We start from the raw sequence: 287,757 nt of genomic DNA, 5'->3' as shown, positions 1-287,757 counted from the left end.
CCCCATACACCCCCCCCCCCCCCACCCCCCCACCCCCACACACACACACCCCCACACACACACACCCAACAGTCACGGAGGCAGAAGTTAAGAATAGACGAAGTCTTGTCACATTGCATGCAAACGCCAAAGTGAGGGCGAGGTGGTGTGGGGGTGTGGGGGGGTTGTGGAGGTGGGGGGGGGGGGGGGGGGGGTAGATGCCAGAAACAAACAAAGGCCGCTCGGGAGGAAGCATGTGCATCAGCCCCCCCCCCACATGTTTGTTCTTTTCCTCTAGTTATTAGTCCCTTTCGGTCAGATTCTGTCTCGGATCCTCACTGGTGAGTCTCGGCCTCGACTTGACAGAATCCAGTATTTTCCCCTCAGTGGACTTTTTTTTTTCTTCTTCTTCCTCCCATCCAGCCTCCAGATTCCCGCGGCCGCACGGATAATAGCCGAATACTCGACTCCGGCGAGCCAAGTAAAAAAAGTACGACTCTATTTTTTCCTACATACGTAACAATATATAACATAAATAAATATTCTTGACTTCTTAATACAATTTCCTTTTCCTGATTTGACAGAAAAATTTTAATTAACTAGGGCTATTTTTGCAGATTAAAATTTTCCTGCGCGATGAGTTGCCTCAAGGAGTTTGGCTCCAGACGAAGGTATAGAACCATTAAAACGTCAACATCTAAAGAGGATCACGGTGACGTTTATGTTTCTGTTGCATCCAAATAAAACTAACTTTTAACAAATAAAATAAGATTTAAATAACCGCTTTAAATCTTACCGCCATGTTTCTTTCCCGTCTCGTGTTTTCACCATCACAGTGCAGGTGTGGTGACGCTAATGCTAATTTGCTAACAGTGAAATACAACCAAACAAGCGACCAAACATTTCCTTGCAAATTAACGTCTTTTTCAGAACGTTTCTATGGAAACAAAAAACTTTCCTGAGAAGAAAATTGCATTTTTTCACTTGAAACAATCCAAAGAACAAGTTACTTTCATGAGAAGGTCAAATCTTCTTTGTATAGACTTTACATAGTTTGGATGTTTTGACCCCTCCAAAGTAAAATACATTGAATTTACCTGTTCATGTGATTCAGTTTCAACAGTCTTGCGTTCGATTTACTTGTTAGAAATAGTCAAGAGGCCGAATACGAGTGGATTGAGGATGTGAGGTGTGAGTTTGGCACGAATCTCAGGTTATAAATTATAATTCTGTACGTTAAGAAACGTGCTGCAAATGTCCTTCTTTGCCGGTCAGTGCTGCTGTTAAAAACAACAACAACAACATCAACAACACAAATCGCATCAATCGCATCCTTTTTAGGATGAATCACTGTCGCCGCTTCGCCGTCGTAGCAAATCTTTTGTGACGCGCGGAACAAAAGACGTTTCAGGGACTTTTCCTCCTCCAGATGTTGAAATTGATTCGAAAAGAAAAGGTGATTTTGGGGGAATGAGGAGGAGGAGGGGGAGGAGGGAGAGGAGGAGGAGGAAGACAAGGAGGAGAGGGAGGAGGAGGAGGAGGACGAAGAAGAAGAGGGAGAGGAGGAGGAGGGATAGGAGGAGGAAGGAGGAGGAGGAAGAGGAGGAGGGAGAGGAGGAGGGAGAGGAGGAGAGATGTTTTGGGGAAAGAGAGAAGGAGTGGGAGGGCAGGAATCGCAGCTGCTGCAAGAAAGAAAGACACACACACACACACACACACACACACACACACACACACTGGACAAGGTGTGCACTTTGTCACATGGATTCTTTCTCTTCCTTCATGTTTTGTTTCTCTTCAAGTCACATTTAACTTTCAGTCGTTCATTTCCACCTTAAGAAACGTTCACTCAACTTGTAAATGAACTCCTGAGTCGTTATTGACGCTTAAAGGGGAAATAATAAAACACTTGTTTATAGCAAGTAAGTGATTAAAAAAAATAAATTCATCATTGAAAATGTCCAAACAGGCAATAAAACTGTGACGAAGACTTCACTTAAAATCAGGAAACGTGACTTTGCTTGTTTCAGCAATGAATCCCGTCAATCGTCTTGTCGTAGTGAGAGAAATTAAAATAAGTGACAAAAATTAAACAAGCCGACCACACCGAACCACCCAAAAGATTTATAGAGAATATATGTCGGAAAACATTGTTGAAAAATGTACTAAAGTATATTATTCAAGGTGTAACTCCAGAAAGGAAATATTAAAAATGATCCATTAAAATCAGCAATAAGGAAAAAAAGTCCCTTTTGACAAATGATAAATGTTCATCTTTACCCGAATACCGGAAAAATATGAGCAAACTTGGAAGATGGTATCATAATTTCAATGATTTAAACGACACTGTTGACGTCTGAATATATTCTAATCCGACTCAACGTCCCCATTTTAGCACCGTTGACAGTAATGACAAGATGATGTGAATATTATTTTGTCAGTTGGCCAAAAGGCACAGACACTTAAGAGAAAGAGTCAAGAGTGTTAAAAAAAAGAAAAGAAAAGAAAAAAAAGAGAACAATTTAGGAAACTGGCGTGTCCTATATACCTCTGATACAGTTTAATTAAATGACATCCAGTGATTGAAAAAGATATAGTTTCAATTAAAGAGCTTTAATTGAAAAAGGTCATTTCAAAAACTAAATGTTCTATTAGAAATTCAATTACCTCGCAGAGAAAAGGAATATAATATAATTCTTCATAATGGACTCTGGAATGTAATAAGTCGGCCAATTAACTATTTTCTTATTTGATTTAAGCAGATTTTATGATCTTTGCTCACAATATCAATTAAACGCGGAGCTTTGTGGAAGGCTGCGTTCCTAATGGCAGAGGAGGGGAGAACGCCCGCACTAATTAATGTATCCCTAACCCGGCGTTCAACACAAATCATGCACTAACACACATGTGGGTCAGGACCGGCAGCCTTTTGTTTGAGCTTCGTGACACCAAGGTTTCATCCACACGACGACGAAAATGTTCTTTTTTTTCTCCCCGGCCTTCTCCCAAAACAAAGAAAATCCGTCCACCACGTCACTATGAACTCTGCTCAACACGAGGCTTCAGAGCATGTAGTACACATGCCAGGCCTGTAGGGGCGCTGTGACTCATCAAACACATAAATAAAAAAAAAACCGCTGTGACTCACCAAACACACCAAAAAAACAAAAAAACAAACGCAGAAGAAGACAAAGCACATAGAACTTTAGAAGTAGATCCTGTTTCATAAACCCGTAGATCTAAACACTTAGATACATGGCTTTTCAGCGCATGTTGACGTGACGTGCCTACAGCGCCGCCATCTTGGAAAGGTCACCCTCTGTGTCGCCCTCTCACATATTCTATAGTCCTATAATTCTAGCTCTAAGATCTATGGCCGCGCTCCTCCTGCTGCTAGCGCGAGTAGCTTCCTCTGCAAGCTCCACCGGAGCTTGTAGTTCCTGATTGTTGTGGTTATTTGATGACATCACGGGATTACGTCATCTTTTTTCCCCCCACAGATGATCATGTTGACGCAATGTGCCGTCAGCGCCGCCATCTTGGGAAGGTCACCATCCACGTATTGTAGTAGTTATTCTAGTTCTATAGGTCTATGGCTGCGCTCCAGTAGCTTCTGCAGCTCCACCGGAGCTTGTAGTCCCTGATTGTTGTCGTTATTTAATGACATCACGGGGATTACGTCACCCCCCCCCCCCCCCCCCCCCAGATGATCGTTTTTGCCGACTTTTCCATCCACACGGCGGCACGTGCCGGGTTTTAAAAACGTCCCCACCTGTTTTTTAACGCTAAAAACACCGGGCCCAAAAAATAAAATAAAAAAAACCTCGTTTAGGTGAATTGTTTTCCTAAAGTTCACGTTTTTTTTTTGCCCACGGGAAACTGGAGGAGCGAGAAACGGCATGTTTTAAAGAAAAAAACGCTGTGCAATGCTTGGCGCCCTGTCGGTCCGTAGCTGTTTGAACAGCGTCAGGTGAATCTCTGCTCCGTCTGACTGCGTCTCCTCTTTTGACAGATATCAATCAATTGAACAGACGAGCTCAGCTGTTTTAATTTGCTCACGCTGCGTCCGGGGAAATGAATATTCAGCACTTGGAGCTTTGCTGTTTATGCACATTCAAAGACATTAATTTGCTGCCGCCATTGCTTTTTTTTTTTTTTTTTTTTCCGCTGCAGTGCATTCACTACAAACATATGATGGGAAAAGTTGTTTTATATATATATATATATATATATATATATATATATTTATTTGCATTGCTTAAGGTGTGACCAGCCGTCTGGGGACGTGGCGATACTGCAGGAGTTCTTACGGTAAAACACACAGATACAGATTCTTTAAAAGGAATGACAACGACAACAAATAAGACAGACTAAATTGTGTTACAAAAGCTAGAAATGGGAGTTTATTCCCAACCTCAGCTTGGTTAATCTCACCTTTTCCATTACGTTAGAATAACATATGGAGTACTGATGCTGCACCGAGATACTCCTAACGCAACGTGGCCCAAGAGTACGCAGGAGAATACACAAGCAGATTATTTTTATTTATTTATTTTTTAATATTAATGAATATCGGTTTGGCTTTTGGCAGCAACAAGCCGTTTCCTCGGAAACACCAAATATTTGAAGTGAAGAGGAGCGGCGAGTTACTTGTTTTGACGTCTGAGGGTCAACCGGGCGGCTCAACTTCACATTCGCTTCACATTTTCCAAAACGCAGGCGCTGCTGCTTTGAGGAACATTATGTACTTTGGCAAAGCCCTCAAGCGAGTCAGTTTGTTTTGTTACAATCTGGAAATTGTCTTTTTTTTTTAATAACTGTTTTTTTAATAACTGCGTCATAAATCTCTCGGTTTGAACCGCTTCCTTTTTGCTGTTCCTCTGTCTTCTACCCATGTGTGGAAAACATCACATTTGGACAAACCAAGAATAATCTTTCACGTCACTTGAAGCTCCGGAGGATTCAGTTGGACTTTTGCCAAAAGAGTTTATTCGGAACATATTTTGTTTTTTAAAACTTCTTGGCCTGGTTCAGAGGTTGTTTTTTTTTAAAAACCCAACGCGGCAGTGCACGCTGCTCACCAGCAGGGGGCAATGTTACCCAGGGAGGGAGGGAGGAGGAGAGGGACCCTCATCCTTCAGTGACACTGAGAGGAGAGGATCTGTTCACCTTCACAGTGGGGGGGGGGGGGGGGGGGGGGGGGACACGACCCCCCGCGTGGAGCTTTTTTTTTCAATTCCTCTCCTGCAAGTGAAATGATCGCGACACGCAGAAATATACAAAAACAGCGTTGACGTGATAAATTGTTGGAGGAAACCATCAGCGTGTGCGTCGAAACAAACAAAGTAAACTGACTTGAGATCTGCAAATAAGAGGCACTTTGATAGCAGAGGAGGCGACGGGCAGCTGGAGGAAAGACGATTTTAGTCCAAATTTAGTCTTTGGAACTCAACACACACACACACACATACACACTGTAACGCGACAAGCTAAATAATTTCATTCTGCCTCCACGTGTTATTATCGCTGCATAATGTGTTTTCACCTCGGTAGGGGAAGTGTTGGGTGCTTATTTAACAAAAGAAAGAAAGAAAGAAAAAGAAAATAGTTCCCAAAAGTAGAGCGGATGCGCAAATTAAAAAACCACAAAACAAATGATATGTGGTTACACACAGATGAAAGAGGATGATACATTAGTAAAAACAAAATGTTACTAGTTTACGTTTTAATTTCAAAGCAACATGGAGTCAAATACACGTGGGTGTGATTTTCGCGACTTTGATTCTAATCAAACATTTAAATTTCCCCCCCGAAACATTTTTAAAATCTCTTTTCACTTATTTAACAAAGCCACTTTTGCATTAATAACTCCCACACGACCCCCACTGTGTCATTTAAATATTTTACTCATTGTATTTATCCTGGTGTCTTTTGTCACTTCTTACATGTCGAAAGACAAAGCTGACATCACATTTTACATCCCAATTAAATGTTGCATTTTTTTTATTTTTTTTTTATTAATGCTGAAGCTTTAGAAAAGGATATTCATGGTTTGTTTAAAACCTTGATAACATTTGTGGATACATGTCCTCTAATATATAGCGTCGGTTTGCTTTTCTAATAGTTTATTTTCAAACAAAAATAAATATCAAACAAAATCGCACGGGCCGTTCTTGGAGCGTTTATAATATATTAGGTGGGATTTAATTGCTTTTTCAACATTTGAAGCTTCTAATTGAACTTTTTAAATTCTATTGTGGTGCAAAACTCTTTTTTTTCTCATTATTTTAACATTTTGTGAGTCTAAAGGCAAAAATAGACTCTAAAATCCCAACATGATAAAGAAACTAACTGCAAAAATGCAGGTGTGTGTGTGTGTGTGTGTGTGTGTGTGTGTGTGTGTGTGTGTGTGTGTCCACTCCAGCTGTGATTGATGCTCCTGTTGCTGACGGTACAGAGGGGCTGCCCGGGCTGATGTTTATTTGTGGTCCGAAAGCGCCTCAGTCAAGGGGTCCTGGTCGTCAAACATCTTAATCCTAACAAACACAGCTCTGGGTCAGACCCCCCTCCTCAACCCCCCCCACCCCCCCCCCCTCCTCCACCTCCCTCTCTTTCCTCAGGGCCAGGACACATCAGCTCCTCTTTGTGCCGTTGAGCTAAATCCCTGCTGATTGTTGTTGTTTTGTTTTTCGTTTTTTTTTTTCTTCTTCTTCTTCTATTTCCCCTCCCTCTTTAAACGCAGCCGCTCCTCTTCACATCTCTCCGTCTCTCCTCGGCCTGGAATAAATCAGCAAGATCTGTAGATTTCGCTTCGATGCAGCCGCGTAACGACTGCGGACGCTGGATCTAAAAACACTCTGGACTCCAGTGTGTTGTTTGGGGGGGGGGGGGGGGGGGGGTATTGGGGGGGGGGTATTGGAGGGGGTTGTTTGGGGTTCTCGGTGCTGAATGATGAATGCTTTTTGTATGTGACATTCTGGAGCACTTCAAGGAAATGATCGGTCAAAGTGCAATCAACAGGCGAAGCAGAGGCTTCATGCTGAACTCCCTGCGGGTTCGTGAACGAAGAGAAGAATGGAAAAAAAAAAAAAAACCCACGGCAGCCTGGACTCACGAAGAGGAGGAGGAGGAGGAGGAGGAGGAGGAGGAGGAGGAGGAGCAGCAGCTCTGACCCTCATCCCGAGAAAAACAAAGAGAAGAAATTTCGTTCGAAATGTTCAAATTATTCGCTCCTTGCATCTCAATTCACAAATACTTCAGAGTGAAGAGCCTCCATGTTGGTTCTGGTCTAAAAGGAGAAAATCAAGCAGTCGGATTATTCCTCTCAGAGCGCGGACGATAAGCCGTCTCTCTCTCTCTGCTTCTCGTTACACTGCCCCCTACAGGCTTGGCATGTTCATAGTATATCTGAACCAGGTGTGAATGTGGGTCCGTTTAAATCAGGGGTGTCAAACATGCGGCCCGGGGGCCAGAAGCGGCCCGCCAGAGGACCTAATCCGGCCCGCCATGTGATTAAAATTTTTTTTTTTATTTAAAGTATGAATATGAAAACTGACAGAGGGTGATCTAAAAACACTAGATTGGCAAAAATGACATTCAAAACCGCCCTCGGTCAGAATTAATGAACGCATCTGTGGAGGTCACATAACGCAACGCCTTTCACAATAAACGAGTCCAATTTATGTGAAGTGATACTTTATACACGTAAACTCAAAAGAAATTTCCAGATGATGACAAATTGTTTTAATCCTGAATAAAAATATGATATCCAGATACAGATATAGTTTTATTTTTTATTTTTTTTTGCAAATATAATATCTGATTAACTTTAATATGTATATTTCAGAATAGACTGGCAAATTCTTGCAGTTACAAAAGGATCAAAAGAAGGAAAAACTTTGCATTTGTCCAGTTTAATATGTTACGTTTGACTTGTTCGTTCCTCCAGAGGTCAGATTAGGTTGATGTGGCCCCTCAACTAAAATGACTTTGACACCCCTGGTTTAAATGAAGATGTTTTTGTCGAGGGGGAAATATACATTTAAAAAAAAAAAAAACAACCCAGGTACGTGTAAACGTGGCCTTTGTTTCACTCCAGCAGCTCCAAACTAAAACCCTGTTCACACGCCAACGATTTACGTTTTGAGGCTCCGTGTCTTTAGAGGAAACGCTGATACTCATAAACTGTTCTGCACATGCTCAGCAGAGGAACAATAACAACAATGGCAGCCTCCAGAGTGTCGTGACTCCCAGTCAAAATTCTGTCGCTTTGGCTGGGATTTCTTTATTTCTTTATTGTTTTATTTTGACAGTCACTATAATCACAAAACAAATGGCCGTGTTCTTACCTATTGTTAATGTTTATGGTGGATTGTTCCGCATGTTTCTGTTGTTTTATTACAAAATCAAACTAAACCTGCATCTTAAATTAGTTCAATCAAGTTTCAGTTTTTTTATTAAAATTTTTAATCCATTTTAAGCTTCAACACACTGCATTATGAGTCACTTTGGCTCCATTCAGTCCTTCCAAGGGCAGAAATAATGTGATCGGTTGAAAAAAAGGGCCGGTCAGTGTGGAAAGTGTAGTTTTTCTTTTTTTTTTTAGGGGGGGGGGGTGCTTCAGTCCTGTCGCCACATCTGCACCTTGTGTTTGTTTTCACAGAGGCCCGGCTCTCCGCCCTCCTCCTCCCACGTTACAACCACAGGTTAACGGTTGACTTTTAAAATTAACGACCCTTAAAGATACACGAGCGCTTGGAGGTTAAAGGCGTGATGTCTGCTGTCATGTCGTCACGGGGGACACTTTAATTTTTTTTATTTTTATTTTTTTAGGCCTTGTTATTTCACGTGCTCGATGAGAAATGATACCGTCTGTGCTTTAAAGTGAGAACACATAGGTTGAGGTCTGTTTTTTTTTATGATCGGAGTCGTCAAAGGCCGAGCCGACTGGTGTTTTTTATTTATTCATTTATTTTTAAACGGATGCAAAGTGAATCCGGGGGAAGTTTTAATCGATCGGGACGCTGCTGCTGCTGCTGCTGCTGCTGCTGCTGCTGCTGCTGCTGCTGCTGCTGCTGCTGCTGCTGCTGCTGCAGACGCTACGCATCCATCCGGGTTGAAAACGCCGCTCGTGTGACAACGACGCTCCCGCCAAAACATCCAGTGGATTACCAGGAGTGATAAAACCAACACCCTGCACTTTAAACCGGATGTGCCTATCTGATGCAAGAAGAGGAGGAGGAGGAGGAGGAGGTGGAGGTGGAGGAGGAGGCAGATTGATCTCCCATAATGCTTTGTCTTGATGAGACAATGAAAAATGGCCCCGGCGAGGCGACATGTCAATACCAGGGGCCCGGAGACGCGCCGACGGTCCCGGGATTCTTATTTAATCCGGTTTCCTTTAAGATGATAGCTCTTGTTACATTTTCACTGCCTGTCTGTCAGCTTGACACGGCAATATTCCCCCTCTCCTCACTTTCCTGCTCGGTTTCATTTATTTTAAAATGCCATTTCACACACGGCTGACTTTAACAAGGCATTATACAGCGCTGAGGGAAGGTCTGCGAGATAGAATTGTGACAGATACAACATTTTTTACCGCAAAATACTGGAAATTGTAAACAGCGGAGTGTATCGCCGTGGCAGGGTTCAGAGAGGGAAGCTGCCTCGTGTATGTATAGACGTCATTCAGCCTCCTCTTCTTCCCCCTGGAAATGATATTCTCTGATACGTGTCAGGGCTCATTCATTTAAGTCTCGGGGGGGAGAAGGAGGGGTGGGGGGGTGGGGGGGTGGGGGGGGGGACAGCGGCTACAGCAGCTTCAGATTATTCAAACAAAAAAACTCTGATATTTCCCAGCATTGATTCGGCGTCACAAAGTGTCACCTAGAAAGGTGGTAGGCGTATGTGTGTGTGTGCGTGTGTGTGTGTGTGTGTGTGTGTGTGTGTGTGTGTGTGTGTGTGTGTGTGTGTGTGTGTGTGTGTGTGTGTGTGTGTGTGTGTGTGTGTGTGTCTGTTATGAACGTCGTCCGAGGCTCCTTGTGCCATATTTTGTATTTTCAAGACTACAAGTCGGATCTGTATTTTGCTTTTGTTTGTTTGACAGTTTGAATTTATTGTGATTATTGTGACTTTGTCATGATTATTATTTATCTCTCTATTACTTTCTGCTCCTTGTGTCACTATATTTTTACAGAATTGGGCGACTAACAGAGTTGGTCGGGAAGGTTATGCTTTCATATGCGTGTATTTATTTATTTTTTTCATTCTTTTTATGTATTTGTTTATTGGTGTGTGTGTGTGTGTGTGTGTGTGTGTGTGTGTGTGTGTGTGTGTGTGTGTGTGTGTGTGTGTTCACCCGGATTGCATGCAACATTCGGGGATGATTCGTCGTCGTTCAAGAACCGATCGCTTAGATATTGTTTTTGCAGAGTTTTTCCTTTCCACAGTCGTAAATAATCCTGCTTGCTCATGTGGATATGTTGGGCTTTTATATTTTCTCTGTAAAAGCACATAGGAATGACTGTATTGTATTAAAAAAATAATTTTTTTTAAATTAAAATAGTTTTTTTAAAATAAATTAAAATAAAACGTTTCAAGTGGAAATGCAAACATTTTTGGTTTTTTTTAAGATATTGTTTTTGGCGACGTGAACGGTGAACTGTTTCCGTATAAATGACAAAAAAGTGTGGGGAAAATTTTTCCCCCAATACAAAGCGGATGAGAGTGGCGCCTTGTGGAAGAGATCAAAGGAGATCAGCGTCTGTTGCCATAGAGACGCTCCCTGTTCAGCGTTTCACACGGTGATGTCGCTACCTGACGGACTATCTATCTATCTATCTATCTATCTATCTATCTATCTATCTATCTATCTATCTATCTATCTATCTATCTATCTATCTATCTATCTATCTTTTCCGTCTTTCCCAGAGGCAGTTGGCCTTGCCGTTCAGCAAATACAGTATATTTTCTTGACGTCTCAGGTCACAGTAGAAACTCCATGAAATTCCGGGGGAAGAAAAGGCGAAACCTCTACAGTATGTATTACCAGCTCCCCTCCTCCTCTTCCTCCTCCTCCTCCTCCTCCCCCCCTCCTCCGCTCCGCTGTTCCCAGCGTGACAGTCGGGGTTGTAGTTGCTGGCTGCACCCTCCACGCCGCCGCTGCGGGTGAAACACGCCGTGGCTGACACATCGGTGATGTTTATTAAGAGACGAGTCTATCAGGCCTCATAAGCCGGCTCCTCGCGGGCAGCCGATCTTTTGTTCCTTCCGGGAGGGTGTCATCAATCTTGCGTGGCTGCGCTCTCAACCGAGCGCCTTGATGGGAGATCACGGATCCCTCCCTCCCGATCGCAATAGGTTGCTAGCAGGTAGACTGCACACGGGCAAACACAGACGAAGAAGAAGAAGAAGAAGAAGACTACACGCTCTGTGGAGCAGCTCCACCCAGCAGGAGACATGACTCCGTCCTCACAGGACGCTTAAACCGCCATCGAAGAGCTGGAATATGATATACTGCTTAATTTCTTGCAATATTTTCATTAATATTAACTGTCACTGACTTGTACTTTGGATTTTATTGTGCTGATTTGGCTTCGGCTACCTGAAGAGGATCCTGGATTTTCTTATTTGAATTTTCTTCTTTGATTATTTTATGTAACAACCGTCTGCGACTGATCTTGACACCTCGAGGCCAGTAGGAGGCAGAAGTCAAGGCCGAGATATTTTTTTAATTAGATGCCGCAGTGTTTCTCTCCTTAAGGGTGCAAAATGAAATACTTTTAGTCTGACAAATTCTAAGTTAAAAAAAAAATGTGTTGCTGTATCTGTATAACCAGCCATAGCTTTTCCAGTTACATTACCATTACCACTTTGCACCTCTAGGTGGTACAGTGAGTTTATCTGCATATTTTGTCAGATTTTAATCTAATAAAAAAAAAAAAAAAAGCAGGTTTGTGGATCCTCATGGAAGCAGCACTCTTACATTCAGATTCGTGCCGGATGATAAGGGGACAAATGAGAACTTAACATATTCAGCAAATTTCTATTGTTTTTAATTTTCTTTCAGAAATGTACGAGCGCTTTGATATGAAAAATCAAAAATATTGCTGCATTTTCAGTGTCTGTTTCCATGACAATGTGGGTTGGAGAAAAAAAAACAGCTCCAAATGTTGAACTATTTGCTCCAATTGCATCTCCGTGGAAACGGGCGAAAACACAATTTTACTGATCCTGATTCTTCTGCACATGCTCAGTAGATAGAGAATAAGAACAGTGTTTCCTCCAGAGTGTCGCGACTCCCTGTCCATATCCTCCCGGGACTTGGTCATTTTATTTTGAAGGTCAACGTCAAAAACAATCCAACCTGGTCGTCCGTCCACTAGAATGTGTGCGTTCTCCCACTGTTGTTTATATGTTTCTCTGCATGTATGCGTCTGTGGCGCCATTACAAAAACAAATAACAGCGCCCACTACATAGTTTTCAGTGTTTCTACTGTTTTCATGTCGTTTTTCGAAACATTGCTGTGTAGATGTGAAACCTTAATGAAACAAAAACGCAAAAAAAGTTGCATTTTCACTCAAAAAAAAATACTAAACAATAATATATTTGAAAAAAGATATCAAAAAATAGTAATGAAAGAAAAAATGAATTAATATTTTTGTAGTTTTGATACTTTAGAAATAAGTTTAGTGTCTGTTGACTCAGCGCTGCCCCCAGTGGACGTATAAACGCCAACATAAAGGAGGTGAAGAAGTCCATATTAGCGCTTCAGTCGAAACAACTGCAACAGACATAAATTAACCCTGAGAGTTGAATATTGAAGAATTTCTTTTTAATCACGTTTTTTTTTTTCAATCGAGATCATTAATTAGGAAATCCCCCGATTGAGTCCCTCCGGATTGAAAACCCCCCCGACGCCGGTAGACGATATACACCCTTTAACAAAAGTCGCCTGCTCTTCAGTGAGAACGCCACTGATGACGGGAGGTAACGGCGTAAACGGCTGCACATAACAGGTGAAAGTACATTAGAACGGCCTTCATTGGCGGTAAATACCCATCGAATGGTTTTTACGGCGCAGTCCCCTCGGCGAGAGTAATATAAAAATTGACATACTTGCCGTGCATTGCAGTCGGCTCGAGAACCCTCAACCCCACCCACCCCCACCCGTGCGCTTAAAACCGAAATGAAAGTAGATAGCCGGCATCGACTCGGAGCCTTCTGCAGTGTCATAACTTGTATGTAAATCCCGGCGGCCCGGGATCGTAGACCTTCATTAAGTGCTCTTTTAAGCTGATTTATGAAGTGATCTGTCCGGGAGTCGTTTGAAGACGCTGTTCGGTTTTCAGACCCCGGACATGATGAATATACTCCACTTGGCTGGACTTGCTGGATCTGAAATTGGGCGCCGAGTGTTTCCAAAAAAAAAAGGGGGGGGGGGGGGATGAAGGGCTCTGTGTTTACTCCATGACTCCAACCCCAACATGTTGACCTTTCGTAAAAAAAAAAAAGAAAAAAAAAAAGCAAAGGGCATTCAATGCCTTTGGTTCCTCTTATTTTTTTTTTTATTTTCGAGGCCATTATGATTCCTTTACATCCTCCGCCGCTGCGCCACATTTGTCAATATTATTAACTGTGTAGCATTAAGCAGTCCTCAGTGCTGCAAATAGCGTTTGAGGCGCCGCCTAAAGGTTAGACCCTCGTCCCTCAACCACCCACCCCCCACCCCCCCCCCTGGTGGTAATGAGCTGAAGGGGATCATTTCATACTAATTGCTTCTACGGCAGGATAATCCAGGCGATAAACCGGGGCCGTCTGCGGGGAAATACGCCCCGAATGAGGTAAACACCCGCGTCCCTCGCAACACGTTTGCTGCCGTGGCGCCTCAACCCGGAGAAGTTGGAATCAATAGTTCCTATTAGAGACGCCGACGCCAAAGCCAACAATGACCCCGCGCTGAATGAGGGTCCGGAGCATTGTGTGTTCAGGTGTGTGAGGGGTAATTGAATTCTCCTTTGAAAAGGCTCCTCTGATTAAAGCAAGAAGAATAAAAGGAAGAAGGGGGGGGGGGGGGGGGGAAGAAGAAAAACACAATCAAGGAGACGCTTGCCTGGGACAAAGAGTTACCTTCAAAGTTTGTGATCCAAGTTATTTTTGATTAATGTGGCTGGAATGACGCCAACCAGAATAACGCGGCGGATCAAATTACCCCGCCGTCGACTTACATAATGTACATTCAGCCATTGTTTGATCTCCGGCGTCCCTTCCCAAGACGTATTGCGCGCTGCGCGTTCCGAACTCCCGCCGTGTTTATAGTTGCCAGGTGGTGTATTGTGTTAATGGACAGATAGAAATCAGCGAGGAAGCGGCCCTCCCGGCGGTGACCCCTCCACCACCCCGGCTCCATCCGTCAGGCTGTCCTCCCTCTGACTTTTCACCCCGTGATCCCCCCCCCCCAGCCCACCCCCACATCTCCTGCTCTGGAATAAGAGAAAACAGACCAAGTCCTCCCCGGAGCACGTTTCAAGGCACTTTATTAAAAAAAAAAAAAAGAAAAGAAAAAATCGGCAAAGTCAAGTCGACACAGAAAAATAAAGACGCTTAAAATGTGAAGTACAATAAAACCGTTTCCCTGCTTCTTCAAAACGTGGGACACTCATAGTGTCCGTCACTGAAAGAAACGTTCCTCTGTGTTTGGTTCCTCTGTATAAGTGATTAACAACCGGGGGGGGGGGGGGTCATCGCCTGGTATTCTCACTTATCCAGTCTCCCTTAAATTGTCTTTAAATCAATCAATTCTTAGAGTTTTATTAGGAAAAAAAAGCTCATTCCGAACCTGTTTTCTTGAGCATGGGGGGGTGATGTTACGCTGCAGAGCAATGCACCCCGGAGATTTATAATTATAATTATAATAAGAATAATAATAACTTTATTTATATAACACTTCTTTTTTTTTTAAAGAATGAAATATAGGGTCATTCCATAAATCAAAGGGATCAAAGTTTTTACTCGTCCCGTTAGCCGCTAACCGCTAAATCTAACAGGTGGCGGCTGGTGGTACCAGTTCTTTGGTTGGGTTTTTTTCATTATTCCTCAATTTCAGCCCATGTTAATTTAATCTAAATACAGTGAGCTTATAAACCATCATCTTGTTTTTGTTTTTTGTGTAGTTTTAAACTGTGAGTGAATATAGAGCACTTTTTAAGACTCTTTTATTAATATACTTTTAAACAAATACAAGTAAAAGCTTTAAAAAAAAAAATCAATGGGTTTTGGGGCTGGTTTACTTGAAATGACAGTTAGTCGGAGTTCAGTGAAAACTAAACCAGCCAGATTTTAAACAAACACATCAATCCATCTTTCAAAGCATCGTGGAATTCTACCTAATAAAATAAACTGTGCTTTTTTTTTTTTTTTTCAAGCTCTTTGATTGTTCAGTCATTAATAAATATGAACACATCTCAAGATTTCTAAATCTTGGCAAAACAGGACACATTTGCAAAATGTTATTTCATCAAAGCAAATAACAAAAATGGAGAAAGTTGAACTTGACCTGCAGCTTTTCAGCCAAATTTCTCTTTTCAAACAGTTTAACACAGCTAATAATCAAAGACTCACTGCTTGTTTTCATCTCAGCATCTCACAGAAACCAGAACTGACTTTTAAGCCAATCCCAGAGCAGGTCTGGTGCTGGGCCATTTAAAAAGCGCCCCAAGCCCAACATCTAATAATGCTGATTTTATTTTTAAATTTCTATCATTCACTTATTATTGTTGACCAATTATTGGTGAAACTGCTTCTAAACATGGCCAGGCTGCTCCACACACACTACTAGAGAGAGAGAAATAAAGAAATTTGCTCTTTTATTGAAGATTATTTATAGAAAATGAAGCAAATACAGTTCAGGGCCTATTGTTATTAACCATGTCTATCTATCTATCTATCTATCTATCTATCTATCTATCTATCTATCTATCTATCTATCTATCTATCTATCTATCTATCTATCTATCTATCTATCTATCTATCTATCTATCTATCTAATATCTCCATGTACTGGTTGCAGTGGGACTTGTTTATCTGCCTGTACCCAGGTTGTATATTTGTAAGAATCTCTCTCCGCGTCCTGAGAACCTCCAGTATCAGTCGCTGATAAAAAAAAAATTTGTGGTGATAAAATGCTGGCGCTGGAGAAAAAGTAGGAATCGGTAGCTGTGCTGATTGCTTTTCCCCCCTGTCTGGGTGTCAGATAGTGATCAGCAGAAGAAGAAGAAGAAGAAGAAGAAGAAGGAGGAAAACAACAACAACAGTGGATTGTGCTTCATCCCGGCTGCAGCAGCTCGCCGCCGTGTCTCCGTCCTTCCAGCTTCTCTTTCCGTTGGGCCGGCGGAGTCGAGGACTGAATGGATGTCAGAGCTAAAGGAGACCTCTCTCTCTCTCTCTCTTTCTCTCTCTCGCTCTCTCTCTTTTTCTTCTTCTCTTTAAACCCACATCTGATAGGAAGGGCACAAAGGAGCCAATCACAGTTCTGCTGAAGTCAGTATATTGGAGACACATACATTAGAGGGGTTACCGGGCGAAAGAAAGTGAAGATGAGACACGGAGAAACGAGACAGGCCTCTGGGTTTCCACCTCCTCCACCACCTCCACCCCCCTCCTCCTCCTCCTCCTCCCCTTCGGTCTGATTTCACCTGGGTAATAGCAGCAAACTGAAAGTGATGGGCGGTTACAATTTGATTATTTTCCTCTCCTCGCCACAAGGTCTTGATGAGGCAGCGCTGCTTCACACAGTGTTTTAACCGCGAGGGAAACTCACACCTTTATTCTCGGTCTCACTGTGAATTTGACAGCATTATATTGGTTTTTTTTGTAGTTTCATATTAGTGACCGCTAACTCTTGTGGCTCTTGAGGACGCATCTCTTACACAAGGTCATATTGAATTGAAATGCAGTTAATTTGATAAAACAAGCTGCTGAAAGCCGGTTGAGGAAATGGCTTTTTAATCATCGGACAATAAAGACCAATTCGTAGCTCCTGCATGCAAAGACCGCCGACCGCGCGTGCGCCCGAGCAGTGGACAACAAGAATGGATGCCATTCTGAGCGCTGGCGTGACGTCGAGCCTCGTCTGTACAATCCCGTGAAATATAAATAATCAAATAAAAACTATTTGGTTGTAGATTTATTGACAAAACCATTTTTCGTAAGCGGTCTTTGAACGCACCACAGCACTCTCCTGCAAGTTATTTCCACGGCTGGACTGTGAATTATATATATATATATATATATATATATATACCATAATCTAATAGCTTGGTTTTTACAGCCATAGAATGTTATTGAGAGGTGGACTGATTCAGACCGACCACTAGTCCGCCACTGCATTTCTTCACTTGTCTCATAAATCACAATTTTTTTTGCCGTAAATAACTTTTAATTATCTTGTGCAGTCAATTATGATGTTGTCATATGGGCGGCGCAAGTTGCAGGTACATTAGCGAATTAATTTTTACCCAAAGTTGGCCGAGAAGGTTATGCTTTCATCCGCGTGCATTTATTTATTTATTGGGTTGTATGTGTGTATTTTACCAACTTTTCCCAAAAACAAATTGCATGAAATCTTCAGGGATGCTTTGTCATCCTCCAAGGACCGATCCATTAGATTTTGTGACGTTAACGGTGAACCATTTTCGAGTAAATCCTCAAAAAACCGAAAAGAATCTCCCGTCCAGAGGGGATGGGAGAGGCACCCCGTGTAGGAGATCAAAGGTTGCCATGGAGACACTTCCTGCTCAGTGTTTCACACAGTGATGTAGCTAACCCAACCTACCTACTTCGGACCATTGCGAGCTAACGGCTATCACGCCAGTGATGCTAACTCGGTTACGTGGTGGCCACAGAGAGCGCGTTAAGTACTTAAGCAAAAACGTGTTGACATCGTCATACAAACATATAAAAATGACTTTCACTGCGACGATTGGACTCTTCGACGCGTTCGATCAGCTGTTAACTGACCCCAGGCGCCTCTGAGCGGACATTTTTAGGCTGAAATTGCGGCGACCAAATAGCAGTAAGTTAAAGTCTCTCTGACAATCGAGCGGCATTCGGCCGAACCAAGGAGACACATCAAAGAGGCGGAAAACGGCTTGATGTTAGCTTGCGAGACGTGTTACATACTCTCAGCCGTAACTCCAGACGCAATAATTGGGGGGGGGGGGGGGGGGGGGGAACAAAACACAATTCTTATCAAGCTCCACTGTCAGGCCGCCGAGGTTAAGAGCGAGATATGTGTGGCGGTGCGACGCGTGTGGTTGTGAATCTGGACGCCGGATCAAGAGGGGAGGGGTGGGGGGGGGGGGGTTTAGTTGTTACTTGCCGGAGAGTTCGGTATCGCGTCTGCTGTGGAGACGGCGCGGCGCGGCGCTCTTTCATTCTCTGCAGTCCGCCGGGGGAAGATCCTCCCGGAGTGCTTCTTGATTGACGCCGGGAGATCCACCCACTCCGGCTCTGCTAATGAGAAATGCCCCGAGGACACAAAGAAAATTCTGAAGACGTTACTCCCTGACCTTTGTGTGGCGCTTTTCGCCCGGGATGCGGTTTGATCTCCTCCACTACCTACCCCCCCATCCCCCCCACCCCACCCTCACCCCCCTCGGGACACCGAGCGACACTCGGGAGCCTCGTTATGTGCGCGACATCAAAACGAATCAGGATCCGTCCGCCACCCCTCGTCATCGGCCGCTACAGGCCGAGGGGAGAGCATGTGGAGGTAATGAGACCATGGTGCTCCACGGCTAACCAGACCAACACCCCCCCCCCCCCTCCTCCAGCCCCCTCCCTGTCCCATCACCGCCGCCACCTCCACTGCACGACACTAACAGCTACTGGTGCCCCGGGGATGTCCGTGAGATAAGCAGTGAGAAAAAGAAAGGGTGAAATCATGGGAGCTGGGGGAATAAGAGAGAGAGAGAGAGAGAGAAAGCGAGAGAGAGCGAGAGAGAGAGAGAGAGAGCAGGCAGTCCACCTCACCAGTTGAAGTGGAAGTTATCCTCATGAAGTGAGTGTGTGTTTGACTCATGCGCCGCCATGGGTTTTTATTTATTTTTTTTTTTTCAGAGGTCTCGAAGGAGCTGTGCCAAGTTCTCTGGAAGTTTCTCTCATTGCTGGCCGAGCCCCTCCTCCTCCCCCAGATCTTCGTTAGCGTTTCCATCCCTTCACATTTAAAGAGCATTTTTCTGTTTGGAAAGTCGCAGGTTGAAGAATTACACAGACCGTGACGTGTCACCTTAAAATCTATCGCTGAGCGGTCCTGCTTCCAAACAGGCCGCAAAAAAAAACAACAAAAAAAAAACTTTACTTATTGTTACAAAAGGCAAAAGAAACAAAAGCAACAGACACCTTTTGTTCGCTTCTTCCAAACATCCATGTAAACGACCCGCAGGTCAGCCTCACATTTCCAGCCAAATTATAAATAAACACAAGCATGATTGCTCCGGTTCTGGCACATCAGTACGTCTACATGCCTTTCAGGTGGAGTTTGTCTAAGTATCGAGCAGATTGTAAAGTTTTTTTTTTGTTTTTTGGGTTTTTTTTTTACAAAAATGCTCAATTTGGCTCCGGCACAGTTATGTAGCACAAGAAGTGAAATCGTTTTTCATGCTGCTGTGGTTACTTTTGCAACAGTACGAGTTATATTTGGTGGTAAGATCTCACTGATGGTCGAGGGACAATGTAGAAACATTTCCTTCATGTCATGACCTCCTTTCAAGGTGATTAATTCAACTATTTAACTTGCAGGAAAGCAAAAAAAAAAAAAAAAAAAACTAGGAGAAGGTCTAGGTATCGTTCTGTGTATTTAATTAGCACAAGTGATTTCGCTTTTCATTATTCAACAAAATGATCTCTGGTTTGGACCTTGGGGACGAGAGGGGAGCCAGAAAAGGGTCGTCTCTCAGCGGGATGAGCTACAGCCTTGTAAAGTGGCGGAGTCCACCTCCTGCCCTCATTTGTGCCTCACCTGCAGCCTCCATTCTGAGCGCACTTCATAAATCTACACATGGGAGGATAAACCAGGGCGGATTGGGGAGTTTCCCAGAGTTGGGAATCGGCTCTAGGGAGGGAGGAGGGGGGAGAGCTGCACTCCTGCACTCCTGCACTCCTGCACTCCTGCTTTAGCATATTAAAATCATTCATGTTCCGTCCCCTGGTGTGGGAAAGATCCAAACTGCGAAGGGTATTTAAAGTTACTCTAGAATCCACATGGAAAAAAAAAGAAGCCCCAGTTTTAGTTAGTTAATATTCGTCTCCAATACAAAACCTTTCCGAAAGAAAATTCCTCATTACACTCGTACAAAAGCGTATTTCCAGCATTTAATTTCCCTAGAACGTCCTCTGCACAGTTGCATGTACACTCGATCCCTGAAAGTCACTGGAAAATCGATTAACCGTCAGTGTGATACTTTTACGGGAATTATATTATAGTTTTTTTTTCTGGTAACTTTAAGTATTTGCTGCTTTTAACGAGGCCCCACATTGGCTACGTGCCGATATCTTTAAAACGAAACATCTCTGATTCCAATATAATCCAGCCATGTTTCTGGTGCAGTACTTGATACTGACATTAAATCACAATTCAATTATATTCACAACATATTGACAATGCCTTGTAATGAACAATTTACAGAATATAATCTGTCAATATTTAACAGATGAAGCAATATGTTGATAAAGGACAGAAAAAAGTGCTATCTGTTTGCTTTTTTTTTATTAACATTTGACACATTGCTTTATGTTTTTGCATGAATATGTTTGTGATTCATAGGCTCTTGTGTTGAAAGCAGTTTTATTGAAGAACAGGAAGCGATATGTGTTTATTCAATGTTAAAAAAAACTCAAAACTAAGCTCAGACTAACATCTGGTTTGACCTAATGAGGGAAAAAAAATTACAATCCCATGTCTGATTTACAACAATCTGCAACAGGAAGGACCAGACAGGTGATTTACCAAAATAAAATGAAGGACGAAGAGACGCTTTAACGGCCTGACAGTTTATTTATAGGAGCCGTGTGTTTATGTGATAATAAGCGTGATATTTATCCTCTCTAATGGTAAGTTAAAGTTTGTATGCTGATCTTAATGTTATTTTTCTGTTCAGAAAAATATAAACCTACATTTTGGGGGGGGGATTATCGTTCATTGTATAAAAACAAAACAATAAACAGTGAAATAACAGAATGAATATCTCGATTTGATGGAAAAAAAACAACAAAAAATGAAATTTCCACACACATATTCTACCGCACAGTATTTTTTAATTATTTTAAGAAAGTAAGAGCGAAACAAACCAGGAAACATGCAGTAGAAGTGTATTGTATGATGAATAACACAACTAACAGATTCTTCTTGCTAATATACATTTAAACTCTTCTGTATTTCTGAAAAGAAAAAAAACAAAAAACGTCTCGTTTCCGCCTCAACGCGACGGGCCACAGTGGAGTTTCGTCAATTTTTCTCGTTTCATCGGCGCTAAAGTTTCCCAGCTGCAGTTTCTCTCCCAGAATCGGTGTCCCAGTTCCTCTTCAAAAGACCTCGGTGTCGCCTGAGCTCTCCTCCACCTGCACAAATCTAATTGTTCTCTTGAAAACTGTCAGCAAACCTGCTTATCACCAGTTAATTTCGGTTTGTGACAGCCATGAAGTTTAGTTCGCTCTCATGTCTTCTTCTTTTTTTTTTTTTTCATACATATTGTCAGTTTGTTTTTTTTAAAGAGCAAAAGCCAACCTCACTCTCGATAATGAAGACTTGGCAGGGTGTGTAACTTTTTGGTCTTTTGTTGTAATTGTTGGCCAAAAGTCTAGAAGGCAGAAAAAAACTGTTTATATATATATATATATATATATATATAGAGAGAGAGAGATTTTTTAATTCTTTCATTTACAGTACATCGTGTGTTTTCTGAGGTTATGATCCTGCTCAATTCAGCGGCTCCGATCGACGCTGCAGATTATCAGGGTGGATCAGGCATCGTCTTATTTTACTGCATTACAAACGACTTCTCTTCTTACCCGGCGTCAAACCAGCGACACGTTGCATAGATGCGTTACGCATACGTTATTGTTTTAGACAGAGATTTGGCGTTTTGCGTGTCCGGGCCACAAAATCTGCGCGTATAAGAAGAATACCGTATATTACAGAGCCTCATAGAGTTCATTACTTGTCTCAAAGTCGACTAAAAGTATCACACTGAACAAGTTTACTGAAGCTTCTGTGCATTTAATTTTTTTTACTCAAGTTTTTTAAGATAAAAATAAAACATAATATGTGGCTTTTGATGGTGTGGATGGATGGATGGATGGATGGATGGATGGATGGATGGCTTGTCAGACGATCACCTCCCTTCTTAGCTGGTCCATCGCATGACGTGTTCTCCCCGTATTCAATATTCAAATAGGTCAAAGGTCACGAGCAGAGGCCGTAATGTCGGTTTAATTTAGCAAAATAATGCTAAAAGTAGAAAACGCAGTACAAACTACCATAGAAGAAAGTAATATACTGTATGTTGAAGACATGATAAAGAAAATTATAATAATGAAATGGAAGTATCTGTTTTCATGGACACGTGAAAAAAAAACAGATACGTAAACTAGAGCTACACTCGGTAGAACGCAGACCCTCGCCAATGGCTTATTTGTTTGTGGAACTGAGTTAGCATCATTAGCATGTTAGCCGTTGCCTCATATCGATGATAACAAGGTAGGTTTAGGTAGCGACATCAATGTGTGAAACACTGAGCAGGGAGCGTCTCCATGGCAACGGACGCTGATCTCCTTTGATTTCTCTCTTCCGCTTTGTATGGGACATTTTTTCACACTTTTTGGGGGGATGTATTTGTGAACGGTTTGCAGGTACCGTCCCAAAATCTAACCGATCGTTCCTTGGGTAATAACAAATTACCTCTGAAGATCTCATGCAATTAGCTTTAACAGTTTTTGCGAAGAGTTGGAAAAACACATGCATACAAACCAACAAATAAATTGGCGACGTTAATTGTACTTGTATGTCATCCGCATAAAAGTAAACATTGAAATACAACTTCAGAGGTTGAGTATTATATTGTACACCGTCAAAAACTTTTTTCAAAAGTGATGTTGTTTACGTCTCCAAAGCGCTTCCCTGTTTACCGGCGGCTGCCTGCTTCTTCAGCCATTGTCATATTTTACCACTCCATCTCCAAGCACCAGCCCCTGCTGATTCTTCTTCTCATGTCTCCCTCTTGTTTTCTGACGGACTGTCGTCAGACCACATCCAGGAGTGATTCACTGCTTCACTGCTGCTTCCTGAGCAAATCTCTGGACTCCTTTCATCTCCAGTCTGAAACAATGTCTGGCAAAACACCTTCATCACTGCTTGGACTCCGAGTTTCCTTCTTCCATCTGCGAAACCAAATGCTCACGGACACTTGTGTGGGACTGGTTGACATTTTATTTACATGTCTTGAATGCTTTTCCTTCGAGGAGCAAGTGTGGTACAATATGGAGAACAAAAAAGTGAGGCGGCTTGAAGCACAAAGGGATAAAAGTTGGATACAACAAGGAAAGATACTGAGCCCAGTGAAATGAATCAAAAACACCAGCAATCAAAAAGAAACACTTACAAGCACAGCAATTAAAGATATGGCGCAACATAAAATAAATGGCAGCAGCAAACAAAAAGGCCCTCAGCCTGGTTTTCCTTTTTTTTTGTGTTTTTTTTTTGTATATTTGTTATATAAGAAACTAAAAGCAGCTTCTGCTGGTTTGATGGTGAATGTAGGAACAGAAAGCAAGTTTGACCCCAATGACCTGAGAGTTCTGGATGAAATGTAATATACGTCAAGACAAATGCATGGATTGGCTTCTCGGAGACTTGCTGAGTCTCCAGTGCATTGACTTTATAATAATAATAATAATAATAATAATAATAATAATAATAATAATAATAATAATGATAATGATAATAATAATAATAATAATAATAATAATAATAATAATAATAATAATAATAATAATTGTACCACCAAGTTGCTTCGTATTTTTTTTATTGAAATTCTGATTAGAATTGTTTTGCCAGTGTTTTTTGTTCATAATGTTCATCTGTGATCCAACAAAATAAGTTTGACTACAAATAGTTTACATTTATTAATTTCTACTACAACAGTTTTAAGGTTAAAAAAAACATCTGGGTCCTTCTTGTTTTACAAAAAACTTTCAGAAAGTAGCTTCTCGTTAAACCAAAGTTGCTGTGACGCTAAACGACGATTCATTCTTTTGGAACGCCTGTAACGATAACTTTTACAATTTGGCAGTTTTTACTTATTTACACACAAACTTTTCAAATGAAAATGCTTTGGTGTTGCACTTTAATTCCAGTTACGTTCTGCTTTCACACTGCAACTGTTTTGAAAAACCATGTTGTTCGCATGCCAGGCCAAGAGGTGGCGCTGTTGTTCACTATTGTAATAAAACCACACGCACAAGCAGGCATAGAACAAGACGCTATAAACATTAACGCTGGGGGAACGCGGACGTTCTAGTGGACAGACGACCAAGACGTATTGTTATTACGGTGACTGTCAAAATAAAACAAAGTCCCAGGAGAAATATGGACAAGATGGAGGAAACCTTCTTATTGTCCATCTACTGAGCATGTGCAGAAGAACTATTTGCGGTGTGACGTGGTGCGCATGCACTGTGGAGCCAGAAAGTGTCGTTCTCACCCGTTTACATGACGACAGAGTCACGGTGTTTTTCATAAAGTTCCTTCATTTTGAAAACGGACCCCTGAAACGCAATGAAAACGATGCATTTTCGAAATATGTTCATCATCTTATGTCCCCATATGACACATCGCCAGTCCATCTCGCAGTATTTGAATAAATTCTGTGCAGTGGACTTCCTTCCTCTGCACTTTGTTGCACACGTCATCACCATAGCTAGCGCATTTGTCTGAATTCGCGGGGCCGGGCTAACCCGGATTAGGTCCGCTCGTTTTTTTGTTTGTTTGTTTGTTTGTTTGGGTTTTTTGGTGTTGTTATTTTTTGCTGCACTCTTAATTTCAGCACAAATTAAAGCGGCGAACAGGAGGACGCGTCTCCAGCAAGCATGTGGCGCGGCAGCTCAAGCTGTTGGCGGCTGAACGGGCGCAGCTGAGGAGCAGTCTCCCCGGCGGTCTCCAGGGGCCCCCCGGTGCAAGCAGCCTGTCCGCTACCTTACCTACCTCACTTCTTCTCCCCTGCTCTCTTCGGGGACGCCGCCTGTTTAAGCGTGGCGTTCGCTGTAAAGAGACGCGTCTGCCTCTCCCATCTGTGCCCGGGCTTTCAGCGAGCGAGCTTAAACTGCAGTCAATGTCACACAAGAAGTTGCTGAATTATTAAGAGTTCCAGATCTGCTGTGCACCGCACATCTTGGATCCATCTGTCGGCGGAGCAGCCGTATACGGCGAAAGTGTACCTCGCCGCCGTTGCCGGCAATCTGTCGCCGATCAAAACTTGACGGTTCATACATTTGTTGTCAACGAGCTCCGGATTCCCGGCGTCCCCCCCCACCCCCCGCAAGTGGCTGGACTCGTCTCCGACTCGGGATGTTTTTAGAGCCTCGGCCAGCGTTTCTTCATCATTTGTTTTCCCCGGGAAGAAGGAGAAAGAGGTAGTAAGACAAAGAGAGGGAGAGTGAAGTGTAAAAATAGCAGCCCTCTAACACCTTCCTCGTCACGTGGAACCGTTTCCTCAAGGTGACGCGGTGGAAAGGTTAGTGCGGCGAGTCCTCGCCGACGCCGAGGGAACATTGTATCACCTCTTTCCTCGTTCCCGCTTTAATCAACAGGTTTTTATTAACAGGCCAGTTGGTGTGGCGTGTGAAGAGCGGCTCATCAGGCTTCATGTCACTTTCCGGCCTTGCTTGCGGGTCGCACCTGCAGATATTTCGAGGGAGAAAAAAAAAAGTTGCGGCGGGGGGAGGTGGGGGGGGGTAATTCTGGAACACAGTCTGTCGATAAGAGAATGAATGAATGACTGGTTCTATTTAGTTTGTTGGTTTTTGCTTTGTTCAGCCGCCTGGGTGGATTAACGCAACTGCAAAAACCACGACGCGACAGAAAAAGACATGACACAGAAATAAAACACACAACGCAACAAAAGAGACAATGCAACAACAAAAGATACAACACAACAACAAAAGAGATAATGCAACAACAAAAAACACAACACAACAAAAGAGACAATGCAACAACAAAAGAGATAATGCAACAACAAAAGAGATAATGCAACAACAAAAGATACAACGCAACAACAAAAGACACAACGCAACAACAAAAGACAACCATAAAAGATAACACAACCATAAAAGACACAACAGTAAAAAACAACACAACAATATAAGACACAACAACAAAAGACAACAATAAAAGACAACAATAAAAGACAACACAACAATAAAAGACATCACAGTAAAAGACACAACACAACAACAAAAGACACAACGCAACAATAAAAGACAACAACAAAAGACACAACAATAAAAGGCACAACAATAAAAGAGAACACAACAACAATAGACACAACGGAAATGAACACATAAATGAACCCACAACAGAAGTTTGGACGAACAAGCTTCGTTTCTAGGGGACAATATTTTCTGACGGATTTTTTTACAATTACGGGAGATTTTAATCAAACGTTAGTGAAACACTGCTGGCCGATTGTGATGATTGTGACACGACAACGTTTCAAGTAAAATGTGGGCTTATTGTGTTTTCGCTCCAGAAAAGTTTCATGGCAGGTTTTTTAAGACGACGTCTGTTTTCATGCAAACGGTAGAAATGTTCATCATTTTGAGTTGCTTATCAGTATTTTAACTTCTTCAGCATTTTTGTTTCGTCTAAAAATGTTAATGATCATTTATTTTATTTTCTCAATAATTCCAATTTTGACTAAATCGTGTCTTGATCTCGATTGCGTTCGTACATTTTCTCCATTTCGACTTCAGTCTTCCGATCTTGACTTCATTCTTGACATTTTGACATTGTTCCTGACATTTTCTCTTTATTGTTGACATTTCGGCTGTAGTCTTGACATTTTGAACTTATTCCTGACATTTCAATTTCACTCTCAACAGTCTGCTGAATGGCGTGACTTTCCCGTCTCCGCATGGGACCCGAACCCACGAACATCTGGAAGAGACACCCAGCCAGTGGTTCTCGCCGTTCTCTTTAAATTCCCATTCATGTTCAGGGGCGAGGGGGGTGATAAAAAACTAAAACTAAAACTGCTGCGGAGGACTGGGATAAAGGTTGAACACACGTCTCCTCAAAATGAGAATCTCACGAGAAAGAAATGTGATTTTGAGCTGCTGCTTCGCTCAATAACTCTGAGCCGAGCTAAATGCTACATGCTAAAGAGTTTCATGATGCCGCATTCGTCACACGTTCTTCGCCGCACCGAGTCGCAACCTATCATTTGTGTAAATTAACATTTAAGTACCGTGATTTCCGGACGATTGAGCGCAGCGGAATATAAGCCGCACCCACCAAATTGAAAAAAAGAAAAACAATTGTCTGAGTTACGTGATGCACCTGAACGCATCAGCGGCATGGATCTATTTAACCCTGAAAAAGCCAAGTCGTCCCCTGCTGGGTTAAAAGCAAAAAAAAAAAAAAAGTAGCGGCTTATCGTCCAGAAAGTACGGTTCTCGTACTTGTATTTAAAAAAAAGAGGGTATCTGTGCATCAACGAGTCATTAAAATGTCAAAACCCCGGTAAACAATGAGTTTTGATTTTCTGACTTCATCTGATTTTTCGCCAACATCTGCAGACTTCTGCAGTTTGGTCTGGCCGAGTCGTTTCGTCTTCACTTCCTGGCTCGTGTTCAACTTGGAGAAATCTTTAGGTTTGTGCATTTCCCTCGATTGAACAATCACTTGTTGTTGAATAGATCCCACAGGCTCCTTCTTCTCCGCTCGTATTTGCTGACAACAGCAGGAGGGTGGACTTAAACACAGGCCGACTTATTTTTATTTTTTTCCCCCCCTTAATTTAACGGATCACATGTCCCACCAAGATATCCACATAATAAATTCAGATAATTGTTGTCATTCGTCTGCTCATGTGGCCGCGGTTCACGGTTTCCTGCCGTCTTGCGCCGAGGCTCTCCTCTGTGCTCCGTGGCAGACTTTGCTCTTGACATTTCCATGATTCATGGTCTGGTGTGATGTCTGGCCCGAAGGCTCGCGGAACCTTTACTGAGACAGAACCAGGCTGCGTTAAATCTGCATGGCCAGAGAGCGCCGTCACACCACAGGACACCGCATACATGCATGCATGCGTGGCCACACAACGGCATTCATGGTTAACAACCCTGACCCCCTTTTTTTTTTTTTTTTTTTTTTCTCCACGCCTGTTCCAAGTTTGGAGGCGTCGTATTTTTTCGCGAGTATCAATCCTTTGTGGAAACCGCATTATTTATTTTCAATCGCAGGCTTTGTTAGAACTCGCTGCTGGAGTTCTTGCACACACACAGACACACACTTCATAGTGAACTTTCTTTTTTTTTTTTCTTTCCCCTTTGCAGAACTTGTGTTCAGTGTGTGTGTGTGTGTGTGTGTGTGTGTGTGTGTGTGTAACCCACACAGTGCGAGTTCCTTTCATGTGCTAGAGAAACCATGAAGTCAGCTCCACATGCATATGTTTCGGTGCTTTGGGGAAATGACGGTGGCTATGAATAACAAATAGATGTGAGTCAGTGCAGTTTGAAAAGCCTCGGCTTTGTTGCCGTTATTAAAGCGGCGGCACAAAACGGATCCAAAGTGCGCCGTTGATCTGGCTGTGAGCCGATATCAAAGCGTGGACAGCGAGCGAGTGGTAAGTACTGAGGGACAGGGGGGGATCCCTTGAGCAAACCAAGGGTAAAGATGAAGGGATCTGGAGGAGATGAAAGAGTGAAAGGAGAAAACAGAGGGAGAGAGAGAGAGAGAGCAGTGTGCTCTTTGTGTGTGTGTGTGTGTGTGTGTGTGTGTGTGTGTGTGTGTGTGTGTGTGTGTGTGTGTGTGTGTGTGTGTGTGTGTGTGTGTGTGTGTGTGTGTGTGTGTGTGTGTGTGTGTGTGTGTGTGTGTGTACCAATGTCTGCTGGAAGAAGGACTTCAAAGAGGCAGCAGAGCAAAGGCTGCATCGCTTTTTCACTTTTTTTTTTTTTTACAAGCTCCTCTTGCGCTGGATTCCCCCCCCCAACCCACCCCACCCCCCCGCCACCCCCAACCCCCCTCCCCGTTCTGATTATTCATCTGTCTCTCCTCAAAGGCAGCCAGGCCTATTGGATTCTGTAGGGCACCACTGACATGAATATTTCTGCTGCATCAGAGACGCTTGCTGTCGGTGCCTCGCAGTGCTTCGGCTGTAATTGAGCGCGCGAAGCCCCCCGAAGCTCCACACAAAGTTTATCTGCTGCAGCGTTCGCCTGCGTTCTGGACCGCACAGCCGCCGTCTGCGGCTCGGGGTCCAAATAAAACTATTGGGATCCATTGGGGAAGCTGGACCCCTTTTAATAAACATATCGTTTACTGAAACAATACAAGAAAAATGTTTGTTTTTCTCATCACAACCATTATTCAGCATGTTGTCCCCCCCATCCAATAAAGAACACTGGGCCTTTCAACCCTGTATGAGGTCTTTATAATGTGTACCAGGTCAAATACTGCACAGAGTACTGGTGATGTCATTGGTATGTATTTTTTTTTTTAATTTAATTTTATTTAATAATTTTATTATTAATTAATGAGAATAACCAACGTAAGACAGACTGTAAATTAGTACACCAGCAACTTAATCACCAGAGAGAAACTGCTCAGTGGATCCAATGGCACTTGGTGCTTGGACTTTGTTGTATTAAAGTACTACGTTAAAAAAAAAAAAATAGGATAACCGTTTAGCAGAGATTGGAAATCCCAGTTCATGCTATTTCAAATAAGCTTTCCAGCGTTGTGAAGGACTTGTGCATCATCGCTTTGTGCAGTGGTGTTTCAGTCAGGGCCAGCAGTCGCAAAATACATGTGCAGAACCGCTATTTAAAGGCCTAGTGAAATGTAAAACACTACTTTGCAAAAAAACGATAGTTGTGGTTCTACTTCTAAGGTTCCTCCGACTCTGCCCCACCACTGTTGTCGCATAACAAAGTTATTTGAATTTTGAATCTCCAGCCGAGGAAGTCGGGGGAATCCTTCTTCGTGAGCGTGACATCAAGAGTTGTGCAGATCTCGATCTGTTGTGTTTATATCGGCTTGTTTCCCTCTTAAATATCCAAGTTTTAACAGTGTTTTGAAGTTATAGTCGGCGTTTTATGAGCCTTGACGAAAGATTGAGCCTGGAAGAGACCGAGAGAGGAGAAAAGGAGCACAGGCGGCGGGAGCAGCTAGCTCGGGCGGCTAGTAGACGATCAAGTAATACCTGGACTCATCTCCAGTGATTCCGCGCAGTCGGAAAAGCGCTTCGACATGATCCACGAAGCCGGGTTGTTCTACCAAAAGTCAGGACGCCTCAAAGGTGAAAACTGGCGGCTGCTGAGGCGAGGAGACGAGGACGAATGGAGGACGAAGCGTCTTCTGCTTCCTCAAACATGTTCCAGACGGGGTCACCGATGGCAGAACCACCTTCTGTGTCTTCTTCATCAATCACTGGGTTTGAAATTATGATGATGATGAAATATGGTTAAATTCAGCCTCTTCGTCATCAAAACTCTGATCCTCCATAATGTAAACACAACTTGGGCGTGTGCACAACTCGTGACGTCACTCTATTATTGTCAGAAGCTCCGCCCAGCAGAGGAAATAGCAACGTTTATCGGCTATTTTCTCACAGATTGCCGTGTTTTAACATTTTACCCTTCAGCCAGTTAGCATAAAAAAGGATCCTAGAAGCGACAGCCAGAGTGTTTTGGAGGTCGAATTTTCATTTCACTAGGACTTTAATGTCGCCACGGCGCTAACCTCATGTGCAGTCGCAACATTTCTCTCTATCTACATTGATGCCTGTGTTCATGCTTTCCTTATGCTTCTCCGACCAGCCGGCGACGTCCCGTTCAAGAGTATGCGATTGTTCAGAATGCAGTATTCTTGTCGTTTCCTGAGCAAAGGTGAGGATCTGGCCGGCCGCCAGCAGTGTGCTGCAGGAAAGGTGCCAAGACCAGCGCACCTCGGGAGCAAAATGAAGCTGCACAGAAGAAAACACAGGGAGAAATACCGTCTCTATACATAGCGGCTCCGTGGCACTGGAACGTAGAACACATTATCGTCATTCGGGAAAACAACATTTCACGGTTTATCGTCAAAACTGGTGCGCGGCGACAGCCATAGTTTCCAATGAACGCTTGCATTTTGAGTTTTGCAGCTCATGCGGGGGTCTGTCTAATTGCCGCAAATGTCGAGCCGGTTTGTATTCACAGTTAGTTGTAGCAGGGGTGTTATCTTTCACCAGACGGCTCCATATGTTATTGAAATTTGTCAAGGATAAAATGCAAGAATTGGTACAGCTATTGCTGTCAACCCTTTCATTTTCTTTTCTTTCTTTTTAAACAAAATGTTTCCAAATAGCTTACTAGACTGACGAAGACAAAGTCTTAATCCTAAATTAATGTTGCTATTAAAAAATACTGACTGGACATTAAATTGTGCAGATTTACATATTTATGACCCACGACAGAGAAAAGTATCTATGTTTATGTTTCAGATCTCATATCAGCCTTCTTTACACATGCCACGCATTAAAACACAACTTAGACTCAACTGAATTATCAAAACTGTTTTAGTTAAACATGAAATTTATAGTTCTGCACTGGAATCCTGGTCGGACAGAAAAAAGATTAAAAAAACCAAAAACAAAACACTTTGGAACCTGTGACTCACTACTGCCACCTACTGCAAAAGTGACAATACTTACCCAGAATTTCCGGACTATAAGCTGTACCCAACAAATTTAGAAAGAAAAAAACAAAAGGTCGGAGTTACGTGATGCACCTGAATGCATCGCCCATGTATCGGCGGCATGAAGCCCATCAACCCGTTAAAAACCCATAATGGGTTCAAAGCGTGTGAAAGAAGTAGAGGCTTATAGTCCAGAAATTACTGTAAATTTTACAGACTCCACCTTTAAACATCCCATATTATAAAGTTGTTGTTTTTTTTTTTTTTTTTTAACATTTTCTCATGGGTGTCCGAGGTGCAACAACATCGTATTCAAAGTTTGTTTCTCAAAATCCAGCCTCGGTCCTTAATTTCTTCCAGTCGAAGACTCCCTTGTGATTTTAAGAGTGAAGAGCTCATCTGCCTGTGGGAGGGTGAAAGTGAAAGAGGGAGTCGTTATTTCCTCACATGACATCACAAAGGGAAAATCTTTAAATCAGGCATATGAACACACAAGTGTTAAACAGACCTTCGCTATGGGGACAAATTGCTGCTAGGAAACCACGAGAAAGTGAATTTTACATTGTGTGGGACCTTTTAAGACAATTCTCTCTCTGCAATAGTCTTACTTATTTAATTCTCTGTAATGATCGGGGAGTGGGGGAGTGGGGGGGGGGGGCTAAAGAGACAAACATGAAGGCTGAAGCAGGTGACAGTAACAGGACGGAACATGTGTTAAGTTCTTATAGGCCTCGCAGCCCTGCTGAGGGTGTCGACGCGCCTCTTTCTGAGTGTGTCAGTCCTCCACTCCGTGACTGATTTACTCTCTCCGGTCATGGAGCGAGTCTTTCAGATGCCATAATGCTGATCATGTGGCTCTTTGAAGAGGAGGAAGATTCCCCGGAGGTACAGATGGCTACGTGCCTCCTCTGCTTGTGTGAGGCGAGGCGGCAGGGTGGGGTGTGTTGTCGTTGTCATCATTTCACACAGGGTGGAGGGTAAGGGAGGAGGGGATGGGCTGATTTTTTTTGGGGGGGAGGGAATTTTGAAGAAATCAAAGCTTTGTTTTTTTTGCTTAGAGGCATAGGTGAGTGGGTACAACTGGTGGCAGCTGCTGTCATGAACAGAGAGGCTGTCAGGTCTCTGACGGAGCTCATGGTTGTCTAATTTGACTGGTTCTTCTCGACACACCATTTATTATTCACTTCTGCTTTGACTTAAAGCTTCTATAATTTCATGTGTCGCCTTACTTTCGATTTTTTTTTTTCTTCTTAAAGGGTTCAGAAACCAGAAAAGTCCAAGTATGAGTGAAATCCTGAAAGGGTGTCACAACCAATTAGCTTTCTAAAATACTGAACTCAGACATATAAGCATGCCGTGTCTTCATTTCGGAGCAATATGAACAAAAAAAACAACACAATATAATTTAGTTGAGTTGTTGGTTAATTTTACCAAATTTCATGGATATGGTTGTGACTTACAGGTATATTATGAGAAACAACAAAAACAACATGTAGAAACATGTTTTTAAATTGTCAATTCAATACAATTTAGTTTTTGTTGCACTGAGATATCGGCGATGCCGTCAAAAAGGCAAACTGCCATTAGCTTCAAAGCTAATGAAGAAGCAGCAGGTTCCAGATCTAATAAGTGGAACAAGACACACAGTAATGATGACCAGACTGAGGGCAAAGCGACTCACTGTACCCCCTGGTGGACGAAATTGGAATTACACAACTCAACAGCCAACAGCCGGGTTGTCTACCTGCTGCAGGGGACGATATTACTCACACGTTAAACTGTATTCCGCATTTCACATCTATACGCTTCTAAAGTTCTATAAACCTGACGTGTTTTATACTAGTCAGAACGGCAGTAGCGCTGCCGTCTGCCGTATGTAGCTTCCGTGTGTATTTGTGTGGTAGACACCGTGTTTATAACATTTTATTATTACACTGTATAGTTCCAAAGTCTTCTACAAGAAATGACGATGCTCCTGCTGGAAAATCAACAAACGTCCGTGGCTCAACTCTGCTGATGTAACGGCACCGTATTATGATGTCAAAACTGTGAGACGGAGCGAGAGGGGCGGGGGTGAGCAGAGGGAGAGGGGGGTCCCAATTCTAAGGGCTGAAACTGCCTTTGCCCTCGTTTTGGAGGCGGAGGGCTAAGGGGTAGACGTAGGGCTAATCGGTAGACGTAGGGCTACGGGGTAGGCATTGGGATAAGGGGTAGTTGGAGGGCTAAGGGGTAGGTATAGGGGTAAGAATAGAATTGGGATTGCCCCTTAACGTCCTGGAACTATTTGCAACAGGCAACAGTCTTCTTAGTGAGTTCTTCAATGGATTCGTAGTTTTACCGTTTCACCACCATGCAAAGTTACCAGAGCAGAAGCAGAGGGATGCGTCACAGTGTCTCGTGGGCGTCTCAGTGTCGCGCTCGCTGAAGGAGTTTGATGGCCGCAGCCTCTCCTGTAGGTCTTTTAAGGCACTCGGGGGAGCTGATTGACTTGTGAATTTACTTGAAGACGCTAGTTGTCTCGGTGGAACGCCGCTCGCTCGTTACGCGTCTCCGATTGGTGTTATATTGCAAATCCATGAAGATGGGCCTCATCAACAAAGGGGACGGACCGTATAGTGTGAGTGCACAGTTGTTAACATTTAAAGGGGGGGGTGGGGGGGGTGGGTAGTTACGAGCTTATAAAATTTGATTGCACCCTTTAGAGAACTTAGCAGCAAGCGTAAAGTTTGCACTCGGTGGGATTGTGGCTCCCTCTTTTTTTTTCTTTTTTTTTTTTTGCTATTGTACACTATATCTTAATATCCGTCTGCTACCGCTCCCTGGCGGGTTGTAGATCTGGGTTCACGTTCAAAGTAATAGCTCCCGCTCTCAGAAATGCCATCTTCTGACGCCGTGCGCTTCAGATCCAGAGTGCATTCATCACGGCGGCGGCGGCGGCGGTGGCGGCGGCGCTGTAAAACACACACCCGGGTGAGCCTCCCGCCAGTTTTCACTATCAGCCTTACTCAAAACTCTAATATCGGCTCCGACGATGATTTCCCACTCATTGTCTACAACGTGATCGCTATCAGTTTTTTATTGGCGAAGTGCATCAGTGATTGACAAACGAGGCCCTCGGGGGGGTCCTGTAAAGTTTTTTTTGTTTGCAAAGGTAGTGCCGCAAATAGGAGGGGGAGGGGAGTGGGGGGGGGGGAGGAGTGGGTTAATGGGCTGATGGGTGATGGGCTAATAGCCGCCGGGCTCATTCCAGGGGTTAACTAAACTAGCCGTGACACACGGCTGGGCTTTATGGGGTCCGGGCGGGCAAGACGAGGCCGTGACGCTAAAGAGGCCATAATAATGACGGCAATTATCACAATCGGCTTAAACAAATGGGCGCGCGCGGAAAGCTCATCATACTCTGATCAGATTGGCCCTAATGAGATAAAGATGCCAATTAATCCTGCCGGTAATTGCCGCGGCGCATTCTGGAGGAAAACACTGAAATATGCGCATGCAAATACAAAAGACGGGGCCTGCTGTGCAGGTCCGGGATCCAAACTGCGAAATATCGAGAGCGTATTTACATAATGATTATGGTGATGATGATGGTCTTGTGGCTAATGATGATGATGATGGTGATGATGATGATGATGCAGATGAGCGTTCATATCGGGGGTACTGTAGATTTTGAGTGATGCTCGCCCCCCCTCCCCCCACCGCCGACTCATCACCGGGCTGCTCCGTCGCTCGTCCCAATGACTTCGGCGAGAGAGAAAGTCACACTGACGTTTGCATTAAGGTAATGTTTTGGTGACTGATGCCGCCGCCTAACGATTCCCCCACGCCGGTCATGTGACCTCTTCTCCGCACGGCGTCCGAACCCCCCCCCCCCCCCCCCAAAGTGCTGAGGTGACACCGTGCAGTCGGTGACCTCATTATGGCCATTACCGCAGCCGGGGAAATTTACAACACGCGTGTCCACGGACGACAAAATTCTATAAATCAACGGCGGGAGTCCTCTCCGCCGTTAACATCCTCCTCAGATTTCATCCCACCACCCCCCCCCCCCCTCCCCCTCCACCCCCCCACGCGCTCTCTTAATTGCCTCCCTCATAGTTTTGCTCTTACTCTCGCCGCCGCTGACGGCCCGTAATAGTCCGCCCTTCCTCCGCCGCCGCCGCCATTATACGGGCCATTTTCATTTCATCCGCAGAGGTCCCGGCTCCTCGCCACCGTGACAGCGGCTGCCCTAAATCATCCCCCATGTGTAATTGCTCCCTACTTACCCAAATGGCTCCGGCCGTGTCTATTTGCCTAAGAGCGTTTTGCTCGGGGCTTCTTGAGGAATCCGCGCTCCGGGTTCCAACCTCTTCCAACGGCTTCTTTCATGTCAGCGTAAAGACGCTGTCATTACTCCCGTTCAAGCCAAGGGCAACGCCGCTGCTCACACTTCAGGCTTTAAAGCCTCTCAGAAGTCACCCGAATGGGGGGGGGGGGGGGGGGGGGGGATAACACAGATGTCATTGGGAGATGTGCAAGTTGCAATTATTTCTTTCTTTATTTTTATTCCGGGAGTATCAGCCTTTGAACCTTTGAGAGCAGGACGCCGTCCGTACTTCACACGGAGAGGCTGGATTTGTACTTTGAATGAATGAATGAATGAATGAATGAATGAATGAATGAATGAATGAATGGTTTATTTCGGTTACAGTTTCAGTATAAGTGCAGTTGATGAATTTTTGTGCAGTTCACGGTACAAGTTCACGCACCTGTGACTTTTCACTGTTTTCCACAATATACTTGTATATTTGTAAATATACTTGTAACCGAAATGGGTAGAGGCTGAAGCCAAGGCTTATTTTTAGCCTCTCCCTTAAAAACATGTGCGGTTACCCCAGACACCAGTGATGCAAAAAATATAATCACATTTTTAAAAAGCAACTGGAGAAAGAAAAGAAAAAAAAAATAATAATAATAATAATAATAATAAACACAGCAGTCGTAATACGGGAGAAAAAGTTAATATGGAACATAACAGAAGTAATACATGAGAAAAACCCAACCAAACAAAAAGAAGTAACAGAAATTATTGTTCATTTTAACCATTAATTATTTTTTCTTTTTACTGTTTTTTTGAAGCAGAACAGTGATTTGCACAGTTTTAAGTCGTCACTGAGAACATTCCATAAACCTGCTCCCAGAATAGAAACAATGCGATGCAGCACGTCGTCGAAGCCAAAGCGCCGTCGGGAAACGACTCCTTGAAACCTTCACAATAATATTCAAGACTGGAAAGGATCTCAGCCTTTCTCAGGTTGATTTAACTCACCGCCCGCTGACCAACCCCCAAAATCTTATTTTTAAAGTTATTGTTTGTTGGCAGCGTCGGTCACTTTACTTAGAAGTAGCTATGAGTTACCGACTACTTATTTACAAAAGCGATGAGTTACTTCACTGTAGTTACCTTTCAAAAGTATTCTATTCATTCTGCAGATTCCATCATATAAAACAATCAAATGAAAGATCGTCTTTTTTTATCATCTGTTTTCTTTGACTCTTTCAACTTTATGCACGTTAAGTTAAGTTAAATTAAATTAAATTAAATGCAACAGTCTGGAAGGGAATTGCTGGACATTTAAACATCTTTAATGAACTAAAGCAAGTATTTTATTCTGCTAACTTTTTCTGTTGACTTCTTTTGTTTATTCAAGATTCAGTTAAACAATGTTACATTGGAAATCACTTGTAATTTTTCCCTCTTTTCTTCCCTCCCCGAACCCCACTAACTTTTTTTTTTCAATATTCTAGTATACAAAATTAAAAATAACAAGCTTTGTGTGTGTACTATATATGTATACAAATAAATGCCAATAAAAATACAGCAGTATTGATTGAAGTGAGAGTCTCACTTTCCCGTTCTGCTTGGATTTAAGGTGGAATTTTTCCACCGTTGATAAAAGTCCCACTTACTTTACTCAGTCGGTTTACAGTAACACATTACTGGCCATCAGTGGTTGTTGGTTTCAGTTACGCTTTATTATGCAGCGTTTGACTGGTGGCAACAGCAAAATTATTACTAATTTAATAAGAGTCTTGAGTGAAAAATACCACCACTTGGGGTTACGTCGGATTATATAGTTTTATAGCAATGACTGCTTCTCAAACACCAAATAAGAGGCGTGTGGCGCTTTAAAAACCAACTAATGTGGTAGTTTGTGTAACGGGACAGGCTGACATGAGAAGTCAACACTAAAACAATGTGTGAAGCTGTGGACGAGGGGAAAAGGAACATTTTTGGACATAAACTAATGAAAAACCTGGCAGATTATAACTGTAATTCCGGTGACACCTTTGAGTCAAGTTGACATTTCGGAGACGACGGCGGTGATATTTGTCTTGTGTTTATATTTATTCATTAGATGCGAGGTTGACGTGAGGGAAGTGGCAAGTACAAGGTACGTTCATAGGGGACGGGGGGGGGGGGGGGGTCCAATTTTTTAGTTTTGATTCAGGGAGGTGGGGGACACCGACACGTTGCAGGTGTTTGCTTGGTTCGGAAGCCTTGTAGAGCCGCTGGAGGAACACATAGGAACCTCAACTCAAATACACATCGGGGTGAGTCAACCCCCCCATCCCCCCACCCCCCCCCCCCCCCCTCGGGGATTTGCCCCTGCCATTAAGGCCCACAAGTTCTAGAGGACTGTTGAGCGAATTGGGTGTCCCAGACCCACTCAGCCTCTCAAACGCATCACTTAACCCCGACGCTCTCGCCGGCCTTTCGCTCGGAAAGCCACAGGCCTTTTTTTTTTTTTTTTCCAGTTTGCTCCTGCCCGTCTTTGCCTCCATCGATTTTGTGACAATGGCAAAGTCCGGTGTCAAATCAAGTGGCAAATCATTGAGAGAAAGTTTCAATTAGTTTTTTTTTTTCTTTTTGCTTGCCTCAACCCGATTCTGCCTCGTCCTTCCTCTACTCGGTGCTGTCAGGGGTAATGGGCAACACAGGAAGAGGGAGCCCCCCGCCCCACCACCACCGTTCTCAAAAATCGGCCTGAATGGAGTTCTGGTGTTGATCTTAAACACCAACTGGGAAGTGATCGTCATCCTGATGGTGCAACGACCAAATTAATTCCCTTTGGCAAAGAAAGTTGGCCGAGATGTGGAGTGAAAATCATCAGTTATTCAGATATTTTAATCATGTGCTCTTAATGTGATACAACCGAGTGTGATTTAAGAAATACATGTGGAGGCGTCCTAATGTATTCCTCAAAAGACAATTTTTTTTTTATTATTTACATTTTACAGTAACTTTTAAAAGGTATTACCTTCAGTTTATTTATTTGATTCAAATTTTCTAATGTGTTAAAAACATATATTAAATATCCATATGTTGAAATGTGTTTTTTATGAAAAACACATTGTGCATCCCAGTTTTTTTATAATGTAGAAGTGGCATTAGCAAGCACTCTATAAACATCTGCTATTTATCTCAACATAATATATTCTTGTTATGTTTATGTTACAGTTTTGTCGTACTGTTTTTTTTTATCCTATTTTTGTGTGAGAATTTTTAATTAAAATCTTCAAAAGATTCTTAATTGCTTGTTTTAATTCATTTTTGTTGTTTCTTTGGAAAGCTTTGATGTATTTCTGTTATTTCTTCGGAAAACTCTAATGTATGTTTATATATATATATATATATATATATATATATATATATATATTTAAACACCTCCACCCGTTCTTTCCCACCCTGACCCCTCCTCATCACCTCGTCGACATATTTTCAGCAGCCTTACTCTGGAACTCGCTCCCAAAGTCACTTTGTGACGGCAGTAATCTCGCCATCTTCAAAGTCCCACTGAAAACCCTCTTTTTTTTTTTTTTTTACATGTGCTTGTACTTTTGAAATATCTGAACGGATTCATGTATTCTATGCTCGTTGTTTTGTTTTGCTTTGTTTCTGTTAATCGCATTCTCTTGGCTTTAATCTATAAAGCGTCTTTGAGCACAACTGAAAATACTCCATTAATAAAATGTATCACCATTAGAATTGTGACAATGAGGAAATCAAATGTTAAAAATTGTGACGAGCGTGTTAAGAAAGTGCTTTAAGGTCAAACTGGCCTGCAGCTTGATGGAGCCGCTGGAAGAAACGAGTCGCAGTCGAGCTTAAAAATCTAAGCTTAGCTTAAAAATCTAAAAATAAGTCATTTTTGCTGCATGTACAGAGTCTTAATGTTTCTATTTACTGACCAGACAACAGTGAAGGTCATATATAATGTTGTTTTTGGTTTTGACAAACAGCAGACTTGATTTTAAAGCTGCACAAAAAAAATTATAATTTAAATGTTAACTCACCTAAATGAGCCAGACAACGTACCAAATGCAGACAACGGACAGATTTTCAAATTTTCCAGCCGAGCGGACACACAACTTCCATTGTCCCTGGTGTCCGCCATCTTGGATTTCACCACGGGAGATTCCAACAACATTCACCAGTTAATTTCACTTAATACCAGGACACTGAACACATTATAGAGTCGCTACTGTGCGATCGGCATGTCAAGTACTTGTTCAGACGCATTAAGATACGTTCTGTGTTGGAGTGTAAATGAAAAAAAACAGCTTACATCTTCCCCGGTGTCCGCCATCTTGGATTTCTCTGCCTGCCTTGGCTCGCAACATTCACCATTTAATTTCGCTTAATAACAGGATACTGAACACATTATAGAGTCGCTACTGTACGATCTGTACGAGTGTAAATGAAAAGAAAAGCACGATAATGTTTTTTTTCTTTTCTTTTAAGATGTTCTATTTCTTCGAATGGATTCATCGAAAAACGTATCATCTCTTGTTTAAACTCATCGTGCGAACAGCCAAAGGCCTTATTGCAGGAATAGATGGTAAAGCGATTCCAAGTCCTGGTTTTACTTCAAGACGGGGCAAAAAAAAAAAATGCACGTTTCCATCCAGGTTTGTTGTTTTTAACGGCGTTTCCGCCATTCGGGAAACCGTCCCGGGCGGCGATCGCCCGGTGCCAACAGGCGTAAGCCAAAACTGCAACTTGCAGGTAATTAGAAAGCGGCGGTGTGTAATCTGTCTCAAACAAAAAGAAGAAGAAGAAAAAAAAGGCCTAAAAATAAAAAAGCAATGAGAATTGGTGGCTCTACTGATGAAAGAACGAGCCACGTGAAATCCGAGCCGTGCGGCCGCGATTCCACAGCCCATTTTGTGCACACGGTTGCGTTTGATTATTTGTCACCCTCACATGCGGCGCCACATAATGAGGAGTGTGGGTTCAGCGGTGATTGGATTAGTTGAGGTTCCACGTCTTTTGAGTTCTACACACTTCTAATGGATATGGAACTGGCTCTAAAGTGATTACTGTCTCATTTAATCACTTTAGGAGGGAAAAAAAAAAATTGGTTCTAATCAATTCCGCAAGTGTGCAGCCAGATGTTTTGGAGTTTCTATAATTGAGTTATTTCAGTCAGACAAACAGAGATGCGTTTGGTCTAATTAGACGCCGTTGTCAGGGAAAATCAAAAATTCTTCAAGCGGGGAGCTTGAGCGCTTTTAATACACCCATTGAGTGATGTATCATTTTTAGAATTAATTTCTGATGCAATAAAAACTTGTCTGATCTCTGGATGTTCCTGTTCATCAAGAGCTGTCAGTTATTTCTGTCATTATTCTCTCAGAACAAACTGTTTAGAAAGTACATTGTTTGTCTCCGTCTGATCTCCGCGGAGCAATCAGGCGGTCGCGGGTATTTATAGCGCAGCCTCCTCAATACTTGGGTGGAATTAATATCTGTGCAAATGAATGGGCTCCGGGCTTCTGTCAATGTATGTGGGGATGATGTGTGTCGTGTGTGATGTTTCTTAAAGCGAATCTGAACATCTTATATTTTTTTCTTATGTATATATATATACATGCTTAATATTTACAATAGGAATTTCGTCTTTGTTTGGATTTGGCTCATTTTTTTTTTTTTCCTTCCCTGGCAGCGACTCGCATGACTTCATCGGCCCCGTCAGGGCCGCCGAGCGCATCGGCTAATTACTCACCGAGTCCAGGCATTGGCAGGTAGTCGCACCCGTATCGATCAGGAGTGCTTAAGGCTGGATCTTCAAGCAGAAAATTAATCAGGCATTATTTTTACAGAGGAGAAAAAAAACCCAACAAAAAAACAAAAAACGTGTCGTCTCAGATATCTATGCGATATAGACGATGTTTTCAAAGCAGTGATTTCTTTCATTCCTTAAGTGGAATAGTGTGCAACCAGAGGAGGACATCAGGGGAATCAATAGACGAGAGTCGTGACGCGGCCGACTTCCTGACAAATCCCGCTTTTTCCACGTTTCAGCAAATATGTGCTTCTAAATTGATGGTTCACATTGACACATTTTAATTTTACGTTTGCACGGCAAAGTGTTGAAAACAATGTCTGTTTACCCAGAAATGAAAAAAAAAAAAAAAAAAAAACTGTGTGGTTTTCATGTTTGGCCACTAGTGGGTGCTGCCATTACAGTGACTGTCAAAATAAAACTCGCAAGTCTCAGGAGAATAAAGACTGTTGTAACCCCGAAAGAAAGTTGCATTTTTCCCCTACATTTCCACGACGACGGAGTCAAAGCATTTTTAAAAAGTTCCACCTTGGGGGCCATTTTCAAAAAGTCGCATTTTTGACATTTAGCTAAAAAAAAAAGGAACGAAAGCTTTGCCGTTTCACTTGAAACTGCTGTTGCGTCAATGGGAACTAGATTTCATCCATTAATTGACACTTTTGTGATCCATGTCTTCACCTCTGATTGGCCACAAACTGTTACCGCCATTATAAGCACAATACTGGGTTTGCGTAAGAAAATCGAGACTCAAAAAATCACAAGCAAAATTTATGTAAAAAGGATTATAAAATGAAAACTGACGACATTTTTGTTTCGCATGTTATGACCTCCTCCCCTTTGACCCGACTTCCTCCTCTTCCCATAGATGGGCATGTGTGGGCGGAGCCAGTCCAGCTCACACAGACACAGCAGATTCTGAATGCAGCGCCAATGATCCAACATTCAAACGGAGGGAAAATCAAGGAAAAGATGGATTTGTGGAAATAAACTTCAAATACCATGTTGTTTGACCAGCGAGACCATGTGAGAGAGTCGTAGAACTGGAGAACATGACCCCTTTAAACGTTTATGAATGGGATGGACCACGATAACCAGACCACCACAGTTGCGTTTGATGATGCTTTGCCTGAAATCTACAGAAATATCCCCTCCGACACAGTCTTGCTAATAGGTATTGCTATGCAAACACCTTCTCGGGAGGTTAAACTACCAAGCGGTCTGAGAAATCAAAGCCCTGACACGTCTCCAGTCCCGCCTCTCCTGCACCAGCGCTGATAAGGTTTGTTGTATAACTTTGGCGAGTATCAGGAGTTGAGAGTATTTTGCTGTTGTAGCCCCCGTGGATTTATCTGAGGCCATTTCTACAGCCTGGCCGGCTGCCAAGAAGCCGGGATTGAAACGTACGTCAGCGGCGTGATTAACGGATAATGACAGACCCGGGTGTCGATATGTTCTGTGCTCAGATTTGTAGTGTGGGCATTATCACAGGCTCAGGCCCAGTATATCATCTGGAGGGAGTCGGCAGGGAGGTGTGGCGGGAGGGCAGCACAGCGGCAACAGCTATTCTCCGGGAAAAAGAAGTGACCCCCCCCCCCCGAGGGGCTGATTTCTCATTTTTGTGTCCAGACAGTAAATACCTACTCTTTCTTTTGTTTTTTTGCCATTGCTCCTGACCTGAACCTGTGACCTCAGTTTGGTCTCTGATGGTTCTCTGACCGCCCCCCCCAACCCCCCCACGCCCCCCCTCCTTCAAGCTCAAAGCTGTTCCACGGCTGGGCCCAGGCCTTGTAATTCACAGGCTTCTAGATCGCCTGCCACACCGTATTGATTTTTGTTTCCCCCAATCTGCAGTGGAGAGCCGAAGAAAAGATTAAAAACACTGTCAGTCTGAAGTTGAATAAGAATCCTGCACAGGCGAGATACCTGGAAGAGTGTGGGGGGGGAGGGGGCGGGGGGGTCACAGTTAAGGTACATATTTCTCTTTATGGGTTTAAACCCCCTGCATCCGTCGTCTGTAGAGCCTCGGCCGTGTTCAGGTGCGCTGGAGTCGATCCCGGTTACCTGTGGTTGATAACCTGGTTAACTCGGTGATCTGTCCGTCACCGGGCAGACAAACAACCACACAGGTTGGCGGTGAACCGTCAACCTCACATGCGTGTTTTGGGTCCGTGGGAGGAAACCGGACGATCCGTTGGGAGCGGTTTGGGATTCAGTGCCTTGCTCAATGGCAGTCCAACGTGTCGACAGGGGGAGATGGGCAATCGAACCTGCAACTGTACGGTATATTTATATACGGTGATGACAGAGCAGCATAGTGCCAAGGCAGAAAGTTTCACTTTAAAAGTTACCTGACGGCTGATTGATGAAGCAAAAGTCATTAGCTTTACTTTGAAAAGCCGAATTTAACGACCACATTGGTGAAGAGCAGGTTGCCATGTTGGCTGACCAGTAGTCACCAAACTACTAAAACTGGAGGAAATACTTGCAGGTATACATTTCCTTATTTCAGTATATTTCAGTACATTATTGATTTTGGTTTTCCCTCAATAAATATCAAGCTTCAGTCTTCAGTAGAAAAACAATGCGATTAATCACAATTAATTACAGGAAGTTGTGCAATTAATTGGTCATTTTTTAATCGATTAACAGCACTAATATATGTATACATATAGAGAGACATAATTTTGTGGGGTTGGCAATAATTAATTGATTCATAAACATTCACATGTATCACATGTAACTGTATTCAGGTCTTTGTGTTCAGAGTGTCAGTCGGGACTTTAGGAGCAGTTTTGGCTGAGATCAATGTTTTGTGTTTTGTTTATTTTCAAAGCTATTTAAAAAGTGTGAAATCCAAAGAATACCCGACCTAAAAAGCTGAGCCCTCGCAACTTAACGACCTGACCTACATCTATTTCTTTCTTTCGCCTAAAACCAACAGTCGTCTAAAATAGGAGGTCACAATTAATCAAACGATCCCCCATAAAGCATAAATGAGCGTCATTACGTTTATCTGACGCCGACTGCCAGCTGAGAGGCGGCCAAGTCGAAAACGGAAGCAGCGTTTTCAGAGTCGCCCCCCCCCCCCCCCCCCCCCAACCCCCACCACCACCCCCCCATCCCTATACAACCCACACTTATGGCATCCTCTCAGTCTGGTTAGGATCGTGTGTAGTATATCACACGATGAGGACTGTGTGTGTGTGTGTGTGTGTGTGTGTGTGTGTGTGTGTGTGTGTGTGTGTGTGTGTGTGTGTGTGTGTGTGTGTGTGTGTGTGTGTGTGTGTGTGTGTGTGTGTGTGTGTGTGGTTTTGATCATGCTCGTCAGCCACTGTTCATCTCCGCGGTGTTGAAAAGGCTCCTTATTGGCCCCGACCCCACATGAAATATTGTGTTATCAGCTGAGCATGAGTTGCCATAAGACATTACAGGCGTCACATGTCTCCACCCCCCCCCCCCCCCCACCCATCCCCACCACCCACCGCCCCGACGATCCCCATCCACTGGAAGGAGATCACAAATACAGCGCTGTCACTCCCTGTCCGCTCTGTTTACTCTATATCTATCCATCTGTGGTCAAAGCAGCGGTGTCAAATCAAGTCGAGCCGCGTTGACATCTTTATTGAAATTTTCTAAGATTGGGGGGGGGTGTGTGGGGGGGGGGGCGGGGCTTCCTTCAAAGGTCCTTCCTGTTTTAATTTAAACGTCGCGAGGAAAGCGGAGGGGGAAGCTGCACTTACTGTACTTTACAAATACAGGTGAGAACTCTTAATAAAAGATGACAGAAGACATGAGAAAGCAAATTACAGGGTGACAATTTCCTCAGAGGCTGTCACCCAAGGTTCAAATGGCAGCGTTCTGTGTTCTATTATTTATTGCACTAGTTGATGAAATGTCATCTTTGATGATGCGACGTTCACAGGGAAGGGCTGACGTCTAAGAAGTTTAACTGACACGCGTCGACGCGAGCTGCTTGCCAAAAAAAAAAAAAAAAAACGTGTGCTCTTCTTTAAATATTGAAGGCCTACATAAGGAGGAACATGGAGTCCTTTGTGCTGCCTGTCATTATTACACACATGTCAGCTGGTGCAGATTAATTGGCTGGATGGCGCTCTTTTTCCACGTGCTGATTAAAGGGAAGAGGATACCTTTTTTTTTTTTTCTTTCCAACAATGGCTCTCTTGTCTGGTGATTTTTTTTTTTTTAACTACCTCCTAGATATCAACTGTACATCAACGATATTGTATCACGCTGCTGTCATGTGCTGCGTGTTACTTTTTACTTCATTAAAATGACAGTAGAGTCACTCCAGACCTCAAACCACATTTCTAGAGAGAAAAGGCGCGATACTGTCACCACATGCCCGTCAAGAAAGCAAAGGTGAGTACAGACTAGAAATAAAGGATGATTTGGTTTGATATATATATATTTTTTAAATATATTTATATATATATATATATATATATATATTACATTTTAATTTTATACATATATTTATTTATTATTTATTTATTTATTATATATGTATTTATATTATATATATATAATAAAAATAATAAAAATGTATTCATTTATTTATTTATATTTATATATATATATATATATATATATATATATATATATATATATATATATATATATATATATATATATATATTTAGCCAAACTGTCCAAATGGATTAATAAAAACAGATAGAAATGCAGAAATCAGCGGACAGCAGATTAAATTAAATAATTTAGCCCTAAAGGCAGCCGTGAGAAGCATTTTAATTCCAGACTTTGGACCCATGACCCATTCGATAGAAGCTTTTATTTTGAAGGTATGGCTTCTGGGAAAACGTGTCAGGGAGGTGTCATCTATTAATAATGTATTTCCACATGAATATGCATGTTTCCAGTGAAAAGTGTGATGTACTTAAAAGATTAAAGTTTCTACACGTAGATGCAGTTGAACCGTCGACTCTCGAATAGATTAAAAAGTACATTTGTGTGACGCAGCCCAGATAATCGTACCGTTTGTGACGTGTGGATATACGAAACTGCAGTTCAGTGACATTAAACATGACTTACTGACTAAACGACTCATCAACTGGAGGACCAAGAAACCTGTTTATTATCAATGTTATTGATTTGGACTTTTTGGGCCATTTTTAGGGCTTTCCTTGTTCTTATTTTTTTTTTAATATTCTATAATTGGATATATATCGATATTCAATAAGATTCTGTTCATCTGAAACCATTTCACTGTGTGTTGTTGGCATTTGTTATGAGAAGCGACGTCAGAAAAGGAAGGTTGATTTAAGACAATACAACAAAATCGTTTCTAAAAATGAGAAAGAGAAGAGGCCCTAAACTTGATCCTTGTGGCACGCCATATTTAATCTTTGATTAACCACCAAGCATCAATACCAACTTTATCTACATTAAAGACATGGAGGGTAGAGCAAACTAATCTGATTTAACTAAATATTCATTTGAATCCACTACTGTTGCAACTCACCAAACTCGTTTAACGTCACTTTTGTTTTCTCAGAGTTCAAAGTTTATAAAACCGTAAGTGTTACTTGACACTTCTCAGGTTATCCAACCCGAGTATTTTAAATGTGCCTATGAATTATGTGAACATATCGAAATAAAATCTGAAGTTACACAGAGAAAAAAACCCGATTGATTGCTGAAGTTTTTAACAATAAAAGCTGTAGATGGACTGGAAGGTATTCTAATATCTTACACGTAATATTTTTAAGGCAGCCGGGAAAATACAGTCTGCTTAGTTTTTCGGTCTATATGTGATGTGCGTCTGTTTACATATGATAATATCACGATTCTCTAAAAATAAACTGGAGCAAGTTTAAAAATACAAACAAATGATTCCGTATATTTATTTTCCTCCACCTAATTTAGCATATTCATAATTAGTGTCACATTAGGGGGTTCTTCTCCTTGTGAAACGTGTTGTGGGTGATAGAAAGCAAAAAAAAAAAAAAATCAGTGTCTGACATGATAAACACAACCCTTAACTCTCACAATTTACTGCGCCGCGATATTGTATTTTATGTTATTCATAGGAATTTGCCCGCGGGCAACTTCGCGAGCTTGAAGTCGTGCACAATATGCCGGGGCCTCCTCAAAGGGCATATTAGTGTTCGCTGTTGCATATTAATTTAGCATCCAGGATGACTGACTGGTGCACCTTTATGCCTCCTTCTCCCACCCTGGAGGGGTAATAGCGCAGGATTACGAGTCCTGTGTGTTTATATTTATTCACCCCCTCCCCCCCCCCACACACACACACACACCTCTGTCTTTCTACTCTGTTTTTTATATCTCAAGCAATTATATCTTTCACCTCATCAATCTGTCACTCAGTGTCTACTTATACTTGCCCCACACACAGGCTGTTGAGACTCGCGACGCCGTTTTGATGCGTCTCTGTTTACTTGCTGGAGTTTCGGCTGCATGCGTGAATTTACAATAGCTGCAAGGGCCAGACAAAATATAAACACTTTACATCCTCGTTATTATCCAGAAGCCACAGAGCTGGATGTTTTTTTGTTGGGTTTTTTTCTGATTTTTAAAAGCCGACATGCTGAATGTGTGTCTTTGGCAAGAATTACATAGACGAACTCGTCCAAATCAAAAGACGAGTTGAAAAGTTTGTTATGTGTCTAAACTGAAGTCGAGTTTAATCCCATAGGAAATGGAAGAAACACATCGTCCTCACACACAGTTTACGCGAGTAAAACGCATCGTCGACGTGGCGTTGCTGAGAAAACGACGTCCGTTTACTCTAAAAAGACGACGTCGTTTTACTGCTGGGCCACTAGTTGGTGCTGTTAGTCGTCTTTGTAATGAAACCACACGCGTACGCGGCGAATACGACCTTATAAACATGAACAATGGGAGAACCCACATGGAAAGAACGTATATAAACATATATGTTTTAATATAGGTTTTGATATATGTTTTGAATATATGTGACATATAAAATTGGCCGTTTTCCTATATTATATGTACATACATGTGCATATATGTACATATATATACATATAGGTATCTATATATGTGTGCATATATGCACCTATATATGTGTGCATATATGCACCTATATAAGTGCATGTATGCACCTATATATGTGTGTGCATATATGTGCATATATGTTGCATATAGGTTTCATATATGTGCATATATCCTCATATAGGTTCTTTCCATGTGGGAACACAGACATTCCAGTGGACAGACGACCAGGTTGGATTGTTATTACTGTGACTTTCAAAATAAAACTACCAAGTCCAGGAGAATATGGACTGGGGGGGGGTTAAGACACTTATTGTCCATCTACTGAGCGTGTGCAGAAGATGAAGTGACCAGTAGTCGCGTTTTGGCAAAATAAAGGTATAAATTATATAATTTAAAGTATTTATTATATACTTTTTTAAATAAGCACACTATGTCATACAGAAATTCTAGTTGAAAAGTGTGTTTTTTTTTCTTTTTCTTGTCTTTTTTTTTCTTGTTTTGCCGTGTTGACGTGCCTCCATATGGCTGTACAGGTGTGTGAGGAAGAGGAATCTATCACCACTGTACCGCGGCAGCGGCGCCAGTTATTTTTGTTTTGTCCCGTCCTCTTTGGTAAGAACACGCCGGGGCTCGGGGAGCGCACTGAGCGGAAAATGTGCGTACAGAAGGATCAATGAAAAGCAAAAAAAAAAAACCCAAACACACACACACACGTACACACCAACAACAACAACAACAACAACGACGACGACAAGAAAACTGCAGCAGCCCATGTGCATAAAAAGAAAACAGAAACACACACACACACATCATAAACAGCGTGCACACATGCAAACATTATAAATACACCGAGTAAACCCAGGTGGATTTGGTGCAAGCTGTTTTCGCTGGCAGCCTCCTCCACCCCCCCCCCCTCTACCCCCCCCCCCCCCCACCCCTACCCACCACCCCCCCAAATCCACATCCACAGCCCTGTTCAGCAAAGCTGTCACAGCGGCGGCGCTCATAATGAAGGGTAAAATATTTTATTCAGATTTATTAATTTGAAAATGAAGCATGCCTGTCGACGGAGGGACAGTTCTTCTCAATCTGTCAGCGCCGCAGCCCCTCCGCACTGACACCGGGATTCATTTGTCTTGTCGGCTCTGACAGTCGGATTCTCCCGGCGCTCTGCGGAGAGGGATCGCCCAGGGATTTTTTTTTTTTTTTTGAGCCGGATAAAACACATTCCGACAAGGAACAGCCTCTTTATTAATGCAAATTAGGCCAGAAAAATTCCAGCAACAGCGACTTGGCTCCAGAGTCCTGGCTCCATTCTCTCTGCCTCTGTGTGTATCTATATATATATGTGTGTGTGTGTGTGTGTGTTTCTTCTTCTTCTTCTTTTTTTTTTTTTCCTAACTTGCTGGTGGTGGGGGTGTTAATAAAGGCAGCCTTGGTGTGTTTGTGAGAATTGGGCCTGCAGGAGGACCTGTCACGCTGCAGCTGTGACGCTCTCTCTCTCTCTCTCTCTCTCTCTCTCTCTCTCTCTCTCTCTCTCTCTCTCTCTCTCTCTCTCCACACACGGGACCTGCACCAAATCTTCTGCCCCCGTTTGATTGTTCACACCACGACGGCGTTTGAATACTCCTCACGTTCACGCTGAAATTCATAAGGAGAAATTATGAGGAAATACTTTAAATCAACAGAACAAAAAAAATTAAAAAAAATGCTCATTCAATGTATAATATTAGTCAATTAGTCATGTCAAAGATATTATGGCCCCCTTTACAACATTGTCAAGTGAAAACGTAAAACTTTCTGGAAACACTCGGGCTCCGTCGCCATGGAGACCGCGACGCTACTCAGACTGAATAACGTCCCTTTCAGGTTTAAATGTCTGTTTTTGGTCGAGGATTTAGTGAAATAAATTTCCAAATAAATGCGACAGTGTGATTTATATGTTTGATTTATTTCCTTTATATGATGCATTTTTTTTTGGACTGGTGCGACGTATATTCTGGAAAGTACGGTTCCGTTCAATTTTGAGAGGAATTGGGTCAAAGGTCAAGGTCACAAAAATGTATTTTCGTCATTTTGATCCGACCGATGTCAAACTTGACGTCAAACATTTTCAGTTTCCAATTATCTGTCCTCTGATATGCCACACGAAACAGTGACGTCATTATCCTGGGGGTCAAAGGTCACACAGTGATTGTAAAACGTGCGTACGTCCGCGTCAAACACTCATAACGTGAAGCAATTCAAACGAAGGTGGATCAAATAACCCATCGATCGGTTTCCACGGTGACAAATGTGGCGTTAGCGACGGTATTCTTTGTTTGGTTTGTTCACTTCACCGACCGTACAGGAGCCACGCTGCACGACGCTGCACGACGCTGCCCCCGCAGGTCGCCGGTGGAAATGAACCCGAGCAAACAAACGCTATAAACGTTCTCAAAAGTGCAACGTCCCCGATAATTTTCCCGTCTGTCTCGTGGGTAAAGACAGAGTAAGAATGTTTCCAGTACAGGTGGAGCGGTGTGTGTACAGTCGGGCGCGCCTGCAGGGAGAGGCGGCGCCGTGACGGTCAGTCCACCGGCGGTGACGATTGTGTAACGGCGATTAGTCACCTGCTCGGTCACACACCCTCCGCCGCCCAGAAGCACGACTGGCGTGCGCTGGAGCATTAACAGGGGTGAAACCTCTGCAAAGCCAATGCACAATGAGTCCGTTTTAGTCAAGCCCCGATGCCGCCGCCGCCACCACCCCTCCCCCCCCCGATTCTTCTCTGCATCAGAATGCATGGGTGAGTTGAGTTTCCTCCCCCTTTGCTGCACCGCCATGTGTCCGTTCCGACCAGAGGCCAGCGAGGACTCACCCGCTGTGGCCGACTCGCACTCGCCTGGATGAGTGCGGCGCGAGTTGTTGTTTTATTTCGCCGAGAGTCCTTTGACATTTATCTCTCTTCACCTGCTCCGTGACGCCGATTCCAAGTGACAGGGTCTCCTCTTTCTCTCTCTTTCTCTGTCTTTCTGTCCATCCATCCATCTCTCTCTCTCTCTCTCTCTCTCTCTCTCGCCCTCTCTCTTCCATCCGCCTGGCATCTTCCCGGACATTGTGCATTTCTAACCGCGGCCTGCGATTGGCGTACCGTCCACGGCAAATTGACGCCGGTGTGCCGAGGGGACGGCTCGGTCCGGTCAGTCGCCCCGGAGGCGTTTGACGGGAGACAGCTGGAGGCTGAAGATGTGCATGATGGGATTGCCTCATTATGATGTTTAAAACCGGACAACCTCCCTGATCCTTCAATTACTTAAATGGACGAGATGGGGGGAGGGGGGGTTAGGAAGCGTTGCGGCCGTAGCGCCACCGTAACGCCCAGATTAGTTAATTGGTTATCCTCTGGAACGTGGGAAGGGGAGGGGGGGGGGGGGTGTGTGTTTCACAGGCGTCTCTTATTCAAAGTCCTCCCACCGTCAACACGCCGCAACGCAAACACAACACAAGAATCTGTTGGTGGCCGAGAGGAAATGGACAGACGCAAATGAAATAGAAGAGCTGGCGGCCGTTTCAATTTGTTTCTGTCCCCGGGTTTTCAGCCACCTCCTCTGGGGGGGAAAAAAAAAAAACCTTTAATTGCAAAGACTTCAATAACCGGACCTGACCGTCAATTCATTAACCCAATAATAGAAGAAGCCCCTCGTTCCTCCAAATCTCCGCCCGTTTTCAAAACCCGCCCCCCTCCCCCCACCGCCGCCGCCGCGAGAGTCAAAAAACACGCCTCCCGCTCTCGCCGCCCACTTTATCAATTGCCTTCATAATTTTAAAAGCCTTTTTTATGTTGTTGTTTTTCTCTCATATAGTAAATGGAGCCATAATTTAATATTTTAATGCATGTTAATGTGTTGTTTAACCTTCTAGCAACAATCAGGCGTCTCTAAAAGGTTAACCTTGAACGTGAGCCAGCGCAGACAGCAGCACAATAACACGTCAATCTTTGAAAAACATCTCTGTCTAATGGATTAGTGGTTGATTGCGCAAGGCCCCATCTCGAGGTAGATGCAGTATATATTGGATAGGCATTAAAACGAGCATTTCTCAATTTTCTCGCCGCCGGCCCCTCAGGGTCAATGGATCGCCGGGGCAACAAAAACCCGCTGAGTCAACGCTTTGCCTCTTAATTTATCTCGCGTTTGATTATAGCTTCGTTTATGTCTCCGGCAGCCCTAAACAGGTTAGATTTAAAACTAGGGGGGGGGGGGTGGGTGGGGGGTGGGGGGGTTCGCCGCTCGCTGAGATTTCTTTCCCGAGAGTCTGAAGTGTGGTAAAGAAAACATGGCAGAGCGTTCGCTCTGACACCAGAGGTAAACAATATTGTAAAAGATATGACAGGTAGGGGGGGGGGGGGGGGGGGGAGGAAAAAAAAAAAAAAAAGAAAGAGTTGTCTTGAAATGAATGAGGGAAAGGGCAGGCAGCCACCGGTGTGTGAAGGGTAACTAGACTGTCAGTAACCTTTCCGTGATGGGCTGACATCGTATCTATCATATTAGGGACTGGTCAGGTGGAAAAGCAGGCACGGCTTAATATAAATAAAAAAATAAAAAAATAAATAAAATAAAATTCAGCGGGTTTAAATCATCTCACGTAATTTCTTATGAGCGGAATTTGAATTTCTCACTTCGTAAGCAGCAGCTTGAGGCCTTGGTAGTGGTGTTTGTCTGATCTGACCTGCGAGCGGCATTTAACTAAAATAACTCAAATAAAACGTCAGACTGAAAGACAAGAGGATATTTTAAATAGCAACCAAAGGCTAAAATATTTTTTTGGACTGTCTCTTAAAAAAAAAAAATTAAAAAGGGATGTCAAGTGTACAGACAGTCCAAGATCGGAAAAACATTCTTACATTAACAGCCGTATATTCATCTGACCACCGGGGGCGCACTGGAGTAAAAAATGGTTTTACCTTGTTTACATGTGAAGTGAAAACAAAAAAAACGCAAATTTCTAAAAAAATAAAAAATAAAATGCTCCGTATCTGTGTAGAAGGAAGAAACACTGCTACTGAGCAACAGCACCCACTAGTGGCCCAACATGAAAACTACATCATTTTCACGACGTTGCCACATCAACGCCAAGCTTGTGTGAAACAAAAAAAATGGGAAATTGTTGTATAAACATGTATATTTTCCTTCCGCTTTAGTTTGCACCATCATTATGACACAGAAATGTGTCGACATCAAAGATAATAGCATTTGGGAAGTTTTTTCTTTTTCTTTTTATCATAATATGGAGTAGTTAAGATACTTTAAGTTTCCAGCTGCAAATGTCTTGAACCTTTAAAGATACAAAAAAAAATAAAAAATCAACTTTAAGTTATAACGCACACAATGAATTCCAGTTCTTTTATGGAAATTTCAGGTGTTGTGTTCAGTACCATCATTAAATATGAACTTCCGAATGATATATTAAAGCTTTGTTGCACTTATTTAGAGGTCTAGTTATTTATATATTATAATGTTATTATTATTTACTGGTTCAGCCCACACTGCTGTCTGTGACGTTTCATTCTTACATACCTGCGTACAATGTTTGTCTATGGTTAAAAAAAACAACAAACTTTACTGATATATTTCCCTGTGGATGCGAAAGTTATTGTTTATTCAGTGATTAGCAGAAGTTTATTAATATTTGCAGACGTACATACACTGCGAGTCATTTTATGCGGCTTGTAATCTCTTTTTTTTCCATCATGAAAAAAACCCCCATGAAGCCTCTGATTTGTGAGGAGAATCAATGCAGTGATCAATAATGTTGACACACGTTTGATAATGAGGGTCAACTGAGAATCTAACAGAACGGAGGCAACAGGTCATCTGACCGTCGACATCAGAGGAGACGTCAACGTTTTTGTTTTTTTTAAAAACAATAAAGCTTAAGTTGTGTCTCTGCGGTCCGTTTACACATTTTAGGGGCTTGACGCCGCTTAAAAATGCAACTTTATAAATTCTCTTAAAAGGGGTGCACGTGACGTGCATGTGATGCACCACAGTTGAGCAATGGGTCTGTCTGGACACAGTCCCCCTTTGTTCTGGGATGTGTCGACGTATCCAGACCTGATCAGACCCAGGATCTTCTGCAAGGATTAAAAATAAATAAATAAACAAACCTTGACTTCGTTCTTAAGTCGGAACAACTTTGTCGCCAACTGACAGGTTGGGTGTGTTTGATTTTTAAGACGTCAGAGACGGGCGGGTGGACCGACGGCCTTTTGTGACGGACGTGTAATGTTCTTCGAAGACCTCCGAGTCGCCCGGTCTCACTCGACACTCCGCCGCGGATATGGAAACCGCCAGAGCGGCTAATGTCGGTAATTGTCAGGTCACTCCGAGTTTAATTAACGCGTCGTCTCACTCGCAGTTGTGGCGACTCATTAGCACAGACAACAGCTCTTCTTTTTTCTTTTTTTCTTTTTTTTTAAAAGTGGCCGATCGGTACAACACGCCGCCGTGGTCACGTCTGGAAAAAAACCAAAGTGGTTCCTCAAACGTGTTCCGAGTCGAAACGGGGAGCGTGGAAATCCGGCTGCTCAGGATGAAAGGGAGGATTTATTTACAGGAACCCGTCACATGACGTGACCCTGTGCCTGAAGCAGAAAGGTCATCCTCTCTCTCTCTCTCTCTCTCTCTCTCTCTCTCTCTCTCTCTCTCGCTCAGGCGCCATGGAAACCAGCCCGCCTCAGTCCCCCAGTCGCCCTCATGTTATTTTGACAGTCGCCGTAAAACAACAGTCATACTCCGTCTCGTCCGTCCACAGGAATGTTCTTCATCCGCGTTTTTGAAATGAAGCCACGTGCAACACAAAGTGATAAATGTTCTAATCATCAACAACGGGAGCACGCACACGTTCGTATCGGGTCCTTTAAGACCAAAAAGAGCCACTTTTGCATCTTTCCGCCAAATACTTTTTTTCATCAGGAGCCTCAACCTTCAAATAAAAAAAAAATCAAATAAAAAGGTGTGATGTGTTATGATAATTTAGAAAGTCAGATGTATTTTTCTCTCATTATTTGTGAGTTTTTTTTCATTTGAGGATACTTTCACATTTTTCTTTCATCTTTTTTAGCTTTCATCTGATTTATATAACTATAAGATATAAATCTTTCACTTTGTTTTCTCCCTCTTTTTACTTTTAGACATGTTGTTCCTATTTTAACAAATTTGAGGCATTTTAGAATTAATTTTTTATTGTTTTAGTTATTTCAACTTTCAACAGCCCGTTTGGCTGCGCTACCTTTTTTCAACTCTTTTTTAGCCCGAAGATAAAAGTCTTTTTTAACACAATGTACAAAGTACAAACAAAAAATGAAGAACGTTACATTGTCGGACAGCTTCTGGGAGCCGTTACAGTGAGGCTAAAGAGCCACATGTGGCTCCAGAGCCCCGGTAGAGACAGAGGAAGACTGTTGGATTGTGATTACCTTGACTGTCAAAATAAAACTACCAAGTCCCAGGAAAATATGGGTGTAAACGTGGTTCTTAGTCACCATCTACTGAGCATGTGCAGAACTATTTACTACGGCCGTGATGCACGGCAGCAGAGTTTCCTCGGTCTACAAGGAGGCGGAGCCTCAATGTTTCCAGAAAGTTGCGTTTTCCCGCCATTTTACGGAGCCGGAGCCTTTTTTTTTTTTTTTTTTTCCCATGAAGTTCCACTCAGGGAGGCGTTTTTTTGTGTCCATAACGGCTCTCCGGAAGCAGCATAGAGGGAAAACAACACATTAAATAAAAATATGCTTCATGTTAATCGGATCGCCTCGTTTCGGCTCTCCTTTTTTTTTTTTTTCAAACAAGCGTGATTTACGTGCAGTGGTATTTTGCGCCCGCTGCTGTGGCTACGTAGCCGATGGCGCGAGCCGCCGCCCCGTCCCGCACCTGGGCGTTGCATTTGCCACCACAGTCAGAGTCTGCCTTCTGTTACTTTTAATAACCGTGACGGTCTCGCGGAATCCCACCAGGGTTCAGCGTCCAGCCCCCCCCCGGCTATATGTCGCCTGTGTCTCGAAGCAACCGTGTCTCCGTCTTTACCGCTAGCGAGCCGCTAGCCCCGACGTGTCAGCGTATATTTAGATTTTTCCGAACGCCCCCCCCCCCCCCTCCGACGGAACTCGGCAGATGTTAGGGAGTCATATGGATGTTGGCGTACCGGAGACCCCCTCAGGTATTCTCATTATTCTACCACTGAGCAGATGGCGGGGAAAACTTACCACGCTTACCATTATCCATCATACATATTCTGCTCCCCATTTACATAGCCGCCGGTTCGCCGGCGCTCCTGCGGGGAGGATTCCGGGCCCCGGGTCGGCGGCGCCGCCCCACCTGAGGCTCGGGGAGACCGCCGGAGGTGTCACTGCCACCGCGCCTCAAACTCAAATATGCTAATGGCCGTACGGAGAATTCTAATGGGTACGTTCCAGAGGTATATTTGGAATCGGGAGGGAGAGCGATGTCCGGCGCCGCCGTTACCGAACAGACTTAATTGGATTTGTCCGGGAAGCGTTCGCGTCGCCAGTCGCTCCGAGGCCCTTTGGACCACAGTTGGATTTTCTCGTTCGGATTCAGACGTCGACACGAACGCGACAAAGAAAAGTTATTTCCTTTTCTTGAATCCGTATTTGTTTTGTTCAAGCAATGATTTGTATTCCAAAAACAGTAAAGCAACACGTGAATAAAACGCTTTAACATTTGTGAGTTTCAATAATATCAAGCAACAACTCATTGTCGATGGAGGTGTGGCCATAATGTCAGATTGCAAGAAAAGAATACACATGGATGTAAACAAAACATACCTTAAAGTAACCTTATTATATGAAATTCACTTTATAAGGGTTTTCTAACAGTAACATGTGTCCTCACAGCGTGTACACGGCGCCAGGAGTGAGGAAAGTATCACCTCCCTCACTTGCTCCCTCCACTTTTTAGTGAACGTGATCAAAGAGTTTTCCCTTCATGACATCACGAGGGGAACTATGGCAGTGGATATATTCACATATTATTAAAGTTAAACTAAAGTTCAAGAGTCGACACGGAGCAACGATACAGTTTGAGGAACTGAGCTCACTGTTTGTCATACTTCAATCATCTGTAGCATGTAGCATGTAGCATGTAGCACGACTCAGTTAGTATTGGACCATTGGAGAGGCTATTTGATGTTTGTTTTTTTTAACTTTCCTTTTTCTGATCATATTTTCTTGCTCTACCTGTCACTTTACTTTACTTTCCAGTTTTCATTTCGTTCTCTTGCATAAAGAACCGTAACATGTAGTATTACATATATATACCTATATAGTAATATTACATATAGACGTGGATCTGCACGCGTAACTGAGCTGATTTGCACAGCAATGTTTATACTTGGGTTCCACACTGGAGCTTATTTTCACCCCTCCTCCTCTTCCTCCTCCTCCTCCTCCTCCTCCTCCTCCTCCTCTCTTCCCTCTGAATGGCTCTCAGTGGCGAAGTGAGGCAGCGTTTCGGCCTGAAGGGCACTTTTCAGCCTGGCCAGACACACTCGGGCCTTGCTGCTTGGCTGCGCAACATGGGTCACCGCCTTACATTAGGAGGACCCTGCCAAAGTCAGCCAAGCGGCGCCTCGGCAGCGTACCTGGAGATGAATGAACAGAGTGGCCGCTCACTGCAAAACAAGTGCAACCCCCCCCCCCCCACCCCCCAACCGGGAACATCCACGTGAAATATTCATGATATCAAGAAAGGTGTTTTTCATTACGTCTCATTAGCAGATGGATTCTTCCAGGCATAAATCGATACCTACATTATCTCCGTCATTTTTCTTTTCTTTTCTTTTCTTTTTTTTTTGATAAACTAATGAGAGGGCTCGGTATCGGTGCACCACCTTATCTTGGCAACGGCATTGGAAATGAAATGGCCTCCCGAGGAGGTCAGACGGAGAAGTGGACCTCTTGGTGTCGAGCATGGTTATTTATTTAGAGATGGGGGCTCCATCCATCATGACTCTCTATCTCTCTTTCTCTCCCTCTCTCTCTCTCTCTCTCTCTCTCGCCCAACTTCTCCGCATCCCGCTCGTTCAAGTCCCAATAATCATCGACGTTTCACCGGAGGCACCTCAAGGTGGGGCTAAGCGGTCTTTACAGTAAGGCTGCTGGATTCCCAATCATGTCGCCGGGGCGGAGTCTGACTGTGGCGCTGCCTCCACCCCCCCTCCTCCTCCCCCTCCTCCTCCTCCTCCCATCTGCCCCAGCCTGTTACAGTACATGACAAAAGCAGAGAGGGGATGGAGTGAGGCAAATCAAATCCACACTTCTTATTTCTCACAGCCACTTCTCTCCCCCCCCCCCCTTCTCTCTTAAGTTTTTTTATTTGTATTTTTTTTTTTTATAACTGGAGAGAGAGAGAGTGTGTGAGAAAGAGAGAGAGAGAGAGAGAGAGAGAGAGAGAGAGAGAGAGAGGACAGGTGGACTGGAAGGAGGAGGGATGTTTGGATGACTGCGCGACGTTTTTTTTTTACAAGAAGACGGAGCGCGTTGGTTCGCAGGAACCAAGCAGACGATCTCTTTCCTTTTTTCTTTTTCTTTCTTTTTTTTTTTTTTTACGCACAAACCTTCTCCGGCAGTTCAAGCTCAGATTTCACATTCAGCTGCGACCAGCTGACAGGGAGCACGGAGGGCTCTTCTTCTCCGCTTTCCCCTCCTCCTCCTCCTCTCCTCCCTCTCTCTCTCTCCCCCTCTCTTTCTCTTACCCTGATCTCTGCGCGCAACATTGAAACATTTTTATTTTTTTTGGTAACCAAGAAGACGCACGCCGGCGCGCCGCGCGCATATCCGGATTTTTCCTACTTCTTTTTTTTCTTTCTTTCTTTTTTTTTTTTTGCTACATATATGTAGAATTATTAAACAGCGAAAAGACATAATTCACAAGGAGTGCAGGGTGGTGTTGGTGGTGGTGGTGGGGGGAAAGGGGGAGAAGAAGAAGAAGGAGAAGAGCGAAGACGAGATGGACGAGCAGCCGCGGTTGATGCACGCGCACGCCGGGGTGGGCATGGCCGGGCACCCCGGCCTGCCGCCGCACATGCAGGAAGGCACCGCGGGGACGGACGGGGACGGCCGGAAGCAGGACATTGGAGACATTTTACAGCAGATTATGACGATCACGGATCAAAGTCTGGATGAAGCGCAAGCCAGGTAAAGAGAGGACCGAGGGGGGGGGGTGGAGGGTGGGGGGGGGCGCCGGGTCCCTGACAGCTGGAGGAGGAAGAGGAGGAAGAGGAGGAGGAGGAGGGAAAGTGGATAAAACGACACGGGTTGATTTAACAGAATATAAATACTTTATTAATCCCAGAGGGGGAAATTCTGTTGACACGGATGAATGCGTTTACTTTTTTTGGGGGTGTTTTTTTTTGTTTTCTTTCTAAACAATCAAAAATGGCAACACGTTTTGACATGTGTGCGTCTTTACGCGTATTTACGCAGGAGGAAACTCCCGGTGTTTTCATTAAGACTGATAAAAAAAGAAAAAGGAAAAAAAAAAAAAGCTGCAATTAAAATAATTGAAACTGCAAATTAATGTGGCTTTTATTGTCAACGTGGGACATTTCAGATTTGAACACTTCCTACCTGTAATTAAAAAAACAAGACAAACTATTCCACCTAAACTTTGCCATTTGCCCGATTTCAAGTTGAAATTGTTAAATTAAGCATTTTGTTGTTTTTTTTTAAAGAAGGTGCTTTTAATTCAGCACACATGTTAAAAAAAACATTTTAAGTTGTGTAAATTCCATAAATTAAACATAAATTTTTTAATGTTAATTAAAATAAAAAATAAAAAATAGCTGGAGAGAATTGTTTTAAAATGACGATTATTAAGTTTGTTTTGTTTTTTTTGTTTTTTTCTCATGAAGCTGCTCCTTTTGTTTGCAGGAAACACGCGCTGAACTGTCACAGAATGAAGCCAGCTCTTTTCAATGTCTTGTGCGAAATCAAAGAGAAAACAGGTACGTCTTCACACCGACTTCCTGCACGAACCCCCCAGATACCCCCCCATACCCCCCCCCCCCCCCCCCCCCCCCCCCCCCCACCCCCAATTAGAGGAGCTGCCGACTTCCTTTCCCAACGCGGCTCCCTGCACTGCTCACATAAAGAGACTCACTGTACCTGTGTACAGTGTGTGTGTGTGTGTGTGTGTGTGTGTGTGTGTGTGTGTGTGTGTGTGTGTGTGTGTGTTTCTGTGTGTGCTATTCAGGCTCATAATCCCATTGTAGCACCTGATGTTTGGTGTTCAGTCACAATACAATTCTCCATTTAAATTTCCCTGACATGTACTGATGTGTTTCCTCATGTAAGCTTTTAAGTCCACCCCCCCCCCCCCACCCCAACACACACACACACACACACACACACACACACACACACACACACACACACACACACACACACACACACACCCTGTTACAATAAGACCTGTGGACAATTACCTCCAGCAGTCCTTATCAATTATGGTGTCAAAACAAGAATGAGGACGTTCTTTTCCTGGCCGTTATGGTGGAGTAATAGAGTATTGAGCAGAATCGTCGCCGGCGTCTCTCCCCTCGCGTGAGTTTAACTGTCAAGTCTGATGAATGCGTCTCCTTCTATTATGTATTGTGTCGCTCCATTAAAGCACTCTTGAGCGAGAGCGTGTCACAGGGATAATTGGAAGGAGTGGAAATAACATAGGATACGCTCCTTTTTTTTTTTTTTCCTTCTTTTCTTTCCTTCTTCTTCTATGCGTGTGTGTGTGTGTGCGTCCCACCGTCACATTATTTCTGTTGGCACGGTTAAGATCTTATCTCCTCCTGCAACAGGACTCCCTTCAGCTCGCAGTGCTCCTCATGCTTGACCTCTGCGATGGCCGCCCAGTGTGTGTGTGTGTGTGTGTGTGTGTGTGTGTGTGTGTGTGTGTGTGTGACCCCCACAGAGAGCCTGGTGGGTTTTTCCACGTGTAGCAGAGGGTCACCGGGATATTTATTTTTTGTGTTGAAGCCTTGCACGTCTTTCTTTTTTTTTTTTTTTTTGTCACGTATCGTGTTTTAACTCCGGCGGGAGTTCATCCAGAGTTCGGCGCCGGCGGGAGCTCCGAGCTCCGAGCGCCTTCGGACTTCCTCCCGTCCTCCTCCCGTCCTCCTCCCGTCTTCCTCCCGCCGACCTATAAACGACGAGGCGAGCGTCCTGCGGAGCCCTGGCAGCGCGGAGAGACACACAGCGTTTACCGCACCAGTCGCTCGAGTTTGACGGCTTCTCGTTCAAGAGCTCAAAAAAATCCACACGCTAGTTTTTTTAACGCGAGCGTCTTCTGAGCTGATCCAGAGGTCAACAACCCCACACCTCAGCTGTACTGCCAGGCGAGAAGTAATATATATATATAGAGAGAGAGACTGTTAATAAGATATATCTTCTTTTTTTATGGAGCAAGTATGCCAAAAAAAAAAAAAAAACGGAGAAGATCTCACTTTGAATCTAAAAATTACAATGTTTGACTACTTGGGGGAATAAAACCAGACGTTAGCTGTGGTTGAGTGAGGATTTTGTGTCTTGGATGTTATAGGAAATCGTTCTATTGGTTTCGTCTGTGAATCGTATTTATCTGCTCTATTGATTTTCTCGTGTGGCGGATAGTTGTTGTTTTTTTTTTCTCCCCCCTGTTTAATCTCAAACAGTGTCTCCAAAGTGATTTAATTGCTTTAAATTAATACGTGGCGACGATGAGTAATGACATTCTGTGGCTTGCAGGATACTAACAAGGAAGTCGGCCAGCGTGCCTGTTAGTTTAAATGAAAATAATCCCATTTGTAGTGTCACATTAAGAAACATATATGTGAAATCTGCTTGAAGAGAAAGTTGAGTAAACTTTGCTAGTAGTTGGATTATTTGTCTGTATCTGAAGGATTTAAAAAAAAAATGTTTTTCAACAAATGGAAATAAGTTGAACGTTAAAAAAAAAAGTCTTTGTGGAAATTATTGACGTATGATGAAGCTGGTTTATTGTCTTGTGAGGTTAAAATCAGCAGATTGGGTTTTACTCCAGAGGCCACAGTGATAATTCCGGATTATTTTGGGGGGAAAACTGTTGATTTGATGGGATTATTTGTTGGTAATTCAGCGTGTTATTCTCTCACAGCTCCTGGTGTTTAACTACAACTCTGCTCTGTGTGTGTGTGTGTGTGTGTGTGTGTGTGTGTGTGTGTGTGTGTGTGTGTGTGTGTGTGTGTGTGTGTGTGTGTGTGTGTGTGTGTGTGTGTGACCATCTAAACCTCTCTGTGTGTTTTCTTATTATATATTTATTTTGGGGGGCGGATTATACCGGGGAGGAAGTGAAGGATCACCAAGAGAAAAACTGCATCATAAACAAACACACGAGGATAAAGACATGGAAGGAACATTTAGGGTTTTTTTCTTCTTCTTCTGCTTCTTTTTTAAACGTTTGACAGGCATCATCTTTACCCAGTTTCATTCCAGTCATATTTGGGCTGTCTATTCTACTTCAAAGGAATGCTGGCTTTCTGAGTGTGTGTATGTGTGTGTGTGCGTGTATGTGTGTGTGTATGTGGCGTGATGCCATCCAAAAAGGAAGCGAAGCGTGAAAAAACATATGAAACATATTAATTATACGTGTGTGAAATGTGGAGCAAAGGTGAAACCGGCAGAGTTTGTCTGCGGCAGCGTTCATCATAGCAACGGGCCGGAGCCACACACACAGACACACACACACACACACACGCACACACACACACACACACACACGGACCACAGTTACACCGTCTTCACACACAAAGCCAAATCTCAGACATGGTTAAACACGGATATCAAGCGCCCTCCGTCGGCGCCACCACGTGGTTCGTCACATTTCTTTTTCTTTTTTTTCTTTCTTTTCGTTTTTTAAGCTGTGATTGATTTAAAAAAAAAAAAAAAAAAAAAAAAAAGGGGGGGGGCCCTCTTCAGATAAACAAATGTTCGACCAACTGATTTGTGAAAACGAGCCGCCTTGACCTCTGCGAACACGTGATCAAAATCGTAAATCTCTGGCGGAGTCAAAACAAAAGTCGCTCCTCCACCGGGCCGCTGTGACTCGCTGTTTAAATTATTTTAAACTCCCCCTACCCCCCCCCCCCTCCTCTTCTCAACCTCAACAAAAGGGCCAGTTTTCTCGTGGCGCCTTGTTTGTGTAGTGTAAGGTTCCGAGCCCAGGGGATCCTCCATTTATTTAAAAAAAAAAAAAGAGAGAGAGAGAGAAATGACTAGGCGAGTGATGTAATGTTATTTTTTGAAGGGTGAAAATAGGGTGTTTTACAGAGGGCAGCCGAGCGGCGTTTGACAGGGTGAAATGAGCCAGAGGTCTGATTATGGAAGGTGCGCGGGAGTCTACACTACATTGATTTGTCAGAGCGCTCAAGACGCTTGGCATCTGCCTATTTGTATTACCGAGGCTGAGCGTAGCGTAGCGCCGCCGCCGCCGCAAAAACAGTTTGGAGCGTCTTTCAAGGTGATCGGCTGTGATGTAACGTGTGCGATGTGATATAACCCGGCGCTCGGCTAAAACAGTGGGTCAATTCATTAGGAGCGGGGGAATGATGGAGGGGGGAGGGGGCGGGGGCGGGGCTTAAGAGAAAACATGAAAGGTTCCCTCGTCCAGATTCTTTTTGATATTTTATTCTTTGGTCTGTCAGACACTTAAAAAAAAACGTTTTTATCTTCAAGCCAAAGTCAACAGTCTTTCACTGCCGCGACTTTAAACGACCACAATAACGTCACAGTCAGATCAATAAGCCAGGTTTTATTGACGACAGGACATCAAAGCTTTGTGTCGCATGGAAGTGGTTTTTCCCGCCACTTCTCAAAGGAGAAATCTTCTGCTGGAACTCTTGAACACGTTTAAGCGTCTTTTAGTGTCTTTTTGGCTCCTGTAACCGTGGCGACGGAACCGTTTAGAAGACAAGATCGGGTCTTTTGTATTTCCTTTATCGTAGTTATTTTACGTCGTTAAGCGATTAAGAAATTGTAAAGACGAAAATGGGATAAAAAAACAGCTCATCAAGCTCATAAAAGTAAGTCGAGACAGGCGCTACGGATTAATGTTCACTTTTACACGTTTTACAGTTCAAGTTTTTCAAAATGTGAGTTCACAGAAGAAAGTATTTATATGATTAGTCGCATTATGCATAAACGGAAATGTCTTAGGAAAAACCCAAGATTTGATGTATTAATTACCACGTTGTACAAAATGTAGTCTCAGTTTTAATGCGTTCTGGTGGTTTGTCGACTGCTAATTCAATAAATCAACAGATTAACGATCAGCAAAACTAACGATAACTTATTTGCACAACTTGATTTGCCCGTAACACAAATAAAACCGCATGTGGACCGTTATTGACCAAAGCAGGTCGCGTGTCAATGGAAGCGATCGACAGGCGCCTGGGCGCATTAAGAAGAGCCGATGTGATTCGTTCGTCACTTCAGCCCAGGGAGCTTTTTAGTTTTTTGGGGGTGACGCCCCCTCTGGAGCGGCGACTGAGTCGCTGGGAGGCGGGATGCGAGCAGGTAGCGTCCGCTTGCCGTGACATCGTTTCGGGGGTGGGGGGGGGGGGTGATTGGGGTCGAGGCGGGGCGGCAAGGTGGCCGCCACAGCTGCTTCCCCAATTTCTCTTGCTTAATCATCCACTGAGCCCGAGAGAGAGAGAAGGAAGGAGGAAGAGCCAAAGTCTAATTCTGCTCTCAGGATGTTGACGACTGCGTGGGGGGGGTTGGGGGGGGGGGTAATGTGCTGTGATTAAGCAGCAGCAGAAGGCGCACGCGGCGCCTTTGCCTCCACGGCGCCCAAAACTTGGGGCGCGGCGTCGGCGAGTGACAGCGCCGTAAATGGCGAGTTAATACCATTACAGTACGGAACAATGTGGTTACATTAGACATTATGCAAATTGTCAGTGGCCTAATTGATACGTGTTAATCATATTAAGGAGCTTAATTATAGGAATCTTACTGTGCTGCCGTTTGGTAATTAACACTGACACGGGGAAAAGTGAGCCTTTTTTCATAATATATATAAATATATGTATATATATATATATATATCCAGGAAAGGCTTTATGTGCTGTGATATTCCCCTGTCTTGTAAAGGAAACAGTTTAAAAAAATATATATTTTTAACTTTTGAATTTCCCTCCAACTGACGAGTGATTCTCCCTCCCTCCCTTCCTCCGTCTCTCTCTCTCTCTCTCTCTCTCCCTCGCCGAAGGCCATCACAATGCAGCCCGTCGAAAAATTACACTCAGCCTGCGAGACAGGCGGAGATTACAGAACGGAGAACTTGTAAAAGAGCACAAGCCTCAATCTTTTTACCTGAATGTCGACGGCGGCAGCTAAAATATAGCTTTTCTGCCATTTGCCTCCATCAGCGCTCTCTCTCTCTTTTTCTCTCTCTCTCTCTCTCTAAGCAGCCCCTACAGGTCTGCTCTGCCCTTTTATCCTCCCTCCTCTTCCTCCTCCTCTTCCTTAATATGTTACGAATTTAATCAAGTCTGCAAATTTGTTATGCACGTTAAATTGAACATGCAATGGCACATTTGAAAGTGGTGGCCATACCATGCAACCAATCACCCCCCCATCACCCCCCCCAAACCCCCAGGAGTTCATTTTCCATAATATAGTGTTTGGAATCTCATTTCCTCCACTTTTCGCCCTGCCGTTGCTCTGCAGACGCCACCCTCCAGGCTCCTTCGCCGTGAAAGAGGCTCGGGCTGCCACGGCTTTTTCAAACACGCAGGGGGGGGGGGGGGGTTGAGGAGGAAGGAGGGGGGGCGAGGGGAGCGAGAGAGGCCTCTCTCCACGTAGTGGAAATGACACAAATTAATATACACTACTTAAACCAGACCAAGATTAATGGTTCCCTTTCGCTGCAGCTTAGTCCCACTGTCAGTTGCCGGGTGCTCGTTGGACAAAATCAACACTAATCAACATTTATTCCACTTTTGCCCTGGGCTCTCAGGAGCCTGGCAGGACTGCTTGGCTCTCCCCTCCCTCCCTCCCTCCCTCCCTCCGCCTCACCTCCTTCCCCTTCCCCTTCCAGCAATCCAACCCCTCGCTCCCCCCCCTCCGTCCGTCTCGCTACGCTTTTCACCTCTCATCCAGCTCCTCCATACATCACCCTCCTTCGCGCTGCTCGGCTCCTCAGCTGAGAGAGAGAGAGCCCCCCCACCCCCCTCTCACCCCCATCACCCCCCCCCCCCCCATCACCCCCTCCTATCAGGCCACATTAGAGTCATGATAGATTTTCTCTTTTCATTTGCATCTGATATTTAACACAGCAAAGCAGTTGCCCTGTCACTTTGCGGCGGCGGCTGCTGCTCCGGCGCGGCGGCGGCGTCTTCTGGCGTGCGCGTCTCCCTCCGAAGCGGTAATCTTATCTCGCACTCAAGTCGCCGCCGCATTACGAGAAACAGGATATGCTTTCACTCGGAGACAATTGTGTGTGTGTGTGTGTGAGAGAGAGAGAGAGAGAGTGAGTGAGGTGGTGTGTTTACAGATCTTAGTTTTTCTGTAACAGTAACCTTTAAGATTTCACCTCACGGCGGGGATTGTGTCACATGATCAGCCTCATTCACACCACATGCAGCCGTCCAATCCTGAGTTCCTGTTCAGACAAATAAATAAATAAATAAACGAGAGCTACACTCGTTTGTTTACGGAACCTGAGTTAGCGTTGCTAGCATGTTAGCCGTTGGCTCGTACTGTTGCTAACTATTCTGTCGTGTCGTAACGTCACTGTGTGAAACACTGAGCAAGGGAGCGTCTCCATGGCAACAGACGAGGATTCTCTGATCTCCTCGATGAGGTGCCTCTCCCATCCGCTTTGTATGGGGATTTTTCTTTTCCACAGTATTTTGGGATTTGTTCGGGAAATGGTTTGCCGTTAACGTCCTAAAATCTAAATCTCTTGATCCCTGAAAATTTCATGCAATTTGGGCTAATAGTTTTTGAGCAAAGTTGGTAAAATACATAGATCTAAACCAATAAATGATTAAATTAATATATACACGCAGACAAAAACTTCGTCTTCACCCCAACTTTCGTGGGCGACGACAATCGACCGAATGTGAGTTTTGATCAAGAGTTTTTCACAGATAGAAAGACGTCATTCTGTACTATAAAACGATGGAAAAACCTCCCCAGGCGTGTAAAGTCAGATCTCTCATCTGCCGAACGATCGGGCGACTATTCGTGCAGCCATTGTCTCATCCCACTTGTTCCTATTTAGGGAGCTGGAGCATTTCCCAGCATGCACTGGGCACCAGCCAGAGAAACACCCTGGTCGGGGTAAAGCGGTTCATCGACGGCGGGTTCAGATTTTTTTTATTAATGTCCGGTAACCGGAGGTAGGGGACGGCTCCGTCGACAGCCTGGGATCGGGGGAGTGTGCGTGCTGCCCCCCCCCCCCCCCCCCCCCCCCCCCCGCAGGTCTCGAAAATGAAATTGTGCGAACAGCTGATGCCTCCGTTTTGCCCTCCTTTGCCAAGACACTGGGCGCAGTGTTGTCCATCTTGTAGGGCCGCGTGGCCAGAGGCGTTGTCACGGCACCAACTGGCTTCACTGAAGTGACACTGAATGCTTTGTCAGCTTTGTGTCTCAGGTGCCAACCTGCGCTTCCCAAAATAAACCGTCATGCAATGTGGCACAATGTGGGGGGGGGTTGATGGCTCCCCTCCTGCGAGTCCCACAAGGAAACAAATGCATTGTGTGGGTTTGTTTGTTTGTTTGTTTGGCGGGGGAATTGAAATGGTGGCCTGTGATTATTTTGCATCATTGTTGGGTTTTGTTTTTGGGGAGTTGGGGTGGATTTGCTTGGTAGATAAAACTCGATTGTGACTTCACATCGGGGCCGTTCTCGTTTGGCAGCGCTCCGTTATTTGCAGACATCCTCTTCCAGAAATAGCTTACGCTCACTGGAGCTACCTCCTCTTCCTGCTTTATAAACGGCGTGTCATTTTCTCCCTGTCGTGCAACAGTACACCAGCAGAGGATAAACAGAGGATGTGCACTTGGTTGAAGTCACTTTCAGCATGGTGTGAGGACGTTTGGCGGAGGTGGGGGGGGGGGGGGGGTTTGCAAAGAAAATCCCTCGCTCCCGAACCTCCAAAGTGTAACCACTGGCCGTGTCAGCCCCCTGTTAGGCCCGGCCTCCCGGGCGCGTGACTCCTGTTAGATCCCCCCCCCGTGGGCCCGGCGTGTTCCACCGCCGCCGTGACATTTTTTATGATTAGTGCCGAAGTAAAGGTGGGACTCGCAAAGGCTTGAAATGGACGCTCAGTCCGCACCTCTGTAATGAGGAGCCGGCAGCTAATCATGCAGACAAAGGGAATGATTCTGCCGGCTGACAGCCAGAGGTATAATTATGTTTCACCGAACGCGGACTGCCGAGCTGGATAGGTTGTGATTTGACCAGTGTCTTGAGCCGAGATCGTAGAGGACGAGGCGAAATAGTCGGACTAATATTCCTCCCGGGGGGGGTGGCGGCTCCATCCAAGCGGGACAATAAACAACGCTGGTAAAAACAGCGCGTGGCACGCGCGACAGTTTTATTTTCAAACACATAAAATTATTGGGAATTTGTTAGAATTATGCGTGCGAGACTCGGAGCACGAGATAATATAGCTCGGTGGCCACACTGCACCCGTCTGTGGTTTGGTTAGCATCCAGCCTGCTGCCGTAGAGAGTGCAGGATCAGTAAACTGTACACAAGAAGGTCAACGTTTATCTGTTATCCGTTATCCAAAAAGCCCTTATGTCGTTTAAACTTAACAGTGTATGGCCGTCACGGCACATTCACCGACTTGTACAGTGAATTACTAATCCTGGAGCTAAAGCTGAAGTGTTGAAGCTCATTTAGTTCGATAAAATTACAAAGCCTTCCATATGTAACTTCTTTCACGTGTTGCAGTACCGACGATGGCCACAGGGGGCCGGTGCAGTGTTGAGACCTACAAGATCGTTACTTCTCTCACACCAGTTTACGTGCATCATCATAAATGTGCCTTAAAAGATCTAAAACTACCAGATTCTGTGACATCAACTAAAATTCCTCACTTTTCTTTTGTAAACCGTAAACGTACGAACAGCAATGTCTTTTTTATTTTATCACAAAGCTTCAGTTTCCCATGAAGAATCTCTTAAGATTCGTTTGCGTTGAGGATGTGATCAATTGTCAACTGCCACATTCAAGTTTTGGTTCGGACTACTTGTATTTATTGATCGGTGACTATCAGCAATAATCCTCGGTATACATGTAAATCATTAATGCATGATGGTATTTCTTCTGTTCTGGTTTTAGAAAACATTGTTTGCATGTTGGTCGTGTGTTTACTGACATACGTACAAATTTTGACTCAAACATCTTAACCTTATAATCCTGTCTTTCTTCTTAAACTCTGTTTCCTGTGTTGCTACATTAGCCGCGGCAGCGGTTAGCGGTTGCTATCGAGCTAACGGTTGTATCGCTGCGTTGTTCCAATTTCACCAATATTTTTGGTGTTATTGGAAAAATAACAGTAAGAATCCAATTGTTCTGGTGATCCTGATGATACGTTGTCATTATAAGCTCCCGTACACGAGAACAGCTACGAATTGAAATCAGGCGGCGTAGCTAATGTAGCGTACGACTTTGTTCCAACAAGTTGTCATTTATTAAACAGTTTAACTTGGTAGATTAATAATAAAAAGAACAACAACAATTGATTGTAGTCTGGAGGAAAGCGCTACATTTTAACGACGTGGAAGTGTGATAGATTTCTATATGAAGAAGGAGCACATTAGCATTTTCAATGTCAGTCAGATGAAACACGCCATCAGAGAGCATCGCCCCTGAGCCAAGTGGAACTGCGACGGCCACTTGTGACGACTCGCTGACGTTTTGTCGACCACAATTAGTCGGGTGATTAAAAACTAAGCTGTTTTTTTTTTTTTTAATTGATAATCACAGTAATCATTAGCTTCAGTTCAAAAAAGCCAGCTGGGCGCCCTCTGTCACTGCTATCCTCGCCGATAGACCCCCCCCCCTCACCCCCCCATCCCCGGCTCCCGCCTCCGCCGTAAAGAGATTGTGTTGATAAGTTAATATTCTGACAACAGAGACGAGATAAAGTGGTTTTTAGGAGTTTGGAGGATAGTGTAACCTTGATAAAACGCTCGTCTCAGTGACACTGATTCTCCCCATCCATCTTCATCTGATTTGAAGTATGCAAATGGCGGCGGCGGCTGGGAGTGGAGTACAGTGCTGTTAAATGGGCCATTTCAAATGTTCTTTGTACCATGCTGACTTCCCCCCCCCCAAAAAAAATTCACTGCCGGCCGGCTCGCCACATACTGAAAGTCTATTTGGAGACGCTTTCCTGCCTTCGTCTTATATCTTTATCTATTTCTCTCTCGCTCTCTCTCTCTCTCTCTCTTTATCCTCCTCCCTTCTCTTCATTTCCCCCTCTCCTTGCTTGCCATACAAATTAGGTAGACAGTGACACTGTCAGAACAGCGACTCATGAAATATTAACAGCTTGTAGAGGATTTTCACATTGCCACATTCCTCTTCATTTTTGACTTTGTCAGCTCAGGCTGTGCGACGTTCATTTGTGTGAGTTCAGGAAGGCTATTACCCCTAACAACTTATATATATATATATATATATATATATATATCAACCTATGTTCCCACTCCACGCAGTCTGTCTCACCCCAAATACCTTTCTATTTCAGTTCCACGAGCCTTCATGTGATATTGTGTTTATTGCCCTGGGAGGCAGGTAATTATCCTTTTATGCGCAAGATAAGACCAACACTTTGCATTAAACCACATATGGATGGTTGTTAAAGCGTCTGCATGGAAGGTAAAGCATAAACCCACTGTGATAAACAATGAGTCCAATTAGAATTCGCCTGGAGTCAGTATTCCTGCACATAAAAGGGAAGTCGAGGAGGCGTCGCGCTGCAAGACAGCTGATTTCTGCTTTTATTTATTCCACGCTCACGACTATTCTCCAAGCAAATTTGACTCAGTGGGTGGGGATGGCCTCTCTCTCTCTCTCTCGCTCTCTCTCTCTCTCTCTCTCACTCTCTCTCTCTCTCTGCCTTTTTCGCTGGATGGCCTCTGTTAAGATGGAGCTGTCAATCACACGCAGGCTCCCCAACTCCAGGGAGGCAGCGCCGGCTCCCGGTGCCAGACAAGAACAATGATTTTTGTTGTCACTCGTGCATTTATGTGTGTGTGTGTGGGTGTGTGTGTGCATATTTCACTGGATGGTGTTTTTGGATTTTAAATGAATTTTGGTCTGAGCGCTTAAAAAGCAGATTGTAAACATATCAGATCACAGAGGAGACGTGTCCTTCCCTCCCATCAGTGTCGGGCAAAGAAACACCGGAATACTTCTGACAACCACGTATGTCTATTATCTGCATTTTATTTTTTTTTAATTGTGGAACTATGTTTAAAATAAGAAGTATTATGTTGTTTACATCCTATTTCCTGGTTGGCTGAAGCTCAGGATCATCCGGAGTCTCATTTTGTTGTTTTTTTTTTTTTTTTATAAATTAGCCATATCACATGGATATAAGCGACACTAGCAAAGGTTTTACTTGGAGTTGGATTGGAAAAGTGGCACATTAGCACCCTTCATGTGCAGAAAGGAAACAAATCCGGCATCCATGAATCCACCACCGGCTGGGGTCGGAGGTCACTTGCAGATTTAATCGTATTTCAGCCATTAATGCATAGAAATAGCGAATTCCGCACATACAGTAATTTGCATTTCGTATTAATTGTGGGGTGGCTGTGGCTCCGTTGGTCGAGTGGTTGTCTCCTAATCGGAAGGTTGCAGCGGGTTTGATTCCCATCTCTGCCTCTCCACATGTCGAAGCGTCCTTGAACAAGACACTGATCCCCCATATTGCTCCCAATGGATGGATTATCGGCGCCTTCTGCCACCGTTGTTATGAGAATGGCGAATGTGACTAAATGTAAATGTAAACTCAAATGCTTAGTAACTTGCAAAAACCCATAACTATTTACTTGGCATATTTATTTCAAACAAAAATCTCCATTTTAGACGGATTAAAAATGTGTTTTATGCTAAATTGTGATCAATGATTGTGCTTTACATATTGATTCACAATTACGGGGATTCTAATTGTGAATTTAGAAAAGGAGGTGGGATAAAAGGTCAATAAAGGTTTTTTTTTTTTTATGTTAAAGTTCATCTTTCTCCATCTGCTCTGGAAGCACTGATATGTTGATTTGAAAAATCAGCTGCTTTTCTGTTTGTGTTGCATGTAATTACACTGTCCAGTGACAAAATGTAATTCTTATTGATCCCTCCTGCCCTCCGCTAAAACAAATAGAACATGTTTGTCTTTGCACCTTTAAGCCTCGTCATCTTTAATGTTTAAGACTCTGAAATAAGATTCATCAACTGACACAGAATCCAGTAGGGTTGAGGTGTAGATCTCCTTTCTGTTCTTGCTTTTTGTTGCTTCAAAATGAAATAAATAAATAAATAAACAAAGGAAAATGAGTTAATGAGCAGCGTCCTCCCCCCTCATTCCTTCTCCTCCCGGCTAATGATGATGTGTGGCACAGGTAGCCGTCAACCCGGGGCGTCATTAATTAAAAGGAAAAAGCGGGATGATTTGTCACGTTGTTCTTGAGAGCGGTCGGCGTGGCGCCGCCGACTCGTTTCACGCCCCCCCACCACCACCACTCGCCCCTCCCACCCACCACGTCCAGGAACTTGTTGGGATTCTCCCGCAATTCGCCGGAAAGTCTCATCAGCTTTTTTATTTATTCCGTTGTTTCTTTTTCAAGCTCAGACTGTCTCACACACACATAATTATATCTCCGCCACACACTGAAGAGTCGCAAGGGAGGCTGACATAATGAGCGCCGAGAGGAGAGCGTCCCTTTTGTCTGAGGAGGCTTGAAGCCTCCAAAGCCACAGCCGGCAGCCCGGGCTGCTTTTGATTTGTGGTGTTTGTTTGTTTGTTGTTGTTTTTATTCCGAGGTCCGTGCGTGCAGCAGCGACGGGCGTCACGGAGGGAGCCCTCGAAGGCGCTCGCCCGCTCGCCGTCGCTCCTCGGCGGCCGGGCGGCGGGAGTCTCACATGTAGGGCCACCCTGTCATGTCCGTCTTGCAGGCCTCCGTCCAAACTGCCAGCCCCAGTCCCCCCCCAACCCCCCCCAACCCCCACAACCCCACCCGACGTCAGGCCGGCAGACTCATCCTGGGAAAGACAGGTGTCAGCAGCTCGCCTTCCCACGACACACACACACACACACACACACACACACACACACACACACACACACACACACACACACACACACACACACACACACACACACACACACACACACACACACACACACACACACACACACACACACACACACACACACACACACACACACACACACACACACACACACACACAGATGCCTTCTTGCAAACGGAGTGCGGCGTTTGAAGCCGAGCGTCTGGGAAAGAAGGGTCATCAGCGCCACAGTCGCCATATCGCAAGAGACCACAGAAGGAGAGAGAGAGAGCGAGAGAGAGAGAGAGAGCGAGAGAGAGAGGGAGGGAGAGAGAGAGAGAGAGAGAGCATTTCATGTCAGATATGGAGCATCCACCGGAGGAGACTAGTCCCAGTCCGAGAGCATTCCGGGGGGGGTGGGGGGGGGGTGTTCGGTCCTGAGTGACTGACACCCTGACTGACAGCTTTATTGTGTCCTTTGAGGAGCGAGGATGAAAGGCTCTCATGAAGAGGCCTTCCAAACACAAACCGTTACTCACTCCGGCTCGGAGAGTACTACCTGCTTCTTTGTATGCAATGTTTTGTTTTGTTTTTGTTTTTTTTTCGTCTATTCTTTTAGCTTGACAGTAACTCCCCCCCCCCCCCTCCCCCAACCCCTCCCACAAAGACAATGGTACAGTCGTACAACGGAAAACATATTGTCTTGGTGTATTTTCCGCCGGCGTTTCCGACAAACCACACGAGCGTTTCGATGAGAACGAAAATTAGACATTGAGTTGTGACGTCATACGTGGACGAGTCGAGGTTGAGTAGCTCTGTATACTCGCTTCCAGAGGGGTTTTTTTTCTCCTCCACTTGAAAATATCCTTTCATCCTTTCATCTTCTGCAGCGCTTTGTCTTGTCCATGGTCACAGGGTCGCTGGAGCCAATCCCAGCATGGACCCCGGGGGCAGGTCGCCACCAAAATGTAATTTTATTTAATTGTTGAGTATAAGGAATTTAAGAAAGGGATAAAAAAAACTGCATTGGGTTAAAGATACATGAACAGGAAAGGGCTCACTCACCACAAATCTACAGTTTTAGCGATGCATGTTACCCCCCCCTCTACCCCACCAATTTTTACTTGGATCCTATCCTAAATCTATATTTAGCTGCCATACTACAACTACTAGTACCATCCATCCATCCATCCATCCATCCATCCATCCATCCATCCATCCATCCATCCATCCATCCTAGATCTTAACAGATCTAAATACATTGTTGACGTTTTGACACGTTTGTGCAACAAAATTAGTTTCTTTGACGATAAATTAACTTTTCGATTAAAATTTTTTTTTATTTTAGTTACAATCGAACGAATTCTAGCGCTTGTTTACATTTCAGTAATCGACCAAACTCCCAACTCTGTGATTTCTCTGCGATACTTTAATTTTGCAATTTAATAGCCTGTCCTCTCAGAAGCAGCACTTTTAAATAATAATTAAAAAAATCATAGTTGGACCATTTTAAAGATATACTATAGGCAAATGACAATACACTGCATAAGTTCAAAGCAGTTTTAGTAACACGCTCCCGGTGACGTCCACACATGTTTCAACACCATTTGTTTTGTTTTTGTTTTTTTTCCAACGAGCCCTACATCGTGGGCTCCCCGTCCTCCCGCCTGCCCGCCCGGCGCTGGTGTCCCAGTTTGACTGTTATTTTTGGTCCAGCGTCCGAATTGATCCGCGGCAACGCCAGACAAAGATCGCTGTATATTTAATGTCTTTCAGAAGCCACATTATGTGGGAGTGCAGCTCGTGTGCTGGGCGAGTGGAGACGGGCTGCGCTGCGACATTAATAATTTAATTGCAGCCGTGAGTCTGAATGCTGCAGGACCGACGGGTGATGGATATTTTTAATGATATGAAGAGCAAAGCCCGGGAAAGATCAATGCTGGCGCGCGCACACACACACACACACACACACATACATGCACACGCACACACACAGTTTCTGTCAGTGTGAATCTGGTGAGGATGATTGTGCTCCCACATTAATATTGTTTTGGTCCATAAGCCGTCTTGTCTGGTCTGATCTTAACGGGGCTGGAGGTCTCTGGCCCAAATGACTTTGCCGCCACCCCCTCCCCCCACCACCCCTCCAATCTCCCACTCGCCTTACCCTCCTCCCCCACCCTTTCCCCTCACACACACACACACACACACACTTTTATTTCCTCAGCCGGTGCTGTCAGAACTGACAGTCCTCATGTTTATTTCATTTTGCGTCTGGGCTGTCTCGTTTCCCTATCCTCCAATGTCATTAACGCTCCGAGCCAGGACCCTGCAGTGGCGCGCCTAATGAATTCCTCTGCGGCTCTTTGCCTCCTCACCTAGTTACCCCCAGCCCAAGGTGTCAAATTAAAAGAAAAAAAGAAAAAAAGAAACAAAAAAAAAATAAGGGAGGCTGAGAGAAGGAGAGAAAACAGTTTGTGCACGCGTGTTTGTTTTAAGTGCTTATTACCGGGAAGAGGCTTGATTTCCTGACCACTGAGAACAAGTGAACTTTTAATCTCTCGATTGAAGGAAAAACGAACCGACAACAGCGGAACACAGGAGGAAGCCGCCTCTCTGGAGCGCCGATGAGTTTGAAGCTGCGGCGCCTGTGATGTCGACACGCCGCTTTAACCTCCCTCTTTAGTTTTCGTTTATTTATTTTTTTTGTGTGTGTGTGTGATTTGGCGAGATTATCGCGTGCCTCTTGATGGAGAATTGCCGCTTTTTTAAAACGTCGTGGATCCGCAGAATAATTTCGGGGGGGGGAAGTGGAATTGGCGGAGGCAGCCTGCATGATTGCTAATTGTGCTTATTTAGTTGTCATTGTGATGAGCGTAACGAGGCCAGACGCGTTATTGAGCTGTGAGGCCGCGGTGGGGAAGCGGGTTTTGCGGCGTTTCCTCCGCGTTGGTGGGGCTTTGTGACGAGGCGGAGGTGTGCCTGTGGGACACTCACTTAATCTGAAGCAAGGGCAGCTGCACGATATTAAGTAAGTAATGGTATCCCAAATAATTGTGAAAGTAAAAAAAAAAAAGGAAATCTTGAGTAGATTTGTAGTCATACATACGACTATACAGGCCCCATAACGATTTTTATTTTGAAATTGTGATTGTGACATTGGTATATTGAGGTAGAGCTGCTTTAAAAACGCGGAAATATCAATACATGGGAAGTACTAATACCGGAAATTAATGTATAAGTAATTCGCTACGTCACACTTTTTTTTCCCGTTCGACAGGATAAAACCACTGACGCATATTTATCTGTGTATCTGTTAGATTTCGTTAAAAACTACTGCATGGATTTTGTCAACATTTTCACCACAGAGAGATATCAGGTCATGGGAGATTCCGTTGAATTTTGGAGGCGATCTGGAAAGTCAGACGTTTGATGTTAGCCCGGGGAAAAATGGCACATTGCGCCACACAGTGGATTATTGATGCCCTCAGTCGTATCTTGGTGGGCCATCGCAGTCTTGGAACCCCGTTTACACGATGGCGTTTTGAAATGAATCCGCAAAAAAAAACCTTCCCGGTGATGCGAGGAATGCTGCTACTGTTAAATGGTTCTTCTGCACATGCTCAGTACATGTCCAGTAACAGCAGCCTTCCAACGGGGGGGGGGGGTCTTTATGAAAAAGGCTCAATTTTTCATAGAAATGGTGGGAAAACGCACCTTCCTGGGAACGTTCTCCGTCTCCTTGTGCACACCGCCCCCACTTCCTCTGCACATGCTCAGTAGGCGGACAAGACGAAACGATGTTTTCCTCCGTCGTGTCACCGTCTCCCCGGTCCATGTTCTCCTGGGACTCGGCACTTTTATTTTGACAGTCACCGTAATAACAAGCCAACTGGAAACGTCCCATCGTGTCGCGCTACAGAGAAATCTGAACCGACAGCCAACATGTCCAGTGTACGACAAGAACCAGCGAATCGCTGATCACATATAATGGGGATTAATAATAAAGAAAAAGTCATGTCGGCTTCAACGAGAGACTTTTTTTTTTGGGCCTTGTGGGCATGAAAGGTGTGCGCTGAAGCTGCAGCAAGGGCAGAGCTGTAGTGCAGAGTCTATACAGATACTCTATATAGAACTATATATATATATATATATATATATATAAATATGTCCTTTTTCCCTGTGGGGACCCATCACAGTAGTGACCACAGTGCTGCAGCCTGCCTCGCTCCTTGTGTGGCTCGCTCTCTTTTCTCTCTCTCTCTCTCTCACTCGCTCGCTCTCTCGCTCTCTCTCTCCTCTGACAGGCCTGGAAGATGGAAAATGGTGTCAATCAATTCATCAGAGCCTCTCGCCTGTGCAGAGAGGTGAGCTGGGGGCGTGGTAATGGCAGCATGCAGGAGGAGCGCCGTGCGTGATTATGGCTCCCTGCTGCAAACCCTGAACCCCCCCCCCCCCACCCCCCTTTCTCACATACAAACCCCCCCCCCCTCCCCAGATGCTGCTGCAGTGCTTCCTTTAATGGACTTGAGGATCAAATTTAAAAAAAACTGAAGCCCCCTCAGTGGAGTTTTGGTTTGTCTCCCCTTCGCCTCCGCCTGTGAAGCTTGTTAGCCTGAAAGAACGTGCCGCTTTAATTAAAGATGTGTAAATATGCTCAAACGGGCCGCGTCTCCGCATTAGGAGAGATTCGAGGAATCAGAGCCGCAATATATTTTAATTAAGGATTAATTAAAAATGTAAAAAAATAAATAAAAATAATAATGGGGGTGGGTTATTTGGCCCGGCAGACTGAGCCGTGAGCTCGTCGGAGGAATGTTGAGCACCGGCAAGGAAAAACAGGAGCCTTGCCCTCCATCACCCCCCCCCCCCCGAGTGGAGAGAGAGAGAGAGAGAGCGAGAGAGAGAGAGAGAAAGAAAAACAGACATTTGCTGTGGGGAGGGAGTGGCCAATGTGTTAATTAAATGTTTAAATTCTTTTTTTTTTTCCTCTCATCCTCACCTCCCTCCTCTCATCCTCCTCTTCTCTCTCTCTCTCTCTCTCTCTCTCTCTCTCTCTCGGTTCTCGGCTGGCAGAGCAGCCGAGTGGCTCTGAGACACGGAACACTAGTTGTGCTGGCAATTATGTTAATGGGATGCTATTAGGCCATGATTCCGTATGAGCGATCGGGGAGAAGAAGAGCCCCGGCGGCAGAAAATGATAACGGAGCGTGCGCCTCGTTGATACCGCTCCAGCAGGATCATTTGCATAATGAACCCTCCCCGCTAACGAGGGGTGTGGCCTCGACACCGAGCTACTTAGGAAGCTCAGGAGTCGCAGCGTGAGACGGGAGGGAGGGAGGAAGGGGAAGAGGGGAGGAGGGAGGGAGGCAAAAAAAACAAAAAACATCCCTGGACTTTGACAGGAGGTGTAACTGTGTCGTACAGCTGCCTTTTTCTGTAAAGTTTTCTTTTTTTTCCCCTCTGGCTCTATTTTTCCTCCACGGAGACACATGACAGTGCATTTTCTTTGTAATGCCGTCCCGTCCTGAACAATAAATGAGGAACTCTCCGTGCTGCTGCCGCCGCTGCTGCTGCTGCTGCTTCGTTCTAATTCAGTCTTTAGTCTTGGCACATATAGCGTATTGTTATTTCTGGCAGCTACATTCTAAAATGTCCTCTGCTTCCATAAATATCTCCAAATCAAATATTCATTATGCTGCCATTGTCAATTTATTCATGCACTTTTCCCTTTTTTTTTTTTTTTTTAGCTTTCAACCTTTCTCTTCAGAGTCAACATTTTGCATTCCATGTATAGCACACACACACGCGCGCACACGCACAAACACACACTGAGAATTTTTGGGCTGTATGATTCACAAAGTGTAAAGAAGAAAACTACCTTGGGGCACCAAAGCCCTGTGGAATCCCTCAGCAGCTGAAATAAATTAAATAACCCCCCCCCCCAAAAAAAAATACCAAACAAGCTGAGCAGGAATTGCTCCACTTCGTTGACACTGCTAAAGACGATGCATGTTACCCCCCCCCCCCCCACCCTCTCTATATCTCGTAAAGGCTGGTGTTTGTTATGATACTACAATGAGGAAATCATGTCTGTTGTCATGTCTTCAGCGGTTAACCTGACGGAAACAGTGAAAAATGTACATTGTGCCGCACGAGAAGTGCAGTTTCAGCGGTTTCCTCCGGAAAACGTCCTCGTTTTATTTTGACAGCCACTGTGATAATAGTCCCAACTTGTTTCACTCGAATGTCCCGTGTCCTCCCAATGTTTGGAGCGCGTCCTTCTCTGCACGCATGCTAGCGTGGCTCCTTCGCGAAAACAAACCAACAGCACCCACTAGTGGCCCGGCATGTTGAGTACGTCATTTTTTTTTGGTACGTCTGTCGGTTCCGTTCCGAAAATTAAAATGAGAACCAACACAGTATTTCCACCCGTCACACACGGCCAGGATGTCCGGTCTGTCCTCGGCTCGACGAACTTCTACGCTGCCGCTAGCGGCAAACGCTCGCTACCACTGCCGCAATACGTCCGCCAGCTCGCCATTAACTCGGGCCGCCGACCGCCGCGTTTCTTATTCGCACACTCTCCCAGGACGTCTTGATGTTTTATTTGCGTGTCAGTGTGGCGTGCCCATATTTTCCCGAGGCGCCGTCCCGTCGCCTTCGCACACGGCCCGAGGATTTGATGGGAAAGATCCGGAAGGCCCAGGGGAAGACATTAGACACCCAGAATGCCCCTCAGGCTCTCTACCCCCCCAACCCCCACCCCTTCCTCCCTCCCATACTCAACTCCTCTCCTCTCCTTCTCAACCTTTCATTCTCCCTTAATGAGAACTCCTCCTAATTATTTCAGTGGCTGGAACCCACGGGGGAGGAGGGGGGGGGGGGTTAGATCCCCCTGCGCGAGTACTACGTGACTGCTATGCTGATGAAGGCGGAGGGCTGGGATCAATAATTTAGGCCCTTCGCCTTAATGGTGGAGTCGGGTTGGGAGGTGGCGGCGGGGGTGAGGAGAGAGCGATACATCTGAGTCAGAGATTGCATTTTTCTAAAGGCACAGCCGGAGTTAACTAGAAACCCCCCCCCCCCCCCGCGCCCCCCCCGAGCGCGTTTTCTGTAAACAGCTGACACATTTATGTTTACTGGAATCCTTATTGCTCTTCCTCTAAAGCTCAGGTCTGCGTCTAAGTGCTTGTTTACCCGGCCCCCGGATGGTCCCGCATTCAATTACCGCGGTTTGCGGAGTCACTCCATGGGAACGTCTCGCTCGCCAGACGATTTGCATTGCAAGTGCGCGGGGGATATTATTGATTTAGGATGCATGAATATTGATAGTATGTTATCAGGTTGGAGCCCCCCCATCACCCTCCCCCCCACCCCCTCCCCACATCCCTCAACCCGCCGCGAGGTAGAATAATGGTCCTCTGAGCAGTTCCCTTGGTCATTTTGCTTTAGCGCCAGCGTGCACACATAATCTTTAAGTGTGGCGAGCTCCTCCATCTCCCTCCGGCGAGGGAAACCATGCATCTTTTAAGGACTCCTCACATCAAGAAAGGGGGCCTGGGCAGAGTACCCTGCAGTCTCGGCCTCAATTATTAAAGCTAGAGGGTTTTTTTTTTTCTTTCTTTTTTTGATGCTCCTTTACTTTGCAGCCTTAGAAAAAGAGAGAGAGAGAGAGAGAGAGAGAAAGAGCAGCGAAGGGAGCCACATGCAGAGGACAGTATCCAAGCCTCACATCCCTCCCTCCCTCCCTCCCTCGGAGGAAAAGAGAAAGATGGTGACAATTTTCTGTGGCAGCCTATTAGAGGAGCGTGTGCGTGTGTGTGTGCGTGTGTGTGTGCGTGTGCGTGCGTAGTGGAAACTTGGCGGAGCTTTTGAAACATTCATATGGATTTCATATTGCAAGACATTCGGCTTCAAATGGAATGATTCACTGCGGGTTGCGTTACAGTTTTCCAGCACTGCGTCCGCCGTCGCCGTGTGACGGAGAAGAAGAAGAAGAAGAAGAAGAAAGAAAGGAAGAGCGAGAGAACCGGGCTGCATACAATTAGAACATGGACACATTTGCACACAGTGTTTCCCTCGATTGATGTGCGATCGGAGGCGCGGACGAAGGCCGATCGGTTCGGATCGGAACGTTCTCATAACAATCTCATGGTATTTTCACGTGCCTGTCTCTTTAAGGCACGGAGATTATTATCCTCGGTGCACTTCTTAAAAAAAAAATTTTTTTTTCATCCATCAGATTGTTGTTGTTGTCGCCCCCCCCTCGGGCACCGTTGGGAAGCACGTACACAAAAAAGCACGTGAAAAAGTGTGGAAAATACGGGAATATTGTCGTGTAACTTTTAAAAAAAAATTCCGCCAAAAACTGTGCCGGTCAACGCTGATGAAATATTGGTGAAAACGGGAGCACAAACACACAAAAAGCATCTGAAAACAAGTGGAAAAATTTGTGAACGGGGAGGGGGGGGGGGGGGTGCTGATATCTTTTTGGTAACGATGCGGGAAACAGTTCCTTCGAATGTCGCGAAATAATTGACAGCGAAAGTGGAAGGGAGTATTGGTGAAAAACAAAATGGAGGGGATCATCTGATATTGTCATTCGCGTGCACACACACACACACACCCTTCGTTCTTTCATTCCAGGCATGTGTAAGTCACACAAACTTCACAAATTGTCTGATGGCAGTGTAATCTGTATTTCCCCACCGATTTTCTCAGCGCTGCACCTTTAACGCCGATCAAATATTGAGATCCAGGTAAACACTCTGGGCCTCATTCTGACTCCATCTCTTGCCAGTGTGGGAATGAACTGCCGCCGGCTGTGACGAATACGACCCGGCGTTGTCTTGGATCGCTTGTTGATTTATGGTGACAAAATAAAGCGTTCCGAACTGAAGTGAAGTCCCCCTCCCCCCTCCCCCCTCCACCCCTCAGATGACTTCCCCTCTCGCTGAGGTGGCGGAGGATTTGAATAAACCAAAAGGCGCGTGTCTTTAGGGTTTACGGCCTCCGTCGGTAATTTAATATCGTCTTCGGCGAGCATAAATATTCTCCGGTTGGGGGAAAGACAAGAGGATTAGTGTGGCCTAATTGATAATTGACTAGATTTATTCGGCATCCGCAATCAATCAAGACAACAGTCTGCAAAAGTGGTTCGTTACGATGAAAGCCGATCAGCGCCGTTGATTTGCACAAGTGCGGGGCCAAAGTGTGTCGAGACGTGCTCGCGGACGGCGACGCAACAGAGCTGCTGAGCGAAATATTCAGCCTCTTTCTATAAACTACGTCATAATTAGTCATTTAAAACAGCCTTGTATTGAAAGCAACGACGGAAACGGGAAGTTTCACAACATCGTGTCGTCGTATTCCGAAGAAAAAGAGTTTTCCCCGGCTGTTTTCTGGGAACTCACTTACTTACTTCAGGTCTTTGTTTGTCCAAACGGCCTGTGATGTCATCAACAACATTGCAGAGAGCTATTGCTCAAGATTGCTTTTTTTTTTTGGGGGGGTTTTGGCCCCGAAGATTACACATCTTGTGGCTCATACGTATTTGCTCTTTCAGTGTTTTAATTTGAAGCACCTGGCAGTGACAAATAGTGGACAACTGCACTTCAAAGAAAAGTACTTGCGTCAGTACAGTACATTTCAACGATGGCACCTTTAATGTTGTACAGCTGAACAGATGTGAGACTTTTTGGACTTGTGCAGACAATAAATACAAGAGTTTATCCTTCTTCTGCACATGTTTTCCTCCAGAATGTCCCAGTTCATATTCTCCTGGGACTTGGTGGTTTTATTTTGACAGTCGCAATCCAACTTCATAGGAATATCCATGTGCTCTCCTTGTTAGTGTTTAGAGAATATTGTTCTCTACGAGCGTGTGGTTTCATTACAGAAACGTCCATCAGCGCCCACTAGTGGCCCAACGTGAAAATGACATCATTTTCCGCGTTTCTGCCGTTTCCGTGGAAACGGACATAATTTTTAAGTGTAAAAAAACGAGGTGTGGAATGGAGACGTTTTGGCTTCCATCTGTGGCGAATGAATTAAAAAGTACTCCAGCGAGCGTTAACATAAAAGCGTGTGAGCGTTTAAGCGCAAGTTACAATTTCTTTTTAATTTTTTTTTTTTATTATGAGCGTAAACTTAACGAGCGGCGCATTAAACACTAAATCCTGCCACGGATTTGTGATTCAAGTTTCACGTGTTCACCGCGAGAAGCGATTACACCGAGTTAAAGACATCCAGTTCCTCCTTCATATTTATGACGATTTTTTTTTTTTTTTTATTATTTTCCAATTAAATTTTACTCACCCGGCAGTCAAACATCTGCAATTAGTTAGCGAAGGGGAAAAGGGAGAGGGAGCGGCGGCGGCGGAGGAGGAACGACGGAACACAATTCCCGCCGTAAAGAGACATTCCAGTTGCTTCCAATTTCCTGTTTTCTCGTCGGCGGTCCAAGCGCCACAATTAAACCAAAAACACTTCCTGCTTCCATACTTTTTTAAAGATTCACCGCAGCCCGAGGAGGGATCTCTCTCTTTCTCTCTCTCTCTCTCTCCTCTCCTGGTAATGTTTAAAGCGGAACGTCGGAGTGGAAACAATTAAGAGATGGAGTGAAAAGAGTAGTGACGAGCCGATTCTTTCCGGAGAGGCCGGCGAAGCGGCGGACCCGCGAGGGAATCTGGGGACGCCGCTGGAGCTCGCCGCCACCTGCATCCGTCATCCGGGCCACATACCGAGATAACGCCAAAGCGAAGGAGGGGCGAGGGGGGGGGAGGATTTCTTCTCTTCTCTCTTTCTGCCCCCCCCTCCTCCTCCTCCTCTTGTCTTTTCTCTGAATAATAGATCTCCTGCCAGCGAGGCCTCGCCTCCACCTCCCTCTACCACCCCCCCCCCCCCCCCATCTCAGGGTCAACTCCGCGAGAGAAACACACGAGCGTTTATGGACTCTCACTTTGAGACTTTTACAAAGTGTTGCGCGTTCGTGCAGCACGTGGCAATCCAGCGTCTGAAATGGCGTGCGCTCTCTCTCGCTCTCTCTCTCTCTCTTTCCCTCTCTCTCTCTCTCTCTCTCTCTTTCCCTCTCTCTCTCTCTCTCTCTCTCTCTCTCTCTCTCTCTCCGGAGATCCACATATAAGAAATGAATGAGGTAATGTACTGGGAGGTAATGGCTTTATGCAACATACTGGAACAGAGGAGCTCATTAGGAGACGGGAGCCTTAACCCCCCCCCCCCAGCGCCGCTTGCCTTCGCTCCCTTTGTCATAACAGAGTGGTGGAAATCAGGGGGATTCAGCGCTCCAGGGTGGGTGAGGGGGGGGTGCTGGCAGGGGGGGGGGTTTAATACTGGGAGCCTTTGTAAGAAGAGCGCAGGTGAGTTATTTTATGTATGAGACGGCCCGTCACCGAGCAGCAAACCAGCCTCGTCGCTCTCACTGGCAAAGCGGCGCAGATCGATCACGAAAGTCCTCGGTGTTAATGTCGCAGAAGTTTCCCCAAGTGTCGCGTTAAATGAGTAGAAACATCCGTGGAAATCTAAATCCTCAATACAAGTGCGTCAAGGGGGGGTCGGGCTAGGAATGTGTTGGAATACTTTCTGGAGTATAAGTCGCGCCTTTTTCTCAGTTGCTTATCTGATTTATATTAAAAATCCGACGTAAATCAAAAATGTGAAGACGCATACTAGATGTCACTGTATGTCAACAGGATGCTTGTACTCATTTATACTCAGGTGCGACTTATTGTCTGGAAAAATGTGGTTTACGGTATCTGCCGAAATATGTCTACAGTGACAGGAGATGAAGTTAAAACTACTTTTTTTGTCCAATTAGGTACAGATTTCTGATATTATTGAAGTTATTGTGTACTTATGTCACAGTCAGATTATGGACGTACTTCCAGTTGTCAGGATTGTAGGGATGCACCGATTCCACTTTTATTAAAGAAATACCGATATTTCCAATATGGAGTACCGATACAAGTATTCATACGCCGTGTGCAAGCAGAGTGGGAACGCCATGCGTCGCCGTGACACTCACCTGACCACCCCCCCCCCCCTCCCTTTTTCTCCACTCTCAGCCAATCACGGGCCAGCTCACTCTCAAGGTGCGTTCAAGGAACACAAAAAGAATAGGAACCAACGGAACATAATTTAATCCTCAACATCGCGACAACATGGATCCATTCAAACGACCGCGACGAGTCCTTCCCACTCGTTTCCATGGTGACAGATGTGGCGTTGGCGGAGGTATTGTGCTCCACCAGGCGCCCGTTGTAGTTGTATATGTATACTGTTAAATACAGTATCTCAAGTATAAATATACAAGAACTGATAATCGACCACATCATTGCGTATCGCTCAGCCCTGCAACCTCGCATGTAGCTGGATTATCGCCAATAAATAGCTGCGACTTTGTGATAAGACGGTTTGCGCAAGGTGAACAAAGAAAACCAGCCGTGTTTTGAAAAAAGAATAACTTTAAAAGCTCTGGAGTGAGTGCTAGCATAACAGAAAACATATGTATTGTTGCTAAATGTTGCATGTTAAGTGTTATTACTGAGCATATTTTAACAATGTGGTCAAAAATGAATGATTATGATTGTTTTTGTGCAAAAAGTATTATTCTGCCTATTATTAACAAAATCCTTACATCACCTTTTGTATAAAAGAGTTTAGAAGTGTGTGCTGGGCTCTTTGACTGTAACTGTCGACACGTCTGTGTTTTTGTGAGGAAGTGAATCCGTCCGCGGCTGCAGAAACACTTGCGTCTTGATGTGGATTGTGTTGTACAGTGAGTGTAATGCCTCGTTGATAGCTGCTGCTCACACAAACACACACACACACACACACACACACACACACACACACACACACACACACACAAGCACACGACACGGACAGAGAAATTCCAGGCTGGGCTCGGTGCCATCAGCGGCGTTATCACACATCAGTGGACAAGGCATCGGCTGACTGCAGCGCGCTCGCAGTATGTGCACACCTAAATGGTGTCAGCGTCATAACTCGGTGCATAACATGCTTCAATCATGTTGGCTCTGTGTGATTGAGATGTGGTGGTGGTGGTGGTGGTGGTGGGGGTGGGGGTTGTTTGGCATGCAGGCATTGGCAGGTTTGTGGTCGAGTTTCCGGTCTATTTCCAGTGCAGCGTGTTCATTCTAGGTGACTGGGGTGAGGGTGTGTGTGTGTGTGTGTGTGTGTGTGCGTGTGTGTGTGTGTGTGCGTGTGTGTGTGTCATTAAAGGCCCGTCCTCCGCCTCTACCCGAGTGTGAAATGCTGCGCCTTGGAGACGCTGGTCTGCTTTTGTTTGCACCAGCGGTTTGCGGAGTGCCGGGCAGAAGGTTAGCGTGTCTCTTTGATGTCCAGATCAAAGTGAAATCTGTATTTTTTTTTTGTTCTTGTTGTTGTTTTTGTGTATTAATCACACTCGAGAACAAAGTAACGCTAAACTTTTCAGCAGATGCCAAAATTGCTCATTCGGTCCATTGTATTTGGTGGTTAACTTCACCCTTCCACGGCCTCCGTCGTCGGTAATCACCAGACGACGGCGTCCTATTGACACACTGCTCTATATACCACCCAGTTCTCTCATTTACTGTCACACACGAGAAGAAAAAAAAGAACAGGCCCCTTGGGACACATCACACAACAATAAATCCATTCAGTTACCCCCTTGTTGACAATTTTAAAACCATTTCATAGTTGATTCAAAGGTATAAAACTTTATTGGATAAAAAAAAAAAAAGAAAAAGGGAACAGATACAGGATGGTGCACCGTGTGACTTTTCTTGGCTGCGGTTTATACCGTCTTACGTTACAAGTCCTTCATGACATCTTAAATTTTATTGAACAGGACTTCAAAATCTGGGGGTATAGTATATAAAAAGAGGAATTTATTAGACTTTGCGCCCTTTTTTTTTTTTTTTTTTCTCGCAGGTTGCGTATGAAATATGGCAGATGAGCGGGATCCTGTGTGTGTGTGTGTGTGTGTGTGTGTTTTAATGCCGCAGTCGGTCGGTAATGACGCGCAGTAAAGAGCAGGTAACAGATGCTGGAATAAAAGGAACATGATATATCAATATTTAGCATAGCAGATGTGATGCGGTGTTTTATAATGCCAATAATCCCCAACTGACCCTGCGAGTGTGGAACAGCTGAGTAATTAGTGCATTTATTAAAACATTAAAGCACGTGTACACACACTCACACTCACACACAGACGGATATTTTATTCTATTTTCAGGGTCATCTTCCAGGCGGTGGATGTGTGTGTTTCCTGTTCTTGACGTGGCTATAAAAGACCCGCGTTAAGCCGGAGACTTTCTTTTTTTTTTTTTTTTCCACCCGATGCAGGTGCGCATGCATCCTCAGCCACGAGAGCTGAATTTAAAAAGGAACCGGGGAGAGGAAGGGGAAAAAACCAAGCTGGGGAGTCAATAAGGCCTGAATCTTTTATGAAGGCGGAGGTATTCAGATCACAGCTCCGCCGACAGAAAGAGCAGCCTGCTGCTTATATGAGGAGACAGAGAGTAGTCGAGGGTCTAAATCTCTCCCGGATTCACCCCGGTCCTCATTAACGCCGGGGCTGCTGCTCGTTACAGCCCGCGCCGTGCCGCATACCTGGCTTTCTCCACGCTCGGCGGCGGTGTGGGAATACCACGCACTTCTTTTTTTTGGTTGTTTGGGTAACGTCAGTTGGATGTCACAAGTTGTGTTAAGTCACAGATTGCCATCGTGATTGATGGGGACGTGATCCAGAGGCCAGATCACATTAGTCCCCGATAGCGTCTCGTGGTTCATAGCCGCTATGAAAAGCCGACCGGAAAGGTGAAGGGAAAAGCCTGAAATCAAGAACGAGGACAGGGAGTCATGAGGGCGCTTGTTTTTGCACGGTTTTCTTAGTGAACATTCTTATCTTGACTTTAAGCTGTATGAAGAATGACCTGAAAGGGCTCCTGCTGTTCCGATTTATTTTATTTTATTTTATTAGATTTTATTTTATTTTATTTGATAAAATTATGTTTTACTGAATTATATTTTATTACATTTAATTAGATTTTATTCTATTTTATAACATTTTATTTTATTCAATTTTATTTCATTAAATTATATTTGATAAAATTTAATTTTATTCAATTATATTTTATTAAATTTAATTATATTTTATTACAATTTATTTTATTTTATTAAGTCATTCTTCTTGATTAAGGTTCAGAGTGGACAAAAAAACCCAAACATCTTGTCCCGGATTTTTTGTTGCAGATACTTAAAGTGAAAAACAAACTGCGTCAGTAGTTCTTGTCCGAATACAGCAGAAGAACAAGCGCTCCGTTATTTGACACCAGCCTCAAGGTCTTGCATACGGGGCAGTCTGAACGCTGAGAAATGAGTTAAATCACATTATTTCACATTTTCTTTTACATTTGATATGAATTATACAAAACATTTTAAGGAACCAGAGTATAAAAGTATTACCACACACAAATAGTCAAGTTTTCTTCTACAATCAGTTTTCCTTAAACCAGCGTTTGTATTTTCTACTGTAGTTGCACTCGTCACGATAAAACCTGGATCCAATATGATGGAAACACACTTTTATTCTGCTCTTGAATGGACCCAGTCCAGGTCCGCATTGTGCCGTACAATCAAATTAAGAGCCGATTTCACCAAAACAAAAGCACAGTGATTCTAAACTTTCTCATATCCGACAACGTTTTCAACTGAAAACCCAAAACCTTCATTGTGTTTGGGGTTATTGTCGTTGCTCGGAGGCACTGCAAACACAACTTCTTGGGGGTTTTCTCATTTAAAGGAGATTGAGAAGATCATTTCACACATATGTTTGCCAGAAACATCCAAACACTGAGTTTCTGCCCGTAATAACTGGCGGATTCCTTTTATTTCTGGATTTGTGCTGCCCAGGAGTCCAGAGTGTTTAAAGCCTTGCTGAACACGCGACACAAAGGAAAGCCGACATGAGTATTGGGATGTAATTTCACCTTTTTTAGCTGCAAAGAAAATTGGGTCTCATTTTTACAGCAACAGGTTTTTTTTATGTTAGAATGAAGTTATGCTACTTTGGCCTTTCCACACTGCGATTGCACAATAGCAAGATATCACAGGATTCGGCCATAATAGACTTTCCTGCACCATCTCTCCCCATCTGAAATGACTCATCACACCATCTTGTGGTAAAAGATGATATTGCGTGTCAGGACAGGGTTAGTTGAAATACTTTCTGATCTCGGTTGGTTTCTATATATTTCAATCCTTAATAATACAGAAGCTGTCCAATAGAATGTTCAGGATTGCGTAAGTCCTTGAAATATCGTAGTTGTGATGTCACATAGTCGAATCACTCAGCGCTATTGATAGATTATCAAATACTATGGCGTTATCTTTGCTGAAGTGTGTCCTATTTACGGGATGTGTTGACCCATGGTGGCCTGATATTATTAGCTGGTTGAAACCAGCGGGGAGGAAATGAGAACCGGGCCGGTTCTGAAAGAGTCACTTCACACTACCCCCCCCCCCCCCCCCCCCCCCCACGTCTCCATCCACTGTCCTCGCTTCACTCCCAGCCTTCCTGAACGTGTTCAGCGGCAGCGAGTTTCCCTCTCGGAAGACCCGGCGTCTGAGTGGCTCTTGTTTACCAGGGCTGCGTTTAAAGTCTGCTTATCGATCAGCGGAGCCGGAGTGCATCAGAGAAGGGAAAAAAAAAAAAAAAAAACCTGGTTGTTTTGCGTTTGAGCAGCAGAAGCGGCGTTTGTGTCGGTGGACCGAAAATAGCCCTTCAGCGGCTAATCAAATTAATGCGTACTTGCCAGCTTTGCCAAGATCTAATTTAGCGCGGCGGCTGAAATGCACGAAGACACCGAGTGACGCAGGATGAAAAGAGCAGGGGGGGGGGGGGGTCGGAGAGGTTAGAAAAAAATGTAAATTGAGAGGGAAAACAAATACGCGGCGGGGCTCTTGATAGATTCCAGAAAAAAACATGGTGGGACTCCGACCCCCCCCCCCCCCCACTCCCGGCTCGTTCGCGCTATCGCCCGGGCAGGAGCAGGTGCGGCGTTTGCAGAAAGGTCGAGGTTTTTTTGTTTTTTTGTGTGTGTGTGAACGCCGGCCACCGCCACCGCCGCCGCCGCCGCCGCCGCCGTGGCCTGGGAGACGTCCACAATAACAAAGCCTTCTATCTCTCCCCTCTCTCTTTTTTTTTATGTCCCTTTCTCCCCTCTCGCCGAGCGACGCTCTGCTGGTTCTCATTCGCAATTAAAACCAAGTGTCCATCAGAGGCTATCTCTGCTCTGTGTGGCCCATATGTTTGGGTGCTGATAGAGCGTGGATTACTCTGTTTGGGACACAGATAACAGGCTGTTTATAACCTTGGCAGAGTCGGGGGGCCTAATCTGGCAGGAGCATATTTCCCCTTGCTCTCTGATAAAGGCCTGTTAGCAGCTTTATCACACGGGCAGATAGAAGTCGAGCCAGAGCGAGACGAGAGCCCAATTTGGCAGCGTTGCGCGCGCGCTAACGCTAGCCCCGGCGCAGCGGCAAAAACACAACACAACACGCGCTCCTCCTTTATTTTTAGAAGCCTCCTCTCTCTCTCTCTCTCCCTCTCTCTCTCTCCCCACACGTTTTACACAAACGGCACTCCTTGTCTGAAAGAGCAATTAATTTCGGTGTCTTTGCCTTCTAAGGGCAACACGAGGAACCAAACAAACAAAGTAGGAGAACAATGGAGTCCATTCATCAGTGCGGCGTTTTTGGAGTTGCCTGTAAAAAAAAAAGAAAAGAAAAATGGAAAAGGAAGAATTTGTGAATATGGCTACTCTTATAAGGTTGTTGTAGTTTATTATATATATATGCAATTAACCTGAGCTGGAAAAAAAAAACACAAAACACAATGTACCTGAAGCTGTAGGCATGTTTACATTCCTCTATGAATGGGCACCTAAAGAAATAAATAAGTAAATAAAAATCCTGACTAAATAAGAGGACGTTTTGGGTTTTTTTTTTTTTTTTTTTATAGCAGCCTTCCTGCTTGTACCTGGAAGTATGCTCTGGGATATGTGCACGGTTATTTTCTGTATCCCCCCCCCCCCCGCCTCCCGTCTCCATGGCTCTGCGTAGGCACAATTACAGAAAGCGCTCCTTTCAACAGCCAGAGAAAATTGTCATCCTCCGTAAATTGCTTTTGCCGCAGCTTAAAGAAGATCTCTTGTTACCCTCTCATTCAGTCTTTCTCACCAGCCGCCCTCCTCCCCTCTCTCTCCCTCTCTCTTCCCCCTCTCCCTCCCTCCCTCCCTCCGCCTTTCGGATAAAATTGCTTTCTCGCAATCAACAGATTGCTTGCTGCACTTAGGGGTAAATACAGGTAGACTAGAGCATTAGCATAACATTATTCAGACAAGTGTCAACCTCTAGGCACTTAGCGCCGCATCTGAGCTCAGTGTGAGGTGGGATGAAGTGCCGCGGAGTCGGAGGAGCGACTGTGTCGAGACTTTTTTCCTCCGAAACGAGCGGGAAGTGAGGGGGGGATGAAAAAACAAAAAAAAAAGGGTGCGACTGCATGCGGCATACCTCGGCGTCTTTGCACAACCCGTTTTTCTGCAAGAGACACCGAGGCTGCCGACAGTCACCATCAAATTCTTCCACTTTTTACACCGTCCTCGTACTCCGGGATGCTTTCGTGTCTTTAACTTCAAATTCAAGTGCTTCGATTGTTTGTTTGTTTGTTTACTCACGTTTATATTTGGGGGGGGGTTAGGGGGGGGGGAGTGCAGCGCTTCAAAAGAAACAGTGAAAACTGGTTGTAATTTGACACCAGCCTCATTTATTACTTTTGTTTCTTCTTCCGTGACCAATTGAAATGATCTTTATTTGGTCAATGTCAAAGCCTATGGATACTACATCACATAATATCGATATTCTAATTGTTATATTTTTAGAACATTATTTTCTTTTATCCCTTGTTTTTCCTAATTGGTAACAAGAACAGTAATTACCGTTACTACTACGTATTTAATGTTTGATCTATATACAGTAAGTTTCTGTTCTCTATGTTATGACACAAATCTATCCAGAAGAAAATGTGTCCTGAGACGACTTCAGCTTGTTCAGATATTAGTGGAATTCCCCGAGTTATGTTCTTTCGCTCTTTTCTTTTTTTTCCCTTCCAAACAAAGGCGCAACAGACTTTTCAACTTGTCTGAGCCAAAAACAAATCAACCGGCTGCATTGACATTAATTTACGTTTTGACCTTTTGAGTCTTTTAAACTCGAGTGACTAATAAAATTATTATTATTAAGAAAAACCTTACTTTTACATCAGACTGAGCTGGAATTATTTCAGTGACGTTTGTCCTCGACTTCGTATTTCAGCTGCTGTTTCCTTGAAGCCCTTTAAGCTCTGCAGCCAGAAAACCTGTCATTCCAAGGCCAAGGGGTTCGTAATTTGACACCAGCCTCATGATTGTGCAGATCGCCATTGTGTGGATGAACAAATAGAGAGCGGCAACAGCGTGATTGACGTCCGCTTGGGCTCCTTTCTCTACGGACGTACTTGGGTCCCGTTCGCACGGGGCCTCGTTTTTGCCTTTTTCGTTCCTTGAGTTGGCGCCGTTTGTTTGTTTTTGTAACGGAACCACACACACATGCATGCAGAGAGCAACGGTGATAAACGTTAGCAAGTCCCAGGAGACATTTGGACGGAGGACGCCATGTTTGTTGTTGTCCAGGTACTGGTGCTTGAGCTGAAGGGACTATTTACACTGCAAAGATTCCTCTGAAAAAAAATATACTAAAACAAGAAAATTTATATTTAAAATAAGCAAAATTATCTGCCAACAGAACAAGAAATTTTTACTTGCCAAGATTTTCAAAAATAAGGAAATAATTCTAGCCCCCATGTGACCCAGCGTCTTGAAATTAGCATTTTTGGACTCAAAACAAGTTTTATTTTCATGTGTTATTATTTTCTTAAAATAATAAGATTGGGATTATGAAATGCCAGTTCAGGTCCTTTGGTTGCACCTCAGTCATCTTAAAATGAGAAAAATCTTTGTTTTAAGCCAAACAGTACTTATAACTAGCTAGACTAGCCTAGCTAATAAGAAAATAAAGTAATAATCATCTTAAAACTTGAATACTAATCTTAGCGGACAATTTTGTTTTAAGCAAAAATTACTTATTAGTCAAAAACAAGTCATTTTTCACTTAATTGAAGAAATTATATCTTGCCTAGATTTTACTTTTTGCAGTGTCCGCATGCGCAAAGTAGCTCTGCTTGCAGGGCAAAAAGTTCCACCTTGAGAGCCATTTTCAGAAAGTTGCCTTTTCACTGGCTTCGGTCATCCGTCGTTGTGAAAGCGGTCGAAAGTTCCATTTTCCTCTTCTAAACGGGCTTCAGCCTCAGCTCTCGGCACTCCAGCACATTGACGCCGTGACGTTCTGCGACGCATGCGAAGCATAATGGGGGGGGGGGGGGTTCAAAAGGAATCTTTTCAAAAGGAATCTTCTCGAGTGAGGAAATGTGGCTGCTTGAAGGTGACTCCACGGTTTCCTCTCTGCCGGAGGAGTTGGATCCGGGACTCTCTGGAGGGCTGCGGCATGTAGGTCACACCGGCCTCATCATCCGACTGCACAGCATCGCAGGATGCTGGCTGGGATGGCTTTATTGGTGTGCCGGTGATATATGATCCTGCTGACACCGGGGCTGGAAAAGCGGGGCAGCAGTCTGCTGTGGATGCCGGATCCGCAGGAAAAAAACAAAAAAAAATGTTTGGTTTTTTTTGTTTTTTTTCATCCTCACTCGCGCATTGGCTTGCTCAAATTAACCTCACAAGCAAGAGTCTAATTAAGTTTCCTCATTGAAGCTTAGCATCACATCTCTGCTCTTTCCTGCTGATGATTTGTCCCCCCCCCCCCCGCCACCCCTCCATCCCCCCCCACCCTCCCCTCCACCGCCGCCGCCATCCTGTCATTGGGGACGAGCTGTGAGGAGCAGCAGGCAGCGATCTTTCACCGATGGCGAAGGAGGGGGGTAAATGGCGTTGGTGGGTGGGTGTGGGGGGGTGGTGAAGTCGTCAGCCTCTCTCCATCCTCTCCTCCATCACTACAACCTTTTCCTTCGCTCCGTCTTGATTGACAACGGGGGTTCTTCTGACCTACATTTGCATCTGCTCCCTGACCCAAATAGGACCCGCGTAATGAGCCGCCCGCTCGTCTATTTTCAATCTCCAGCGTGGAACTTGTGCGGTTGTTCATCCTGTCGCTATGAGAAGAGGGTGTGTGTGTGTGTGTAAGGGGAGGGGGGGGGGTACACTTAACTGGTCTGCGGTAGCAAGTCTCCCCGGGGCTTTGTGTCTGCACAAAGGCTTGCCTCCTAACTCCCCGCCTCCCCCGGCCACCCAGGGCCATTCTGGGTCATCTGATTACTCCTCGCTGTGATTACCAATCAGGCGACTTGTGCTAATGTGCCGTATCACTGAGACTCGGAGGCATAAAAAAAAAAAAGTCCTCCCTCTGATTTCACTCTAATTTGTCGAGTCTCTTTGTCATCAGTTTTTCTGGCGCGTTCTCAAATATGGCCATAAACAGCCTCAGAAATCCACCCCGGCGTCCAGATTCACAAACCGTGCGACGGGTTTGTAACGTAATCTGACTGCGCAATGAGCCTGTTATTGTTTTCTCCCCGAACACGGGGAACAGCCGACGCTGGTAAACAGCTTGTATACAAACAGAGAGAGAGAGAGAGGGAGAGAGAGAGGGATCCCTTGGGATCTCGCGGTGGATTCCGAGAGCGAGCGTGAAAACTGTTCCCCCACATCGCAGCACAAAACGCTCCTCATCACACCAGAAATATGACCGCCGCTTAATTTAAACTCCGGCTGCTTCATACCATTAAAGCAAAAAAAAACCCAACAACAGCAAACAAAAACAAAAAAACCCTGACCTTATCGCTGTTCTTTTGCAACACAGTTGCATCATATGTGTTCATTGTTACACAGAGGGTCTGTCTTCAACTTGGAATATCGCAATCGAAGGTCTTGTGTAGAAGCAGCGTAGTCGATGAAACGTACATTTTCCCTGAAGCACGGCAACATATACTGAACAGTGAAGGTCTCGTACGATTCTTGGCACCCTTCACCGGGATGTAGTTGTAGAACTGCCGGCGGCCCTGACAGACTCTAAATGTCTCTCGTATCCATCGAGAAGCTTCTTTGTGCCTCGTCTGCTGTGAGTTTCTGGCTCGCCGGTTGTGATGCCTTCAAGAGCTGCGGGTTTTTGCGGGAGTTGTTCTTCTGAAACGTCACATTTCAGAAGTGTTCGGGTTAGATTCAGGTCAGGACTCGTTGCTGATCATTTTTAAACTCTTAGAGGCCTTTCACATCGGGATATTCCCGGGACTCGGTTCACTGGGGAGGGGAGGGATCCAAAGAATTTTCACACCTTCGGATCAAACCTCCTGAAAAATGTCGTGCAGTTACACCAGCTGCTGGTTAGGGGGCGCTGTCGCCTGGAACAAACAGCTCATTGATTTGTCCACTTTAATCCACAGTAGCTAGGCTAATTAGCTTTGTGGAGCTCGGAAACGTCAACACACCCTTGGATTCATCTCCTGACACTGCTGACAGACATGACAAGAATACTTCTCATAATCTGAAGTGTAATTAATCGTAGCAGTAATTAATATATCGCCCCCAAATAATCCCAAATTATCAGAAAGGATATCCAATATTGACATTTTTACAACCATAACCTTCTTTATGTGGAACCAGATATCAGCTTTTGACTCGTCATCCTGCTTAAAGAGCTTCTAGTAGTAAGTAATTTCTAAGTAAAATCTTTGGTCTTCGCTTTTATCTTTCCTTTGATGTATGAGGGAAGAGGGAAACCGAACAGCATGATGATACCGCCGCCATGTTTCACAATAGAAGGACTATAAACAGAGACACTCTGGACGAGTGTTTTTGCGCTTCCCTTTCGCCCGTGGTGCCGTTGATGACTAAACTTATTCTCATCACAGAACGATTTCAGAGTGTCGGATGATGGTGGTTTAGTTTTCTCAGTGTTGCTCTTAGATTTATACAGTTTTACTCACAAAGCCGCTCCTCCATTGTGTTTACTGTTACTCTCTCGGTTTTTATTTTTTTTGTAACTTCATGTTTCACCAAACACCCACTTAGTGTTCACACTGGTATTATGTAACTGGACAGGCTTGTTTTGCTGTTGTTTAAGAGGTTCACTGTTTATTTGCGCAAGCTCGAATTTGCTCCACGTGACATTTCGTCACGTTTTATTCTCGACGTATACCAAAGATTGTGACATTTCACACACTCGCTGATCTATAATCACACGTTTGATGCTCTCCACTATTGCCCCTTTTGTATGAAGCAAAACCATCATTTGTTGGTTAATACCGGTTAGGTGATAAGTGAAGGTTAACCACAGCTGCGTCACATTTGTTTTTTTTTGTTTTTTTATTGTATGTGCATGGGAAGAATACCGTTAATATCATTAGACAGATGCCTGGTGAGTGTGCCTATCGTGCACATTGTGCGGCAGAGATGTGAGTAATCCTGACAGTAGAAATGGCAGAAGGGAATTGAATTTAGCTCTGGCAGAAATATGCATTTCCTCTCGCCGGAAACAAACTCCGCAACTTGTTTCCCAGTTTCATTTCATGTCTCTTCACCGTGGGGCTTTCTCTTATCACCGCCATGATATCACGTGAGTAATCTCATTTTCCTGCAGCTTTCATAATGGCATTTTCCCACATTCCCGGTTCTGATGAACATCCTCGGCACTGTAAGCAGATAAAAACCCGTCCCCTTCGCTGGAGAGAGGAGGGTGGGGGGGGGGGGGGGGAGAATGAGACATATTCACCTGGAAATTGCCTCCCTTTTCATTCGTTTCACTCCGGCTTTAGTCCACCTCATTTCAGATATTATTGCTCCCATCTGTGCTGAACAATCAAAAAGAAAACCTTTTCTAGTGGCTGCATTAGATGGCCTTTCATTTTCCCCGGGCCTCAAATCATAATGACATAATGTTGCGCGCGAGCCTCTGCAGGGCTCCTCTCCCCTATCTCTTCACACTCTAGCAGCTCCACTGTTCCCGATATGTAAAATACCAAATCCTATTATTTCTCTCGGCTAAATAACACTCGTCCCAGAGGCGTTGTGTGATGTTTTAATGAGAGCCCCCCCCAATTCCCAGACGCCCGGCGCCGTCTCCTCTTCCGCATTTTCCTTAAACTGCCAAGTAAGAGGCCCATTAATAATTCAGCTCATTAAAGTGTGTTAATTAATCTGGAGCGGTGTAACAGGGAGAGACTGGGGCGCAGGGAGGAAACTCTCCGGGGTGGGGGGTGGTGGTGTGGGGGGGGGGGGGGAAGAAACATTGGGCTAAGAGACGTGAAGCACCCGCTGTGATGGAACAGGTTCCCCGGCACACGACCAGTCCTCCGGCATCATTTATCTGGCAGGGAAAAGCTACGGAGAGGCGCCGCTGCTGCTGCTGCTGCTGCTGCTGCTTCTGCTGCTGCTGCTGCTGCTGCTGCTGCTGCTGCTGCTGCTGCTGCTGCTGCTGCTGCTGCTGCTGCTGCTTCACCCCGAGACGTCTTAAGGCAACTCAGCCAATCAATGATTCAGTGTGTCTGCACACAGAGTGATCTCTGTGTGTGGTTGTGTGCTTTAAAAAAATAGAAAATCAGTTTCTGGGTTTTATAAAAGTACAAATTATACATACAAACATCCTCGAAAACACCTATTTCTTTTTAAGGTCAAGAAACTACACTGTGTGTAGCCATGTCCACATGGTTAAGGTATTAGATGTACACAGATGATTGATTTTCGTAGAGCTTTTAGCTTTTTTTGCATTGCAAGAGGGCACGAGTGATGTCAGCGGTTTGGCGATTCCTTAAAACAAAATGAGTGACAAACGTACGGTGAACCCGTGCCTTTAGGTACCATTTGCGTATGGAATATGCATTTTAATTTATGGCATTTGATAAGTACTCTGATCCGTCTTACTTGTTCTCGTCCTAGAAACTACAGCTGCTCGGTACTGAATGTGTTGAAATAACAGTAACCTGCATAATGTAAACTGCAAAGCTTTGGCCACTCATTGATATCACTGCTGATCGCGTGTAGTTTCATCGTAGCAGTTACGAAAAAGTTCCGCCTTCTAATCTACGGTGATTAAAAAAACTGAAAAACTGCCACATTGTGAAAAGGTGTACATATGTGTAGAACAGCAAATTCTGCATAAATCAATAAATATGGAGTCGAGCAGCTTGTTAACATGCACATTAATGGAGCGGACGGGGAGTTATCGTCTGCACACAGACTCACACCCCGCAGTTTACTGGTCCCACTCGAAGGGCTTCACTTCACTCTCGGGTTTGTAAACCCCTTTCTGGAGGCCTTTCGTTCTGAAGGACAGGAAGTTCACGAGTCCAGGGCATACGGGGTTAAACGTCTGGCCGCCCGCTCTCGTCGTGGAAACTGTGTTTGACTGCAGACGGAACAGATTGAACCTCTCGCCTGCTGAAATCCCCAAAAAAACTTCCGGGATGAACTCTTCAAGGAATGACAGCGGATCACTGGCTTCGATCAATTCCCCCGAGGTCCGGGGATTCTGACGTTATCTCGCCTGAAACGACCCTCCGAGTCGCTAATCTTTGATGCTTGCTGCGCTTGTAATTTTTCCACAACAGCGACGCCCCCCCCCCCCCCCATCCCCCCGGCTGCTCTGGTTTGCTCTGATGAGAGGGAGCCGGTGGCTGCAGCAACGTTGTCAATTAGTTTCACCTCGTTTCAACTTTCTCTTTCAGTGCCGTCTCGAGTGTTTGATGCCTCTGCGTCTCCCCCTTCCTGCAACAACGGTGGCAAAGCGTCGCGGTAAAACCACGAGGTTAAAGTTACTCTACCAGGGGAAAAAAAAAAACTACATCTTTATAATATACTTCCCATAAAAGCTCTCACTTCTGCACAGAGAATAAACCCGAAACAACCAAAACAAGACGGCAGTTTCCCCCCAAACCGATCACACCAACGTCGATTTGTCTGCAAGGGATATCAAATATGGCGAAAATATCAACGTTTAACCGATTCAGCCCGGAAAAAAAAAAAAAAAATCCAGACTTTCGCAAAGAAAGAGTCTTGAAATGCTCCAACCGTCTCTGTTAAAGCTGCCGGTGTTGTACGAACTACCTTTCGGCTCTTCTCTTGATATTTTGGCACGTCATAGTTCACACAGTCTGACTTACTTATTCTCATTAATATTAAGGAATCTCCAAACCGCTGACGTTGCTCGTCCTGTCTTGCATACCCGCAGGCATTAAGAATACAAGTACTCTGAACTGGTGTCGGTATCAGTGCATCCCTACTATATAGTAAATATAGTTAAGGGTTGAAATGGCGTATCGATCAAAAAGAGATAAATAAATTGCAGCAGTTCACTGAAATACACACGAAAGCACACATTTTTACAGTCACACTGTGGATATTGAGAGTAGAAGGTCCATTTCTATTGTGACTCCTTAAAATATAAACAGAAAAATATTATAGTAACTAACTAATAATGCATTGATGGTTATATATGGTCATCTGGACAAAAAACACTCTCTTCGATGCCTTACTTGCCAAAACATACACCAAACTTACAAAAAAACACAAATTGAAATTGTCAAGATGTTCCGAATGTTTGGCTTTGAAGGTAACTTCTCTTTTTTTAACTGAACTCACAAACACCATGTCGTGTTCGGATCCAGAGACCGTGCTGGGGCTTTTTTTTGTTGTGTTTATTTTGGGTCGTTTCATGTGGCCGATGGGCAAACTTATTCTCTCTCAGCGCGCCTGCTGCCACTCACAAACCCTCCGCCGCACCAGATGCGGCTTAATTTACTGCGACTTGGCTAATCATCTTGATTAAGGATTAATTACTCTTAATCACTTCTACATAAACTGGTTGGCAGTAGGCGAGCGAGCCGCCCTGGTGAAAGAAATTTTTTTTTTTTTAATTAAAAATGCCGCTCGTGTCCGATAGTAGCGGTGCAGACGTGCCAGGTGCTCCAGCTGAAGTGCGAGAACCTCTCACCCCACCCCCCCCTCGCATCTGCCCCATGTTTTTTGTCTACAATCGCCCCGGCCTCCTCCGTTTCCAGTCTCCTCAAATTGTGGTCACCCCGAGCATATTTGCGGCGAATGGGGGGGGGGGGGGGGGGGGGGGGGGGGCACGGCGGTCAGGCCTTTCGGTCGGCGGGAGGCCGAGCAGACGCGGCGCCGCGGCGGGAGATGGGAATGCGAGGGAACATGACCACTGCGAGTTCCATTAACACAGACTGACAGGGGAATCACACGGGCATCAGGGGGTCCCGGGGATGAGTCTGACAGCAAAGCGGCCCGCGCCACGCTCGCACTGCCACAACCCTCCACCAATCCTCCCCCAACCCCTCCCCCCCCCCCCCCTTACAAGCTGAGGGTGGCAGCCTGGTCACCTTCCCCTCCTTGGCCTGGTTTCACGCTGTGACATGCTCGTCTGCTCTCCTGAAGGAATGGCTTTAATAAGGTAGAGCAGGGCCCACTGTTAATGACATCGCTGGGCCATTCACTACACACACACACACATACACACACACACACACACACACACAGCCCCTGAGGCCATGGAAAAGACTGGTGTGTGCTGCCGAACCCTCAAATGCCCCGTGTTGCTGGACATTCGTCTGGATGCTCTTTAACTGCTGCCCGTCCTGCACAGCGGGCCGACTCCAGCCAGGAGGGGCTGTGAACCGTGCCATTTACCTCGCCGCTTCATCAAATAACAGCAGAGGCGTAATAATGAGAGTAATTTTTATTCAAAGAGGAGAGACTTGCCAGGTTACTGTGAGGTTGGTGGGCTTGAAGAATGCTGCCTTTTAAAGCGAAAAAATGCGACAACTACAGTATTCGGTCTGCTCAATATCAGAAGTGTTTGATGATGGTGTGATTGGAGGATCTGATTGTAGTTATAGCACTGGTTATGTCTGCTTTCTGTTCCATAAACTGAGCAGGTCGCCTGTCACATTGCAAAGCACCAACGTTGTGATATTTCTGGAGCAAAACCTTTGCATTGGATATTATGTTATTGCAAGTTTCCCCATTTAACTCGGCGACCTATCCCTGCATCTTACGTAACAGTCGTAGCACCCAAACATGTGCACTGGTCGGACGCTCGCCAAGAGTTATGGAACCAAACAAAACCGTGTTCGCGTCATAAATTCCATCGGTTGAGTCAGCAATGCGTTTTCTCCGACATAAGAAGAATGAGAGTATTTCCGCTCCGTGAAAGTCTAAATACAAGAGGAATCAAAATCTCTTTCCCGAGCTCGTCGTTGTCTTAAAGGAACTGCGACAGAGTCGAGGTCTGATTCGTCCTCGCGAAAGCATCGGAATGTTCACCGTTGAATCTGAGTGTGTTTTCCTCTTGGCTCTCCAGACAATAACAGAAGTGTGTGTAAGCCTGAGGCTGGCGGTGCATTAACTTCATCCTGAACACAGCGGGATTAGGTCAAGCATAGCGTTCTTCTGAATACCAAAGGTTCCAGCAAAAATTTTTTTTTTTTTATGGTTTTAAATATATGTGTGTGTGCAAACTTGTTTTGGAGCCTTCGTGGGGACAATCTGTAAAAGGCAGGTCACATTTGTGGGGACCATCTACGTTATGGGGAACATCCACAAGTATTGTTATAAAAGTAAGACTTTAAAATGTGGTTTTCTTTTCTTACCCTCAGCCGTGATGGATAAATTCGGTTTGTGTCTCTTCACAAAGACATTACTCCTTCTTGCTCTCTGGTGGGTGGGGGTGGGGGGGGGGGGGGTGGGGTGAGGGTGTAGCAGTGCGCTTTAATGCGAAGGCTGTCAGCTCCACTCTCCTTGATTTTCACCTTCCGAAGAGCACGAGGCCTTATCGGTTTAATTGATTCTTTATCTTTTTCGTTAATTTCCTCTTTAGTTCACCGGCCTCCTCTTCCACCTCTTTCACGTGTCGCTTCACATTGGCTCTCGGAGATACTTCCAGGAAGTGGCTCTATAGATTAGTATGTTTCATAAAAAGCCAGATTTCTTTTTAACAACACCGTTAAAGAGCTGGGTCCTCACTTCATTGTCGTCATCATCCATTAACCTCTCTGATATCATCTGCTAACCTTTTTCCCTTAAAATGAATTACATGACTTTATGCTTTGAAATTAAGTGCAGTAAAATTATGCACACACACACACACACAGATCCCAAAGCACTTTTCCCTGCATATCATAAGAGTGAATTAGTTTTATATTGCTGGCAAGAGTTTAAAGTCTTGAGGACCCCCCCCCCCCCCAAAAAGAAAGTAAATAGAGGGGACTTAAGGAGAGGCAGATTTAACAGTTTGATGCCTGTCGTCTTCCTCCTGGTGTATGTTGGTTCTCTTTCCATTCCAGTACACTTGTGACTGTATAATGAATTATGCCGATGTTGAATTAGCATGTAGCTGTCGCTTCAGCTCTGGCGCCCGCCTCGTGACAGGACCACCGTAGCACAGACTGGTGCGGAGCGAGAGGCTTCCGCCGTGATTTATTAACTGCTGAAGCCACAATGAAGTGCGCCCACTGAAGCACCAATGCAAACAAATAGGGCCAGGGCCGTCACTGTAAATCCAAGCGGACAGGCCGACCGCAGCCTGACCAGAAAAGGGTTAATTATGCAAAAGCGCTTGGCTCCTACCAGACGGGATGGGGTTTTTTTTTTTTTTAAGGGGGGGGGGGGGGGGGGGGGACTCTTTGAGGCTGGAGTACACCACATGCTGTTTATCATTACAAATTGTAACACTCTGCTTTGGAGCATACTCCGCTTCCCTTTTTATGGCTTCAATCAGCAATAATTTAAATCCCTTTTTATTTATTTATTTTTTTTAATCTGAAAGAAGCCAGGTTAGTCATGTCACTGCGGAAAACATAAGCCACCGAAAGATTATTAAAGCTACGAGCGTGGTGCATTTGAATACATTTTAGAGTTTGGAACGTGGTTGATGCCTCACTCTAAAGTTTCTGTGTGACATTAATAAGCAACGTTTCTTTATGCAACATCTTAATAAAGTTGGAGTCAGTATTTTGAACAAATATCAAGCTAAAGTAATAAAATCACTGTCTATCTGAGCACTGATAAGTCCCACTATTGATGTTTCGTGTGATTGCTGCAGGTAGTAAACTGTCGTATGCAGAACTCCAGGCCAACCCAGCTATTATAGAACTTAAAATAACTTGGCTTAATTATTATGTTGGGTTTTTTTTTTAAGGAGCTAATTGCTGTGAGGTAGCAAAGGTCATTTCCGGCTGCAAGTAGGTTTACCCGTGTTCTCTCTTCACAATTAAAACCTGAATACTTCATGCTTTTGTTTCTCAGATTTCTTCTACTGTCTGTTTTATCAATAAAGCTTGACAGCGGGGTTGCGATAACAACGAGTTAGGACTCAGAAAAGCGATGCAGAAATTCCAAAATGCAACTCATTTCATATGCAGGTGTTCAGTTCAGCATATTCCACCTGCAAGTTGCACAGAAAACACTGAGCTCAGATGTTTACTGTGTATCAAAGTGGATTAGCATAGCATGTAGCCTTCAGCAGAGCAGGAGTTAGTGTGTCTACTCAGTGTTAAGCGTAGGTAGCTATCGCAAAAGACTGAATGAATGAATAATGTTGTAACTGGTCGCTAAACAGCAGAGTCACAAGCAGGAAATCAAAATAGAAATGACCAAAAACAAGTTGCTCAGCTTCTGTAATTCTGCCTTCAGATGGACGCCACCGTCGGAATTTTTGGAAATCATGGCATATTTGCCTTATATCATGGTTTTGTGGATAACGCAGTATACAGAGTCATACAAAGAAAACTACGGCAGGCGAGGAAAATGAAGTGGAACAAGTTACGAAAACGTCGCTGGCTCTGAAATCCTCCTCGCGGAAGAGCTCTCAGAAATGTCAAAGCAGGCGGCTGCTGATCCGCCCGGGCATGCGCCTCCGTCACCTGACCAGGCATCGAGTGTCACTTGTGGCCCGGTGACGCAACGCCACGGATCACATTGCAGGCATGTGGGTGCAGAGCAGGGAGGGGGGGTGGGGGGGGGGCTCCGAAAGGTCTCCGCCGCTTCCAATCCAAGTGTCCAATCTCTGTCAGAGGCCTTTATGTTTCCCCGTCCGTCTCGCTGTGACAGAACAGCCCCAACGTCATTAATTAAACATCAGGCCCCCCCCCCCAACCCCACCCCACCCCACCCCGACACCACCAACCCCAATCACACCGATCGCCATGACAGGCTGCCATGCCGACGGTCCCTGTCGACACGCCTTCGAAATCTAGAAGGGGATTACATATGGTAATGGTTTTTGACAGGCTGCCATTTGCCTCCGTTAATCTGATAGGATAAGGTATCTGGACTGCAGAGCAATTCTTTTTGAGTCTGAAATTTTGATACCACGAAGAAGAAGGACAAGAAGAAAAAAAAAGAAAAGACTAAAAAGAATAATTTTTTTTGAAGATGTGAGCAGTGTCCTGGAAGGAATCTTAATCCCCCTGACAAGCTCTTGATACAATTTCCAAATATTGTCAAAGACCCAAAAAGTGTATTTTTAGACCCCGGATCTCGCTTGTGCTTCCTGTCAATGTTGATATTTCCCCACGTTTATGAACGGCCATCATGTACGCTGAGGTGACGTGCCGATCTGCGATGGACCTGTGTCCTCTCCTCGCTGATAGCATCTCCCTTTTTAATAAAAGGAAAGAAAATTCTACTTACAGCGCTCAGGGGGCGAACTCACTTTAGTTTTGCCGCAGTCAATTTCTGTTATGGCAGAGTTCATTCTCTGGTGTTTCGTCAATTCAAGGGGCTTTTTGAATCTCTCTCTCTCTCTTTTTTTTTAATCAAGTCACCATAGCATTCTAGCCAACAACAGATTCTGCGTTAATTCCTAATGAAACCCCACACCCAGATCATCTGCAAGGTCCTACTCATCTTTTTTTGTTGATATTTTCAATATGACATCAAAATCCATTTTTCAGGTATGTGGCAGTGGTAATCCAGTTTAGTCCAGCTCTGTAGTGTTTTTTGTCAGTTTGGTATTAGTTAAATCTTGTACATTTCTTACCACCTCTCATATTAGACACTAAAGTGACTTACTTTGCCATCTTGTGGTGAACAGTTGTGTCACAACACTGAGGCTCGTTGATTGCTAACATCAGACAGTGTGTGTGTGTGTATATTGTTAAAGGTGTAGTTTGTGATTTAAAACAATAACAACATCTTAATTTGGGATGTAGTATTCACGCTGTTACGTACCTAGTTAGTTTTGAAAATGATGTCACCTGCAAGGAAATTCACATCCACTTACAATCATGAAGCCCTTAACTCTTTATGTACACCATTGCCACTTCCTATATTAACTGCCTTCCTGGGGAAAAGTCATTTTGCAAGCTTTAAACATTACAAGTTCCAGATCCAGCCAACACAGTCAGAGCTGCTCCCAAATGAAGCATCTCTGCTGTAAATACTTTAATTAATACTGTACTTTAGTACCCAGAACAATCTTCATACGAGGCTCAGGCCCAATATTCTCAAATGACTTTATATAACAGGAAAGCAGAACGGGCCTCCCCCCTTACATTCCCAAATACCAGCGTAAATCATCTCCAACCATGATATTCCCAACCCCCCCTCACCCCTACCTTCATTTGTTGCAGAAATGAAATATGTATTCCCAGAAAAAAAAAAAAAAAAAACCGACCAGACAGTTAAAGCATCCACCTCCTCGAAAAGCAAATTGTCCCGGACTTTTATTAAATATTGATCCGATTTGTAAAAGGCCAGATGTTGAAAGGTGAAACAAATGTCATCTTTGTCCTCCTCGAGTTTTAAAACTTTTCCCGTCTTTCTTTGGGCCGGTGACATTTCTGTCCATGAAATGCAACACAAATACCCCCCCCCCCCCCCTCGGCTGCTGCTTTACACGTCTTCTGGCGTCTTCTGTATATTCAGAAACCGAAGCCAAAGCAAAATGCATGTTTTTGTTTTTTTTCCTTCTTCTGTGTAATAACATAAAATGAAGCAATAACCCCCCCAATGTATATATACGTCCTTGTGAAAATTGCTTGTCAACACGAAGGACTGAAGGGAGGGGGGGTTGTCGTTTGACAACAAGCCGTCTCTGAAATGCCTCCAAGTGGGAAAAGGCGTCCATTAGAGCCATACTGGGGGGAAAAAAGTGTTCACAGAGGGGGGGGGGGGGGAGTGTGGCCAAATCTCTCTCTCTCTCTCTCTCGCTATCTCTCTCTCTCTGTTCCACAAACACACTCACGCGCGATTGTTTATCCCCGGGAGAGCGTTCAGTGTTTTGTCTGCGGGTGGCTAAGTAAGTTCACCGGCGCAATTGGACGGGGGAGTGCCCAGCAGACCCGGAGGCTCGGCGAACATTAGGACGAATCAATTAGGCTGCCATTAGCCAATAAAGTGGCCCTCGCTGAGTCGTGTAATTATGACCCACAAGCAAAGCCTATTTTATGGCGGCACATTATCCCCCCCCCATTTCTTTTCTTTATTAATTTTATTTGTTTGAGATAATCCCTCCATGGTTTTAATTACGGGCTTTCAGTGCAGCGCCGTGTAAATAAATCGTCGTTTGGAAGCCGCCGCGTCATGTTTCCTTAAGACGTGCGCCTCGCGACGAAAAGCTTGGATGAGCCGATGACGTGAAGAGGGGGGATCCACTCTGGGAGTCGAGGATTCCCCCCCCCCCCCCCCCCCCCGACTCCGGATTGAGTGATAAGAGGTGCCGGGACGGAGCCGATGTTTACAGAACACGCGAGCGACTTGGCTGGTTCCCGGCTCGGTAGGACGCTAAGTGTGACAATGCGCCGCCAATGAGGGACGACAGTACACAGCCAACATGGCGTGATGCATTGTTCCCCTTCCCGGGTCCGTCTTGACGGATGCTCTCCCCCGAGGCAGCCGGGATCGGCGGCCAGAGGCGAGCCGGGATCACCCGAAAAGGGGCGATATTAACAAAAAGGGGCGATATTAACAAAAAGGGGCGATACATGTGTCAACAACCCTCGTCTGGGGGGGGGGAGTTTGCGCTAATTGTCAATTATTTTGGGACAACTGTCGTCACGGATTGCTTTCCAATCCATCCTTGACCTTTTGTTATCTTGAGTTTAGAAACGAAAAAGTCAGCCTGTTTGTGTGTGTGTGTGTGTGTGTGTGTGTGTGTGTGTGTGTGTGTGTGTGTGTGTGTGTGTGTGTGTGTGTGTGTGTGTGTGTGTGTGTGTGTGTGTGTGTGTGTGTGTGTGTGTGTGTGTGTGTGTGTGTGTGTTTTTTCTTCCTCCCGTTTCCCCTCTCCTAAGAGATCTCCTCAGAAATGACCTTGTTTGCAGCAGGCGCTCTTCTAGCACTGATGCTGAAGGAGCTTCAAGCCAAGTGAAATAAACACTTCACCAGCGCAAACACTGGAACTTGGCAGGGGTGGATTGCATTTTTTTTTTTTTTTCTACTCTGTAGACTCTGGGAATTTTTATGTTCCCGTTTTCACTTGACAGTCTAGACATTTTACGAGTCCAGAGGAAGACATCCGGCCCCAGATCGTTTTGCTTGAACCATCAGAGAAGAACTTCTCTTCCTATACGTGTTGCGCCAGCACTGTCCAGAGTTTCCCTTTTTCTTTTTAATTCAAACCTTCTATCCCAATAATAACTACTGTATTTAGAACCTTTTATATTTTTTCCTTCAAAGATACTGCCACTGCGTATATATATTTACCCTCAGTCCAGTGTGTCGTCCAGGCTGCTTGGTGTTTGTTCAGCTGCCAGTCGCTTCAGACATTATTTCCACTTTGGCCAATCCATCTAATTGAATAAGCAAAATGAAAGAATCAGGAGACTCTTTTTCTCGCTTTTTTTAAATATTTTTTTTATTTAGAGTAAACACAGGAGTGACTCACTGTACCACCTTGTGGTTCAAAAATATTAATGTAAGATTGAGACCCTGTTTACACAACAACGCATTCAAGTGAAAAATGCAAAAGGTTTTGTTGCATTTCGGATGTCGGAGCCACTGAAAATGCAACTTTTTGAAAACACTCCGGGTCTATTTCCGTGCAGACGCCAAAAAAACGCTTCTGCAATAGACATAATAATTAGTTCTGTCTCAGTAGACGGACAATATGAACAATGTTTACCTCCTGAATGTCATGACTCTCAGTTCATATTCTCCTGGAACTTTTATTTTGACAGTCACCGAAATAACAATCCAGCTTGGTTGTCCGCTAGAACATCCGCGATCTCGCCATTGTTCATGTCTATAGCGTATTGTTCTCTGCTGCACGTCTGTGCATTATTCCAAAAAAACAAACAACAGCACCCACGAGTGGCCCGACATGAAAACTACCTTGTTTTCAGTATTCAATCCATTTCTGTGTTAAGTGGACATCGTTTTCATTTACAGCAAGATTCAAGTTGCTAGATATGCGTCGTTATATCAAAATTTAAGCAACTTACCAGCAAATGTTTGGGTCTGTTAATATAGTTATTACTGAATCTGCATCATTAAAAAAAAGCAGTTTCAAAACATATGTTCAAAGATGTTAAATATATAAATAACAACACTATTTCAAGCTTTTATTCAGTTGTTTGTTAGTTTTCTTGTGCTTGTGTTATATCTGAATATGTGATTATTCCTGTCTTCATGGAATTTACTCACGTCTGACCTGGTAACTGTATTTTATGACCACTTACAGCACAAAAATGAACTGAGCAAGTAAAAAGACAAAACAAAGTGCTTATGTGTAACAGCTGTAGGTGTTTTGTTCCATGTGGGAAAACTACCAGCGTGTTATTAGTGTGCAGCTTCTAATTAGACGTTTGGAAGCAAAATACTATACACAAATTTAATAATTCATTCGATGTAGTTCCACGTTGTTTCAGCAATGAAAAAAACTCTCTACAATTGACTATTTTCTGATTTGTCACTCTTCTGTGCTCTGAGGCGGAAAAATTTACAGTCGTTTGACATTTTTAGCATCGTTAACATTATTTTCACATCTTTCTGGCATTTTGAAGGACGAAAAACAACAATTGATCTCAGTCTTCTGCCTTATAATTCTCATAGATTCTATATTTCCCGGTGTGGGGGCGAGGCATGGCCCCATCCCGCTAAACTTTTTCTCTTTTTTGGGGGAAAACCAGGCGGATTCCAAACATGTCTGGAAGGGTATCTCAAACCACAAATCCTGTGAACCATTCTTTTATATTTTTTTTTTAATTCAATGTAACTTGTTATTGTGCGCTCTGTCACACTCGTCAGTCTTCTTTTCTCCCTCTTTAAGTACACTCCGCTCCGACTTGTTTTCCCCAAGTGGAAATTACTTCCAGAAAGTGCGGCTCATTTTCTTCCAGGGGATATTGTGGTGTGCTCTGGATTTAACACCCACTTTGGTCCGGTATTTATGAGGCGGTAACTGTAGGAAGGGGAGGAAGCAGCAGCAGCAGCAGCAGAAGAAGAAGAAGAAAGACCCTCTCTGTGCTGCGAGGGTTCGGGGAGGCGGGCGGTTTACAGTTTCTGGTGTGCGTCCGGGTTCGTGACCCGGCTGTCATCGAGGTGAGTCGGGTGTGAAGCCGTGCGAGGTTTTCCCCGAGACCCTCCATACGTTAGCCGCGCGGAGGAAGGGGTCCGGCTAATGAGACGGGATGTTTGTAGAGTCCTCCCTCCCCCCTCCTCCCTCCTCCCACATTCAATCTACCCCCCGCTGAGCGTCGTGGCCTGAACCCCTGACCTTGTCCACTCGCCAACAGTTGCTGTATTTGCATTTCCAGTCCACTTAATGGCAAAAGTGTGCGGGGGGGGGGGGGTGACTATGGGAGTACAGCAGGCCTCATTCTCACCCCCGCTGATCCCCCCCCCCACACACACACACACACACTGCCCCCCGAATCAGGGCCCGACCAACCCGGACCGCAGTCTGGGGTTAATGCACCAAGCGCTCTTATTGTCTCGGAATTAATCAGGTCCTCTCCGCCTGTCTCCTCTCATCGGGAGACAAACGATGAGACGTGCCTTCCTCAAGTGGCCGTTGACACCCGCCGGGGTGTCGAGTCACGGAGCTCGTGTGGAGGCAACCCCCCCCCCCCAAAATTACCCCCCCCCCAAAAAAGACCACCACCTTTTCCCCAGCACCAGCTGGCCATTGATGCGCTTTGGGATCAATTTGGATTCTATCGCGGCGCTTCACTCCGCAACCGGGAGTGTGTAGCTTTTTTTATATTGAAATGGATGTTTCTCAGATGAAGGAGGGAGATCGAGCAGTGGTTTTTTTTGTTGGGTTTTTTTTTTTCACCTCAGAAAAGATGATGAGACAACAGAGGTCCTACGGAATGTCAAGGGGGACCTCTAGTGGACGTCAGATGTACCCGCCTAATCTAGGATCTGGTTGTCGTAGGGAACAACACATATTTGTGCCGTCACTTCAGATTAATTTGAAGCACACTGCAATGTTTTGGGCAGCGGTCCAATCCAATCCTGCAGGGGGGAAAAAAAGCTCCGCTTCTTAATTCAACACCTATAATCATGATAACTGATTGGCTGGCAATTTATCTGCTCAAAAAAAACAACACTTGAAGGAGCAAAAGTTCAAATAGTAACTGTAAAACTGAAACAATCAGTTCATAGAAAAGAAAGTTTACAAATAGTTGATCATCAATCCATCATTTGGGATTTTTCTGTGGAAATTTATGACAAAATTCCATCATTACTGCCTTATTATTAAGCTTTTTCTGATTTTTTTTTCACGTTTGGGAAATTGAAGACAGAATAACTAGTGAATTAAATAATCAAAAGCTGTCTTGAATGTGATACAAAGCCAGCCCAACTCTCTTCTTTTTTCCCTCCATATTTTAATTTCTAAGCTTTTGTTTGTGTTCGATCATTTCTACTTTATTTGGTGTTTTACCAGTATTGTGAATTATGGGGTGTGACACAGTCTGTACATTTTGAGCACTAAACACATGAAAGACAGTGTAAATAGACAAAAATCTAACATTTCCAATTGAAAAACCTTAGAAAACCACAAAAATCTATAAAATAAGTCAATTAAATTATTAATAATGACTGCTAAAACGGAAAATCCACCTGAAAAGATGAATACGATGTAAAGATGTGGACGTTTTTGTTTTCTTTTTTAATTTTCAGGCAATGTGTAGATCTTCATGATGACATGAACATTTGAATTGGGCGTGTTGGAGCAGGAATATATTAAGAACATCACTGGAATATTCAAATATGTTAAAGAGAATATTAGCGTGACTCTGAGCAGAGGCAGCGGCAGACACCAGAATTAAATCCTTTTATTAACGAACCCGGACGGAACGTCTTCGGTTTGAGCCGTGTTACTTTTAAGTAATCCGCCTTCTCCGTCACCCAGTTCGTCTGCACACTTCCTCCATCCTTTGCGTGCCTGCATGCATGCTAGCGTGTGTCTTCCTCCTCCTCCCCTCCCAACCACCCAGCTGACAGCTTGTTACGACAACACGCCGCCGCAGGTGTGACCTTTTGCGACTGACCTCCGTGCCCTTCTCCTGTCATCGCAGTGCTGAGCATCCGCGGCGCCCAGGAGGAGGAGCCCCCGGACCCCCAGCTCATGCGGCTCGACAACATGCTGCTGGCGGAGGGCGTGTCCGGGCCGGAGAAGGGCGGCGGGTCGGCGGCGGCCGCGGCGGCGGCGGCGGCCACGGGCGGCGGGGCCGGGCCCGACAACTCGGCCGAGCACTCCGACTACAGGGCCAAGCTCACCCAGATCCGGCAGATCTACCACACCGAGCTGGAGAAGTACGAACAGGTGAGGACTGCAAAGCCCTCGGTATGGACTCCTCACGCCGTCAGGACAAACCTCAACGCACCTCCCGCATGCACACTTCTACTCCAAGATTAGCGAGAATATTGACACATAGTACCTCTTTCAAAACAATCACATTTCAAAGAAAAAGAAAAGTTTCCACCGTTGTGAACGAAAGGGAAGCAGAAGGAAGAATGAACTTTTGTAATCTGTCCAATATGATCCAACATTCAAATGGAGGAAAATCTGAGGGGGAAAAAAAATGGATTTTGGGGGAATAAACTTTGAATACAATGTATTTGGACCAAGAAAATCCATTGAAAGTGTTGGAAAGCGGGAGAATATGACCCCTTTAAGGCGCTAGCCAGCCTTACCTGGGTATCTCTAATTAATAACAACTAACTGATTCCTTATATATATATATATCTATACATACACAGGTTGGCCTTCGTTGTGCACGTATCCAAACAGTGGTGTGAAATTCAGTGGGTAACGGTGGCGGTGTGGGAGGGCGTGACGGAGGAGAGGGGAGCCGCTTTCCCCTCGTTGCCTTGATAAGCGATGCGTTCACAACAGCGGCAGCGACAATCGCATCGCCTTTCAGATGAACGAGGGCGAGACAGATGAACACGCAAGATAGGCAGACACAGACAAAAGCCTGACACGGCGAAATCCAGAGAGAGATCGACGGGGGTGGGTGGGTGGGGGGGGGGGGTAGCAGGAATGAGAAGGAGAGAGACAGTAAGAGACACGGGAGTCAGGAGTGTAATATAGAAGCAGATTCATGCCTGGTGTCACACGGGGGAGGAGGGGAGGTGGTGGGGGGGTGAACGAAACGTCAGGGTGTTCGTTTCTCAGGGTCGGCTTCACTGTGAAAAAGTGCATATGTGAGAGGGTGGCACAGCTGTCATTGATTCCTTTCAACAGACTGCCTCCACCGTATCAGTTAAATATGAGACATATCAGCGCCGTCACAGACCCCGTGAGGAAACTCAGCCCACAGCTACATTAAACCGAGGTGGCAGGGGTTTTTTTTTTGTTTGTTTGTTTCACGAGTGAATTTGAAGTCCTCGCGCTCTGGAGTTAAAGGTTTGACGCCACGCGGCGACAAATCGAGAACTCATCTGGAGTTTTTGTGCAACTTCAATTACTGAACACTCAAGTGATGCCAGGTTTATGCTTTAGGTGGCAGTAGTGAGTTCATGGTTTTTGTTTTTTTATTCAGAATGACCGAAGTGACTTATAAGTTCTTGAAGCTTCATGTTGTTATTGGGTTAAGTTCATTATATTAAAAAAAATAATAATAATAATTCAATACAAGGTTGAACAAAATGATTAACTTAGTTGTTTTAACCTACTGGTGCTTCTTCTCTTTTGTGGCTGATTCAAGTCAATTAATTAAACAATTTTGTATTAATTTCGATGTTACTTTAAAAAAATGTCGAACAACACAGTGTCCAGTCTGACCACAGCACAGTTCTTTGGTATTTGTTTGTTTGTAACTATTCATAAAAATCCGGCTCAGTACCAACAGTTTCTTTTCACGTTAGAATAGAGGACAGAGTGGATGATAGATTAAGAACAGCAATGCACACAAGGACACCATGAGGGAAAACAAAAATCAAATAAGGCAGAGCGCAAAGCTTAAACTTGAAGAACAACAACAGTGTCCCACAAAGAATGTATTCTAGACACTCAGATGTCAAAATCAGACAGAAGGAAAGGTCAAGGTTTGCACTAAAAATAAAATTCTCCCATCTCAGTGATGTTTTAAAACTGGGTCTCGATTCTGGTCGAACCAGTCAGCGACTGTCTGGCTCTGCCACTAAGCAGACGAGCGTCCATAACAACGTGATCGGAAAGTCCAAAAACGAATCATATTTCGCCGAATCCATTGGCACGTTTCAAGGAGAATTGACAAGAGGACCTAAACACAGTTCAGGGTTAAGCTAAGAGCAATCTTTATCGCGTACTGTGTCCAGAAAGCCAAATACCAAACGAGCAGAGGGAACCGTGACAGGTGTAATGGAGCGATGACACAGGGGCACAACCAGAACTGGGATGAAACAGGTTGTAGACTCAAGATGAGGAAGCTAAACAGAGTTCAAAAGAGTTCAGTCAAACAAACCACCAAAGACGCCTTGGCAAACTGAGGCCACGTTTACACGTATATACCTGGGTATCTGAAAAACACGTTCATATTTCTCTGCGTTTGGGCGCATTTACACAAACGACGATTCCTGAAATCTCTGTCCACAAGGGCAGGTCGGCGGATATTTACGTCACAATTCGTGACGTCCCGTTATTTTTTCCAGGATTCTGATTGGCTATTGTGGCTTCATGCTTCTAGCTACACTGCCCCCTGCTGGTTTGGCATGCTCACAGCAGCTCCGAACCAGATGTATATGTGGGCCAGTGTAAATTAAGTTATTCTTTTAAACGTAGAGGTGGAAAATTTGTTTTTCTCTTTTAAACTGGGTACGTCTAAACGCGGCCTGAGACCTTTGTGCGCACAAACAAGCAAGTGTAGCAAACAATAAACCAGGCAAGAGCAAATACGTAGTCACAACATGAAACGTGCTTTAATCTAAACATGAAACCTATAAAAGTAGAAACTAATACGGAACCAGAATTTGAAACTGGAGTACTGTCAGGAAAAACATGACAATGGGACTAAATACAAATCATAATATGGGGAATATTAGTCGGTTTATATGCTTGTCAACTTCAGTGAAGCATCATGATAGAGGGCTGATTATCTTCACTACTTCTCTTTTTTTTTAAGTTACTTTGTTAAATACTGCGTTACATTGTAACAGGCGGCGAGTTGCAGTGGTATTTGGAGTTTTAGCAGTTCTCGACTTTTGTGTTTGCCACTCTATTGGACTTTCATTCTACATTCTTGAGTGACTGATCTACCATCTTTAGGGGGGAAAAAACAAACATATATAACAAGATTACAAATGTTCATGCTTCCTTGCACCACATTCATGATTTCATTGAGTCGACGCCATAACCTTCCAAGAAATCCCTGTGCACCTTTAGCCATGCCGTGCCTTGCAAGAAGAGTTCCCTGATGCCTTTCTCTGTGTGCCTGTCCTCCCTCGCAGGCGTGCAACGAGTTCACCACCCACGTCATGAACCTGCTGCGGGAGCAGTCGCGCACGCGGCCCATCTCGCCCAAAGAGATCGAGCGCATGGTGAACATCATCCACCGCAAGTTCAGCTCCATCCAGATGCAGCTCAAGCAGAGCACCTGCGAGGCCGTCATGATCCTGCGCTCCCGCTTCCTCGACGCCAGGTGCGTGTCCTCGCTTGGAACGGCGACCTCCACGTCTCACCACGTCACAGACGCACCGTGCGCAGGCTGATATCCATATGAAATGCAGAAACCTACCCCCCCCCCTATCGTGCTGCAAAACACGCCGAAGCACTTCGCTGTGTTTTTTTGGGGTTTTTTTTTAAACCACACAAGCCGTGGATCACGCGGATGCCATTTGGAACGCTGTAGCCACCAATAAGAGCTCCCCGCGTGCTCCATAACGCTAACTGTTTCCCTTTTCTAATGTAATCGCTTGTTCTCTTTGATGCGTGTTCGGGATTTGCATACATTCCTCCCAAGGATAAATCTCACTCAAAGTCTGAGTCGGAGGCATAACATTTAAATGAGGCATGCGCTCCCCTCACAAAGCTCCCTATCTATTCTCTTGCAAATGACTGTGGTGGCGGCGGCGGCGGCGGGAGGGGGGGGAAGAGGACGAGGAGAGGCTCTCACTGGTTGAGAGGCGCCGCCACGCTCGGCTCCACTGATTAATCTACTGGCTGCTGGAGCACCATGCTGCGCACATTTACATATTTTCATGCAGGCTTTCGGAGCGGGGGACCGAGATTTTAGTGCAAATCTCCTCGCCAGTCGATGCTCGCAAAGAGATTTTTTTACAGGGTTCCTCGACAGTTTATGTAAAGCCACCCCCCCCCCCCCCCGTTAGATGTAGCACATTGCAGACATGCTCGGCGCAGGATCTGGAGGGGTCAGTCAAGTCAAGGGCATCAGCATGTGATATCTCTGCTTTAAGAAGCGGGAGGTCGGGTTGGGCACCGACCATTTTCATATTCATGATCAAAATGTGTGTCATTGTGTCACGTTGGAGGCTTTCCAAAGACGCTTGAGAGGCAGAGAGCGATCATGCAAGTCACACTGTTACTTTGTACGTCTGTAAAATAAATTAGATGAGCTTAAAGGACCAAACCCAAATAAAGACATTCTAAGAAGCAAATCTGGGGGAAAAGTGTTTAATGGCGTTAAAAGAGAAAATGCAAACAAATATTTGAGCGATGTTGAATCTAAATCCATTTTTGACATTCGACCAGGTGACAGTGAAGTTATCTGATGTCCTGATTCAGTTTTTCCTTGATTTTCCCTCCATTTGAATATTGGATCATAGGAGCTGCATTCAGAATATGCTGTGTCTGTGTGAGCTGGACTGGCTACCATCTATGGTAAGAGAGGAGGAAGTACTTCCTCACGTGGCGCCATGTGCCAGAGCAGAGCTGCCCAGTTGCGGGAGGAGCCTACCTTGATTGTGATTGGCTAAACCCCCTGATGACGCTATATAGGGTTTGATTTCTGATTGGCTAGTTGGAGCAACACACTTTTTAAAACCTGAAACAAGCCAGGGAGAGAGAGGACACACTCTCTTCACTTATGGGGCGTCGTTCCAGGTGTGGAGACGATTATTACTGCTGGAAAACCTTTAGAAAGTGAATTCTGCACAATATTATCCCTTTAAAATGTGCTTGGTATATGCTGTCGATGTGACCTTATAAATTAAGCGTATAGTTTGAATATTAAACACAACATAGAGTGGTTGTGAACTGAAAACTAACAAAACTCCAACAGAATTTAAACACACAGACAGCCTGAGAATGACAGTGACTCACTGATTCCAACTGTTGTACATTTCCACTGTTCTCCTGGAGTCCAAGCGATTTCGAAAAGGTCCACGTTGAGAGCCATTTTCAAATATTGTACAGGGGCCCTGAGCACCATTCTCATATAAACCAGCATCGGTTAATTAATACAAATAATTAAACAAGTCTTTATAATATTTACATTCCATTCCGATGGAAAAATATTTATTTCAAAGAACTAGTGTTGAACTCCACTCGATCCTTTTTCATCATGTTTTCAGGAAACCCATGACAAAATATCGCCCCCAAAAAAACATACATACACACACACACGTGGAAGTTTTAATTGAAGATGTCAACATACTGTACATTTAAAGGCTTCAATGTTCTGGGTGTAAGCACAAACCGCCGCGTGGAAACCTCCTTTGTCACTATTAATCGCAGCCATTAACTTAATTATTATGAGCCAGCATGTGCTTTTATTATTGCCACCGCTAACGGCTTTTTTTTTTTTTTTTTTAGCTGCTCATAAATGGAGCTGCACAGCAGCAATTCCAGACTAAATTGTTCTCTGGTGTCCTGACAAAGTGTCTCCCAGCAAAACTGCAGCTCAATTGAAAGTTTCTCGTGCAGGAAGTCAATCTGGTGTAGGAACAGACGAAAGGTGAGGGGGGACGCGTTAATCTCAGGATCGTGTCATTAATGGCGTTTAAATTGTGCCTTCTTTCTTTCTTTCTTTTTTTTTTTTTAATCTTGGAGCCTCTGCACTGATGTCTGGTTAACTCAAAATATCACAGTGAGGCCAAACGCTGGCGGGTGCATGGAAACGTACAAGATAAAATTGATAAGCAGCTGAATCACCAGCAGAGTTAGCTGAATGTCGCTCATTGGTTTAACTGCACACACTTGAGATGTGCTACATGCTACATGCTAAAGGTCGTGTGTGTTTGGAATTTGAATGAGATTTTATGGCATTTAATGAGTAATCGTATCGGTACTCAGTATCAGCAAGTGGCTAAAGGTTAGTACTCGTAATTGTACTCATCCTTTAAAAAAAGTATTCAACCATTTATCTGGAAAATAATCAAATTCGATAATATCTTTTAGGTTTAAGTACCTCTTAATGATGATCACAGAAAACAAGTTTGCAGAACCGAGTTAGCATCGCTCGCATGTTAGCTGTTAGCTCATATCGGTGCCATCAAACTGAGCTGGGAGCGTCTCCATGGCAACAGACGCTGATCTCCATGAGGTGCCTCTCATCCGCTTTGTATTTGACATTTTTGTGCATTTTTGGGGGGATTTATTCAGAAACGGTAAGTCAAAAATCCAAAAATCTGATCGATTGATCCTTAGACGATGACAAATCGTCCCTGCAGAGTCCGCGCAATCAGGATTAATCGTTTTTTTTGTGAAAAGTTAATAGAGTCGATACAGTAAAACACCAGAGCCTGTGCACGCCACTGACACTCCGACAGGTTTTCGTTCTGACGTCGCCCATTGACTCGATTCTCTCTCTCTCCACTTCTTGCCGCAGGCGGAAAAGGCGAAACTTCAACAAGCAGGCAACAGAGATCCTGAATGAGTACTTCTACTCGCACCTCAGTAATCCCTACCCGAGTGAGGAGGCTAAAGAGGAGCTGGCAAAGAAGTGCGCCATCACAGTGGCCCAGGTACGTCGCGTCCACCTCTTGCCGTCTCACCTGTGGCGTCACTGTCGTGACGCCGAACGGCGAGACGAGGACTTTTCTGTTTAGTTTTTTTTTTTTCCCTTCTTTAATCTGAAGCAACTGAGAGCATTAAAGCAAGTAACCTAAGAATAGGTTTCCTGACTGTCATGAGTACAGACAGCTCCTCTAATCTTTCAGTGGTACCTTTCAGCGAGACAACAAAGGACGCGCAGTAAAAATACCACATGTCGGAAGTTTGTAAATCTCGTGGAAACGAAGCCGGAGCAAAGCTATTTTTGACCAAGAACACGGCGTCGCCATTGAAGTGGCACCAGCTGAGCACAATACGGTGGTCACCGGCGGTATTTATCTCAGCGTGCGGTGGAACCGGTTGACTCCCGGATCTGAAGATACATTTTAAACGTAGCACACGTGCTTTTATACGCAGCCGGCGTTCAACCGCAATCCGATGTTTGTCATACAAACTGGTTGCAATGACCATGTTGTGAATTACTCAAGAGAAAACCTAGATATGAGGAATGGGATATTGACATGTTTCTAAACAGTGGATTAAAACTACTCAGACTCAGAGGGGTCAAATATATATTTGCAAATACAGCTAATATCTGGTTTCATCTTGCACAATTACATTTTTTATTGCTTTTGATGGATGCAATGGTCACAGACCCCCATGCACTCTTTAAACATGATGCTGGATGAAGAATATTACCATCATTATTTGCCTTCTTTGCACAATATCCAACCTGTAAATTTTTTATTTTTTTTTATTTTCCTTTGTCGCCAAATTTAATGAAATCCCCAGTATTCCTGCTTCTACTTGACATCGATAACTAATCGACGAATAAGCCGCCGCGCGTTCATCTCCATACGAGAGTTCGCTGCCGCTCGGGAGCCGACAGACTCAAACCTTCGCCGCTTTACGCTCTCAATCTCTGCACGCCCGGCGCCCGGGTCGCTCGGGTCCTGCGAGGACTGACAATCAGGCAGGCGATGACGTCGCCGAGGTAAACAGCCGTTTGCGTTTCGAATCCATCACTGGGGAATGGATTGTTTTCTCAATTGGTTCCATTCATTTCTACTAGGCGTGAAGGATGCGACCCCCCCCCCCCCCCTCAGATTGCGGAAGGGGGCCCGGTTTGCCCAGATGATTTGTCGAGTTTCCGCTCCTCCGCCGTAATAAAGAGGAGAATGTTTACCTACTCGGAGCGTCGGAAACTTTGCGGGATTGATTTAGTTTTCATCTTAATATTGTTTATCATTAGCGCTGGGATTACCTCCCCTGGCTTCGTCTGGGAGTCCATTAGCCGTAATGGGTGTTAGCGGATGTTGACTGATTAGCGCTCGCGTGAGTTCTGATGATAGCTGCAGTCATGGTGACATAATGAGACTGTTATTGGCAATCATTCCATTTTGCCACTAATGCGGATTCACAGCACCGGTCTCAGTATCCCACCCCCACCCCCCGCCCCTTTTTTTTTTTTTTTTTTTTTACACCTCTGACGGGGCACCGCAATGCTGCTACATGCCGTCAGATTTGCCTTTGATTCGCTCCGGGTTTGTGTTTGTGTCTGCAAAAAAAAAAAAAAAATGTTTAACGTCACTGCCTTGTCTTGTCTGCTCAGGTTTCCAACTGGTTTGGGAATAAAAGAATCAGATACAAGAAAAACATTGGTAAGTTCCAGGAAGAAGCCAACATGTACGCTGCGAGAACTGCCGTCAATGCGGCTAATGCATCCTCACATGGAAGCCAAGCAAATTCACCCTCAACTCCAAACTCTGCAGGTGAGACAGGAAGTCCCTGGCTCTGCTCAGCTACTAGAACATTGTACCTCCTCTCTGTGCGTTTAGTGCAAATGAAGCAACCCGAGGCTTTTTTCAGTGCTCACGCTGGTGACTTGTACGCGAATTTAAAAAACAAAAAACAAAAAAAAAACAAAAACAAAACAATTAGGGCCCTGAGAAAAGGCTTCACCAGTTGACAATGCACTGCTCCCATACTGACCAGGTTTCCCTTTAACAAGCACAACTTCTTCCCCCGTAAGAAAACAAAGCTGTGTCAGGGATTAGCCAAACCTGAGCCCCATGCCAAGTCTCCATATGCTTACTGTCCTTTTTGTCTCGGTCTCCAGCAATCTTGTTTCTCATGTCTTTTAACACTTACTGACATTTGAAGGATGCGTCTCGTGTGGTTACTCCATTTAGCTTTTCTCGCAGAGCTCCACGTCGTCTGGACTTTCTGTTCATCGTCACTCAAAATTCACTTTTTAGTACTAATTTGTAGTCACGAGTTCAAATTTACCCCATTTTGGTACGTTTTCTAGCATTTGAGCACCAACACACCTGTAAATGTGCCTCTATGTTTGTATTCTGGAGTGTAGAATTAGAGCCACCAACTGTTAATGTCAAGGTACTGAAGTATTACAAAAATAAGTTCACTGAGCCCTGTCATACATACATACATACAGCTGCTGATTAGTCATATATTGTTTCTTAAATAAAAACACAAAATGGTAAAACTCAGTAGTTAACAAATATTTTACAAAAATAAATTTCTTTTTAAGCTGACTTTAATATTTTGGGTCAGATTAATCCCACTATTATAAATATAATAGTGTTTATTTAAGTTGAAGTAAAGAAATATCAGACAGTTTTCAATTAAAATGGATTTTAAACAACTTCCATTTTTTTTTTAAATTTAGGCTACTTTGAACAACTTTTCATCAAACAACAACAACAAAAATTCTACTTTTCACACTTGTGGTGAGACGTCATGAACTGTTTTAGAACTTGTAGTTCGTTCTGTCAGGGAATTGCAGTTGGACCAAAACACAGACTCGCAAAGTTCCATAAAAACTAGTTTATTGTCCAAGAAATATTATATAAAATAAAAATAAAAAAAACCCACAAGGACCCAGGAATGACATGTTTACAAGACAGCAGAGGGAGAGGGTTTAAATATACTGGGAAGGGCTGGACACAGGTGGAACACAATAAGGGAGAAGCTCATTGGTTAATTGGAAACACGAGGTGAGACACAAGAGACCTGACAAGTTCCTGTTGCATTTACTTTAAAACTGCACTAAAAACATAATCGATCTTGATTCTTATCATAAAGAAATCATGAACAAAGTATTGAAATTAGTTAATCAGAAAATAATATTTTTTAATTATAATTGTAATCAATCATAGAACTATAAAGAATTTAATAATGCACGACAACGTTTTTTAATTGTTTCAGAAAAGTTTCACACTTGGCCACTGGAGGGTGCTGTTGTTTGGTTTTTGTAATGAAACCACAAGAACAAAATGCTATAAACATTATCAATACGGACATACGACATACATAAAAAATAAAACTGTGACTGAGTGACAGAAGTACCAAATAGAATCCCAAACCTGATGGTTAGGAATTCCTCGTAATTATATATATAAAAAAAAACACAAAACATTGTGTCATTGAACAAAACACTATGATTAACAGTTATAAACAATCTACTGACTCAAATTTTTATTAAAAAAACAACTATATTCTGCATTTTAGTCCAATTAAATCCTGATTTTAAGACATTTTAACACCACTAAATATTTTCTATATCTATGAGTAATTTTCCTAATCTCACAAAGTAATTCTTAACATCTATAAAGTATTTTTTTTATGACAGCTGTGTGGAACAGAAGCGTGTGTAAGCTTTGTTACAAAAAAAAAAGGAATTCCAAGGAATTTATTTGGTGGCGACGTTAAAAGACGAGTTCGAACAGGCTTGTCAAGCTGTGGCGCGAAAACGGCCAAATTTGCGACCCATGGAACCACACCAGACGTATCCTCTCAAACTGCCATCCTCAAAACAACTGAGAAATGTCATTTGCTGTTTTACTTTGAGTCGCACCGCAAACGGGGAGTCGGTCCGAGGCTACATACCGAGGACAAACTAGCTCAAAACCGAAAGTCGCGACTCTTCCTGTCCCCTGAAATTTTCTCTTTCGTACGTCAAGTTTGAGTCACGGAAACAAGTTTTCCCGAGAGCCCGACCGCTTTGCCCGACTCTGGGTAATACAGCAAATGAGCCTTTCTCCGAATGTCGGACTGCTTCTTCAAACGTCTTATTTTTCCTGGATAAATGCACATCTGTTGTTTGAAATCATGAAAGTGGACACGGCTCGTCTGTCCCTGCGTGTCCCTTCAGTGTCCTCTAGGCTGCTTTCTAACCTAGCCTGGCTGCATGCGGCTCCTCCGGGACGGGGGCCCTCTTTTTGCTCCACCCTCCCCAACCCCCTACCCCCCAACCTCCCTTGCTTGCTTCCTGTCTTTCTGTGATTCCACTGCTCCGTCTCTCCTTTCAGGTTCTGCTGGCTCTTTTAACATGTCAAACTCCGGGGACTTGTTCATGAGCGTGCAGTCTCTCAATGGGGACTCATACCAGGGGGCTCAGGTGGGAGCCAACGTGCAGTCGCAGGTAGGGCCCCGAGCAGAGGCGATGAGAAAACAAGGGGAGGGGGGGGCTGATTTCTCTACTGTCCAATCGAATTAATCAGTCGTAAAAAAGTGCTTGGACAAGAAGCTTAAATCATTTCATCCACACAGAATTGTTGCTAAGCTGCTTTGCGTTTGCCTCCCAAAACTGTCCCGTCAAATTACATCAACTGTTCTTCGGGCCACATTTACACGTACCTTGGTTTTTGCAAAATTTGGGATATTTCTCTGCGCTTGCATTTACACATAAACGCGATCTGGAAAAAAAAAATCTCCATTTGCATCTGAAGCGGAGTAGATTTAAGTCACACATCGTGACGTCATATTTTTTTTTTCCCCCAGGATTCTGATTGGCTATCATGGCTTCATGCTTCTCGTTACACTGCCCCCTACAGGTTTGGCTCATAGTAGCTCCGAACCAGGTGTAAATGCGTGTCCGTGAAAATGAAGAAATTCTTTTTTTTAAACATAGAGGTGGAAATAAAATGTATTTGTAAAAACCCTTGTGTAAACGTGGCCCTAGTGAATTTCTTTTTTTATTTGTTTCATTAAATCAAACAGGAAACCTTCGACTCTTCGATAGTTACAGTTCAACAATCGCGTTCATATTAAAAATGCTCCCGCTGTACATACTTACTCCAAATTGTCTGTGTAAAAATACTTTACCCCAAACAAGGTTTTGCTAAATATATATTATTTGTGTTGTTCTAACCCGCTTTCAAAAATGTGCATTTTCAAGTGAGTCTGACCACCGTCGTCGTGGAAACAGAACGAAATGCAACAAAAGTGTTTTGCGTTTTCACTTGAAAGTCAAATTTCTGAGCAAACCCATTTGTAGAGTGTGATTTTCTCCAATATTTTCTCCAATATCAGACGTTCGATCCATAGTTTAAACGTTGGCGAGACTTTTTCCTTCCATTCAAGCAGAATAAAGAGATGCAAAGGGTTTTTTTTCAGAAGGTTCGATGATCCAACGTGAAATATCTAAAAACCTTTTCTGGAAAATGCTCAGTTTTGGACAAAAACCAAAATAAGAAGTGCAATCGCACGTGTTCCGATTTTAAACAAAGTGTAGGAAACTCCCAGCTCGGCCTCCATGTCGCCTGGCAATAAAAAAAAAAAAACAACAACAACAAATATTTCTTTTTCCTGACTTTCCTTTCTTTTTTTCTCTTTCTCTTTGTTTTTTTTTGTGTGTGTGTTTTTTTTTCTTGTTTTTATTCCATTGAACCCCAAAGTCTCCAAGGGCATGCTCGCAGCGGTGTACTGCTGTTGTCTCTCTCTTGTTGTCTTGTCATTCCTGCGCTTGTTTTGTGTTGACTCTGACCTTGCTTTGTCTGCTGCTTCCGAATGTTTCAGGTGGATACCCTTCGCCATGTTATCAGTCAGACAGGCGGATACAGTGAAGGACTCACGGCCAACCAGATGTACAGTCCGCAGGGCATCAATGTAAGCGCCCCCCCCTCTCTCTTCCTCTTCCTCCCTCTCCCCCCCCCTCTCTCTCCCCCCCCTCTACCAATTATTTCAAAGCCACGGGGCTCAGAATGCCACTTAGTCAGACTTGTCTCCCAGTCTGTGGTCACCTAGTTGATTGCTTGTGCATCGCTCACGCCACGAGCCCCCCCCCCCCGTCGTCGTCGCACACGCCGGCCCGGCGTCTCGGGCGCTGTCATGTTCGATCAGGTCCCCGGCGTAGCACCTGCAGCCACGCACGGCCCTGCCCGTGAGACGACTGCACAAACAGGTGACACCTCGCGTGGCCGACCACCTGACTCCTGATTAGCAGCAGCCTGGAGGCCTCTGGGTGTGCGTGTGTGTGTGTGTGCGTGTGTGTGTGTGTGTGTGTGTGCGTGCGTGCGTGCGTGCGTGCGTGTGTGTGTGTGTGTGCGTGCGTGCGTGTGTGTTGTCTAAACCTGGGCCTTAATGGAGATAAATGTTTATTTTGGGGAAAAGAGAGAAGTTTACTGTTCACATGCACAGTTAAAGGTGTTTGATAAACACATCCTCCTCTTCGCTCCGGCAAGATGAAACACGATTAATCTAGATTACAAAAAAAATTTTTTTTATCTTGATTAACCTAAATTAATTCACAGCAACCCTGTGGTTAATCTGATTAAAATAGGCTAAAATGGGTTTTTTAGGAGAAACCCCAAAAAGATTTTTTAAGTTGAGATTACATTGGCTATTCTTTTAGCTACAAAGGAAAACAGAGAGGGGAAAGGAAAAAAAAAAAAAAAAAAGCATTCGAGGGGGTGAGCCATCGAGTTCGGGTACAGATAGAAGGGTGGGAGGGGGGGGGGGGTGAGAGAGTGGGGGGTGTAGCTGGCGGCGGCAAAACAGTAGGGAAATTCACAGCGACAAGCCGTGTCGTAAAGGGGAAAATCGATAAGACAGACACAAGGAGAGCGGAGTGTGGACTCGGGACAGCGTTCCAAGCGCATTGCTCAGATCACGTCCCCGCCGCACTAATGGTCCTGACAGGGAGCCGCGCCGAGGAGGACGGGGACGTACGGTCGGCCCAGCCTCCTCCGCTACCGCCGCCGCCGCCGTGCCTCGCTGGCCATATGATAATCAGACGGAACGGCTCTTGTACTTAAAAAAAAAAAAGAAATAGAACGAGTGCAACCTCAACAAACTGCACAACTGGGGACGCCGCGTTCCCAGCTGGAACGTAAACAAACACGTCAGATGTTGAAACGGAGACAGTTCGGTGTCGACCGACACGGCCTTGTTTACCTTGTTTACCACAACGTGTCATTATGGAACGTGAGGCTAGCTGGAGTTGTCGCTCCCCGGCGCACCAAACGTTTGGTGTTGGTGAAAGTCGTAGACGGTTGTCATGGCGCCGTGTGTCGTTCAGTGGAATCTGAAGGCCTTCAGCCGCTCTGTAGAGGCTCCCCGAAGCTTTCGCTCAATTATACGAATATAAACATTGTGTTTTATTCTTATTCTATATATGCAAAAGAGTTATTTCCAAAAGGAGTTGTATCTCGTGGTTTGAAAGGGGTCATATTATGCGATATTCACTTTTTAATTAATTCCAGCAGTAATAATCGTCCCCATACCGGGAACCAAGTGAAGAAAGTGTTTCCTCTCTCTCCCTGGCTTGTTTTGGTTTTTAAAAAGTGTGTTGCGCCAACCAGCCAATCAGAAATCAAACCCTATATAGTGTCATCGGGGGGTTTAGCCAATCACAATCAAGGTAGGCTCCTCCCTCTTTGACTCCTCCCACAATCAGGCAGTTGTGCTCTGGCACACGGCGCCACAAGAGGAAGTACTTCCTTCGTCTTTCCCATAGATGGGCGTGTGTGTGGGCGGAGCCAGTCCAGCTCACACAGACACAGCAGATTCTGAATGCAGCTCCTATGATCTGATATTCTAATGGAGAGAAAATCAAGGAAAAGCAAAAGTGTTGAAAATCTGGATAAAATTCCCGTTTTAAAGGGGCTTTGAAAAAAGAAAAAGCAACTGAAATGGGATAAAATTCAAAAACTGGTTAAAAGAAAAACCTAAAATGACGAGAATTTCTACAACAAAGGCACAAAAATTGGCAATACCTTTAAAAAGGAGCCAAAATCATTAAAAGTACTGTAGTTTTGTGTGCACAGATGCATTGGCATCAATTTAAAGTTCAAGTTTAAATGTGTTACTGCTCTAGTTATACATGATTTCATAATAAAACAAGTCTCTTTTTGTCATAAAGGTCGTGGACCCGCGTCTTAAACAACGTCTGTATGGATGAGAAACACGGAACACGATCCTATACGTACAATCAAACGTTCCTGTTTCTGTTTCAACTCTGATTTGTTTATTTCTCGCGAACGTTTCCCTTCACAGCCTGTGGCGTTTTACCTGTTTTCCAAAAGTTGTTCCACAACTTTTAGTGAGTTTGATGCAGGTTGCTGAACATTTCTGTACATTTCTCCTTATTATTATTATTTTTTTTTTTTTTTACACAGAAATAAAAACCTAATAACACATCCCAACTCTTCATCGCTCTGCCATCAAACTCAAAGCGAATCGTCTCATTTCCAACGTCCTGACGCGTCGTTTTACGTCCCGTCGGGGGAAAACGATCGCGTCGTCTTTTTTTTTAATTTTTTTAAAGAAAGACATTTTTAAATACATTACAGTCATTCCAATGTGCTTTTATAGAGAAAGTAGAAAAGCCCAACATATCCACATGAGCAAGCAGGTTTGTTTGCGACTATGGAAAGGAGAAACTCCCCCCAACAGGGAGAAACTTTGTAGAAAACAGAGTCAGAGGTGGAGGAATTCTGCTGACCGGTCGGGGTGAAAGGATGGAGGAGAGGAGAGGAAAGAGAAAGACTTGGTGGGGAGATACATACATTTTTTTTCTTTTTAATAATACAGTAATCACAGTGATCTAAATATTTTCCAACCGCCATGAGATTGAACCAGCCTGAGCAACAACAGAGCAAAAACCAAAATAATCACAACAATTATAACAGGAACGAAAACAAAAGGACACAAAACAAAGAAAGAAAAAAGAAAAAAAAGAGGAAAACAGAACGAAACACATAAAAAAAAACAAAAACAAAAACAAAAACAAACAAAAACAGGAAGAGAGAAAAAAAAAAGTTTCCTCCTTTCTTTGTGGACTTGCCATGGGGGGCCGGCTGTATATCCAGATAGGCTAGGAGCGGCGGCGTAAACCCCGCCCCCCCCCACCCCCCCGCCCCCCGGGGGGGAGATGCTGCTAACGTATGCAGGCGCCGTTCCCCCCCTCGGTCCTCTGACCTCACAGATACGGTTCTCCTTGGACGCCTGCTTGCTCTAGCACATCTTACACTGCCACAATAGGCGCTGTTATTCACTGCTACACGCTGTAAAGGCCCCGCGATGCATAATGTACGAGCAGCAGATACGTCTGCCAGCCTGTTTTGCCGCTGATTTATGTAGGCGAGGAAAGAAATCCGTGAGTTCCTGCTCTTCACTTGGCCCTTTTTTTTTTTTTTTTATCTTTCTTTTCTTTTTTTTTTGGTTGTTTTTTAACGACAGTCTTGTGGAAGGTTTGTGTTGTTGTGGTGCAGCTTTTGCTGTTGTTCATCATCATGTTGCAAAGGTTGTTTTTTTTTTTTACTGAATATGGAAAAACTGCATGAATGTAGTAGGTTAAAAAAAAAAAAGAATCTTTTCTGTTTATATTAAACTGAGTTCTCGATTCTTGTTTTACTGACCCATAAGAATACCCGTAGATCGGCGGCGTCCAGTGACGCCAATCTTCCGTGGATTTCCACTGATTTTAAATTAAATGTGGTCATTTTTTAAATCTATTGAGAAGATTTATTTCGAGGTGCTTACATTCTACATTCATGCTATCTTCCAGGATGAGGTTAGTTTAGTATTGAATCATGTCGAAGCTAATGTACAAAGATGTACAAAGATTTCGCAAATCGATCAGCTGAGTATAAAAGATCTCGACCGATGAGAATACCTGGTTGCTGGAAATATTGTCTACTGGAATATGAAGAAAGAATAGTGACTTATTTTAATGACAGTGTTGATTTTCATGAAAATTCTTGTGATTATTATGTTGTTCTTGTACTAAATATGGCTAAAATGGCTTTAAAATGGGTAGAAATTGCTTAAAAGCTGCAAACTTTCAGCTGAAATCTGGGTTTCCTGTTTGCCGTCCCTGGATGTCAAATATCAAAAACCCGCACTGGTGCAAGAAGCACTGGTCTGACTCGGAAAACTACACATTTCAAAGAAAACATAGATTTTTATGATGATTTTGGTGTCAGGGTGAGTTTGTCAAAAAAAAGAAAACGTAACGCAGGAGAATGGTAGAAGTTTTCTGGACATTTCACTGCATTTTGCACCAGAAAGTTTCATTAAAATGTTGAGATTGTATTCCTTTTCAGTAGCAACTGTAAAAATATCGACCTTTTCATCACATATAATCTTCCATCGCTGATCAGATACACTTTTTTGTGTCTTTTTGTTTGTCCCTGCAGTTTTTATTACTCTCAGAATAACTGTCAATCAATCTCTGAAGTCTTATTTTTTTCAATTAAACGACATCATACCTTCCCTCTATCTTTTTATCATTAGTTCGACCTTGAAACTTGTTCCCCATCACCTCGTCGGTCCAGCTGTTTGCGCTGGTGTTGTTCTTGAGGCTCGTCCGTTCTCTCTCACGATGCGAAGCGACAAGCGACAGGCGTGTATTTTTAGATGAAATCTTACCCTCGCGACTTCGACTTTTCTTCTCGGGGCTGCAGCGGCTTCATTACAGGAATTTGAGCGTAGAGTGGATGATGTCGTGGGGGGGGGAGGGGGTGGGGGATAATGTCAGTCTCGTGTTGAAGTATCTGCGGTAATTCGAGGTACGCGCGATGTAGCTTGGGGGCTGCAGTGCCAAGGAGTATTCCTGAGACTTGTATAGCGCCGTGTACCTCGCCCTCGGGTCCTCCGCTCGTGGAGTAATGAATACAACCCCCCCCCCCCCCCCTCTGATTTGTCTCCCCCTTCCAGGCGAACGGCGGCTGGCAGGATGCTCCAACCCCGTCGTCAGTGACTTCGCCCACAGAAGGACCCGGAAGCGTTCACTCCGACACCTCCAACTGATTCTCGCCGTCTCACTTCACCACCTCCCCCCCCCTCACTTGTTCCCCCCCCCCACCCAACCCCCCCACTGTACCCCTCCACCCAACACCCTGTTGTTTGGAGGGGAGGGTGTGTGGTGGCGCACCAGGATTTGTTGGCGATGGAGATGGACGTTTTTTTTGGGGGTTTATTTTTTAAAAAACTGTTGACGGACTGATGAGGGGATTTCTGTTGTCTGGAATCATCGCCGGCCTCCACGGACTCTCGTCTGCTCTTCAGCCATTTTGTACAGTTTCCACTCGTTGGGATTCCTTCCTGCGTTCCGACGCCGTCGCCCCCCCCAGACACCGTCGCCCCCCCCCACCCCCTCTCCCCCCCCACGGTGTAAATTTAGAGCCCCGTTCGAAGTACCTTCGACTCGGAAAATCAACGACGGACTTTGAAAGGACATCGACAGTTCTTCCATTTTAACAACGTTTCTTTTAATATTTCCCTTCTTGATTTCCGTGGTTTCTTTTCTGATCTCAAAGTGCCAAAGTTCAACCCCGGAGGTGAATTTTGATTCCGTCACACGTCTCTGTGAAGTATTATTACATTATTAGACCAATCTTGTAGCCGAGTGATTTACAACTTTTAGATCACTTTTTACTCAGTTTAGGGTGTTTTTTTTTTGTCCGTTTTATTTTGTTGTTGTTCTTTTCGTCAAAGCCGTTCGACTTCTCGTCGTGGATCAAATAAACAAACGGTCAAAATGTAAGAAAGCACAATAACACTTGACGAAACTGGGATGATTTGTAAAGTGCTGTCCAGTCCACCTCGTCGGAAACAATTAAAGGAAATTGAATTAAATGAATTCACTCAGTCACTCACGTACATGCAATTAGGTCTGCGTCAAAATTATATGAGTTTTAAAACAAGAAATTTCATTTTGATAAAAGTGTAATGTTGCAGATCTCGGTTGTTTTTTTTATTTTTATCATTTAATTCAAGCCACCGTTCTCGATATGGACTGAGATTTTGGCGTTAGCAAAGACAAATGTGTAAGAGAAAATGTATCTATGCTTATAATTTACATAAATTTGTTGCTGATCAGACTATGAAGTCATTTGTTTATATGAGGACTTGAGATTCGAATCAAATGGCAAAATTTGACTTGGTTTTCTTTTCTTTTCTTGCACTTTTTCGAGATAAAACAAGATAATTTGTCTGTATGAGACACAACATGTGGGGAAAAGTTTCTATTTTCATCGAAATTCTGTTCCTGATCAGTCTTTTGTCATATTTGGGTGATTTTCAAGAATTGAACCAGATTCAATGCACCAAACAGGCTCACGTTATCAGAATTTGTATTATTTCTTGAGCTTGACAACATTTGAGTAACTTTTCTTCAGGCTTGTTCAAAGAAGTTAATTGAATTCATAAAGTCATATTCCTATTGTACTAGAAATGTTGTTTAAAAGCATTTTTCTTTAACTAAATTATGAGATTCCAGACCTGTTACATGTGCAAATCATTCGTTTTTGTTATTTTTTTTATTTATTTAAGCAAAAAAATTAAACTCCAAGAAAACCTCAAAATGAGATTAGCATATTTTGCTTTTTGATTTTATCAATTGTCACGTCTTTTCCCCTGAATTCAGCCACACTTTTAGTTGGTGAAAACAGAATGAAATGAATCATTTGGGATTTTAACGATTAGTGATATTTCTCTGTTTGAAATTGTTTTGGATTCTGTTTGCAAACTCAACGTCATTTCCTTTGTTCGACCTCTGAACTGACCCGACTTCCATCCTTGATCTACGAAATGTGACGTCGAATCCCTCGGCTTCGGCGTCAAACGCTCCCGGATACCGAAAAAAAAATCAGCTTTACGATGGTTTTCTTTTCCGCCTCCGTTGGATGGATTTTTTTTTTTGATTTCTTCTCGGTGGTACTTGTCGGTTTCCCATGATGCTCCAGTTGTTGCTCCAAAAAAAAAAAGCGGTTCTATGGATTAAAAAGAACAGAAACACCCCGATGGCACACGAATCCACACCATGTCTGAATATATTCTTTACGTCTCCATTTTGTGAATAAGTCATTATTTTTTCTTTGTTTCAGTTACTTTTCACGCTACAATTGTATGTGAATTATCCCGAGAACGCTCTATATACAGTATGTAGATAAGCACCTTTTACTCTTTTTTTTCTTTTGGCATCTTTGAATTCAGGCAGTTTTTAACGCAGCTCGTTCGATTTTTCTGTGAAATCAAGTGTGCGATTTTATACGCAAGCCCCCCCCCCCTTTTCCTCCAACATGGCTTCACTCTGACAAAGGTGGAAAAATAAGTGTCAACGTCGCCCCCTGGCTGGGATTTTTAGATTTACTACCAATAAAGTTCAGTTTTTTGTTGTTTTTTTAAACACAGGTTTGTTTTTTTTTGTCTGTTTTTTTTAAACAGGAGTTTGTATTTATTACACATGTACAAAATCGTGAAGAGTTACACCAAAAAATAAAAGACCCAGCGCGAGACACCCCCTTCCACCCCCCCCCCCCCCCCACCTCCACCCCGGCTCCCCGCCTCTCCCCTTGGACTCGCCCGCTGAGTGCTGGAGCCGAGGGGCCGAGCGGCGCCGGAGTGACGCACAGATTCCGCCTCAGTCGTGTTTTCAAAAGTCACTGGAGTGAACTGACAAGGAGCGGCCATGCAAGGCAAAGCACCGGGCTTGGGGTTTTTTTTATTTTACTTTATTTTTTGTTATTTTTCCAAGGAAGGAGGCTCCTCCTCCTACTCCTCCTCTTAAAACAACAAAAAACAAAAAAACTACTCTTCACATTGCCTGTCAAATATTATGGGAGCTTCATGTAATGATGCTTTTTAGTTTTTCATATAAAACGGAAGAGAGACATGTGAAAAATAACAATTTGTAAAACATGAAATGTTTTATTTGTTGCATGTCTTTTTGTTCTTCAATAAAATAACGTACTGCAGTGGGTTTTTTTTTTTTTTTTAGTGTTAAACTTCTTTTTTTTTTTTTTTTTTTTTTACCAGGATTTCAGAGTGAACTTGTGGAGCCTTTTTCTTGACAGGTTTTAAAGTTTTAAGATCTCTGCGTATGTTTTAAAAAAAACAATAAAATAAAATAAACCAACAACAAGGTGTCAAATGGGATTTTGAAAAAAAAAATGTATTTTTTATTCCGATTGTTTTTGTTTTTTGGTTTTTTTTTTCTGTGAAGGAAAAAAATAAAAATAAAACAGCCGAAGGAGCGTAGGTTTGATGAGCTCTAAATTTGTACTGGCAATGCATATCCTAAAAAAAAAATAAAAAAAATAGTTCCTTTTGTTGCATAAGTGGGGGGGTCGTGTCGTTTCTCGCCGCTCCGAACGGGAGTGCGACTTCGCCGGCGGGGGTCAGAGGTCAGGAGTCACTGGAGGACACGAGTTCACACGTCGCCAGACTTGTCAGCGCCCGCATCGTCGCCAATAACATCGCACCTCTTCGCTTTTCTCACCGTGTGGCGGCACGCAGGCTTTTTTTTTTTCTTTTTTCCCCCCATTTTAATCGCCACTCCAACCACGAAGGACACAGTTGCCAGAGCGTGTTCCTCCTCACCTCCTCCACGGCGAGGGGTGTTGAAGGGGCACATTTTCACAGTTTGCAAAAGTGAGTGAAAGCTGCACGCTCCGAGCAGACAAGACGCCGCCACCGCCACCGCCACCCATCTCCAAACCCCCTCCGAGGCACGGCTAATGTGCCGTCCCCTTGGAAGACGCACAATCCACACTTATCTCCCTCCTCCAGATAAACCTCGACGGGACGTTTGATTCTGTTACTTTTCGACGCGCTCCCTCCCCCTTGGAAAGCGAGAGAGAGGGAGGGAGGGAGGGAGGGAGGGGGCATGAAAAAAACGCTCACTTGTGGATTAGCGAGGCTCCCAGGAGCGTCGGGGAAATCGAGGGAGCGTGACAAGAGATTGTGGGAGTGACATATGCAAACATGATCAAGTGTAATTACATGGAGGAGCCTCCTTGTTTCTATCAAAGGCTCTTTCTTTTTAGCCACTGAAAGGCAAAAAAAAAAAAAAAAAGGAAGACGACGACGAAGAAGAAGTGCCGGACGTGTTTAATTTATTCGCGAAACTCCCGACAAACCAAAGCCCCATTGTGAGTCTCATTCAGTTATGACAGGGAAAGAAGGAGTAAATCCCATTTGGAAGGCAAAGCGGCGTTCGTTCTCTTGAGACTGCGACGACGGCGACGACTTTCACCCCGGGACGCTGATCAGTCTATACACGGTGGGAAAAAAACACGTGGAATCTGGGCTTCTTTTAGAATTCCACCGGGTAACGGTGACGCTGTCAGACTTAACGCGTTTAAATTGATCGAAACCGTCGTCACGATTACTTTCGATTAAAAGTTTTTAACTCAATTAACCGATCGCCAGCGCAGAGTTTGTCTAATATTACATGTTTAATCCCAGAAGTCCAGATGTGAAGTGTCACACAGACAGAAAGCACGAATTTCTGCCGTCAAAGCGAATTCAAACAATTGTTTTTGCCGACCGTACAAGCCGAATCTGCGTCGACTCGACGCGATCACGCAAGAATATAACGTCGTAAGCGTGCGCCAGTCCACCTGGGAAAACTGAAGGCGCTAAACTCTCGGAGAAAAATCCAGAGAAAAGGAAGAAGAGAACAGGGAAAGAAGGTCGTGGCTCGGAAAGAGAGGCAAACTTTTTGCAAAAAGAGCTTCCCGGTGTAAGTCATACTGCGTTTCTATTGGTTCGTTTAAGCTAACGTCATCACGGCTACAACTCCCCAAAGAGTCAACAATACACGGATGAAAATTAACTTTTTTTCCTAGGGACACCATTTATCTTCCTTCTCAAGTTTTTTTATTTGTGTTGTGAAACAATTAAAGGCTTTAATCAGATTAATCGCAGGGCTGCTGTGGATCAATTTCGATTAATCGCAATTTTACGTCATTTCGGTCACGACTCATTCTGCCTGAGCAAACAGACGGAAGAAGTAAGGGAATAGATCTTCACTGCGACGTGTTCCTCAAACACCTTCAACAGGTCAAAATAAACATTTGAGTGCCTCTTGTGGGATTTTAATCTGGAAGGGCTTCGGTGACAAGAAAACTCCTTCCTGTAGAGTGCGGTTAAATGGTGAAGGGAGTTTAGTTACATTTTTTCCAGCTGAAGCCTCTCGTCCAAGGTTTTATTTTGACACACGGGCAGAGCGTGACGGGGGAATCAAACCCTGAACCGCGGAACTGGAAGGGTCTCGCGCGCGGCCGCCTCACGTGGGATCCACGTGTTGTATCTGTCTCGTTCGGCGAGGCGTTTTCAGCAACGCGGGCCTTCATATCAATCAGCCTCAACCAGACGGCGGTGCATGTGGCGGGCTCAGCGGGGCTCGGGGGGGGGAGGCTCGGGGCTCGCATTATATCAATGACAATAACGAGGCTCATGAGATAGGCTGGACTATTCCGTGATGCGTAATGCGCCCGGCAGCGTGACGCTCTCAGACGCCGGGGCTAAAAGGAAGCCTGGGGGGGGGGGCGGCGGCCTGAGGCCTGAGGTCCGAAGGGGTTCGGGACGCAACGCAGAAGCTCCGTCTCGAGAAAACAATATGGCCTTAATGCGACGGAACAAAGTCTCCTCTCGGGATCTCCTCCAAACCAACTCCGGCGAACGGGCGATACTCGAGCGCGGGAATAGGGTCAAGTAATTAGCGTCTGTGGGCGCGTTCCCGTCAGCTCGGCGGATTTCAGACTTGGAGAGCGTTCAGGTTGGCACGGCCTCAGATTCTCCCATTGCCTATGCCACCCACAGACCGCTAATGAATTCCTCTGATCCCAAACTTTTCAGAAAGGAAGACGTTTCGGAGGAGATTTCACAGATCGGCGTGCGTCACCGGCAGCCTTTCAAGTTCCCTCAACCGTGCGGCATTTCAATTAGAATTCCACCGTTCTGTTCCGGGGTCCTTCAGTTTCTTCGGCGGGTGTGGGAGTTTTTTGAGGCTGGAGACTTGTTTTCTTTAGATTTGCCTAAAGCTTCCATAATGAGCGAGATAGGGACCTTATCGTGTTCTTCAATTACAAGGGGGGGGAGGGGGGGGCTTTCAATTGATGCCAGGAGACATGCTTATTAAAGAAACGAGAAAGTTATCTCTCCAAAACATGAATCGAAAAGGAAACAAAAAAAACCGCATATTTCCCTGCTGATGATCAAGGACGCGGGTGTGCGGGGCGGCGGCGATTAGCCGAGCGGGATCGCCGACGTCCGGCCGGCCGTCTTGTGATCCGCCTCTGCCGAAATGTTTCTGCCGACGTGAAACCGCCTGACACGTCGGGTCAGCGTTACGAGTGTCGCTTTGCAGGCAAATCTTGTCTTTTCAAAAGATACCAATGCTGATTACGTTGTCAGGAGGGATTTACATCTGCCCCCCCCCCCCCCTCTGTTCCCCCCACCCCCCCTGCTGTGCACTGTACATCGTAATGTATGAGGGCAGCTGTCATATTGCGTTTCTCTGCCGCCGCCGCTGCGTGCCGAGCGAGTCTGGAGAGCGCCGGGTGCGATTCCCGAAAAAAAGTCTGGATCTCCTCCCCGGAAAACTCACGGCCTTGATTTATGGGCGCAAATTAATGCTCGTATCAGCAGTCACAACGGGGGGGGGGGGGGAACCCGACGCCGGCGTTGGACGGGACGCTGCCGACCCCTCGTGGACAAACCGTGTCGGAGACGCAGCGGCTTTTTATATCGGCTGCTTGATAAGCAGGTTAATGTCGGCGGGGGAGGGGGGAGGGGGGGGATACCCACAGGCTAATCTGGGTGATTAAAAAAAAAAATAAGTATAGAAGGCACAGAAAAGCCTCCAGCAGAGGCGGTGGACTCAGTTTGGGGTCAGGTGGGGCTTAGCGCCCCCTGGTGTCATCAGAAAGGACTGTATGCAAAGTAGGCTGTTAATTATTTAAGATGATCTGCAATATTTTCTTGTCCGTTTCCTCCTGATCTGATTTGTGTTCTCCCATTGTTAATGTTTATAACATGAACAACTTTATTACTCATCGAAACATCGTTTTCAAATCTATTTTGAAAGGAAAACGGTGAAAAAAAAGATGAGTTTTTGCCTGAAACGTGTAAACAGATTCAAATAAGCGGTATAAGGTTCCAGCAGTACCTCCTCTGTGCAGCGGGTGGCAGTGTTGAGTCACGGCGAGCTGCTCCCGGTAAAACTCTGAGCTCGATTAGTTCCTATCTGACGTTTGTCAACCATTGTGGTGTTTACTGCTGGACATAGCGGTCGAAAGGTTAGAGAAATGGCCTTGAGGTTCACAGGTTCAAATCCCAAAAGGTTCACGCCGTTACTCCCCGAGCATGACCTTTGACCCCTCCCTCGCTGACTCATTACACCACCTATGGTTAACTGGTATTGCCCTTCAATGACCAGCCTGGGTTAGACGCCTGGAAAGTTAAATATAAAAAGACAGACGACATCAATGCTGTTTTGTTTCTTTTTTCGTTTTATTATTTGGATTTTTTTTTTCCTGAAAATCTTGAGTTGAACAACAAACTGTACAAGGACAATAACTCGGCCTCTCTACTGTCGACATCCGCCTCCTTCAAACTCTGAGCTCTGCAGGATGTTGCCTCTCTCTCTCTCTCTCGCTCTCTCTCTCTTTGTTGATAATTTTCAGCCTCATCTGTGAACAAGAGTGCGACCTTGTGCAGCTTTGAGCTGTCTCAGCAGAGCACCGGACCGCGGCGGCTGACGCAGCGAGACGTCGAGAGGGTGTGGAGGGGGGGGGGGGGGGGGGTGTATGTAGGTCAGCTGTGGGCAGCCGTGACAGCAGGCGCGGTCGCCGCGCGGCGCGGGGTCGGCGACAGGGATTGGAGTGGACAGAGGGCCCCCGCCGCTCCCCACACCCCGCCCGTCACCACCGATACTCCCTCACCTCCCCCCTTAAACACTTTGACGTTATCAGGCCACGCCGAGCGACGTCCAGCCTCATTACTCTCACCTTGGCCGCCGCAGTCAAATGGACAAAGAGGCCTGAGAAGAGGTTAAAAATAATTTTTTGTTTCAAAAAAAGGGGGGGGGGGGGGGGGGAGTAAGGAGACGGACGTCTGGAATGTGATGGGGGACCGTCCCCTCGCAGTCAATAGTAGAAAATGTTGAATTACACATTTGTTTGAAAGGGATTCCTAAGTTTCAGAAGCATGAATGGCAGCACAGTGCCATCTAGTGGCCGAGATGTGAATAAACATGTCCAGATACAAACTTCTTAGTACTCCAGAGAGGCTCCTCACATTGTGTGAGTGTGTGTGTGTGTGTGTGTGTGTGTGTGTGTGTGTGTGTGTGTGTGTGTGTGTGTGTGTGTGTGTGTGTGTGTGTGTAGTGAACGTCCACAGAGTCTCTGAAATCTCATCGGTTGTACGGATGCATCGACGCCGAAGCAGACTTGATGTTCGTCTTGATGCTGCTCGGCATTTTTCCTGAGACAAGAGAAACACGCTGAATAGGTTTTTCACGGCCTACGCTGCGACAGAAGAATTAATTTGTGCCGCGACATGAGCGGTCTTGAAAATATCTCAACATGAGCCGACATGCAAAAACAAGATCGACACGACTCCGAGAACCTCAATGTGGTTTTCTGGTAGAGTTCATGTGCGCAGCATCGACAAGTTTACGCACTTCGCCGATAACCATGACGTTCCCCAAGACGTAAAGACACACCTGTCAGTGATTTCTTAATTGCACAGTCCGTCATTGATAAGGGAACGTCTTGCGCTCATTTCAATTTAAAAGCTTTGTCATCGGTTTCGTCGTCAATATGAAGATTAAACCGCCGGTTAAAAAAAGAAGTGTGACGAAGTAGAACTTTTCTGCAGATCACACAGCTGTTTTTCGACATCTACTCTTTTTTTTTTTTTTTTTTTTAATTCCAGTGTGAGAACTGGAAATCTACATGATCGATCTCATAAATCTGATGTTAACTTGTTTGTTTCTTGCTCTCGGTCACTGGCCTGTCCTCATTTTCTGCTCTGGATCAACACAGTCCAGCAGAAAACAGCCACCAGAGGTTCTTTCCTGGCTTCCTCTTTTCAACGGCTGTTTTTTTTTTTTTTTTTTTTTGTCTCTGTAATCACGCCTTAAGACGGCTCGGTATAACTGAATTGCATAAACGTTCCGAGGGACTGTGCTATTCCCTCACACAGTTGGAGAAAGTTGCCGGTGAGAAACTGAACCTTGAACGTCTGCTCTGCGTTCCCCGTCACTCGCATCATGGAATCCGATCTCTTACCCGGCTGCCCCTGCTGCTGTGGAGCGACGGGTCCGCCCATCCCAGCCTGTGGTCCCGATCCCCCGCCGAGAGTGACCTGCTGCAAGGTGGGACCCCCGCTCATCATCGGCCCCTGGCCCGGGTGACCGGGGGCCACGGGACCGGGGGGCCTGCACTTGGAGAGTCCCTTTCCAAACGCCACGGCGCCGACCAGTGCGTTGGTGTCGGCGGGGTTGAACGACGGCTTGTTCTGTCTCATTCCTGCAAGTTTGATTAAAAATAAATTAATAAATGCACAACGTTTTGAAATATCGATTCAATTTTTCCTAAACCAAAAAGCAAGGAGAGAGGAAAAACACCTGAACTCTCTCCGTCTCTGTCGTCACGTGGGTTGTTCAGTTTCTCCAGCAGGTTGGAGCAGAGCTTGTTCAATGTCTGGATCTGTTTCTGTCGGCGGGGGAAAAAAAATAAAAAAAAATAAATGCCGGGAAGAGTTCAAAACCACTGAAAAATACTCAAAAATATATCGACATCGGCGAACGCATCGGTAACCCATTTTTTTAGGTTGGCTTTTGACTCTGTCTAGGGCAGTGTATTTATTCTGCATGCTGTTTTTATGAATCTCTGGAAGGCTTCCAACAACCTGCAGCACCGTCACACCTCCCACAGTCAGCACCTGTGTTTTATGTATTATTCTTGTATTTGTTTCTTAATGTATTGTTTTTATAGCTTTGTTGTAAAGCACGTTGGGTACCACTGGGTTATTGTAAAGGGCTATACAAATAATATTTGAGTGATCAATTGAACGCGGTGACGGACTGACCTGAGCCACTTCGGGTCCGATGCGCGCCGCCTCCGTGCTCAGCTGCTTCTCCTGCTCCTCCACCTCCGGGTCGGGTTTGGTACGAAGGTAGTCGGGCACGATCTCGTGGCTGAACACCGGCACTCGCTGCTCCGTGAGTTTCTGAGAGGGAGATGGGGAAAAATAAATCAATTTAAAGATTGAAAAGAAGAAAGAAAGCCGCCCACTCAGGCTGTTGCAGTCGTACGCACCGCCAAGTCGTCGTCTCGGTCCGGCGACAGGAGCAGTGGGATTATGACCTGGTTGCGAAATGACGGCGTCTTCTCGTTCCTCAGGAGCTTGTTGATGGTGTTGAGCTGACCGGACAGGAGTGCAAAGTTATCCAGCACAGACGGCCTTCATGGAGGGGGGGAAATAAAAATACTGTTGTTAAAAACAAGGCAAGTTTATTTGTTATAACGCCGTTCCAACACGAGATAATTCTGTTTGGTTCTGGTTCTGGAAACACACGATGGATCTGGATTCTTCCCAGAGAACCAGTAAATCTTGCATATATTTTAGTAAACCACAGATTTACTAAATACACCTTGGGCCGAGGCAGAAACTTCACATTTGGTAGACAAACTCGGAGTTCGGCTCCTCATCCTTGCATCTTGTTCCCACATGATTTACTAATTAAAACAATTGTACCAGTGTTGCCAGGGGCCCTGAGCTCCAGCAGAGGTTACTTTAACAGGAGAAGTTAAAGGTCCGATTAAATGCAGCAAAAATAATTCCCCCAAAGGAATCAATAAGGATTTGTATGACGTGTGATACAAATCAACAAGGTGCTGCATTATCATCGCTCCACCCTGTGGTTGGTGAATTTCAGCATTTCTGTGGAGGTGCACCTGGTTTTCGTAGAAGACGTACTAAATTATATATATATGATCACAGTTCATTGTCGTACAGATCAATAATACTCAGACTTTGACTCACCAGGTCAGACGCTCGTACTCGTTCTCCAATTTGTAGATGAAACTGTGGAGAGCATTTTTAACGTGGGACACACGGGAGACGAGCGACTCCACCGAAGCCTCCAACTGCCTCTCTTCTCTTTGCTGGGAGACACAAAAATCACGGATGAATGAAGATCTCGACTTGTGTTCGCATGATGATAGCCACACGACGTCCCGTGTTTCGGATTAAGTGGTTCCCGTGTTAACTAGTGACCGACTTGACAGCTTGTAACAGCAGATTACACAAAAACGACACAAGTCCAGAGCAGAACTTGGGACAAGACCTCGAAACAGCGTTAAGAATAAAGTTTTAGGAATCTAGTACATATTGTGTTTCAATGCTGATACCATAAAAGCGAAAGAAAGTCACCAGTTAAAAGGGAAACCAGTTCCACCGAAACACTTCGGTAGAGCGAAGCTAGCTAACTGAGCACAGTTATACTAATATGCGATTAATTGAATGAAAACCAGACTGAACCGGAAACTAAGGAATCTAACAAAAAGATTCTCAATTCCACCGATGCATAATTGATTGAATAGCGTGTCTCTTCGACAAAAGGCTTGAATATTTAAAATGTTTTACCTGCATATTTGGGGAACGGACCGATTCGCAGAGGTTTTAACGCCGAGCCACTTCCGGAGACGTCACTTCCGCCCACTCGCGCTTTAAGTAGGATTAAAAACATCAACAATGAGACACTTTCTACATGAAGCGAGTGTTAGAATTAATATAAAAAATATCCCCTGCATTGTTGTGTTGCATGTTAGCTGTCTGATACTTTACCAACTCTAAATTATCATTTACAACCGTTTTATTAGATTTTCAACAGTATAATTAACCCATGTTGACATTCTTAACTGCTCTAATTTAGAATTCTTTACATATAAAACTTCAATGCAAAATAAGACACTTTTTTGTAGATATGGCAACATTTTACAACTTCATGAGCTGTGCTATTGTAATTTTCAAAAGGTCATTTGTGTGGCTCCAAATACATTTTATTTGAAGATGACGAAAGCGTTTTTTTTGGTCCGTTAGGTTGAGGAGCTCTTGGGTTTACTGAGATGAGGGGGGAAAACAATAAGAAATACTTTGCCAATATATTGTTGGATAACTCTCAGAAAGCATTAGTCATCTCTTGCCCCCATCTGTCTGCCAAGTTGAATGGAGCATCACTTTGTCTGTTCTAGCTTGTTCTCTTTTTCTATCCTGGAACAACAAGAAGATTCCACCTTCGAGTCTGGTGCTGGAGAAAGTTTCTACCTCGGACTCTGGTTCTGCAGGATTCCAATTAAAACAGAATTGTTGAGTTTTTCTCTATAAAAGTGCATTGAAATGACATGTTGTATTTGGCGCTGTGTGAATAAAAGTGAATTGAAATGCCACTAAACATAAATTTACATAAATAAGAGTTATATAGAAATAGTTTTAGGGAAACAGCTGTTGAATTACACAAAAAAAGGCCAATATTGGATGTACTGCTGAGCAAGTCATCATCTCAAGTTCATTATTCCTGACAAACTGTATCACACAGAAAACAGAGCAGTTTGATTGTGAAGTGCTTTATTTCAATGCAAGAACAGGAGTTGTTAGACAAACCGATCAGAGCATAAAGTGCAAAAGCGAATGCATGTTAGTTTTTGTTCCACTGGTGGATTCACATTATAGTGCAACTGGCTGATGATTTGTTTCAGCTTTCTTTACTGCGTTATGTCAATTGTGTCACATTTCAGGTGTTTCATTACGATGTAGAAAAAAGGTAGCGTCAGCAAGAGTAAAGAACATTTTCTTGTGTATTCGTGGCCCAAAGGAGAGACATCAAAGCCTTTAGAAGAGGCTCTCCACGTCGCCCATCTCTACCACCACGGTCTTCAGCTGGGAGTAGTACTCAATGGTCACCTGGCCGTTCTCTCTGCCGAAGCCTGTGGCGAGAGCAAGTCATTTAAAATAAAAAAATAAATAAATTGATATATTGGTGGTTAACAATTGACAGCTCATGGCCTCTTACCTGAATTCTTGTACCCTCCAAACGGGACCTCCACGCCGCCGGAGTTGTAATTATTGATGAAGCAGGTTCCCGCCTGCAGGTTCTCCGCCACGCGGTGCGCTCTGGAAATGTCCCTGTGCACAAGACGACATGACGATCAAATGTAGTGTAACGTGGCTGAAAACCCCGCAGCGCCTCAGCAACTCTGCCGACCTGGTAAAGACTCCAGACGCCAGTCCAAAGGTGGTGTTGTTGGCCCGCTTCAGCACCTCCTCCTCCGTGTCAAAGGCCATGACCGACATGACGGGGCCAAAGATCTCCTCCTTCACGCAAGTCATGTCGTCTCTGCAGTTGTCTGCGGCGACACATCGTAGGACAAAGACTTAGTTCAGCTTCGGGGGGGGGGGTGTTCCAGCTCGGAGGTTCAACAAAGTCAGAGTACATCCCTTCATTTTGACTTGACTTTAGTCCGAGATGGGAAATTCGGAGTTTCCGGTTCCAGAACAGCTGATCTGAATTAGTTCAATCAACTCCGAGTACGTGAACCTTGAGTTAAGCACTATTTATACAGTAGAAGCTTCAAGTAGTAATTTAAACCAGTAGCAAGAACTTGTCCTCTGTTAATATTCAACTGAGTAGATTAATACGGTGTTTAGACGTTTTTATTACCGTGGAGTCGTTTAATATGCGACAATGTGTACATCAACACTCAATAAATTAATAAAATACGACACACGCATGCACACACACACCATTTATAAACTCTCACCTGCTTAGCATTGTAGACACTGGAGATAAGCGCCGGCCTGATAAACCCTTGTGGTTTGGAAAGGTGTTTAGGATTCAACAAACTAAAGTTGCAGAGCCTCAAACGAAGCGTTTACAGCAATAAAGTCCTTGTTCGAGTTTGAGCTGCATGTAGGCATGACAAGGATCGTCTACATGCCCAAACATGCATTTTGATACTTTCATATAGTTTACCCGCATGATCAACTTTTATGGTCCTTAAGATAACTTCTTTAAAAATCTATAAAGTATATCTGCAGATGAGGCAACACGTCAAATGTAAATCTAAACCTCTTGCCAGGCTGCTGACTGTGTGTGTGTGTGTGTGTTAGTGAGTTGTACATACCAAGTACACAGGGTGACATAAAATAGCCCCCTGCCAGTTTAGGGTCACTTGGGGTGAAAGGTTCTCCTCCACAAAGCACTTTGGCTCCCTGGAAAACAAACCTTTATGTAAAGTGGAGAACGCACCGACCTCTTGACAACCGCTGGTCACTTGCTCCCAATGCAACACACCTGTTTCTTGGCCTGACTCACAAAGCCCAGCACTTTGTCCAGTTGGGGTCTGCTGATCAGAGCGCCCATCCTGGTACTGTCCAGCAGGGGGTCGCCCACCGGGATGGCCTTGGTCCTCTTGACCACTTCCTCCAGGAACTTTGGCATGATCTCCCTCTGCACAAACACTCTGGTCCCGTTGCAGCAAACCTTCAGATGGTTCAGACACATTGCATCGTCAACGTCAACTCAACGGGACTCTCCTTCGGACCGGTCACACTTAAGAGGTGTGCGGAATACGATATTATGGTAAAGGGTACACCCCCCCGTTACCAGGCTGGTGAGTCTCACCTGCCCCTGTGTCAGGAAGTTGGCCATGAGAGCTCCCTTGATGGCGTTCTCCAGCTCGCAGTCTTTGAAGATGATGAGAGGAGACTTGCCACCGAGCTCCAGAGTCACCTGCTTCACCCCCTTGGCGGACATTTCCATGACCTGGGGGTCGAGAGGCAGAGGTGTTGGTGGTTGGGAGGGGGGGTCACACCCACAGAGGGCACTGTGCCGGTACCTTCTTGCCCGTGGGAACGCTGCCGGTGAAGGAGACTTTAGCAACCATGGGGTGTTGGCAGAGCAGGGATCCGGTCTGGGCGCCGCCCTGGACCACACAGAAGAGCCCATCGGGGGCGCCGGCCTCTTTGTAGATCTCGGCCAGGATCACGGCAGTAACAGGGGTCATGGGAGAAGGCTTGAACACCATGGCATTGCCTGGCAACACAACCACAGTTTGGTTTTTTTTTTTTTTTTAACTGTTAAGAGAAACGAGCAAAAACTGCGATCTTTTAAAGCATCAGGCATTTATGTCTTCAGACGATGTTGGTGAGCCACCCGAGACCCTGTAGCACCGCATTACGTAATGACGGTACAATATGCAATACATTTTCAACTCATTATGCAACAACGCTGCATTTTGTAATAACATTTGCAGCATTTTGTAATAACTTGCTACATACTGCAACAAGTTTTTACAAAATGCAGGTGTGAAGAGCCACATTATGGGATATAATAACTGTGTGCAACATCACACAGTAAAAGGATTTTACTGATTTACAGATTAAGCATTCTTGTTCTCGACCCAGTAACAATATCTTCCAACTCGCACCGGCTCCTTCACAGTAGTTCATATCAACTCACCACACGCCAAAGCAGGAGCGGACTTCATCGCCGCAATCGGGATGGGAAAGTTCCAGGCACCGATCCCGGCGCAGACGCCGAGCGCCTCCCTCCTGGTGTAGGCGAACGACCCGTTGGGAAGCTGGATGTGTTGGCCTTGAGCAAGAAACAACAACAACAACAACATGAAGTAAAAAAATGCGCCAACGAGCCGGGAGCTTCGTTGGTTCACCTACCTGCCAGCGTGGCGGCCAGGCCGGCGTAGTACTCAATGCACCGAGAAGCAAAGTCGATACCCACCAGGGCTTCAATGATGGACTTGCCGTTGTTGATCACTTCCAGTTTCGCCAACCGATCTTTTTTTTCCTGTTTGAGTCGGAGCAGAGGGGGAAAATTATGCTAGAAGCATTTGTGTGCCTCTATACCTTCGCCAATTAAAGTTGGATGAAGTTTATGTATTCGTCTGTGTGCATTTCTTTAATTTACTGGTTTGGATGTATGAATTTTACCATGTTTTCGCCAAAAATTATTCACCCAAATTGCATGAAATGTTCAGGGATGATTGGTCATCGTCCAAGGATCGATCGATTAGATTTTGGAAAGTTAACGGCTTGCCGTTTCCGAATAAAACTCAAATAGCTGCACAAAAATGTCTCATACAAAATGCATGGCAGAGGCGCCACGTGGAGAACAAAGGAGATCAGCATCTGTTGCCACGGTGATGCTCCTTGCTCAGTGTTTCACGCAGCGATGTAGCTACCTGACCGACCGAGTTAGCGTATCGATATAGCGGCTATCATGTTAGTGATGCTAACCTAGTTCTGTTAAACAAATTTTCGCAAAAAATCTACAAACTCGGGTTGCATGAAATTTTGAGGGAAGATTTGTCGTCAACAAAGGATCAACCGATTAGATTTTGGAACGTTAACGTCAAACCGTTTCTGAATAAAACTCAAAAAGCTGCAAAAAAAAAATGTCTCATACAAAGCGGGTGAGAGAGGCACCTCAGGGAGGAAATCAGTGTCTGTTGCCATGGAGACGCTGCCTGCTCAGTGTCAAACACAGTGATGTTGTAACCCACTGTAACCTGTGTGCATTTCTTTCATTTACTGGTTTGTAAGAAGGAATTTTACCAACTTTTCGCTAATACTATTAACCCAAATTGCATGAAATCTTTAAGGATGATTTGTCATCATCCAAGAATCAATCGATTAGATTTTGGAACGTTAACGTCAAACCGTTTTCTGAATAAAACTCAAAAATCTGTACAAAAAAAATTATGTCTCATACAAAGCGGGTGAGAGAGGCACCCCAGGGAGGAAATCAGTGTTTGTTGCCATGGAGACGCTCCCTGCTCAGTGTCTAACACAGTGGTGTTGTAACCCACTTTGCTGGTTTCTGTTCTGGATAAGATTATGCAACGGCAGCAGACAGGAAACTCTTTGTCCATCATAAGACCAAGACAATGGATTTGGGCCAATGTGGGCCATCAGAGATCGGGGGGGGGGGGGGGGGTGAGAGGAAGTTCAACTATCTCACTCTGGCTTGCAGTGGTCGGTATCAATTTGAGTTATGCAACCAGACTGAATCACTCCCCTGCTCCACACACACACACACTTTTGACAGCGTCTTGACCGTCTCACCCTGATGATGCGTGCAGCCTCCAGCATCACCCGGGCCCTCTCCATGCCCGACATCTTGCTCCACTTCAGGTAGGCTGCGTGGGCACTCCTCATGGCTTCGTCCACCTCCTCAGCCTGACAGGGAACCACCTGGCAGAGGACCCTGCCTACAGAGACCAGAGTGCAGCGGGTTCAGACGGCTGGCAGGAGGAGGAGAGCTTCACACTATGATCTAACGCAGTGTTTTTCAACCTTTTTTGAGCCAAAGGCACACTTTTGTCTTTGGAAAAATCTGGAGGCACACCACCACCACCCGGAAATTTTAAAATGTGAAACTCTGCAGCCTCTATTAACAATATAAAGTCATTCTCATCAAAGTTTTATCAACAGGAATCAAATAAATACAGAAAAAAAAGTATTTCCCAATTTTTTTTTTAAAATTGTGACTCCCTCAGTGTGAAACCTGGACCTGATGGATGAAGAGCTGAGATCCTGGTTCAAATTCTTCCTTTTCAAAAACTTCTCCATCACTGTCACTGACACAGTACTTTGATGCAAGATGGTAGCAGGAGGTGGAGATTAACCACACTGACGTCTGTCAGTTTCAATTTCACCGGCAAAGTTCTGTGCTGCCATCTAGTGGCGAAGAGTATTGTCGCGATCACAGAGTTGGTCGCTGCAGGGCATGATGGGAGTTCAGGTTATGTGTTGCCGGAGGTTATCGAGGGTTATTGTTGGGGTTGTTGTGGGTGTTGATTTGTGCTTGTGTTGTGTTTTTGTTCCTCGGTTCAGATAGTTCATTATTTCGTCTAGTTTGGTTTGGTTTGTTGGGTGTTGGGGTGCAACCAGGAGTGAGAAATGTGTTGTGTGGAGTGACATCCTGTTATGAAGTTCTGCTTGGCAGAAAGTAATCTCGACTCAGCACAATTCTTCCGCGGCGCTCGCCTCAGTATTAATACACGACTAGGATTCAAGGATTCAAGGATTCTTTATTGTCATATCATAAAATGATACGAAATTTGGACTCAGGTCCCGGTAAGCCAAGTAATAAAAATATATATAACAGGAGCGTAAAAATATATATAGGAGCGTAAAAATGTATACAAGGGATTACTCTGCACACTGCTCTGGCTGACAGCGGCTGTGAGAGCAAATGTTTACTTTAGAAAAAATTTGAAATTGGATAATTTACCACGGCACACCTGACTATATCTCGCGGAAACACTGGTGTGCCGCGGCACAGTGGTTGAAAAACACTGATCTAATGTGTGTGTGTGTGTGTGTGACGGAGTTCCAGAATGTGTGTAACAGTTCTATAATTGTTGAGTGACAAGAGTTGAGAATGTGTATCGTCAGGTTTAAAACATTTAAATTTTCTTCTCGTCACATGACTACTCTTGTGTAAATAAATCTACATAGCAATAGATCTATAATATATATAAATAAGTGCATTTAAAAGTGGATGAGGTTTTCCTAACAAGTGATATAAAACAGAAGCGTTGCAGAGAGAACAAAATCTTGAACTCTGCCCATCTGATAATGAGAAGAGAAAAAAAGACTGTGGTTACATAAGAACTTGTCCTCAGCCTGAGGTCAGTGTTCCCTTCTTCACTGCAAACCAACTCTTTTCCAGACTTTCTGGAGTTCTGCAACATTTTTATTAAGAGTTTATTGCTTTTTTTCTTCTTTTTTTTTTTTTAAACAAACATATTCACCGGTTGCTGGTTCAAACACATCCTCGGCGTCGGTGTTGCTCCGGGGGGCGACTCGCTTCCCGTCCCAGTAGTTGAGGTGGTCGGTGACCAGCAGGGATCCCGTGGAGGCTCCGGGCATCGCGTCGAGGACCGACTGGGCCATGTCGAGTCGATGGCGGCGCTGCAGACACACGGAGAGACGGAGGGTTTTATCGATTAATGGCGCCGCGGAGTGAACAAACACCGCGCTGAGCTGAACGGCGAACGCGTTCGGAAAGTAGAATATTTTCAATCTTTGCGACTCACAGGAAGGTTTGCAACTGTTTCTCTCCTGACGCTCCTGCAGAAGAACCTCCAGGGGGCGGGGCTGAGGTTTATAAGAGGAGCGACACGCCCCCCCCCCCCCCCCCCCGTGCTGCCCAGGTTGGACACGCCCCCTCCATGATCCAATAATAATTGATTGATTGATTGATATGATATATATATATATATATATATATATATATATATATATATATATATATAATAATAATAATAATAATAATAATGATACCAATAGTAATAATAATAATAACATTAATAATAATAATAATAATATAACAATAGTAATAATAATAATAATAATAATAATAATACATTTTCTTTGTATTGCAGTTTACACCAGTAAATTTCAAAGTGCTAAAAACAATACGAGCAAAAGCAACAATACAAAACACGTCAAAGATGAGCAATAAAAAAAAAAAAAATCAATACAATCAATATAAAATATTTTCAAAACAACAATAGAAACTCATGCAAAACAAGAGTGAAAAGTGCTATATGAGGATGATGATGATGATGATGATTATTATTAATAATAATAATAATTATTATTATTATTATTATTATTATACATTTTATTTGTATTGCAGTTTGCACTAGTACATTTCAAAGTGTTAAAAAAAATACGAGCAAAAGCAACAATACAAAACACGTCAAAGATGAGCAATAAAAAAATACAATAATCAATGCAATCAATATAAAATATTTTCAAAACAGCGATAGAAACTCAATTAAAACTTCAAAATAAGAGTGAAAAGTGCTATATGAGGATGATGATAAGGATGATGATGATGATGATGATGATGATTACTAATAATAATATAGACTGTCGTGAAACAGGTTAGTTTTACCCTACTGATGATGTGCTGTTACAATAATAATCCTGAAACGTGTGTGTGATCAACCTTGTTAAGCAGCTAAACTATTTTCTTCTTCAATCATCTATTTATCTTTTGTCTAATGTTTGCCTTAGTTATCTTTATTACTAATATTGTCATATAGTGTTTCATTATTGTGTGTTCGAGATTTTTCAAATTTTTATCCTTCCATCCTATAATTGTTTTTGTTTGTGTGAAACATGTATTTAAAGCATTTCCCTGCACATTATAGTAAGTATAATTATTGTGTGTGACAAATAAAGGACTTCAATTTAGACATACTTGTTGGGCAAGTGATAATATCCCATCAGACTTTATTGATCCCCTCCCCTCCCCCACACATACACACTTCATCAGTAAATGACTGATCATCATGTGAGCGAGAATGACACCGATCATAGCCACAGAATAAATTGGATAATTATGAGAAATCATTAGTTATCTCTTCCCTTTCCATCATCTCTGCTTGCTCACGTGGAATTGCTGAGTATTTGGTTCTATGCAAATACAATTTTATTAATGTGCCACTTAACATAAAAGTTGTACAGAAATTGTTTTATGGAAACAGCTGCTGAATTGCGTAAATTTAAAAAAAAGACCAATATTGAATGTACTGCTAAGCAAGTCATCATCTTAAGTTCATTATTCCTGACAAACTGTATCACACAGAAAACAGAGCAGTTTGCTTGTGAAGTGCTTTATTTCAATGCAAGAGCAGGAGTTGTTAGACAAACCGATCACAGCACAGAGTTCAAAAGCTAAAGCATGTTAGTTTTCTTCCACTGGTGAAATCACATTATAGTGCAACTGGCTGGTGTTTTGTTTCAGCTTTCTTTACTGTTACTTCAGTTGTGTCACATTTCAGGTGTTTCACTAAGATGTAGAAAAAAAGGTAGCGTCAGCAAGAGTAAAGAACATTTTCTTGTGCATTCGTGGCCCAAAGGAGAGACATCAAAGCCTTTAGAAGAGGCTCTCCACGTCGCCCATCTCTACCACCACGGTCTTCAGCTGGGAGTAGTACTCAATGGTCACCTGGCCGTTCTCTCTGCCAAAGCCTGTGGGGAGAGCAAGTCATTAAAAAAAATAAAAAAATAAAAAAATCAGATATTGGTGGTTAACCATTGACAGCTCACGGCCTCTTACCTGAATTCTTGTACCCTCCAAACGGGACCTCCACGGGGCTGACGTTGTAATTATTGATGAAGCAGGTTCCCGCCTGCAGGTTCTCGGCCACGCGGTGCGCTCTGGAAATGTCCCTGTGCACAAGACGACGACGCGACGGTCAAAACGGAGAGCACGTTGTAAACGTGGCTGAAAACCCGCACAACTCTGCCGACCTGGTAAAGACCCCAGACGCCAGTCCAAAGGTGGTGTCGTTGGCCCGCTTCAGCACCTCCTCCTCCGTGTCGAAGGCCATGACCGACATGACGGGGCCAAAGATCTCCTCCTTCACGCAAGTCATGTCGTCTCTGCAGTTGTCTGCGGCGACACATCGTAGGACAAACGCTTGAGACACGCAGCGACTTCATGGAACGGTGGTGGAATTAGACATTTAGTCATGTTGCTATAGTTACAAACAATGTTTCTAATTTTACTGGAGATTATATTTAGAATGTGTTTCGTCATGTTGTGATGCTGCTCGTCATGTTTGTATAACGTGATGCATAAGATTTTTTTTGTATTCGAAACTAGGTGGTGCATTTTTTTTTTTTTTTTTTTTATAATAAACATGAACATGAGAAATCACGTTACAGAACCTTCCTCGACAGCAAGACGGCATATACATGACAATGTAAGAAAAATAACAATAATAATACTATGACAACAGAACCGATATGAGACAAATACATAAAAAGATGGGTAATTAAGACATCACCGTGTCGTGTAGGTGAACATTCAGTTCGACAGGTAACCATTTTCTCATGAAGATCTCAGACTTCAACTGCAGTTTTGCCATTAAAGCCTCCATTCCATACGCCTCTCTCACTTTGTGTTTCCATTGTCCCACTGCTGGTGGCTGTGAATTCCTCCACTTTATTCTCACCATTTTCCTTGCAGTCATCAATAGTATATGTAACAGGTGCTTTTGATTTTTCGTAAACTTGTTCCCGGGAGTCAAATCAAGAAGAAACTGGCCTGGCGTGTACGGTACATCGACTCCCAGAACCTTAATCTAACTCTGATCTTCACGCCCCTCCAGAAAGGAGTCAAAATTGGGCGATCCCAGAATACATGTGAATGATCGCCAACCATTCCACATCCTCTCCAACACTTTCTTGCATTCCGATGGTCAACAAATTTAAAAACCCTAGGTGATACATTTTAATGGTTATATAGCTAATGTTACTCATTTTAATTGCAGTTCATATTTGGTAATATGCATCATAATGTCGTCTTCCTGTCCGGGGGACTGCAGATGGAAACAAGCCATGACTAATTGTGGTACAAAGAGAATCTTATCTGTACGTGGCCCCTGAAAAATAAGTCAATGAACTAAACTCTTGTAACAGAAAATGAAGGTTATAAAAGGATGGGGGTTTTTTGTGTGTGTTTTTTTTTAAAGCCTTTAAACTGACAATTACACAGAAGTGGAATAAACAAGGACTGATCACCCAAACACACCGAGCAAAGTGCATGGGGGGTATTATTGCAGCAACACTATCGGTCAATGCGTATGGAGACTTGTCCGTCTGCGCCTCAATCCGCCTGTCCGAAGTCAGGCTTGTCAACATGAACCTTAATCCGCAAAAGTTGTCAAATAATTTGTCGGTCTGTAATTAGGTATTTAAATGTGCAAAAAAATTTGCTCATCTGTGTGAGGATTTGTACATGTAATAGCATTTGTCAATGCGTACAACGATATTTGTAATTGAAAAGTCTGGTCTCAGCTTTTTACACATGACTTTTGCCACACTGCTGCCATCTGAGGGATTTGAACCTGTAAGGCCTGGGTTTTTCTGCCCTGACCTCAGGCTCACAGGCACGTCAGTGTTTGACGCAACAGTCGGCACCGAAAACTCAATAATAATACAAGGATGTATTAACCAAATTGCATGAGAGTTAAAAAGAATAAAAAAGTGGCAGAGTGGCTCGCACGGCAGACTCGTAAGGTTGTGGGTTCGATCCCTGGCCTTTCCACTGCGTTGTGTCCTTGAGCAAGGCATTTTGCACTCGGTCTGCTCGGCTGTATAAATGAATACTAACCTGCGGTGAACCAGTGTCCCCATCCAATTGGAGTTATAAACTCTCACCTGCTTAGCAATGCAGACACTGGAGATAAGCGCCGGCCTGATAAACCCTCGTGCTTTGGAAAGGGTTTCGGATTCAACAAACAAAAGTTGCAGAGCCTCAAACGAAGCGTTTACAGCGAGAAAGTCTTTGTACGAGTTCGAGCTGCACGGAGGCATGACGAGGACCGTACAAGTCAAACAAGAGATTTTTTTTTTCCCCTTCACCACTACTATTAATTTAACATTTCTTTGTGATTGCCCACACATGCGTTTTGATACTTTCATAAAGTTTACCTGCATGATCAACTTTAATGGTTCTGAAGATAACTTCTTTAAAAATCTATAAAGTATACTGATCTGCAGATGAGGCAACACGTCAAATGTAAATCTAAACCTCTTGCCAGGCTGCTGATTGTGTGTGTGTGTGTGTCAGTGTGTTGTACATACCAAGTACACAGGGTGACATAAAATAGCCCCCTGCCAGTTTAGGGTCACTTGGGGTGAAAGGTTCTCCTCCACAAAGCACTTTGGCTCCCTGAAAAACAAACCTTTATGTAAAGTGCAGAACGCACCGACCTCTTGACAACCGCTGGTCCCTTCCTCACAATGCAACACACCTGTTTCTTGGCCTGACTCACAAAGCCCAGCACTTTGTCCAGTTGGGGTCTGCTGATCAGAGCGCCCATCCTGGTACTGTCCAGCAGGGGGTCGCCCACCGGGATGACCTTGGTCCTCTTGACCACTTCCTCCAGGAACTTTGGCATGATCTCCCTCTGCACGAACACTCTGGTCCCGTTGCAGCAAACCTTCAGATGGTTCAGACACATTGCATCGTCAACGTCAACTCAACGGGACTCTCCTTCGGACCGGTCACACTTAAGAGGTGTGCGGAATACGATATTATGGTAAAGGGTACACCCCCCCGTCACCAGGCTGGTGAGTCTCACCTGCCCCTGTGTCAGGAAGTTGGCCATGAGAGCTCCCTTGATGGCGTTCTCCAGCTCGCAGTCTTTGAAGATGATGAGAGGAGACTTGCCACCGAGCTCCAGAGTCACCTGCTTCACCCCCTTGGCGGACATTTCCATGACCTGGGGGTCGAGAGGCAGAGGTGTTGGTGGTGTTGGTGGCTGGGAGGGGGGAATGGACATGCGTCACACCCACAGAGGGCACTGTGCCGGTACCTTCTTGCCCGTGGGAACGCTGCCGGTGAAGGAGACTTTAGCAACAATTGGGTGTTGGCAGAGCAGGGATCCGGTCTGGGCGCCGCCCTGGACCACACAGAAGAGCCCATCGGGGGCGCCGGCCTCTTTGTAGATCTCAGCCAGGACCACGGCAGTAACAGGGGTCATGGGAGAAGGCTTGAACACCATGGCATTGCCTGGCAACACAACCACAGTTTGGTTTTGAGAGAGAGAGAGAAACGAGCATTCTGCTCGTCGACCAGTAACAAGACTCTCTGACTCGCACCGGCTCCTTCACAGTAGTTCATATCAACTCACCACACGCCATAGCAGGAGCGGACTTCACCACCGCTATCTGGAACGGATAGTTCCAGGCACCGATCCCGGCGCAGACGCCGAGCGCCTCCCTCCTGGTGTAGGCGAACGACCCGTTGGGAAGCTGGATGTGTTGGCCTTGAGCGAGAAACAACAACAACAACAACATGAAGTAAAAAAATGCGCCAACGAGCCGGGAGCTTCGTTGGTTCACCCACCTGCCAGCGTGGCGGCCAGGCCGGCGTAGTACTCAACGCACTGCCAGGCGAAGTCGATATCGGCCAGGGCTTCAGTGATGGACTTGCCGTTGTTGATCACTTCCAGTTTTGCTATCTGATCCCTTCTTTCCTGTTTTGAGTCGGAGCAGAGGGGGGAAATGATGCTGTGCTGAGCTCTGGTAGCATTTGTGTGCATCTTTACCTTCGCCAGTTAAAGTTGGTGGAAGTTTATGTATTTGTATGTGTGCATTTCTTTAATTTACTGGTTTGTATGTAGGAATTTTACCAACTTTTCGCTAATACTATTAACCAAAATTGCATGAAATCTTTAAGGATGATTTGTTGTCATCAAAGGATCAATTGATTAGATTTTGGATTGGATTTTTGCTCAGTGTTTCACGCAGCGATGGAGCTACCTGACCTACCGAGTAAGCGTATCGATATAGCGGCTATCATATTAGTGATGCTAACCTGGTTCTGTAAACAAATTTTCGCAAAAAACAAAAAAACTATAAACTCGGATTGCATGAAATTTTGAAGGAAGATTTGTCGTCAACAAAGGATCAACCGATTAGATTTTGGAACGTGAACGGCCAGCCGTTTCCAAATAGAACTCAAAAAGCTGCAAAAGAAAAATGTCTCACACAAAGCGGGTGAGAGAGGCACCTCAGTGAGGAAATCAGGAGATTTGTTGCCATGGAGACGCTCCCTGCTCAGTGTTTCACACAATAATGTTGCAACCCGCTCTACTGGTTGCTGTTCTAGATAAGATTACGCAACGATAGCAGATGGGAAACTCTTTGTCCATCATAAGACCGAGACAACAGACACACAAAGAATGGATTTGGGCCAATGTGGGCCATCGGAGAAGGGGGGGGGGGGGGGTGAGAGAAAGTTCAACTATCTCACTCTGGCTTGCAGTGGTCGGTATCAATTTGAGTTATGCAACCAGACTGAATCACTCCCCCCCCCCCCACACACACACACACACACTTTTGACAGTATCTTGAGCGTCTCACCCTGATGATGCGTGCGGCCTCCAGCATGACCCGGGCCCTCTCCATGCCCGACATCTTGCTCCACTTCAGGTAGGCTGCGTGGGCACTCCTCATGGCTTCGTCCACCTCCTCAGCCTGACAGGGAACCAGCTGGCAGAGGACCCTGCCTACAGAGACCAGAGTGCAGCGGGTTCAGACGGCTGTTATTTTAAAGCCCCGTGGTGCATTTCATATGGGTGGCTAGAGCTTACTGAAAACATCAGGGTGGCTTTTTTTTTTTTTTTTTTTTTAAATAGTGCAGCAATGTACTACGTGGAATCTTGTCTACTGAAAAGGTAGAAAAACTACGGATCAGACTGATTTCTCATTGAAATGCTGTCAATTGTCAAGTGTCAGACAGAGTTCAATGATACAACATCTTGCATAACAGAGTTCTACCATATGTTGTGTGTGTGTGTGTGTGTGCGTGTGTGTGCGTCAGAGTTCAGAATGCATCTACAGTATCATAGTTCTAGGTTATCTGCATGGCAGAGCTCAGGAATGCATGTAAATCAGTACCACACCTAAAAAAAAACAATTTTCTTCCTTTTCTTCTAAGTAACATGAACACTCTCCTGGAAAATATCTATAAGTAAGTGCATTTAAAAGTAGACATTTTGAAGTTTTCCTAACAAGTGACATAAAATAGAAGCGTTGCAAAGAGAACAAAATCTCTGAACTGATGGGGAGAAGAAGAAAAAAAGACTGTGGTTACATAAGAACTTGTCCTCAGACTGAGGTCAGCTTTTCCTTCTTCACTACAAACCAACTTTTTTCTGGTGCAGTTTTATTGAGCGTTTACTGGTTTTAAAAAAAAACAAAAAAACAAACATATTCACCGGTTGCTGGTTCAAACACATCCTCGGCGTCGGTGCTGCTACGGGGGGCGACTCGCTTCCCGTCCCAGTAGTTGAGGTGGTCGGTGACCAGCAGGGATCCCGTGGAGGCTCCGGGCATCGCGTCGAGGACCGACTGGGCCATGTTGAGTCGAAGGCGGCGCTGCAGACACACGGAGAGACGGAGGGTTTTATCGATTAATGGCGCCGCGGAGTGAACAAACACCGCGCTGAGCTGAACGGCGAACGCGTTCGGAAAGTAGAATATTTTCAATCTTTGCGACTCACAGGAAGGTTTGAATCCGTTACTCTGCTGACGCTCGTGCAGAAGAACCTCCAGGGGGCGGGGCTGAGATTTATATGAGGAGCGCCACGCCCCGCACTGGGTGGACACGCCCCCTCGATGAGCCCACGTCTGGACACGCCCCCTCGATGAGCCCACGTCTGGACACGCCCCCTCGACGAGCCCTGTGAGTTGCACAACTCTGGTTTTAGTACTTCATGGGTGAATCCAGGCAGTGTGGTTAACACTCCTCGAACACAAAGGTTGCCGGTTCGATTCCTCAGCCATCTATTCGCCGGAGGCCAGCTGAGACACAAGAATCCTTGTGACTGGAAAGCATTGAGAATTACTCTATGAAGGTTATCACTGGTTTGATGAGTTTATAAACTTTACTGTCGGTGACAATCCTGCTGTTCTCTATAGACATAGTTTTATTTCTAATTTCTATGATGTTTCTCTATTATACTGCGTTTGCTGATTTGATCATGTGATATGGAGTGTCTCAGTATTTTAAAAATAATGCATATTTGTACGACACTTTACACGAGTAAATCTCAAAGCGCTAAAAACAATACGAGCGGAAGCAACAATATAAAACACGTCAAGATTCAGCAATTAAAATCAATACAAGCAAATATTTTCAAAACAGCAATACAAAGTCAATTAGAACTGCAAAACAAGAGTGAAAAGTGCTATATGATGATTATTATGGAACCATCTGCTGGTTCCAGCTTGTCTTTACCATTCCCACCGCTCAAAGAAAGAAAAGAAAAGAAAGGAAGGCCTGTCCCAGAAATCATTTCTGGCGAGATTCACCAATATCATTACTGCAGTGAAACCAACTCAGGATGAAAACGGTTAAATATTAGAATGGCAATAAAACGACACAATAAAGATCAGACCTGAAATATATTTTATTTAATGCAATAGAAACAAACATGGAATAATTAATGCATTCATTTAAAAAAAAATGTAAGCATAAAACTTCCATAAAATCTGAAATACATAGATGATGCCAGTGAACATGTATAATACTGAAACCAGATCTGATGTTCGTGTTAATCTACAAATATTCTCAAATTAGAAATTACACATTTTGGAACGTACATTTCCAAATGGCTTCTTTTTGCTAAATGTCCGAAATGAACAACACGCCACAGACAAAAACCACCGAAACTGGCGTTAGCGGTAAAAAAGACGTTTGCTCCAGCAGTTCTGAGGTAGACGCCACGGAGGAGCCGCCGATCAGGAGAACTTGGCTGCTTGGGGAGGAGGTCCGAGGAAGCCCCCCGCCTGTTTGGTGGCAGCTCTGGACGGCGCCAGGCCCAGCATCTTCTGGATGTTCTGGAGGGGAAAACGGACAGAAACTAATGTCAAACAACACGCAAGAGAATCGGAGGTTTTGTCCTCTTCCACAACGCACCTACACCCCCTGGTTCCCGTCGTAAAAGAAAGTCTGTGAGCCGCCATGCTGGTGTGGTTTTTACTGCAGCTGACAGCTTTGAGTGATGCGTTCAGGTGCATCACGTAAATCTGCCCACCCACATGCCAACGAGCTGCTGCGCTCGTACAGTAGCGCGGTTACATGTTAAATATGATTGATAGTCATTAGCGAGTTGGCAAGTTGCTAAAGGTTAGTACTTGTACTAACCTTTTAAGAACCTACTAACCTGTAACTAATCCTATTAGATTCTCATCTGAGATAGTTTGATCTCAATATGGCCAGCAACCAAGGCCTCTATGTTCTGCAACAGCCACACACTATTTCCATAAAATCCCCCCCACCAACGTGATTTAACGTGGCGGGATGTACGTCAGCCGAAGAAGGGTTGGGGCTTACCTGTCTGATGGACATGGTGCACAGGATGTAGAGGAAGATGAAGGAGCAGTCGGTGAAATCTTCGCCCAGCAGGTTGCGGTGCGAGAGTCCCTGGATGTACGACAGCGGCACGAACGGCAGTTTTGCCACCACTCGGCCGTCGAAGCTGGACAACAGGATAAAACGTCGGTGAAAAATGGAGAGAGTGGAAGAAAAAAAAGAAAAATCTAACATTAGATGTTAGAATTGGTACCACATATGAGCGAGGACTGGGTCTGGAGTCGGATTATTTTATTTTAAGTGATGCATCCATGTGTGACTTACATGGAGTTGAACATGCCCATCAGAGCTGTGAAGCAGAATCCGATCGCGAACATGGACTTCATGCGCACCTGCAGAAAAACAAGGTAAGATTTTAAAAAAAACAACAACAAAACAACACCGCAATGAGTTCATATTTGAGTGAGGGGAAAGAAACTCTCTCTCACCATGGACAAGTCTCTGTTGTTGTTCTTTAGTTTTTCCTCTTGTCGTTCTGTAGCACACAAATCACAAATCCTGAGTTATATATATATATATTAAAAAAAAAAAAGTTTATAAAAGCGGCACTCTGGCGTCTTGATCGCTTACCGATCTTCTTCTTTTGCTGACGTCCGGCAGATTCTGTGATGGTTTCCTTTTTCTTCTCCACTGAAATCAAGCAAAGAATAATTCATGTTTTTTTTAAAGCGGCGTGAGAAGAAACAGACTCGTATGGAGGCCGACTTACGCTTCTTGCTTTGTTTTTCCACCTCAGCCTTCAGCCTTTTGTACTTTTCAGTGCGATACACTAAAACCCAGGTGATTCCTGAGGAAAAAAAAACAGCAATGCAGAGTAAATACCATGGCAACATTATGAATGAAAAGTGATTGGTTTGTACTGGATATGGCAATAGGAGCTTTTTCTAATCCCAAACCAGGGTTCTCTAATCTCTGCCCACAATCTGTCTGAGTCTGGGTGTGCAGGTTTCTTCCCCTTAAAAAGAGTTTTTTCTTTCTACAGTCTTTTATACTTGCTCATGTGGAATTGCTGTTTATTGCTGTGTAAGAGTGTCTTAAGTTGACTGGGCTGTATGGGCTGCTTTGTGAATAAAGTTGAATTGAATAAATGGTAAAAAGAAGCTTTGGCATGACAGACATACCTGCGTATACTTAAAGAATACTTAAAGAACACATAGTGACAGTAGAGACGCGCATATCATGAGAATAAATATGGATAATGAAAAGAAACATTAAAGTATTTCTTCTGAAAGCATTGGTATTACTATTAGCACATCTAATCACTGCACAGCAGCTCCTTCTCAAGCACAGAGAAAGTATTTTCTGAACATAATCAGAGCAGATAAAGCCTCCATGTTGCATATCGTATTGTACTGATTGAGTTTAGTGGAGAGTAGTGAGCCGAAAACCCGCACGAACCTTCGGCGAGCAGCGCCGTGCAAACCGAGATGAAGACGATTAGGATGGTGTCCGCGAACATGGTGCTCATGGCGGCAGCGGTCACTTTCTACCTGAGCAAAGACGGAGAGCGAGAGAGAGAGAGAGAGAAAGAGGAGTTTTCTTCCAAAGACGAGTGGTTAAAACGCGATCACTGCCCCGTGAGCGCGACTCCAGCCTCGTACAGCCCGGTCAGCATTACCGAGGATAGACAGGAGTCAGACTCGAAGCACTTCCGGGTCACGTCCGATACGTCACCGGAAGTAACTCATAAACTTCCGTCGTAGGAAAAGAACTGAAAACAAAACAAACAAATCATCGTAAAAGGAAAATGAATTAAAATACAAAAAATAACATGTACTGGAATATAAAAAAAACAAACACATTTATGGCAATCTTAAATTCACAACAGCCCAATAAAACAATGAAGTACAATATTCAATAATTTTAACAACAAATAATTAAGATCTTTAATTTAAAGAGCTCCTCCACTGCACCAATTCAAAAGACAATTCAAATGGACAACTATTAAATCCAAAGAGCAACAATAATAAAATAAAATAAAAATAATTAAATTAAATTAAAAAATAAAATAAAATAAAATAAAATAAAAGTAACATTGATTTTTCTGAAAATATGCTATGCCAATGAAGGTTGGGCAACCAGAGAAGTTAGGTGACTGACAAAGTTGGCGGAGAAGGTGTATATATATCTGCGTGTATTAATTTATTGGTTTGTTTGTATGCATGTATATGCGTGGTTCAGAGTGAAGATGTTTCATTTTGTGTCTGCACCAACAATTTATTTATAAAAACTGGACTGCAAAGGAAGGCTGGCCGTTGGTCCTTCAGAGTCTCTGGCACAAGTTGTTTTGTCTTCGCCCACTGGTGACGTCTTGTGCTATTGTGCAGATTAGTCGTGTTCCGAGGTGGACAAAGGCGTCTGCAGAACCCATGAAGAACATGTCTTAAATTTAAATAACATTTTCTTTGAAGGAGTCCGAACTCGGACCTCTGATCATCTCAGTGTGAGACACGAGGACTTAACCACTGCTGCACGGCCAACATCATGAACTGTGAGGGAAGCGGCTTGACAGCTGGAAATACTGCACGTGCCTGAGAAAATGCACTTATAACACGTTCTTCCTCATTGTGGTCGCATCTTGTGCACCCTCCTCCTCCTCCTCTTCCTCCTCCTCCTCCTCCTCTTCGAGCCGGTGAGGCGGGGCGGAGCTCGGTCCTCCCGGCTCTCAAGAGGCCGGCGTCTCGCGCTGCAGATGAAGCATGGCAGGCGAGAGCGAGACAAAGCCAGGTGACCGAGCCGAGGATGACGCCGCGCATCGGCAGCCCTTCCTCATCGGCGTGGCCGGAGGAACAGCCAGCGGCAAGGTGGGGGGAAATCAGGGAAGAAAGAAAAACCCGTAATATTATTAATTCTGTTTCTAGCCTTTTTTTTTTTTTTTGTAGATAATAATAATAATTATTATTATCATCAAGCATTTCCTGTGTTAGGCTGTCTGATCCGATTCGTTTGACGCATTAATTTCCTTGAAGGGACAGTTAAAAATAATAAAAAAAAAAAAATTATGATTTGTGACACGATCCGCCGGTTGATTGTCAGGCTTGATTGGTTATTGGAGAATGTAGGCCACGGTGGAGGAAGCCAAACAAAACCACGTGTGTGTGTGTGTGAATTTGTGTGTGTGTTTGTGTGAACGTGTGTGTCAGCATATGACAGCAGTTTTCTTTATTCTTGCCTGAGCTTTGCGTTGTGCAGAAAATAGACCTTGGGTTACGATATTGAGCAAGAAATTAGTTAATTGTTCTTAATAGTTAATTTTTTTTGGGCACAAAAGATGAGGAGACTCTGCAAGTCCTCCCAAAACAAACCTCTTTTACAGTTTGCACAAGCTACAATCTCTGAAAGAGGTGGACTTATGGGTGTTTTTTTTTTTCATTGGCCAGGCTTTGTTTTGTCCTCATGCAGGGTTCACCCTTTTTTTTTTTTTTTCACCTCATTTCACCGTCTGGCTCATTGTTTATTGGAGGAGTCTCCTGCGTGAACTTCTGCCTTATCAGTCATGAAATGTGTGTCTCGCTTGTTTTTATTCTATTTATTTATTAAGTAAGAGGAAGAGGCTCGTTGCCCAAGTCTATAATCAATAAACCACACAGTTTGCTGAATCAGTCTTAACATTTCTATTATGTTTGGCAGAATGCCTCCCCCACCCACACGCCATTGATTCGCAAAGCCAGAGAAATATATATATATGTACTGAAATATTCAAATTTTCAAATACTCAAGTTTTGAGGTAAAACGACTGTTGTGGAAAAAGTAAATTACACAAAGTATTGACTCAGCAGCAGGTATTCGACTCGATATATACTTCTATTGAAAGCACAGTTCCAGCATTGTATATAAAACAGCACTTTATCTTTTTAAATAATAACCTTATTACTGCTTTTATTAATAGTAGCATGCCTGGAGTAAAGAGTATGTATTAGAAAATATAATGAGGTGACCTGAAAACACAAAATCAAGTTGTTTAAACTACTATCTAATCATAGTTTTGTTTGTGTTTTACTTTAATGCAAAAAGTGACATTGTTTTTTTGTCCTTGGGCCTGTTTCTTGAATTATTATTATTTTTTTGCATTATTATTATTTTTATTATTATTATTATTCGGCTGGCGGTGCTTTTGTTTGTAGCTCAGCAGGCTTTCACGGCTTCCACTGGCTGGGCTTGCAGCCTCTCGTGTTTTCCCACAGAAGTTAACTGCTCACTGAGCCACCTGTTCTCTCTGCCTGGGAGGAAACAAACCACACATCCTCTGTTTTGTGTCTCCAAAACTCTGATGTGACGCGACATGAGTGCAGCTGCGAAGCGGTGAATGCGATGTGCAGGAACACGATAAACGAACACACACACACAGCGATGATGTTCAAATTAAGTATTATGGACGAGTACAAACATGCTGCTTCAAGACCCTCTGGTCATCTGACCTCACTGAGGCCTTATGCACATTTATATCCACGGACGATTACTGCTATTCTGTGGCTACGCTGAATTGACTATTGCACATTTAAGGGTATATCGTATTGTATTTCAGTGGTATATTGTAATATATATTGCTCATTTAAGGGTATATTATATAGTATTTCAGTGGTATATTGTAGTATATATTGCAAATTTAAGGGTATATTATATTGTATTTCAGTGGTATATTGTAATATATATTGCACATTTCAGGGTATATTGTATTGCATATCTGGATATATTATAGTAAATGTGGGTTATCCTGCAGCTCACTGATCCTACAAGCTGCTATCAAAGAAAATAAAATATTTTACTTTAAATCTGCTGTTTTTAAAAAAAAAAAAAAAACAACGTTCATACAGAAAATACAAGGCGTGAGTCGCACGGTCCTCCCGTAACCTTTTTCAATGTGAAGCTGGCAACATGCTCATGATGGACAGTTTTTATATACAAATGTTTTTTTGTTTTTTTTTAAGCGCGCATGATTCAATTCAACTTTATTTATATAGCACCAAATCCAACACAGTCATTCGTAGGTGCTTTTAACAGAGGAAAAACCCAGGGAATCCATAATGTAATATGTAATGCATTTTTTATTATTTTATTATTAATATCGTCCCTTTGAGCTCTGAGTTTTGCACTACTTGCTTCAACGTGCACACACTTGTTTTAAACGCCCATTTTTTCCCCTTTCTTTAAAAAAAAAAAATAAAAATCTGCTTGTGCGCTCAGTCATCAGTGTGCAGCAAGATCATGGAGGTCCTGGGACAAAACGAGATTGACCACCACCAGCGGCAGGTGGCGATCCTCAGCCAGGACAGCTTCTACAGGGTCCTCACCGCCGAGCAGAAGGCCAAGGCGCTGAAGGGCCAGTTCAACTTCGACCACCCGGGTAACGCCACCCCCCCTCCCCCCCACCCCCATGAAAGTCGCCGCGGTGCCTCCGGTGACCTGCAACTGCTCCTGTGTGTGTTTTTTTGTTTTGTTTTTCCTCTTCGCTTTAGACGCGTTCGACAACAAGCTCATCGTCGCAACTCTGTTGAACATCAAGGAGGGGAAGACGGTGCAGATCCCGGTTTATGATTTTGTCTCACATTCCAGGTAAAGTCGCCACTCTAAAGCGCGTCAAAGGGAAAGAATTGGTCAATTAACAATACGGTTTGATTTCATTGTGATTTCAGGCTGCACTTTTTTTCTAAACCCACTGAGTCGATCAGAAAACGAGCCAGTAAACATTTAGATTCTCTCTGTCAAACACTGTATTTAATGTTCATGTCATTCTGACTTTTACACTTATTTTGCACCGAGTTTGCAGGATTTCACAGCAAACGGGACGTTTTCCCGAAGAGACGGAAGCTAATTAGACACCGACATGTCGGCGGTGTATGAAAAGGCCGTGAAATAAGCGCAATTGTTGCGCTCTTTTTGCTTTTGTCTCCCGCTTGGCAGGAAAGAGGAGACGGTGACGGTGTACCCCGCCGACGTGGTGCTGTTTGAGGGCATCTTGATGTTTTATTCTCAGGAGATCCGAGACCTTTTCCAAATGAAGCTGTTCGTGGACACAGACGCAGACACGCGCCTGTCACGAAGAGGTGACCCTCTCTGGCACGGCCACGCATGAAGAAATTCATTAAAAAAAAATCCCCCCCCCCTCGGAGGGAAAACATTATAAATCATAGCTGATTGTGTGCCTTTTAAACTTTCCCCTAAATATAACTTCTATTCAAGCGAAGCCTTTAGACCAAAGAGAAATTCGGGGGGTTCAAATATCACATTTTCTTTAAGACGACGTAGCTGCTGCTGTTCTTTTGAACACGCGTGTGGTTTCCCCACAGTGCTGCGGGACATTAGTGAGCGCGGTCGGGACTTGGAAAGTGTTCTAACTCAGTACATCACGTTTGTCAAACCTGCCTTTGAGGAGTTTTGTCTCCCAGTGAGTTTAAAATTCTCTTATTCAGTTTGGCATGTCGCGCTTTGTTCCTCAACACACCCTCATGGTTTTCTTTTTGTTGTTGTTGTTGTTTTTTCATCAAATCTAGACCAAGAAATACGCAGATGTGATCATACCGAGAGGAGTTGATAACATTGGTGAGTATTTGTGTCGTCTGAGTCGTTCACCCCGCAGACGAAGGTCGAGGGCTTAACCTTCACCGTGTTATCGTGAAAGAACAACCTGTGCTTGTTGTTGGAAAGAAACGGTTCGCAACCTGCACATGTGGCGCTTCAGCTCCTCTGTAATGGCTCCCTGTATCAAGGTATATATATATATGCACAGTATATGTAATGTTTGAAACGCTTGTTTGACATGACTGCACTGGCTAAAAGTGCGACAACAGTTTAAGAAATAATGGGTTTGAAAAGTTAAAATGTGGGGAAAAAAATGCCTCGAATACTAAAAGGGGGAAGAGCAGACGGAATTTTTAAGAGTCAGAATGGCTAAAATAACAAATACAGAACACTTGGCTCGTCAAAACTGCTGAAAAATAATTAAAATTAGCCTAAAATGAAAAAAAACAAACAAACAAAACGACGAAGAATCAAAACAGTTAAAATTCATTAAATTGCTCAAAATGTTATACGGAATAAATCACTTTAAGGTAAGAAGTAAAAAAAACAAGTAAAAAGTTAAAATAATAAACTGGAATCAACGACAGTAGCAAAAACAACTGAAACGTATAAATGAAAACTGTCTGTTTATTGTAGTCATAAAACATCAGACGGGTTAAATGTATTTCCGTGTTTTTCTAAAAGAAAAGACAGAAAGAAGATCCAGCACATCATCCAAATTCAGGCTAGTTAGCATCGATATGAGCTAATGGCTAACATGCTAGCGACGCTAACTCGGTTCCACAAACGAAGGTCTGAGTGCCCATTCCAGTTTGTTTTGTTTGAACCTTTATCGGTTTTCTTTTTTGCCACAGAGGGTTTAAAAATTAAAACGTTTAATTCCACGTAATGTTGCGGACAGAAAGAATAAGCGAAGCAACAACGATGAATTAACTTGAATCGGCTTAGACGCCCGAACCAAAGTCCGCGATTCTCCGCTATCCCTTCCCACCTACTGATTAAAAAAAAACGAGACAAAACAAAATATAATAAAGGACAAGATAGAAAATGGTTAAGTAAGAGAAAATAATTAATAAAAAGAAACGTAGACTGTGGGGGGAGGGTTTCCGCTCTCCCGTATTCATGTTCAATAGCTGCTGTTGGGTTATTCCGAGTTCTGATGAATCCTAAACTGTCCGTTGGCTCTGGGTTCGACTGTTCGCTCCCGACGGACGAACCCCCGACTTCACTTATCGATTTTGTTTTTCTCGGTCCAGTGGCCATCAACCTCATCGTCCAGCACATCCAGGACATTCTGAACGGAGGCCTGGTCAAGCGGCTGAACGGCTTCATGGACGGCGACGGGACGACGGAGAAGCAGGCCGGCGTGGAGTCGAGCAGCCGGCCGCACTGAGGCTCCGCCCTCCTCCGCCGCAGACGGGCGTTTTTTTGTTGTTTGTTTTGTTTTAACCTTCAACGCTTGATTTTCTTTGTGGTACGACTCTGCTGGGAGTTCATAGCGGCGGTGCTTTCAGTTGCTTTCAGTTTCTCTTGAGCTTGGGTACTGAACAAGATCGGGAAAACAAAAACAAAAAATAAAAAGGGGGAGGAGCTACTCTTAATGTTATTGAAGAAAAAGGGACGCCTGAATACGGTCAAGCTTCCCGCCGTCCGTCCTCGTCATCAACGCAACGTCTCTCAAGCTCTTTTACAAAAGTACTTATTGAAATGATGTGGATATTATTTGTGCCCCTCCCCCCCCCACCCCAAATAGAAGTACTTGTTAAAACTATAATTTTTTTGAAACAAAACAACCGATTTCCACCTCAAACCACCAAAGATTGTCCTTGTTTATATCTTTTTTTTTTAACATTACCGTCGCTCATTTTAAGAGATAAAAAAAAAAAAAGGCACAATAATGATTATGGAATTACCAGGAAGTGTTACTCTCATTTCATCTGCCCGTTTCTAACTTGAATACTTCACATGTGTTTAATTTAAGATGCACTAAAGCTGTAAAAGTGACATGAAGACCAATGTGCCCCCCCCCCCCCCCACTCTCTCAATGTTGCTTAAAGCAGTTTTTCTTTGTCCTGTGTACACGTTTCCTACGATAAAAGTTCTCAGGTACACTTTGTTCGCTTGCGTCTTGTTTCTTCAACGCGTCGGGAGAGTCGGGTGAGGTTGTCGTGTCTGGGCGACCCGGATGTCGCAGATAAAACGTTCGGTCCAGTCGGGACGCCGAGGTCGTTGACATTAAAGTGGGAATTACTGTGGATCCTACACGGATCATACGCTACAAACTTTTCAGGTTTTTAGAAATATTCCGATTTTTCAGAGACGGGCTAAGACTGTTAAAATAGATGCTTTGACTGTTTTCTGATTTAAAAAAAAAACAAGAACTAATGTATAATTTGAATACTATAGAAAGCTGCTCTGGCTCTATGGAAGTTAAATCTACGATGTTTGATTATGCCATGCAGAAATAAGGTCGCATTTGAAATCTCACACACACACACACACCTTTTGCTTTTATTGTGATTATTTTGGATTTTGCTCTGTTGTTGCTCAGGCTGGTTTAATCTCATGGCAGTTGGAAAATATTTGGATCACTGTGATTACTGTATTTAAAAAAAAAAAAGAAGTGTATGTAGCACTAACAAGGGTATTGCATGTATCTCCCCACCAAGTATCTCTGTCTTTCCTCTCCTCTCTTCTATCCTTTCACCCCAACCGGTCTGTAGAATTCTCCCTGTTGGGGGAGTTTTTCTTTCCACAGTCGCAAACAAACCTGCTTGCTCATGTGAATATGTTGGCCGTTTCTATTTTCTCTATAAAAGCACATTGGAATGACAAAAAAATTAAATAAGAGAATCAGCTTTTTTTGGACGGGACACAAGCAATGTCATAGCAGATTTCACGTTTTCAAATATTACACATTACAACCATAAAGGTGTTTGGTGATATATAGTGGTTGTGTGTGTGATTCAAAAGAAAATCCAAAGATCTTTTACAAGCAATTCATGCAAGAAGTCAGGCTTCACATGCTTTTTTTTTTTTTTCTTGCTTGTGTAAAACTCTCATGCAGCAAAATGTGAACTGGCTTGAATTTACCCAGTTAGAAAATAAATAAAAAATGGTCTATTGAACTAAAAAAAATAAATAAATCTCTTTCTGATCTGAGCATCAGGCTTTATGAACGGAGCCAAACTTCCCCCAAGGTGTGAATAAAGAAAAATGTGTTGCAAACACTATATGACTATATTAAGAAATACAAATGGCTGAATGTGGATTAATGACCCAAAGTATGAAAAAAACAAAATTGGTACAGCAAACATGCAGGTGTGGGTTAATTCATCGACGAGCGTCATTTATTCAAAAGTAAATAACGTGTGGAGCTTTTAACTGATTTTATTTCGCCAATAATTACAAATATAAGCACATATATATGTATATATCAGAATCCAGAGAGAGTACGAACACGAGAACTCTCGTCGGTATTTTAAAAGGAATAACTGTCGTATTTAAAAAAAAAAAAAAGTACAAATCGGCGGGTTCGTGACTTCAGGTATATAAACGTGTTTTCCCCGAGACATTCCCGTCACTGCCTGGCGGGGGCGCTCTGACCAAACAGGCCGCGGTACAGCTCGTTGCGCGCCTCGTCGCTCACGGGGCCGCCGTCCACCGGCGCCATGAAGCTGACCAGCTTGGCGTGGACGTGGAAGCGCACCTTGCGGCCCTTGCTGGCCTTGGTGTCCACCTTCTTCTTGATCTTGCCGCGCAGCTTCTGGATGGCCAGCCACTGGCGGCCCGACGCCACCTGGTCGTTGGGGTCCGACGCGCTGGTCCGCCGCTCGATGAGCTCGCGGAGCAGCTGGTGGTAGAAGTCGTCGTCGTCGAACACGTCCTCGTCCAGGTCCCTCAGGTGCTGGTTGGCCTTCGCCTCCACCGGCCCGTCGTCGCCGGGGACGACGACGGGGGCGTCCTTCTTCCCGAGGACCCTGTACTCGGAGCGGCGGGTCCGCGTGCGGCGCAGCAGCCTCTCCTTGTCCGTCAGCACCTGCTCCACCTGCGTCACGATGTTCCTGTCGAACGCACCGAAGCCCTTGCCGCCGCCGCGGCCCGTCGTGAGCCTGGTCTTGTCGTGCCACTTCTGCAGCGTGTCGTTGCAGTACGGCGTGAAGGCCGCGAACCGCTTCGCCATCACGTCCGGGTACTCCGCCATCTCCAGCTTGCGCTTGGGCGGCCCGGTTGCGGCCGGCGCCGGCGGTGGCGCCGACCCCTCGGCTTCCCCGTCGCTGTCGATCTCTTCGTCCTCGCTCTGGACGACGGCCCGCGTCTCCTTGTCCCGGTACAGGAGGTGGTCGTGCAGCTCCAGCAGGGTCCTCTGGAGGGCCTTCAGGGCCTTGTGGGTGGTCTTCAGCGAGCCCGCCATCTCGGCGCCGGCGGCGGACCGGAACGCCGGCAGGGTGTCGGGCTGCGGGAGCTGGTTGGCCGTCATCAGGGCCTTCTGGAGTTTGATGCGACCCTCCAGCAGCTGGTCCCACAGGCTCAGCTGGTTCTTCACCGCCCTCCCCTTCTCCACCCCCTCGTCCACTTTGTCCTGGGAAAAGGTCTGAACCCCTCCTTCCTCTTCCGCCTCGTCATCGGAAGCCTCATCTTCATCATCAGAAGCCTCCTCTTCATCATCAGAAGCCTCCTCTTCATCACCACTGCCCTCAAGATCGTCTTCACTCACGCCCAGGTCGTCCATTCCTTCCGTCAGCTTGCGGAAGTCGGTTTCTGGAGGTAAAGTGATGTCCTTATCATCTTCTTCTTCTTCTTCATCACCATCATCATCTGCCTCCTCCTCTTCATCAATGCTGCTCTCTCCCACTTCATCTTCATCCAGGCCCTCCTCTTCCTCCTCCTCTCCAGACCCGTCCAGATCCTTCAGCAGCTGTTCACGGGACACCGGCTTCCCCACGTACCGTCTGTCGGTGTCGGCGAGCAGGGTCACGTTGCGCCTCCGCAGCGCGCTGAGCCTGGCCGGACCTTCCTCCTCCTCATCCTCCTCTTCCTCCCCGGCGAGCCTCTCGATCACTCTGGCTTTAGTCGCCTCGTCGTCGTTGTCTTCCGGGTCCGCGAACACCGGCAGAGGGTTCAGCAAATCCTCCAGCTCTTTGGAAACCGATCCCGCCATGGCTGACGAGGTCTACGACCAAAACATGTGGGGATGCGGCCGCGCGACGGTGATGACGTGTTAAGGACGCGACAGGGTTCCGCCCGTAGGGATGTTGTTCAGCCCCGGTGTTGGACTGTCAGGCACCATAATTTCCTCAAATCAGCTCAACATTGAAAAAACACCTGCAGCACAACCAATGTACGAATAAAATATATGAATAAGCCATAAAAATGTAATAAAAAAAATTAAAAGTGCAAAAAAATATAACAACAAAAACACAATAAAATGGCAATAATCATTACAGAATATAACAAAGAAAAAGAGAACGGTGGGAAACGATGACGATAGATAGACCCAGCAGATGGAGGGAATTCAACTTTATGGACGCAAACTCCTGCTCCAAGGAGACAATAACAAAGGAGAGGCACATCATTTCCTCTGGGAATTTTCTAGTTAATTTCCTCAGATTAGCTTTGTATTATTGAGTTGATAGTTTAGATTTTGAATTGTTGTCAAAATATAAGAAAAAAAACCATTAAATACATTTGATTTCTTTTTCTTTGTTTTCCCCCTTTGGCGGCGGAGGCACCTGACAAGACCGACCTCTGGGTTAAGGGCCCACCACCCAGCACCCGGCAGTGACCTGTGAGCGCATGCGCAGTACGTTAGCATTCCTCGCTGTTCGCCGCGGCTGGCCGTTAAGAAGGAGCAATTTCTGCAGCGAAAACATGTCGACGAGCGACTTTTATCTGCGGTATTATGTCGGTCACAAGGGCAAGTTCGGACACGAGTTCCTGGAGTTTGAATTCAGACCCGACGGTGAGTTTTAATTCTGGCTTTTATTCCTAACTACGACGTTGTAGCTCCGATGCTAACGAGGCTAGCGGCTAGGCCGCGGCGGAGGCCTGAGGAGAGCCGCTCACCTCCGTTTTCCTCCTTATTTCACTTGGTTCTATTCATTCTTACCCCCCTGTGATGATCTACAGGAGATAATTCAGCATTAATCTTCAGTTTTCCATGCAGTGTGCTCTCGGGAACAGTTTGTATAAGTCTTGGCGCCACGTGGCCTGATTGGATGAAAAGCGACGCTTCGGTTCGCTGCTTCTTCTTCATTGATTCATTTTGTTTAAAGTGATTTTGTGTTGTTTACTTTTTCAGGTAAATTGAGGTATGCCAACAACAGCAACTACAAGAACGACGTGATGATCAGGAAAGAGGTGAGAACATCTACTCTACATCATGTTTACTGTCACACATTATAGAACAGTCTACTTGTAATAAACTAGAATTAACCAGTGCAAAGTTCATTGAGCGCTTTAAAAGTAGATTTTTATTGTTTGGGAAAGTAAAAGTATCTGAAACCAACAAGTCAAGTTCAAATAAGTTTCTCAAGGAATCGACATGCTTTGATATGTTTAAAATAATGTCCACACTATCAGTGTTGCTTACATAACTTAAAAATCACCATTTCTATACAATGTATAAATGAATGAATCCTTATTTTGAACATACTAAACTGAAAAAGGGGGATGAAATGAATTAAACGAATGCAAAACGACACAATCAACTCAATCTACAATTGCGTGAAGGAGAGGGAAGAAGTAAATAAATGTATTCACTCCTATTTAAGACCAACTGTTGCACAGATACTTACATTAACTCGTACATACGGTAATTTCCGGACTATTAGACGCTACTTTTTTCACACGCTTTTAATCCTTGGACTTATAGAGTGCTGCAGTTAATTTCTAGATTTTTACAGGTTACAGATTCTACTTCCGCATGTAGATAAAAGCTGTTTGGAGCCTCTGCTTCTCCAAAACTTGCTCTAAAAGTGATATTTTTGCTCTCCGTGACCTTGACTTGTGCTGCTTCCCGTGGTCCGGAGCGCCAGCAGCTGACCGCCGTGAGTGACGCGTTCAGGTGCATCACGTAAAACTGCCCTGCTGGACTCCGCGGCTAAGAAATCTTCCTCTTCAGAATCACATTCAGCAAAAATACGATAAAATACTTTATCGACAGAGAATTGTCCACAGTTACCGGTTCAAACGTCAAACTGAAATAAGTGAGACGTCCGTGTGAATCCACTCGAAGCAATTTCCTGTCGGAAATATCATAAACTTTATGAGCTCGCCTTGAAAACGGGTGAAGTGCTGCACGTAGTGACGCATCTCCAGGGTATTAACCGTTTCCTCTCCCGATGCAGGCGTACGTACACAGAAGTGTGATGGAGGAGCTGAAGAGGATCATCGACGACAGCGAGATCACCAAGGAGGACGACACCATGTGGCCGCCCCCCGACAGAGTCGGCAGACAGGTGTGTAATCCGCTGCCGCTGCACATGTTCACAAAATAACATTTACAAGAGCTCCTGTTCTGACCGGTGAAGCCTGGCCCTGGAGAGTTTTCTGTTCTATACGTTTTAAATCTATAGTGGGTATTATTGGGGGGGAGAGGAGGTTTGGGCTCTTGTACAAGTGGAATTTGTACTTGTGTGCTTCAAGGGTTTTTTTTTCTCTCCAGAAATGCCACAAAAGCACTTACGAGAATAATACATAAAAACAATAAATAAAACACAGGTGCTGCATGTTGTTGGAAGCCTTCCAGAGATTCATAAAAACAGAGCATACAGAATAAACACACTGCCCTAGACAGAGTTAAAAGCCAACTTAAAAAAGTGAGTTTTCAGCTTTGATTTAATAAGGCCGAGATCAGTAGTGGTGCGAATGTCGGGGGAGCAGTTTGTTCCACAGTCTGGGAGCAGCAACAGCAAAAGAGCGATCGCCCCACTGTTTATATCTCCACCTTGGAACGTCTAAAAGAAGCCGACCTGAAGAACGCAGGGCCCTGCCAGGGTCACGTAGAGTTAAAATATCTGTGTCGTCAAAAAGTAAAATGGCAGGCGTCCAACTGCAGCTTTGTTCAAATGTTTACAAAGTGATAAAGCACAAGCTTGAACTGTGGTCATCTTATAGTTCTAAATACATGTATACTCTTTTTTTAACGACGGGTAAATGCAGGAAAAAAATGTTGTTTACCTCCCTACATGTATATAATCTTGGCCCGTCAGTAACGTAACCATGTTTCCCTCTCAGGAGCTGGAGATCGTCATCGCAGACGAGCACATTTCATTCACAACTTCGAAAATCGGCTCCTTGATCGACGTCAACCAGTCGAAGTGAGTTTTTCCCATCGGGAGCATTGAAAGTGTTTTTACCTCCGGCGCCCGGTCGTAACTTCACCTGTCGGTTGTTTCCAGGGACCCCGAAGGCCTCCGTGTGTTCTACTACCTGGTGCAGGACCTCAAGTGTCTCGTCTTCAGCCTGATCGGCCTACACTTCAAGATCAAGCCCATCTAACATTGTGTTCTTTTAAATTTACTTTACCTGATGTTTGTTAGTTCAGCTGGGATTTGTTTTTTTTTTCTTTTTTACTATAAATAAAAGACTGGAGGAAAAAAAAATGCTTGTGTGGTTTGTGCACTTGTCTTGCTTTCAAAACTCGACGCTACAAGACGATTAAATTAGATTTTATTTTTAAATATACACTCAAAGCACAACACGGTTGTAATCGACAAACGGCCACGACAGTTTAATATCGGTTAATGCTCTGTCACGTTCTCGTTAAGGCACAGCTTCTGTCTTCACTCCTAATGCATCAATTCTACTTCACATTTTATGCATCGGCGAGTTCTATCACACGTTCACACAACTCCCTCTTTTGGTCAGAAGTGGTATTACACGACTTGTATGGCCTGCTGGAATCCATACCAAGTTAACTTTGCAGTATAATACATAGAAGCCCAAATAGAACTTGAGTTTTATCAGTTTTCTTCAGTAATTAGGACTTTTTTTGTGAAAAATATTGGAAGATATTTAACATGAATGTCAAAAGAATTTATTACAGACTAAAATTGTAAACAATTGAAGAAAATTTGCCTTTTTTTAAATTAAAAAAGTTTGTTTTATTCCTGGAAAGCCCGTAGATTTGGTGGCGACGCGTATTTCAACTTCTATCTGAGTGGCTTTCCTTCCAGGACGTCGAAGATATCCGCCAGAGACTTGTCGACACACTGCAGGAAGTCGTGGACGTTGCGCGCCGGGTAGGTCGCCACGTTCACCCCGATCCAGTCGTCGTGGATGGCGTAGCCCACGCCCAGGCCGTCGGGCACCACCGGGGCGAAGCCACCCAGGGCGACGGCCGGGCTGCTGAGCGTGCTGGTGGACAGGACGTTGTGGTTGATGGCGGCGTACGCCGGGTCCGTGTAGAGGCCGGGCAGCGCTTGGCCCTTGCCGTTGGCGAGGTAGCGCATGGCGAAGAGGTGGCGGTCGAAGCCCTGACCTGAGGTTGAGGGTGAAAACGGAGGCCGTTAAGAGCAGTGCGGGAAAATATACTCACGATATGAAGTTGGTACCCTGACGGGACCTTATCAAACTCTTTACTACAAACGCAAGTTTTGGTGAGAACGACAAAACTAGAACTGACGGTAAATTATGTTCTGCCGAAAACATCAAGAGGAGAAACTTGGTTCCAGTTTTCCCTCGATTTGAATATTGGATCATAGGAGCTACATTCAGAATCTGCTGCGTCTGTGTGAGCTGGACTGACTCCGCCCACACACGCCCATCTATGGGAAGAGGAGGAAGTACTTTCTCTCGTGGTGCCATGTGCCAGAGCATAGCTGCCTGATTGTGGGAGGAGTCAAAGGGGAGGGGCCTAGCTTGATTGTGATTGGCTAACCCCCCCCCTCCCAAGTAGCTTAAGGTTAGTACTTGTATTTTAAAGAAGTGGTATCGGTGCATCTCTATCTGCAATCAAAGTAATTGCAAAAACCAACTAGATGATCTGCATTTCCCACGGCAAATGCATAATAGTGTGAATGCTCCTGGCAAACTGTAACGCTTGTGAAAAGACGACAAGAGCGGCAACGTTTTGTGACTTACAGCACGTTTTTAGCTGAAAGTTTGACCGAGCTGTCGGGGTTTACATTTTCCTCTCCATTCACTTCCATGTAAAATTTAATGTGGAAAAGTTGAAATATTTTAAAAAAGTTGACGAGATTTGATAAAGCCGGAGAGCGCCGAAAAAGCGGCACGATTTGATATTGGAATGGTGACGAACGGGTGAAGATTGCAAGAGTTTTAGCGATTCGAAAAACGTACAGAATCAACAGAAACAGAATCTCAAGAGTGTGAATGCCTTGCATTCACACTAATAAATTCCTTAAACTTGAACTAAAAAAAAAAAAAACCCACTAAAAGCCCTTATTTCTATTTCCCATGTGTCAGAAAATGGCCTGCCGGCTAGTCAGCGGCTAACGACGATTCGTCGCGTTAGAACCAACTGCTGCAGTTCCTCGTTCCACCACCGGGACACCGAGCCTCTCGCGGAGCTGCAGTAACCAGCAGGCAACGTCTCGCCAACGTACCCATGGCCGCCTCTCTGGTGAGCTGCCCGTGGTATTTGGAGCACTCGGCGATCATTCCGCGCAGCTGCTCCGCGCCGTGCTGGCCCGCCTCGCGGACGAAGGCGTGCGAGCACCGCTTGGTGTGGACGCTGGCCGGCCGGATGGTCTCGGTGCGGCCGTGCTTGAACGCGGCGGTGCTGCAGGACTCGTACGTGGCCACCGTCTGCCCGTACTGCCGGAGGAAGCCCATCTGGAACGCCAGCTGCGCCACGGCGTCCGGGCTCACGCCGCTCTTCTTCAGGTGCTCCTTCCCGCCTCGCCGGAACTCCAGGGCACCGATGGTCAGCTTCGACACGGCGGACTCGAAGTTCTCCCGCGCCCGCCTGACGCCCTCCTCCAGCCCGGGGCTCAGGGCGAAGCTGAGGCGGCGCACGGCGGCGGACGAGTCCACGGCGGCGGCGGCGCCGGGGTGTACCCGCGGTTGCTCGGTCATGTCCTTGTAGAGCTCGTTCTGCATGCGCAGCACGGCGACCCCGTCGCCCCACGAGTGTTCGAAGTTGACGCCCGCCTCGCCGTCTTTGGTCACGACGACGCTGAAGGACTTGTCGTACCAGCGGTTGCGCCCGTCGCCGTGCAGCATGGTGTGCGAGGCGTGGATGTGGTCGCGCATGACGTCGTCGTCCAGGCACAGGCAGAACAGGGCGCCGTCCACGGCCCGCAGCGCCTCGCCGTTCCCGGCGGCCAGCAGCTCGTCCCGGAGGCCCGCCCAGACGTCTCGGTTCTCGCCGGTGAGGAAGCCCAGCGGGAAGTCGGGCGGCGGCGCCGCGTCCGCCAGGATGTACCCCAGGTGGGCGTGGATCTCGGCCGGGTCCACCAGGTTCCCGTCCCGGTCCACGACGTCGAACGCGTACATGTGGCCCTTCCTCATGACCAGCAGGTGGCGGGCCGCCTCGTCCGTGAAGAGCTCGTCACGGCCGCGCCGCGGGATGCGCGTGGCGTTGAAGAGGCGGAAGTACTGCGACATGTCCAGCGGGTACGCGTTCACCATGTAGGCGCCGTACCACGCCAGCGAGGAGGGCACCCAGCGGATCAGCCTCTTGAAGGCGTCCGTGTCGCTCTTGGCCGGGTCGAGGTGGAAGACCTCCGGCGCCAGCAGGCCGGCTCGCAGCGTCTTCATGAAGCGCACCGCCGAGCACACGGCGTTGCTCGCGCGCACCAGCTGGTCGTTGTACTCCGGCTTCGGGTCGCGGTTGAAGGACATGAAGGGGTTGAAGTTCAGCAACACGGGGTCCCGCGCCGAGAGGTACATGTCGAACCAGGGCGCTGGAAACGGGGAGAGGTCGTTAAATGAGCGGACGCCGTCCCTTTTTCGGGTTGCGTGGCGGTCAGTCGGTCAGTCGGTCGTTCGGGCGCCTCGACTCTCACCGGAGATGTAGCTCGTGTGCTTGTTGTTTTTGTCCACAGCCACCAGCTCGTCGTGCAGCTGCCTCCCGGCGCCGCTCTGGAAATCCTGCGCAAGTTTCTCCGTTGTCCTACGGGGGGTGGAATCGGAGAAGTCGGCGTCACGTTTCAAACTGGAAACCCGACTTTAAATGTGGAGACTCACCTGAACTGCTCGTCATCCAGCAGGGGGCGCTGGGCAGCCAGGTACTTCCTCATGGTGTCTTCCAGCTTGGGGATCGGTAGCCTGAATAACGAAAGAGTCTTGTTCCTCAAGATACTGTTGGTAAAAATCCTCAGCAGCAGCTAACGACTGTTATGATCGTATCAAACGTGCATTTTTTTCTCCCCCTGTTTACGTATTTATTTTATTTATAAGTGACAAATTAGAAAGACAATTCAACAAGCTGAGCACAAAGAGTGATAACATCAAAGAAAGTAGAAATAAAATCTAATGCAACAATATAAATACGAAGTCAAATTCACCAACGCTGATCCAAACGGTCCCTTCTGCAACCACGGCGGTTTATCTTTTCTACGAATGTCAAAAAAATTCTCGACTGACCTTAAATGTGACATTCACAAATTTTGCTGAATTGAACCGACGTTAGTTTTTTTTTTTTTTGCCATTTAAAACCCAAAAATGACAGATTTGGACTTCGCTGTAGATGATCACACATGCAAAGTTTTCCTTTAACAACAAACACAAAATATTCTCATGTTCCTTTTGGATTTCAAAGCGAAGCTCAACTCTTTGATAAACTATAAATATATATAAATCCACTTTTTGATATTTTTCCCACATTTGTCGTGGAAATATCAAATATCTTTCACTTGATTATCTTTTTTTCTATTATTATCATTATTATATTATTATTACATTATGTTTTCTCCACTTAATTTATGTTCATTATCACATTATGCTCAGTTTGTTAAATTGTCTTTATATACATGTCACTTGTCAATAAATGAAGAAATAAAAAATATATTTACGGGGAAAAAAAGGTCTTTACACATTATTAGAGATGATTAATAGACTAGATTAGAGATTAGCGATGACATGAAGATATATATATATATATATATATATATATATATTCAGTGTTGTGTCGTTACTGTAGTGACCTGAAGGCGCCCCCTGGTGGCCGCCCAGTGTAAACCAACCGTGCCCTTTTACCTACATCTCCCCGGAACAAAAAGCGGGTCACCTTCTTTAATTCATTAATTTTTTTGTTTTTTTTTTGTTTTTAATATTCCGGTCCGGGTGGAAACCTCCGTGCCTTCGCGGCCTCGCGAGGCGAGCTGCTCACCTGGGTAAACTCTTCTGGTAGTGCATGGACGGCACCACGCTCCGGTGCAGGTACTCGGACGTGGGGGCCGGTCTGGTGCCGTAGCCCCGGGCCCGGAGCCCCGGAGCGGCGCTTCTGGTGAGGTGACCGAGGCCGGCGGGTTTCCTGGCGGAGGCGGCGCACAGGGCGCCGAGCAGGCCGACCATGGTGCTGCTCTGGACGGCGGGAGACGAGTGAATTAGTCCCCGGGAGAAGGTTGAAGAGGGAGGGTGGAGGTGGAGGTGGAGGTGGGTGGGTGGATGGGGGGCCCGGGTGTCCGAGGCAGGGACACGGTGCGGTGGGGGAAGAAGACGTGTCGCTCCAGTGATGAACGCCAGAAAGAAAAAATAATAATAAAATGAATTAATTTACAGCCAAAGTCGCAATGTAAAGTTTCACTGACAAGAGCGGCGTCACGTGACTCGTCTGCGCTTCCGCTCTAGAAGACTGGGTGCGTCCGAATAATCCCGCTAGTCTCCTTTCCACTGTCCACACTCGTCCTTTCACAACCCGGGAGTGTTTAAAGTGGCGGCCATGATAAGGAACGTTCAAATTCCCACTGAGCTTCGGAAAGGAAGCACAGTGCTTCCTTTAGAGCCTCGTTCAGCCTAGGAAACACTGATGCCTCCTTTACTAAAGGAATCCTTTACCCACAATTCCTTTCGGCGACAACATTTAAAGAGACCCGCTCATCCCAGCGTTCAGGGAAACTCGGGATGACTGAAAAGGAAGTTACTAAAGCAATAATCAGCCTTTAATAACTTTAAATAATCTAAAAACCCAGATGCCAACTAGGAATGTTGAGGATGTTGTAAAACGAACAGGGTAAAGGTGTTTGTGCAGCCTTATTCTCACTTTGATTGGTTATTTATTCACGTGGTCGCCTCTTTTCCTTTGATTTACATTTAAACCTTGTGATATTTGAGATTATATCAGTGATTAGAGCCACTGGGTAAAGTGGTAGAAATGCACTTTTTGTCGTCCATTTTTAGAAATGTTTAGTTTTTTCACGTCACTAATGTGCGGGTCAGATAATTATTATTATGTCACCGAGGTGGAAATGTGGTTCAATTGTCACAACAATGCGATCGCCTTTGCCTAACTCCTTTAGAAAACATACTAACACCTTTCCTTAAGGAAAAGTGGACTTTGCTATTTCGCTCCAAGCCTGTAGTTCGTCGAGGAGCCAGCAGAGGGCAGCAGCGTCCCGATGGGTTTCTGTTCAACAATCAACACATCAGTAGAGATACATGGGGAAACAAATATAATATGCTTAATTTCTCAACCTTTCACATTATAGAGGACCTCTTCAAAACAGCTTTTCACAAAGTGTTCTGACAGAGAAGAAACCAAAAAAAAAAAAAACACGTACAATGAAAGAACAGTAAAATAAATCTGCATTTAAATTGTTAATAATAAGTTAAGATCAGATGGTGGAACATGTCGTTTATGAGCTTTTCCTCGTCCAATCAGACAATATATAGCAGTAGGTTTGGAATTGCAGTCGTTCACATCGGCGCCAACGTCCTGGGGATCGGGCCTTTCCGTGGTCTTCTTTCTCTGCAAATTTAGTTCTTTAAGGATAGAATAAAAAGAAGGCGCTGGAGCTACACTCGGGAGAGCGCACACCTCCGTCAACATCACATTTGTTTGCAGAATCAAGTTAGCGTCGCTGGCATCGATAGCCATTAACTCATATTGATGCTAACGAGGGAGCTGCATCCCTGTCTGAACCAGTGAGCAGGGAGCATCGCCATAGCGACGGGCACTGATCTCTGACCTCCTCCTTGAGGTGCCTCTCCCATCCGCTTTGCATTTTCCTCAGATTTTTGGGGGGGATTTGACAGTTGGCAGTTAACGTCCCAAAATATAATCGACTGGTCCTTGGATGATGATAAATCATCCACAAAAATGTCATGCCATTTAGTTTTTGTGAAAAATTGACTAAATACATCCACGCATACGGACCAATAAATAAATAAATACGCGGAAATAGAAACTTCTCTGCTAATTTCATTGGTCGCCCAACTTTTGTTACCGAAAAATAATATCTATGCATTAGCTACAACTTGATATAATATATACACGTCTAGTTTAGTGTGTAAAGGTTTTATTTCTGCATTGAAATGTGTCCTGCGATTAAAGATTGATTTACTGAACGTCTCCGACCGACAGATAAACAAAACACGAGTTTGATCCTATCAGTTATCGACCCATCGAGTCTTAAGGAGCGCTGGAGGAGAAAGGCGGAAGTGCGGTTATCCAACAGCTGAGGTCCGAGAGCTCCGTAGCAGGCCGTCTCTCCTCACGCACACTCACGCCGCCTGTCTTGTCCTCCTACCGGGAAACATGCCGGAGGTCCACACCCCGAGGTAAGACCCCCGGCTGGGTGTCCCGGTTAACCGTCCCGCCCCCGAAGAAGTGAAGCCCGTCATCACGCGCCGACCGTCGGGCTTTGATGTCCGTGGAACCTGGTGGTATCCCGGCTTCTCCCCCCCGTGTCCCCCTTCTCCTCTCCCGGAGGAGGCGGTGCAGACCCCCGGCCACCGACGAGTCTCCTCCGGGAAGCGCGTATTTGAAATGGGTCGCATCGTTTCCTTCGCCAGCGAACGTTTCGGCGAGAACATGTTTCCCTCCGCGTGCATTTATTTATATATTGGTTTGCATGTTTGTATTTTACCAACATACCCGGTAAATGTAATAACAACATTGTTGTAACAGTGTAACATAATTGGATGATTTAAGCCTGCGTGTAATTTGTTACATTCTTACATTGTAACAAATTCAACATTTACTTCTGTTATAGTCTTACGTGTAACAAAAGGTGCTTCTGCTCATGCGCACCACAGGTGGAGGAACAGTTTGTCTGCACATGCGCAGTAGACGGACAACAACAAAATCCTTCATACCTGGAACTTGGTAGTTTTATTTTGACAGTTATGGTGCTAACAGTCCGACTTAATCATCTTGCTACGTTTATAGTGTTTTGTTCTCTGAGTGTGTGTGTGTGTGTGTGTGTGTGTGTGTGTGTGTGTGTGTGTGTGTGTGTGTGTTTTTTTTCACTACAAAAACAAACAACCCACATTAAAACGACAGTTTTCAGCTTTTCAGTCGATTTAGTGAAACGAGACATTGTTTTCAAAATGTTGCATCGTAAACACTGACTCTGAAATATGAGTTACTAAACTTTTTTTTCTTTTAAACAAAAACGCAAAAGTGACGCGTTTTCCCTTGAAACGTCGTCGTAATGTCGCATTACCTGGTGGCAGGAAACGAGTGGGGACTCACGCTTTAGTTTTTGACAACACGTCAAACGTCACACTGTCTCTCTTTTTTGTTTGTTTTTAACCGAATGCGACGGTTCTTCACTGCGTTTCAGGATTCAAGCCGTCGCCACCAACGCCAGCGACGGGCTGGAGGGCTTCAAGGCTCACGCCGTCTTCCAGGAGATCAACAAGAAGCTGCAGGAGGTAAAGAAAAGACTAAATTCGGACAAAGATCAACCAAAGTGAGCCGATGGGAAAGGTTCCTCTCAGCCTTTCTTTGGCCATTTAATGAATTTACGGGTGTTTTCTGACGATATTCATTCGGAATCTACATCTAAATACCAATAAATCAAAGTGCCTTCAAAACGTGTCGCAGCAGTTCTATTGTGACTGAGGACAGTTTGATTAATTTACATGACTCTGAAATATGACTTACTGGCTTCTAATTAGTATTTGTATCAGTATTCGGTCTCAAAAAATATCTAAAATTTTGTATTTATACTCTTAAGTGGTATTGGTGCAATTTCCTTGACATAATTCGTAATGAATTGTGATAAAAAAAAAAAAAAAAAACTTCTAATAATGTAATGAGTCGTTGTCATGCATTCTTTTTTTAATTAAAATGAAATAAAAACAAACAGGTTTTTTATTCCCGTCGGAGGTAAAAACCCAGGCAGTGAGACACGGCCGGACATATGTCCACCCAATCAGACAAATGGCTTTCTCCATCCGGTCGCTTGTTTTTTTTTACTTTGGCCAGATTTATCTGCAGCTCATCGTCTGTGACGGAAGGGATTTTTTATTTTATTCCTCGATAAAGAGGAAGTGGGAGGAGTGCGGGTTTAAACGTGACGTCCAACCGACTTCTATTTCATCTCGCGTGAGAGAATCAAACGTCGGTTGAAGGTCTGAAAGGATGGGAGATGTTTGTTTTTCCACTCAAATCCTATTTCTTTTCCCTTTTTTTTTTGTTTTTTAATGTACATGTCACTCGGACAATATTGCGGAGAAATAGGTTGGAATACAGTGCATCCAGAAAGTCAAGTTTGTTGTGTCATATTCAAAAAGTATGAAGAAAATACTGAATACTTGTGGAAAAAGAAATTGCACACATTTTTAATTTTGACATAATGGCATTTTTTAAGTAGAATTTTAAGGTCAAGCATGAATTTAAACCATTTTTTGGATAAATGATATGCGTAGAAAGTGAAACGCCTCTGAATACTTTCCAGATGTACTGAATGAAACTTTACATGTACGATCACAGTCTCTGGAGCTTCACGAAACCACTTTTCTTTATTTTCCGGAGCCACTAGATGGCGCTGTCTGTTCAACACACCTGGAAAATAAAGAAAGCGGCCGTCACTCATCCATATAAATAAACAGTTTTTCATGCGAGAACCCGCTCAACGCTGCTGACAGCTTTAATTATTCTCATGTACAAGGAAAAAATTTGTATTTATCCACAGTCACTTTGTCACTAATGAACTTTTTGACACCAATTTTGTATTTTTAATAACTCATCTGTGTTTTAATGGGAGAATATAATACAATACACACCCGCATAGTCCATTTAGTTCATTTAAAAATGATTGTTTTTGAAGTAGCTGTGGCAATGGGTTAGTAAAAGGCTTTATCGTTTGATTAAAAAATTAAATTTCTACATTTGATCAAAAGCCTCAAACTGTAATTTAGAGGGAAAACAGTTAAATTGAGGCGAAAAGGATTTGAGATGTGGGGGTAAAGAGGAGGTTGTAGTTCCTGCTGTTCTTTTATGTCACACACACACACACACACACACACACACACACACACACACACACACACACACACACGCTTGTTGTTTATTTGTGGATCCCGCAGGAGGGCGAGCAGTTTGTGAAGAAGATCGGCGGGGTGTTCGCCTTCAAAGTAAAAGACGGTCCCGGCGGCAAGGAGGCGACTTGGCTGGTGGACGTGAAGAACGGGAAAGGCTGCGTCAGCAACGACGCCGGTGAGCAGTGTCGCCGCGGCGACGCCCGCTTTTATTTTTTTTGTCAGTGTCTTGACGGCGCCCTCCGTCTCCGTCTCGCGCAGATCAGAAAGCCGACTGCACCATCGCCATGTCGGACACCGACCTCCTGGCCCTGATGACGGGGAAGATGAACCCGCAGACTGTGAGTTTCTCAACTGGAGCTCTGGGGGGGGGGGGGGAAGTGTTTTTTTTTATTTTTAGTCACGACGTTAGAAAAGATCCATGTAATCGCCGCTCATTTTCTACACTCTCCTCCATCCATCACGCTGCTTTATTATTACTCACAAGTACAAAAGGCCCGGCGCAGGTTGAATCACCGCAGGGGGGGGGGGGGGGGGGGGCGGTCCAGTCCGCCCATCGACTGTCTGTCATTAGGGAAAAAAAAAAAACAGACCGTCCTTTACTGCCAGTCGATATCATGAAGAAGGAAACGAGAGTAGTCGGAATCGGTCGTTGGTCTTCGAGTTCCAACGAGTGAAAGAACACAAACACAAAAAAAAACCATTGAAATATTTGATAAAAAACATATTTTGTGTGGTTCTACGTTGTATAAAGTCCATTTCTTGGGTTTGTGAAGTCGTTGGTAAAGTGAGCAGCAGGTTAATGCTGCATTTGAGTCTGAAGATCCTCTTTATCGGTGAGTCCCATCGATTTTTTTTATATGTGGGGTCGTCGAGCACGAGGAAGTTGGATTGTTGTTACGGTGACTGTCAAAATAAAGGTACCAAGTCCAAGGAGAATAAGGACTGGGAGTCGCGAAACTCCAGGGGAAAACGTTGTTGTTATTGTGCAGAACAACTATTTACCACGGTGGTGCGCATGACAAGTCGCAGCATTTTTCGAAAAGTTGCGTTTCCTCCGTTCCCGCTGAGTCGGCGTTTTTTTTTTTTTATAAAAGCTGCACGTCGGACCTCTGCACAGTTTTACTTTATTTTATCCATCGTTTTTTAGCACATATACTTCCTCCCCACTGAATAGATTTGATTTTAATTATTTATTCGGTCAGTGTTCAACAAATAAAACGAGCAAAAATCAATTTTTCCTTCAAAGATTTCACAATTTTACAAACCGAAAGGGTTTTAGGCTGAAGTGACACACTTGTTTTGCCAAACCCTGTTAAAAAAAAAATCAAAATACAAGATGGAGCAAAACTGGAAGACATCAGACTCTGACGTTAAGCTTCATATATAAAAGTGAAAAACATAATAAGAATAATTTCATACATACAAGTGAAATTTGATACTTGATCCAGACTCTGTTACCTTCCATTGTATTTCTCCTCCACTGTTCACATCGACTATTTTCATCCATATTTGAAACAGTTTTTCACTCGACTCCCGTCTCGCTCCTCGTGTGGCGGCGAGGAAAGCGTCGGTTGGCGTTCGCCTCCCGCCGTTTGTCTCAGCAGCTGTAATCTCTGCGGAAAAGTTGCGCGAGGCGGGAAAAGCACTCAACGAACAACGGGGAGCGACGACTGGCCGGATTTGACAGGCTTCACGAGGCGACGGCGGCGGGATGGAAGAGCGTTTGAATACATAGCGAATGAGACGGCGAGCGGAGGAGGGACTCCGTGGTGGCGGAGGCCAGGCGACTCGTTGAATTTCCGACGTTTAACAAACAGTTTTTAGAGTCAAATTTATGAAAACATGCGCAGAGGGTGTTTGAAATCTACTTACAAGATCAAATATGAGTGAAAAATCGAAATATATCAAATGTTTAAAAAGTGAAACGAAGCCAGAGAGGCGATACTGTCCTTCCAGGTAGACTTTATCTACGCCACTTTATCTACGCCACTAATTGCCCACTTGTTAGGACTGACCCTGCACTGCCAACACTGGTATTATTTTGTTTACTATAGTATGTTTATTGTACTTATCCTACACTTTGCCGCCGCCCTATCATAGTTTATTTTCCTTGTTTCTCATCCTACTGTATATTTATACTTTATTATAGTTTGTGATTTATATCTTATTTTTTTAGTCCTATTTGATAGTCATTGTATATAAGATGCCTCTATTCTTACTAACTGTTTGCACATTTCTTGTCTTTCCTTTCCTCATGAGTCCTTAAGAGCAGAATGTTACGAGTACATTTCTCCACTGTGAGATCAATAAAGGCTTATCTTATCTTGTCTTATTCCTTCTACCTGTCCTTCCAGGACGATTATGACCGCTGGAAAGCAAATTTCACATAATCTGAGGTTATAAGAGTCTTTTACGGGAGCTCTTCACGTTTCGCCGCAATATTTTCACATTAAAAATCCCAGTTCTTTCTCATTTTTTCCACACTCTGCGGTCAAATCCAAGTCCTCGTGCACAAAGAGAAGTGGCCCGCGTCATCGTTCGGGTCGTCTGTATTTTAAAAAAAACGACTCCCGACGGCGTTTCAAAGCACTTTCACAAGCCGCCGCCGCCATTTTGCCCCACTTTTTGAGTTCTAATCTCCCTCGGCGACTCTTAAAAAAAAAACAAAAAACAAAAACCAGCATCTCTGGGCTTTTTCCACAGGCGTTCTTCCAGGGCAAGCTGAAGATCACGGGGAACATGGGCCTGGCCATGAAGCTGCAGAGCCTGCAGCTGCAGCCGGGCCGAGCCAAGCTGTAGAGTCGAGAAACGCCAACCGGCAGGTCTGCGTCTCAGACGAAACCTGATGAAAGACTCCCTTCACTGGATTAAAACCACTTTTGCTGTCGTCGTCGCAGTCGGGGGGGGGGGGGGGGGGGTGCTGTTCTCCCTGGACGATCGCGTCTCTGTGTGATTCCCTGTCCGCAGGTTCGTCTCATCATGATACTGGACGAAAAGAGGAAGCGGGCCCCTTTACTTCGATACTAATTAGGTGTATAATGTCCATTCTTTTCAAATTAACAGATTTGTGTAATATTTTTTCTCACAAATACACGTGTGATAGTACAAGTGCCTCCTCTTCCTCGAGAATTGTGGGTTTTATAACAACCTTTTTAGTGGGTTAGGGTTGTAATTGTTTGCAATATGAGCACTACTGTATGGATAGAATAAAAGACTTCTACTAAATAAATGTTGTCTTTTGCTTTTGTTTGTGTGGCGAATTTATCAACCAAATTGCTTTGAGTTTTTACACCGAGGACAGTAAAAGCTCGCAGGTTCATTAGCTTATAAAAAAGTCCATTTTATTTGTACGGCGTCGATAACGTAGACGCGGGAAACCAAACTATTTTTAATCTGAGCAGAGAAGAAGAAGAAGCTCCGGTAGAATCTGGCGTCGTGGCCTTGAGCAGAACCAGGCTGGGAGGTGGAGATTTTCAATATTGTGTCGACTCAAATAAAGTTAAAACTGTTGTTTTGACAGAAATAAAACAAAATATCTCGTCCGTCAGAAAGTTTCTCTTCCATCGGAGACGCAGTCCTTTCATTTCCCTTTGTAGTGATGAAGCAGATGCAACAAACAACAAACATATACATATATGTATAACTTCTATTGAAGGTCATTTACAGGATGAAAACAATCAAAGCCATCATTATTCATTAGGGCTAAAACCACTAGAGGGAGCCAAAGTGCTGCACACAGTAAATGATTAATATTAATACATAAAGGTTAAAAACAAGTACTGTTGTCGTATAATAATGTTTTTTATTGTGTTGTGGTTTGTGACAAGCAACTGAAAAAGCAAATTCCAGATATAAGTCTGTACTTGGAGTGAATTGTGTCTGCAGAGAGAGATGAAAGCAGGTTATGTTCTTGATCAAAGGTTTAGAGCTCCGCCTCCTGACCAATCAGTCTTGGCGGAAAATGACCTGCCCGTTCATAAATGATCGTGATTGGTGTGCAGGTTCACAGCTGAGCTTTGCGACTGGACAACGTTTTTCAAAATGTTCTGAATGTTTTTTTGCAAAATTAAAAAAACGCAAACTCAACGCGATTTCACTTGTCGTTGTAAATGAAGCCTGTGTTTTGCGTAGCGGCCATGATATGGACTGTTTAGGAAAATAGATGATTTATTTGGAAATAAAAACAAATGAATGTTTGTTTCAATGAAAGCCTTTATTTTTCTTTTTTTTTAAATTAATCACCAGCAGTTGACTGATAACCGGCAGTTAAAACTATTTTCAGTTGACAAGTTACTGAATTATCGTTTTCTTGGGCAACAAAACTGATTTAAAGTCGATTTTGTTTGGAGTCCATAAATGTTGGCTGCAGACCTCAGATCACAAATATTTACCAGATCTGTGGACGAAGCATTGCAGAAAGTTTATTCTCATGTCAACATATTTTCTTCCTTCTCTCATATCACTGAGGATGAACAGACTGAAAACAAAGTGATTTTTTTTTACAGGAACGAATGGGGCAGAGGTTTGTTCGTTTTTGTAACGTCGCTCCCTTTGTTGACGTTTTACGTGACTCGGCGACACAGTAAATACTTTAATGATCAAAATTTGTAATGTTGGTATTTATGGATGTTAAAGTAGAAACGTCAGTGTTTAACTCAGCGGAATTTACTCAGCTCTTCCTCCTCTTCCTCCTCCTCTTTCTCCTCCTCTTCCTCTTCTTCCTCCTCCTCTTCCACTTCCTCCTCCTCTTCTTCCTCTTCCACTTCCTCCTCCTCTTCTTCCTCTTCCTCCTCCTCCTCCTCTTCCTCCACCTCCTCTTCCTCTTCCTCCTCTTCCACTTCCTCCTCCTCTTCTTCCTCTTCCTCCTCCTCTTCCTCCTCCTCCCCCTCTTCCTCCTCCTCCTCTTCCTCTTCCTCTTCCTCCTCCTCCACCTCCTCTTCCTCCTCCTCCTCTTCTTCCTCCTCCTCCTCTTCCTCCTCCTCTTCATCCTCTTCCTCCTCTTCATCCTCCTCCTTCTCCTCTTCTTCCTCTTCCCCTTCCTCTTCTTCCTCTTCCTCTTCCTCCTCTTCTTCCTCTTCCTCCTCCTCCCCCTCTTCCTCCTCCTCCTCCTCCTCTTCTTCCTCATCCTCATCCTCCTCTTCCTCTTCCTCCTCCTCTTCTTCCTCTTCCTCCTCCTCTTCTTCCTCTTCCTCCTCTTCCTCCTCCTCTTCTTCTTCCTCTTCCTCCTCTTCTTCCTCTTCCTCCTCCTCCTCTTCCTCCCGTCAACAGAGAGAGAGATCCTCTGCCTCGGCTTTAGTTTCACTGTTTCACACACACACACACACACACACACACACACACACACACACACACACACACACACACACACACACACACACACACACACACACACACACACACTTTTTGGAGGACTTTGTGCTTTTCCAGTGCAGCTTCCAGACTGCCACGCTGTAGTGTGTCTACTACCCCCCCCCCCCCCCCCCCCCCCTCACCCCTCCACCCCCCCATTTGTACACGGAGGAGCATGGCCACAAGACAAATCTGTTAATGAGCTCTGACCCAGATTCCTCTGCAGCTTTCGCTTGGCTCTCGTCTCCCCGGGTCGACCGCCGCCGCCGCCACCGCCCTCGTTTCATTGGCCGGCTGCTGCTCAGTGTGACGGAGCTCGCCAGGAGTTCGGCCATCTTTAGTTCAAGGTTTTTGATCGTGAGACTGTTTCGACGCTGCAAAAATTCCTCTAAAAAAAAAATATATATATACTAAAACAAGAAAATGAATACTTAAAATAAGCAAAATGATCTGCCGACAGAACAAGAAAATTTTACTTGACAAGATTTTCAAAAATAAGGAAATAATTCCAGCCCCCATGTGACCCAGCGTCTTGAAAATAGCATTTTTTTGGACTCAAAACAAGTTTTTATTTTCATGTATTTTCTTAAAATAAGAAGATTTAGCTTATGAAATGCCAGTTCAGGTCCTTTGGTTGCTGCTCAGTCGTCTTAAAATGAGAAAATGTTTGGTTTTAAGCCAAACAGTACTTATAACTAGCTAGACCATTCTAGCTAATAAGAAAATAAAGTAATAATCATCGTAAAACTAGAATAATAATCTTAGCGGACAATTTTCTTTTAAGCAAAAATGACTTATTAGTCAAAAACAATCATTCACTTAATTTAAGAAATTATATCTTGCCGAGATTTTATTTTCATGTTAACATTAACAAAGTCATTCAAACTGACTGGAAAGGAAAAGTTTACCGTCGTCATCCCAGATCATCAAATGAAAGACTACACATTCATTTTTGCACTTTATTCATCCCTTTGGGTGAATTTAATTCAATTATTTTTCTCCTGCTACTTTTTCTCTTACAGACACAAAAAGCTCTGCTCTATCAAATTCAATTCATTCCGTTATCCTCGCCAACCTAATGGAAACTGAAATGTACTCGATTTAGTGTATAGCATTATTTATGGAATGAGCCGGAAAGCAACTTTAAACAATCAGCCACATTACCCATGTTTAAAAGAGAATATAACCTCTTTAAGATGTGCAGATTAAAGTTACCTTGGTTGGTGTGTGTGTGTGTGTGTGCGTGCGTGCGTGCGTGTGTGTGTTGTACGATAAGCTCCAAGCGTTTTTTCACAATTTTATTTATTCATGCACATAATCCCTGATTGTATGTGTGAAAAATGCTGAAATAAATAATAATAATAATAATAATAATAATAATAATAAAGATATCCAACTGCAACTGAGTTAACCTCACTCAGTTGAGTTTTAATTTTTTCCCCTCATTCATGGATTCACTTCGAGTTCTTTCAAGTGTTTTCTAGTTGAAAGGTTTACATGAAAACCTTTTTTTTGTTTTTTTTATTTTACACGGCAACAGTTTGAAAACGATGCAATTTCCCTTGAAACGTTGAATACATGGACCCTAGTGAGTGTGTGTGTGTGTGTGCGTGTGTGTGTGTGTGTGTGTGTGTGTGTGTGTGTGTGTGTGTGTGTGTGTGTGTGTGTGTGTGTGTGTGTGTGTGTGTGTGTGTGTGTATACAGCTCTCACACTGTTATCCCCCCCCCGCTGCCCTCATGTCACAGTGACCCTGACCGGCACTAAATGTTTTGCTGCTTGATTGAGATGATGTAACAGGACGTCACTTTCCAAGAAAAAAAAAAAATCCAATTATCTACAGCAAGATACGCTGTGCTGCATTTTTTTTATTTTTTAGAAATGAACAAACAAGTCATACCACGCCACGAACCCCGGGGAACGGGCCATTCTCCCAGATTATAATCTACCAGATGAACACTCTGTGACGCAATAAATGTCACACTTTGGGGATTATGAAGTTGGTTTAAAAGCAAGAGCAGCTGCTGAAAGCCTTCACCAAACACTCTTCTTTTATTTATTTTTTTATTTTCAAAAACTTGGTGGGTGGGATTTCACTTTTTTTTTTTTAAATAAGCACTGCTTTTTAAAGTATTTCCTCCAAGTGAGAGTTGAATGGGATTAGTTTATTAAAAAATGCAGATTGAACCTTTTAGGTGTGAAGTTGTGTGAAACGAGCAATTCAAAGTATAAATAGCAGAGATATTTATCCATCAAAAAAAAAAAAAAAAAAAAAATTTTTAATGGATAAATATCTCTGCTATTTATATGTATATATATATATATTTTTTTTTTTTTTTTAATGGATAAATATCTCTGCTATTTATACTTTGAATTGCACGTTTCGCACAACTTCACACCTAAAAGGTTCAATCTGCATTTTTTAATAAACTAATCCCATTAGTTTATTAATGGGATAATAAAGATAATATATATCTTTATATATATATATAGAGATATATATCTTATATTTACATAAGATAGGGTGCTTTGACTGTGTCTCAGTGGAAATTTGGTTCACGATTACAGTTAATTGCCATTTAAATGTAAATAGTTACTCATTTTTTTTAATAAACGAATGCTCTAATGATCTACATGTATTTGTTTGTATTTGTATTCATATTTATATCATAACCTGTTAAAAATGTTGGGTTTTTTTTTACATGTAGGTTCAGCAGACTGCGCTTTAATCAAGTTTCGACATCGTCTCCTGTGTAAAAACAACATTTCCAATGTTTTGAAAAGCAGCCCAAACATTTTGCAGACTCGCCCAATCACATTTCACCTCCAGCCCGAAGCACAAACCTCGTCTGGCAGCCGCGCTCACATCATCCACTTCAGTTCTGACAGAAAATCTACGGCTTGTTTAAAAAATATCTGGCCTCACAGTCCTCGGCACCAAAACTTACAGTCCTGCTTTTTTTTTTTCTTCCCCCGAAGCAGTCTAAACAGTGATTTGTTTGGGATTGCGCAATCTGAGGGCGTGCCGTTGAGTTGAGGCTTAAGTTTATTGCGTCTCTTTCCACAGCGAGACCGAGTCCCCGTCATCAGACGCAACAAACTATGAACAGCTTCGCAAGGAAAATTCCTGTTTTCCACATTTTTTTTTTTTTTTTTAAATGTAAAGTAGTTTGATTCAAGGCGCCACGCACAGTTCCGTTTATTCCCAGAAGTTACTATGGAATAAGAAACCCTACTGACGTTTGATTGATACCAGCTGTGGCGTTTACGCTTACTTTTAGTAAGAGGAACAACTTTTTGAAGGTGTTGATTAGAGCAGTGTTTTTCAACCTTTTTGAGTCAAGGCACACTTTTTTGTTTGGAAAAATCTGGAGGCACACCACCACCACCCGGAAATGTTAATATTTTAAACTTTGTAGCCTCTATTAACAATATAAAGTCATTCTCATCAAAGTTTTATCAACAGGAATCAAATAAATACAGAAAAAAAGTATTTCCCAATTTCTTTTTTTTACTTGTGACTCCCTCAGTGTGAAACCTGGACCTGATGGATGAAGAGCTGAGATCCTGGTTCACATTCTTCCTTTTCAAAAACTTCTCCATCACTGTCACTGACACAGTACTTTGATACAAGATGGTAGCAGGAGGTGGAGATTAACCACACTGACGTCTGTCACTTTACATTTCACCGGCAAAGTTCTGTGCTGCCATCTAGTGGTGAAGAGTATTTATACATGATTACTCTGCAACACACTGTCGCTGTGAGAGCAAATGTTTTTTAGAAAAAAATGTGAAATTGGATAATTTCCCACGGCACACCTGACTAGATCTGGAGGAAACACCATCCATCCATCCATCCATTGGCTACCGCTTTATCCGGGGCCGGGTCGCGGAGGCAGCAGTCCAAGCAGAGTTGCCCAGACTTCCCTCGCCCCAGACACTTCCTCCAGCTCCTCCGGTGGCACCCCAAGGCGTTCCCAGGCCAGCCGAGAGACATAGTCTCTCCAGCGTGTCCTGGGTCTGCCCCGAGGCCTCCTACCGAGGAAACACCAGTGGTTGAAAAACACTTGATTAGAGAAGCACCGGTACATGTATTTTATTGTTTTATTGCTTATTCTTTTTTCATTTTAGTGTAGTTATCTATAACACAGTTCTTTTAAAGTTTCCTATGAATTAACCTGACTAGTGTCCATTTATATTTAAAAATTTTTTGCATTTTAGCTACCGTCGACTGACAAACTAAAAAAAACAAAACAAAAAAATACTGTATTTCATTGTTTTATTGCTTATTTTTTTTAATATTTTAGTGTATTTACGTAAATCACAGTTCTTTTAAAGTGTCCCATGAATTAACCTGACTAGTGTCCATTTTTATTTTTTGCATTTTAGCTACCATCAACTGACAAACTAAAAAAAAACAAAAAAACTCCTCAAACCAATCAACTTGGGCCACTAGTGGGCGCTGTCGGTTGTTTTTGTAATGACACCACAAACACATGCAGAGAACTACACACTATAAACACTAACAATGGATCGTCATTACCGGTGACCGTCAAAATAAAAGTCTTAACGTGGCCATTGAAATTCAGGTCCGAGTCCATAATTACTCCCAGATTGTCGTGATTTGTTGTCATTGAGAGACATGGAGTCCAGATGAGATCCGACCTTTTGACCTTTCCTCGCCGTGGGCTCAAGAGCGACGACCTCAGTTTTATGTTAAAAAGCTCTGAGTGGCTGTTTGGAGAGACTGAACACGTTCCACTGAAACAGCAGAAACTTTTTTTTTTTTTTTAAAGCGCTGCAGCAGCGACCAGAGTCCCTCGGAGGGGGAAAAAACAGCCGCCTGCCAAATCTTCTGATGAGTAATAATAAGAGCATGGACCAGAATGTGTTTTCTCCGGTTTCAACAGTCGAAGGCCACCAGCCTCGTCCGTCTCTCTCTTTTCTTTTTTTTTCTCACCCACAACCCCGAAAACACAAGAGTGCAGCGAAGAAAGACCTCGTTTTGAGACGTCGATGGACAGAAAAAAAACCAAAAACCAATATCAGGACCAGATGCACTTGATGAGATTTATCTGAGACGGGCAGACAAATGTAAGAATGAAGGAGGGAATGAGCTGATTGTGTGGAAATGCATGAAATCTCTCCGAGTCGCGGCCTTTTATAAGCCAGACTGAAGCAAACTTTCTCATTCCTGTCTGAGCCCGGGGGATTATATTTATTTATGCACTTAAAATACTTTCATTTAACCTTCAGCTATCGGCCTCCATTTTCTACGGAAGAGGATTAGGGGCCACTGTGGAGAAAAAAACCCTGAGTTATGACTTTTTTTCCCTCAGATTTCTGACTTTAAACTCAGAATTCTCACTTTTATCCTCAGAATTCTCACTTTTTTCCTCAGAATTCTCACTTTTTTCTCAGAATTCTCACTTTTTTCTCAGAATTCTGACATTTAAACTCAGAATTCTGACTTTAAACTCAGAATTCTCACTTTTTTCTCAGAATTCTGACTTTAAACTCAGAATTCTGACTTTAAACTCAGAATTCTGACACTTAAACTCAGAATTCTGACCTTTAAACTTAAAAATTCTGATTTAAAAAAAAGTCAGAACTCAGGGTTTTTATTCCACAGTGGCCCTAATCCTCTTCCGTAATTTTCATCTCATTAAGTGAGTTCACTTTTTTATTTTTTCCTTGAAATGTCACAGAAGTTTACGGCTGCTTTCTAGGAAATGGCTGGGAAAACGTCCAGAGCAAAATAAAGAACAGAGAGAGGGAGAGAGAGAGAGACAGACTGGTTATTTTAGTCATTAAACATGATTTTCAGACTGTTTTTCTCCCTCTGCTCTCGGTGTCCCTACGTAAGTAATCTTTCACTGCATGGTGACAGTAACGCGACTTCCACCAGCCCAACGGCCAGAAAACATGAACGGACACGTAAACAAGAAGCTACATCAGACTTGTTGCACCAGTTTGCTTCACGTTACAAGTGAAAACGCTTCGTTTTTTTTCCATTGGATGTTTTTGTTTTCCTCCTATTGTTTGCATTTCAACTTCAGGAAAGTTTCAGGTTCACGTGACGTATTGAAAACTGTCTGTTTACACAGAAACGGTGAAAACGAAAGCGTTTCATCGCCATTACATGAGCAACAAGGTGTGGAGGTAAAAAAAAAAAAAAAAGAGAGAGAATAAAATAAATAGATAATGTGGGTTATGAATCATCGTGTGTGTTTTGTGTGTGTGTGTTGTGTTGCACCATACTCGCACCGTAATGGTAGCAGATGTTCACACTTGTCCCTGATGGGAAGTGAAAAACAACCCAGTCCAAAAAACAAAAAAACAAAACACATGGGACATTAGATCACATCCTGTCGGTCCTCTCAGGCTTGGGCCGTCTTCCACCTTCTCAATTCATCATCGATTGTCCCGGGAGCCCGATTCTTCTGAAGGCCGTCCTCCAACGTTTTCTGCAAACATACTTTAAAAAAAATAAATAAAAGAACATATTGAGAGTGTCGATCTGAGTGCACAACAAAACTGTTTATGAGCGTCTCCACTGATTAACGGTTACATCTCGACCTCATCTCAATGCATTTCGATGGCCGTGACGGCGGGAGACGCAGCGGAGGAGAGTAAAAGCCAATATTTGTGGGGGGAAAAAAATATGGAGGGAGAAAAAAAGAAAAAAAAGGAAAGAATTTGTATTTTTGGCCGGCCGTCAGCTCGGAGCTGTCTCTCCTGCTCACTCCCTTTTCTTTTTCACTCTTGCCTTCCCCCTCTCTTCCCCCCCTCTCCTCCCCTCCCGCTCCCACTCCGACTCCCGTCTCACATCTGGAGGCTGGTCTGGATGTGGCTGTGCAAGTCGGGCTATGGGACAACTTGTGTTTGGACTGGACGTCAGACTTCAGCTCGTTTCGCCTAGTGTGGTTTGGAGGGGGTAAAGTACTTGTACTTGTTGTTGTTGTTGTTGTTGTTGTTTTGTTATTTCCCCGCTGCATGTCTTCTAGTCAGCATTATCCGGAGCTGTCAGTGTCGCTCACACGTGCACGAACATCAAAGACTGTCTCTTCGCTAAGAGCAGCGCTGCACGGAAACTCGAGGATGTGCTTTTAAGATGTAACACAGATTCTATTGAGAAGCTCTTTTGAAAAAAAACAAAACATAAGGAGAGTTATTTCTTTTTCGTGTGTTTTTTTGCTGATACTCACCGAGGGCTTTTTATCTTTCCCTTTGACCTCTGGGTGCTTTCATGTCTTCACTCCGTCCACTATAATATAATTGTGTTTCCCGTGGGCGTTTCCCCGCTCTCGCCGCCGTTGTTGTGCTACGATGAGGCTTTTTAAGCTTCTGCCTTGAGGGAAACATCTCTCTGATCGTTCGGGGACGACGATATCGGAGCCTGCACTGCAAAAATTCCTTTTCGAAAATTAATACTGAAAAATAAGCAAAATTATCTTCCAACGGAACAAGAAAATTTTACTTGACAAGATTTTCAAAATTAAGAAAATCATTCTAGCCCCATATGACACAGCGTCTTGAAAATAACATTTTTGGACTCAAAACAAGTTTTACTTTCATGTGTTATTATTTTCAAATCTTAAAATAAGAAGGTTGGGCTTATGAAATGCCAGTTCAGGTCCTTTGATTGCTGCTCAGTCATCTTAAAATGAGAAAAATGCTTGTTTTAAGCCAAACAGTACTTATAACTAGCTAGACCATTCTACCTAATAAGAAAATAAAGTAATAATCATGTTAAAACTAGAATAATAATCTTAGTGGACAATTTTCTTTTAAGCAAAAATGACTTATTAGTCAAAAACAAGTAATGTTTCACTTAACTTAAGAAATTATATCTCTTTGCAGTGTGTAAACACCACTTGCTCCTGTCGGGAGACTGCGAAACACTGCGGTTTCTATTCTTTAATTTATCCCCGACCAGCCAAAGGTTTTCCCACTTTCTTTTTGCCACTTCTTCTATGACTTCGTGAAAAACGTGTGCGTGAAACGAAGTCAGATTCGAGACATCAGGCTGTGGTTGGACGACGTAAACCTCTTCCGACTGAGATCGGTGTCGGTTCAAGCGAAGTGATTGGCAGTGAAGATGGAGACGTGTTTTATCGTCACGTAATTTGGACCGTCAATCATTCTTGACGATATGAAGGTCAGTGTAAGACTGAAGGAGCATTTCTTACAATCGTACAAATGCACCTGCACATAAAAGAGCGACTTATGTCCTTTATTCGTCCATCCAGAGTGTTTCACCCCCCCCCCCCAAAAAAAAATCCCCCCGTTTGCTCTAAAGCAAAAAGGTTTGTTTGAGTGTCAGTTTCTTTTCAGGTAACAGAAATGTGCCAAATTTGCTGAGCCGGACATTTGAGACAAAGCTGCGGTTGTTTAAAATCGACACCACCGGCTGGGTGGGGTGTGCAGAGGGGGGGTGGGGGGGTGTTGGGAGTTGATAACCCTCTCGGAGCTTCCTGCCATGCCGCCATATGACACCCAGATTGTTGGTGGTCGGCGCAGGCCTTGGCCTTGGGGTCGGGTCTGCCCTGTTAGTGGGTGGGGGTCAGGGTCTCTCCTGGGGGATGGAGGGGTGGAGGGGTGGGGGGGTGGAGGCTGTGGGTCGACCTCACTCTGAACTCTATCACCTCTCCACCTCTCCTGTTTATCTCTGACCCCCGTTGACACAATGAAAGTTTTGAAAACGACGTCCATTTACAGGAAAAATGGCAGAAGTGGTGAAAACGATGTAGTTTTCCTGTTTGGCCACTAGTAGGTGCTGTTGGTTGTTTTTGTAACGACGCCACACACACACACACACACACGCAGAGAACAATACGCTACAAACATAAACGACGGGAGGACAGGGACGTTCATGTGGACCAAGTGGGACTGTTGCCATGGCGACCGTCAACAGTTGACACTCTGGAAACAAATGTTGATTCTTTCCTTGCTTGAACATGTGCAGATGAACTATTTACCACAACGGTGGCGGCAATGCACAGTATCAATGTTTCCGCCGTATACATGTTTGACTGAGCACAAGCGCTTTCAAATAATTGCTTTTTTCTGCCGTTTCCATGGAGACGGTGTCAGAGCATTGTCAAAAAAAGTTGTTACACTTTGGGAGCTGTTTTCTAAAAAGTTTAGTTTCCAAGCAGCAACATTGTGCCCACGTATGTATATATGTATGTATTTTCACTCTTCGTTATTATTATAAAAACTGCTCTTGTCGCTTCTCTTATATAACGGTCGTCATTTAATTCACTGAATTTTATGTCATACTTGGTTGGAACTCTGGAATATTTGAGGACCTCTATAGATATATATTTCCAGGGACGTTGATATATATAAATATCCCATGAAGCTCAAACGATAGTAACCTCTTTCTGATTGGTTCACCTTGGATAACGTTTTAGGGTTCTGGGGAGACTTTCGTCTGGCATCAAGCGCTTTGCTCTTTAAACTCAACTTGCAGAGTCAATCACTTCCAGACGACTTGGCGGTTGTTTGAACTCGACACCAGCAGCAGATACATATTTGGAAAATTGTTTCTGAACTCCTGAACAGCCACAAACTTTGGCTCTGGAGGGACTGAAGCCTTTGTGACACATTTTAAAAGCAAAAAACTGCAAGAACATCACTTTTTTTCTTTTTTGACAATGTTACTTTTTTTAAAATATGAAACTACACAAACAGGCTACTTTCGTCCAGCCCCTCTTGTTCCGGTGCAGAAGTACAAACAGCTCCATTGCTGCACTATAATATGACCGTCATTCTAATTTGTACTTACTGTTCCTCATCATCTTGTTCCTTTTTTCGCCTGTGGATGAGTCCCTCTGGGTTTTAGCCACTCATCATTGTAACCAGGATGTTCAAACGCTGACGCATTAAATCTTAACAGGACCAGAAATGCAGCACAAAAAACATTGTTTTGAATTTTTATGGGTTGAAATTACAGCTGTGACTGCTGTTCGCCAACGTTGGGTAACAACCAATTAGAGGATCTGAATGGTCACCGCGCGGTGTGTTGTGTTGCTAGGCCATAGTTTTATAATAGTCCTGGAGCCTCGTTACGCAACATTTTCAGATGAAAATGCAAAACTTTTGTTCTGAGACACTGAAAATGTGACTTTTTGAAAGACGCTCCCCAAAAAAATGCTCAAATTCCAGATAAACGGTGGGAAAAGCCATTTTTCCTGGAATGCTGTTACGACGTATGCACGCCACAGCCGTAGTAAATAGTTCTTCTGCACATGCTCAGAAGATGGACAGTGACAACAAGGTTTCCTCCATATCCTCCTGGGACTTGGGACTTTTATTTTGACAGTCACCGCAATGACAATCCAACTTTGTCGTCTGTCCACGAGAATGTCCGTGTTCTCCTGTCGCTAGTGTTTCTCTGTTCAGACGTCTGTGGTTTCATGATAAAAACATACAACAGCACCCACTAGTGGCCCAACATGCTAACTACAGTGTTTTCAGCATTTCTGCCATTTCTGTGTAAACGGACCATGCTCTCAAAAAGCTGTTATGTTTGACCTAAAAGCTTTTAATGAAGGCCTGCGTTTGTGACTATTGTTGCCCAACAGCACTGACTTTGTATTTGTATGTGTCCTTCAGTGGGAATTATCACACTTCATCATTTCAACAACACAGGATACATTCAAGTTCTTTACTTTGGTTAAGTCGGAATCGAAACCATTTTCAATATGGCTGTAAAAAACAAAAAACAAATTCCCCTGTGATCATTGGCGCTCTTAAGCCAGGCATTGTAAAGTTAGCTGCGACAAAACAAAGCCCAGCCTCATTCCTGGTTAGTTGTTTCGGTCCGCGCTGGCAACAAACGCACAGTTCATTGGTTTTTTTTTTTTTGGTGGGAAGATGTCCAGCGTTGCACCATATTGATTCAATTGAGTGAAAAAAAAAGTTTCCACCACTTTTGCACGGAAACATTTGGCAAATATTTCGTGCAGCCTGTCATGTTCTTTTTGATTTGTTTTGTTTGAAGAGGAACATTTCTTTATGGCGTGCTACCTTGTGGTGGAGGCTAATGTGATGGTATTTCTGTTGCACATTCATATCGAGGCACTTGAAACATTGTTAGCCTCTTCTAATATAGTGCAGTATAGCTGATTTTGGGACATGTGCGAATACGTGTGACTAACCTTTAGCTACTTGCCGATACTGAGTACCGATACCGGTACTTATTAAATGCCATAAAGTGTAAATCATACACCATACTGTCCTATTGTCCTATGTACTGCAGACCGAGGGAATGAGCTCACTGTTATTGACTCTATCAGTCAATTTTAATCATGTTAAGCAAGTAGCATCACCGGTGTGTGAGCCCCAAAACTCTTTAGCATGTAGCACAGCTCAGAGTTACGTGCTGAGCAGTTATTTCTTGGATAGATTTGATAATGAATTACAGCGATAATTACACTCGGTATTGCGCAGACCTTCGCCAACGCCATGTTTGCGGAACCCAGTTTACATCGCGAGCATGCTAGCCATTAGCTCATGTCGATACTAAGTAGCCTGTCAGGTCGCTACATCACTGAGTGAAACGCTGAGCGGGGAGCGTTCCCATGGCAACGGACGCTGACCTCCTTTGAACTCCTCCATGAGGTGCCTCTCTCATCCGCTTTGTATGGGACTTTTTGTTTTTCCCAGTTTTTTGGGATTCAGTCAGTAACTGATTGTCGTCAACGTCCCCAAATCTAACAGATTCGTCCCTTAGATGACGAGAAATCATACGTGAAGATTTCATATAATTTGGGTTAATAATTGTTTGTGAAAAATTCGTAAAATACATGCATACAAACCAGTAAATTAATAAATAAATCCACACAGAAAACCATAACCAATCCCCAACATTCATTGGCGAGGGTAATTACAAGAGAAATATACAGTTCAAGTAGACAGTTTCCACTTAAATTGGCTATAACAAGCGTGTTTTATTTCTGTTTTTTTTTTTTAAACCACATGCCCCAAAATGACTTGGCCGTTAAAATATTTTCATTGATAAACCGTCACCAAAAACACACAAGTAAGATTTCCTGGACAGATTCCCATTTCAGGAAGCCTGGAGGTCTCACGAGCCCACCCACCCACACACACACACACACACACTCCTGAAAAATGTCACAGTTGATCTGGCGGCGAAAAAGAATAAACAAAACAAGACTGCAGGGTCAAATGGCAAGTTGTTACAATGAGAGACCTTTAAAAATGTGTTTTTGTCTGTCACTTCTTTCACTCAGACTTAGAAACTAGCCTTTTAAATTGATTAATGCTAAAATCCTGTTTTTTCTGGAAGCACCAAACACTCCGGGCATTGTTTCCTTAAATGTCTGCAATGTGAAAAAAAAACAAATGTAGATGAGTACTTTCACTCTTAATTGGGCCTTAGTTGAAATTGACATTTTTAACTGGCCATTGTGGGAGATTTTTTTTTCTTTCCTTTTTTTTTAACCCCCCCCCCCCTTTAATGGCTTTTCAAAATCAGGAGGTAATAAAACAGAATTAAATTCCATTTGTATTTAAATAACCGTCAAGCACACAATTCTTAGAAATATCCGCCGCGAAGTTCTGTAAAAGGTAAAATATAAATATAATGTGAAGAAGCGGGACTTGTTCTGGATAATAGTGCGAAAAAGGACACATGAAAAGGGAAATGACAGAAACCCCGAAGACGAATTAAAAAAGGCGACAATAAGCTGAAGCACTGAGAAAGAACGGTACGGTAGCTTAAATCATGGTAGTGCCACATCTGGACACTGGGTGGCGGGACTGAGCCACTCTTCCTTCCAGTTTGTATTTTGAGTGCTTCTTCTGGCAGGATGGTCAAACTACTGGCTCTCTGCTGCCAAACTAGCATTAGCATCAAAGCTAACCTGGAGATAACCGGTAAACCTAAATCGATGCTTTGCAGCTACGACGGCAAAATGCATTTAAAAAAAACAAAAAAAACCAGGTGTGTTTTAACACACCGATTGGTCAACACAGGAAGCTGGACCATACGGTCACAGTTCAGGTCGTATAGATCCAGCGTATAAGATCTACATAAGATCCAGCAGGTTTTGTAAAGCAGCCCGTCTTTACGAACATGAGTGAGAAAAAAAAAAGAAAAAAACCTAACACCATTGCGGTTGAGTTTCTTCTCTCTGACATATCCCACCTTCAGCTGTGAGTGCTATGATTGTGAAATTGAAGCATTTATAAACCGCAGTTTTTCAGTCACCTGGCGCGAGAGCTGTGAAATTCCCGAGGAGGGCTGCCAGGTGCTGCGGTTCAGAAGTGCAGCTTGTTTTTTATTTTTTTTTGTGACTGTGGCGAACACCTTACGGACTCTGAGCCGCCGCCGCCATTAACCCCGGGAACCACAAGGAGTGGATTTGTGGCGTAAGTTTCCACAGTGTGAGTCTGAGCCAAGAGCAACGCCGAGCAGTGAAGGGAGGAGAAGTTTGTGGAAAAAAATAAAATGATGATGTGTTCAGTGGACTTTCAGCCAGGCTGACGGATGAAGCCGGTTTAAAGACGACACCAGAGCTTCTGACAGCTTGAAGGCAGACCCAATGGTCCTAATAGAACTTTTTTTTTTTTTTTTTTTACAAAGCTTTTCACAAAATACAGAAATCAATAAGAAACAGTGAGGACCGATGCGTTTTCACACTAAACGGAAAATATAAACGCCACAAGTGTTTTCGTGAATTTTTTCGTGAGCTGAACTCAAAAACCCAAGACTTTTTCTACGTATGCAAAAGACGTTTTTTTAAGTATTGTTGGCAAATCTGTCGAAATGTGTGTTAAAGAGCACATATATATATATATATATATACTATTTTCCAAATACCCCAGTGTCTTGTTGGGGTTCTTCATGAAGAAATAATGAATTTTTCCCAGCAAGTCTTTTAAGTTATTGAAAAAAAGAGTTTGTCCCTTGTATGATAAAAGTACCTGAAGAGGAACCGATAGCACTTATATATATATATATACGGGGCGTAAATGTGAATCTTCATCCCTGTATAGTCTATAGTCGCTGTCCCTATAAGCTACGGTTAAGATTTTTAAATTTATTTTACTTATTTTAATTGTAATGTATTTTATTGCCTTTTTTACATCATGGCCAGGGGACTACAGATGAAAACTAGCCGGCTTTTTTTTTTTAACCATGTGTTTTATGAAATTGCGCCGTGCCCTTTTAAATAAAGAAATAAGAAAAGAGGATAAACAAGATCTACCCATCAGAATGGTTACCTCTTTTCTTGTCGGGGTTCTTCATGAAGAAATAATGGATTTTTTTCCCAGCAAGTCTTTTAAGTTATTGAAAAAGAAGAGTTCGTCCCTTGTAGGATACAACTAGCTGAACAGGAACCGATACCGGTGCATGTTAGCATCGTGTCTGAGGTGTTTCAGTCTGAACTCATCAACTCTTCCATCCCTGGAGCTTCGCTTTGAACCAAAAGGTCAGAGGTGCTGGATTTCGGACGACCAGATATATATTTCAGAAGCTTTCCTTCCCGTTTCATGCCGTTGGACACATGAACTGCCTTTCTTTTCTACCACTTCATCCCCGACTGGTTCTTCTTCCCCTCGGGCCTCAAGAGCCAACGCTTCCCCCTCCTGCCTCACAGTTGGTTTTTATAGCTCCCGTTTGCGTCTCGCCGAAGAACTTAGTTCTGTACGTCTTTAAATATCGGATCCGTCAGCGTCCCACAAAACCTTGGCGGCGACGCGCCATCTGCTGTGAAATCACATCCAATTTAGGGTTTAGAGCCAGCAGGTGCCGAGAGCAGGAAATTAGCAATAAAAAAAAAAAGTAAGAAAAAAGAAAAGCGCTTTTTTTTTTTTTTTTCCTCCTTCTGCTTACAAACTGCTCGTTGTTCCCGAGTTTTTCACTGCCGGCTGCAAATGTTGAGAGTGAAAACAAATCCAGAGCTCGGGGGGGGGGGGGGGGGGGGGGGGTTTGGAGATTGAGGAGTGTTGTGAAAGAGTCGGGGAGGATGTTTTTGATGGCGACTGGTCGACTCGCTGACCCCGAGGTCGAGTTTCAGTGAATCCTCTCTGCTATTTGTCAGTTTATTTATCTTCCAGCCTTCGTAGACTTTTATTCTTCCCAAATCGTTTTGTTTTTTTTGTGCAATATTATCTATGCATGAGATATTTTTTCACAGTTTTTTGAGGATTTACTTGGAAATGGTTTGGCTTTAACATCCCAAAATCTAATAGATTGGTCTTTTGGATGATGACAAATAATTTCTGAAAATCTCAATTCAATTTCGGGTGAGTAGTTTTTGCGAAGTTGGTACAATACAAAATAAAATAAAATTGTTTTCTCTAACAATTCCATGACATGCTCATTGATGTACGTCTGCGCCGCTCTGCGTTTTAATTAAGTTTAATTAAGTTTAAATCTCCTATATCAATGAGCTGTGAATTGCAGAGGAGTTTACAAAGTGTCTCATGTCATTTTTTTTGCACGGCTTAAAATTTTTCCAGGCCTGGATTCCACGGCTCCCAACGTGGACCTTTTTGAAAAAGCTCTAAACGACTAAATGAATCTGAATCTGCAATGTTTCCTCGGTCGTGTCGTGACTCCCAGTCCACATTCTCCCGGGACTTGGTAGTTTTATTTTGACAGTCACCGTAATAACAACTTCTTCGTCTGTCCGCAAGAATGTCCGTGTTCTCCCAGCGTTCATGTGTGGAGCAGATTGTGTGTGTGTGGTTTCATTACGAAAACAAACAGCTCCCACCAGTGGCCCGGCATGCTCACTACATCGTTTTCAACAAATGTAATTTTTTTTTTTTTTTTTAAAGTCCTGAAAAATGAGCCCTCATTGTATGAATCTGGTCGTCAGACTCCCCATTTCGCACTTCTTTCATAAACTCCATCTCGTCTTGACGTCTCATGACATCATTATTGCAGGATTGGGCAGAAATACGTTACTTATGTCGAATTCTCAGTTGTCTCATATATGAATCACGCCGTTGCAGAGATGTACGGTGAACTTCAGACACTTTCCAGCAAGCAAATGCATCATTTGCTTTGGTTTTTTTTTTAGTTGCAGCTCTTTAATTATTTGGGGGAGATTGCATATAGTCCCCCTCCTTGTTTTTTTCCCCTCCCCAAAGAAAATCCTAATATCCGAATTCAGGAAATGTCGTTTTTAAAAGTCTGAACATCCCGACCATCTGTGGCGTTTTTAAAGCGTCAGTGTGTGTCGTGAATTGTAAGACGTCCATCTCTTTTTTCCTTTTTGCACAGACTTGTTTAACAACCTGCCGTGTCGGGAATCTAATGAGTACGGAGATTTTCCAGCAGATTTATTTGATCGTCACTCCATTTCCTCCACGGCTGACTCGGCCCGGTCTCGGCGTCTTTGAACGACGTGCGCCGGCGACAAATCCAAATGGGGGGGGGGGGGGGGTTGTGACCGTTATGTGATGCCATTTTTGACATTTGTTTGCGTTGTCGCTGTGCTTTCGCCTGCTTAGACTCGCAACACAGAGAGAAAAACAACATGAGAGCGAGAACAGAGGGAGCCGCTGGCACGTTGACAAGAATGAGCTCGAGTTCAACGACGAGTCATTCCGAAAGTCTCCCAGCTTTTATTAAAAGCCAATTAATTAAAGACAGCCTGCAGCTTTCACTCAGAAACAAAAAAAAGCCTTTTTTTTGGTAACGTCGCCGTCCGTGTGCGACAGGAGCGCTCCGCGGCGGACATGGCCTTTCCCAGGCACTCCCTCCTGCGGGCCCTGAGCGTGCTGCTCCTGGCCTGGGTGCTGGTGCGCTGCCAGCCCCCCGTCCGACCGGCGGCGGCGGCGGCGGCGGCGGAGGAGGAACCCACGAACGAGGTGGACGTCGCAGCGGCGCCGCCCGGGCCCCAGAGGACGGAATGTCCGGCGGACTGCAGCTGCACGGCCGAGGGGGCGGTGGACTGCGCCGGAGTGGACCTCACCGAGTTCCCCGGCAAGCTGTCGGACGACACGCGCCAGCTCTCGCTTCAGGTCGTCCACACATGGACACACACACACACACACACACACACACATACACACACACACACACACACACACACACACACACTCACGTATACACACACATACAAAGACTTGGGGAATCGGGTGTTGGGGCGTGTCGGGGTCGTTGTATTTACTTTGCTTTGCCGCCCACTCGCAGAACAACATGATCGAAGAGATCACGGTGGAGCACGTTTCCCATCTGCATCAGCTCGAAACGCTTAATCTGCAGAATAACTGGCTCACCACTGACGGTAAACACTGTCACACAATCCAGACAGACAAATAACGGACAGGCTGCTGAACTGTTTGCCCCCCCCCCCCCCCCACGACTTCTCTTTCCAAATATATTCAAGCCGCTGCTGCTCGGCTGCGCTGACTTTCAGCTAACGTCCAGTTGACGTTGGCGTGTAAAGGACAAGTTTTATATTGTCACATCTGGTGTCCGGTGGTCGATCACAGCAAATTATATTTCTTAAGAAGTGTGAAGACGATTGGTTGGGAGAATAGTGTGAAACGAGGTTTTAGAGTAGGTGTCAAACTCTTTGGCCCGCAGTTTTATTATGAAGCAATACTGGAGCTGGCCCACTGGTGTTATACTGCACATCTATTGAAGAATATTATTTGCAGTTAATTGTTTTTTTTGTTTTTTTATAAATGAATTATGAGCCTATGAAAAAAGATTACTGTTGAAATTTAAATAAGACGGCTGCAATGTATAATTTAGTCAAGAAATGGATGCCATTGATGTGTTTTTTTTAAAAATATGAAATTAAATCTTGCATGTGTGCACTATTACGTTATATAATGTATAGTATTAAACGTTTCTCTTCCAATAAATTTCAACGTCGGCCCACGACTTAAATTTTAACTTTAAATTTTAACAGACTGAGTTTGACACCCCTGATTTAGAGAGTCACAATCTTATCAGATGATGGACGGATTTGACCTGACCTGCAACAATTTGCCTCTAAAAAAAAAAAACAATTAATAATAAAAAAAAAACTCTACAAAGAAAAGTTCAATTGCAAAGACTTTTAAGGTCTCACAGCTTCCAGTGAATAGATTGCAAAGAAAAGAAAAAAAACATCCAGAGAACATTTTCATTAAGTTGAAATGTGTGTTGAGCGAAGGTCAAAGCCGGAGAACAAAACTGTGTGTTAGTCGGAACCAGCGTGAGAAATAAATTGAATCCTCTATTGAGAATCTCTGCATCGGTTCACGAAGACCAACAACAACAACAACAGTCTGACGCCCAATCAACAAACAAAAAAAATGCTTTGAGGCGAAATTGGACACTGTTTCGTGGTCAGACGAATAAATCTGAAATCCATTTTGAAAAAAACCCAAAAAACATCTGCAATGTTTCCTGCAACAGTAAAGAGGAAAAAAAAAAAAGGGAGAGCGTCCAGCCTGTTGTCAGTGAAAATAGCCTGTGATGTATTCGTCTCTGTGGCAGCTTGTAGAATCCACCAAGGCTCCATCACGGCTGAGAAGGACTTTCAAATTTCAGAGGAACAGTTTCACGGTGAAGTCTGGATGATGAATTGTCGACTCTCTCACTCAGTATGGCTTTACTCGGTGTAGAACAAAAAATTAAATAAGACATTTTTCTTTATTATTGTCCTCATACAAGCGTAACTGCTCGACCATAAACCCAAAGCGCAGCAGCAGCGTGCAGCAAAACAAACTGGGGGGGAGAAATAACTCAAAAGGGAAACACATGTAGCTACACCTGTGAGTAACATCTGCTGTCTCCTGACTCGTTTTTCTCTTTCTTACACCGACGACGTCGGCCCCTGTGGTCCATTAAAACATTCCCCGACCCTCACGGCGCTGCCAACTTCAACAAAACGCTTTTCATTGAACCCAATTAATTGAAATGAAAATGAATCAAAAACCATTGTTTTGGGTTGTCGTACGTCCCGTGACAGCGGAGCAGATTTAGTTACCCGGGGCTTCACGAGTAAATCAACTCCAGCCTTTTGGCTTGTTGGATGGAAGATGTATTGATTTATAACCAATAAGTTGGGGGTTTTTTTGGTCGTTTTATTTGTTTGTGTGTGATCTTTTTTTTTTTTTTTTAAACAGGCCTTGAAGATGAAGGGTTCGAGATGCTGGAACAGCTGGCCTATTTATATTTGGCAAATAACAAGGTTAGTCACACGGCATAGTTTTGTTGTTTGTCTTAAAGTGAAATGTGCTGGATGGTTTTCTTGGGGTTTTTTTTGTTGTTCATTTAAAAATTCCTTTCTTTTCTCTTTTGACTGTCTAAGGCCCCAGTTACACAACGTTTCGAATGGAAACGCATCGTTTTTTACATTTCGCGTTTACACGAAAATGGTAGAAACCCTAAAAAAAACCCTGATGTTCTCATGTTGGGCCACTAGTGGCTGCTGTTGCTTGTTTTTCTAATGAAACCAAACAAACATGCCAGCAGAGAAAAATTAACAGCAGCATTCCCACCATCAACAAGGAGATGGAGGCGGAGCGTTTTCCAAAAAGGAGGGCTGAAACAACTAATTGATTCATGTGATCAAAATCCATTCCAAGGTTCATTAGTTGGTTAATGCATTTCTTTTTTTTAACATAAGTGGCCCATTTTTCAATTTTCAATCTGTTCTCGCAGCTACCACAGTGTGGCAGTAATGAGCCGCCGTCAGTGCTTTCAGCAAAATGGTGGAGTCGGAAAGAAACACAAGCAAAGAGAAGCATCAGGAGAGAAAACGTCAGAAAACTTAATTAATTAAACTTAATTATGATTTATCTTTCAATTTCTGGAAGCTTTCAGTACCAATAGGTCTGAAAGTGTCCAACTGACTCAACACTGATACTTCCTGGTATGGCAGAGATTCTGCACAAGTCACGCCTCCTCCCAAAGGCCACACCTCCTCCTGAAGGCCACACCCCCTCCCGAAGGCACTCTGCTGTCATATCCAGTATCTGGGTGTATTTGCTCATGTGCAGCCAGTTTCCACAATATGAAAATCATTTACGTAAACACGCAGGTCGCTCCGCTGCCTCTGGACGTAGCCGTGTTGTGCTAAATGCTATATATGCATTCACAGTGCGTCAGTGAATCGATAAAGCGCTGCTCCGCTCTCTGGACAGTTGGCGGGCGAACAGGCAAGACGACAGGGCGATAAAGAGACGATTAAGACATTTTTCACAACTTTCTTTTGAGGAAAAACTGCAGCTTTTTAAAAAAGAAGAAAAACAGAAAAAATGAGAGACCAACACCTGAGGCGCCAGACCTTCAGCAGAGGAAAGCTCAGAAAATTGTCTGTACCCTCATGTCAATTTGTGCCGCAGGAGTAGTTTCAGCACCACGGACAGTTCTGCCGTCAGAGTTGTCATTTTGTCCGTGTTTCCGCGTTTCCAACATAAACGACGGACGCGCTGCCGTGTCATCAGGTACATCTTGTTGGGGAGTCTGGAGACTGATACTGAACGAGTCTTTAAAGTTCTTCAATGGTGTTTTACCGTCTTGATTTTGTTAGATTGACACCAGCCGAAACATATCGTAGCGTCGCGGAGCCGATCGCTGCAGTGCATTATGGGGATTGGGTTGGCGGCGTTTCCAATTTCTTTATGTGGGGTTATATTAGGCTTGTTAGTGTTGGTAATGATGGTGTGTTGTGTTTTTGTTGCTGAGTTTGTGTAATTAGTTGATCGAGTTTAAAAAAAGATTGTTTTGGCTTCAAATTCCAGTTTGTTTGTAAACATACTGACCTTGGTGGGATTGATTTAGGCAAGTGTTCGTTGGAAAATTGTGGAAATGAGTGGTGAGGATCTTGTTTTCCCGTATTAGTTTTTATTCTCGATATAGAAGTGATGCTTTTCTGGTAGACTAACTTTAATTAAACTCAATGTGTTTTGACCTTTTGAGCCGATTCAAGTTTGTACAGTGTTTTGAAGTTATAGTCGGCGTTTTATGAGCCTTGATGAAAGATTGAGCCTGGAAGAGACCGAGAGAGGAGAAAAGGAGCACGGGCTAGCTCGCGTGGCTAGCGGGAGCTGCTAGCTCGGGCAGCGAGTAGACGATCAAGTAATACCTGGACTCGTCTTCGGTGATTCCGCGCAGTCGGAAAAGCGTTTCGACATGATCCAGGAAGCCGGGTTGTTCTGCCAAAAGTCAGGAACCTCAAAGGTGAAAACTGGCGGCTGCTGAGGCGAGGAGACGAGGACGAATGGAGGACGAAGCGTCTTCTGCTTCCTCAAACATGTTCCAGACGGGGTCACCGATGGCAGAGCGACATTCTGTGTCTTCTTCATCAATCACTGGGTTTGAAATGACGATGATGATGAAATATGGTTAAATTCAGCCTCTTCGTGGTCAAAACTCTGATCCTCCATAATGTAAACACAACTTGGGCGTGTGCACAACTCGTGACATCACTCTATTATTGTCAGAAGCTCCGCCGAGCAGCGAAAATTGCACTGTTTATCGGCTATTTTCTCGCAGATTGCTGTGTTTTAACATTTTACCCTCGGGCTAGTTAGCATAAAAATGCCCCTAGAAGCGACAGCTGTTTTGCAGGTCGAATTTTCATTTCACTAGGACTTTAACTTGCCATGTAAACGGGACCTTGTCGCGAGCTGTTGAAGAGCCGGGGGTTTGACGACGCTCCTCTAATCACTCCCGGCGTGGCCCTGCCAGCTGCTCGCGGCTGAAATGTCCCTGAGCGTCACGGACGCCGGGAGCCAGAGACAGAACGGACGGACGTATCGCCAAACGGGATCCAGGAACAACAGAGGAATTTTAAGTGCTCGCTAAGCCTCAAAAGACACCCATGCCGCTTTAATCCACGACTCATGTGATGAAGCGGAGAGCTTTAAATCTCAGCAATCATTGTCAAATTCCTACGTTCACGGCCGTTTTGTGTTATTTATGCTTTTAGCGTTGGATACTCCATTTTACCGGTCCAGCGTTCGCCACATTCTCTGAATGCCCCCGTGAAAAATAAGTATTTTTCTTACCTAAAGAGACCTTCAAGCTGTGCTACATTGCCTTTTAAAATGAATTATTTGCTATAAACAGGGATTCGATTCACTGAAAACCTGGGTGGCGCCATGACTAAAGCGAAATACCACAGTGCTTCACATGTGAATCGATATCAGGAGGTCATAATACCATTTTCTTTTTTTTTGGGGGGGGGGGGTGGGGGTTGGAAAGCGACAAGATGAATAATTCACGTATTCACAGCTTTTCTATTTGGTGTCTTGCTCCACAGCTGCTGAGTGAAGCGAAGGCCGTTAGTCTGAAGTCAGTATTTGAGAAAAAGTGTGTTGCGCTCCATTAAGCTGAAATTGCTGAAAATTTACTCCCACGTTAAAACAAATACTGTAAACGATGAAAAAACCTCTATCAGTAATTCAATCAGTCTGATTGATAGAAAGTTGTTAGACTATTATTAGTAATATTCATATTGTGTCCTAAGTGCAGATTTGCACCTGGACTTTTATAGGGTTTAAAAAAAAAAAAAATACAAATAAGAAGGTCAGCGTTGCTCATAGGCTCTGTGTAATCCTGTCTTTGTATGTTTTTTTCACACTTTCACAAACAAGGCGTGTATTATCTTTCAATGCTGCGGTGTCTTTTGAAAGGAGAGCAATATTTGACCATTCTTGTATCGCTTGTGTTCTTGTTCCCTGCAGTTGACTTCAGCGCCAAAGGCGCTGCCGCCCTCTTTGATGAGCGCTGATTTCGCAGCTAATCAGCTCACAAAGATCTTCCCGTACACGTTCGGATACAAGCCAAAGCTGAGGTGTGACTAACGTTGCATCAAAAATTCAAGGTACATCCGGCGGCCAGAGTTTTGTTTGCCGACCCGTGTGCTGCCGTGTCGTTCGCCAGGTCCGTGTATCTCCACAACAACAAGCTGACGGACGCGGGGCTTCCTGAACACATGTTCAACGGTTCGGACAGCCTGGAGATCCTCACCATGTCCAGCAACGTCCTGCAGGTGGTCCCCCGGAACCTGCCCGCGAGTCTCTATCGCCTCCATCTGAAGGTACCCGACAACCCGGAACAGCTTCTTTTTATTTTTTACTAAAACACTGCTGTTTTTGGAGGCAGGTGACAGACTCCCTCACTGCCCTCCTGGACCCCCCCCCCCCTCACTCTGCCTTCTAGGAGATATCTCAACTATCACTCTAATCACATACTAAACCAAGGGTGTCAAACATGCGGCCCGGGGGCCAGAAGCGGCCCGCCAGAGGATCTAATCCGGCCGCCATGGGATTTTTAAAAGTATAAATATGAAAACTGACAGAGGCGGATCTCAAAACACTAGATTGGCAAAAATGACATTCAAAACCGCCCTTGGTCAGAATTTGACCCCCAAGATTAATGCATCTGTGGAGGTCACATGACGCAACGCCTTTCACAATAAAACAACGAGTCCAATTTATGTGAAATGAGACTTTAGACACGTAAACTCAAAGCAATTTCCAGATGATAAATTGTTTTTAATCCCGAATACGATATCCAGACACAGGTGACTGAGGTTTTTTTTTTTTTGCAAATATAATAGTATCTGATTTCCTTTAATATGTATATTTCAGAATAGACTGGCAAATTCTTGCAGTTACTAAAGAATCAAAAGAAGGAAAGACTTTGCATTTGTCCATATCTGCAGTTTAATATGTTCTGTTTGACTTGTTCGGCCCCCCAGAGGTCAGATTAGGTTGATGTGGCCCCTCAACTAAAATGAGTTTGACACCCCTGCCATAGAGCCTGAAGCAACCAACCATGAAGATAAGATAACATTAGATAATCAGATTCCTCGGTATGATAACGACAATGAAGCCACCGTTTCTGCCGTTTCAGAGTAACAAGCTGGAGAAGATCCCAGCCGGGGCCTTTGACAACTTATCCAACCTGCGAGAGCTGTACCTCCAGAACAACCTCCTGACGAACGAGGGCATGGACAACGAGACTTTCAGGTAGAAACCGTCACGCGTGCAAACCGGTGGAAGTAAAGGCGAGAGCACGTAGAGGCGAACGCAGTGTAACGTCTGCTGCTCTCTCCTCCAGTCAGCTGAGCAGCCTGGAGTGTCTGGACCTGTCCAACAACAACCTGAGCGTGGTTCCCAAGGGGCTGCCCCGCAACCTGGTGCTGCTGCACCTGGAGAAGAACTCCATCCGCAGCATCCCGGTGGACGCTCTGACGGCCGCCCGCAACCTGGAGTACCTTCTGCTCCACAACAACAAGCTGCGCTCCCGCTCCATCCACCCCGCCGCCTTCATGGTACGGCGTCTGGATGAACTCCGAGCAGATTTCTCCGCGACTCTCGTCTTGATTTGTTCATTTTCGCTCTCCGGCCAGGGTCTGAAGAAGCTGCACACCCTCCACATGTACAACAACCTGCTGGAGCGGGTCCCCCGCGGCCTGCCGCGGCGGGCCAAGACCCTGATGCTGCCGCACAACGCCATCGCCGAGATCGGCCGCAACGACCTGGCGCTGCTGTACACGCTGACGGAGCTCAACCTCAGCTACAACAAGCTGACGAGCGGCAAGCTGCACCGCGACGCCTTCAGGAAGCTGCGCGGCCTGGAGACCCTGGACCTGTCGGGCAACGGCCTGGCGTCCGTGCCGGTGAGTCTGCCGCGCAGCCTCCACGTGCTGAAGATCAAGAACAACCAGCTGAGCTCCGTCCCCGACGGGGCGCTGGCGGGCATGGCGAAGCTGCAGAAGCTGATCCTGAGCGACAACCAGCTGAGGCTCAACTCGGTGTACCAGGGAGCCTGGATGGAGCTCGCCGCGCTCACGGTGAGTGACGTCGCGCACTTCCCGCCACGCGTCTCCGCTCGCCACTCACAGCCTGTTTATTAACCACAATTCTGGAAACGTTTGTACAATTTTCTATTCATTCAATGTAAACAAGGCGTACGGAGACGTAACGTAAAATCACAACCCGTTTCAATTTGTCCCACATGGAAAGAACCTATATGAGGAAATATGCACATATATGAAACATATAAGCAGTTTATATGCACATATATGACAATATATATGCTGTATACATGCGTATATATGCCACATATAGGCAACATTTAGGTGCATATATGTGAATATACAGGCCATATAGGTCTCCTGTACTGCTTCTTTATTTCCACATATATATATATATATATTTTCACATATATATATATAGCCTATATATCTCACTTTGGCAACTGTCATACATTATCAAGGCAATAACTGAGAACTAACTAAAAAACAATTATGCAAGAAGAACATATAGTTGCATATATGCACACATATATACGTGCATATATGTATCTATATAGGTACCTGTATGCATGTATATGTGTACACATATATGTACATATATGCACATATAATATAGGAAAACGGCCAATTTTATATATCTCACATATATTCAAAACCTATATCAAAACCTATATTAAAACATATATGTTTATATAGGTTATATATAGGGTAACTTTATAGAAATCATGTTAACTATGCATACAACTTTGGCCACTTCTCCAAGCCGTTTTGTAAAGTTTAGTTTTAACTAAAGCCATTTTTGTTTATGAGTTTCACACTGAATTGCATCCTGATTTAATTTATGTTTTACACATCGTGCCAACCTGCGTGGGCTCAAAGTTCTGTAATTCAAGGTTTTGGTCGCACTGATCTGAATTAAAGTGTGAAAGAGATACTCTTAGTTTTGGTTTATATAAACATTTCAAGGCTGAAAGGCACATCATCAAAGGTAATTGAAGATATACAGGCTTGTTGAAAGAGCTGCAAGAATCATCACTAACAGCAAATCTGACACCTTCCGCATCCTATGCTAGCTCTACAGTCATGATTATAGTCAGTGTTGTGTTCATTTTTTATTAAAAACGCACAATATTTTGTATGTAAATGAACTCAAACTTGCGTGGCGTCAGCAAAGACTGTTTTAATCGAAGTGAAGTAAATGTGAACACAAATCTGAGGAACCAGGACGCTCGTGATTTTGTTCGAGTCTGTCCAACACGCTAAATGTTTATTTATTATCAAATATAACACTCACAAAAAAAGGGGTTTTCCCTTCCAAGTACGCTTGTTATTAATTTTGTGTCTTGTGATTTCAGACGCTGGATTTGTCTGGAAACGCCCTGTCACACGTTCCCTCTGACCTGCCCGAGTCCCTGGAGTACCTCTATCTGCAAAGCAACCGCATTTCCAGTGTCCCTGCTTCGGCTTTCGAAGGCACTCCGAACATCAAAGGCATCTACCTCCGGTAAGAGACCACGTTTCCTCCTTTAATGCTGATGACTGTCATATTCTGAGGTTTTTGATGCGGCCCGGGGGCCAGAACCGGCCCACCAGACGATCTAATCCGGTCCGCCAGGGGACTTTTGAAGTATAAAAATGAAAACTGACAGAGGCGGATCTAAAAACACTAGACTGGCAAAAATGACATTCAAAACCGCCGTTGGTCAGAATTTGACTCCTGACATTAATGCATCTGTGGAGGACAAATAACGCAACACCTTTCATAATAAAACAATGAGTCCAACTTATGTGAAATGAGACTTTAGACACGTAAACTCAAAATAATTTCCAGATGATAACATAATTGTTTTTAATCCCGAATACGATATCCAGATACAGGTGACTGAGGGGTTTTTTGGTGTTTTTTTTTTGCAAATATAATAATATCTGATTTCCTTTAATATATATATTTCAGAATAGACTGGCAAATTCTTGCAGTTACAAAAGAATCAAAAGAAGGAAAGTATCTGCAGTTTAATATGTTCTGTTTGACTTGTTTGGCCCCCCAGCGGTCACATTAGGTTGATGTGGCCCCTCAACTAAAATGAGTTTGACACCCCTGCCATAGAGCCTGAAGCAACCAACCATGAAGATAAGATAGAATATATAAGATCAAGATAGATAAAAACAAAACAGAATAAAAAAAATAAAAAAAAAAGAAGCTAATTCTGTGATAAAAAAATCAGGATAAGAACAAACAATTAAAGTCGCAATGAGAAAGAGAGCGAATAACTGGGGCTGAAAAAAAAGGATAAAATAAGAGCGAATGCAATGCCTCGGCTGCTAATTGAGCTCGGTGACGGCGACAGGAACAAACAAACAAGTTGCTTTTAAAACACATTGTCCTCCACCTGGAGACGAAAAACCTCCATCCAGAGGGAAGAAGCTGAAATTCACCATTTATTGGATGAAAGTCATTATTGAGAATTGATGAAGTCGTCCTGATCCGTGGATGGATGGATGAACAGATTCTCCACTAGACCTGCTTCTGATAAGCAAACTGCACGATAACTGCAAAAAAAAACAACATTTCATGTCTGAGGAATGCGTTCATATTTTTCTGTCATGCAATCGTTATATTTCTCTTCCATTTGCTGTTGTTATAGATTTCCTATACTCAACCAAGAATTCTTTACTTCATGCTGCATGAAAACAAAAATGAAACTACTGATTGAATTATTGGAAAAACGTTGGACCAACTCAACAATTCGTAACGCTATTGGCCTTATTACACTTGAAATGGTAAGAATTTTGAAATCGATAGGAGGTTTTACATTATTGCTGGATGTTACAAGCCCTGGATTTTCTATTTTTCAAAGCTCCGTCTGAATAAATGTGCTCAGGACTTCTCGACCGTGAGGCAAATGAATGATTTTTAGGTTTTTTGGGGGGGATGAGATGCACTCGGGAGCTGAATTATCCATGTGCACGTCAGCTTGAGCAGAGATTCTATATTTTTTTCAAAAAGAAGAATAAACAAGAGGAAAATAAATAAATACGCTGTAAGTGGTACAAATTGTGCGTCTGTTTTCGTCCTGCAGCCTTGGCTCCGGTTCCAGTTTCATCACAGATGCGTCCAATTTATCTAACGTATGTGGTTTTGTACGAGGGCTGAAGGTTGAGTGAAGGACCCGTCATCCGCACATGTTCGCATAAGGTTATTGTTTTTCAAGGTTTGTGGATAACGCATGCAGTCGAAGGCCTCGGAGGGGGGGCTTCAGTGCCGGGCTCCTTTTCACCTTCAGCTCTGATCTACCGCAAGGATTTCACATTCCAGCCGGATAGTGGAAAGGCTGAACAACGGTTTTTGTTTTAATTGTTTTAATTCACCTTTTATTTTAATTGGAGTTTAATGAAATGATCGAATGTAATTTTTGGTTAAAGGGGACATAGTCTGCGAAATTCATTTTCTAAAGGTTCTCCAGCAGTGATAATCGTCCCTATATCTGGAACGACGTCCCAGAAGTGAAGAAAGTGTGTCCTCTCTCTCCCTGGCTTGTTTTAGTTTTTAAAAAGTGTGTTGCTCCAACCAGCCAATCAGAAATCAAACCCTATATAGTGTCATAGTGTCATTGGGGTTTAGCCAATCACAATCAAGGTAGGCTCCTCCCCCTTTGACTTCTCCCACAATCAGGCAGCTCTACTCTGGCACATGGCGCCATGAGAGGAAGTACTTCCTCCATCTTCCCATAGATGGGCATGTGTGAGCGGGGCCAGTCCAGCTCACACAAGACACAGCAGATTCTGAATGCAGCTCCTAGGATCCTATATTCTAATGGAGGGAAAATCAAGGAAAAGCTGGATTTGGGAGCTATAAACTTTGAATACAACATTTTTGACCCATGTAAAAGTGTTGAAAAGCTGAATAATAGAAGATATTTAATTTTTAGCTTATCTTTAAAACAATTTTTTTAACTCAGTGTTACAGATATAAACATTTTCAGACTCTTTCATCATTTACACAACAGCGTTTTCAAGTGAAAATGTAAGACTTTTCTTCCTGTTAAACAAACATCCGAAAACGCAACGGAATAAAAATGGCCGTTCACGTGACAACAGAGCGAAGAGCCACTGAGAATGCAACTTTTCGAGAAAAGAGACGTTGCTCACAAAACGTCGCTGTTTAAACGGGAAACTTTCCTGAAACAAAAACTTAAAAAAAACAAAAAAAAACAAATACTTTATTAATCCCCCTGGGGAACTATGACGATGATGGTGAAATTCCTCCAGGTTTTCACATGACGATTAAATCGGTGCATCACCTCCATCAGGTGGGATTTTTGACTTCACTTTCCTCTGTGTATGATTTTAATGTTTATTTAGACATCTGTTAGACGACATTCAGAACACCGTTTCTGAGGTATGCGACTTGAATCGTGTGTCATAAAAGTAACCTTTTGCAAAATTATCCCAGATGCTCCAGTAATCTGCAAAAAAAAAAAAGACAATGCATGGTCTTCATTTTGCAGAGTACCACAGGACGCTAATCTCTCTTTTGCCTTTAACTTTTGCACATTCAGCAAATGTCCCCCCTCTGCTTTATTCCACATAGTGCAGGCTTATGTCCACGAGCTCCGCGGCTCGAGAGAAAAAAAAAAAGTTGCAGACGTGCAAATTCAAACCTTGTTTTAGTTCCGTTCGCTTCCTGGCCTGACCTCAGCCCGGCTGTCTGGTGGCTGATGTTTACAAGCCTTGAAACCCTCCGGGCTTTTATGATGGCTTGAGTTGTTGCAGCAGTTCTTTTTGTTTTGTTTTGGGGTTTTGTGTTTTTCCCCCAACCAAAATCCACCCAGTGTTCATCCGGGAGTGTATAGTTTAATAGCTAATGCACAATGTGGACATGCATGTTTTGGCAAATACCAGGGGAAATATTTGAGCGGTGCAATTAAAGGTCCCAAAATATACAAAATTCACTTTATAATGGTTTTCTAACAGTAATATGTGTCCCTATATAGCCTGCACATGAAGCCCCAGATGTGAAGAAAGTGTTTTAGCGAATGTGTGCTTATATGAACGAAGCTGAGATTGTTTTTTTTTTCCCTTCATGACATCATGGGGGGAAGAAAAAAAATCCCACTCCCTCTGTTAATGGACATTAACAACATTAAGACTCTAAAATGATGCACTATTTTGTCTCCTCGCAAACCTCGTCAGCATTTAAAGGGCGGTTTGGGGGAAAATACACACATTTAAATACAAATTGTAGATAAACTGTATAATATTGGACCTTTAAGTGTAGCATAAGTGCCGTATAGCTGTATACTGCTGATAGTTTCATAAAGGTCACCTGCTGCCTTTCAGCTGTCTCGCGGAATGGTAGGATTATCTGTTGCCGTCTGGAATCCTATTAAAAAAAATAACTTTTTTTTTTTCCCCCCCTTCTTCCCAGGTATAACCGTCTATCTGTGGCCTCGGTAGATGAAAGCTCGTTTGCGCATCTGTCAAACCTGCAAGTGCTGGACCTCGGGACGGGAAGCGCCGACTTGCCCTTTAAGAGAGACGAGGAGCAGGAGGAGGACGAAACATAAGATGAGCTCAGCTCTCGGACTACAGTGTACACCAGGAGGAGAAAAGAGTAAAGTCATTTCCATGGATTATTTTCATTTCATTTCATTAACAGAGAGGAAGAGATGCATATTTCTGGTGCGGGATACCAGATCAAATTACCTTTTAGATTCCATTTTGTCGGGCCTGAGCTTTACGACGATGGCGATTTGTTTGTTTCTGATGGTCAGTGAGATTCAGATGTGTTTTGTTTTTTTTAAAGAAAGAATCATTGTTCCAATAACAGTGTGACATGTAGATGCGTCGGAATCAACTCCAAGAATGTAGAGAGACACAATTTAGCTCTCAAGTGTTTCATCGCTCTCCGTTTTTTGTTTTTTTTTCCTTGTTTTAATTGCTCCTGTCCTGAATTGATTTTTACCAGAAAAACTGTGAAGCAGTTTGTGTTTCCCTTCAACGACAAAAGGACATTGAGATAGTTAAGTGGAACTTCCTGTGAAAGTGCAGCAAAAAAAAATCTCCAGTGAGGTCAAACATAAACTCTTTATTTTCATTTACACGCTTGATTAATCGCCGTTAAAAATCACTTTCATCTATTAAATCAAGACATTTCAAGTGAAATAATATACGAGGAGGGCATAACATGTAAACTGCTGCTTTTTATTTTTTGGGCCTTTTGTTATTGCCTATTTTCAGTTAAATTCATAATCTTTCTTTATAGGGAAGAGCATAAATAAAATTTCACCTGTGGAGTTTTCTTGCACAAGCATTGAAACGTTTGGCTCGGTTTTGATTTTAGCCGCTCAAACTGTTTTTGCTGTTTTTGCATTTCTTGTCTTTAGTAGAATAGAAATAATGTGAGGGATACCGATGCCAGTATCGGGTATTGGGTCGCATGCAGCACGGAGTACTTGTACTCATTAATGACCTCTAATACGGTGTTTTTCAACCACTGTGTGTTTCCGCGGGATGTAGCCAGGTGTGCTGTGGGAAATTATCCAATTTCAAATTTTTTTCAAAAAAACATTTGCTCTCACAGCCGACAGTGTGTTGCAGAGTAATCATGTATAAATACTCTTCGCCAATAGATGGCAGCACAGAACTTTGCCGTTGAAATCGAAGCTGACAGACGTCAGTGTGGTTAATCTCCACCTCCTGCTACCATCTTGTATCAAAGTACTGTGTCAGTGACAGTGATGGAGAAGTTTTTGAAAAGGAAGAATGTGAACCAGGACCTCAGCTCTTCATCCATCAGGTCCAGGTTTCACACTGAGGGAGTAAAATTTAAAAAAAAGAAATTGGGAAATACTTTTTTTCTGTATTTACATGATTCCTGTTGATAAAACTTTGATGAGAATGACTTTATGTTGTTAATATAGGCTACAGAGTTTAAAATTCTAACATTTTCGGGTGGTGGTGTGCCTCCAGATTTTTCCAAACATAAAAAATGTGCCTTGACTCAAAAAGGTTGAAAAACACTGGTCTAATACATCCTGGTACTACTCCATGTCGTTGGAAGCCCGCAGTTTAGAGATTCTTCAATATTAATGAGAATGACTAAAGCAAGACAGACAGAAAGACGATGGGATTTGGTAAGTACCAAATAAGACTTTCACTGTTTTGTGTCGCGGCCGTGATGAGGACTGTCTGAGTTCTCAATAAGCAAAGGAAAGCAGGAATGCAGAATCCCTCCAGGACTCACTGCTCATAGTTGGAAAAACACCGGCTATCCGTCATCGTGGTGGAGAGCTGGACCATATAGAAACCAAACGGGGCTTTAGCTGTTAGCAATCACACAGTCAATTAGCCGTTTCGATAGAAATCCTCGCCCACTTCAATAAAAGGTTGGGCACAAGTGCGCTTGAAATCCAGATGTAATCACTTCGTCGGACGGGAGAGAAAATGCAATTTAAAACATGTTAAACAAATCTGTCTGCAAATCAAAAACACAATAACACAGTAAAATGTTCTTTTTAATTCTCGTTAGGAATCGATATTAAAATCGTTAATGTAATTATCTGTTGTGTAAAATTGGTTAACAGCATCTTTGTATTATATTGAGGCATGTTGTATGTTTATGGATCATGTAAATGGCTGTTGGTGCTTTAATTTTTTTTAGCATCCTCTAAAATCAATAGTCTGGTATATAATTGAATAATTGCTATCGCGATCTTCATTCTCTCAGTTAATGTGCATGTTGCACAAGTCCTGCATCCACAATGATTAATTTCACGAGGCTACATACACATTGATCGAATAATTACAAAGTCTGTTAAAACAAAGTAAAAAAATATACAAAGAAATCTATGGATTTAATCATTTCCAGAGAGCTCGAACCTATATTTAAAATAAATAAATGACCTACTTGTTTTATTGGATTTACATGTACAGATCATGTTCTTCCACTGAAGAACACAGTTCTCTTGAAGCAAATGTTCACGATGACACAAAAAGAAAAGAAAAACCCATTCCTGTCCCAAAAACACATTCCTTAAATTTGACCGATTCATCGTAACAGTTGTTCACACATCTGTGGACGTGTTTGTGCAAGACGATGTGATCACCACGGGACAGCTGAGATATTAAACCCCAGCTGGTCTCAGATCAGATCTCAGCCCGCCTCGCTGGCGCCTCGTTCGTTCGGTGCTTTGCTTAATTCTCTCTGAGCAGGAGGACGAATGTTTTGTACGCTTGTCATGCTTGAGAAAACCTTTTGCAAGATTATTTGTCTTTACATTGACGTAAATAGCCGAACAGGAGCAGGTGGTTCATTATAGTCATGATGAGATATTGATCCCAATGTGACGCAGGCTTTTTTTTTTTTTTTTCCCCTGATGGAGACAGGCCTGACGAGTGTTTTCTTTTTTATTATTTTATATGTGGTTTCTCCAGCTGTTTCTGGAATTTGATATAAAAACAGCACACGAATGACGACGTTCCAAAAACACAACTTTATGAAAAAGCTCTGCCTCAAGATGGCGGTAGCGCTTCCACTGCGCGTCGCTAACGCTATAAATAGATCGTCGGCACATGGGCGAGGAAGTAGACAATAACAAACATGGACGGCCTCTGGAAAGGCATATTCTAGTTTTACGGTCCATATTTGGGAGTTTTATAGTTGAGATTCACCCCCAGTGGCGTCCAATTCGTCCATACGGATGTTGCGTCGTCTCCATTTTTAACGTTTATAGCGCATTGTTCTCTGCGTACGTGTGTGGTTTCAATATAAAGACAACCAACATTGTTTTCAAAACGCCGCCGTGTAAACACAAAGCATTTTTCTGAAATGAAATTCAGGTGGGAAACTCAACTGTCAGGATGTCGCTGTGCGGGAGGAGCAGGTGGAACCGGAGCGACGAGGAACCGCCGACGCGGAGCATAAGATAAAAGACTTTATATAAAACTGCTATGCGACGAGGAAAAACATCTGACAACTTCAGTTGTGTGGTTCGGTTTGTGTGCACCTTTGTCTCCCACGAGCAAAACATCACAGGTGTTTAGTTCCACGTGACTTTATCGTCTGCATGAAATCTTGACGCCTCCACAAAAACAAAAAAAACAACAGATGTGGTCTGTTCAAATCTGAGCCGGGGGTTAATTTAGTGTGTTTTCCCGGACTGTAATTTGCATTTGGAAATAAAATGCACCATGAAAATGAAAAGGAAAAAAAAACACATATCTAATTCACTGGTATTTTAAGATACATTTATTGTTCCATGCCCAGACACGCTTTTAGCCCACGATTACATTACAACAACATTTTCTCCACTTTTCTCCACCGTTTCTCTTTTCTTCTAATCATTTACTTTGAAGTCTGCTGCGCAGGAGATATAACCTTTAACCAGATAGATGAACATCTTTTATAATAACCAGCTGTTGTTTTTTTTTCCTTTCAACCATTCTAATGTGTTTGGTTGTTGTTACTTTTCCCCGCTTCAACAAATACCGACCGCAGGTGAGTCACTGCATCGCATTGGCTTTTATATACGTCGTTCTGAAAAGAAGTGCAAATACACCCGTTGTGAAGTTGTGCGGAAGGAGCATGACATTTGGTTTCTGTGTTTCGTTGCTTGGAGTTTGGGTAGGGGTGAAGTATTTTAGTTCCGTCATAGGTCAAAGGAGATTCTGAACACATCTCTGAGTAGAAATACAAAAAGAAAAAGAAAATAAAAGCTCACATTTGACCTTGAATTTTTTTTTTTTTAATTTTTTTTTTTACGATCTCCTCTTTGAGCTTTTGTCCATTTATGTGCCCAGAAGATGAAATCAAGTTCTCCCGAGGCTCTTCAAATACATGACATCCTCCAGAGCCATATTTTTTTTTTCTTCCCTTAGGTGAAGGTGAAGATTCTGATCATCTTCTCCAGCTCCTCCTTCCCCTCCGTCGTCGTTGGCCTAGCACCACCAGCTTTATGTTAAGGCAAAAAAATAAAAACGAGCAGGGCGTTCACCTTTGCCTCCTGGTCCCCCGGCTCCCAGCAGATAACCGCCGTCCGATGCAACTGTGTGCACTACGGCAATATAAAATCAAAATACAATGGCCGTCCCATTAGCATGATGCACACTGACAAAAAAGAACAACAAAAAAAAAACCCAAACAAAAGATAGAAATCCTAAAAAATAGAAAATGTGAATTGTAAAGAGTTCCCACTGCAGGTTCGCACCAAGCAAGTCTCCTATGACCAAAAAAAAAAAAAAAAGAAAAGAAAAGAAAATCCTCACGTTTTCCTTGTGGCAACACATCAGCAGCTTAAATGTTTCTGATGACCCGCCGACGAAGTTCCGAAGAGAAAACCGGGAGACGAAGATGGGCTTTTCTCACAAACAAACATGTCCGACCGGAGGAGGAGGAGGAGGAGGAGGAGGAGGAGGAAGAGGAGGAGGAAGAGGTGGAGGAGGAGGAGGAGGAGGAGGAGGAGGAGGCTATACGTTGGTCTCAAGGCCATTCATGTCAATGGTGCAGTGTTCTTTGTTCTTCTTCAGGTGCCGCGGGGGGATCGGGGGCTTCTTGCGCTCGGGGTGCGGCCGCACGCCCTCCTCCAGCTGCATGAGGCGGGCCACGTCGGGGGGGACCAGCTCGTGCTTGAGCCCCGAGGACGGGGGCCGGTAGTTCCCGTTGTTGTTGTGGCAGTTCATCAGGGGCGGCGTGCTGACCGGCGCCTTGGTCTCACAGATCAGAGGCACCTCCTGCCAGAGGATATGTTGTAATTTAAAAAAAACAAAAAAAAACAAAACAACAACAATGTATCAAATGGAACTTTAGTGCAGTGTTTTTCAGCCACTGGTGTTTCCGCAAGATATCGTCAGGTGTGCCGTGGGAAATTATCCAATTACACATTTTTTTCTAAGAAACATTGGCTCTCAGCCGTTGTCGGCTGTGAGAGCAGTGTGTTGCAGAGTAATCATGTATAAATACTCTTCGCCACTAGATGGCAGCACAGAACTTTGCCGGTGAAATGTAAACTGAAAGACGTCAGTGTGGTTAATCTCCACCTCCTGCTAGCATCTTGTATCAAAGTACTGTGTCAGTGACAGTGATGGAGAAGTTTTTGAAAAGGAAGAATGTGAACCAGGATCTCAGCTCTTCATCCATCAGGTCCAGGTTTCACACTGAGGGAGTCACAATTTAAAAAAAGAAATTGGGAAATACTTTTTTTCTGTATTTATTTGATTCCTGTTGATAAAACTTTGATGAGAATGACTTTATATTGTTAATAGAGGCTACAGAGTTTCACATTTTAACGTTTTCGGGTGGTGGTGGTGGTGTGCCTCCAGAGTTTCCAAAGAAAAAAGTGTGCCTTGGCTCAAAAAGGTTGAAAAACACTGCTTTAGTGTAAGAAAAAGCAACACGTAGATAAATGTGATGGATCAGTGACACCAAGCGATTTTTACAGTCCAGACATGTTGCTGCCACGAGAGTAAGGAAGCAGAGAAACACTTCAGCGAGTCAAAAATGTTTTCTCGACTCAGAATACAAAAGAGCATCTTTCTACTTCTCATAGGCTCCTTTTTTTTTGTTTTGTTTTGTTTTGCAATTGCCATGGAAACTGACATCTTTTTCAAAACACACAGTGTAAATGTGAACCGATGCTTTTCACTTGAAACTTTTGCTGTGGTTAGCATGCTGGGCTACTCGTGGGAGCTGTTGGTCGAATGAAAACACACACACACACACACACACACACACACACACACACACACACACACACACACACACACACACACACACACACGCATGCACACACACGAACATCAACACACCAAAGTCATAGTAAGCAGTTCTACTTCTGCTCAGTAGATAAACAAAAACAACAAAGTTTCCTCCAGAGTGTCGTGACTCCCCAGTCCATATTGTCCTGGGATTTGGTACTTTTACTTTGACAGTCACTGTAACAACAATACAACTCTGTCGTCTGTCGACTAGAATGTCGCCATTGTTGAACATTTACTGCTTATCGGTCGTAGAAATGCCCCCTGTGGTGCCAGGATTTGTGCTCTGCAGGAGCGTCGGCCACCAGAGTGGGACGGTTGCGTATCTTTTGTCTTCAGCTACTAAACGACTCACCCCATCTCCTTCCTTCATGAAGTCTTTCCTGCAGATGTGCGCCATGATGCCCGTGGCCAGAGCGTCCCCCATCACGTTCACCATGGTGCGAAATCTGTCCCTGCGGAGCGGGACATCACCATGTGACACAAGTTCGGCGTCGGGACACGAGCGGGAAGAAGGTGGACTCGAGGCTCATTGACTTACAAGGCCCAGTCCACGGCGATGATGAGGGTAATGTCGTCGGTGGGCAGACCCACGGACGTCAGCACGATCACCATGGTGACCAGTCCGGCCTGAGGGATCCCCGCTGCACCGATGCTGGCCGCGGTGGCCGTGATGCTGCGGGAGAGGGGATTTTTGGGGACAAACGAAGCAAGCGGAGACAGGATGTCGGTGAGATTAACCCAAAGTGGCTGTGATTTACCAAGCGAGGGAGGAAAGAAGGTCGAACCGACCCTCGGCACGGCGGCGGAAGCAATGTCACTGTAACTTCTTTATGTGATGTCGCTTTTCCTCCTCTTGGGTTTTTTTTTTTTGTTGTTTTTTTTTTCACACACTGAACATCCATTTCTCCACTTCAATTTTAATTACAGGTGATTTTTCTGTGGTGCTTTGGAAAAGACGTCACTGTAATGAGACTTGGAAAATCTTTGTGTTTTGATATCACCAATGGAGGAGGAGGAGGAGGAGGAGGAGGGGGAGGAGGAGGAGGGGGAGGGAGAAGAAGAAGACGAAGAAGAAGAAGAAGACGAAGACAAAGAAGAAGAAGAAGAAGAAGAAGAAGGAGAAGAAGAAGAAGAAGAAGAAGAAGAAGAAGACAAAGAAAGGAAGGATGTGCATGGAGATATTTCAATCCTGCTATCGGTCAAGATGAACTTTACCAGAATTTTTTCAAATTAAAAAACATGGTTCCAAGATAAATAAATACCTGAGTCGTAATATTACCTTCCAAGCTATATTTCAAAATGCATTGGCTTTGTCTGCTCTAGAAATTGAAATTAAAATGAGCACAGATGTTTCACAGCCTTGGCGTATGGAGTATAAATTGCTATATAGTATTTAACAAGTACTCGTATTGGTACTTGTATCGGCAAGAAGTTGAGAGTAAGTACTCGTGGTTGTACTCGTCCTCTGAAGGCGTGGTACTGGCACAACCCCAGTTAAAACTTCAAAGAGCAGATTGCTTTGAAAAATGTTTGTATAGTTGAGAAGAATAGCACTGAAGCATTTGGGCCAAAGAAATGAGTAAAACTAGAAAACACGTGTACACACTGATTTTATCCAACACAACTGAACTTTTGTACTTTGGGTTTTTGATGATACGCACAAGAAAAAGAACCAAAATAAAAGTCTGCTTCACATAATTTTGAATCGACTGCTTTGGATTCCTGTGTTCAAATCTAATCAATTCCTCCATTTGTGTCTTTTAAGAGGCATTCAGATCATCTCTTCAGGCCATTCAGATGCTCCAGCATCAATTACTGACCGTCTTCTATTACGCACGCACGTCCTTCAGGAATAATTAAAGAAAGTCCTTATTTGCTCATAGAATCCGAAGGCGAGCTCCGGCCTTGTGAGTCACGCCGGCGCTTATTCATGGCAAATAATGACATAACTAATAATTCCCCACGTCGCTGCCAAACACTCTCCCATTCATCCGCGACGTGAAACGCACAGAACTTCCACGTGGGCACGTGATCTCTGGTGGAGATCCGGGAGGCGGAGGACGGGATGAGCCGACCACTCATCGCAGAGAGGCGGCGGGATGGGGGGGTTGGGGGTCAGAAGACCAGTGATGTGATGGCGTGACTGGGATATGGCGATTTATTGAGGCCACATGGCTCTTTTCAGAGAGAGAGAGAGAGAGAGAGAGAGAGGGAGAGAGAGAGGGATAAAGCGGATATTTCCGACCTACAGTTACTATAAGGCTTTACGTAGAAAAACATACTGTGGCACATGCAGGTGGTCGACAGCTGGTAGAAAAAAGATTATTATTATTTATTTATTTATTTTTAAATATTAAAAGCAATTATGAACACATTTCTAAGCAGGAAATTGGATTTGGACTGTAAAGCAGCGTTTTAAATGTTCACGAGAAAGCCCTTTCATAAGATATGAACGTACTTTTCGTGATTTTTTTTTTTCAGTCACATTTGAAGACCTAAAGAAATCTCTAGAAATATGTAATATGTTCTGCTGCCATGAAGAAAAATTAATACGTGAATGAAAACAAACTGTGCATTTAAACAGAACTTTGCGTAAATAGTCCTCATAGCTGCAGTCTCCCTCCAGGTGTCAACAATCAAAGGGCGGTCTTCAGTCTTGATTATTTGCCACACGCAGAAATGCAAGTGTGGATTTTGAGCTATTTCTGCCAGAACTATCTAATCATGACGATTGGATCACACTGAGAGTGAAATAACTCTTACACAGGGTTTGACTGCAGAAAGCCACAGAGTTTTATTTTCTCTAATCAGCAGACGCTGGTCCTTTTAATTCAACTTTATTTATACAGCAGCCAACGCAACAAAGTCATTTCTACGTGGTTTTTAACAGAGAGATACCCAACAAATCTACAGTAGCAAGTATGAGTGAAGGAAAAACTCCCTCAAACAGGAAGAAACATTTGATGCCTTCTGATGTCTTTCACCTGATCGTGTGATTGTTTCCACCTGGTGGCGGCTCTATAAGTTGAGCTTCTGCTCTGTTCGTCTGTGTGGTTTCACCAGTCGCTCCAGCCTGTTGCGCTGTTTCTTGTCTCATGATTGGTGTTTTTTTTTTTTTCTACCGACTATGATTCCTGTCCAGCCCTCCTCTGACAAGATTTATGTCCCTTGCCTTGCACGACTACGAATCAGCTTCAGCGTTTTTTCCCACCTCCCCTTTTCCTTTATTGTCTAAATAAAAAGACAATATCTCTCAATCAGCTGTGTCGAGCATTTGAGTTTCACACTTCACCCGTGACAGGGACGAGACAGACTGGAGAAGGGATACAGACCCTGGTCTTTTTATTTTCTTGATTCCTGATGAAAGTCTGCAATACGCTTATTATTGGAGCGGCATAGTCTGTACTTGTATGTGTTTTATTTCTATTGTTGTTAAAGGGGCCATATTATCCAGCTTTCCAACATTTCTACACGGGTCTCATTGATCCAAAAATGTTGCATTCAAAGTTTATTCCCCAAAATCCAGCCTTTCCTTGATTTTCCCTCCATTAGAATATTAGATAATGGGAGCTACATTCAGAATCTGCTGTGTCTGTGTGAGCTGGACTGGCTCCGCCCACACAGGCCCATGTATGGGAAGATGGAGGAAGTACTTCCTCTCGTGGTGCCATGTGCCAGAGCAGAGCTGCCTGATTGTGGGAGGAGTCAAAGGGGGAGGAGCCTACCTTGATTGTGATTGGCTAAAACCCCTGATGACACTATATAGGGTTTGATTTCTGATTGGTTGGTTGGAACAACACACTTTTTAAAACCTGAAACAAGTCAGGGAGAGAGAGGACACACTTTCTTCACTTGTGGGGCGTCGTTCCGGGTGTGGAGACGATTAGTACTGTTGGAAAACCAGCAGAAAGTGATTTTTTTTTTAATAATATAACCTCTTTCAAGAAAAAGTTCTGTCACTGCTTGTGGTGGACAATATGTCTTTTCTTGTCTTGTCTTTTCTGTTGTAAATAGGTTGATATTTGCACATATTGTATGAATTGAAAAAAAAACTACTTTTCATAGTTATTGTCTATTAGCCTGTGACTTGTTCCTTTTGAAAAAACTTTTTTTTTACCGACACTTCAACTATAAAGACAAACTAATCAGTCGCCACCTGATGGGGAGCGGATAAATGAAATAACCACTGTTGTTCCCTTCCCCTGGCAGTGGCCATTGAGGGACGACTCACAGTTCATAGAAAACAGGTTGGAAAGCGATGATTTCTCCTCTTTAGGATGCCCGTGCTCCCCGGTGTTGTTTTGACTGTTAAACATTCCTGCGGCGTTTTGCAGACGCACAAAGTGACCCTGAGTACAGAAACGCCAACATAATGACTGTGCTGAAATTGGTGCTTGACAAGAAAGTGCAACAGTCGTTCATCTGCTATTATTCGGAGATGCCGTTAACAATAATTACAGCCTGCAGGAGGCTGAATCGAGGGGGAATCAGAGATTTCTCTCAGGGCTGTTAGAACCATCTTCACTTGATGCTGGAGATGAAGTCAACTTTCTTTTTCTTTGCTGGTGTTTTGCTGTTGTTATTCTGTGACTGACTCGAAGTGTACAACTCGTAGTATTTTATTCAGAAACGAACACCCAGTTTATCGTCTTCCTCACCTTGTGTCATGGTTTTAGGCAGAAATCTGTGTTTTGGGTCTTCATGGGTGATGGAGATCGACCTTAAATGGCGCGTTCAAATGCATTCGGGGCGACTGAATACTACGTTTAGATTTTGCGTCTTTAAAGTAATATATCTTCTTTTCTCCTTGATATTTTTGCTGATGCGTCCAATATACTTTCTTGCTTTGTTAAAAAGTTGTATTTTTCTTTTTTCTTTTAAGGAAATAGCTTCTTTTCATTGGTTTATACTTGTTTCTGACTCACCTCACTCCAAACTTCACTACATGTACTTGTTTAAACCACCTGGAGTTTCACATTGCTTCTATCTGCACCCTAAACTATACACCTGTAAATAGTTTCTATTTTCCTCTCATAAGTTTTTAATTAAAGCCTTGAGCTTATTTGTTCTCCGCAGGCCTCCTCTAGCTCAGTCCCAAGGTTTTATTAAGTAATTAATTATTAATCATTAATCCCAAGGTGATTGTCAGTACCTCTATCAAAATTTGCATTTTAACAACAAAGAATATTTGTTTGAAAAGCATGAATGATGTGCAGTTATCCAAACGTGTGTCAACATTTTGGAAATGAAAAATTAGATCGACCACAGGTCCATAGATTATCTGCAGATATAATTTCTTGGCATTTTGGTGAGAAAATTAGTCACATTTGAACTTATCCGGATGAGTCGGAGAACTGTGAACCAATCAGAGGCTGCTTTTCAAAAGGTATAGACCACATGGTATCATTTGACCAATGACGTTGCTCATTATACCCATACTCATATTTCGTTATATTTTGGTGGAAAAAAAGATGAATTTAAGCAAAATTAGACAGTGACAAGTAGTGATGGCCATCATAAACATATTTTATACGCTTTGAGCAACAACGTCTGATATTTTTTCGGCCGTCTTTTCCAAAAAAGACGGCTCGCTGCCTAAAAACTGCGCATTGTATTAACGATTTTCAAACCCGGTTTCATATCTGAGCCACTGGGTGTTTCTAGTAAATGTGCTCTGACGGATGGTTTATCTGCCGAACGCTTCCAAATCACAATATCTTTAGCATGTTAATGAGCTTACGTGACGCGCAGATGGCACGCCGCTCAGTCGACTGACCTGATGGTGATGATCTGGCCAAAGTCCAGCTCGTAGTTATTCACTTGTGCAATGAATATGGCGGCGACGGCCTCGTACAGCGCCGTGCCGTCCATGTTGATGGTGGCGCCCACCGGGAGCACGAAGCGAATGATGCGGCGGTCGATGTGGTTGTTCTCCAAGAGGCACTTGAAGGTTATAGGCAAAGTGGCAGAACTGCAGAGGTCAGATAGAAGAAACAGAGGACGAAGGATTAGGATTAAAAAATTATAAAAAAAAAAAAAAGCTTTGTTACTCTCTTGTTGTTGTTGTTGTTCTCGTATCAAAACGTTCTGCTGCTCGTTTCCTACAATGTAGTTTTCATGTTGGTGCCAGTATTTTCAAATATCACCCTGAACAGACACAACAACACTAATAATTAATAATAATTAATATATGGCATAGAGAGAGAGAGAGAGAGAGAGAGAGAGAGAGAGAGAGAGAGAGAGAGAGAGAGAGAGAGAGAGAGAGAGAGAGAGAGAGAGAGAGAGAGAGAGAGAGAGAGAGAGAGAGAGAGAGAGAGAGAGAGAGAGAAGAGAGAGAGAAGAGAGAGAGAGAAGAAGAGAGAGAGAGAGAGGAGAGAGAGAGAGAGCATGAGAGAGGAAGAGGAGAGAGAGAGAGATCGAGAGAGCTTGGTAAAACATTTACCGGAGGCCCAGAGTTCTTTGATTTCCCGCCTTTCAACAATGTGAATCGTCTCTTGCCGTGCAGGAGAGAGTTCTAAACTTTGGGATACGTTTTGTGCAACACAAACACCAAATCACACCATTAAAGCTGCGCTCGAATCCAAAAGAAACATTTCGGAGTTTCGGACTTGGAAGTGTTTTCGCCTTTGGAGGTTCTTGTTCTTCACCAGTAGCGCATCCCTCCATCCATCCCTCCATCCCTCCATTACCCTGAGTGTGACAGTTGGTGTTCTCCTCACCTGGAGGAGGTCGCCAGGGCAATGAGCAGCGCCTGCAGGATTCCCCTGATGTAGACGATGGGGCTCTTTTTGGTGATGAAGAAGTACATGGCGGGCAGGATGAACAAGCCGTGCAGCACCAGGCCGAACACCACCCGTGACGGCGTAGAAGCCCAGCTTCTTCCCCATGGGCCGACGGGTCGCTCATCTCCAGGATCTTACCGGCCACCAGGAAGACGATTCCAAACGGGAAGTACCTGGAACGACAGTGAAGCTGTAGGATTAAGAACGGAGACGATGCTCGGCGAGTTTTTTTTTTTTTCTTTTTCTCAGTCCGATGTTTGTTAGGAGCTTGAGATGGTCTTTTTTGTTAGAATAGAATAGAATAGAATAGAACTTTATTCCTCCCCAGGGGGGAAACACAAACTTACAACAGCTCAAGGTAAAAAGGTGGTGCAGAAATTATAAAATTAAAGAATTAAGATATGTAAACATATGTAAATATCTAAACAAGAGCAAAAAGAGCACAAAAAATAGAATAAGTAAAAATAAAAAATAAAACAATCCAGTCAGAAAATAAATAAATTGACAAAATTGATATACACACAGTGTAGACAGTGTGTCGTTAACTAACGAGCTGATCTTTATATCTTAATTTTATTATTATTTTTTTAATTATCCACAGGAGCATTTCGATAAAAGGAAGAATTTATTAAATATTCACGGTGATCCAGATCAAAAATAATTGCTAGAATTTTAAATTTCTCTACATATTGTTACATGTTTAGCCTGACTTTAACTGGCAGGTGCATTGTGGGAAATGGAGTTGTATCATGTGTTGGTTTTTGGGAAGTGGAGTTCGTCAAAATCTCTTCAACACTAATAATTACATTCATTTTTTTGGGATTGTTTTCACTGTGAACTGATTTTCTTCTTGTAAGTCTGACTAGAAACTGATTTGTCATGAGGCGATTTTCTTTTGTCATGTAGCTGAAAACATCATTATCGACATCAGACAGTTTTAGGGATTGGAAATAAAATATGTTTTTGGTCATTTTCAGTGGTTGTCAAACAGTTTACAGTGTGAACCGCCTGAGAAAATGTCTCCAAGTAACACACTGTACAAACCTGCAGCATTATAACAGAAACCAGAAGTTAAGGAGTTTTTGTTTTCAACTTTTATTCGGAACTATTATTATTTTCATGGTATGTAACATTTACCACATGAATTTTGTTTGCAAATAAATAACTTTATTCCCCGTACGGCTATAAGGAGCCGGCGTCCCGCGGGTTGTACCGGTACCACAGGTTGTAATTTGATTCTGTGTGTTTCTCTGCTTTTTATTTCCACCCATCTCTCCGTGCTGCTTTTAGCTTCCCACCATAATTGTGTTCCGCTGCGTTTTCCTTATCATTAATCCACTCTCTTGCTATTTACTGTCTTAAGTCTGATTTAGTCTGACTGCAGTTTGTGAAGCTTTGATGTTTCCACTATCAAAAAGTTACATTTTTGCCTCTAAACCTGTGAGGCTCCTTCTTTCAAAATGACCCAAATGCCCATATGTAATCCCCGGGATGTTGCAGCAGAGGTTTTTTTTTTGATGCTACCTTTCATGTTCCTGAAAGATAAGCCTCCGAAACGCCTGTTTCGGCTGATATCAGTCCGACGGAATGACGGAAGTTCATCTCGCAGATACCGAGATGATCCGATAGGCTGTTTGCAATTATATATGCCCACGAGGGCTGGAGATAAGCAAAATATAAATATGACACAGTGCACCTTGGTTAATATTATCCACTGAAATGTGTTTGTTTAATTTGTTTGGGGGCTTCTTTTTTTTTTTGTCTTTGGAATAGATTTTAACATTAATCTACTTTGCTACGTTCTTTATTGGGTCACGTACGGAATGTGAATGGGTGAATGTGACCAAGCGTGAAGTAATGAAGGTCATTCAAATGTATTGAAACCAGCGGCGAATGGAGGTGAATTCTTCTTCAATTTCAGCCATTATTCTGAGTGTTAATCTTAATTTAAGTATATTCATAAATCACATTACAACAAGCACCAGAAGTGTTGCCAATCTTGCCTTTTTTACATAGAAAGGCTCCCAGTAATGAACATTATTAAAATTTGAAACAGCTGAATAGAGAGCAATTATCAAGACGACACTTTTACGAACACACACTAAATACCAGCAGATGCTTCATTAGTCTCTTTTTAAAGAATCAATGTGTTTTTTCAGTCATTAATAACTACGAACACATCTAAATATTTATAAATCTGAACAAACCTGGACACATTTCTGTTTGCGTGCATTTAAAAATCACGACACTGGAGAAAGTTGAGCCTGACCTGCAGCTTTCCAGCCAAATGTCTCTTTTCAAACGTGTAAATTAGAAGGGATGTGACAGTTAATAATAATTGTTCGTTGTCGCCGTCGCTACATCTCGTAGAAACATGCAAGAACAAAACAGAACTTTGTTTTTTTTCCCAAAAAATGGAGAATAAAGAGAAAAAAAGAAAAAAAGGGGGAAAAAAGGGGGAAAAAAGAGAAAATAGTAGAAAAAAAACAAAGAACTGACTTTAGTTAATGATCAAACAACTCTGGGGATGGCCAATTTAAACGTTGCCAGAAGTCACGGACGTTAAATGATGCTAATCAGTTTGATTTCATATCATTGAAATATATTGTAAATCAGTAAAAAAACAAAACATTATTGCAGTTTATTTATCTGTTTTGTAATTTTTTTTCTTCCCGCTTCTGGGTGAGTGGGGAGGGCGTCGCTCCGGCACCATCTGTTGGCCAGCCGCTCCCCGATTGAAATGTCGACCAAACGTAGTCCCCACGAGATCGCCGTGTGAAAAGTGCCCTTACCAAATAACAATGGCGACTATTCGGAGAACGGCCTCGTTCAAGCTCTGGCAGAAATTCACCAAGGCGCTGCCGTTCGGACCCATCCTCCCGAGCATGATGCCTGCGGAGAACACAACAGATCCCACGATTTCGAATCTCAATCGGAGGCCGAAGGAAGAGAGGGTTCGCGGAGCGTGTTTTTTTTTTTTTTACCCATCGTGGCGGAGAAAATAACAATCCCGAGGACGTTCATTCCGTCGCTGGTCCCCTCGCGGGTCTTGATGAGCACGTCGGGCGGCGGGGTCAGGTCCAGGGCGAAGTTCTGAATGTCGGTCCCGTTGTCGTCCTGGATGCCGTAGATGAGCGCGCGCCGCGTGGTGGACTCGGCCTGGGCCTGGCTCACCGTCGGCTTGGGCTTCAGGCGGTACTCGGTGCTCGTTCGATACTGTCGGCGGGGAAAACCACGTTCTGTCAGACGACCTGCGTTTGCAAAGCTTTATGCATTGTTTTGTTTTTTGTTAACCCACATGGAAAGAACCTATATGAGGATATATGTGCATATATGCCACATATAGGCAACATTTAGGTGCATATATGTGAATATTCAGGCCATATAGATCTCCTGTACTGCTTCTTTATTTCCACATATATATAGATATATATATAACTATATATAACTATATATATATATATATCACTTTGGCAACTGTCATACATGATCAAGGCAATAACTAAGAACTAACTACAAAACAATTATGCAAGAAGAACATATAGGTACATATATGCACACATATATACGTGCATATATGTGCCTATATAGGTGCATGTATATGTATGTGCATATATGCACATATAATATAGGAAAATGGCCAATTTCATGTATATGTCAGATATATTAAAAACCTATATCAAAACCTATATTAAAACATATATGTTTATATAGGTTATTTCCATGTGGGTAAAACTGAAAAGGTCTCACCTGCTGGAACGTGGCCTGGACCAGATTTGCTGGGAACATGTTTCTGCAAGGCAAGCACACACACACACACACACACACACACACACACACACACACACACACACACACACACACACACACACACACACACACACACACACACACACACACACACACACACACACACACACACACACACACACACACACACACACACACACACACACTATAACTGAATCGGGTCCTTCAATATCCATGAACGTGAGATTGTAGCGCTATGAATGTTTGCATGTGAAGTGTAAATGAAGCTACCGCACTGTATTGGTACTTGGTTTCTGCAAGTAGCTAAAGGTTCATCCTCGTACTAGCACTCCTCCTTTAAAGCTACCTTTGTGTGATATTGACTCACTCCTTATCTGCCGTAAGCAGGCAGTAATAAATGTGCACTTTATTGGAGAAACACTGTGAAGTTTAAAAGAGTGAGCAGCACAAACACCCTCTTGTCGTTGTTGATCTACTCGCACAAGAGCAGAACTATTTACTACTGCCGTGCCGTGCATGTGTAGTACTCGGTGTTTCTGAAAACTTTGCGCTCTGGAAGCTGTAAAAAAAAAAAGAACGAAAAAAAAATAGGCAGGGCAGAGGGCAGCTGATTATACACGAGGATGAAATTATGCAGCTCCTGCTCACAAACACAACATGCCAATAGGATCTAATTTGTAGTGAAACACAAACAGATGTATTTGTCAGGAAATACAGTCTCTGCTCTTCCTTCTTCTCCCTGAAGAAACTCCAGGTCCGATCATCCTCCATTTGGATTAATTGGACTCCCTCCCTGTCATGGTTCATGTGTGTGTGTGTGTGTGTCTCAGTCTGGCTCAGAGTTTCAGGCTCCTTGGTCTCTCCTCGTCATGTCTGATTGCTCCTCCACCACCCTGATGTCCTCCACCCTGAGTGTGTGATTGTCGGCACCTGGAGCCTTTAAGCGACTCGTCTCTTGAGCACTCTGCTTGTTTGTTTCTCTGTATTCCTGCCCTCCTGCAGCTTTCATGTTTGTTGTGGACTTTTCCCCTGAGCTGCAGCCTCCCGGTGTCTATGCAGTCTTTTCCTCACCTGACTGCGCAATTTAGGTTTTTTTTTGGACTTTTGCTCTTGGTTTTGGACCAAAAAAAAAATTTTTTTTAAATAAAAGACAGAAATTATACATATTATGTAATAACATCGACAGAGCGGGAGATGCTCAAACATCCATGCTCTGTTTGTCTGTGACAAATAAAAGACTTGATTTGACTTTCAGCTTTTCCGAATGTATGCATGAAATGATCTCCTGCTGCTGATCCTCCCGCCGAGATAATCAGAGTTATTTGTTCCCCGTGATCGTCGTGTTCGAAAGCCGCTGACCAAACCATGACATTATAAGTCGTGCAAACTTTTACATCGATCTATCTTCTCAAACGTGCTCCTGCTCTTGTAGCAGATCGAAGCAACTTTGCTAAAATAAAACCCGAAAAAAAAAAAAAAAAACGTCTCAAGTGGTAACCACTTTTAGAATTCAGAAGAAACCCTGGACTGCTCCACTTCAGATCAACAAAATAAAAAAAAAAAGGGGGATGTTAAATGATATATCAGCAAAAAACATATTTTTGTCCCTCAGGGACACTTACAAGTGTACGAAAGATTGTTGTTGATCCTCAACTACTGAGAAAACAGGTTTTTTTTTTTTATGTACTCCCTGTCCACAACCAGCTTCAGTCTGTATAGTGAACTCTCCATCCCTTCCCAGTACTTGTATGTTCACTATACAGCAACACATTTCATCATTATAATCACATTTCCATATATATTGTTTTACTTCATTACACTCTGGAATTGCTGATTCAACATGACGTTAACGTGCCAGGAAAAGAATAATGGAACTAGAAAAAGGAAGAACTTTATACGTATGATGAATCATTTTAACATTTTTTTCCCCGTCAAGGTCGGGAACTTTTAAGTTAAAGAAAAAAACCAAGATAAATGGCTGATTCAGTGGATTTATTGTTGTTTCTGCGGGGACATTGGGAGGATTAAAGCCTCCAGCAGTCAAACAGTTCAGATGCTTTGTGGAGCGCGCGTCATCCCCTTCGGCGTCCTCGCTGGGATTAGGGTGAAACTGTTTGGATTTGTCACAAATCCTGAGACGGGATTAAAAACATCGGTCATCTCAAGTGACTCAGTTCTTACTGTGGGATGACTTCATTGTTGACAAAAATACACACACAAAAAAAACCTTAATCTTCTTTAGCGGGAGTCGTTACTCAGCTCCTCATCAGCGGTATCAGCAAACAGTTGCTTTACGTGTATTTTTTTATTTTATTTTTTTCACTTTAAGGCAACATTTCCTCACAGAGAGAATGACGCTGGTTCAATTTCCAATCCCTCTTGGATTGTACGGTGTGACTTACTGAAGCCATGCGAGGGAACAGACGTGAATCACAACTGACATGACGTCATTTCACAGTTGGGGAGTTTTGGACTCACGCGTTTCTCCAATTTGCCGGTAAAATTGTATTCCGACATTCAAAGCACTTTAATGAGAAGCTCCCGAGCGGCCAGAGAGACAAAAGTAATAGCGCGTGCAAAATGAGATAATTTATCTCGCGTTGTTATTTTTTATGCGCCGCCTCAATCCCCGTCTCATTTGCCGCGTACGGACACTTTTGAGATCAAATGAGGCGGAACACATGAGCTGTTTTCTAATGAAGCCTCATGTATTCTATACATGTACAACTCATCACGTCTCCCCTCTTTAGCATGAATGAATCAACATTACGGCGTCACGTTGCGAATTTCTGCCCCTTTAACTTTATTTCTGGATCAAACCCGTGAAGAATGGTAGAACGCAGCTCTACCTACGTAAATACAGTAAAGGTTCTCTTTCACATTAAAAGGCACGTTGTAGCTTCCATTGTACTTTCAGTGTTTGTTTTTTTTATTTTTTTGTGTTTTTTTTAGTTATTGATGAACCAAAAGTATCCCTGTATTATAAAAATGGGGTAGAAAATGCTAATTAACTAGGTTAACTACACCAAAAAAAGAATAACGCAACTTCTATCAACACTGTAATTTAAACTTCATTAACAACATTTAAACTCCCAACACCCTGAACTCTCTCAGAGCTCAACAGTTTAATTACAGCCACTGGATTAAATGATCTGGTTCCCTCACGTTATTATTTCCTCTCTATTGCCACTCAGAGGCTCCAAACTTGATTATATTATGAAAATATTGAGTTTTGACCTCAAACAAGTCTGATTGAAACCCTCGTTGTTGTGCTCTGGAACACATATTAACACGAACCTCAATCCAGTTGACGTCAAAGTACATTTCAAAAATAATTGTGAGGAAGTGAAATTATTTAGAAAGAGAACAGAGGTTGGAATTTTGAAAAAAAGTCTCAAGAGTTTTTTGTTTTTTGTTTGGAAAAAACGTTTTTTTTTTTTTTTGGTTTGTTTGTTTGTTTGGTTCTCCTTCTTATATGTCCTTCTAAGCTACTATTGAAAATGTATGTGCAATATAATTCTATGTATCATACATATGCTTATGTGGAAAAAAACGGAGGTTATATTCTGAAAGTCTCAAGATTTGCTTTTTTTAGAATTCTTTTTTGACAGTCTCCAGTTAGACAACACCTTTCCGCATCATTTTGTATCTCTCATCTATATATTTAATTATATATTGATATTTTTTGCATGTTATTTGTACTGTTTTACCCGTTGCATAAACGTCTATGTTTATTGTGTTTATCTGCTGAACGCGTGACAATAGAAGTCATAACATTAAATCAACAACTGTTAACAGGACAGTAACGCAAATGTCAAGTCAAAACGCAGTTTTTTTGTGTCTTCGATTTGCGTTCACACGGCAACATTATATGTTAATCGTTAATATTTATTATAATGTTTTATTTTCTGCCTGCATGTGCGTGTAGTTTCATGACAACAACAAAACCAAACAACAGCACCCACCAGTGGCCCAACATGAAAGCTACATCATTTTTCAGTGTTTCTGTTTTAAAAAATGTCTGAAACGAGAATGAAACTAGAACATTGAAGCATTTTTCTTTAAACGTAACAAGTTTTGAACGTGGTCGCCTTACCGGATGAGGTCGAGCAGAGCGTCGGCGGAGCTCATGATGGGCTTGCCGCTGTCCTCCGAGTCCTCCTTCTGGGCGGCGCCTCCCGGGTGTATGATGGACACCATGATGATTCCCACCACCACGGCCACGAACGTGGTCCACAGGTAATAAGACACGGTGATGAGACCGAGCCGGCTGGAGCACTTGGCGTCGAGAGCCGCCAGGCCCGACATCAGACTGGAGGAACACAGTTCAGTTTGTAGGTTAGCGCTTCGAAGAGGTCTGCTTGCTTTAAGTGATTTGACTTCCAGGGACGGGGTTAATAGTACATTGCTCTTTGAGTTCACCGTGCCACGGCGTTTTAATCGAATTGTATTGAAGGTTGGGGTTTTTTTCAGTTCTTGTGAAATAGTAGGTGATCATATGAGCTTTATGTTTCCTCATTCAAAGCAACAGAATCAAGTAAATATGATCATATTAATAAATTCCCTGGATTCAAATAAATGGTTTAACGTCCTTATGTCGATTATGAACAGAAAAACACAACAAATGCATGTAAAAAAAAAAACCCTGTAAGCTATGGTTTTTTTTTTTATTATTATTAATCTTATTTTTTAATTTGGGAATACAATGGTGCATACAAACAATGTACAATAGATAGAATTTCCCAGCCTTCTCCCCACCCACCCAAACAATAAAAATAATAAATAAATAAATAAATAAACCCAAGACCCTAGAACAAAGGTCGAACAGCTATGTTTTAAAAACAAAATTGTAGTAATTTCAGCGTAAAGAAAATACATCGCGAGAAAAAATGTGCGTCTGATTCACTGCAGATCAAAATGGTGATCCTTTTTTCCTGTTTCCGAGAAAAATACTTTCATAAGATTTAAATCAAGTTTAAGCACAGTTCCTGTCAGCGTGGTTTGATTTTATCAAGCTGTACTTTTAGCATATTGTTTGCATTTCATTATCATTGACCTTATGCCGCCTCTCTGCAGTTGCTGAATTTAAGTGGCCTTATAAATTCCGTAACCCTGAAGCCAAAGTTAGAAGATGAATGGATGGAAATCCATATGAATAATTATATTTGAGCGGCTGGAGGAGGTCAGTTGTCCACCACAGAGGAACAGACACACTCACATTTACACCGACGGGCAATTTACAGATAAACACTTGATTTTAAAAGAAAATAATGTTCATGATTTTACTTAGAAATAGACACTTTTTTAGGTGAAAGCTTGAAATGGACGTCATAACGAAGGTATGAACAGTGTTTCTAATCACTCTCTGAACGTATTATACCGCTTGCAGCGGCGACGTTTTTGGATTCTGTTTCATGTCTTTTATCAAAGCAACGCAAAATATTGGAATTGTTTAATTACGGTCTTCTCAAAAAGGGATTTTGAGTGCGACTAAAAGCTGTTCTCTTTCACCCGCTCTGATTGGGACTGTTGATGAATCTCCTTTGAATCCTGAGTTCTATTCAGCTTGGGTTTGCACAATTTGTTTCTTTGCAGTAATCTATTCCCTTTTCTCCTTGACATTTTCGTTGATTCTTCCTGTATCTTTTCTCGCTTTATAAAAAAAAAAAAAAAAAGGCATTTCTTTTTCTTTTAAGGTAATAGCTTCTTTTCAATGGTGATCATTTTCACTTGTACTTGTACCTGACTCACCCCACTCCAAACTTCACTACATGTACTTGTTAATTCCCCCTGTAGTTTCACATTGCTTCTATCTGCAATCAAAACCGAGCACCTGTAGACTCTGAACTGTGAGTATTATTTATTGATTAGTTTTTAATTGAATATTAGATGCTTATTTGTTCCCTGCATGCCTCCTGTAGCTCAGTCCCACAATCTTAGAACGTCACAGTCACACATAGTTTAATCGGCGAAGGAACAAGCATGATTGTCAACACAGAGATCAAAATCAGCGTTGAATATTTTGTTCTTCGATGAAAAGCATGAACGATGTGCAGTTATTCAAACATGTGTCAACAACATGGAAATGCAAAATTGAGTCGATTATAGATCTATAGAATTAGTAACACGTGTGTCGATCCTGCAGATAGAATTCCTCAGCATCTTGGAAAGAAAATTAGCCCAAATTCCTCAACTCTTCCAAGAATTACGAACCAATCAGAGGCCGCCTTTCAAAACATAATGAACCACACGGCATCAATTGACCAATCACGTTGCACTTTACTAATACAAACTGAAAGTCAAGTCGCCAGTTGTGAACTCGAGCCGATAATTCTCTATATTTTGGGCTGGGAAAAAATGAATTTAAGCCCAAATTAGATGGCGACAAGTAGTGAGGGACATTCTAAACATATTTTTTCGAGGCTTTGAGCAACGCAGCCGCTATTTTTTTTTGCCGTCTTTTTCTGAAAATCGCCCGGCTCGCTGCCTGAAACGTCCAACTGTTAGTGGGGGAAGAATCCAACGCTTGATGAACTTCTAGTGGATTGATGGCCCTTCATCAGATCATTTGTCTTAATATATTAGTTCTACCATGCTTGAATTGAATATTAAAGAAGTGGATGCTGAAGAAAATAATATATAATTTAATGCAGAGAAGGGGAGGGATTTAATAAGCCAGATTTCTTCCAGCTGATTATACTGTTCTGTAATTATTCAGTTTGTGTGAAATATCTTGGGTTATCTGGTGTGCGCTGTGGACTTGGTTTTGAGTATGTCCGCAATAAGATAAAATTAAAAAAAATGAATGACAGTTCAGCCACAACAATATGGCCACTTATATCACATTGGCTATAAGTCAACATCTACTTGGAGGCGACTGCCCAGGTCGAATCACCGAACACTCTCCACTAGATTGTTTCCTGTTAGACACTCTGGGGCCATTTGCTGCTGAGGTAAAGTGACACACACGCGCTGACGTGATGTTGATTAAAAAAAAAACAAACAAAAAAAAACTTGATTAACTGAACCAAGCCACCTTTTTTCCATTACTCTGTCAGCAGTGATGGTGTCATTTGCTGTGACATGGGTCAGCATCCTGAACTCCCTGTGGCTGAAACGACACACACACACACACACACTGCACGTGGAGATGCTCTGATGCAGGCATCAAAAATCGTAAACGCGTCGACTTTGAGGACAGAACGTTCACTTGCTGCCTGGCGTGTTCATCCGGCCGAGATGTGCCAGACTAAAGAGATAATTAGTGCTTTTCTTTTCATCCGCGAACGCTGCGGATTCTTATATGGACACAATGAGGAGGGAGAAGAAGAAGAAAAAAAGACACGACTGTGCTGCTTCTTAGTCATAAATTAACTGAGTACACACACACACACACACACACACACACACACACACACACACACACACACACACACACACACACACACACACACACACACACACACACACACACACACACACACACACACACACACACACACATAATTACATAATTGTAAGAAGCCAGAAGATGCGTCACTCGCTGCTAAACAGCAAACGAGCAGCGAAGAAATTAGATCTTTTGATTTAAATAACAAAAGAAATATAGAAGAAAAGGTCCCAGAACAGGAAACGGGGAAAAAAGGATCTGGGAGGAATATTAGGAACAGGAAGACAGTGGATCGCACGGCAGGATGGAATTATGTCAGTTTGAGGGTGAACCTGCGTGCATTTTTAAGCTTCTTCAATCTGCCAGATGTTTAAAGAAGAAGGAAGATGCGAGAATAAAGGGAAAGTCGTTCATAAAATGAATCAGGATACATGAGGGAACTGACCAGAATACCCCTGGTCAGTTCATCTTACCCCTACCCCTTTGAAATGCGCGTTCACTAGAGTCTGAGGGGTGTCCCATTTCACTAGTGCGCAGAGGCGGAGGGGTGAGGGGAAGGGCTATTCACCCCTCGAAACGAAGCATTTACAGATGCGCACTTTAAACAGAGGGGTATGAGGACATGACGCCGAAGGACTCGCATTTCACATATATACGCTTCTAAAGCTATATAAACCTGTTGTGTTCTATACTAGTAAGAACGGCAGTAGCGCTGCCGTATGGAGCTTCCGTGGAAACAAAGCAGCCAAGCTGCTGCAACACGTTGAATTTGGGACGGCGTGATGACGCTCCTGCTGGAAAATCAACAAACATCCGTGGTTCAGCTCTGCTGATATAACGGCGCCGTATTATAACGGCGCCGTATTATAACGTCGAAACAATAAGACGGAGCGAGAGGGGGTAGGTGGCCCAAATCTAAGGGCTGAAACTTGCCTTTGCCCTCATTTTAGAGGGGAAGGTGGAGGCAGAGGCGAAGGGCTAAGGGCTAAGGGGTAGGGGTACAAAATTGAATTGGGATTGGGCCAAAGACCAGGAAATCCTGGCAATCTGATGGACGTGGGGCTAATTTGTCTATCATTCATCTCTTCTTCCGTCCTTTAGGCCCAACTGGTTCTGCAGATGTTTTCTCTCTTTCCTCTGTCTCCTCGACTTGCTCGCGTGAAATCGTTATGTTAAAATGACTGTTGTCTTTGGCGCAAAAAGAAAAAAAAACAAAAGCCAAACCAAACCGCATTGTACTGAAGATATGAATAGAACTACGGTCCATTTATCCTGTTCCTTTTTCAGTCTGTGATATTGTGATGCAGGTTTTCACGACGACTTCTTTCATCTGCAAAAATGAGAGCAGATCAAGCCTTTGCTCACTTTGGAAATTCTGCTGCGTCTTGAAATCCTCGACCAGCTGGTGAGATTCTCCTCAAAGCCTCTTCAATATGACATGAGCTTCCCAAACGGCCGTGACGCACGCTCCCAAAGAGCTTTTTTGGAATCGAGTCTGTGCTTCCTTTGAATCCAGGGGAAGGAAGATAAGAGCAGGTGAATCCCGCCAGACTCTACACAAAAGTTTTGTTTTTGTAGTTTTATCGAATCGACCAAAAATAGAGATTCAGGGACAAACTCGACCGATGAAAACTTAGTTTGGTTTGTTGTGTTATGGTTCGTTTGTGCAGCTGAAAATATTAAAAATGAAATTCTGAAGTTGGAAAGTCCTTTTTTTAATATATATGTATTTATTTTTAGATTCACTAATATCTGCATTTAAATGACAGACAGACTCGTCGTTACCAGTTCACATAGATTCATACTTGATTATTCAAGTTATCTAAATTATACATGAAAAGTAAAGACATTTGTGTTTGTTTTTTAACGACTGAGTTTCCTGTTTGTCAAACTAAAACTTTTAAAAAATGTTTTTTATTACGTCAGACTCCAAAGGACAATAAACAAGTTTTCTAACCATAAAAGGTTTTTGGCCAAGAAGGATTGTCTGATATTAATCTTCTTTTTGAGTTGAGTCGAGTCACAGGCTTGGCTGTTTTCATTTCATTTCAAAGTTTCGTTGCCACAGAGCCAAACATTTAGACACGAGCGCCGGTTAGCGGGACGGGATCTGAGCTTCACAGGTTGGAATCCCACAGCGGACGCTTGCCAATTTGCGGCTTTTTTTGAAAACGGATTCCGAGCTGGAGCTTTTCAAAAGCCCGCCGACTCTGCCGTGACGTAAACGGGCAAAAACGCAACTTTGTGAAAGTACTCTTTCCCTCTGTGTGGAATATTTCTCCTGCGCAAGTTGATGGACATTTACGACAGCGGCGCCCACTAGTGGCCCGACATGAAAACGACCTAGTTTTCAGTCTCTTACGCCAAACATTGCCGTGTAAACGCGAAACCTTTCTGACATGAAAATGCACAAATGATGCATTTTAGCTTGAAACACTGTGTGACTGCTTGACAGATTTAGGCTTTAAATTAATTAAACTGCTTTTGGCTGCAGTGTTACCAGAAAAAAACTTTTATTGAATTAAACAGAATACACCGTCTCCCTATTTGTTATGACAAATAAGTTGGATTAAAATGAAATTACATTAATTACACTGAGAGTTTTTCTTTTTTTTCCCCCCCATATATATATATATATATATATTGGGTTTTATTCCAACATTAAGGAGAAACAGGATCAAGGCTGTGAGAGTTGGAACAAGGTTTCTGGTACCTGGACACGACGAGCGGGAGAATCAACATCTTGAGCATCCTCATCAGCAGCTCTCCGGGAAACTGGAAATACTTCACCTCCTGACGGAGAAGAAGAAGAAGAAGGAGAAGGAATTATGGTTCATTTTAAATTGAGGTGGAGCGCGACAGGACGGCTTTTGAAAAGAACAAAGAAAGGAAAGCACTATAAGTCATTTCAGAAAGTTAATGAAGTGAAGCAAAAGCTCTGCATGTTCAAGGATGAATCATCAATCACGTCACAGATTTTGAAGAACATCATTTCATGACTGCAAATTAAACTTTTTAGCCTTCATCCTTTTTGGTGTTCAACTAATAGCCCTAATTCTTTTCTTTTTTTTTTACTGATTTGAGCTTTCTCCTCCGCTTAAAACGTAGCGTGACCTCCGCATTTTACTTTCGACATTGAGACACTGGTTTACCGTGGATCTACTCAAGACTATATTCTCCTCGCCGCGGACAGATATTTAAACGGATATAATGAGAAAAGCCTCCAGGATTGTGTCCTTCTGCTTTCTCGGCGAAAGTCAAGGACGTCGCGTCTCAGAGTGCGCTGGCTTTATTTGCTTTGTAGCGCGTTGTTATCAGAAGATGTAGATGAATCCGTGAAAAGCCTCCCACACATCCAAACGGTGGCGGAAAACAATATCCTGAGTCTGAAGATCTCCTAGTTGTTTGTGTCCCTTTCCAAGGGGGAATAAAGTTCCTTTTATCAGCTAAGTTTCTTGATTTTCTTTGCATCTGGATTCAGGATTCGAGACCTGATGAAACAGGAAAACACAAATGCGTAGAGAAAAGTGGAAAAAGGAACGATAACGAAAGATACGACACACTAAACTGCGCATTTTCATCCATTTTGAATGGAAAATTCTTCAAATTAATGCAACTGTTACGCAAATTGTGCACGTTAAAATGTGTAGAAAGAACTAACTGGTACAATGTCACCTTTGGAACTCGAACCAGCAGCCTCGGAGCATCGTTGTTGGCCACTTTGAGCCTCAGATTCGTGTCGGCGGACCTTAAAGGAGCGACGTAAACCTTAAACAGTGAACGTCTGACGGAATTCAAGCACATAGGAAATGTTTCTGATCAGCAGATTAGTCGGGGATCATATTTCACAACGCTGCCGATAGACGTCTTTGTCATTCTCTTGAGTAAATTGCTATTTTTTTCCATATTTCTGCAACGGAGTCGCCGCTAGGCCACTAATCTCGCCACTATATAAATATAAAAAAAATCTTTCCAACCACACAAACTATCAAAATCAAGTATGGACTTTTTTCTTTTTTTTTTTTAAACAATACTGTAGTAGATTTACTCTGGTACTGCTGCTTTGGCCAAATCGGGTAACTTGTAAGTAATAGCAGAAACACGCCAGGGAGTTTCCATTATTTTGTTTTGCTCTATTGAGTTACAGTAAAAAAAAAAATTCAAAAAAACGTAGCTTTTTTTAAAATAAATTCCAGTTTGTGTTATTTTCTATGACATTGACTTGTGCTAATTATAAAAGAATGTGTGTTTTCAATACATCTGTTTCATCCTCTGCTCACAGGGGGTGAAAAGAAACCGACGTGCCACCTTCCTGACACCCGTATCGAACAGAATGAATAAACCATGAAACAAAAATCTCTGGAGCTTTCAGGTCTGCAGCGCGCTGAAATGGCGCGATAGCGTGCCATTAAAACCGCCTGTCTTTTCTCCCCCGTGCTTTTATTTCCTCGCTTTCCCGCCGAGGCAGATGGTCGCCCACGTCTTGACCCGTTTTCCTCCCGATAAAACAGACTTTTTTTTTTTTCGTTCTTTTTGGTAGGCGGAAGTGACGCCGAATGGTTTTCAGAAGTGAAAACGTCCCACGTGTTTCTTCCGAGAAACCCCACGCTGGTGATCTGACGGCACAAACCGCCCCCGAAGTTATGTTGATTTCCCCAACAGGCGTCGTCGTCAAACATGTCTCGGACGGTTCGAACCCTTCGTATCCATTGTCGGTAATCCACGCTCCTGCCGCCTTTGTCCGAGGCGGTCGCCTGCAGTTCGCCCAGCGCGGTTTTATCCGGGGGAACGCCGGAGCATTAATGGAGAGAGATAAACACACAAGCCAGCGTTCCATGATAAATACACTCGTAGGGCACGATATTAACAAGGATTTAGTTTTACGCTACAGAAAAGAGCACATGCGAGCACAGGCCATTTTATAAAGCCATCCTATTTATCGGGTATCGCTTTCAGATAATGTGGCTTTGAGAAAAGTCAAAATCCTGCAATATTGATATATTTTGCATGCTTTGGTGCCGGTAAGGCAATAGTCATATTTACATATATATATATAGAATAATTATTATCTAACTATTTATTTGACACTGATTCCTCCTCCTGATTCCTCCTGATTCCTCCTGATTCCTCCTGATTCCGCCTCCTGATTCCTCCTGATTCCTCCTGATTCTTCCTCCTGATTCCTCCTCCTGATTCCTCCTGATTCCTCATGATTCCTCCTCCTGATTCCTCCTCCTGATTCCTCCTGATTCCTCCTCCTGATTCCTCCTGATTCTTCCTGATTCCTCCTCCTGATTCCTCCTGATTCTTCCTCCTGATTCCTCCTCCTGATTCCTCCTGATTCTTCCTGATTCCTCCTCCTGATTCCTCCTGATTCTTCCAGATTCCTCCTCCTGATTCCCCCTTGTACACCACATGTCCAAACAAAGCAACCATTCCTACATGATTCATGTGTTTACCTGCTCAAACACCTGACCCCATTAAGCTGCTATCAGGCTTCCTGCATCGTTTTCCACTGCTGTTTTGTAAACCTTCATGAACAAACAAACAAGCAGCCTGGGATTTCTCCTCAAGGAGTTGCTGATCCAAAGTCGCTGAACAGCGATTTTCACCGAAGCGAACAAAAGAAGCCTGTCCAACGCATAATGTGAGGGGAAAAAACTTTGTCTACTTATTCCTCACAGTAGAAGATTGTGTTGGTTTTGTAAGAGGGAATATTCAAACACCATCTGGGCTCCTTGGTTAAAACGACCTCGGTCCTCGTCGACTCTCAGATTGTATAAATAACAAGGTATGAAACGTGCTGAATGTCATAAATGCAACTAAACAGTGCAGAAACCAACCAGGAGGAAGCTTTAGTGCACCGTTGCTTCACAGGGTTACTGGTTGAATACAGTTAGTGAGTTTTATTCATTTATTTATTTGACCTCTGAACAGCACAAATCAGATTTTTTTTTTGTTTCCAGTGCACTGGAGGGGGCTAAAGGAGGCAATAAAACAAATAAACAACAACTCCCCATCCACACACAGTTCTGTCTGGAGGAAGCAGCCAGGAAAAGGTTATTTTGGTCAAATGTCCATCTCCATTTTCTCATTTGGTCATATTCCATTAAACACGTTGACATGAGTGTCAATCCAATATTTACTGTCGGTCTGAATATTAGATGGCCCTGGTTACAACCTCTGTCATTTGTACGAGAGTTAAAACATTTGAAAAGGACACAGCGGATTTTTGTTTGACATTGCCTCAATAGAAATATGGATTCTGTTGTGCACATTCTGGCACACCCACGCTTAACAATGCAGCTCAACGGTTCCCGGTTTCTGTCTCTTGACGCTAAATGCATTTCATACTGTTGCTGCAGAGGGTTTTTTTTTTTTGTTTGTTTGAGATGTTTGATTTGTCTTTGCAGGAGCTGTGGATGTGTATCGACTGAATGCAGTATTTCAGATTCTCCCTGTACCTTCGCCCACCTGAAAGGAATAAAGGAATTTCGCCTTGAGGATTAAATAGAATGTATTGCACTGCTGGGTTAGTTGGTAACCGTGAGCCTACGGAACACGTTACCCGGCTTTGTCGTCTCACCTCTAACTTGGGTAAAACCGGCTTGAGTCTCAACAAAACGTTGTGCAGATGCACGGACTGACAGAATATGAAGAGCCACTGCATGTCCATGTGGACGGACTCCCGATCTCCGTGATCAATGAGGAAATTACACCGCGAGTGTTGACCGTTAGCACAGCCTGCTCTCTGGAGTACCCTTGACCCGTCCAGTACTCATCATGAGCACCCGGACGGTGGACCGCTGACATCCGGGGCGCCGCCGCATTTCAATGGACGCCGTCCACGGTGACGTAATCTCAAGAAGCTCAAAGGCTTCCGTTCAATCAACACGGCTTCGTGATAATCAACACTTGTTGGGAATACTGTAATCTTCCAATCCAACAAATTAAAATAATCGCCTGCCAATATGAATTCTGTATTTGCCCTATTTTTTTTTTTTTTTTTTTACACACGATGGATTACGGTTACTCCCGCTAACAGCTGTCTCTGTGATTGTGGCTGTGCTGTGGGTGTTATTACTCATGTCGTCAGACAAAATGGCTGTAACGCCATCCGCGTGCAGCCTTGGTGTGTGCGTGTGTGTGTGTGTGTGTGTGTGTGCGTGTGTGTGAGCCAGCTCGGTGTTTGTATTAAAGACACTTTTTCCCAAACCCCCCACAGCGAGTTGGGAGGAGCACTTCACTTCTGCTGCGTTTGCTCTTGATAATTGAAAAATATGAACAACCAGACAAAAAAATTTATAAAATAAAACAACAAACCCCTATAGAATAAATCAAATAAACATCTGAAGCAACAGTTCCACCCAGCACACACACACACACACACACACTCCCTGGTACGTACATTGCATGCACACACAGTGAAGGTGTTGAAGGAAAAAAAAAATAACAAACAGCTCCAAACGCAATAAAGTCAAATGAAAAACTAACTCAATAAATAATTCAGCAATGGCACATCTCTAAACAGTATGTATGACATAACAAATACTGCTTTAAATTCAGGATTTAACCTCTGCGGTCGGTGCCAGCCAAGGTTTCTGCTTGTTTCTGCAGTTTTCTAACGTTTACCCTCCAAATGGAATAGACCTTAAACACTTTGTTGTACGATATATGAATATGCGATGGTATTGCTTTTTTCCCCCCCAAGAGTCTTGAGAAAGTATTTTGATAAGGTACTGATTCAAAAAAAGTTCGGGCAAATGGAAGCACTGAGAACTAAATGGTAGAAAGAGAAGAAGCTGTGTGGAGGACTTATAACAAATATTTTGTCAACACGTCTGGGAGCTCTCAGAGAGGCAGAGTTTCAGGAGTGAAGATGTGCTAATGCACATAAAATGATGGCGTAATTCCCTCAAATTATGTTCCTCAACATTAATTGCGCGGACTTTGAAGTTTCCACCTTGTTATGACAGAAAGCTGACAAAATGCAAGGTGAAAACTGAGAAGTGAAGCGAATTTGAATACACAGATAGTAAAAGTTAAAAAAAAAAGCGCCCGTGGAGAGGTTTTCCAGGTTTAAAAAAAAAAAAGAGGAATTTATTGAAACAAAAAATATTCTCCATGGTTGATTTTCTTAAATAACACAAATACGTAACATAAATTCTAGTTTCTACAGGCTTGAGTCTGAGTCTGCAGTAGAAAATCGCCACGACAAGAACAAGAACACTTCAAATAATATTTTTTATCATTGAAATCTTATAGTTGGCTCCAACAACAGGATATTGGAAAAACTTCAGAGGGTCATTTTACTGTGAACACAGTTCAATGTGCATTTCAGAAATTGAGTCGTGTGCAAAAAATATACGACTTCAGGAGACAGAAATGTGGCTGGAACCCACAGAGAACTCCTGATCAATAGACATGTGATCCGTTTGGTTACAAAGCCCAAATGCTGCTGAATGACGCAGTGAAAACGTGAATCTCAGCTGCAGAATGTTAACGATAATCAGAAGAACAAACAAGCGGCGAGAAAAAAAACTGTTTTTTTGGCTCCAAATTTTATTGTATTTTTTTCCACAAATATCAAACTTGCCTCCGCTTGATGCTTTTATTCCTGCCTCAATATTAACTGTCCTTAACCTGCGATCCAACAAGTATACTTAAAATAAAACCGACAGTCACACCATGACAGTGTTCATGACATTTTTGCACAATTTTTATTTTATTTTTTTATATTTTAGACGTCCAGCTAATTATCCTGCTGAGATGAGAGTATGTGGATTTAAAAAGCGACATATTGTGTGCGAAGCCTTGATTTATATTCCTTAATAGGCAACGAACAACATTAGATAGTAGATAATCACCCATCTTCATTAGAGCCGCAGTTTTTTCTGCATCAAGTCTCCGCTCGAGGCTCTTTGATGTCTTTCATGCTTGGACGGTATTCAGACGGGCTTTTCACTGGACAGGCTTCTCCACAAACGGCAACGCTCCGTCTCGACAGTGACATACGGCTCAGGAAGGTGAAGAATAAATCTTTGTTATTGTCCCCCAGTTGGCTTTTCCTCTGTGCGTGTAACACTGTCAATCTACAGAATAGCAGTAATTCACTTTTAATCGCAAACGTTTGCTGTTCCACCAGTGAGTCGAGACCCTCTGGCGGCACGTCATGGACCGTTTGACACTCCTGGACTGGACCGTCCCCCGGAGTTCTTTAAAACGGAGTCATCGGTTACGTTGGCGTCGCCGCAGGGAGGAAAATCTTTAGACGACAGTCCAAGAATATGAATAATTATGAATATGAATAATAAATGTTTCCAGGATTTGAATTGACGGCTTAATGGAGTGAAACGCCGGGCCGTGTTCCCAGCAGTGTTTTTTCAAATGAAACTGTTTTTTGTCACGGCTCACAAAGTGGAGCTTTTTTTTGAAAAATGGTGGGAAGTGCAACTTTTCCGAAGTAGCCAGTTCTTCTGCACGTGCTCAGTCGACGGACAATGAGAGCAATGTTTTCCTCCAGAGCGTCACGACTCCCAGTCTTTGTTCTGCAGGGATTCGGTAGTTTTATTTTGACACTCACCGTAATAACGATCTGACTTGCCCACGTTCTCACATCGCTAATGTTTACTATGTATTGTTCTCGTGACTCGACGTGAAAACCAAGTCGTTATCAGCATTTCTGCTGTTTCCGTGTTAAACAGACATCGTTTTCAAAACGTCAACATGAAGACCTTTGTAAACATAAAAACGACGTCTTTTAACTTGAAAAGTCTTGTAAAGACTCCTGAAGAAACCGGACATTGTTGAGGGAATCGAAACTGCGATAAAGACGACAGAGTGAGTTAAGATGTTTAAAATAACTCCAGTAAAAGTGTTTTTTTTAATGTTTACATCACAGAACCTCCACATACTATAAAGTGTCAACAGTTTCATCCCTCATAAGCTACGAAGAAGAATCCGTATCATCGTTTTCAAGACATTGCCGCGCAAACGCGAAACTTTTCCAAAACAAAAAATGCACAAAAAGATCACGTTGTCACCTGGTCGTGTAAAAAGAGGTGGGAGTTTCACTTGAATCACAAAATCCTCATCCGACTCAGAGGCAGGGCTGAAAGTGGCTTCAAAGCACCTGCTGTGAAAACTGGAGTCTAAATGGATTTCACTTATATACTGTGCAGCTGCATGAGCATCTGGAAAGCGCTGTACATCGCAAAATTCAGCGTCGCTTTTTGCGATTCAAACCTGTAAACCCCCCCAGATTGTGAGACAAATGCTCTACTAACCGAGCTGCATGTGATGTGCAAAGTGCTTTTATTTAATTTTTTTTTAGTTTCCAGAACAGAGTATGTCCTGGTACGTGATGCTGTCGAGCTGGAGGAGGTATTAAAAAGGTACCAGGTATCAGGCGGCGGTCGAGCCAAACGCCGAAGTGATTGCATGGCGACGGCGTCGCGGCGCGTTTTGGGGCGACATTCTGGCTGAGGTCAGCAGATCTGGCTGAGTGTTTTGTGTGTGTGTGTGTGTGTGTGTGTGTGTGTGTTGGTCTCAGCGGCCGCCGGGCTTAACGTTGGTCCACCGCCCAGAGCGGTGGACAGCTGTTCCCTGTCATCTGTGCCCCCCCCCCACTCCCACCCCCCCCCCCCCCCTCCTGCCAGATCGCACATCTCCGCTCTGTCAGAATGAAGTTGGCAGCATGTCAGGTGTCCGGGAAAGCTTCTTTCTTCCCCGAGTCATTTCTGCAGTTTGTACAAACAGGAGGGCGTATCCCATAATCCTGCACTTTGCACTGTAATTGTCCCCCCACCCCCCCCCCCGGTGTTGTTGGTTTGCATACAGAACAGAATAGCCCGACGTGCCGCATAAAAGCCTCTGCAGATTTGATCACGTCTCCAGCGTTTGAATACATTTATAATTTGGCGAGTGGGCTAATTCCTTTTCTCACTTCAATGCCTTTTCTTTTCACCTTCACTGGAGGGTGAGATGTGGGCGTTCTGAATTTTCAGCAACAACGAAAATAAATAAATAAATCAGGATTTCAACCGTCGAAGCACACAAGCTGAGGCCACAAACTGCTTTTTTTCTTCTTCTTCTTTTTTTTTTTAATAACACAAACAAGTCAGAACAGGCTGTTTTAAAGTCGTCGCACGAAAAGACAAAAGAATTGTGGTTTTTCAGCAGGGAAACCACAAGTTCATGTGGTCAAAAACACTCCACGAATATGAAGTTTGCTCTCCTTCATTATGCCTGTTTTACCGCCGCGAAGTCTCAAAGTGATTGTGCCCAGGAGTGTTTTGGATGCAGAAAATATCCAGCGTGTTCCTCTGGACTTTTGTTTCTTTGAATACAAGCAGGTTTAAGGCCAAACTGTTGTTGATTTTTAACGGCGCCACAGACAGTGAAGGTTTCTGAGAAAACACTACGACTCCGTTGTCATGCGAACGTGTGAACACACAACTGAGACTATTGAAAATGTCACGGAGGCACATTAAAGTTTCGGGACGCAACCGTGAGGCGTCGACTTCATATGAAAGGGAAGAGTTGTGTTTTCAGGCTCAGAGCATCGTTTTAGTGTGGGAGACATTAATGAATTCAGTGAAACAAAGCTTGTGGGAGTGACATTTGGACGAGGCCGCGTTGTGGTTAAAGTTCATCTCGTCCTCCCGCGCTTATAAAAAAAACAAAAAACCTTTCTGGAGTTAAGTTGAGGTCTGTGTAACCACCAAGATGAACTAGAATTTCATTTAGAAGACACTCTATTGAATAGACGCGGCGTCGATCACGGTCCTCGGTTGAACTGTGCGACTGATGAGATTCTCAGGATTCTGTACAAACGCCGTGTCGTCCCTCATCACATTCATGAGTCTCCTCAGGTTTCCCCTCTCCTCCTCCCTCCTGGCGGCTGAAATATCATTTTTACTAATATATGCACCATATTTCCTTCGGTACAATCCCCAATCCTTCTCGACATGGATTATTCAACCGTCATGGAGCGCTACTACGCTACTGCCCACATACAAACTGGTCCTTCCGCACATGCTCAGTGGAGGGACAACGACGACGCCGCCAGCATCCAGACTGTCGTGAGTCCCGGCTCATGTTCTCACGAGATATTTGAGTCACTTGAGAAGCAAAAGTGGTGGGACGACGTGCATGAGGCGCGTCCCACAGCGATACGTGGTCCACTGACGGGACTAACAGGGTCGACTTTATCATCCCACATGGAAAGAACCTACATAAACATATATGTTTTAATATAGGTTTTGATATAGGTTTTTCAATATGTGTGACATATATAAAATTGGCCGTTTTCCTATATTATATGTACATAAATGCACATATATGTACACATATACACGCATACAGGCACCTATATAGGTACATATATGCACGTATATATGTGTGCATATATGCAGCTATATGTTCTTCTTGCATAATTGTTTTTTAGTTAGTTCTTAGTTATTGCCTTGATGATGTATGACAGTTGCCAAAGTGAGATATGGGCTATATATATGTGGAAATAAAGGAGTACAGGAGACCTATATGGCCTGTATATTCACATATATGCACCTCAATTTTGCCTATATGCACATATATGCAGCATATATGTGCATTTAAACTGCTTATAGGGTTCATATATGCACATATATCCTCGTATAGGTTCTTTCCATGTGGGAAATATTTCCCAAACAAAACCAAACGAGTCCTGAGCGGCGGGAGACACAAGCTCAACATGAAAACTCTAAACTGGGACGTCTGCATTAGTTCCAGAGTGGTTTCTACACCAACAGCTGCCGTGTTAACATTCAGTCGGCGGCTTCGGGTTGTCCGACTTAGCAACGGTAACTAAGGGGGGGGCGGGGCTTAGCCAAAAGGTCAATGGCTCAAGTGTCCAACAGCAAACTCTGTGAATTGTTGTTTGTTTGTTGTTTTTACTCCTTAAGACAGTCTCTCCTTATGGGTTTTTTTTTTTTAAAGAGTTATAGTTTCTGCTTTCGTAGGTGAACCTGAACCATTTCAAACTTCCAACTTCCTCCTGAACTGAACTCAATCTCTCCTCTTTGGATCGTCTTCCTGACATCTCCGACTCCATTTCAGCACCTGTGAGTCTCATCGCCGTGCACTTTCTGGAAGTCAACCTGCTTTATTCCCTCTTTGCTATTCGGTCGTGAAAAAGAAAAGACCTTCACCTTTGCGCCTCGGCACTTTATTCTTTTTTATTTCTTTTTTTTCCTCTTCCCCATTCACTCAGTGGCTTTTGTGCTCTATTAGGCCTTCGCCTTCACCCGTTCAAGTCCAAGCGTGCTGCTTCATGAATAAAAGCACTATTTGCATAATTTCACATTGTCTTAGCAGTCGTGAATGCTTTGCAGGTTGCTCCTGCGGAAGAGCCACCTGTAAGCTCCATGTGCAACATTTAACCGTTCATGAGAGAAATTACACATCGTACGAAGCCCATGGGGGTGAGGGTGAGGGTGAGGCTACGGCGGAGCGAGGTGGTAGCTGAGTGGATTGAGGGGTTTCGGGGGGTGGGGGTCGGGGTGGGGGGGTGGGGGGGGTGGATACATAATGACAGCTAAAGAGCTTTTCTGTTGAGCATTAAGCAGAGAGAGCTTAGTTTGCTGTGTAAGAGCAGGATCAGCACTCGCCAGCAGGGAAGGTCTGTCGCCGCTCTGCTCATCTTGCACTCATGCATTAAGGGCCAGCGTGTGTGTGTGTGTGTGTGTGTGTGTGTGTGTGTGTGTGTGTGTGTGTGTGTGTGTGTGTGTGTGTGTGTGTGTGTGTGTGTGTGTGTGTGTGTGTGTGTGTGTGTGTGTGTGTGTGTGTGTGTGTGTGTGTGTGTGTGTGTGTGTGTGTGTGTGTGTGTGTGTGTGTGCGTGTGTGTGTGAGAGACACAGCTGTTTGCGAAGGCCTGTCAACTGGACCGCAGCAGTTTGATCGGTTCTCACTTGACACAATGAACCACCGGCGCACAACAAACGCGGTTATCGTTAGAAAAATAAACAACTTTTTCCACAAATTGTCTTCTTCTATGTGGATCGATTCGACAATAAAAAATTATATTACGGACGTCTGAACATGAAACTAAAACTTTAACACCTGTTTAAATGAACATATATTTTGTGATGCGTTGCCAGAGCCATTCAACAGTTACAGTTATCAGATTAGATTAGATGTATATGTATAAATCGTACTTTTTGTTTGTTGTTGTTTTTCTTAGCCATCTTTGATTCACTGGTCACCGTATGACAACAGAAAGCTGCTATGGTATCGCAAAAAAAAGAATATAAAGAAAACAGGAAGTGTTCAGACTGTGTCAGCGATTTGTGCTCGGCTGGAGAAAAGGACAGGAAAGAGGAAAGAGCTAACTGAAACCTTTGGTGATGATCTGACCGCTTCTGGTCATATAATTTAATACATATTTCACTTCAAGTAAAAACACTAAGACATTAAAAAAAAACAAGGCTTCTCTGAGGTATCGGCCTTTTTACTCAGGTGTTCACTGAACTTGTCATTTTTCACAAATCCCAGTTTTTACTGTCAAAATTCACTTAAAAACGAAACCCCAGAATTCAACTTTAAACACAAACAAAACAATTTTTTTTAATGACGTGTTCATGTTTTTAATTGTCTGATGTGGCGCACTCATCCGATAATGATCCAATTATTTCATCAAACGTATTCAAAGCCAAAACAGACACAGCTGCGAACAACATGCGGTGTCACACCAAAGAGCTAAACAAGTAAATGGTGGTTCAATTGAATAAAAAGGGTTCTTTTTTTTTCACAAGATAAATAGAAATTTGGGCACAATTACAGTGGAGTGTTGTGATCATTAACATGCAAATAGTGTGGGTGCTTAATTGTTCTCGTGCCGTGTGAATCACAGATCTATTGTTTAAAAGTGAATCGGGTACACTAAGTTACTCCTTCAACCTCGCCCTTCATCAAACTAATAATTGCTGTGAGTCACTACAGCTCACTGAGGCTCCCGTTTCCATGACGACGTGATGTCTTCGAGCGAAAATGAAAAACCTTCATTGCGTTTTTTGGCGATTCCTTACGAAACACTTGGGATTTTCAAATAGTTGAGTTTCTCCCCCGTTTCCATGGAGACAGAGCCTGAGTGAGCCGTTTTCAAAGCCACTTGAAAGTAAATCTACACAGACTGCCCTGTGTTGCCAGGTATGCTGGGTATCCCCCCTTTTGCGAAGCCGACTTCTCTCACCTGTTATGTTTGTTTATTTCGTGCATTTGTGTGTTTATGGCGATATTCTTAAGCTTACATATATTAGTTTTAGGGTTTTAACATGATTTCTCGACAGGCTTAAGATTTGAGCTGGTTTTTTTACCGAGGTGTTTGGGTTTTACAATGTTTGGGCTTGAAACAGCGAGTCACATCCGGCAACCCTGGTTGCTGATCGTCCATATTTACTTCCGTCAACAGCTTCTTCTGCGCTCCGGAGCCTGAAAATGTCAAATTTGATCACGTTCACACGACCTTTAAAAAGTAATGTGAATAATCATGCAAAAAATTCGGATCTCAGCAAAAAACAAAATTGTAATTTGAGCCTTTGTGGACGAGGGAGGAATAGATTGTACATTTGGTGCATTTCGACATCCGTGCTTCAACACATGCAAGCTACTCAGCTCTGCAAGGTGCTTTTCCACTTTCCGGGGGAAAAACACATCAAACACGAGGTGACATTTAAGCAGTAAACACCCGACGGGTGAAGGACTGCAACAGCAAGAGCAACCTGCCAGTGGAGCCTGAACAAGTGGCTCAAGTAGCAAAAAAACAGGCTCTTTGCAATACATTACTCATACTCACTCCTCAAAAGAATGAAAGAAAAAAAAGTCTCTCTATGTGTTTTCCCGCCCAAATTATCCATTTGGTGTTTTCAACAATGTGTTTTTGCTGTTACACCCGGGTTGCCAACTTTTTCGAGACAGAGGAGCCACTCAGTACCCCAAAAAAGTCCAGCAGTGTTGTTATCGCTGCAAAACGTTTACTGATAATTAAGACTTCCATGCGCCAGCATAATCCAGATCCTAAAAAAAAGGCCCTCCATTGATCAGCTGGCTGTTCTAATTCTAATATTCAACAATTTGTTCAATGTTTTCATTTTTGTTATTTGGTGACATCGTGACTCATGTAAATGAGTCAAGTTACAGTCCTACAAAAACTATCAACCCAACAATAATAATAATAATAATAATAATAATAATAATAATAATAATAATAATAATAATAATAATAATAATAATAACCCAATCAATCAACTCCGTCTTTTTTTCCGTCGCTGTGCCGCGATGAATGCTAACGTCGACCAATGAGAGGTCAAACGAGGTAAAGTCTGATTGGCTGTTGAGCCTGCAGGGACTGTCTTGACTTTAAAATACTTTACAAAGGGTCGCGTTTCACAGCTTCTGGCCTCGTCCTCCTGCAACCAGAAGCAAGTTATGAGCACACTGACAAGGCCACGGGAATCCGGAGGTCACAACGCTAAGAATCGATGTCAAAAGAGAAAGCTACAGGTGCAATAGTTGTACCAAGGCCTGAAATCAAAATGATACGAAGGACAGACGAGCCACTTTCAAGGCACAGAGGAGGAAATGTTGGCGGGCTGACCTCAGGGTTTACATTCAAACAGACAGACAGTGTTCAAAGAAAGCTGCCAGGAATAGCTGCTATGGGGAAAAGATGCACATGAGACGTGTGCCTTCCTCTCGAGAAACAAAGATATGAAGTGCAGATGTCGTTCACCACTGAGGCAAACTTAACCATTTTGTGGGCTGGAATCAACGGCAGCTTATGTAATTTTCTGAGTGTGTGTGAGAATATCTGATTCCATACATTGGTACGGAGTCTCTCGTCAGAAACATTAAGCTGAATCAGAGAATCCTGCTCACCCAACGTCCAGATACACGCCCATCTACATTCTTGGACCAGAAGCTTAAGAAACAGACAAAGAAAGAAAAACAACAAGAAAAACACTCTCTGGGCCACTTTCGTCCTGCAGTTGTCCACTCAACAATCTGAGCATTTCTCAGAGAGGCACTGTCTTCAAAAAAAACAGACGGCCGGTGAAGTTCAGAGTGCCGTTTGACACGTCCAGCCAACGTCAGAGTTTTTGAAGATCATTCGAGTGGAACAAGGATTGCCGGGTTGGTTTCACTCATATGAAGATGGAACTCTTCATATGAGTGAAATGCTAAAAACCCACATGCAAAGAACCTATACGAGGATATATGCGCATATATGAAACCTATAAGCAGTTTATATGCACATATATGCTACATATATATGCCACATATAGGCAAAATTGAGGTGCATATATGTGAATATACAGGCCATATAGGTCTCCTGTACTGCTTCTTTATTTCCACATATATATAGCCCATATCTCACTTTGGCAACTGTCATACATTATCAAGGCAATAACTAAGAACTAACTAAAAAACAATTATGCAAGAAGAACATATAGGTGCATATATGTACCTATATAGGTACATGTTTGCACGTATATGTGTACATATATGTGCATTTATGTACATATAATATAGAAAAATGGCCAATTTTATATATGTCACATTTATTAAAAGCCTATATCATAACCTATATTATGGGTATATTATATACACCCATGTTTATATAGGTTCTTTCCATGTGGGAATGATCAGACACACATAATCATGCTTGATCATATTACTTTCGCAAAGAACGTTGGGGGAAGGGGAAGTTTTTGTCCACGTGCGCAACGTGAAAACAGCTCCCAAGGTGTAAACTTTAAAAAAAAAAAAAAAAAACAGTCAGACGGGAGAAAGCATGAAGCATCTCTGAAATAAAAAAAACCCAAAAAACGATGCGTTGTCACTTCAAATGAGGCCTAAATCTAAACTGGAATCCAATCCAAATATACGTTTCCACTAAAAAAACAGGATTAGAATAGATATTAGCCCAAATAATAATACAAAACCTCCATTCAAAAAAAAAAAAAAAAAGTCACCTGTTTTATTTGTCACAAGAAATAAAAAAAAAAAACTGTAATTTTTTTGGGCCTGAAAACAAAGTGGTGGGGTTTTCTATTGCAATGCTTTCTAGTTTGTCTGAATTAGACTTAGTGGGATATAATCTTTGAAATACAAACTTGGGATTTAAACAAAGAGGTTTGAACCAAACAAAAAAAAAACAAAAAAAGCTTTTTATGAAGTCACTTGTTGGCCTTTCTAGCCTGTAATAGCTCTTTATGACCAGGAATAATTTTATAATGTTTATCATTGTCTGATGATGCTCCCGTTATCCAACATTGAAGATATTATTGCGCGATCATGAAAATAAGCTGAACACAATCCTGCAGATACGATCAACTTCTGCCTTCTAGATATGCTTTACATATCTAATTAGAAGAATTAACTGGGGTTTTTAAAAAAAAAATTTATCCCCTGATCACGAGAAGTAAATGTTGAGAAATAACCACAGAGCTTCAGACTGAGTCGAGAAAAAGTTGTTGTAATGTTGTTTTTCAGCCTCAGCTCAAGGACAGAAAGATGCCCCACAGTCTTTCTGGGCTCATATTGTTGGGAAACAGGAAGCCAGAGCATCATGAGGTTGTTTAAAGAACAGCAACTGAAGCCCCAGAATGAAAGGCCAGCCCACCCGATTGGCCGCGCTCGGCTCAGACGCACTGAACAGAGAAGGAATGACGTTTTCTGAACGCCACCAAGACATTTTTTTATAGAGAAATGTGTTCTGCGGTGTCACAAAAATAGTTGTTTTTTTTTAATGTGAAGCTTTGAACAGATCAGCTCACATCCATGAGCACAGAGGAGGAGATGGGGAGTGTTTTCAAATAACCGGAAAATCCTTTGAAAGAGCTGAAATCTGCCGTCACGGAAAGAGCTCGCTAATGCATCGCAGGTCTACTCAAACGAAAATCTGATCATCTTGACGGCGAAGCGACTTTCTCAGTTACGGCAAATGGAACTGACTTCGCTGGAATAGAAGCTCCTGAGCTGCTCCTTCTGAGGCCTCGTTCACACGGCAAATATTTTCAAGCAACAATGTGAACTAATAATGCGACTCTGTGGACACATAGTCTCCGTGGCGACGGAGGAAACGCGGCTGAGCACGCACACTGCAGTCGTGGTGCATAGTAGTTCTGCACGTGCTCAGTAGATGGACAATAAGAAGAACGTTTACTCCATATTCTCCTGGGACTTGGTGCTTTTATTTTGACAGTCACCGTAATAACAACCCAACTTGGTCGTCTGTCCACCAGAACGTCCGTGTTCTCCTGCCGTTAATGTTTAGAGCGTATTGTTCTCTGTATGTGTAAGCGTGTGTGTGATTTTATTACAAAAACAAACAGCTGCACCCTCTAGCGGAGCATGAAGACGACATTGTTTTGCGTGTTTCTGCAATCTCCGCGTAAACCGACATCATTTTCCCAAAAGATTCCCGTGTAAATTTGGATGAAAAACACAAAAACGATGTTGTTTCATTTGAAGTGTTGTCGTAAGCGGGGCCAATGTCGACGGTCGCAAATAGCATTAGCATTCTTTGGAACCGTTTTCCTCAGAGAAGAGAAGCTCATTTACTTTTTTCACTAAATGTAAGATTAATGGAATGATGGAGCGCTCCATTGAGCCACAACTAACTTGAAATGGTGGAAAACCTCTATATAAGTATATAAGCAAGTCATTCCTGTGCTAACCCATTTTAAAGGCCTTACTTCTGCACAGAGAATAAACCAAAACACCAAAACAAGACCACCAACCTCCTTATTTCCAACCAGCCGTTTTCCCAAAATCGTTCACGCCAAAGTCCATCCGTTTACAAAAAAACCCCCGTAGTTTGTAGCCATCAAACTGTGTTTTAGTTTTACCAACCGACCTCATCTGGGGAAACCTGCCGCAAGGCTTTCTGGGATATCAAAGATGGCGCCGCAGCAGCTCTAGCTGGGAAATATCAACACTTGACCCATTTACCTTGAAAAAAACAGCCAGAAGAGTCTTAAAGTTGTGAAACTGACCGTTGATCATTTTTCCAGTGGGGAATCGAGATCTTGCCGGCGCAAGCGTACAAACGGGATCTCGCTCCGGGAGTCGTTTACGCGTCAACAACACCGGGTATCTTTTCGCGACATATAAGTACGTGTGTTTACTGAGCGTAGTGATGAATTTCCGTATCCGAGACGTGCGGCGACAACTGAAACTGGCTCCGACGTTTTTCATTTCTCCAAAACCCAAACAGAAGTCTGTATTCATACTGAAGCTTCAGCCTGCGGACGATCAGCACCGCCGCCACGGGTCCCTTCTTGAAAATGATGCTTTATCGAGACATGCGCCGCGCCGGCGCGGCGCATGTCTCGATAAAGCATCATTTTCAAGAAGGGACCCGTGGCGGCGGTCCGTCAGCTTGTCTGATCGGAAACAGCGGGGCTCGGATGCGTCGCAGTTCAATGGCTACGTAAAGTAGTGAAAGGATGTGTTGCGGGCTGAATCATTCCAAGGCCAAGTCCATGTTGTAGATCCCTCTCTGGTCGTTATCGGTAACTGATATGTGTGACGGTTACTCCATGAATCACAGCGGGGGGGGGGGGGGGGGGGGTCCTGAGGCTAAATTACGCCCAGATGCTGCATGACAGGCACACCATTAAGAAACATCCCAGTCACGTGTGTCTTCGTCTTCACAGCTCAGGCTGAAGACGCCTCGGGGGGGAAGCAGAATTCAAAGTGTAGAGCTTATCTTTGACTTGACATAACCAGCTCAAGGTTCGTTTTTTTTTCACTTTCTGAATGTGCTTTCATTTTTTTTTTTTTTTTTCAAACACTGATCTTTTGCTGTTCTCAAAAGCATCTACAGCCCAAAATTTCAAAAAAAAAAACGTGTCTGGGTGGAAAATAAGTCCAGAATCAGGCACAATGTTGTTTCGTTGAAGGAAAACCTCCTCAACTTTAGAGCAATTCTTCGTGCTGAAAGCCACACAGAAACTGTTTATGCTTTCATACGTCTCTTCACGTCTATACATCGCAAAATGTAACTTTTTTTATACTTTATGAGGAAGTTGGACTGCTATTTCGGTAAAGTAACTATAAAGTCCCGTTTACGCGTCAACGAAAACGAGTGTGAACGCAACTTTCTTCATATTTGGGGGTGTGTTTTCACGCCACCGGTGCAAAAAACAAAAGCAACAGCGCCCTCCCGTGGACCGGCATGCTAACTACATCGTTGTCAGCGTGTCGGCTGCCTGCGGTGGAAACGCCACACTTTTGAAAACCTTAGAAAAGCATCATGAGGTACTTCCTATCGTGGTTCTGTAAATTTGCTCTTGGCCTTTGATTTGAAGCCTCCTGTTTTCGTACGCTGGCGAAAACGTGTCCACCAGCGTCGGCTTCACTGTGTTATTTAGAAGAATCTTGGTTCACAGTCACTGTTAAAAACCACTTCGGAGACTCTGCAGCACAATTTTACCTTCTGTACCCAGGGAGCAGCTTATCAGTGGCACCGAACTGCAAAATAACAAAAGAAACGTGATGTTGATGATGAAAAGCTAGATATTTATCACTAATATGGCTTTTTGTGCACCGACACTTCCAGCTTTGGTAATCCAGTGCAAAGTGGCTCTGAGAGTGTAAAATGAGCTTCGGAAGTGTGCGATTGAGGTGGAGGCAGTGTCACAAGTCCTGTTGTAGCGCTGCAACGTTAATGGGTCGAGAGCGTGAAGAGACAATTTCTGAGGAAAATGTAAAAATAGAGATGTTGTTGTATGTGAAGTCAGCGTCCAAACAAATAGACATGAAGAAAGACCGCAGGTGTGTGTGTGTGTGTGTGTGTGTGTGTGTGTGTGTGTGTGTGTGTGTGTGTGTGTGTGTGTGTGTGTGTGTGTGTGTGTGTGTGTGTGTGTGTGTGTGTGTGTGTGTGTGTGTGTGTGTGTGTGTGTGTGTGTGTGTGTGTGTGTGCGTCTAAGTAAAAACCTTTCCAGCATTTCAAAAGACGTGAATATGGACTGGGAGTCATATGAAGGAAGTAGTTCATCGACTGAGCATGTGCAGAAGAACAAGTTAATACGGCGTCGTGATGCGCATGCACAGCAGCAATTCTCAGAAAATGTACGTTTTCCTCCGATAACATGGAGACTGAGTCGGAGCGTTTTCAAAAATTTCCAAAAAGAGCCGGTTTCAGTGACTAAATACCATTGTCGCGTAAACGGGAGTCTAAAAACATACGCAATTTTGCTATTTTCACTTGAAAACAGCTTTTTTTTACTCATATAACTTGTAATATTCAATAATAATAATAATTAAAAAAAACAATCTCTCAACCATGAAACCAGAATGAATCATTTTACATTCTGAGGCAGGAAATATGTAAAGTTAAATAAAAAACTGCTCAAGCTGTTGAAAAGCGCTAAATAAGTGAAACCTATTCACAGTTCAATTTTGTCCTTCAGAGAGGAAAAACACTTCCTCTCCGATCCAAGCCTCACATCTTTCAAAGTCCCCTTAAATTGGAAGGCAGAGTTACTTTCTCGTGAATTATCCGTCAACTAAATGAAATCTCAATGGCTTCCTTCGTGAATCAAAGGTGGAGAATCGATCCATGCGCACAATGAATTGTGAAGTGTGAACACTTGACTCATACAGTCAAGTGTCTGAAGGAAAAATACAAAAAGAATTGAATGATATAAGAAGACTTTACAAGGGCAAAAAAAAATAAAAAAATTACATCAATTTAATCTCCTAGCAACCATAAGCATGTGTCTTTATGTGTGGCACCTAAAAGCAACAGCAGGAGGGGGGAACATGAATCCTGAGCCGCTGCGGCATCGACTCCGACCTCCCGGAGATCAACCGGCCTTCTTATGAAGTCAAAATGTTGTGACTCGTTCGACATTGCTTGATAAATCCGTGCTCAATAAAAGCAGCCAGTGTTCATTCTGGACAGGAGTCACATCGCCTGTTGATGAAATCGACACCCAAACAGAAAGACTGACTTTTTTAAATAAAAAACAAAAAAAATGGATTTCATATATGACTGCAAATGATTCGCCTGTTTTATTAGAACCGTTAAAAGTCATTTTGTTTGTTTTAGGCTGTTATCATCATTGTTTACCAAGAGACCAAGATACCGAGCCCCGCTGTCCGTTCATACAGAAATGATGAAAGGTGTAATTTTCATGTTGAGCCACTAGCGGCCGCTTTTGTTTGTTTTTTTTGTAATGGAACCACACACACATATGCATAAAACAACACTATAAGCATTGATAGAATGTTGTCCTCCGGGGTTCTCATGACTCCCAGTTCATATTCTCCTGGGACTTGGTAGTTTTATTTTGACAGTCACCGCAATAACAGTCCAACGTATCGTTATTGTGTGATTTCATGACAGAACAAACAACAGCACCCACGAGTGGCCCAACATGACAACTACACAGTTTTCAGGATTTCTAGGAAAATGGACATAGTTTTCAAAATATTGTTTGTGTAAACACTAAACTTTTCTGAAAAGAAAACGATGCGTGATCACTTGAAACGTTGTCGTGTGAACGCGGTTTCAGTACCGTATTTTCAAGTTACATCGCTTAGATATTGGAAGATGTCCCATAATATTAACCTGTCGTAATATAAAGATGAACTGATGATGCATTGGTGGGGTTGAACGGTCGGGGGAGGGGGGGTGTCACACACATGACCATGACAAATGATGGAAGGAGTCATTGAGGGTGATCAAATAACCCTGTAATCCATTGGTTTCCATGGTGACAAATGAGTTGAAATGGGATTAGTGAGTCACTCCTCTTCCAGTGAACAAGAGTTCAGTGAAATGGACAAAGCTGCTTTTCCATTGGGGGATGATGGCCGGAGCTTCGCAGCCCTGCTTTGCGTTTGTACGTACGACTGTAACGGTGCGTCGACGTCAACACGGCGACTGAGAGCGAAAGCGTTCGTCGCACTGACGTATTCACTCATAACGACGCTACTGTTGCAATTCTTACTTCGATATTCACGTTGTCTGTTGCTTTAATGTCGTAACCGATACTATATAATTGGTCACGTGCTGCATTTTCAACGTGCGGTGAGAATCAGCTCGTGGATATCAGTTCAAGCTGAACCTGCAATTTTATTTATTTATTTATTTATTTATTTATTTATTTATTTATTTATTTATTTATTTATTTATTTATTTATTTATTTATTTATTTATTTATCTATTTGTTTGTTTGTTTGTTTATTTATTGTAATTAAAAAAATACTTCTTTCATAATTTTGTCAATGTGCAACTCTCATCACACACACACACACACACACACAAACACACACACACACACACACACACACACACACACACACACACACACACACACACACACACACACACACACACACACACACTCAAACAGATTACCCGCCCCCCCCTGCAGGCCCCCGTCCTGAGGGGATCAGAGTGTCTACAAACTGTCTGCAAACACAAAGGTCCGTGCCTCCTGTGTACCTTGCGATGACTCACTTTTGATCTGATGTACAATTAGAAAAAGCATTTGTTTGATTGGATTGTAATCTCCCCTGCCCCCCCGCCCACCACCCCCCTTTTTGAGGGTAAAACAAGAGGCAGAGGCTATTTTTGGATCCTATTTGAGAATATGACTTTAGTCGGATGCTGCATTTTGTTTATGGAGCTCCACCATAAGACCGCATGTGGAAATTTTAAGTGTTATTTCTTTCGCTCTTTCTTTTCCCCAATCGTGTGGTGTTCCTTTTTTTTTTTTTTAAATGAAAAATACACACACAAAACAAAACAAACCAAACAACAGTCACTCAGGCACACAGAAACACATTGTCACTGAGAAATGAGAATTTCAGCGTCTGTCCTCATTTTTGATGAAGTCGGGGGATTAATGGAGGCACTAATGCTGCAATAATAAACCAGTGGGAGAGTTTTTCCCACGGGCTGCACAGTTGTGTGGTGCGCTTTATTTCCTCACTTTGATTTTTCTCTTCTTTTTTTATTTTTCACAGAACAATCGTAACGTGTATAATTAAACAACACAACACAAAGATAATAGGAGATAAAAGAAAAAGGAAGAGTAAAAGAAAAGGGAAAAAGGGTTTCAAATGTGTGACTTAAATCAAACGGACTCTACAAAGGCCTTTGGATGGTTGGTATTTGGTGCTGTATAAATAAAGTTGAATTGAATTGAATTGATTGGAGGAAACCAGGATATGATGAGGAAACTGATGAGGAAGAACAAGCAAACTTCAGGCCTGGAATCAAGCCTGGGTCAGGTTGTACCATTTAAATGAGCAGAGATCATGAAGAGATGAAGAGATCAGATGAAGAGATCAGACTCATATAGACAAAATATATCTATATGCACCGATAACACTTTTCTAAAGTACGAGTACACACCTTGAGCTACTTGCCCATACCGTGTACCAACATGAGTTAAACTTATTAAATGCCATAAGGCCTTATTCGTACTCCAGACACAAATAATGTTCAAAGACTGCTGCTACGTCATCTTTAACAGCCTTGAAAGCTCCAGTATGCGTATTGTGTACTGCAGAACGAGGTGCCGAGCTGTTAATGACTGTATCAGTCATACTTTCATCATGTAGCATGTAGCATCACTGCAGTGTGAGCCTGAAACTCTTTAGCATGTAGCATGTAGCATCACTGCTGTGTGAGCCTGAAACTCTCTAGCATGTAGCATGTAGCATCACTGCTGTGTGAGCCTGAAACTCTTTACCATGTAGCATGTAGCATGTAGCATGTAGCATCGCTCAGAGTGAAAACCTCCAGGATCCACTGAGCAGTTAAACTATTCAGCGATATTTTCAGTCTGTGTTACTTCTGTAATTCCCATTAATATTAAAGAATAAAACTGAAAACTGACCTTTTTGCCCTCCATAAGAATTTCACTCAAACCGTGAAACCTTGGCATATTCCGAATTTATTACGGCTAAAGTGAAAGATTGCAGGCCCTTTCTTGATTTGGCATAATTCAAATTTATGCTTTAAGTCATGAAAATCCATTACAGTATCTCAAAGTATTTCATTTAATAGGCTGTGATGCTCATGCAAGATTTTGAGTTTTCTTCTGAATTCACCACCTCCAGTTTTCTCTGAACAGCGCGAAGCATGACGTCGCAGTAAAGACAAGCAAAGGCAGAATTCAACCACCAACCAAGTGTGTAAGTGCACTCCATTCAGAATACCAATCAAGCAAAAACACTTCTCTAGGTTCTCTGTATTTCCATTCTAATCATTAGAATCCTTTACTTCCATGCACATATTACTCAAATTAAGTAAAAGTAGCAACTTACGGTAGATAAAAGTGTTAACTTCTTCCAGGATGTTCACTTACATTCATCTTTTCGGTTTCCTGTTGTAAAATCAAACGAACTGTACACTTTCTAATAAATGTATTATTCCACCCTTTTGATTCTGATTATGGAAATACAATTGAATCACATGCGTCATTTCAGATACGACTCAGCTTCAGGCAAAAACAGTCACTTAGAATAGACTATTTTTGTTAATATTATTATGATGCTTTGACTTTCGAGAGAGGAAAAAAAAAAGAAGAGAGAAGTTGAAGGATGGCTCTTCTGTCCTGAATTATTCCATCTTGATTATGAAATATGAGGCCGGGCTGGATTGAGGCATTGTTGTTCCCTAAAGCGGATTTTACGAGTGCATCATGAGGCTTATAAAGAAAACCAATGTCGAGTCAATTGGCAAGATCTCTTTGCATTGTGAGAGGGAGGAGGAGCACCGAAAGAGAAAACGTGGGCAGAGGAAACATACAAAGCACAATATTGCCAAGCAGCATTGAGCTACAAGCAAGCAAAAAAAAAGAAAAAAATGTGAGTGTGTGAGGAAGCATCTATTGGACAGATTTATCTCACATCGGCTCTGTCGATAGTCGACTGGTTCACTGTTACATGATGGCAGTCGGAGTAACTGTAAGGCCACTTGACCTTGTTTTTACGTTCGTTTTTATGCCTCCATTTTATTTAAAAAATATTTTGAACACTTGTTATTTGCGTGTTTTATGGATGTATTTTAGCTGCACAGCTTTTAATTGGATGTCTTTAATGGTTGATTTTTGCAGCGCACCGATGTGTTGGCACTTTTACATCTCGTCGTATCTGTTACAATGACAATATTCTATTTCTATTCTTTTATATTCTATGCTGTCCAACATTCAGATCAGCAAATCCAATATTCAGACCAAAAGTCCAACGTTGAGATTTAATAATCCAACATTTTGGCCATCCCTCGAACATTTGGACAAATAGCCCAACATTCCCACAAATAGTCCAACATCTGGCCAAATAGTCCAACACTCAGAAAAATAATCCCACATCCAGGCCAATAGTCTAACAGTTGGACAAATAGCCCAACACTCAATCCCAAAGTCTGATATTCACATGAATAATTAAACATCGGGGCCAATCGTCCAACATTCAGACAAATAGTACAACATGTGGCCAAACCAACATTCAGACCAGTAATTGAACGTTCGAGCCAATAGTCCAATCGTCAGATTGAGTCCAAAACTCCAAGAATCTGACCAATTGTCAAATATTAAGACAAGTTATCAAACATTTAGACTAAGAGTTCAACATTTGGTGCATTGGCCCTACATTCAGGCGAATTGGCCAACTTTCAGGTCAATTGCCCAACATTTGGGTCAATAGCCCAACATTTGACTGACCGACGGCGAACAGTCGACAAATCCCAGCTCTGAGAAAGATATAAAGAGAAAACACCACAATACTCCATCAATCCAGGAGAATCAAAGGGGAAAAAAATAGAATCTAATGATTCCTTGGTAGGAATGAAGTAAAAAAAAAAAAAAAAAAAAAAAGAAGAGTTAAAACACACATAAATCTGAAGATATATTACTTTCTCTTGTTGGATATTTCTCATCTATAGATGTCAACAGTTTCACATCCAGACAATCTGGAGGCATGCGTCAGTCGGTAAAGGGCTTATATGCTTGTTTACTTGCCTGACCTGCTTTGAGATGTTCGCCTGATACTCAGGAGGTCGGGGCTTAGAAGAGTGAATGTCCTGCACTAATTCTACTGCTGAAAGCACCGAGACGCAGCTGCAGCTTCAGAGGGTTTTTAATGTTTGTTTGGTTTTTATTATTTTTGTAAGTAATAGTCGAGTTCATTACTTTGATGTTTCTGACATTTCAAAATAAGATTGAACTTTTTTTTTATGTTGCATGATTTGTTGTTGCACCGTGATTTTGTGTGCAAGTTTACAATTGTCAGTAATTGTGAAGCTCGATGGTAAAACCAGCCAGATTAGAACTCAGCTGAGCAGAGATGGCTCGTTCATCATGTAAGAGAATGGTAACATCCAGGAAATGTGATTTACCTGAGGAATATCTACAGTTCAACATGGGATTCGAAAGAAGAAGAAACTGTATAAATAGAATTTTCTTCTTTATTCTAATACTTGGGATTAAATCCAATTTTCTAAGTAGTAGAACCTGATAAAGCACCATTGTCGATGTATAGGTCTACAGTAATGATGATAAAACAAACAAAAATAAGGATAAATTGAGAATAAAATAGGCTGTGAGATACTTGCTTCAATAGCCTTCAATTAATCGAGATATTTTGGCGTTTTCTGGAATGACTGCAGGCTGGTGTGAAGTCATGGGAACAAGTGAGTTTAGAGTCACCTTGTGCGAATTTCAGGGGAAACGTTCCTCTATACCTAAAAAACTGTTTGAGCTTGAAGGTTCTGCAGAGACTTGGGAATGTGTTGCTTCTTCTGTTGGATTCAGAAACTTTCATATCGGCGCCTTATTCATGTTCCCGGGCTTTTAGTTGTCCGATGACACCGAGGAAAGTCGGGCCCAAGTTACAAGAAAGAGATGAGATATATAGATTCAATGATCATTTTGTAAGGAGGAAGGGTTGGGGTTTATTCCATTGATTTATGCCGCACCCTCCGAGACACTGCGACGTCTGTCCGCCGGGGCGGCGAGGACGACACTGACCTGCTCCGTGAGGCGCCGCGTCCTCAGGAAGAATCCCAGGAGACACCCGATGACCACGGCCAGCACCGACATGATGAGGAGCCCATTCTGCCTGCACACGTTCTTCACCCTCAGCCACACCGCGTCCAGAGCCACGGCCATCGCGAGTCGCCCGTCACGCCTCCTCTTTCAGTCAGCAGCCCATAAATGTGGCCACCGCGGTAGACTAAACACCAGACCTACGAATCCAGGTGTGGCGACGGAAGCAGGGAAAGTAAAACCAGGAACCCCCCCACCCCCACCCCCCCACCCCCCCAAAAAAAAAAGAAAGAAGAAGAAGAAGAAGGAATTTTCAATGAAGAAGAAGAAAAAACCAAAAAACAAACGGCTGATGTGAAATAATCAATCCGTGCAGAGGTCTAATGGAAAGCACCTTTGGGCTCACAGCATCCCTTCTCGTCCTCCCGCTGCAGCTATCTGCACTAAGCAAAGAGGATCCTCTCACTTTCCACCCCCCCCCACCCCACCCCACCCCCACCCTGCTCCACCCATGCCTGGCCCTGTTTGCGCGGACCGCCACCAGGGGGAGGGGGAACAGCTGGCGGCCGTGTCCCGGGGGGCTCGCGTCGCCAATCCTGTTAGAGGCGCAACTGTATTAAACAGTTCTGAAGCTGGATTAAAGATCCATGAACAATTTGACGGAGGTTAGCGGAGTGGCCTGCAGGGCCTTCTGAGGCCAGCGTCACCGCGGGAAGCCGCCGCAAAGTGGTCCGGCAGCTGAATTTCCAGACCGCCGGCGGGTCGAATCGGCACGACACTCGGCAAAAGATCGAATCCACGCGATCCTGAGCCTGGTGAAAACACCTGTCCCGGGTGTTGTCCGCTCATCTGAAAGGAAATAAGCGTATTTTATTCACGTCAATGCTAAGAGTGCCTATGGAAGGATATTTTTTCTCGTGTGAACTTGTTTGGGGGGTTTTCTTCAAAATAAAAAGAGTCATACGCTGTAAAAATTCAAAAGAGTCAAAGAGATGTGGTTTCTAACAAGAGATTATATAAAAAAAATTCAGCCCATTTGAAGTGTCTGACCTAATTCTGACGTTCAGCTGTGAGGCAATAGCTTTGCGGAGTGATTCCCGTCTGCCAGTTACTGCTGAGGACCTTCACTTGACGACCGATGATATTTGGAAATCACATGAGTGCAGCCTTGTGTCACAGAATCCTTCATTTGCCCCCCCCCCCCCCCCCCCAAAAAAAAAAGTCAAAGTCATGGCACTGCTGAGGTCCTGAAACATGGAGCCATTTTAGTTTCACTATGAATCAAGGTAAAGTGGGGGGAAAAAACCAAACAATAACAAAACAGCAATGAGACCAAAATGAAGCTTTCATGTCTTTGAACTCGTCTCGCTGCCTGATGGACATGAAAACTACACAGAAACCCTACATTGAAGCGTGACGATCACAGCGACGGCAACAAAGTGAAGAATAAAGCCACAAACGGCGTACGAATCCTCACACACACACACACACACACACACACGAGTCCTGACACACACACACACTATGACACATCCATCTGCTAATGATGGACATTAGCAGATGGATGTGTTCAGGACAGGATTGTCACTCCTGTCTCCTTTCCTATCCACTTTTCCTTCACCCCCGGAAGTGTTTAAGTGGCCGCCATGATAAGGAGCGCTGGAATTCTCCATAAGCTAAGGAAAGGAGGCTCAATGCGTCTTTTAGATCAGTGTTTTTCAACCTTTTTTGAGCCAAGGCACACTTTTTTCTTTGGAAGAATCTCGAGGCACACTGCTACCCAAAAATGTTAAAATGTTAAACTCTGTAGCCTATATTAACAAAATAAAGTCATTCTCATCAAAGTTTTATCAACAGGAATCAAATAAATACAGAAAAAAAAGTATTTCCCAATTTCTTTTTTGTATTTTTACTCCCTCAGTGTGAAACCTGGACCTGATGGATGAAGAGCTGAGATCCTGGTTCACATTCTTCCTTTTCAAAAACCTCTCCATCACTGTCACTGACACAGTACTTTGATACAAGATGGTAGCAGCCGCAGGTGGTGGAGATGAACCACACTGACGTCTTTCAGTTTCGATTTCACCCGCAAAGTTCTGTGCTGCCATCTAGTGGTGAAGAGTATTTATACATGATTACTCTGCAAACACACTGTCGGTTGTGAGAGCAAATATTTTTTTTAAATAAATGTGAAATTGGATCATTTCCCACGGCACACCTGACTATATCTCTTTGAACGCCAGTGTGCCGCGGCACAGTGGTTGAAAAACACTTGCTTTATAGCCTCCTTTAGCCGAGGAAACACCGATGCTTCCTTTAACAGACGAGGCCAGATCATGTCGCCCCACAATTCCTCGAGGCAACAACATTTAAAGGGTTAAATTTGTCACGCAAGCGTTCAAGGAATCTGTTACTGACGCAATAATCTGCCTTGAACAACTTTGAATAATCTAAAACCCAATATCCCAACTAGGAATGTGGTCCAATTGTCACAACACCTTTCCTAACACCTTTCCTTAACCCCGTGATGTGAAGGAAAAGTGGATAGGAAACCAGATGGGAGGGATGATTCGAATTTTCAGTGAGGTTCCTGCCTTTAGAGCAGAATTTATACATCACTTCCTGTTTGATGGCGTCACACACATATTAGTTCAGGGGGCTGCGAGGGCCCTTTCAGCGTCGCTAAAGCGTTTAGCAATGTTTCATCAGGAAGGCGAGGCGTACCGTACATACTGGGATACATTTCAGTACAGGAGGTTTTGACTGGATCATGTTGGAGCCGAGATATAAACACATCAATTGTAAATGCCGCAGACACGTCCACCTTTCCTCCAGGGAACATCATGATAATGCCAAAGTCGAGGTTTCCATATTTAAGGTTAATGTGGACAACGGGTTACAGCAGGGTTAGTGAATTATGTGTCGATAGAGGCTTCACTTTGCCCTTTATGTTCTGTAGGCTGGGGAGGCTGCTGGATATTCGCGTAGGTGGTTCGCCGGAACGCGTAGCCTTCGCATATATATTGCTTATGGAGAATGAATTAGGCTTCATGGTATTTAACAAGTACTCGTATTGGATCGGTACCCGGCATTGGAAAGCAGCCAAAGGTTTCTACTCACCCTTTAAAAAAGTGGTGTCGGTGGAGCGCTAATTTCGACCAGCATGCTACATCCTATCACCCCTTTTTGCCTCCTATTATCACTACAGGCAGCTTGTTCAATTCATTTCCTTTCCCTTTCCTGTCATTAAAACAGGCTGGTGGCAAAAGCGTCCGCGTAATAACATTCTCCGACAGTTTGGCCCAGGGTCTATTGATAATTGGCTTGCAACAAATTCTGAAACATGGACAATGTTCCATGTGTAAAATCTGTATTTCATTCTATTGCGCAGGAAAGGCACCAGACCTGTGTTAATTATCTATGTTAAAAAAAAAGTATAATAACTGTTATTAACTAAGCCGTATTCAGTATAATGGAGTCCTTCTCCTGTTGACAATGTGCAATCACTGTAATTACATCCACGATGTGTTCAAGTGAGTAATTGAGGGATTTCAACCTCACAAGTTATTGTAGTTTTCCATGTGAACAACCTTTGAAGCTCGAAATGGAGCCCAGAAAGTACAGGACATACACTCGTCATGTGAGAAATCCATACAGAGTCATTCTATTAACTCCCAGCATGTACACCTTCAGGGCCAAGCTTTACAAAAAAAAAAGAAAAAAAAAAGACGAAGTCTGATGTGACAGAGTCTATTTAATCATGTGAATAATTCAGCTTCTGCAGAGATAATAATCTGCTTTTTCATCCTTTCAAGCAATTGAACTTATTCTTCCCGTCGCCGTCATGATTTTCAAAAGCCATTCCTCATGCAAGTACTCGGTGTTCTTACATTTCTCATTTTCCAAGGTGTGATTATTTTTGCATACTACCAACATGCCTGAATGAAAGCTTGGCAGGAAAAAAATGTGACTTTGCCGAGTTTCTTCTGAGGCGTTGACGCGAACAGTTGGAAGGCTGCGCTGCTGCGCCGCAATTATCGATACATGGGTGTCCATTCATTAGCGAGTTTAACAGTAACAATCTATTATATCTTTGCCCTGTTTTGAAATCTTGTTGAAGCACTTTGTATTACTTCATTGTATAAAAAGTGCCGTATAAATAAAGTTGATTGATTGATTGAACACCTGGGGGTTAAAATGACTAAAAGCAAAAATGGGGCACTGAAACATCCCTTGATTATATAAATTCTATTGATACATATGCATGTGAATTGGTGTTTTGAAATTGTCGATTTAGTTTTGTAGGAATTGAAAAAAAAAATAATAATAAGGCTAATCAATGTGGGGGGGAAAGGAAAATTCCCAAGGAGATTCATAAAGTAGGTTTGGTTTAGTTTAGTTTAGTTTAGTTTAGTTTAGTTTAGTTTAGTTTAGTTTAGTTTAAAACAAACAACAGCACCCACTTGTGGCCCAACATGAAAACTACATCACGGTCAGCGTTTCTATTGTTTCCGTGGAAACAGACACCAATTTCAAAATGTTGCCGTGTAAATGCCACATTTTTAGATTTGTTTTTACTTGAAACATTGTTGTGTGATGATGATGATAATAATAATAATAATAATAATAATAACTTTATTTATATACCACTTCTATCCACAGTTAAAAAGTCCTTTTACATTGAAACCACAATAAGATTTACAACAATGAAATACAGAGCATACAAATAGTAAAGCTCAGAAGAACAACAAAGTCAGTGGGAACCAAATGTACGGAGCTGAGTGCTTTATAATTACTGGTAAGAGACGTGACTAAGATCTGAGAATTAAAAAACACACGGATGCACTCGCTGCCTTCAAACCCCTGGAGTCCATGACGGCAGCCGCCTGCTGCCTTCCACCCTCTGAATCACGGAAACTGTCTGAAGCTGGAGCCATTTCTTGCTATTTACCCCACGATATCGGGTTAATCACGTGCTATAATAACTTCAAACCAACTAATGATACTGCCCACTCAATCGATGGCTGTTGCTCGTGTGTGTTGGCGTGTCCGGTCATCACGCCACGTTCATCAGCTTTTCAAATCCGTTATCCTCATTTTCTTCAACCAGCTGCTGCTGAAGGTCACCCGCCTGTGTGTGTGTGTGTGTGTGTGGGTGGGGGGGGGGGGGGGGGGGGGGCTGAGAGAGAGCCCGCCATTTATTGCCCCCAAGCAGATTCGGAGTTTCGTTTTGGCTGCAAGTTTGATGATTGTTTCCTGAGTCAGAAAAAAAAATGACAGAAGCTTATCTGCACTGTTTGTATTGTTCAAAAGAGGAAGCAATTATTTCCGATAATTTTCTTTTTTGCTCTCCATTTAGCAGTTCTGATGCCCATTAGAGGTTTTTTTTGTTGTTGTTGTTGTTTTCCTCTTCTAACCACCATGAACTTGTTCATCCAGAAAGTGCTGCAGCTGTGCCAGTTGGTGATTTGCTCCTAAAGGGTCACCTTCCCCTGGTGGGGGGTGGCGTGTATGTGGGCTTTACAGTTAAGATGGATTTCATTCAGTAATGTATGAGAATAGCTGGGGGATTATCAGAAATGCATGTGACCGCACTTTTACATATCCGTTTCCTACATGTACAGTAGCTGTCGTACATGCAGACCCGCGCATCACGTGAGGTCCGGAACAATTCTTGCACTTTGCTGACGTTGTTTTCAGGCACTTGATCTGCAGTGAAATCCCCCCCCAACCCCCCCACCGCCACCCCCACCCCACCTGGCTTTACACCATATTCATGTAATCTAATGGAAAAAGCCCTATACTGTTTTGTCTGCTTTTCTACAAAATACCTTTGCTAACGAGAATTGGTCGACCAACGGCTGAGAAGGATTATTTTTTTTGTCTTTGTATGTATGAGTTTTACCAACTTTTCATAAAAACGACTCACTTGAATTGCATGAAATGTTCAGGGATGATTTGTCATCATGCAAGGACCAATCGATTAGTCTCCGGGACGTTAACGGCTAACGGTTTCCGATTAAATCTCAAAAAAACTGCAAAAACTTTTTTTTCTCATACAAAGCGGATGAGAGAGGCACCTCATGGAGGGAATCGAAGGAGATCGGCGTCAGTTGCCGTGGAGACGCCCCCCGCTCAGTGTTTCACACCGTGATGTAGGTACCTGACAGGCTAGTTAGCGTCGCTCTGGGCGTATGGCTAACTCTCGGTGTCGACTCGGTTCATTGGCGCTCTACCGAGTATAGCTCTAGTTGCAAATTATATTAACTGGAATCTCGCGGCTGAACTTCATTTTAATATCCTCAATTTGCTCTGTGTATTAAAGTGCAAAGTGTGGTTATTTATACCACCTGGTTTCAATCGTGCAATCAATTTCTTTATGTATAGGGAACATTTTAAATCCATAGCTTGTGTCATTATAGTGCCGCTTTGTTGCCTTTGTATTCTGAGAACCACGAGTCTGGCTGAGCTGCTTTCTGAGCAGAAAGGATTTGTATGCTTGTTGCTGCAGAATTGGCTGAAACTGATGGCGTCTACTGTACAAGCAACTTCGGGATGGACTGAGAGCGGACTTAACACTTCCGTGACCCCAATTATCCGTCTTCTATGCCGCTGTGGTAAAACCAGGGTCATGGGGGGGAAGGTCACATCATGGCAGGTCACGACTTCATCATACGGTAAATACAGGCAATCAAACACGTTACTCCTTCAAACCCATGGGCAATTTATTGTGGCCAATTTACCTCATACATCTGTCACACATACTGTATATATGAGGAAGCTGAAATATTCAGAAAAAAACACCTGTGAACAGTGAGAGCAGAAATGTGAAAAAAAAACCTCCTTAAACTGCTTTTTTTTTTTTTTTTTTAAAGAAAACCTCATAATTACAATGAAAAATGTGTTTTGTACACATTTTAAAACCATATCTGAAACTTCATAACTAAAGTATTTAAAGAAAGTATGTGGATTTAGAGTTTAGACATGTTATGTGGCTCTTGTTATATTTGATTTGGTGGAAAACAACGAAAACTTCTCCTTTGGTGTTAAAGGTTGCAGAGCTCTGGTGTCATAGTTCTTCTGCACATGCTCAGTACAACAATGTCTCTTCCAAAGTGTGAGTTCTCTCAGTCCATATTCTCCTGGGACCTGGGAGTTTTATTTTGACAGTCACACGCTAACTGTATATTTTTCAGTGTTTTTCTCATTTCCGTGGAAACGGACATGATTTTCTATACATTACCATGGAAACACAAGACTTTTCTGAAATGAAAACATAGAACACAAGTAAGTAAAATAGCACATTATATGTCTATATTAAAAACAAAAAAAAGAGAATTAAGTTTCACAAACAATCGGTCATTTGTCCTCCCTTTGATGAAATATCCACTTTGCAAGTATTGCAAGTTGCCCTGTTGTTGTGTCTTTCACTCGGGCACCATGTTTCCTGCTGGCTGCCCGGGTGACGTCATCCAGACCCCCACTGGAAGCGACAAGGGAGTCGTTTGCAAAATTGGCAATTAATTCCAAGGAATTGAAACAAGAACAGCCAGAATGGAAATGCAAAGGAACTGTCCCTGGTGCTGAAACCTGGGTTCAATGCCAGGAACTGTCCGTGGTGCTGAAATCTGGGTTCAATATCAGGAACTGTCCCAGGTGCTGAAATCTGGGTTCAATATCAGGAACTGTCCCTGGTGCTGAAATGTGGGTTCAACAACAGGAACTGTCCCTGGTGCTGAAATCTGGGTTCAATATCAGGAACTGTCCCAGGTGCTGAAATGTGGGTTCGGCACCAGGAACTGTCCCTGGTGCTGAAATGTGGGTTTGACTCCAGGAACTGTCCATGGTTCTGAAATCTGGGTTCAATAACAGGGACTGTCCCTGGTGCTGAAATCTGGGTTCGACACTATGAACTGTCCATGGCACTTAAATCTGGGTTCGGCACTAGGAACTGTCCCTGGTGCTGAAATCTGGAACAACTTCACTTTTACAAAAGATGCGACAACGTGGTGAACTGGCAACACCCAGAACGAGAACCGCAGTTTCTCAATAAGACAACAAGACACTGGCCAGAGAGCGGACCTGATCGGGGAACCGAGTCCAATCAGGCATCAGGAGTCATAAATGGCGTCATTTAGGCTTCAGGCATCAGATCCCTGACAAGCCTCATTTCATTCTTCACTGTCGACTTCTGTCCGAGACCCACGGCTCTCGATTCGAAGACGCTTCCACGCTGCTTTGCCGCTCCAGAAATATCCCGACCGCTGCAGAGATTTGATTTAATTTATTTATTTCAGCACTTTTAATCTTTCATTTGCCCAAAGCTCGAGTGATTCAGGTCACTTTGTCCTTTGCAGTCTGTCCCCATGCTGAGACCATGTGTGCTGTTGTCACGTCGCACATTATCAGTTTTCCCAATTAAAGAAAAAAAAAATCGCTTTCTCCTTTTTCTGTGGGTGAAACACTGCAGATGAAAAGGAACCGCACACTTTATTATTCCCATATTATTAGCATGGACATTGGAGAGTCGTCTAACAACATGCAGACACACGCCCCGCCCCTCATGCGTGCTTGTTGCGTCGTATGGGGAATACTCATGAATGATGGTCAAGGGTTGTTTTTTTGTTTAGTTTTTTTTGGCATGCCTTCCCTGTGTGCCAGAGGAGAGCTCGCATATGTGTGAGTAAAAGTATGTGCTGGGATCACATGTTTTGCCAGACTCCATGGTCACTAATCCTTCTCTTTTGCCAATATTTCCACTCTATCTGGTTTCATCAGGCAGGGATTACACCGGATTAGACAGCCTCCCAGAAGCTGACATACATTCATTCATTAAAAAGCCAAAAGCGCGTTGCTCACACGCCTCTGGTTCAGCCAAAATGCTCCAATTACTCCCCGGATGACGGCGTGGAAAGCTCGCCTGAGAAATTATTCGTGCGACATGCAGCCCGTGCGATCACCTTGTTGCTTTGTGCCGCCTGTGGTTATGTAACGCGGTGGCGGGAGAAGTCACGATGGCGCCTGTGCAGGAGGGCTCGTTTTAGCGACGTAACCCCCGGAGTCTCGCTGCTTCCTCGATTCTTCGATCAAATATTGCAACGTGAGACAAACGTTTACTGCACTTCACCACAGATAGTAACAGCAACTGTGCTGACCTCAGCTATTTTGCCTGTAAACTGTCTATTTTTAATGATTGTTTAGTGATCGATAGTAACGTAGTGGTTTGGATGCAAACTGAGAATGTTTCTGGGTTTATTTCTATTTATTTTTTCCCCCCACGAGGCCAAGCAACAATTGTGTGCTCTGCTAAGGCTCATTAAGCATCTGCTGAGAACAGATGTCATTTTAAATAGGCTGTGCAGCAGATGAGCGACAGGTCCCTCCCTCCATACGACAGCTACACAAAAACCCAGTGACAGCAGAATCATAGTGCTTATTTTCTGGAAAATACACACGGCTTCAGCTTCTCGGCGCCGTGCTAAAAGCCACGGTTTCTTTTTGACACGCGTCAGTTTCACATTTCCATCTCGCCGAGCTCTCGGAGAATCAGTGATCGTCATCGACGGGTCAACTTTAGGTGATCCTGGCTTATATCAAAACATTTTGATATTTCAGGACTTGCCTTGTTGGTTCCGGTCTAAAATGTATTGATCGTGACTGTTTGCATCACCCCGGACGACTCGGGACATGTTTCTAGTTCGACGACCAATAGTAATAATGAATAACGTCACATGACTATTGTGAATCCACCAGGAGGAAAATGTATTAACTGGGTCGGGGGTTGGTCACACAAGACTTACCAAGACTCAATATTATTTGATAAACATCAATCGGGGTTATGCAGTGCAATATTGAAAAGAGAGGGGAACATGCTATTCTCAATTGTAATGAATACGCTCATGAAAGAGAAAAATTTAAATCCAATTAAGTCCATGCACCATCTGTCTGTCTCACGTCAAACATCGCTGAGTCTCATCACGAATAAGGAGTTAAAATAATGTACTAATAATAATAATAACATACCATCCTCCACGCGCCCGCTCTTTTCTTTTTCAATTTGTCACAACAGTGTTTGAAGTGATAATGTATCTTATTTATTTTTTAATTTTTTTGCATTTTGGTTTGAGAAAATTATTTCTGTTTACATGGCAACGTTTTTAAAACGAGGTCTGTTTACTCAGAAACAGCAGAAATGCTGAAAGGATTATTTTTACTACGGCTGTAGTGCGTTTCCACCTTCAACACAGAGATGGAGCCCGAGCGTTTTCAAAGAAATGTGCGGGGGTTTTTTTCCCCGTTTTCCCCTCGAGATGGAGTCGGAGTGTTGTGAAACAATAATTGGATTGGCTGTTCCTGTAACTGTTCTGAATTACATTAAAATTGGGCCCAGAGCGTCAGTGAAAAGCTGTCGTGCATTGAGTTTTGATGCTAATGCTAATGCGCTACCTCAGTTTTGACAGACGGAGCGAAAAAGGCATTTTCCTCCTTGGTTCTGAATGTAAATTCCCCCCAGTTGTAGGTCACAACGAGACTACAAACGAGGACATTTTGAGAGAAATACCTTTGCAAGTTAAGTGCTCTTCAAGAAAAAGTAACTTAAACGAAGGTGTGAAGTGATTGAGGGAGGAAGACCAGATCGTACTACTCCCATCATTTTCCATCAAGCTCCGCTTGAGTTGTGTTGTGACATTTTTTTTTTACTATTCTGTCTTTAGGCTCAGAGTTCTGTGAAATGTCTGGAGCAGAGGTCTGGATGGGTCACCAGCCCATCACAGACGTCACGTAATACTCGCCGGAATGAATACTCTGTGCCGTATTTTACCCGATACTGGTATCAGTATTGGTGCATTCTTAATCTTTTGTCCACCTTCCTAGTCTTTAGGCAAGGCACATTTATTCATCGAGCACCACTCAAACACAGGGAAACTCACTGTGCTTTGAAAAAAAAAAGATCAAAGAAATATATTTATTAAAGAAATACATTCAAAGCTCTTAAAGAAATGAAAGAAATAGATTAAAACAAGTAATGAAGAATCTTAATCTCCAGACTTTTGTCTTTTTTTTTTTTGCCGCGACCAGTGAACATGTCGTCGACTTTGGGACCACGAAGATCCTTCAGTGTTTGGTCCGTCTGTGTGTTGGTATTGTTCAGCCCGGAGTGTGTGATTGAAAAAAATAAAACGTCCTGTTTATTTGATAGACAACAGTCCAACAAGTGACATTGTATGATAGTGTGGATCAGGCATGTGGGGGCTTCATCATTGTTTGTGCTCCTGCAGCATTATTTTCTCACGAAAACATGCTGGTTGCCGTGGGAACGAGTGTTTTCCTCACCTCTGTGTATGAACTAATGGAGGGGACGTGTAAGCAGACTTTGTTCATTTGCTTTAGGGGAGACGTAAGTAAAGTGAAAGGGAGTCTGATAGGTCAGGGTGAAAACGATGCAGCCGAGATGTTTTCTTATGTCCAACGGATTCGAAATGGATATGAAATGTATGTAGAAGAAAATCTAAAAAACTGTAGGGTACAATGCTTAGAATACAAAAAAATAAATAAATGATAAAATCCAGAATGTATCAACTGGTAAATAACGTAAAAAAGATTGAACAAGACTTTAAATGTGATCTTAATGTGTTTATTGACTATATATATATCATCTTGTACTGATGATGGGAGAAATAGATGACAGATTATAGCGAACAGAAGACTGAAGAAGAAGAAGAAGAAGAAGAAGAAATTGTATTTGTATAGCACCTTTCACAGATAAAAGTCACAAAGTGCTTCACAGAGACATAAAAACAATAAACTAGTACTGACGGAATTAAGATAAAAACCAAACACAGCCGTATCAACTAAAAGCTTGTCTGGACAGCCTCGTTTTCAGCCGCTTCTTAAAAGAATCCACAGGGTCGGCTCCACGCAGCGACAAAGGAAGGTCGTTCCACAATTTAGGAGCAACAGCTTCAAAGGACAAGTCTCCTCTGGTTTTAAGGACTGCAAATGACTTGGGCAACAGCAATCTTAAACACTATACACGATATAGAGATAAATGTACAGAACTTTTAAAAGTCGTTCTTTCAGTGTTGTTCAATTTGTCTTAAAGGAACATGCTGAGCTGTAAAATCAATCGGTGGCACTCCTCAGGTGGCCAACTGTGTTGTTGTTAAAGTGCTTTATAAATAAAGTTGAGGAGTTGAAATACCTTGGAGTCTTATTCCGTGATGGACGGAGGAATCATGAAATCAGCCACAGATTTCAGTGCAGTAATGCAGTTTACTGTCCTGCACTGTTTCCGTCAAGAGGAGGCTGAGCTGGAACACAAAGCTCCTTGTTTACTGGTCGCTCTACGGCCCCTCCCTCGCCCGGGGTCATGAACTTTGGATCATGACTGAAAGAACGAGGAGCTCAACGAGCTTGCTATCACCTCAGAGGTTTACCAGAGACACCCTATAGGAAGGAGGACTCAATGTACAGATTATCACAGATCTCACACAAGAGCTGGAGGGCATTATGGGAAACACATATAGGAATACTTAGACTATTACATAGACTTTTTTTTCGTATTTTTTTCTCTCAATGCTGCCACTGCAGCCACACAGGAAGCAGAAAAAATTATTATTGTTTTGTTTTTTAAACAGGGTCTTTCTCTGCAACAGTGACGATGTATGATGCGTCTTGCCGATAAGCCTTCTCTCAACAGCTCCCGCCACCAACATGACACTTCCAGTAATTTGACATCAGCCTCGTGAGCTCAGAGACCGTTGCTGTGCAATGCTTTGTAATCAGCGGTGAGCCGACATCAAGCGAGCCCGGGTCGAAAGAGGAGGTCTTAAAGTGCGTGGTAAAGAAAATATAAGGAAAAAATTACAAACCTTTCACCCTCTCGATGTCATTCGTCATTCGTCTCTGGAACATTTCGCCATGGTGGGTGAATTTAAAAAAACAGGAAGTTCAATGTCAGCTGAGGTGAGTCTAATTCCCAGAGGAACTCGGAGTATGTCACCACGGCCTTGTGAGCGCAAATATAATCAAAAATAAATAAATAATTATTATCTGCCTCGCTCACATCTATACAGTTAGTCCGGTTACATAAACCAAGGGAAGGACGAACATGGTTGGTACATACAGTACAAAACAACAACAACAACAACAAGAGCTCTGGGATTCACACACACCAGCGAGGCTACACGCTACACGCTACACGCTACACGCTTTATATTCTATTCTATTGTATTTGATAACATTCCTAGGTACCAGATTGCTGCAACAAAACAATTTCCCTTCGGGGATGAAGAAAGTTATCTATCTATCTATCTATACGCTACGCGCTACACGCTACATGTGGCTGACAGGTGTTCATTCCACATGAAGCTGACGTTTTGAGAGAGCCGAACCGTATATATACAGCTTCTGTGATTTCATGTGGACAAACATCTTTCTTTCATGTGTTCAAGAAAACTTTTTTTTTTTTTTAAACCTCTAATTTCTAACCGTTGTGAATGTGTGTGAATGTGTGTGTGTGTGTGTGTGGTTGTGCGTTCGCCCTGTGATGGACCTGCGACCCGTCCAGAGTGAACTCTGCCGTCACCCCATGGCCAGCTGGAATCGGCTCTGATGCAACGGGAAATTAAAGTTGCATAAAGCAGCATTGAAGATGAATGTAAGGAAGGAAGATAAAGGAGTCGTGACGAGGTCATGCTTCCTTGACTGGAGTTATTGGTGTACAAGGCAACTGTGACTAAAGTAGACTGCAAAAATTCCTACGAAAAAATATACGAAAAAAAAAATACTAAAACAAGAAAATTAATACTTAAAATAAGCAAAATGATCTGTCAACAGAACAAGAAAATTTTACTTGACAAGATTTTCCAAAATAAGAAAATAATTCTCGCCCCATATGACCCAGCATCTTGAAAATAGCATTAAGTTTTATTTTCATGTGTTATTATTTTCTTAAAATAAGAAGATTGGGCTTTGAAATGCCAGTTCAGGTCCTTTGATTGCTGGTCAATGAGAAAAATGCTT

The 287,757-nt window shown here is 43.5% G+C and overlaps 12 protein-coding genes across 14 annotated transcripts; 5 read left to right on the top strand and 7 right to left on the bottom strand.

Annotated features, from left to right (window-relative positions):
• Nucleotides 1-60,058: 60,058 nt before the first annotated feature.
• Nucleotides 60,059-133,916, top strand: pbx1b (pre-B-cell leukemia homeobox 1b). 2 transcript variants are annotated; one of them, XM_080506099.1, is made up of 9 exons: nt 60,059-60,251; nt 60,987-61,060; nt 113,054-113,301; nt 116,409-116,599; nt 119,747-119,882; nt 121,523-121,682; nt 124,242-124,354; nt 125,731-125,820; nt 130,873-133,916. In XM_080506099.1, exons 1-9 carry the CDS (start codon nt 60,064-60,066, stop codon nt 130,963-130,965), a joined length of 1,293 nt encoding a protein of 430 aa, XP_080362225.1. In that variant the 5' UTR covers nt 60,059-60,063; the 3' UTR covers nt 130,966-133,916. The 2 variants fall into 2 exon arrangements, with proteins under 2 accessions (XP_080362225.1, XP_080362226.1); XM_080506100.1 differs by lacking the exon at nt 124,242-124,354 and having other exon boundaries at nt 130,873-130,993.
• Nucleotides 133,917-139,223: 5,307 nt separating this feature from the next.
• On the bottom strand, nt 139,224-142,646 carry med8 (mediator complex subunit 8). The gene is made up of 7 exons (XM_080505905.1): nt 142,600-142,646; nt 141,997-142,118; nt 141,270-141,414; nt 141,040-141,180; nt 140,576-140,663; nt 140,238-140,477; nt 139,224-139,428 (listed from the first exon to the last, which is right to left on the bottom strand). The coding sequence occupies exons 1-7, from the start codon at nt 142,603-142,605 to the stop codon at nt 139,358-139,360; spliced, it is 813 nt and encodes a 270-aa protein (XP_080362031.1). The 5' UTR covers nt 142,606-142,646; the 3' UTR covers nt 139,224-139,357.
• Nucleotides 142,647-143,570: 924 nt separating this feature from the next.
• On the bottom strand, nt 143,571-150,106 carry LOC308137506 (4-trimethylaminobutyraldehyde dehydrogenase-like). Its single transcript, XM_080506256.1, has 12 exons — nt 150,075-150,106; nt 149,790-149,949; nt 148,096-148,241; nt 146,689-146,818; nt 146,474-146,608; nt 145,851-146,047; nt 145,637-145,777; nt 145,307-145,495; nt 145,137-145,224; nt 144,218-144,359; nt 144,026-144,138; nt 143,571-143,939 (listed from the first exon to the last, which is right to left on the bottom strand). The coding sequence occupies exons 2-12, from the start codon at nt 149,929-149,931 to the stop codon at nt 143,845-143,847; spliced, it is 1,518 nt and encodes a 505-aa protein (XP_080362382.1). The 5' UTR covers nt 149,932-149,949; nt 150,075-150,106; the 3' UTR covers nt 143,571-143,844.
• Nucleotides 150,107-151,648: 1,542 nt separating this feature from the next.
• Nucleotides 151,649-158,119, bottom strand: aldh9a1a.1 (aldehyde dehydrogenase 9 family, member A1a, tandem duplicate 1). The gene is made up of 12 exons (XM_080506921.1): nt 158,073-158,119; nt 157,788-157,947; nt 156,931-157,076; nt 155,912-156,041; nt 155,697-155,831; nt 155,379-155,575; nt 155,145-155,285; nt 154,815-155,003; nt 154,645-154,732; nt 152,305-152,446; nt 152,111-152,223; nt 151,649-152,022 (listed from the first exon to the last, which is right to left on the bottom strand). The coding sequence occupies exons 2-12, from the start codon at nt 157,927-157,929 to the stop codon at nt 151,928-151,930; spliced, it is 1,518 nt and encodes a 505-aa protein (XP_080363047.1). The 5' UTR covers nt 157,930-157,947; nt 158,073-158,119; the 3' UTR covers nt 151,649-151,927.
• An 853-nt stretch (nt 158,120-158,972) lies between these two features.
• tmco1 (transmembrane and coiled-coil domains 1) lies at nt 158,973-161,574 on the bottom strand. Its single transcript, XM_080506845.1, has 7 exons — nt 161,345-161,574; nt 160,656-160,733; nt 160,517-160,576; nt 160,375-160,421; nt 160,211-160,278; nt 159,908-160,052; nt 158,973-159,411 (listed from the first exon to the last, which is right to left on the bottom strand). Exons 1-7 carry the CDS (start codon nt 161,412-161,414, stop codon nt 159,313-159,315), a joined length of 567 nt encoding a protein of 188 aa, XP_080362971.1. The 5' UTR covers nt 161,415-161,574; the 3' UTR covers nt 158,973-159,312.
• A 1,071-nt stretch (nt 161,575-162,645) lies between these two features.
• uck2a (uridine-cytidine kinase 2a) lies at nt 162,646-167,858 on the top strand (the record flags this gene model as incomplete). The annotated part of the gene is made up of 7 exons (XM_080506652.1): nt 162,646-162,750; nt 165,131-165,290; nt 165,403-165,499; nt 165,848-165,990; nt 166,234-166,331; nt 166,438-166,486; nt 167,722-167,858. 7 exons carry the CDS (start codon nt 162,646-162,648, stop codon nt 167,856-167,858), a joined length of 789 nt encoding a protein of 262 aa, XP_080362778.1.
• Nucleotides 167,859-169,879: 2,021 nt separating this feature from the next.
• On the bottom strand, nt 169,880-171,669 carry aatf (apoptosis antagonizing transcription factor). The gene has a single exon (XM_080505909.1). It carries the CDS (start codon nt 171,624-171,626, stop codon nt 170,046-170,048), a length of 1,581 nt encoding a protein of 526 aa, XP_080362035.1. The 5' UTR covers nt 171,627-171,669; the 3' UTR covers nt 169,880-170,045.
• Nucleotides 171,670-172,287: 618 nt separating this feature from the next.
• On the top strand, nt 172,288-175,061 carry magoh (mago homolog, exon junction complex subunit). The gene is made up of 5 exons (XM_080506980.1): nt 172,288-172,427; nt 172,767-172,825; nt 173,815-173,925; nt 174,704-174,786; nt 174,868-175,061. Exons 1-5 carry the CDS (start codon nt 172,337-172,339, stop codon nt 174,965-174,967), a joined length of 444 nt encoding a protein of 147 aa, XP_080363106.1. The 5' UTR covers nt 172,288-172,336; the 3' UTR covers nt 174,968-175,061.
• Nucleotides 175,062-175,158: 97 nt separating this feature from the next.
• Nucleotides 175,159-180,273, bottom strand: cpt2 (carnitine palmitoyltransferase 2). Its single transcript, XM_080506599.1, has 5 exons — nt 179,766-180,273; nt 178,622-178,702; nt 178,441-178,547; nt 177,037-178,338; nt 175,159-175,949 (listed from the first exon to the last, which is right to left on the bottom strand). The coding sequence occupies exons 1-5, from the start codon at nt 179,948-179,950 to the stop codon at nt 175,621-175,623; spliced, it is 2,004 nt and encodes a 667-aa protein (XP_080362725.1). The 5' UTR covers nt 179,951-180,273; the 3' UTR covers nt 175,159-175,620.
• Nucleotides 180,274-182,027: 1,754 nt separating this feature from the next.
• scp2b (sterol carrier protein 2b) lies at nt 182,028-188,074 on the top strand. The gene is made up of 5 exons (XM_080505619.1): nt 182,028-182,155; nt 183,163-183,253; nt 184,913-185,042; nt 185,126-185,205; nt 187,571-188,074. Exons 1-5 carry the CDS (start codon nt 182,133-182,135, stop codon nt 187,664-187,666), a joined length of 420 nt encoding a protein of 139 aa, XP_080361745.1. The 5' UTR covers nt 182,028-182,132; the 3' UTR covers nt 187,667-188,074.
• Nucleotides 188,075-197,012: 8,938 nt separating this feature from the next.
• Nucleotides 197,013-221,294, top strand: podn (podocan). Of its 2 annotated transcripts, none has more exons than XM_080506867.1 (11): nt 197,013-197,151; nt 206,928-207,230; nt 207,403-207,496; nt 209,334-209,398; nt 212,901-213,010; nt 213,100-213,256; nt 214,075-214,190; nt 214,282-214,495; nt 214,574-215,017; nt 216,337-216,485; nt 220,410-221,294. In XM_080506867.1, exons 2-11 carry the CDS (start codon nt 206,946-206,948, stop codon nt 220,546-220,548), a joined length of 1,773 nt encoding a protein of 590 aa, XP_080362993.1. In that variant the 5' UTR covers nt 197,013-197,151; nt 206,928-206,945; the 3' UTR covers nt 220,549-221,294. The 2 variants fall into 2 exon arrangements, with proteins under 2 accessions (XP_080362993.1, XP_080362994.1); XM_080506868.1 differs by having other exon boundaries at nt 197,097-197,156.
• Nucleotides 221,295-225,448: 4,154 nt separating this feature from the next.
• On the bottom strand, nt 225,449-273,855 carry slc1a7b (solute carrier family 1 member 7b; the record flags this gene model as incomplete). Its single annotated transcript, XM_080506385.1, is given in 13 exon segments — nt 225,449-225,709; nt 227,091-227,190; nt 227,277-227,411; nt 232,515-232,709; nt 233,458-233,591; nt 233,593-233,625; nt 233,627-233,693; nt 236,313-236,412; nt 236,505-236,736; nt 237,271-237,313; nt 241,388-241,603; nt 247,395-247,474; nt 273,715-273,855. Coding segments are annotated over 13 exon segments (1,737 nt in total).
• Between the last annotated feature and the right edge of the window lie 13,902 nt (nt 273,856-287,757).

Source organism: Blennius ocellaris (genome assembly GCF_963422515.1).
Source record: "Blennius ocellaris genome assembly, chromosome: 12".
In the NCBI taxonomy this organism is placed as follows: Eukaryota; Metazoa; Chordata; class Actinopteri; order Blenniiformes; family Blenniidae; genus Blennius; species Blennius ocellaris.
The sequence above is the reverse complement of the archived record's forward strand: the minus strand, read 5'-3'. Positions and strand labels throughout refer to the sequence as shown.

What these genes read in the sequence shown, in the direction of transcription:
- LOC308137506 (XM_080506256.1), bottom strand. Translation starts at nt 149,931, where the DNA reads ATGGCCCAGTCGGTCCTCGACGCGATGCCCGGAGCCTCCACGGGATCC. An exon ending in AGGCTGCACGCATCATCAGG is followed by an intron (nt 146,819 to 148,095) that starts GTGAGACGGTCA and finishes CGACTCAAACAG; the next exon opens with GAAAAAAAAGATCGGTTGGC. An exon ending in GCGTTCCCACGGGCAAGAAG is followed by an intron (nt 145,778 to 145,850) that starts GTACCGGCACAG and finishes CTCGACCCCCAG; the next exon opens with GTCATGGAAATGTCCGCCAA.
- scp2b (XM_080505619.1), top strand. Translation starts at nt 182,133, where the DNA reads ATGCCGGAGGTCCACACCCCGAG. An exon ending in TCAACAAGAAGCTGCAGGAG is followed by an intron (nt 183,254 to 184,912) that starts GTAAAGAAAAGA and finishes TGGATCCCGCAG; the next exon opens with GAGGGCGAGCAGTTTGTGAA. An exon ending in CTGCGTCAGCAACGACGCCG is followed by an intron (nt 185,043 to 185,125) that starts GTGAGCAGTGTC and finishes CGTCTCGCGCAG; the next exon opens with ATCAGAAAGCCGACTGCACC.
- magoh (XM_080506980.1), top strand. Translation starts at nt 172,337, where the DNA reads ATGTCGACGAGCGACTTTTATCTGCGGTATTATGTCGGTCACAAGGGC. An exon ending in GTTTGAATTCAGACCCGACG is followed by an intron (nt 172,428 to 172,766) that starts GTGAGTTTTAAT and finishes TTACTTTTTCAG; the next exon opens with GTAAATTGAGGTATGCCAAC. An exon ending in ACGTGATGATCAGGAAAGAG is followed by an intron (nt 172,826 to 173,814) that starts GTGAGAACATCT and finishes CTCCCGATGCAG; the next exon opens with GCGTACGTACACAGAAGTGT.
- aldh9a1a.1 (XM_080506921.1), bottom strand. Translation starts at nt 157,929, where the DNA reads ATGGCCCAGTCGGTCCTCGACGCGATGCCCGGAGCCTCCACGGGATCC. An exon ending in AGGCCGCACGCATCATCAGG is followed by an intron (nt 156,042 to 156,930) that starts GTGAGACGCTCA and finishes GACTCAAAACAG; the next exon opens with GAAAGAAGGGATCAGATAGC. An exon ending in TGAGTCAGGCCAAGAAACAG is followed by an intron (nt 154,733 to 154,814) that starts GTGTGTTGCATT and finishes TTTGTTTTTCAG; the next exon opens with GGAGCCAAAGTGCTTTGTGG.
- aatf (XM_080505909.1), bottom strand. Translation starts at nt 171,626, where the DNA reads ATGGCGGGATCGGTTTCCAAAGAGCTGGAGGATTTGCTGAACCCTCTG.
- med8 (XM_080505905.1), bottom strand. An exon ending in ACCGAGACGACGACTTGGCG is followed by an intron (nt 141,181 to 141,269) that starts GTGCGTACGACT and finishes TCTCCCTCTCAG; the next exon opens with AAACTCACGGAGCAGCGAGT. An exon ending in TCGGACCCGAAGTGGCTCAG is followed by an intron (nt 140,664 to 141,039) that starts GTCAGTCCGTCA and finishes CCCCGCCGACAG; the next exon opens with AAACAGATCCAGACATTGAA.
- tmco1 (XM_080506845.1), bottom strand. Translation starts at nt 161,414, where the DNA reads ATGAGCACCATGTTCGCGGACACCATCCTAATCGTCTTCATCTCGGTT. An exon ending in GGAAAAACAAAGCAAGAAGC is followed by an intron (nt 160,577 to 160,655) that starts GTAAGTCGGCCT and finishes GCTTGATTTCAG; the next exon opens with TGGAGAAGAAAAAGGAAACC. An exon ending in TCAGCAAAAGAAGAAGATCG is followed by an intron (nt 160,422 to 160,516) that starts GTAAGCGATCAA and finishes TGTGTGCTACAG; the next exon opens with AACGACAAGAGGAAAAACTA.
- cpt2 (XM_080506599.1), bottom strand. Translation starts at nt 179,950, where the DNA reads ATGGTCGGCCTGCTCGGCGCCCTGTGCGCCGCCTCCGCCAGGAAACCC. An exon ending in CTGGATGACGAGCAGTTCAG is followed by an intron (nt 178,548 to 178,621) that starts GTGAGTCTCCAC and finishes CACCCCCCGTAG; the next exon opens with GACAACGGAGAAACTTGCGC. An exon ending in CACCAGAGAGGCGGCCATGG is followed by an intron (nt 175,950 to 177,036) that starts GTACGTTGGCGA and finishes CCTCAACCTCAG; the next exon opens with GTCAGGGCTTCGACCGCCAC.
- podn (XM_080506867.1), top strand. Translation starts at nt 206,946, where the DNA reads ATGGCCTTTCCCAGGCACTCCCTCCTGCGGGCCCTGAGCGTGCTGCTC. An exon ending in ATGGACAACGAGACTTTCAG is followed by an intron (nt 214,191 to 214,281) that starts GTAGAAACCGTC and finishes TCTCTCCTCCAG; the next exon opens with TCAGCTGAGCAGCCTGGAGT. An exon ending in TGGAGCTCGCCGCGCTCACG is followed by an intron (nt 215,018 to 216,336) that starts GTGAGTGACGTC and finishes TTGTGATTTCAG; the next exon opens with ACGCTGGATTTGTCTGGAAA.
- pbx1b (XM_080506099.1), top strand. Translation starts at nt 60,064, where the DNA reads ATGGACGAGCAGCCGCGGTTGATGCACGCGCACGCCGGGGTGGGCATG. An exon ending in CGAAATCAAAGAGAAAACAG is followed by an intron (nt 61,061 to 113,053) that starts GTACGTCTTCAC and finishes CTGTCATCGCAG; the next exon opens with TGCTGAGCATCCGCGGCGCC. An exon ending in ACAGTCCGCAGGGCATCAAT is followed by an intron (nt 125,821 to 130,872) that starts GTAAGCGCCCCC and finishes TCCCCCTTCCAG; the next exon opens with GCGAACGGCGGCTGGCAGGA.